Source organism: Telopea speciosissima, chromosome 9 (assembly GCF_018873765.1).
Source record: "Telopea speciosissima isolate NSW1024214 ecotype Mountain lineage chromosome 9, Tspe_v1, whole genome shotgun sequence".
NCBI lineage: Eukaryota > Viridiplantae > Streptophyta > Magnoliopsida > Proteales > Proteaceae > Telopea > Telopea speciosissima.
In genome coordinates this window covers 14,771,996-15,060,353 of record NC_057924.1, presented here as the reverse complement: position 1 = coordinate 15,060,353, position 288,358 = coordinate 14,771,996, and the positions used below count along the sequence as shown (strand labels likewise).

The window sequence follows — 288,358 nt, the reverse complement described above, 5'->3', positions numbered from 1 at the left end:
TATGTTATGGCATCGTCGTCTTGGCCATCCATCTTTTGTTGTAATGAGGAAACAGTTGCCCCACTTATTTTCTTCTGTTGCTTCTTCTCATGTTTTCCAATGTGAACCATGTATGTTTGCCAAACATTGTCGTTCCTCTTATCCATATCATGATAATAGAACTACTGCTCCTTTTCATATTGTGCACACTGATGTTTGGGGACCTTCCCCTACTACTTCTTTATTTGGCTATCGTTACTTTGTGTCCTTTGTTGATGATTTTTCTCGTGCTACTTGGACTGTTCTTATGAAGCATAAAAGTGATGTTTGTGATGCATTTAAAACCTTTTATCAGATGATTCTTACTCAGTTTGACACTCGGATCAAAATTGTTCGATCTGATAAAGGGGGGGAATACATGTTTGGTGGCCTCCAAACCTTCTTTACTGATAATGGCATTCTCCATCAGCTAGCATGTGTTGATGACACCCCCCAACAAAATGGGGTTGCTGAGAGGAAGAATCGCCATTTATTGGAAGTCACCGTAGTCTCTTGTTTGGCATGTATGTCCCCAAGACCTTTTGGTCTGCTGCTTTCCTCACTGCCTCCTTTCTCATCAATCGCATGCCTACCAAACTTCTTGCTTTCAAATCTCCCTTGGACATCTTATCTCCCAAGGCTTCTGCTTTCTCTCTTCCTCCTAAAGTCTTTGGGTGTGTTTGTTATGTGCATGTAAACAAATCTGCACGTACTAAACTTGTTAGATATATGGCCAGAATACCGTGGGGGTATTCTGGACCTTTTCTTTGTTATTTTGTTAGTTTTTGTATTATGTGGTTTAGTCCCACATTGCTCATGTACATATTTTACTATTCAATTATTCTTATAAATAAGAATGTGCTTGGGATGGATTAATCATCCAAGCATCGAGTTCTAAATCTGGTCCTCTTAACATGGTATCGAAATGGATTAGAACTATCAGTTGAATTCACGATCTCCTTCATTCTCTAATTCTCGATCTTTCTCCCTTTCTCTTCTCTTTTCTTCTTTTCTTCTCTTCTTCCCTTTGTTTCGCTTTTGTTCTTCTCTCTCGTCCCATAGGGCAGCACCGATGAGGTGATCAATTGATCCAAATGCTGCCCTCCTTTACCTCATCCCATGATATGAAGATTTGATCGATTGGGTCGCTCTTTCTTTGCTGCGAATATTGAAGACTTCAACCTTCGTTGGACAGAAATCCTCTAAACAACAAGGGATTTGTTCACTATATTGGAGCCCGGACTTGCAGCAATTTATTATTCCAGCACTCGCAGCCTCTCAAGGTTGATATTTTTTCAAGATTTCAGTGGTTTTTTCAAAACCCCGACAATAGTCGACATTGGGGTTTTCTTTATCAGCTTGATTCTGAATTTTTGAAGAGTGATTCTCCTCTGGCCTAGACTGATTCGACCGCAATTTCAGCCTCAATCCACTCACCGGTCAGGGCATCTTCTCCTCTTATCGATTTCAGCACTTTCAGGGTTTTGTTCAAAACTCGCAAAATCGATCTCAAGGTTTCCTCCGTCTGGTATTGCTGATTTTGGAGATATTTATTCCTTCATTATTAGAAGGCTTTCATCATTGTTGCAGCCCTTATCGTGGAGATTTTCTTGGGTTTCTTCACAAATGCCCTTATCTGCGATTTGGAATTCTTCACTGTCTCCATGGGTGACTCGATTCGATCGCTACTTATGTGGGTGATGGAAACAGCAAACCGTAGTATCATACTTTCTCTCCAAATCCAATCAAGTTGATGGCACCAATTACCTCCTTCGTCTAGGTCCTCGCCTCCTTTGCTATTGCACGTCGTGGGCCTTACCGTCATATTAGGATCCACTCCTATGCCTACCGAGGTTGGGCCAAGACAAGTGCTTGCCAACAATGGAGTTCTTATGTCCTACTTGATTGGTTCTATGGTTACAGATCTACAACACAATTTTCTCTCTCGATACACCCCTAAATTGGGGCTGCTTCGCAAGGAGACTTATGGACAGCTTGGCAATGATGCCCGTATATATGAAATCGTGAAGAAGGTCCTTCACACTACTCGAGGAGAATTGACGGTCTCCAAATACTATGCTACTCATGAGCCTTTGGCAAAGCAATTGGACCATTTTTCTGATTTTCACCCAAGTACAATTCTGCAGATATTACTTCTTATAAGCAACATATGGACAAGATCGTGGTTTATGATTTCTCGCGTGATTAAATGTGGAGTATGATCAGATTCGGTTCAAGTGTCGGGACACAAGCCTTTTCCCACACTTGAACAAATTCTATGCCCTCGCTCCTCTCAAGAAAACCGTAGGGCTGCCATGTTGCACCTCCTATTATCGATGCACAGCTCTCCAGCCGCTGCCCCGCCACTCCTACACCTAGTGGCATTGCTTTCTTCGGTGATTCTACTACAGGTCCGTTGTTTGTGAGTACGTCACAAACCTTACCACACCAAGGAGAAGTGTTGGAAACTTCATGAAACCCGCTGATTTTGAAGCTAAAAGGGCTGCCAAGACAAAGATAAAGACAAAAACCAAGGCCCATCGATCGAGATCATATCGCAACTCCTGCGCATCGACACTCGTCTATCCTGTGATGATCTACGTGCCCTCCTTCGTATGCTCAGTGACTTCCGCCGCCGCCTCTACTACATCGCCATCGCCAATTCCTCGCCTCCTTCAGTTCACACTTTCGCCTGGCCAGGTATTCCATTTCAGTAGGTCATCGGGCTTCCGGGCTTCCCATCCTCGATCATGATTCTCGAGCTACTGCATCATACGACCGGTTCCTCTAGTCCTTTCACGATATTCTCCCACTTCCGGGAAAGATAAGGTCAGTGGCCGATGGGTCCCTTTCTTCAATATCCGGAAAAGGACTCATCAACTCGCACTTCCTCTCTTCCTTTGTCTTCTCGCTTTACATATTCCTAATTTTACTACTAACCTTCTTTCCATTAGTAGTATTACTCGTGATCTTAACTCGCAAAGTCACTTTTTTTCCCTCTCATTGTGTTTCGTGATCCGCCCTCGGGAAGACGATTGATTGGGTAAAGCGCACGGTGGCTTGTACCGCTTGATGACGGCCGCTTCTCTCCACCACTATTGCCTTCTCCGCCGCATCGAACTCCTCGGGTCTCTTCAACTTTACCAAGGGCACTCTCGGTTAGGTCACCCCCTTAGGAATTTTAGCTCATTTATTTCCCTCGCTTGGTCACCCTACATACTAAGGATGACTTTTTTTGTGAGGCTTGTGGTTCGGCCAAACATGACACTTTCAAATTATCCTATTTCAAATAAAAGGAGTCCTTCTCGCTTTAATTTGGTACATTCTCGATGTTCAGGGCCCTAGTCGCAAGCCCTCTATTTCTCGGGTCATCGCCGGTTTGTCTCTTTTATTGATTGTCATTCTCTAACACTTGGGTATATCTTTCGCACACTAAAAATCAGGTTTTCTCATGTTTTCAGCATTTTCATAAGATGATTCAAACTCGGGCCTGTGCTACTCTCCAAATATCGAGAAGTGATAATGGAACCGAGTATATCGAATCACAATTTCAAAATATTCGGCTGATCACGGCATTATTCACCAAACTAGTCAGTGTTGATACCCCCCGCGTAATGGTGCGGCGTAAAGGAAAACCGCCATTTGTTGGAAATGGCCCAAGCTGATGTTCGGGAGGAATGTTCCTTCTCAATATCGGGGATGCGGTTCTCACCGCCGCCTATCTCATCAATAGGCTCCCTTCTGGGTTCTTAATTCCCACTTCTCTAATATTTTAACATCGGTCATTCCTCCTTTATTGTCCCTCCCAAAGTATTTGGGTGTGTGGTTATGCTAGGAATACTGCATCTCCAGTAAGCTTGAGCCTCGTGGGCTCCGCTTGTATTTTCTCGGGTTATTCTCCAACCCGCAAAGGTTATAGTGTTACCATCCCCTTCCCGTCCGTACCTCAAAGCGAGTATGGGATGTTGTTTTCCATGAGACCCTTTCTTATTATTCTTCACCACCTCTTCAAGGGGAGAGTTCTAGCGAAGATGTGCCCTTTTGAGATTCCTCCACCAGAGGTTCCTCTCGCCGCTGCCCGCCTCCTTTGATCGATGCCCAACCTCCTTTGGATGATGTCCAACCTCCTCCCACGCTCCTCCCTCACCTAATGGGAATCCTTTACTGGGGAGACCATAGAAAATAGTGTTGTTAATGTTCCTATTCGTGGGGAGCCGACTCAACCCGTAGAACTATCAGGTGCATTTCGTAAGAGAATCGACAATTCCAACATACTCACCTACACGAGGGGCGTAACCAACAAGAGGGCAACAGGCCAATCCCCTTTAGCACCAATACCCATCCAATCGCTGCCCAGATCCGCATCCTCCATCTCCTCGGTAATCCCTCTTCTTCCGACCTACCTATCGCCACCGCAAAGGTACTAGGACTTGCAGACTTTACATCCCATATCTCGTGTTGCTTATAGCTCTCTTTCTCCATCTTTTCGTGCTTTCAGATCCTCTCTGCTTCTCGTTTCGATTCCTAAAACTTGGCAGAAGCATCTACAGATGGAAAGTGGAAGGCAAGCAATGTTGGAAGAAATGAGAGCACTACATAAAAATAATACATGGGAGCTTCAGACTCTTCCTCCGGAAAGAAACCAGCTTGGATGTAGATGGGTCTTCGTGGTCAAACAAAGGTCGATGGTTCTCGGATCGATATAAGGCACGCCTGGTTGCAAAGGGGTTCACTCAAACTTATGGAGTCGACTATCAGAGACCTTTCGCACCAGCCGGCGAAGCTCAACACCGTCCGGGCGCTATTATCTTCGTGCTATAAATCTCAAAGGGATCTTCAATACAGCTTAGATGTCAAGAATGCCTTCCTCCATGGGAGCTTCGAGGAGGAGGTATATATGGACATTCCACCAGCTTCTCTCGATGACAGACCAAGGGCAAGGTCTCGAGATCAAGCGTGCACTTTATGGGCTGAAATACCACCTAGGGTACGGCTTGGGCAGATTTCACAAGACTATGATTTCAGCAGGTTATAAAGTGCAGTAATGCCGATCACACTTTGTTTATCGGACGAGTTGGCGACAAGGTAACTCTTCTCATAGTCTATGTGGATGATATTGTGGTCACCGGTAATGATGGTGATGCTATTAGGATTCAAGCTCCTCCTCGCCGTGAATTCCGAGGTCAAAGATCTCGTCCTCCAAATATTTTCTAGGGATAGAAGTCGCCGCTTCTTCAAAGGGCATCTTTCTTTCTCAACGAAAATATGTCCTCGATCTATTTGACCGACACAGTGGTCTGCTAGGTCGTCATCCTTCGGATACTCCTACGAAGCTACTACAAAACTTAGGAGAAAGAGGGTGAATGCCGACACAAGGGTATTTATCAATGTTAGCGGGCGTTAATCTACCTTTCTCACACACGACCGACATTGCATAGCTTGTCGTGAGTTTGGTGAGCCGCTCACGATGATCCCTATTCCTCTCATATGGATGCAAATCCGATTTCAGACAGATATTCAAGTCCGCTCCAGAAAGGGAATCCTTCTATCTCCCACGGGTCACCTTAATATCAAGCCTATATCGATGCCGATCAATGGGTTCTCCGACAGAAATCTATCTCCTGCATCGTTAGCCTTTGTCATAGTGGGAACTCGTACATGGCGCGTAAAGCTAAACGTAATGTCGCGCTGTGTCCAGCTCTGAGCCGAGTTTGTAAGGCGATGGCCCAAGGAATTTGTGAACTTCGTGGCTTGAGGATTATTACAGGATATCGGTGTTTATTCATCTTCCCACGATGCTTTATCGCGACAATAAAGCAAACCATTAGCATTGCTCATAACCCCGCCCAAAGATGATCGCACTTCAACACGTGAGGTTGACCGACATTTCATCAAGGAGAAGCTTGAGGCCGGCCTCATTTGTGTTCCTTTTGTGAAGTCTACTGATCAACCGGCCGATGTGTCACCAAGGGACCGAGTAGCAAGTGTTTCATCCTATCTTAGTCAAGTTGGGCATGCATGATATATATGCTCCAACTTGAGGGGAGCGTTAGATATACGGCCGTAATACCGTGGGGGTATTCGACCTTTTCTTCGTTATTTTGTTAGTTTTTGTATTACATGCGTTTAGTCCCACATCGCTTCATGTACATATTTTACTATTCAATTATTCTTATAAATAAGAATGTGCTTGGGATGGATTAATCATCCAAGCATCGAGTTCTAAATCTGGTCCTCTTAACAAAACTTGATCCCAAAGCCCTCAAGTGTCTCTTCCTTGGGTACTCTTCTACTACCACTTCTCGTCAGTGTCTTATTTCCAAGGATGTCACCTTCCTTGAATCTGTTCCTTTCTTTGCCCCTTCTCAGCATCCTCTTCAGGGGGAGAATTGTGGAAGTGAACAAGTTGCTGATTTCCTTCATCCTCTACCAATCTCTCCCTTTACACTTGACATTGGAAAGCACAAGGCTGTGGATGTGAATGTGAATACAGATTTAGTTGTTGATAGTGGTACTGATAAGGAGAAGGATTACCACATTACCTGCAAGAGAGGTGAAGGCTTGCATAATGAAGGAAAGAAGACCTACCAAGAGTCCTCTTTGGATCCAGATCCACATCCTGAGGTCCATCCTTCTCAGTCAGGTGACATCCCTTCTCCTCCATGTGATTTAGACCTTCCTATTGCTGTTAGAAAGGGGAAAAGAGCTTGTACTAATCCTATAGCCCAGTTTGTTTCCTATCATGCTCTTTCTCCTACAAGTATTGCCTTTATTACTGCTCTCTCTACAGCTTTTATTCCCAGGAATGTCAACGATGTTATGCTTGACCCAAAGTGGAGACAAGCTATGTCTAAGGAGATGATGGCTCTTGAGAAGAATGATACTTGGTAGTTGGTGGATCTTCCTAAGGGACGTGTCCCAGTTGGATGCAGATGGGTCTATACAATCAAGTACAAATCTGATGGTACTGTGGAGAGATACAAGGAAAGGTTGGTTGCCAAGGGGTACAGTCAAGTCTATGGGATTGACTATCAGGAGACATTCGCTCCTGTGGCTAAGCATAACTCTATAAGAGTTCTTTTCTCACTGGCTGCCAACAAAGATTGGCCATTATATCAATTAGATGCGAAGAATGCCTTTCTATGGGACTGGAAGAGGAAGGTACATACGCAACCCCACCAAGTGCTTCAAGATGCCTTCAACGAGGGAAAGCGCCTCTCCTCGAAGGCACTATATGGTCTCAAACAATACCAAAGGCATGGTTTGAACGCTTTCGCAAGCTATTCTCAAGAATGGATATTCTCAAAGCCAAGTTGATCACACTCTCTTTACCAAGCGGGCAACGGTACCATCACAAATTTTTATTGTCTATGTTGATGATATTGTGGTCACAGGAGATGATATAACTGAGATAGGTACACTGAAAAGATACTTGGCACAACAGTTTGAAATCAAAGATCTGGGCCCTTTGAAGTACTTCTTAGGAATTGAAGTATCAAGGACCAAGAAAGGAATCAACATATGTCAACGGAAGTTTGTTCTTGATTTATTGACAGAGACAGGGATGTTGGGCTGCAAACCTGCAAATTCTCTTATTGAGTAGAATCACAAACTAGGAGAAGATTGTGGTCCTCCACTTGTTGATGCGGGAAAGTACCAAAGGTTGGTTAGGAAGCTTATCTATCTTGCTATGACACGCCCAGATATCTCCTATGCAGTGGGAGTGGTGAGCCAATTCATGCATGCTCCCAAAAGTGGTCACTTGGATGCTGTGTATCGCATTCTTAGGTATTTGAAGTCTTCCCCAGGGAAAGGAATGTTGTATGCCAGACACAACCACTTGAGAGTAGAAGGTTTCACTGATGCAGATTGGGTCGGCTCTGTTACAGATAAGAGATCTACTACCGGCTATTGTACCTTTGTGGGAGGTAATTTGGTTACATGGAGGAGCAAAAAACAGCATGTTGTAGCCAGATCCAGTGCAGAGGCAGAATTTAGAGCTATGGCTCATGGAGTGTGTGAACTCATATGGTTGAAAAGACTTGTTCAGGAACTAGGATTTGACACCAAGGCCCCATGAGACTCTATCGTGACAACCAGGCTGCCATCAGTATGCTTCACAACCTCTGCTTCAAGCATGGTAATCGAACTAAACATATTGAGGTTGATAGACACTTCATCAAGGAGAAGATAGACTCGGCCGCATTTGCACTCCTTTCAGTGCAGATCGCGATCGGTTAGCGCACATCCTCACCAAGGCCCTCGCCTCTCCTCGCTTAGTTCTCTCCTACAAGCTCGGGAATGCATGATATATATTCTCCAGCTTGAGGGGGAGTGTTAGAGTTGTTAGTAGATATGTAACAGGGGTAGTTTGGGAACTAGACTGTGGACTAGTTGCCTTATTATGTATTTTATCTTATTTGTCTCTTTTTACCTTTTACCTCCCTAGGGAGATGGATGTAATAAGTTATTAGTTCTATTTAAGTAATATAGAGTGTGGAGAAGTCTCTCCTACACACACACATTCAACCGAAATACTCTCTCTTGTTTCTCCTTGTCTCCTTCTTCGTCTCATCTCTTCTCCTTCCTCTCATCTTGTTCTCCTCTTCTAACTAAACCTAAAATCTAACTGTTTGCTGAGTCGCAAGGCAGTAGAGGAGAACATACCCGCACCCAGGGCAATAATCAGGGGTAACAATGTGCTTCTGAAATAGGTTTACCATCACTCCGATAGCACCTAAGTAAGCCTTCCAATGAAAGGACCACACCTTAGTAGGAACTTTTGAGTTCCACAAAATCTTCGAAACATATTTTGGAATACAAGGAGGAGGAGATAGGGCTGCTCCCAAGTGGTATGCAGATCTGACGAAGAAGGCCCTTTTGAGTTGCAGGCCCTATAAAAAGTTGGTCAGGAGCTCCAGTAGAACTAATGTTGATTTTGAGTATAACTTCCACATCCCTAGTAGAAAATAGCGTCCGTAACATCATCAAGTTCCAAGAGGCATTTACAAAGGCTGCATTCTATGCTTAAGGTGTTGCATAGAGAAGGCCATCGTGTACTTGTATTTTCACAGATGACTAAACTTCTTGATGTACTGGAGGATTAGTTGGCCATAGAATACAGGCCTAAAACATTTGAAAGAGTGGATGGTTCAGTTTCAATGGCAGACTGTCAAGCAGCAATTACACACTTCAACCAAGATATAAGTCGATTTGTGTTCCTATTATAGTTAGAACTTGAAGATGGATCGATTCTAGTAAGAGAGAATAGGTTTACAGCAAGAAGAGCAAGAAGAAGAGAGGTTGAGAGAATCGATTATGTATGTTGAGTGATTCTCAACACACATATTAGCTTCATTAATTAACTTCTATGAATTACACAGACCTCCCTAGGGAGGTAAATGAAAATAAGAAAAGAAAGGAAAACTACAACTTAGTCAAGTCTTATAACAAAACAATGATAGAACTACCCTTATACAAAATATTCTAACAACTCTAACACTCCCCCTCAAGCTGGAGAATAAATGCCATACATTCCCAGCTTGCACAATAAGGTATTGAATAGACCAGGAATGAGACCCTTGGTGAAGATATCTGCTACTTGATCACTTGTCTTCACAAAAAGAGTACAAATGCAACCAGAATCCAGCTTCTCTTTGATGAAGTGTCGATCAACCTCAATATGTTTGGTTTGATCATGTTAAACCAGATTATGGGCAATACTTATTGGTCCTTCAGTGTCAAAACTCAAGTCTTGAAGTAATCTCTTCAACCATGTAATTTCACACACTTCATAAGCCATGGCTCCAAACTCTGCCACCGCACTGGATCTAGCTACAACTAGTTGTTTTTTGCTCCCCCAGGTAACTAGATTACCACCCACAAAAGTACAGTACCCAGAAGTAGATCTTCTGTCAGAGATTGAACCAGCCTAATCAGCATCTGTGTAGCCTTCGATCTTTAAATGGTCATGCCTGGCAAATAGAAGACCCTTTCCTAGGGAGGATTTCAAGTACCTAATGATGCGATAAACCGCATCCAGATGTCTACTCCTGGGAGCATGTATGAACTGACTCACTACTCCAACTGCATAAGTAATGTCTGGTCGAGTCAAGGAGAGATAGACCAGTTTCCCAACTAATCTTTGGTACTTGCTTGCATCTATGAGAGAAGAACCACATTCATCACCAAGCTTATGATTTAGATCAATTGGGGAGGTTGTTGGTTTGCACCCCATCATGCCTGTCTCTTTCAGAAGGTCCAAGACAAATTTCCTCTGATAGATATTGATTCCTTTCCTTAATCTAGATACTTCAATACCCAAGAAGTATTTCAAGAGTCCAAGGTCTTTGATCTCAAACTGTTTAGCTAGATAAGACTTCGATCTGTTTATCTCAACAACATCATTCTCAGTTACTACAATGTCATCAACATAGACAATGAGAGTTGTGACTATACCATTTCCTCTCCTGATAAACAAAGTGTGGTCAGCTTGACTCTGGTAATACCCATTCTTTAGGATGGCTTGTCTAAATCTCTCAAACCGGGCCTTAGGAGACTGCTTGAGGCCATAGAGAGCTTTCTTCAAGAGACACACTTTCCCTTCAGCTGAGGGACACTTAAAACCAGGTGGGGGCTGCATGTACACTTCTTCTGCTAAATCTCCATGAAGAAATGCATTCTTCACATCTAATTGGTACATTGGCCAATCTTTATTAGCTGCCACTGAAAGAAGAACCCTGATTGAGTTTTGCTTGGCTACAGGGGCAAAAGTCTCTTGGTAGTCAATGCCATACACTTGACTGTACCCTTTTGCAACCAGCCGAGCTTTATATCTTTCCGCTGTACCATCTGATCTATACTTGATGATATAAACCCATCTGCACCCAACTGGAATTCTCCCCCTGGGAAGATCAACCAGTGTCCAAGTACTGTTCTTCTCCAGATCCACCATTTCCTCAGACATTGCTTACATCCATTTTGGATCGGAGAAGGCCTCTGTGACATTTTTGGGAATGGAAGAAGACTTAAGGGCAGTGGAGAAGGCAATACCTGTAAGAGATATAGAATTATAGGAGACAAACTGGGCTATGGGATTGGTACAGACTCTCTTCCCCTTTCTCATAGCAATGGGAAGATCTAATTCAAGAGGAGAAGTGTTACCTGACTGGGTAGGATGAGACTGAGGATGAGGGTCCAAAGAGGACTTTTTGCAGGGCTGCTTTCCTTTTCCCTTCAAGCATTCACCTCTTTTGAATACAAGCAACTTTTTTTCCTTGTGCTCTTTTTCCCTGCTAGCATCATCACCACCATTAGCATCAACATCAACAACTCCATCAGCATCAACAACATCCACTTCTTTATATTTTCCAATCTCAAATAAGAATGGGGAAGTGGAGGTAGGCAAGGGAGACAAAAAAGGAGTGACATCAGCAACATCAGCATCCTGTTCACTTCTAGTAATGCTCTCCCCCTGAAGAGGATGCTAAGGACAAGAAAAAAAAGGAAATAGACTCAAAGAAGGCGACACCTTTCGAGAGAAGTCGCCTTCGGGAAGGAGGGTGGTAGCATTTATACCCTTTTGTTGAATCAGAGTAGCCCAAGAAGATGCACTTGAGGGCTTTGGGGTCAAGCTTGGTGTGGGCTGATTTGTTGATATGAACATAACAAACACAACCAAACAATTTGGAAGGCAAGGAGAAGACTGAGGATTGAAGAGAAAGAAGTGCCAGAGGAGATTTGGAGCCAAGGAGTGGAGATTGCATCCGGTTAATAAGGAAGGCAGTAGTAAGAAGTGCATCAGACCAAAAAGTCTTAGGCACATGCATATCAAAGAGAAGACTCCTAGTGATTTCCAACAAGTGACGGTTTTTTCTCTCAGCCACCCCATTTTGTTAAGGGGTGTCAACACTTCAGTTGATGGATGATGTCATTATCAGTAAAGAACAGTTGGAGCCCCCCATATATACACTCACCCCCTTATCAGACCTAACAATTTGAATTCGAGTACCAAACTGAGTACTGATAAATTGATAAAAATTCTTGAAAGCATCATAAACATCACTTTTTTGTTTCAACAAAACAGTCCAAGTGAACCTAGAATAGTCATCAACAAACGAAACAAAGCAACGAAATCCAGACAAAAAAGTAGTGGGAGAAAGCCCACAAACATCAGAATGAATAAGAGAAAAAGGTACAGTAGATCTATTACCATGATAAGGATAAGATGTTCAACAATGTTTAGCAAAAATACATGATTCACAATGAAAAACATAAGAAGAAGGAAAAGAAGTAAACAAATGGGGTAACTGTCTCCTCATAACAACAAAAGAGGGATTACCCAAACGTTGATAACAAAGCATTACAGACTCCAAAGTACTACGGTGACTCCGTCCACAAACATAAGCTGCAGCCATGGTTCAAAATCTTGCGATATATCGCCGATATTTCGATATATTTTGGATATCTCGACACTGCCAAGACGAGATGACCATACGAAATGAAAAAAGTCCAAATTTCGGTATATTTCATGAAATTTTGTCGAAATTTCGTGAAATTTTAGTATCTTACTTGAACAATGTGTATTTAACTATTTATATATCAGGGTCCGACCGTATACAGTCAATCAAGGGTGCAAACCCAAAACACCACTTTGAGTTCATTTTTTTGCAATATGAAGGTTTAAATGTGTTTATTTAGCTTAAATAAGAGTGTACATGAAGTATCAGGCCTTAATATGACCAAAAACCCACCGAGATGGACTGCCGAAATTTCGGTAAATTTTGGAAATCTCGACCTGCCCTAAATGGCGAGACGAGACGAGATCTTGAACTATGGCTGCAACAGTAGATGAACTAGGTAAGCGTGGTTCAAGAAGATAGAGTCCTCCTTTCTCAGTCCCACTACCAATAACCCTCTTTGTCTCCAAATCCTGAAAAAGACAACAGGAAGGAAAGAAAGTGACACAACAATCAAGGATTTGGTTAGATGACTCACTGATAGTAGGTTAGTAGCAAAATCAAGGACATGAAGAACAGACTCAAGAGAAATAGAAGAGTAACCCTCACATTACCCTTACCAGAGACAGAAGAAAGGGACCCATCAGCAAACCTTGCCTTGTCCCAGCCAGAGCAAATGGAATAGGAATCATAATACTGTGACATACCAGTCATGTGGTCGGAGGCTCCAAAATCAATGATCCAAGTAGAAGTAGTAGAGGGTGCAGAAGAAACCTGCAAAGCTGAGGCAGAAGCAGCTGACCCTCCAGGGGTAGAACTAGTAGGGGAATGACCAAGATGTAACATCAACCAGCGGAAAGCTATAATATCATCCTGGGAAAGAGAATCAGGAGTAGGCTAAGGTCTAGATGTCTCAGACTCGGATGTCATTGAGTGGGCCCTAGCTCCTCCCCGCCTACCATCACGGGCACCAGATGATCCACCACGCATACCAGGGGGCTGCCCATGAAGATCCCAACACCTGTCCTTAGTGTGCCCCAATTTTCCACAGTGATCACATTTAAATTTTTCACGGCGATCTCCCTGAGTTGGCCCTTGGCCTTTCCCCCCTACTTCTCCAATCTCAATGGGAACTAGAACAAGAGCAGATTGCTCCATTGATGGTGCAGTATCCATGGTTGTTCTCCTGGTTTCCTCACTTTGTAAGTAACTACACACTTCATCCAAGGATGGAAAGGGAGACCTCCCTAAGATCTGCAGACGAATGGGCTCATACTCTGGATTGAGCCCACCAAGTAGAGAGAAGATCCTTTCAACTGCCTGGTTCTTATAGACCTTGACTTCATCTTCAGAGTTGGACAGTCGAAGGTAATGTAGTGATCATATTCCTGCCACAGGCTGATAACAGTGTTGTAGTAATCAAAGATGCTTCTATCACCTTGTTTCATATTGATGACTTTTTGGTGGATTTGGTACACCTTTGCATAGTCACCAACTCGATCAAAGATCTTGGTGATACTATCCCACATAACTTTTGTAGTTTCCTTGTCCATAAATCTCCTACTAATCTTAGGTTTCATGGAGAAAACCAAGTTATAACTGTGGAGCATAGTTGTCAAGGCATCCAGGCGCTTTGGTCGACTTGGGCGCCTACTTGGTATCGCCTTGATTTTTTTCCCTCTCCAATGCCTTGGGTCGCCTAACTGCCGTGATAACTATGCTATGGAGTTCTCAGTCTCCCACTTCAGATATCCTAGATTAGTAACAACAGGCTCCTTAATAGAGCCAGTCATATACCCCAACTTTCCCTTGCTTCGCAGGGACATCTTCATAGAGCGAGACCAATCAAGTTGGTATTGTCCAACTTCACAACAGAGATTTGGGTGTTAGGGTTATCAAAGGAAGCCATAGTGGGGAAGCTACTACTCAGGGTGCTAGCTGGAGTTGGTCCACTGACCTCAAAATCATTCCCAGACATAGTGGACATAATATGCAGACTGACACTTCAATAGTCAATATAGTGTTCTACTCAAATGGGAGTACACTCAACCCAAACAAAGGAGGCAAACCAGTAAACAAGTAGCTCCAAACAACCAAATCAACCAGACTAGGAGCAAATACGAAAAAACAGCAGGCAAACAGAGAGACATCAACCAAAACCTTCTAACACCCACGAGTCTTCAGTCCATAGTACCCAACAAGAGTAAAAGGATGAAAGTCTTTCATTCTCATTAACTAACAAACATCCAATGCATTCAACTTCCAAAAAAGGTCAAACAAAAAGCAAAAAACAGAGCTGGCGGTACCTTGGGAGCATCAAAGAGATGAGCTATGCTCCTCAACCTGCTCCTCTCTTCAACCGAGTGTTATAGGGTCTGAAAGGGTACCCTTAGGCGATCCAAAAGCACCAAATTTCATCCAAAAGGTGGAAAGGTGAAACAGAAAGAACACTCTATAGGCTGGCGGAAATTTTCTGGGTAGCTTCTAGGGCTTCAATCCTCTTTAGCAGCCTCTAAACTCCCTCCATTGTATGTTGGTTTGAAGAATAGACCTCCAAAGAATGTAGTATGAGTAACTTCACACAGTATAGCCTCTCGTGGAACACTCTATCCTTTTCGGGTTCCAAAGAGAGGTAAAAAAAAACAGCAACCGAGCTGAGTCGACTCTCAAACCAGAAGACTCAGCTTTGATACCAAGTTAGAACTTGAAGATGGATCGATTCTAGTAAGAGAGAATAGGTTTACAGCAAGAAGAGGAAGAAGAAGAAGAAGAGAGGTTGAGAGAATCCATTATGTATGTTGAGTGATTCTCAACACACATATTAGCTTCATTAATTAACTTCTATGAATTACACAGACCTCCCTAGGGAGGTAAATGGAAATAAGAAAAGAAAGGAAAAATACAACTTAGTCATGTTTTATAACCATGGTACAAAATTTTGCGAAATTTCGCCATCATATCGGTGAATTTCGGATATTTCGATAGTACCGAGACGAAATGGGAAAACAAAATGGAAAAAGTACATATTTCGACGAAATATGTTACATTCACTTAAAGAGTCACGTGCCCCTTGCTTTAAATACAAAATCTCCCAAGTCTCGGTCGAAATTTTGACCGAGACCGGCAGAGACCTCTATTTGCTGCAGTTTTTGCTTTCTTCCACTCTTCCAACTTGGATCCAAGCATTGTTCTTCATCATTTTCGACGGATTATCGCCGGAAACACATCGGAGCTTCATCCAAGCTCATCCTCCAAGGATTTTTCACTATCTAAGGTAATTCTCTTTTCTCTAAAACTAATTTTTTTTAGCTATGTTCAATACATGTTGGATGGTGATGATATTAATATATATTAGACACCGGAGGCCGATCTACAACCTCACAGCGTCGAAATTTTTTTCCCATATGTATTTTATTTTTTTAATTTTCTGGTTTTAAAAATTGATTTTCCTACAACTAAAATAGGAAAAAAATAGGGGTAATATAACTCAGATGAGAATCAATTAAATTATGTTAGACACCAATGGCCGATCTACGGCTTCACGGTGCCGAACTTATTTTTCTGCCCATAAATAATTATTTTTATTTTCGAAAATTAAGAAAAATATTTTAAAAAAAACAGAAATAAATAAGGAAAAATACGAGTTTTGGGTTTGAAAAATCATGAAAAAATATAAAAGTAATTTCTACATGTTTTGAAATGCATTAGATATATATTATGTTTAACAATTTTCTTTTTTGTTGTGTTAGATCAATATTTATAATAAAATTATATATAAAAAATTGTTTTTAATTATGAGAAAAATATAAGGGTTAAGGGAAAAATATTAAATAGCTATACAATTATTTTAGTATTCTAAAAGTCTCAATTGAAGTGCTTATACATTAAGTTTTTAATTATTTGTTTTACTTACATTGCAGTAAACAAGTATTATTATGGCGGATCGTGAAAGACAACGTGCGAAGGGCAAGTAAAAGGAAGGGGAAAGTAGTCAACAGAGGGAGCAGAGGGAGCAGAGAGAACATAGGTCAGCCAGGCAGCGTAGGGGTGGCATTGCATGGTTACATGGCACTCCAATTGATGGGGATAAGAGAAAATCCCAATGTAACTATTGTCACATGCAGTTTTTGGGAGGTGGGTCCAGTAGACTTAAACAACATCTGACTAGAGGATCTGTGCAAGTAGCTCGGGAGATTGGTGAGAGTTTGAGGGGAAAAAAGAAGAGGAAGGCTGACAAGCAAAGAATAAGTGAATAAATTGAGGATGCAGTGAGGAGTTCAGTGGGAGGAGGAGGACAATACCATAATAATGATGACTCCTCTAATGATGATGAGGAGGAGGACATTGCAGTACTTGATGATATACAAACAGCAGAGGAGGCTAGGGACTTTTGACAGACTGTTTGAAGGAGTAGAGTTAGTTTTCAAGATGATCAGCAGAGACAGAGAGGAAGGCAGCCCCAACATCTGGAGCTAGATCTTTCAATCGTCTTAAAAGATCACAAAGTGTGAAGGCAGCCCCAACACCTCTATCAGTACCAGTACCACCATCAGCATCAGATCCTAAACTACATAGGAAGAAAGGAAGCAGTGAACCAAGAATCAAAGGAGCATGGAAGGGGATGAAGGGGTTAGTTAAAGAGTCAATAGCTAAGTGGATGCTATACCATACCATCCCAACAAACACTGCAGAAGGCCCCATTATGATACCATGATTGATACAATTGCAGAGGCTGGCCCAGGGTTCAAGGGCCCCACCCCATATGAGGTAATGAATGTTTATTTACCTCAACAGAAGTCTGAGATTGATGAGTACATTGGGGAGATGAGGAGTATGTGGGAGACATATGGGGTGACTGCAATGGCAGATGGTTGGACTTGGCCTACAAGAAAGTCCATCATCAATTTTATGGTCTATTGTGATGGGAGGACAGTTTTCTTCAAATCTATGGATACATCCAAAGAGATAAATGATGCAAAATACATTTATACATTGTTGAAGGAAGTGGTTGAAAAAGATGTGGGAATTGAGAACGTTGTCCAGATTGTAACGGATAACGGAAGCAACTTCAAGCTGGCCGATGAGAAGATGATGAATAACAGTAAGTACCGATTCTTCTGGACTCCTTGTGTAGCCCATTGCATTGGTCTAATGCTAAAGGATATGGAGAAGGCAAAGTTGGTGAAGACTGCGGTTGAAAGTGCAAGACAAGTCACCAACTTTGTATACAACCACTCCTTTGCACTCAATCTATTGAGTGAAAAATGTGGGAGTGACTTGGTGAGGCTGGGCATCACAAGATTTGCCACCAACTATATTGCCCTAAAAAGTATTGAGACAAAGAAGGCCGGGCTGAGAAGTATGTTTGCTTCTGAGGAGTGGTTTGGATGGAAGGGTTCCAATACTGCAAGTGGGAGGGAAGCACAAGCAACCATGTCATCTGAGAACCTCTGGACAAAACTAGGCAAAGTAATAAAAGTTTTAGAGCCAGTAGTTAAAGTTCTACATATAGCCCCACCATGCCAGTCCTATATGCTGCAATGAACTTGGTGAAAGTTAGTGTCTACAGTGTGGCTCCTCGTAGTAGCAAGCACTTCTTGGATATCATCAATGCTCGGTGGGAGAATCAACTTATGCATCCACTGCATAAGGCTGGTGAGTAAATTTGTTTATGTAACTACTTCATAGTATTACTATTTACTAATTACCTATGCATTTGACAATATCTCATTTCTATATGTCAAATTTCAGCATACTACTTGAACCCTAAGTATCAATATATTAATAGGGTTGGGTTGGAAACTCAACTTATTGATGCTGTGAAACTAGTGAAGAAGTTGGAGCCAGATGGTCAACTACAAGCTATTTTCAACAATGAGGTGAGTCATAGAATTTATTTGGAATATAATTAGTAAGTAGTAATTACTAATTAGTAAGTAGTAATTACTAATTAGTAATAAGTAATTACTAATTTTCCACATGGGTGTCGATGAAAATGTTTAGGAATGCATTAGGAAGTTTTGGAACCGATTCTGCAATACAAGGCAGACACGCGGTGATGCTGGTACTCACTTCAATTTCTAATTCTTCTAAATTACATATGTATTGAAAGTTGAAACTTGAAACAACATTTGACACATGTCTTTTTTTGTTATAAACTTATGATGCAGCTGAATGGTGGGTGTTGTATGGGGAATCGGCTGAGAATTTAAGGAGAATAGCAATCAAGGTCCTTGCCCAAACATGTTCCGCATTTGGCTGTGAGAGGAACTGTAGTATGTTTGCGCTCATCCACTCCAAGAGGCACAACAGATTGGGGTCCGAACGTCTATCTGACATGGTGTATGTGTACTACAACTTGAGGCTGAAACTGCAACACATACACATGGGACATGAGGGACAAAGGGGTACTATTGACCTCGCCGACATCTTTCAAGTTGACTCAGACGATGAGGACCCTATTGTGGATTGGGTGAGGGATAGAGGTGAGCCGGTGTTGGATCAGGAGGGTGGTAGGCCAGACCCCGTGATAGCTTCCGAGATTGGTGCTGATGTGGATGATTATATGGCTAACAAGGGTCAGATACATGCACGGGAAGCATCACCTATACCATTCCAGCCCACTGGTGGCAATGTTACTCCTGATGATGACTGGTCTAGGTCTTTAGGTGATAATGATGGTGGTGATGGTGATGGTGATAAAGCATTTGCTGGAATGCGAGAGCATTATGTGGTAGGCGAGGATGCGGTGCCTGTAGAGCCAATCCGATTCACCTGGAGAGACCGCAATTTGATCATGCCACCACAGGATATGGACCACGGTGCACGTGACCCCCACTTGCCCCCATGAAGCCCTCCCATCTGACAACCAGTATAAGCGAGCGTGGGGTTGAAGCAAAACACGATTCTGGTTGATTATATGGATATTGATGACTTATCTAGCTCTGTTGGCGGTTTGAGTATGGGTGATAGGGAGGGAGGATCGACTGGGCATTGGCGTGCCCCATCTTTTGACGCACATACCACTCCATTGTCATCGGATTATAGTGCATCCCAACCTCACGGTGGATATGGATATGGATATGGGAAGTTTAGTGGGCTAGGGGTATGACTCCCAGTCCCAGGGCATCTTTGGATCATCTTTTGTGGATGACATCTTTGCATACCACTAGCTCTGCAGGCCTCGCCAGCCATAAATGCGGCCCGATGCCAGCGCCGCTTCCGCCGACATCATATCATCTTGGATCATCTTCTTCCCGGCCGGACGATTGGTAACCACAACCCGTATCTTTAGGATAGGTTACCTACGGTATGTTGATGACTCCATTTACATGTTGATTGTGGGCGACTACACTCGTTTCTTCTCCGAAACTATACCATGGTCCACATATGTCTTTCAAACAGAGAGCAATAGACGTCGACTCCGGTGGAGCATGAGTGGGGTTAATCTAGGAAGGCACAGCAATTATTATTAGCACTTGTGACTTGTGTGAGTCTTACACTCTTGTAAGTTGTAACTTGTAAATTATTATTTGTGAACTTATGACTTTGTGTATTGCCTATTAAAGTATTGAGCTATTGAGTCATTGACTATTATGGAGTTTATAAGAATATAATTTATGAATTATGTCTTATGAGTTTTAATTAGTTTGTTTAAATTTCTTTTATGTCTTTGACTGCCTAATCAATGTGTATTTAACTATTTATACATTAGGGTCGGCGACCGTATAATGTCAATCAAGGGTGCAAGCCCAAAACCCCACTTTGAGTTCATTTTTTTGCAATATGAAGGTTTAAATGTGTTTATTTAGCTTAAATAAGGGTGTCCATGAAGTATCAGGCCTAGATTTGGCTAAAAACCCACCGAGATGGATTGCCGAAATATTGCGGAAAAACTGCAATATTTCGGCGAAATTTCGTAATATTTCGGATATCTCAGTAGGCCCGAGATACTGATATATCTCGAAATCTTAAATCAGTATCTCGGGCCTACTGAGATATCCCAAATATTACGAAATTTCGCCAAAATATTGCATTTTTTCTACAATATTTCGGCAGTCCAACTCGGTGGGTTTTTGGCCATATCTAGGCCTGATACTTCATGGACACCTTTATTTAAGCTAAATAAATGCATTTAAACCTTCATATTGCAAAAAAATGAACTTAAAGTGGTGTTTTGGGCTTGCACCCTTAATTGAAAGTATACAGTCGCCGACCCTAATGTATAAATAGTTAAATACACATTGATTAGGCAGTCAAAGACATAAAAGAAATTTAAACAAACTAATTAAAACTCATAAGACATAATTCATAAATCATATTCTCATAAACTCCATAATAGTCAATGACCCAATACTCAATAACTCAATAATTTAATAGGCAATACACAAAGTCACAAGTTCAAATCACAACTTACAAGTTACAACTTACAAGAGTGCAAGACTCACAAGACTCACAAGTCACAAGTGCTATTAATAATTGTTGTGCCTTCTCGATCAACCCCACTCATGCTCCACCGAGTCGACGCCCATCGCTTCCTCATTCAAGGACATATGTAGACCACGGTATAGTTTTGGAGAAGAAACGAGTGTAGTCATCCACAACTGTCATGTAAATGGAGTCATCAACATACTGTAGGTAACCTATCCTAGCATATGGGTTAGGGTTACCAATCGGTCCAGCCTAAGAAGAAGATGATCCAGTATGATATGATGTCCAAGCGAAGCGGCGCTGGCACCGGCCGCATGTACGGCCGTGAGGTCTTGTAGCTAGGGTATGCAAAGATGCCATCCACAAAAGATGATCCAGTATGTCCCTGGGATTGGGACTGGGAGTCATAGTCCCCTAGCCCACTAAACTTCCCATATCCATATCCATATCCACCGTGAGGTTGGGATGCACTATAATCCGATGACAATGGAGTGGTATGTGCGTCAAAAGATGGGGCAAGCCAATGCCCAGTCGATCCTCCTCCCTATCACCCATACTCAAACCGGGCCAACAAGAGCTAGATAAGTCATCAATATCCATATAATCACCAGAATCGTGTTTGCTCGAATTTCCTACGCTCTCCTGCCGTATGGTCAGACGGGGGGGTGCAAAGGTGGGGGTCACGCACCGTGGTCCATATCCTCGTGTGGCATGATCAAATTGTGTCTCTCCAGTGAATCGGATTGGCTCTACAGGCACCGTATCCTCGCCTACCACATAATGCTCTCGCATTCCAGTAAATGCTTTATCACCACCACCACCACCATCACCACATAACTCTCCCGGTAGCCAATTTTGGGGAATACGAACAGAAGAAAGAGAGGAGACAAATGTACGAAATGATGGAGAAAGGGAGTCATAAGAGACTACATGGGAAATGGGGTGCTGGGTACAAGCCCGAATACCTTTACGATGAGCAAAGGTAAATCAGGAGACGAAGGAGGAGATATGTTACCTGGAGATTGATCTGGTTCCAGAGCCGACAACTGTGGTGGTGCTGGTGCTGCAGTGGACGGAAGCTGCTTGTATTTGGAATGTCCCCTGTGATAGGTTTTGAGATTAGAGTCATTAATTTTCTTCTGAAATGCCCTAATGGTTTGTTGGACTGGAGTCATCTCCCCCTGAAGGGAATTGTCACCCATAGGATTTTCAGCATTTTCTAAGTTCTCCCCCCTGGGAAAATCCGGTGGGGAACCATCGAAGGGAAGAGGGGAGGAAACAACAGCCGTTGAGGGTGGGAGAAACAAGTGGTTGGACCCGAGTCTGGGTCAGTACCGGAAGGTCAACCATCACATCTTTACTGAAAGTCTCCCCCTGAAGAGGTGTGGATTGATAATAGGAGAGAGTTTCATGAAAGACAACATCCATACTGGTGAAGGTACGACGTGTAGGAGGATGGTAACACTTATATCCCTTTTGTGATGGAGAATATCCAAAGAAAATACAACGGACCCCACAGGGTTCGAGCTTGCCAGGGGAGCGGGTATCCCGAACATAACAGACACAACCAAAAACCTTGGGTGGGACGACAAAGGAGGAAGATCCCAACAGTAAAGAGGCAGGGGTGTCAGAGTCAAGGACTCAGGTAGGGAGCCTATTGATGAGATAGGCAGATCGGGACAAGATCTCCCAATATTGGGAGGGGACAGAATGGGCAAACATAATGCGGAGTCACCTCGAGGAGGTGACGATTTTTCCTTTCACCACTCCATTTTATCTTCGGGGTATCGACACAACCGGGTTTGATGGAGTATACCACGTAGGCAGCAAGGTAGTGTTGGAATTGACCATCCATGTATTCTTTACCATTATCACTCCTCAATATCTTGAGAGGGCATTGTATTGGGTCTGAATCATCTTATGAAAATTTTGAAAACAAGAAAAAACATCACTTTTTTTATGCATTAAATAGACCCACGTACTCCTAGAATAACAATCAATAAAGGAAACAAACCAACGATGGCCTTTGAGAGATGGTTTTCGGCTAGGACCCCACACATCAGAATGAATAAAATGGAAAGGAGAAGAACTTCTTTTATTAGAAATGGAATAAGTAGAACAATGTTGTTTAGCCAAAACATAGGCTTCATAAAAAAAATCGTTTCTATGACATTCTTTAGCTAATGCAGGAAATAAAATGGATAATGTTCCTAAAGGGGGGTGACCTAGTCTGTTATGCCATTGTTGAAGTTCAGAAGAAACTAACGAGGTTTGATGTATAGGAGAAGCCAAAGATGGTGGTAAAATAGGATTCCCATCATCAAGCAGGTACAATCCACCATGCATCTTACCACATCCAATCGTCGCCCCCGTTGCCAGATCCTGAAACACACAGTGAGAAGGAAAAAAAGTTACTTTCCAATTCAAATCACAGGTAAGACTACTGATGGAAAGAAGATTAGTGCTAAATTTAGGAATATGTAAAACAGAGGATAAGGTTAAGGAAGGAGTGCAATTGATAGAGCCCTTCCCAGAGATAGAAGAGAGAGAACCATCAGCCACCCGTACTTTATCTTTACCAAAGGTAGGAGAGTAACGAGTAAATAGGCTGGAGGATCCAATCATATAATCAGTAGCACCGGAGTCTATGATCCAAGGAGAGGAGACTACCGATGCACAATGACCAGCAAAGGAAATACTTGAATGGACAAAATTTGAACCTGGATTGGAGGAAGAACTAACAGGAGTCGATGCAGTAGAAGCAGCGGAAGCCTGTAACATACGATGGAACGCCTGAAGTTCTTCCTTGGATAGACCAGTGTCAGTAGTGGGAGTATTAGTGACAGCCTCAGTATGATTGGCTTTGTTTTTCGACTTACGGGTAGCACGTTTAGCTTCAAAGTCAACCGGTTTACCATGGAGTTTCCAACAAGTAGCCTTGGTATGATAAGGCCAATTACAATGTTCACACTTCACGGTTACTTTAGAAGAGTCACTAGTAGTGGAAAGCCCATCAGGTGTAGGAACAGCAGTGGCAGCAGTTTTTAGAGCTGATCTATCACTGGTGGGAGTGTGTAACATAGCAGTCCGCCTGCTTTCTTCAGTATGTACTAAGGCATAGGACTGTTCCAAAGTAGGAAAAGGGATCCTGCTGAGTACCTGGACCCGAATCTGATCATATTCCACATTTAATCTAGCGAGGAAGTCATATACTATGATTTTATCAACATGCTTGCAATAGGCAGCAATATCAGTAGGATTAGTGGGCTGGTAATCAGTGTAATGATCCAGTTGTTGCCATAGACCTCGTAGGAGAGCATAATACTTGGAAATAGAGAGGTCCGTCTGAGTGGTTTCATGAATTTTTTTTCGTAATTCATAAACCTGAGCATCGTTACCAATCTGTCCATAAGTTTCTTTGGCAGCCATCCATATCTGGGCAGCAGTCTCTAGAAGTAAATAGCCATTGGCAAGGTCTTGGTTCATATAATTCAGAAGAAAGGCCATGACCTGAGAGTCATTAGAGATCCATCGAGTCTGTAGAGGACCTGCAGTAGAAGGTTTTACTGAAGTCCCAGTAAGGTGGCCAGTGAGACCACGGCCAGCAATAATGAGATAAGTTGATCTGGACCACATGAGATAGTTAATTCCATCAGGTTTGATGGAGGCAGCAAAGGGAAGATACTCTTGTCGAGTTGGTGCATCAAGTCCAGAAGTGACTTGATCATCTGAACCAGTGGATACATCAGAATCAGGCATTGTACTTAATATGCAATGAAGATGAAGAAGGTTGTCTTAAATCAGTCAGCAAACAGAAGATCAACCTCCAACAGGTCGAGTACTCCTCTGGAAGTGGGGAATATATTCTCCAAAAAACAGTACTGTTGGATGAGCCAAAGAGAAACCCTAAAAAAAATTAGGAAAACCTGGGTTTGGAGAAATTGCAGGGCTGGATCTGAATTGATTGTGTTCCACTCCTGCAGTCTTCAAACAAAGGAGGTGTGCACCAAGTAGCAGCAGAAAAAAACCCAAAATAAAAGGAAGAATCGATCTGCAACTGTATTCAGAAATCGATCTTCAAGGTTGGAGAAGTTCTGCAGGCAGAATTAGGGCACACTAATGATCTGAAGTCTTCAAATAGGTGATATGGAGAGCAGCATCTAAATCCTTAGCAGATTCACCTCATAGGTGCTGCCCTGATGAGAGAAAAGAGCCGAGAGTGATAGAGAAGAGAGAGCTGAAACCGTGGGGGGGAGGGGAGAAAAAAAACCAAAAAAACTGAGAAGGCTGTTTATTCGATCAGAATAGTCTCTGATACCATGTAAACAGCTGTGAGATCTGAATGCTTGAGTGATCAAAACCAATCACCCAGGCCCTTTATTTATACTAAATTGAATTACAATGAATCACAGTAAGAATAGAAATAAAACCTCAGTCCTAGTCCTACTAGGAATCCCTAATACAACTAGGAATCACCAAAATAGCACTCGGCTGAGGGGAAAGAACAATAAAAAAGGGAAAAATAAAAATAAAGACAATCATAGTACTACTAGGACTAGTTACCCCAATCGGGGGTAACCAGCCTATCTCAACAAAATGTTTAATGTAGCTTTGTCGTTTTTAACTTCTTTCTCTCTTATATTCCTTCATGATTCTTAAACATAAGAAAACTCAAGAGATCTTGGTTGGGAATGTAAAATCGATATATTTATCTTGATCATTGAAAATCCATCTCCTTGGCTTAATTTTGGCCCAGCCTTTTTTGTTTCCTTCTTCTTTCTATGTGACTTTGGAGTAACCTTTTCCTCTTTTGCTTTTCCTATATGTTTACTTATCCATTTGGGCCACTAGAGACTTGAGAGTGCTAAAACTATGACTAATTAATCTTATTTTAGGAAGCATTTTATTTTTTTTTGGATGAATAAAAAAGTTTTTTTTTGGATGAATAAAAAAGTAAGTTGGTGTATAAAGTTAAATAATTGAGCCGAGTGGAGTTTTGTAGGGGATCTTATACGTATCTATCAAAGGCAAAACGAATAGATATTGCCTTATTTCCTATTAGGACTAGAACATAGTTGTCAAGGCGGCAGGGCGACCCAAGGCAGTGGAGGATGCCTAAGCGCTTACCCGACAAGGCGCCCACCTAGGCGCACAATTGTTATTTTTTATTTCCCCTCTTATATTTTATTTAGTATGTTACAATTTATACCTTATATCATAAAAAATCAGAAAGTCAACATTAAGCCACATTGAGTCATCAAAAATCAACATAGAACTAGAAGACAGTAGAACTGAAGAAGCATGCTATTGGAACTTTGGAAGTTTTAAACAATCAAAACATACAATTGGTTTATACTGGTTCTTGGAATTGGTCATTGTCATGGTATACCTAGTCTCACATTTGGTTTATATTGTTTTTAGAAAATATGATTTTATCTATAAGTAATTAAACTAATCTCAATTTAGAGAAATGTTCTTGTTCTCTAAGAAGGGCCCCACAGAATCTTCTAACAATATTCTCACCAAGGCAAAATAAGGGGCTGTGACACTGTTCACATGAATAGTGTTTTGGCCGTTTTTTCTTCATATTTTGATCTACATCAACTCCTCCCCTCTTAGAAAAAATTCGACCTCAAATTTTGAAGAGAGTAGGAAGGAGTGTTGTGTATCCATCTTCAAGCCATAGTAGAACTTTGGCAGTTCCTTGATGTCTGGAATGAAATCTTGTAGACGTGGCTCTCGTTCTTGTAAGAATTCCGGTGGAAGGATGAACTCTACATGACCTGATTTATAACCAGAGATATCCTTGATTATCATATCAGCAGAATTGTCTTCCGTTGCGGGATTGAACTCCTCCTTTTCAGACTCCTGTATCTGTGCACTAGTGATCTCGACGGGTTCTTCTTGTTGGGGGACCATAATCACCTTGGCTGTCTCTTCAATATCATAATCCAAGAGGTCATCATCATTGTCACCATCAACGGCTGCATTGATTGCCCAATCATCATCGAACTGAGGCTCGCAAATTTGTACATCAGGGTTAGCTTCCATACCCGCAATGAATGAATTTAGTGTCTCTGATGCCTTACGGCTTCAACATAGACCTCCTTGGTAGATTCAATGAGTTATTGGTCTAACATCTGTAAAATTTCTTCCAGTGTCATAGTAGCATTCATAGAAGGTGGACGAGGTGGATAATGCGGAGGTCTATCCACGGTTGGCTGCTTGGTTTTTTTTTCATCTCTCTCCATAGAAACAAGTTTATCAGTCAACTGTCGAACAGCTAGAGCAAGATCATCATTAGTACTTAACGGAGCCTGGCGAGGATTGTTGAAACTCTCCTCATCACCCATAGCTTTGATACCAAATAATGTATGACTAAATTAGGGTTAATTTAGTCCCAAAATAACCCACAAATCCAAAATCGAAACAAGGGGGCAGAATTAGAAAGTTAGGGTTCAAACCAAACCAGCCTTCGGAATCCAACCAAACTTGGATTGAAGGTTGCTTGTGTGGTGGTGAAACACTGCTGGAAGTTTCACTGAGTTTGAATGGCTGAATTGTGAGATATGTCCACAACACCAAATTAGAAGGTTTGTAGAAAACTTGCCAAATTAGCACTGCACTTAGCCTCCAAGAGGGATCAAGTGTAGGCCTTGTATGCTGCAATTTTGGTGAGGTTCTGATGGATGGAAGTGAAGTTATGAAGGTGGAATGAAAATAGAAGGTTATGGGGATGGCAATCCAGCCAACAGAACAGGCCAGAACAGGGATCAAGTGGAGTAGTTGGTGGTGTGATTCTGTGCTCCAAAACTCAGCAACTCCTAATGGAGGGATAAGGAGTTATGCAGCATGGCAGCAAAACCAAGGGCAGAACTGAATCCACAGGGTATGTGCAGCCTCTGTTTTATCGGATCAGCAATAGCAGCAACAACAACAATAATCTGGGGTGTTAAGCAGCCTTCAGATGGTCTTCACAGTGTTTGCAGCAATCTCAGAGATCACAGCACACAAGGGGATCAATGGAAAAGAAGAGAGGGAAATACAAGGAAGGGGATAGGTGGATTAGGCTCTCTCAGTAAGGCTCCTTCAGCCTTTCAAATCACAAACAATTGGACATGAGAAATTCTGTGCTCAAAAGCAATTTCATTCATCTTCTAAAAATCGTGGTCGGGGGGGCCTTTAAGGGCATTACATATGTATGGGCAGCTATGCTTGCCTTACAAGTAAGAGAAAATTAGAAACTTGCAAGAAAAGGAAACAAAAAACTAAAAATAGAAACTCAAGGAAAATAGAAACTTCTAAGGGCATTACATATTTATGGGCAGCTATGCTTGCCTTACAAATAAGAGAAAATTAGAAACTTGCAAGAAAAGGAAACAAAAAACTGAAAATAGAAACTCAAGGAAAATAGAAACTTCTAAATAAAAGCTAAGCCTATTTTCTACATCTGGAATTAGAAACTAAAGAGCTAAGATTGCTTAATAGACAACTACAAAATATCTAAGAGAATAATTCTAAAAATAGAAACTAAACTAAACTTATAAATCCCCACGCATAAAGGACCATGCAATCTGGTCTTGGCCCCCACAGAATCTTCTACTAATATTCTCACCAATAAAATAAGGGGTTGTGACACTGTTCACGTGAATAGTGTTTTGGCCTCCTTTTCTTCATATTTTGATCTACATCACTTAATTATGTCCTAAAATACGTTAATTCCCAGCCAATTAATCTCCAATCTAAAGGGTAGTGACTACAAATTTTGACTGAGCTCCTCCTTTCTTCTTGGAAACCCTATGAACCATAGTTGCCAAGGCGGCAAGGCAACCACGGCGTTTGAGGGCCTTCCCAAGCGCCTTGGCGATAGGGTGACCGCAAGGCGTCGCCTTAGCGAACAAGGCATTCTAGTGTTCTTTTTTTTATATAACCATTCTATTTGGCACAAATAGCATATTAAAAATTATAGAATTCTACTTTGCTAAATAAATATTAAAGAGTCAAACCAATGCCAGATATTCATTAAAAAAAAAAAACAAATTAACAAACTAAGTTCATCATATTATCATAGCACTATAGGCATATAGCATATAAATATGAAACAACATTATAAATTATTAAATATAATGAATAAAAAGGCTGGTAAATTATTATAATTACCTCCATGTTGCCAAAATGAGTGCCTAGGCCCTATTGCCCTAAGGTCATCCACTATATTTCTACTCATGTGACCCTGTCAGTCAATTCTCAATATAAGAACTAAGAAGTAAGAAGTTAAGAACCAAGAATTAAAAAGTATCTAAAGTAATAATGGAAAAGAAATAACTTGGGGTGATCTAAATTCTGAATCATTCAAAAAATCATCCATAAAAAAAAAACATAAAATAAACTAAAATAGTAAACTGCCAAAATTAAGTAATCATTAAAGCTTAAACATTTAAATACTTCAACTGAAAAAAAGTTTTAAAAAAACTGTCTAAATTCCAATACAAATTATTCAATAAAGTACTTTACTACTTCAAAGTTCAATCCCAATTAAGTATATTTAAATCTTCTTCTTCTTCCTCCTGTTGTTAGCCCGCAACATCACTTTACATACCATAATCATCCTCAACATTTTCATCATCATGCACATCCTATTCCTCCAACTCCAACTCCAGTTCTTCATCTAAAGACTCCTCAGCCCTCCCCCTACCACACCGTGAACAAGAGACAATGGTTGGAACCGCTCCATTGGTTGATGGTCCAGACTTCCTTGGTCTATTAAGGCCATGAAATGATGAAGATGCCCCAGCTACTATTGATATAGTTCTCCAATTGAGATCATCCTCAGGATGAACTTATTCATCATCTGATTCGCCAGTCATCCACTCACCACTCCAATTTAGCTCATCAAGCACCAGTGGATTATAATTTCTACATTGTTCCTTTCTTTCTTGGAACCTTACTTAAAGACGGGGGTTATACTGGATGTAGACAAGATCATTTAAACGTTGATGTTCTAACCTATTCCTCTTCTTGGTGTGAATCTGAAGAACAACATGTAAATATCACTTTTTATTCGTTAAGCCATTCTTTCATAAAACCACACAAAAAAACCAAAAAACAAAAAATAAAATTAACTCAGTACTGAAGTACTCACAAACTCAAATATGTTCCAATTGCACTCACAACCAGAAGATGAGCAACAGGTTGAATGGGCTTAATATTTAGGTCGAGTGTGGGTAGGGTGGAGAGGAATATATGCTGAAAGTTATAGCTAAATCAGATGGTTAAATCTGGATATATGGAGGTTTCCTAGTAGAGTTAGGGGAGGGGTAAAAGTGTAATTTCCGACAATCGGCTGGATGTATGGTTCTGAAATTTGGATAGAGTCTCTCTTAGGGTTTGAGGAAGATTCGACCAAAATTTTAGCAAGTTCTAACAGTTAGATTTTGCTGGGCAGAATTCTCGCGAAAATCACCTTACATTTGACCTTCTAGAAGGGAAGAAGAATAGTTGTAGGTTTTAGGGTTCTAATGGATCTATGGTATTAATGGTGAATGAGGAAGGTAGTAAGGTTCAAGTGAATTAGGGTTTAGGGAATTCAAATAAAATAGAAGGGGAATGTTAGGGTAGGTTGTAGAGGGTTAGGAGAAGAAGGGGGAATGATGAATAATGTTAAACACTTACTTGTTAGGGTAGGTTGTACAGGTCTTCAATGGCAGCAACTTGAAGATAGAAGATAGGTTCTCCCGATCTACAAGATGCAAGGAGATGAGTAGCAGATCCTCCGTTCTACAAGACGCAAGGAGTCAACTGGAGATCCACTGGTCCCTTCACCTTGATATGACTCACAAGGCAACACTCAATAGAGAAGATTACTTTAAATGCAAAAGCTAAAGAAGCAGTGTATCTTCGAAAGTTCTTGTCAGAACTGTTGAGACATACCTTTTGGAGATATGAATCTAAATTATTTTGTTGAATGAATTGAAGAAGAAGACTTAAATCTCTCTTAGGAAATTGTAGAAGAAAGATTGTAGATGATGACAATTTGATGAAGCCACTAGAATTTTCAAGGATCTCACACGCAATCAGGGTGCTCACCCTAGCTGGACAGGTATACCATAACCCGGTATTTTGAGCTTCCAAAGATCCCCTTGCCTGTGTGACCTTGAGATATTTGTATCTCTAGGGTGGAGATGACCAGCCATAAAGTCCAACCCTAAGTGAGATGCTGGCCACCTAATATCCATATCCAGAATGTCTTTTGGCCTTACCTTGATAATTACCAAAAATGTCCCTAAGCAAAAGTAGGGACAAAATTACAAAACTGCCCTTATAACAAAATAAATCAAAATCAGTTTTTCAAAGATATAAAATAAATAATATTTTTATCTCAATAAATAAAAACATTTTTCGCAAAACCATTTTGACAATAAAACCTTAATTAAATTGGCAGTTTGTACGTACGCGTACACTTCCGTAATTGTCAAGTCACTGGCAATGGAATATTAGTCACTAAGATCAACACCATAGTTGTCACGGCATCACGGCGATCCAAGTCGGTGGAGGGGTGTTTGATCGATATATCGACACGTCGCCCGCCATGGAGTTGCCATGGCGATCATGTCGACCATGGCAGAATTGTAATTAAATCCAAAGTTGAATGGCAAAGTTGAATGGCAAACTAGTAGATAAATCAAGATTTATAAGAGCAATGGCAGAATTGCAATTAATCTGAAGTTGTAAAGGAGTGGCAGAACTGTAATTTAATGGAGTTAAAGAGAAAAGTGAATGGGCTAAACAGACTAGCAATAGAGAAATATAGGGGATTTTATATAAATAATATAAATTGTCCTTACTTGCAATTTTAATGACTTAATGTCTTCTTCAACCTTGCAATAACACGATAGAAAGAGAGGCAGAGAGGCGGTGAACTGGAGTAGTTCCAACAGAGGAAACTCCTCCTTATGAAGAAGATTCTCCCTGCAATTTCTGGAATAAAATCACAGCACCAAGGTCTGTCGATCCCAACAAGAAAAAGCCCCAAAATTCTGCTGGCAACCGAATGGTGAAATCTGAAATCAGATCTTGCGGATGTCTTAGTTGCAGGTTACTTCAAAAAATTGAATCTCACAGAAAGAGAGACTTCTGGATATGAAACTTCCAAGTATGGATCGCCCAAGAGAAAAGAATTTATGGATCAAATCTCAGAACCAGTCGATGTTTGTGTTAAGGAACCTATGATGGCTTTCCAGAATCTGGTAGTACTGCCCAGAAAGAAAAAATTCAGAAACCAAGGCTAAAATAGGAGATTAGGGGAAACAGGGAGTGGGTCTAAGGTTGGGGAAGAAACAAAAAATTAAAGAAGAAGAAATCGAAGAGGGAAAGAGAAACAGGACGCCATGGCGTAGGTCGATATGCACATTTCTCCAGCGCCAGGACGCCATGGCGGCACCATGGCGACGCCATGACAACTATGATCAACACTCGACGTACACGAGGTCTTTCCATGGATGGACTCCACAGACCTTATGTGTACTGACCATCTTGTATACATAAACATGTAATACATCATGATAAGTGTGCGGTCAAGCCGAAGACTACAAAGTGGCTTATCCGGATGATCATCCAAAAAACCGGTCTACTAGCCAAGTAGATCAAAACCCTAGTACCAATTTAATTAATTTTACAAGCCACAAAATATACATGCCACATGCCACAAAATGAGAATATAGAAATGTTCAATAATGTGCAAAAATTACATAAAATAAATTTGTGTTAGGCCACACAATTCGAACAGTCTCCCACTTGGCCTAACACAATTCTATATTCATTACATGTTTTTCTGTTAGATATATGGCCGAATACCGTAGGGGTATTCTCGACCTTTTCTTTGTTATTTAATTAGTTTTGTATTATGTGGTTTAGTCCCACATTGCTCATGTACATATTTTACTATTCTATTATTCTTATAAATAAGAAGGTGCTTGGGATGAATTAATCATCCAAGCATAGAGTTCTAATTCAGATCCACTTAACATTTTCAAATACACCAAACAGTAAACCATTTGTAAAGAACATCTACTTCTTTCTTCTTAATCACATCACGAATATAGTGATATTGACCCTCTCAATGCTTGGCAAGAGAGTGGCACTTTGGGTCTTTAGTGATGGCAATTGCTAAATTGTTGTCAAACAACAAGGGAATAGGTTTTTCCACAAAATTTACTATCAACAGTACTGACAAGAACTTTCGAAGATACACTGCTTCTTTAGTTGCTGCATTTAAAGCAATATATTCAGCTTCCATAGTAGATTTAACAACACATTCATGTTTCTTGCTCTTCCAAGAAATTGCTCCACCACATAAAGTAAATACATAACCAGAGGTAGATTTTCTGCTATCAACACATCTTTGATAATCAGAATCAAAATACCCAATGATATTAGGCTGATTAGAATGATAAGTCAACCTGAAGCCTTTTGTTCGCTTCAGATATCTCATTATCCATTACACAACAATCTAATGCATTCTACCAGGGTTGCTTTGAAAACGACTGATCAGGCCAACTGCAAAAACTATATCTGGACAAGTACAAATCATTATATACATCAGACTTCCAACAGCAGAGGCATAAGAATATAAGGCTTCATTTAACTTTTCCTTTTTAGACTTAGGACTGTCATCATTAGAGAGCCGTCTAAGATAATTATAAGAAGTTTTTCCACTCAAACAATCAGTCATGTGAAATCTCCTTAATAATGTATCTTGAGACAAACTAAACTATCTTTGCTCACGATCTCGCTCAATTTTGATACCCAAAATGTAGGAAGCTTCACCCAAGCCTTTCATCTCAAAAGTATTAAATAACCAATATTTTATTTCTATCAACATACTTACATCATTTCCTGCAAGTAGAATATCATCCAAATATAATATAAGAAATGCAACCTTCTGACCTTCTTTCTTCACATAGATACAAGCTTTAGAAGTATTCTGTATAAACCCAATTCCAACAATTGAATCATAAAACCGCAACTTCCATTGTCCTGAAGCTTGTTTCAACCCATATATAGATTTCTCTAACTTGCAGACTTTGTCTTCATCTCCCTCATAAATAAAACCTTCAGGATGATCCATAAAAACATTTTCATCAAGATTCTCATTTAATAATGCAGTCTATACATCCATCTAATAAAGTTTAAAATCAAAATATGCAACCAATGCCAAAATAGCACTAACAGATTGTATCCTTACAACTGATGAAAAACTTTCATCATAATCAACGCCATATTCTTGGATGTAGCCTTTAGCAATAAGCCTAGCTTTGAACGTTTCAACATTTCTATACATATCCTTCTTTCTTTTAAAGATCCACTTGCAACCAATAACTTTAGTGTTCACAGGTCTATCAACCAATCTCCACACACCATTCTTATGCATAGAGTTGATTTCATCTTGCATTTCAACAACCCTTGAGAATCAACATCTGAAAAGCTTGAGAATATGTAACAGGGTCCTCAACAACTTTATTAATAGATACTCTTTTTTATCAATTTCACCTAACTCCTCCAAAACTCTTTTGTAAACATCATTTGTACTCTCACTGTCAAAACGATCCTCAAAGAATGTCACATCTTTGCTCTTAATTATCACTCAATTCTCAAGATCATATAACCTATATCCTTTTGAACGGTGAGAATACCCAACAACAAAACACCTTCTAGTTTTGGATAGCAATTTATTTCTATCTGGATTAGGAATCAAAACATGAGCAATACACCCTCATACTCTAATATAAGCAATACTAGTTTGCTTACCATAAAACATCTCATAAGGGGTTGAATCCACTGCTTTAGTGGGAACTCTATTAAATATATGCATAGTTGTAAATAAAGCTTCCCCCCAAAAAGTAGTTGGCAAATTTGCTCTAGCCATCATTGATCGAACCATATCAAAGCAAGGTTCGATTCCGCCTTTCTGCAATCCCATTAGCTTCAGAAGTATGAGGTGGAGTACGAAAATGTTTAATGCCATTTTCAAGACAATACATCTCAAAATCATCAAACAAATATTCTCCACCACTATCTGAGTTTAGTGACTTAATCACATGCCCAGTCAACTTCTCAACTTGAAGTTGAAATGTTTTGAAAAACTCTAGTGCTTCGGATTTATGTTTCATCAGATACACAAAACCAAATCTTAAAAAGTCATCAGTGAAAGTTATAAAATAGTGACAGCCTCCTCTGGCCATTGTTCGAGAACTCACGAGATCTCGCCGAGTTTCTCGGTTATTACAAAACCCGAGATGATACAGCCTACGGTACAAGAAATTACAATTTCTCGTCGAGATCTCGCCGAAATCTCGGATCTCGGTATCGGTTTTGCCCATGGTTTTGACCCATCTACCACAAATATATCGACAGAACACGCATATCTCGGGGGGTTCTGTCCTAAAAGGCTAAAACACTCAAAACACCTCTCCAAAGTTGATATTTCTTCTTCTTGGCTTTAATTTTTTGATGGATTGCAAGCTTTAAAATGTGATTCAACAACAAACTTGAAGATTCACTCCAATATTGCAAGAATCATCACATATTTGAAGGTTTTTTCAAAGGTATTCCCTCTTTTCCCCAAATCTATTTTTTTCAACAAAAATTGTGCAATCCTTGGTAGATTCATGTAATTTTGAGATATGTTAAACAACTTTAGCCAATCTATCACTTAATGGAGTATGAATTATTTTTATGTTATTTTTTTTTTTATTATAATTTTTACAAAACTAAATGATTTATTTAAAAAAAATTGAAAAAAATAGGATGAATAGTGATTGTTTGGAAGTGATTTTCATATATGTTGAACAACTTTGGCCGATCTATCACTTGATGGAGTCCGAATTATTTTTCTATTATTATTTTTTTTATTATAATTTATGCAAAAATAAATGATTTATTTGAAAAAAATAGGATGAATAGTGATTGTTTGGAAGTGATTTTCATATATGTTGAACAACTTTGGATGCTCTACAGCCTAATGGATCAGTTTTTTTTTTTCACCCATTAAAAAAATTATTTTATTTTTCAGAATTAATAAAAATATTATTAAACTTAAAAAATATATATATAATATGAAGGAAAAATACTTGTTGTTTATGGAAAATTATGCACAACATATGTACATAATGTTCAACTTCATATGGTGTCAAATACATCATTACATTATATTTTTCTTATACTTTAAGGTATAAATATTTTTAATAAAAATTTCAAATATTATTTTAATTAAGAAATAAATACTAGAGTTAGGGGATAAATAAGAGAGAGATATTTGATTGTTCTAGTAACTTGACATTATGTTTAACAGTTATGAATAGAATACTTTTAAGTCTTAAATACATTACTTTAAGTTTTTAATACAATACTTTAACTCTTTAATACATTACTTTAAGTCTTTAATAGTTACTAATACATGCTTTTTTATGTAACAGTGTAAAATATAAGACATTTTGTACACAATGTCTGATATAGCATGGCAACATGGAGTCCCGCTGTCCGAAGACAAAAATAAATCTATATGCAATTATTGTGGAAAGTTGCTATCTGGAGGAGCCACCAAGTTAAAGCAACATTTGTCTGGTACAGATAAGGATGTTGCTTCATGCCCAAATGTTCCGACCCAAGTGAAACTGGCTATGGCACAACACTTAAGAGGAGGAAGAATAAAGAAACCTGAGAGGGAAAGAATACAGCAACAGTGAGGCAATACTAGAGAGACCTGGTGTAGAGATACGTGGAGGAAACGATACTGAATTTAGGCCTCCACCAGGTGAGTTTCAATCAGAGGCTGAATGGAGAATTTACCAGCAGACTTTGGTAGAGAATAGACAAAGTTTGCATTTTGAGAATGTGAGAAGATATGAGCAGGCAAGAGGAGCTGGTGGATCTAGCTCAGCTGCACCAGTACAACAAAATGAGAGGAGGAAAAGCACTGGGACAAGATATATACCACGGCCCCCAACCCGACCATAAGCACATTCCCCAGATCCCATTTTTTAGCAGGATCCAACAATTTTTAGGCAACAAGATGCCTACCAGCCAACTATCCCGCAAATGTTTGGTGGTGAACAAGAGGAAGTACGAAAAGCCTTAAGCAAGTTCAAGTTATACAATGGCATTCCGGCTAATGTAGCACAAGGAACATACTATAATGCATTCCTTGACGTTGCAGAGACGGCTGGCCCAGGATGGAAGGGGCCTTCACCACATGAATTATATAATGTATATTTGCCTCAAGAGGTACAGGAGCTGAAAGAGTACATTGATGGTTTGAAGCCAATGTGGGAGACGTATAGGGTTACCCTCATGGCTAATAGTTGGACTGGACCCACTAGACTGTCCATTATAAATTTCATAGTGCGTTGCAATAGGAAGACAGTATTCTTGAAGTCTGTCGATGCATCAAAGTATGTAAAGGATGCATCATACTTGTATAAGGAGTTGAAGCTAGTGGTGGACGAGGTAGGAGCAAAGCACGTTATCCAAATTGTGACGGATAACGGTTCTAACTTTAAAAAGGCAGGAGAGAAGTTGATGAATAAGGATCCGGCTCTTTTGGACTCCATGTGCTGCACATTCCATTGATTTAATGTTAAAGGACAAGGGGGAAAAAACTTTGGTGATGGGTATGGTACAAGACAAGTGATAAATTTTGTATATACCCACGGTTATGCTTTAGACATGTTGAGGAAAAAATGCAATGGGGATTTAGTGAGGCCTGATGTTACTCGATTTGCCACCAATTACATTGCATTAAAGAACTTTCAGATGAAGGTGATAGGTCTGAGGTCTATGTTTGCAAGTGAACGGTGGTTTGGTTGGCATGGTAAGTCAGAAGAAGGGAGGGCAACACAACAGACCATTGCAAGTAACGGATTCTGGAAGGACTTGCATAAAGTGGTTGCCATATTAGAGCCAGTGGTGGCAATACTGAGGACGGTTGATACAAAGAAGAAGTCTACCTTAGCCCACATATATGCTACCATTCAAAAAATGAAGAAAATGGTTAGAGCTGTTACAGCTCGAAGTGCAAAGTTCTACATTCACATCATTGATGAGCGATGGGAGAAGCACTTGAGTCATCCATTGCATAAAGCTGGTGAGTTCAACATACTTTACACTTTAAATGTTAAAATTTTTTTACATTTACATATTCAAAACCCAAAGGCATTAAGTCACTAACAAATTATATTTGTGGTGTCTACTTTACCAGCATACTATTTGAATCCAAAGTATCAATACTCCCATGATCTTGGGCTACACACAGATTTGTTAGTGGGAGTTCAAACTGTTATTGAGAAGTTGGAGCCTAATCCAGAGATACAAGCTACCTGCAATGATGAGGTGAGAGTATGGGACTTTGGTACTTTGCTATTTGTTTACTAAATAGCAAATACTAATGCATCTAACAATGTTTGAAATTTAAAATGAAAATAGATCAAATACTTCAGAGAGGCCTCAGCAAGTTGCGATCGACAAGCAGCAGTGGAGGGTAAACAAAAGTCGGACCCTGATAAGTAGCATGACATTACATTTATGAATTATAATTTTATCCTTTTAGAATGTACATATTCTTAATATTCTATATTTGTAATGCAGCCGACTAGTGGGTGCTTCATGGTACAAGTTTACCCAACCTGAGGAAGGTAGCAGTGAGAGTGCTCTCACAAACTTGTTCATCCTCCGGATGCGAGCGCAACTGAAGTACATTCTCATTGATACACTCAAAGAGGCGGAACAGGTTGGGTAGCAAACGACAGGAGCAGCTTGTGTTTGTGCACTACAATATGAGATTAAGGATGAGGCACATACGTGAAAGAATTGAAGCCAATGACAAAGAACCCATCGAACTGTCCAACATTTTCCAAGACTCTGATGATGATGAGGATCCCCTATTACAATGGGTGAGGGATCGTGGTACACCCGACATGGATCAGCTTAGGGGTAGGCCCGACCCCACCATTGCATCTGTAACCGGTACTGATGTTGAGGACTATATGTCGCAAAAGGGGCGTGCATATTCAGAGTCACCGAGACCTTTTAAGGCTGCAATAGGAAGTCCTGCTGATGATGATGATAATGATGATGGTGGTGATGATGATGGTGGTGATGGTAATAGTGATGGTGGTGGTGGGGTGGCATGCGGAGTGGTGGTTATTATGATGATCGTCATGAGGGGATGCGCAAGCAGTACCAGTATGATGTGGAAACATAAGCGGACCCTGTGCGTTTCATAGGTTTGTCTCAGTTTACATATGCCACTCAAGATCAAAACCATGGTGGCCACACTAAAACGTAAAACAGAAAGAAGGGTCACAAACACTCACATGCTCAGGATGATGACAACAGTATGAACACCATGCTTGCAAGTTTCGGAAGCATGAGTATAGATATTACTAGTAAGCATCAGTATGGCATTCATCTCAGCATCATCATGGCTATGAATATGGCCAGGAGAGCACCGGTTCTGAATATAGTGGCTATGGTCAGTTTGGGTAGTCAGCAGTTAAGTTTGACAATCGAAGCATTGGGTCTGGTTTTAGACATATATTCCCAATCCCAAACCAGCCATACACGCCTCAAACTCAATATTACAATAGCAGTGGACCTCACACCGCATACCAACAGCCTCCCATGTACCCTAGGATAGGGGGTTTGGTATATGTTGATGACTACACTTATATGGAGGTTGTGTCACACTATGTGCAACACTACAGCAATTCTATGACATGGGAATTCTATGTGGATCAATATGGGTAAGAATTCATTACTCGATCACATTTTATGTAACAAATTCAGAGAAGATTAATGTAATGTACTCTTTGAACGTTTTGGTTGCTATGTACTAAATTGAATGTTTCGATTGTTATGTATTACTAAATTATGTGTAGAGTAGGGTGTTTTAGACTTTTAGTACAACTCGTCGCCTACCAACCTATGGTCCAAAGTGAAACTCATATTTGGACTTGTTTTTTAGGAAATCTGGGCATGCCATTATGTTTAAATGGCCTGAAACAGGCTAAATACCAAGTTTCAGACCCAAAATGTGTAAAACCCACCAAGTTGGGGGTCCGAGTCCAAAAAAAAAAATGCACAATCTCGGCCAGATCTCAACTCGTCTCGATTTTCCTAGGGACCGAGATCCCACCAAGACCCGAGTTTTCGAACCTTGCCATCATCATCATCATCAGCAGCAGCAGGACTTCCTACTGCAGCCTCAAAAGGTCTCGGTGACTCTGAATGTGCACGCCCCTCTTGCGACATATAGTCCTCTACATCAGTACCGGGCCTACCCCTAAGCTGATCCATGTCGGGTATACCACGATCCCTCACCCATTGGAATAGGGGATCCTCATCATCATCAAAGTCCTCCTGGAAAATGTTGGATAGTTCGATGGGTTCTTTGTCATTGGCTTCAATTCCTTCACGTATGTGCCTCATCCTTAATCTCATATTGTAATGAACATACACAAGTTGCTCCAGTTGTTCGCTACCCAACCTGTTCCGCCTTTTTGAGTGTATCAATGAGAATGTACTCCAGTTGCGCTCGCATCCGGAGGATGAACAAGTTTGTGAAAGCACTCTCACTGCTACCTTCCTCAGGTTGGGTGAACTTGTACCATGAAGCACCCACCAGTCGACTGCATTACAAATATAGAATATTAGGAATATGTACATTCTAAGGGGATAAAATTATAATTCATAAATGTAATGTCATGCTACCTATCAGGGTCCGACTTTTGTTTACCCTCCACTACAGCTTGTCGACCGAAACTTGCTGAGGCCTCTCTGAAGTTTTTGATCTATTTTTATATTAAATTTCAAACATTGTTAGAGGCATTAGTATTTGCTATTTAGTAAACAAATAGCAAAGTACCAAAGTCCCATACTCTCACCTCATCATTGCAGGCAGCTTGTATCTTTGGATTGGGCTCCAACTTCTCAATACCAGCTTGAACTTCCACTAATAAATCTATGTGTAGCCCAAGATCATGGGAGTACTGATACTTTGGATTCAAATAGTATGCTGGTAAAGTAGACACCACAAATATAATTTGTTAGGTGACTTAATGCCTTTGAGTTTTGAATATGTAAATGTAAAAAAGTTTTAACATTTAAAGTGTAAAAGTATGTTGAACTCACCAACTTTATGCAATGGATGACTCAAGTGCTTCTCCTACCGCTCATTAATGATGTTAATGTAGGACTTTGCACTTTGAGGTATAACAGCTCTAACCATTTCCTTCATTTTTTGAATGGCAACATAAATGTGGGCTAAGGTAGGCTTCTTCTTTGTATCAACCATCCTCAGTACTCCACCACTGGCTCTAATATGGCAACCACTTTATGCAAGTCCTTCCAGAATCCGTCACTTGCAATGGTCTATTGTGCTGCCCTCCCTTCTTCTGACTTAGAACCATGCCAGCCAAACCACTGTTCACTTGACTTGCAATGGTCTGTTGTGCTGCCCTACCTTCTTCTGACTTAGAACCATGCCAACCAAACCACTGTTCACTTGCAATTATAGACCTCAGATCTATCACCTTCATCTGAAACCTCTTCAATGCAATGTAATTGGTGGCAAATCGAGTGACATCAGGCCTCACTAAATCCCCATTGCATTTTTCCCTCAACATGACTAAAGCATAACCATGGTTATATACAAAATTTATCACTTGTCTTGCCCTATTACCACACCCGCCACCAAAGTTTTTTTCCCCATGTCCTTCAGCATTAAATCAATGGAATGTGCTGCACATGGAGTCCAATAGAACCGGATCCTCTTACTCTTCTTATTCATCAACTTCTCTCCAGCCTTTTTAAAGTTAGAACCGTTATCCGTCACAATTTGGATAACGTTCTTTGCTCCTACCTCGTCCACCACTAGCTTCAACTCCTTATACAAGTATGATGCATCCTTTACATGCTTTGATGCATCGACAGACTTCAAGAATATTGTCTTCCCATTACAACTCACTATAAAATTTATAATGTACAGTCTAGTAGGTCCAATCCAACTATCAGCCATAAGGTAACCCCATACGTCTCCCACATTGGCTTCAAACCATCAATGTACTCTTTTAGCTCCTGCACCTCCTGAGGCAATTATACATTATAAAATTCATGTGGTGAATTATACATTATATAATTCATGTGGTGAAGGCCCCTTCCATCATGGGTCAGCCCTCCCTGCAACATCAAGGAATGCATTATAATATGTTCCTTGTGCTACATTAGCTGGAATGTCATTGTATAACATGAACTTGCTTAAGGCTTTCCGAGTTTCCTCTTGTTGACCACCAAACATTTGCGGGATGGTTGGCTGGTAGGCATCAGGTTGCCTAAAAATTGTTGGATCCTACTCAAAAATGGGATCTGGGGAATGTGCTCGTGATCGGGTTGGGGGCCGTAGTATATGTTTTGTCCCAGTACTTTTCCTCCTCTCATTTTATTGCACTGGTGCAGCTGAGCCAAATCCACCAGCTCCTCTTGCCTACTCATATCTTCTCAAATTCTCAAAATACAAACTTTGTCTACTCTCTGCCAAAGTTTGCTGGTAAATTCTCCATTCAGCCTCTGATTGAAACTCACCTGGTGGAGGCCTAAATTCAGTATCATCTCCTCCATGGACCTCTACACCAAGCCTCTCTAGTACTGCCTCATCAAACTGTTGTTGTATTCTTTTCCTCTCCGTTTTCTTTATTCTTCCTCCTCTCAAGTGTTGTGCCATTGCCAGTTTCACTTGGGTCAGAACATTTGGGCATGAGGCAACATCCTTACCTGTACCAGACAACTGTTGCTTTAACCTGGTGGCTCCTCCAAATAGCAACTTTCCACAATAATTGTACTTTGACTTCTTTTTGTCTTCGGACATCGGAACTCCATGTTGCCATGCTATATCAGACATTGTGTACAAAATGTCTTATATTTTACACTATTATATAAAAAAGCATGTATTAGTAACTATTCAAGACTTAAAGTAATGTATTAAAGAGTTAAAGTATTGTATTCAAGACTTAAAGTCTTCTATTCATAAATGTTAAACATGTCAAGCTACTAGAACATTCAAATAGCTATCTCTTATTTATCCCCTAACCCTATTAAAAATAATATTTGAATTTTTATTAAAAATATTTATACCTTAAAATATAAGAAAAATATAATGTAATGATGTATTTGACACCATTTGAAGTTGAACATTATGTACATATGTTGTGCATAATTTTCCATAAACAACAAGTATTTTTCCTTAATATTATATATATTTTTTTATTTTAATAATCAATTCTGAAAAATAAAATAATTTTTTTAATGGGTGAAAATAAAAAACTGATCCATGAGGCTGTAGAGCATCCAAAGTTGTTCAACATATATGAAAAATCACTTCCAAAAGAATCACTATTCATCCTATTTTTTTTAATTTTTTTTTCAAATAAATCATTTATTTTTGCAGAAATTATAATAAAAAAATAATTCGAACTCCATCAAGTGATAGATCGGCCAAAGTTGTTCAACATATATGAAAATCACTTCCAAACAATCATTATTCATCCTATTTTTTTTAAAATAAATCATTTATTTTTGCAAAAAATTATAATAAAAAAAATAATAATAGAAAAATAATCCGGACTCCATCAAATGATAAATCGGCCAAAGTTGTTGAACATATCTCAAAATCACATGAATCTACCAAGGATTGCACAACTTTTGTTGAAAAAATAGATTTGGGGAAAAGAGGGAATACCTTTGAAAAAACCTTCAAATATGTGATGATTCTTGCAATATTGGAGTTGAATCTTCAAGTTTGTAGTTGAATCACACTTCAAAGCTTGCAATCCATCAAAAAATTGAAGCCAAGAAGAAGAAAAATCGACTTTGGAGAGGTGTTTGGAGTGTTTTAGCCTTTTAGGACAGAACTCGCCGAGATATACGAGTTCTGTCGAGTTAGGTGGATATATTTGTGGTAGATGGGTCTAGATGGGTCAAAACCATGGACAAAACCGATACCGAGATCCGAGATCTCAACAAGAAATTGCAATTTCCTGTACCATAGGCTGTATCGTCTCGGGTTTTGAAATAACCGAGAAACCCGGTGAGATCTTGGTGAGATCTCACGAGTTCTCGAACCATGGATGATGGTGGTGATGATGATGGTGGTGATGGTGATGGTGGTGATGGTGAGTGGTGGTGGTGGTGATGATGATGGTGGTGGTGGTGGTGGTGATGGTGGTGGAAGTGGCATGCGGAGTGGTGGTTATTATGATGATCGTCATGAGGGGATGCGCGAGCAGTACCAGTATGATGTGCAAAGGCAAGCGGACCCTGTGCGTTTCACAGGTTAGTCTCAGTTTACGCATGCCACTCATGATCAAGACCATGGTGGCCACACTAAAACGTACAACAGAAAGAAGGGTCGCAAACACTCACATGCTCAGGATGATGATAGCAGTATAAACACCATGCTTGCATGTTTCGAAAGCATGAGCATCAATCATGGCATTCATCTCAGCATTATCATGCCTATGAATATGGCCAGAAGAGCACCGATTCTGAATATAGTGGCTATGGTCAGTTTGGACAGTCAACAGTTGAGTTTGACAATCAAAGCACTGGGTCAAGTTTTGGGCACATATTCCCAGTCCCAAACCAGCCATACATGCCTCAAACTTAATATTACGGTAGCAGTGGATCTCACACCTCATACCAACAGCCTCCCATGTACCCTAGGAGGCTGTTGGTATGATGACTATACTTATATGGAGGCTGTGTCACACTATGTGCAACACTACAACAATTTTATGACATGAGAATTCTATGTGGATCAATATGGGGAAGAATTCATTACTCGATCACATTTTATGTAACAAATTCAGAGAAGATTGATGTAATGTACTCTTTATTTGAATGTTTTGGTTGCTATGTACTAAATTGAATGTTTTGATTGCTATGTATTACTAAATTATGTGTAGAGTAGGGGTGTTTTAGACTTTTATTACGACTCGTAGTCTACCAACCTGTGGTCCAAAGTGAAACTCATATTTGGACTTGTTTTTTTGGGAAATCTGGGCATGCCATTGTGTTTAAATGGCCTGAAATAGGCTAAATACCAAGTTTCAAACCCAAAATATATGTAAAACCCACCGCGTTGGGGGTCTGAGTCCAAAAAAAAAAAAAGGCACAATCTCAACGAGATCTCGACTCGTCTCGGTTTTCCAAGGGACCGAGACCAGAGTTTTTGAACCTTGCCTTTTCTAGAACACAAGAACATCTTTCACCTTTTAAATAAAACTTTTTAGTCATCTTTCCAGAAATGCAACTTTCACATGTTGGGAACTTTTCTAGAGTTACTCCGGTTAATATGCCAGACATAATCAATTTGTCAATTCTATCTATATTGATGTGCCCCAGTCTCAAATGCCAACGATAAGTAGTCTTCCAAAACAACATCCACATCACACATAACATTACAGCACAAGCAAGATGACTCTGCATGCTTCTATCTCCAAAATTATTCTTTTGATGTTCATATTCTATGTGTTGTTCTTTGGAGTTGTTTTCTGTTTTAATCTTGTATTAACATATGTTCATTTTAAAATGTGTGTTTCATTTCATCTTCAAAAAGATTATATCATCATAACATCTAAATATGTAAAATAAAAAATAAATAAATAAAGATTCTTCTTTTGATCTAAAAGAATGTTGATATTCTTTTTTGTCTTTGTTTGCTGTTCTCTTTCAAGAAGGCAAAGAGACTCATACGTATATGTTGAGAAAATGAAAAGCCAAAATTGTAATAGCATGGTGTGATGTGACAATTGATGTCATTATTAATCATGGGAATACCATTCATAACATTGGGAATTTGTAAAGTGTCATTGAAATATGACAAGAATTAATGGAAAAAAGTGGTTTAAAAGAGTTGGAAAAGACTTGTAAGGATGGAAAGACCTTTGGTTATCATAAAGTTGCCACAATCGATTGTGGCTTATGCCAAGCCACATAGATGTATTTGGCTTATGCCAAGCCACCTTTGTATTTGGCTTATTACAACAAGCCACCTTCTTGGATTAACAAGTCATATATATCAAAATGAAACCATATTTATTCAAAGGATTATATTGTTATTTTTTTATTCTTTTAGGACAATCTATTTTGGATCAATTTAAATTACATAATTGTTTGTTCCATATGTACCCTCAATTTTTGTGGGAGTATGGGTTATGATATATCCCAATGCTACATATACTTAATCCTATTGGTTTTAATGAGAGAATGGATTTGGGCATTTGGAGTGAATTTTTTTTTGGGATGTTTTGTTCACTATTTCGATGCTCAGACATGATGATACCCATCGGTTAATCACATGGATAAGATAGGATTGTGGATAGGCATGATGACACCCTTTATATCGACACCAATCGGATAAGACACTATTGATCCTTGATTGATTGAATTCTTCCTTACGCCCATCAGATACGGGAAGTATTTAATTTATCATTGGATAAATTAAAGCATGGTACCAATCTTCTCTATTGAGTGTCGCCTTATGAGTCATATCAAGGTGAAGGGACTGGTGGATCTCCAGTTGACTCCTTGCGTCTTGTAGACTAGGAGGATCTGCTACTCATCTCCTTGCATTTTGTAGATTGAGAGAACCTATCTTCTATCCTCAGGTTACTGCCATTGAAGAGTCCTAATCCAACAGCTATGGCAGCAAGCAAAAGCTTTTTCATTAATCAAATTCGTGTTTAATACTTTGCTCCTTAACCTATATAAAAAATTAGACTCACCTACAAAGGAAGGCTAACCCATTAACCTATTAAACTTCTCAAGTCATTAATTTCATTAATCAAATTCGTGTTTAATACTTTCGCTTCCCTTACAACCTTATATAAAAGACTCAAAATTAGACTCCTACACTACAAAGGAAAGGCCTAACCCAATCTTTAACCTATTAGGCAACTAAAACTGACTAGGAAACTAAAAGAGACTCAAAATAGAGTCCTAATCTAGCCCAACTAAACAATTAAAAGAAAACTATTAAAATCAATTAAATTGAACCACTGGTTCAAACTAGCTTTGGACCGGTTCAATTTAAAACATTAAAAACATAGAAAATATACTAAGTATAGGGCAAATCCCATATGCAACTCATGTACCCATACCTTAGGCCCATAAAAGTGGCCTATTATATAGAAAACCTATGGGATCAAAGGCCCAACATGTATATAACCAAACCCTAGACTTATTCTTAATAAAAGAAGCCCAATTTGGTGATAAATCTGCATCACTGAATCTCCTTATACCCCTTTACATTCTATTTTCTTATCTTCCATATTTTCTCTACCCTTATAATCAATCCTTGTACTACTGCTGTTCTCTGCTTCTCGTTACAATTACTGTGAAGACTCCTTGAAGGCCTAAATCAATCTCCAATCACCTCTAGGACTAATGCTGCGACATTCAACCCAAATGTTGAACAGTGATGGCCACTAAGAGGTGGGGTGCATCAGTGGACTTTAAAAAACTTTTCCCTCAACAGTTTCACTCTCTATTCACCTATTGAGATCTTTAACACTCACCACAACCACCCACACAGTCTTCTCAAAATACACACAGGCACACAATCACACTCTAATAGCAATCCTGACTCAGTCTCATACAACCACAGTCACTGATACTGCTACCAAGAGCTGCTAAACCAAGTGCCGCCAACTGTGACCTCAGAGCTGTAGTCTCCACCTGTAAACTGCTATACATATCATCCCTCCTAATAACCTGAGCCTCAAGCTCCTCCACAATAATTGAGGACTCTCTCAACTGAGCTCTCAAGGACTGAATGGTCTCTGTAGCCTCAGTGAGATCTCTGGAGGTCACATGATGTCTATCCCTCTCCAGTCTCAACTCACTAAGAGCAGATGTCAGCTCTCCTCTCTAGTCAATCTTTGCATCATCTACCTCATCATCAAACTCCTCATGTGAACTCTGAACCGCAATGCTCTCTCTCTTATCAGAGAAACCATGCACACTGGCCTATCCACCTCTGTCTCTGAATGAATAGAAGAACACTCTTTTGATGATCTGCTAGCTACCTCCGATGCTGACTCATCACTAGCTGACTGTACAACTACTCTACATGGCTCACCAGCATATAAACTCTAAAGTCTATCCCACATAGACTTGGAGGAAGTACATCCACTAACCTTAACTTTAATGCTGTCACTCAATCCATCAAGTATGAGAGTTTTGGCTTTGGAATCAAACCCTTTTTCTCTCTTTGATTTTCCACAACCTTTCTTAACAACTTGATACACATCATAGCCTCCTTCAGCTCCAATGTATGAGTCCATCCTACATCTCTAGAAAACATAATCTACACCATAGAAGATAGGTGCTCCTGAATCAGAAAATCTGCGATGTCCCCTTATCAACTGCTGCCATCACTACCAAGATCACCCTAAGCTGTTGAAGCTAACTGTAGGGACCTTGCTCTGATACCAATTGTTGAACAGTGATGGCCACTGAGAGGGGGGGTGAATCAGTGGACTATAAAATTCCCTCAAACAGGTTTACCTCCTAGTTCACCTATTAAGATCTTTAATACTCACCACAACCACCCACACAGTCACTGATACTGCTGCCAACAACTGTTAAACCAAGTGCTGCCAAGAGCTGATACTATCACACAATATGGCACTCAACCACACACACTGTTGGCACATATAAAATCACATACACACCCCAGCCTGACAGTCAAAGGCTCTACCAGGTGTGTACACCCATCCTGCAGAAAAGCACTTCTAACCAAAGCAAACAAGCATCCACAACACAGAGAGATATACGTGCTTCGGCAAGTTGCCTACGTGCACGGAGTAATGGTCACTTGGACCTCAGCATCTACTCATCACTAATTTCCCCAGCATAAAATTGAGAGGCCGCACCCACGGCAGATGATGTTTTAGTCACACCTATGACTCAAGACATCTAACCTACTTCTATCCCTAAGTATAGAGATAAGGGTGTTACCCCAATGGTTTCCTAGCACCCACTAGTAACCAACACTGTGTCCAGATGCAACTGGACAACTCAACAAATGTCAAGCACATCTAGCATAGGTCTCAACATGCATCCCTACTGCTAGCATATACAATGAATACCGAAAAACAAAAATTACAAAGTCAAGAGATAGAAATTCTCACAACCATGCAGTGTCTCTGATTCCTGGTATCCGTAGATGGAGTCTGGCAACTCTGGTTACTCATTGGAATCTTCAACTTCTCCCAATTTGATGGAGAACTGGAATCTTCAAGTATACTAAATCACTTATGCTCTGGAGTGGTTCCTGGCGGTGGGAAACCACTTTCTTCTTCCCTTCTCTTTTCTTTTCCTTCCTTTTCCTTTTCTCTTCTCTTTCTTTTCTTTTCCTCTTTCCTTTCTTCTTTCTTTCCTCCACCGAATCTGAGATGGAGCTTTAAATTTCTTCTCCCCTTTTTTTACTTCCTTTCCTTCTTCCTTCCTTCTTCTTCCTTTCTCCTTCTTCTTTCTTCTTCTTCTTCTTTCTTCTTCCTTCCTCTTTTCCCCTTTCTTTCTTGGTTGCAACCACGAAAAAGAGGCTCTGGTTCTATGATTTCAGATCTTCAATGGCATCAAGGAAGGCTGGAGACATGAGATAGAGAGGGGGACTCAAACCATGAATGAGCAAATCAATTATTTAGGGCTGCAACCCAAAACAGCCTTCTATTTCTTCAAAAATCAAAGCTTGAAAGAGAGAGAGAGAGAGAGATTCCATTCTTGGTTGCTTGTTTGTTCTAAAAAATGGAAAACCCCTTTTTTTTTTTTTCTTTTTCTTCTCTTCTCTTCTTTTCTTCTCTTTTTGCTCTCCACGGTTCTATGGCTCTCTCTATGGAGAAGAAGACCACCTCTCCCTACTTTTAACAAGAGACCATATAAAGGTCAAAATAGCCCTTTCTAGATGGGCCAATGGGATTTCCAAAAAGGGCATCTTCAATCTAGCATAGATTAAAAAAACTTCCCAAAAAGTAGAGTGACTTGCACGGATTCCAAAGTGTTTTTTGAAGAGCCAATCAAAAAGCTCTAGAAAGGAATCAAAGACTTTATACAACCTTTTCAAAAAGCCACTCCTGACTCCACTTTTTGAAATCTCTTTTAACTTTTGATAATTTCAGAAAGACCCTTCTTGTTTCACTCAATTATATCATTGTAGAGACAATACATATATATTTGCAAAATAAACCCCTGAGACCAAAATTGAACCTGTAATGCTGGCCGAGAGCATGAGATGAAATCTAAAAAAAATTCCAGATTTGCTTCTATTCTGCGCACCTATACGAGAAAATTCATAACTCCCTCGTCTGACGTCGGATTGACGAACCGTTTGAACCAATGGAAAGAAGACTCGGCTAACTAACTTTTTCATGTAGAATATTCCGCCAAGTTCTGTCATTATACCCTCCAAAATTGCCGACGAACATGCTGCCAGTGCGGAAACCTATGAAATCAACATTCTTAATGCACCTAGCCTTCACCCAAGGCTGTTTAAGGCTTCCAAACACTACAATGATCAATCTCATGCTGCCACATAATCCCCGAATGCTCCAGCATCATTCCCAACATGTCACGTCACTGTGAAATGACCAAAATGCCCCTGTGAGCTATGTCAACACTCCATAGACCTCTGTGACTGACAAAATCACCAACATACTACTGGATGCTCTCTATCACCTGTCTAGGACATTTGTACTATGTAAAATTACATAAATGCCCCTGAATGCTGTCCATGCCTAAAATGAAAAAAATGCCCTGGATGACTCCCAAACACTATGGGGCCTCTGTATACACTGCCAAACCCCTGTAATGATATCACTACCATTGTGAACACTGTAAGAACTACTGGGGATGGTGGGGACACTATCTAGCCACTGCCTGTACTCCCATAAGCATGTCTACTCAACCAGAATGCCGCCTGAACTGGCCTGAGCGCTGTAACTGCACTAAGATGCATTGTGTTGACCACAACAACACACATGCACTGTGTTGACAACAATGACAACCAACACACAGTCACTGCCATCTGCACTGTGTGTTCAACAATCTCCCCCTGTGGAATTGTTGTCAACACATCATGAGCAAAATATAAACAAAAGTCATCCATGCTCATGAGTCTCTCTCTCTCCCCCTTGACAATAATTGCAAAGGGCTGAAGTGGACTGCCTTCCACCTTCAATAGAGACTCCCTCCTTTGGACTTCCCCTAAGTCCAATCTCTACTCCATGCTATTGAGCACAACTGCCTGAGAATACTCCCCCTGGCCTGGGATATCTCAGTGCCCAATTGGTGTCTCTCTCTCCTGTATATCTGAGAACACCTTCTTTGGCCTCAGTACCAAAGAAATATACCTGACTCCAAATGAGTCCAATCTAAAAGCAACAACAATAATGTAATCTCATAATTCCATCTGCTGCATTTGACAATCACATCACCTGAGCAATTTCTCCCAGTGTGGGATACAAGCACCTATAGGAGTACCTACCGCATCTTCCTATCCTACAGGTGTGAATTTTCAAACTTCATAGGAGTGCCCATATGCATCTTCCCTATCCTATGAGTTGAAAATTCAATTGCTCACCTCAAACTCATATCTACCCAACAGAACAAGTGTTGTTTAAAGTAGATACACACAACTAAAATGAACTGCAGCTCACAACTACAACATCAACACCAGCTGTCCAACATAAACCTCTGCATCTAGTCAAACCAACATATCACTCCCCCGGTCACCAGTGCTGAAACATCCAACTCTACCCAAGCTAGACAATCACCATATTGAAGAACTGCACTCTGACAACTGTCTCTGAAAGTGATACCAACTAAAACTCGGACCCATACTGATGCACATAAAACTGACTACTGGCTGCCACACTCATCAGCTGCAAACCTCTAACATCACTACTAACATCTCACTAACTGCTCTGTTCTCTGACTGTCCTGAAACTGCTCATTTGATGACTGCAATATCCACCAAATGCAACAACACTGTCGAGAACTGCACTGTGTGTCAACAGATGTCTCCAATCCAAGCACTATTATAGGAACTCTACTGCTATAATCTGAGTCCTGTTGGGGGCACTAATGAACATCTAGTGAGCTCCCCCTCTCTTGTGCACCTAAGTGCACTTTGTGCATGGGATGTGTGCCCACTCCCACACCTAAGCTAGGTGGTGTGAGGGTGGTGAGTGTAGCTGCACACACCTCAGTATGCCTCTCATTCCAAATTCTCTGACCAACTGCCTTGGTCTTCTGTCTGGGCTTCTTCTCAGAAGCTCTCCTGCTCTGCTGCCTATCTCTCTGTTCAGTCACTACTCTGTATCTCTGTTTGTGCCTCTGTCTCTGCTTAATCGAACCAATTGACCTCTCTATTGCCTACCCAACTGATGGTCTACTCTCTCTGAAGCCTGCCTGAACAACTGCTGAACTAACATCTGTCTTCTGTCTCCAGACTCTGTCCACAACTGTCCTGGCCCTCTGTCTGGTCTGTCTAGTTGATGCCTATGTCCTCGGTGTGCCTCTGACTCTCCATATACTACACAAGGCCATCTGAGACTGGTCACTAGACTGTGACTGACGTTGTCTCTGCTGTCTCTACTGCTGTTGTCCACTCATCTGCTGCCTCCTAGAACCTCTTTTAGATTTCCTGGTTCTGGAGTGTAAATAATCTCTGCTGCTGAGCAAGATGAGAGGAGAGAACTGTCCTGCAATGCTTGGCCCAATGTCCAAGCTGGTGACATCTGAGGCACTCCACTGACTGTCTGCCTAGTGGTGCTATGGGAGTCCTCCCTCCATAGCTAGTGGATCTTACTTTCTGGGTGCACTCTGCACTCCTGTGTCCATACCCACTGCACCTGTGACAATACCCATGAAAATGTGACTGTCTCACTGGGGGTTGCCTGTGCCAACTGGGTGGTACTCTATGCCAACTTGTAGGAACCATCTGCCACTGCTGGGAAAATCTACTGAACCTGCCATGCCCAGCTAAATCTCTAATATAACATGCTATATCTCCCTGTCACCATGTCTTCCCTGCCTCTGCTGGCCTCTACCTCTGAAATCTGTACCTCTCCTCTATATCTGCTGGGTGGTACCTTTAGTCTGTGTCCCTCTGATCTGCCTCTGCTGAGGACTACCTCCACACTGCGCCTGGTGTACTGGAGGTCTCATCTGCATGTGCCTCTGATCTCTCTGTCTCTGTCTCCTCTGAGCTCTCTGTTGTGTCCTCTGAGCTGTGCCAGTGCTCAGTCTCTGTGGTCTGCTCAAGTCTGTCTCTGCAGCTCTCCTAGATGACTCACCCTGCTCTGTAATTGAATCAGAACTAATGATTGGTGGTCTCTCGACAATCTACAGATGAGCTGGCCGTCTATCAATATCTACAACCACAGATGGGAAGGATGTCTCGATCGCTCAAGCTCCCGCAATCGCGTGTCGCAATGCCGTGACTTCTACTCAAGTCCTCTCGGGTCATCTCTCCTCAAGTCGACTATCGCACAACTCATGTACTGATGTCTCTGCTGAGGACTACCTCCACACTGCACCTGGTGTACTGGAGGTCTCATCTGCATGTGCCTCTGATCTCTCTGTCTCTGTCTCCTCTGAGCTCTCTGTTGTATCCTCTGAGCTGTGCCAGTGCTCAGTCTCTGTGGTCTGCTCAAGTCTGTCTCTGCAGCTCTCCTAGATGACTCACCCTGCTCTATAGTTGAATCAGAACTAATGATTGGTGGTCTCTGACAATCTACAGACTGAGCTGGCCGTCTATCAATATCTACAACCACAGATGGGAAGGATGTCTGACTGCTCTGAAGCTCCTGCAACTGTGTCTGCAATGCTGTGACTTCTGCCTGAAGTCCTCTGCATCTCTCCTCAAGCTGACTATCGCACAACTCATGTACTGATGTCTCCAGTAATGATCTCGGGATTGTGCTATCAGACTCTGACTGTCTGCAGTACACACATCTACTACTCTCTATTAGCCACTCAGAGACAGAGGACGATTGTTGAACACACAGTGCAGATGGCAATGATTGTGTATTAGTTGTCATTGTTGTCAATATAGTGCATGTGTGTTGTTGTGCTCAACACAATGCATCTTAGTGCGATTCGACGCTTAGGCGATTCAGCGGCGATACGGTTGAGTAGACGTGCTTATGGGAGTACAGAGCGATGCTCGGATAGTGTCCCCACCATCCCTAGTAGTTCTTACAGTGTTCACAATGGTAGTGATATCATTACAGGGGTTTAGCAGTGTATTCAAAAGGCCCCATAGTGTTTGGGAGTCATCCAGGGCATTTTTGTCATTTTAGGCATGGACAGCATTCATGGGCATTTATGTAATTTTACATAGTACAAATGTCCTAGACAGGTGACAAAGAGCAACCAGTAGTATGTTGGTGATTTTGTCAGTCACAGAGGTCTATGGAGTGTTGACACAGCTCACAGGGGCATTTTGGCCATTTTACAGTGACGTGACATGTTGGGAATGATGCTGGAGCATCCGAGGATTATGTGGCAGCATGAGATTGTTTATTGCAGTGTTTGGAAGCCTTAAACAGCCTTGGGTGAAGGCTAGGTGCATTAAAAATGTTGATTTCATAGGTTTCCGCACTGGCAGCGTGTTCGTCGAAATTTTTTGAGGGTATAATGACAGAACTTGGCGGAACATTCTACATGAAAAAGTTAGTTCGTCGAGTCTTCTTTCCATCGGTTTAAACGGTTCGTCAATCCAACGTTAGACGAGGGAGTTATGAATTTTCTCGTATGGGTGCACAGAATAGAAGCAAATCTGGAATTTTTTTTTGATTTCATCTCATGCTCTCGGCCAGCACTACAGATTCATTTTTGGTCTCAGGGGTTTATTTTGCAAATATATATAAGTGCTGTCTACAACGATATAATTGAGTGAAACAAGAAGGGTCTTTCTGAAATTATCAAAAGTTAAAGAGATTTCAAAAAATGGAGTCATGAGTGGCTTTTTGAAAAAGGTTGTATAAAGTCTTTGACTCTTTCTAGAGCTTTTGATTGGCTCTTCAAAAAGCACTTTGGAATCCGTGCCAGTCACTCCCTACCTTTTGGGAAGTTTTTTTAATCTATGCTAGATTGAAGATTCCCTTTTTGGAAATCCCATGGGCCCATCTAAAAAGGGCTATTTTGACCTTTACATGGTCTCTTGTTAAAAGTAGAGAGAGGCGGTCTTCTTCTCCATAGAGAGAGCCATAGAACCGTGGAGAGCAAAAAGAGAAGAAAAGAAGAGAAGAGAAAAAAGGGGGGATTTCCATTTTTTAGAAGAAACAAGCAACCAAGAATGACTCTCTCTCTCTCTTTTCAAGCTTTGATTTTTGAAGAAATAGAAAGCTGTTTTGGGTTGCAGCCCTAAATAGTTGATTTGCTCATTCATGGTTTGAGTCCCCCTCTCTATCTCAAGTCTCCAACCTTCCTTGATGCCATTGAAGATCTGAAATCATAGAACCAGAGCCTCTTTTTCGTGGTTGCAACCAAGAAAGAAAGGGGAAAAGAGGAAGGAAGAAGAAAGAAGAAGGAGAAAGGAAGAAGAAGGAAGGAAGAAAGAAAGAAGTAAAAAAAGGGGAGAAGAAATTTAAAGCTCCATCTCAGATTCGGTGGAGGAAAGAAAGAAGAAAGGAAAAGGAAGGAAAAGAAAAGAGAAGGGAAGAAGAAAGTGGTTTCCCACACTACCAGGAACCACTCCAGAGCATAAGTGATTTAGTACACTTGAAGATTCCAGTTCTCCATCAAATTAGGAGAAGTTGAAGATTCCAATGAGCAACCCGAGTTGCCAGACTCCATCTACGGATACCAGGAATCAGAGACATTGCATGGTTGTGAGAATTTCTATCTCTTGACTTTGTAATTTTTGTATTTCGGTATTCATTGTATATGATAGCAGTAGGGATGCATGTTGAGACCTATGCTAGATGTGTTTGACATTGTAGGGCATTTATATAAGCCCAAGTATTTTTGTTGAGTTGTCCAGTTGCATCTGGACACAGTGTTGGTTACTAGTAGGTGCTAGGAAACCATTGGGGTAACACCCTTCTCTATACTTAGGGATAGAAGCAGGCTAGTTGTCTTGAGTCATAGGTGTGACTAAAACATCATCTGCCGTGGGTGCGGCCTCTCAGTTTTATGCTGGGAAAATTAGTGATGAGTAGATGCTGAGGTCCAAGTGACCATTACTCCGTGCACGTAGGCAACTTGTCAAAGCACGTATATCTCTGTGTTGTGGATGCTTGTTTGCTTTGGTTAGAAGTGCTTTTCTGCAAGATGGGTGTACACACCTGGTAGAGCCTTTGACTGTCAGGCTGGGGTGTGTATGTGATTATATGTGCCAGCAGTGTGTGTGGTTGAGTGCCATATTGTGTGATAGTATCAGCTCTTGGTAGCACTTGGTTTAGCAGTTCTTGGCAGCAGTATCAGTGACTGTGTGGGTGGTTGTGGTGAGTGTTAAAGTTCTCAACAGGTGAACTAGGAGGTGAACCTGTTTGAGGGAAAAGTTTTTATAGTCCACTGATTCACCCACCCCCCCTCTCAGTGGCCATCACTGTTCAACAAGGTGCGACTTTCAATCACCTCAAGGACTAATGCTGCGACATTCAACCCAAAGGTGGGACAACCTTGCAGCCCAGTTTTTCTGCTCTATTTCTCCAGCAAACTTCAAGCCTCAATTTCTCTGCAACCTAAACTCAGTTTCAGCAGAGGTTTGAAGGGTTGAATCCATAGTTGTCAAGGCGCGCAACCCCTAGTCGTCCAGGTGCCTTTCTCTCGCCTTGATTTCTGGTGTCGCCTTGTTAGTGTCGACTTGGTTTTTAGCCCCTTCCATCGCCTTGGTTCGCCTAGGTGCCTTAAATATGGTTGAATCACACAACCAGGAGCTCCAATTGATCCATTGTTTGAAGACCCAGTTTCCACTAGTTTGCAACGTCTGCTACAACCTTTTAATTTTGACTCCATCTCAGTTCTCAGTTGTTAGCCATCAGAATAGGCTAAGATTTGGAGCGCAGACCCTCCACAACTCTTCCTTCACTCGATCCCTAGTGAAGCTCTACTAACTGATTTGGTCTATAGCTCCTACCTTCTAAATTTGGAGTTAACCTTCTAAATTGGTAATCTTCTTCTACCTTTGTTTCTGATGATTGGAATCAGCTCCAAATTTGTAGGCTTAAATTCTTAATCCATCCTACACTCGACCTGAATTTCAGCTCCATCACTTGGCTGAATATCGAGATTCTGTCCACTTTCTAATTCTGATTGCTGCTATTTTGATGTTCTGTTGCAATCTATCATCGATCCTACTGTAGAGTGATTCTTAGTTGAATCAACTTCTACAGTACCCTGAATTGCATGCGACAATGCTACTAGCTAAGAATTGAGAAATCCAAACAGATTTGATATGTAAGGTACTTCATCATGAATCTCTACAAATTATAATGAAAGTTCAACCAATTACACAACTATACATTCATAAAAAAAAAATATGCTACCATTAATGGCACCCATTTCTCCTGTTTTAACCCAGACAACATGACAACCATAAGAATACAAGTACTAGCAACCATTAAGGCTAAAAACTTATATCCACAAAGACCTCAGCTACTGTAAACCCTTCTGACTGGTTTAAAGAACACATCTTCAACTTAATTTAAGAATTGGTAGCATAAGTATGAAAAAGGTTTCCTTATTCAGAATTAGAAACAACTGTATCCACTCTCTCAGTACTTACTTCATGAAAATAAAAGACAGACACACAGAGACAGAAATAACAAATTAGATAATATGGACTAGTAGACTCCCTGAAGTGAATAAAATGGAAATAAGACAAGCCATATACAGTACAGCAGTATGATCAAATTAGTGTTTTAACCAGTCAATTCAAGCACACTAATGGATTAAATCTGATGAAGAGAAAAGTTCAGATCTTCTCCCTTCACACATTTTATTGGAAAGTACTAAACTGACTACATATGTAATAAAGGGTATCATCTTAGTACACAGAAGAAGAGGGAAACAAAAAACACACACACACATATGGGTATCATTCGATTGAGCTAAGGGCAATACAAACAAAGTTCACTAGAACAACAAGAACAGAACTCGTCATTCTAAAATGAAATGCTTATTTTTATAACATAAAATAAGTCAAAGAAAAGGGAATGCAATACTCAAATACAGCAAAAATGGGCATATAAAGAGGCAGAGTTCCATGAAAAAAGGGCACGGCCGGCAGGATACAACATGGCACTTGCATAGTTAACCACACAAGGAGAAGTAGATGAAAACCTAAGAGTCTGCTCCAATGTTCGGGTCGTCCTTTGAGGGTTTCTTCAACACTAGAATTAGCAGCAGAGCCATGGGAGTGGCGACTGGGGACAATGGTTGTTTCCTCCAAGCGGCATTTCCACTGGATCGTACTCAATGTTGTTTCCGACTTAATAGAACTTTGAACAGAACTCTACAACCAAACTAACCTTCACCATTCCCTCCTTGAGAACCAAAATTCTCCAACTCTCCAGGAATTGCTCCTTCTACAAAAGGGATTTCATCAGCTGTTCTTTTGAGGGTTTCTTCAGCACTAGTATTAGTAACAGAGCCATGGAGATCGACAATGGTTGTTTCCTCTAAGCGACATTTCAACTGGATCGTACTCAACAACCCAATCGTCTATAGAATCAAAATCTGTAAACTGCTCGACCATTGGTGAGCAGAAATCGTCAAGCATGGTGACATGAGGGTTGACTGCAATCACTGGCTTGGAGAGTTTGGGAAAAGCTTTGCAGAGTTCTTCAGTGGAGGGGTCGGAACCAACCATCTCCGAACAAAGAGCGAGCGGGTTTTGAAGATGAAGCGCAAGAGATTCATCGTGGAACCCAGGAAGTCAACATAAATAGTAAAACAGACCATAATAACGGTCATATTTTTTGGTAAAGACCATAATAACGGTCACTGGAGATTTGAGACGTTTATGTATTCAAGAATCAAGATAAGTGCTTCAGCTTCTTAAACCCTACCTAGGGTTCAGCAATTGAACCGGTACCATCCACATCCTCTACTTCCAAGACCTGTACTTCCATCCTACTTCCAAGGCTTCTCAGTGCACCACCTGGCATTACAGGCATCCGACGGTCTGTAATTGAAAATTTTCAAAAATATTTGAAACTCATTTCAGACCTTTTGAACCAAGTTAAAGACCAAAACAAATATGAATCAATCGGTTCAAACTCAATCAAACCGACCCATCAACACTCAAACCATCCATCCCTGACTAGGTTTCAAATCGATTTAGAAACCAAAAATCCCCTAATGCAGAGCTGAACCTCTCTATCGAAGGATACTCCTCTTTCTCTGCTTCATCTGAACTGCCAACGGTACACCGGAAAGCGTAGGGAGAAGGCTCTTCCATGGCTTCCACCGGAGAACCTCCTTGCTATTGGCTTCTTTGCAAATGGAAAGTCAAGGTTTTGGACTGCCATGGTTTATTCGAAACATATTTAGGAATACATCAACCATGAGTAGAATAAGTTCTCTTAAAACACAAAGAGAAAACCATAAAAAAATACAGGTTTGTTCTCTCACTGATTGGGTCTTTTGCTTAACAAGAATTGAAGGCTGAGAAAAATTCCAGAAAGGGTTGAAACCAAAATTCTCTTAACTCATAAATGGGAATGGTTTGTATGAAAATTGAAATGTGTGGGTAACCTAAGCATGACATCCAATCACAAATTAATACGACATCCATAGCTTTAGACTACTGGCAACACAAAGTCTTTAATCTAAACTTTCTCCTCATTTTTTCACTCAAGCTTTTGAGTCTTTTCAACAAATCAGTAGCAGGAAAGAATCCACCATTTTCTCTCGGATTTACGAAAAAAAAACACAAATTTCCCATGAATCGGCTGCAACTCTTCTGTTTTTGTAGATGAATGATTCATTCTAATTGCTTCTTTTTTTTTCTTTCGGAAATCACCTAGCACCTAACCCTAAAATCATTGTTATACTGTGTTTCCTTGGGCTTTCGTCACGATGGAGGAAGAAGAGCAGAAGAGGTTGTAGACGCGGCTTTCGTCGCACCTTGAGAAACGCAGTTGTAGATCCGGTGGAGAAACCTTGTAGTAGAGCAGTCGAGAAGGAGGAAGAAGACAATAGCCTCAAATCGATTTGAAACCCTAGGCCGATGAGAGGTTTGGGTTTAGTTTGAGTGAAATGGGTTTGAGTTGATGAGCTGAACCAGTCGAGTGGGTTTGGTTTGGAGTTCAATGCGGTTCTAACAGGATCTCATGAGGTTTTCGAAATATTTTGAAAATATTGAATATTCGTTGGATGCTGGTGAGGCCAGGTGGCGCATTGTGAACTGCCAGAAGTAGGATGGAAGTGCAAGCTTTGGAAGTAGAGGATGTGGATCCTACAAAAATGTTCAAAACAGTGGCTACCCTCACCCACAAACATTTATTGACATTTTAACCCTTTTCTCTTCCTCCCCTCGATCATTGTGTCCACTGTATACTTGATTCCCCAAGCGTCTTCTTCCTCACGGGAAAAAAAAGAAAGAAAGAAAAACCACCGCCTAGGCTGTGGTGATCGCTGGTGAGACGGCCGACGAATTGGGGACGTGAGAACTGAGTCGGAGTGACCATCTTCTTCTTGGTCCTTATGAGGTTGCCTTCCATTACCATCTAAGACCATCTTCTTCTTGGTCCTTATCGAAGGAGATTTCTCAGACGATGCAGACGATGACCATGAGTGTGCAGCGATGGTCTGCATCGACGGCAAAGCAGTGGTGGTTTCTGTCCTACTGTTGCACCCTACTACTGCTGCCTTCTTGTTTCTGCCATGCCGTTGTAAGCCTCCATCGTAGCATCAGTCGTTGGCCTTCGCACTCTGCCCTGTCCATCGCTCTATGCATCATCTGCAACACCTCTCTATAGCCCTGCAATCACATCCATTCAACTTGTGCATCGTCCGCGGCTCCATAAAACTTTGTTCTATGTATTCTCTGTTCTGGTGAGTGATAAGTTTCGTCCATCACTAACTGATTTAATCATGGTATTATTGTAAACTGGAACAGTCAGAGGTGTGGTTGCAGGTGCTCAGATTGGGAGTGGGTTTGTAGAGGAGGTGATGAGGCTTGGGAAGGATACAGATGTTTGGATGGTGTTGCAGAGGAGGGTGCGTTAAGTTCCAGAAGAGGACTTGGTTCCGATCTGAGACTAGGTGCGAAGGGAGGATATACCGGTTGAACCTGTTGTGGGACGACCACTGTCAAAAAATGCCATTTCAGGGGAGCAGCGGCAGTTGAGTGTTGTTGTAGCGGAGGGTGTGGTTGCAACGGAGGGTGGGATTCCAGGAAGAAGAAGGGGATAGGGAAGGGTGGGTGGTAGGAAGAAGAAAAGAGGAAGTGGGGTAGGAGCGGGTGATGGTGCAATTGAGGGTGGCGGTGTGTGGGCAGTGGGCACTGGAGGATGACAGGTGAGGTGATAAGGGGAAAAAGAAGAAAGAGGAGGAGGAGGGGGGTAAAACTATCAAAATAGGTTTTTATTTGACAGAAAAACACTATTTTGGTTACTTTTGTAAACCCAAAGTCAAACAATATATTTTTGTTAACTGAAACATTGGGTGGTTAGTTTTGTAAGGATAAACCTGATTTTGTCTAATCAAGTAATTTTCCCATTAAAATAAGAGTTACTTATCCCAAACAAAAAAAGAGAGTTTGTTTTCACTCTCTGGATCCACATCCTCTACTTCCAAAGCAGGTACTTCCATCCTACTTCCATGACATGCATCCAACGGTTGTCATTAAAAAAATTCAAAACTTTTTGAAAACCTTACGACATCCTTGAACCACTTTAGCCCTCACACCAAACCCACTCACCGGTTCAAATTCACCCAAACCAACCCCAACCCAAATCTAACCCATTCTCTCTCCTCTCCACTCCTTCCCAAACCATCTCTCTCCAACAACTCTCCTCCGATCACCGTTGCCCCACTCTCATCTCCTCTGCAACCCCTCCCCAATCCCCACCCCCAGTCCCCACCCTCTTATGTTCTTTCTCCCCATTCTCTCTTCGCAACCCCCACCCATTGCACAGAAACAAGAGACCCTATGGGCTTGAATGGGGGAAAACTTCGGAGAGGAGTGCATAATTAAAGAGTAAAGTGACCAAACCTAAATCCTCCCCAAATTGATTTTCAATTTCAAACCTTAAACGATTTGGGGTAGATGAGGGCAATTTGATAATTATTTTCTTTAATTTTGGTAGATTTTATTATAATGGCATTTTGGTACTTCCATCCTACTTCCGTGCGCTACCTGGCCTGATAGTGATCTAACAGTCAAAAATGCAAAAATTCAAATTAAAGTAAAAAATATCTAAGATGTGTTTGAACCACCTCAAACCCAAAACCAAACCCATCCAATTGGTTCAAACACATCAAACCAATCCCCTTTCACTCACTCTCACTCACTCTAGAGATCGACCTTTATCCGCTGCTGTGCCATTGAAATTCCTCTAGAGATAGGGTTTCAAATCCAAAATTCCCAAGTCTATCGCTCCCTTCTCTTTTTCGCTCCTTCTCCTCTTCTTCCATAGAGCTGTCGGACTCACAACGGAAGAACCTCCATCGCTCCCTTCTCCTCTTCTTCCATGGCGCAGTGAAAACCCATGGAAGGGCTGGTGCGCCACTGTTTCCAACTTACATGTGTACAAGGGCATAGGTTGAACCATGATCTCCCCAAAAGTTCAACAAGTACAACTTTACATTGCTTGAATTAAATAAACTAACCCATGATTAATTAAGGTATTTCAAGTCCAAGCACAAAATTGTTTCGAACTTTATTCAAGAAATCTAACATCTATGAACTGATTTGGTACTGCGTGATTTTATTTTTCCTGGTAAAACTGTACAAGGGACTGGTTTTCTGTGACGGATGAGCTGATTTGCAGCTTGAAGAGATGAGTGTTAACCAAATACATTGGCCATGGGTTTATTTGATACGAGGATGGTTTTCAAAGAAAAAGCTTCAATCCTTGTTTCCAGGAGATACACAATATTTTTGATCGGGCATGATTGAGTCTCAGGATCTAAGAATTCCTCTAGGACTCCCTCGATCCATGGATTTAACAATCCAAATCAACCAAAATTTCGAAGCTTATGGTTTCAGGCTTTCAGCCCACTTATTTTCAACGTTGTCCAGCGAGAAACTCGTCCATGTTCATCGACCCGAAAATTCTTCCCGTTCTCGACCCAAGCTGCCGGACTCACATTTGGAGATAGCGCACATTCGGAGCGATAGAGGTTGGCTTTGGGAATTTTCGTTCTCAAACCTTAGCCAGATGAAGGAAAGGGGGTTGGGTTGATGTGTTTGAATCGGTCGGATGAGTTTGAATCGGTTGAGTGAGTTGGTTTGATGTGTTTGAACCGATCGAATGGGTTGATTTGATGTGTTTGAACCGGTCGAATGGATTTGGTTTATATGTTTGACCGTTAGATCGCTGCCAGGCCAGGTGGCACTCTGGTAGCACAAAGAAGTAGGATGGAAGTACCATCGTTGGAAGTAGAGGATCCGAATCCCCGAAACCTAATTTGACTAATTCTGTAAACATAAACTGTGGATGGTTAGTTTTGTAAATCAAAACCCAATAGTAGATAATCTCGTAATTTTCCCTATTTTAATTTTACTATCGTTTGTAGTCTCCTTCCCTCTCATTAATTTGAGCTTCTTTTCAGCTCGGGGTTGATCAGGTACTTCTTTGTGTGTCCGTATCTGTTGAATTCGAAGTGTCTGGTTTGGTATTGACGCGTGAATTCTCATGCGTTTCTGTAGTTGTTTTGTTTCTTGATCGGTTCGAGTTTCTGTTAGGATTGGATTTTTGCAAAGCTTTTGAAGCTTGAAATTTCATTTCCATTTGCATCTGCCACATAGCAGATTCAAAGTTATAGCCGTACAGCTTGTTGTTGTTCTTAAAAGATGGTTAACGGTCACATTTCTTCTCCAGAAGTAACCAGCCACACTAACCTCCAATTCCAAAAATACTCTGGAATCAGTTTGGCGCTGTTATACTAATTACTAGGAACCTCAACTAGTATGATGAAAGATTATGCTAATTATGATCTTCATACTCCTTCCCAGCAAGCTAGTTAAGAAAGCTCCTCGCCCATCTAACTTTTCCTCCGCTGCAACCACCATTAAAGCAGCAAAGGAATCTCCCACCAATCTAAGCCGCAACATTACCTACCTCCAATCCTGTGCCCTCAACAAGAACCTCCCTAAAGGAAAAGAAATTCATTCATGTTTGGTTGTCACCGGTCTCTGCTCCCCCTTCTCCATCACTAGCTTGATCAACATGTACTCCAAATGCAATCAACTGGGTGATGCCCTTTCCATCTTTAATGAGGCCCATGATTGAAATATATTTGCTTGGAATGCAATCATTGCTGGGTTCATCACTAATGGTCTTTCTCGAAGTGCATTTGAATTTTACCAAAGAATGAGGCTAGAAGGTGTAGCCCCTGACAAGTACACGTTCCCTTGTCTCATCAAGGCTTGTTCTGACCTATCGGAGGTTGTGGAAGTAAAGAAGATTCATTCTGGGCTATTCAAGATTGGTCTGGAAAGTAATGATTTTGTTTCCAGTGCCCTGATCAATGTCTATTTAAAATTTAACTTTGTTCAAGAAGCACAACAATTGTTCGAAGAATTGACTGACACAGATGTTGTGTTGTGGAATGCAATGATAATTGGGTATGCTCAGATAGGGGAGGTTAACTTGGCTTTGCAAGTTTTTGAGAGAATGGGGAAAGAAGGGGTTGTCCACAGTAACTTCACACTCACTGGGATCTTATCAGTTTTTGCCATGATTGGTGATTTTTCCAATGGGAGAGCTATTCATGGATACGCAGTGAAAATTGGCTGTGAAACAGAGGTTGTAGTGGCCACTCATTGATTGATATGTATGGAAAATGCAAGGGTATTTCAGAAGCACTTATAGTTTTTGAAACGATGCTAGAGAGGGATGTTTTCTCATGGAACTCAATCATTTTGGTTCATGAACAGTATGGTGATCATGATAAGACCCTCATGCTTTTTGAGAGGATGCGAAAGCTGGGGTCCGGTCGGATACCGTCACAATTGCTGCTGTCCTTCCTGCATGCTCCAATTTGGCTGCATTGATGTGTGGTCGGGAGATTCATGCGTACATGATTGTTAATGGATTGAGGAAAGATGACTATGGCAAGGACATTGTTGACATGTACGTCGACAATGCGGTCCTAGACATGTATGTGAAATGTGGGAGCCTGAGGGATGCTTGCATGTTCTTTGACAAGATGAGGAAGAGGGATGCCGCATCATGGAGCATCATGATCATGGGTTATGGCCTGCATGGGTTTGGTGATGAAGCCTTAAATGTGTTCTTGCATATGGGTGAGTCCAGTGTGAGGCCAGATGAAGTCTCCTTCATTTGTGTCCTATCTGTATGCAGTCACGCAGGCCTAGTAGACCAAGGATGCAATATCCTTGTTCACATGAAGGAGAACCATGGCGTAGTTCCCACTATTGAGCACTATGCCTGTATGGTTGACATGCTGGGTCGAGCCGGGCAGCTTAATGAATTTTACGAGTTGGCCCTGGGGATGCCAATTGAACCCAACGTAGTAGTCTGGAGGGCATTCCTAGCTTCATGTCGGTTCCATAGCAACACAAAACTGGCTGAATTAGCATTGCAGCGATTGTTAGAGCTGGAGCCAGAGCACTGCGGGAGTTATGTGTTGATGTCCCACATCTATGGAACCATAGGCCGGTATGAGGAGGTATCAGACATCAGGCACACAATGAGAGAAAGAAATGTTAGGAAGACACCAGGGTGCAGCTGGGTTGAGCTGAAGAGTGGTGTGCAAGTGTTTGTTACAGCAGGTTACAGCAGATCAAACCCATGCTGAATGTAATTGTATTTATGAGGGATTGGATGGATTGTATGGGCATCTACATGAGTATGGATATGTACCAGATGCTAGGAATATGTAAGCATAACTGTAAACTGTTTTCGCTCTTCAAAGGCCAAGGAAAGAAAGAGGGATTCCGATGTTTCCAGTGTGGGATTAGGGAGATGAACTTGGATGAAGTTTGAATCGTGTAGGGGAGGGGAAGGAGATCGTTATACTCTTCCATAGAGCAATAGGGTGGGGGAACTTGCACTTCTGCCAATTGAATTGAATTGAATTTTTATGTAATGGTTGAATGTTCTGTTTATCTGTTTATGTTTTTTGTATACTTTCCATGTTGAGGAGATTGATGTCGTGTATATTGTTGAGCTCCTTCTGTCAGTAGTGTTAAGAAGGAGCTACTCTCCAAAGATGTCCATTTCTTTGAAACTATTCCTTATTTTCGGTCACCTCTTCAGGGGGAGTGTTCATCTCGAGGTGGTGTAGAGGGTGAAGAGGTTCCAGAGTTTGTTTCAGCTCCTCTTTTCTCCCCTGTTTCTATTTCTCCTTTTCAGATTGACAAGGGAAAGAAAAGTTTTATGGATACTGTTGTTGAGGGGGAGCCTCCTGTGGATAATGTTGTTGAGGGGGAGTCTCCCAGTGCACAGGTGAATAGAGAACAGGGGGAGCTACTATTGTATACGAAAGACAGGAGAAATCCTGCTTCATGGCTTCCTATAAAGAAGACCTGCCAAAACCCTGCTGTGTCTCCTCATCCTGAACTTCCATCCATCGAGACAGGTATACCTTCTTCTACTTCTATATCCTCAGACTTAGATCTTCCTATTGCCCACCGCAAGGGTATTAGGGCATGTACTAATCCCATTGCCAAGTTTGTTTCCTATGATTCTATCTCCCTTACAGGTATAGCCTTTTCTGTGGCTATCTCTTCCATATTCCCAAGAATGTAGCAGAAGCTATGGTAGATCCAAAATGGAGAGAAGCAATGAATACAGAGATGTTGGCTCTAGAGAAGAATCACACTTGGGACCTTGTTGAGCTTCCTAAAGGGAGGACCCCTGTTGGATGCAGATGGGTTTTCACAGTTAAGTTCAAGTCAAATGGTACTGTGGAGAGGTATAAGGCAAGATTGGTCGCTAAGGGTTATACACAGGTGTATGGCATTGACTATCAAGAGACCTTTGCCCCAGTAGCCAAGCACAACTCCATCCGTGTACTTCTCTCAATGGCTGCAAATCTTGATTGGCCATTGTACCAACTTGATGTGAAGAATGCATTCTTACATGGTGACCTAGAAGAAGAGGTGTATATGCATCATCCTCCTGGGTTCAAGCTTACTGGTGATAATGGGAAAGTTTGTCGTCTTAGGAAGGCTCTTTATGGACTCAAACAGTCTCCTAAGGCTTGGTTTGAGAGGTTTAGACAAGCCCTCCTATAGAATGGGTATACTCAAAGTCAAGCTGATCACATATTGTTTATACAAAGGAAGGGCAGTACTACTAAAACTCTCATTGTTTATGTTGATGACATTGTGGTTACAGGAAACAGTGAAGCTGAAATCTCAAAACTTAAGTTTTATTTGGCTGGGCAGTTTGAGATCAAAGATCTCGGTCCATTGAAGTATTTTTTGGGGATTGAAGTTTCAAGGTCCAAGCAAGGGATCAGTGTTTGCCAAAGGAAGTTTGTTCTTGATCTTCTTACAGAGACAGGTTACTTAGGGTGCAAACCAATCTCCTCCCCTATTGAGCAGAACCACAGACTGGGGGAAGATTGTGGCGAACCTCTTGTGGATGCTGAAAAATACCAGAGATTAGTTGGCAAGCTAATCTATCTTTCCCTCACCAGACCTGACATAACTTATGCTGTTGGAGTAGTGAGTCAGTTTATGCATGCACCCAAGATGGGACATCTTGATGCAGTTTATAGGATCCTCAGGTACCTAAAGTCATGTCCTAGAAAGGGACTTCTCTTCTCTAGGAATGATCACTTAAGAATCGAAGTTTATAGAGATGCTGATTGGGCTGGGTCTATTTCGGATAGAAGGTCCACTTCTGGATACTGTACTTTTGTTGGGGGAAACTTAGTCACTTGGAGAAGTAAGAAGCAACCTGTGGTAGCAAGGTCAAGTGCTGAAGCAGAGTTTAGAGCCATGGCCCATGGTGTGTGTGAAATCTTGTGGTTGAAGAAACTTGTTCAAGAATTGGGGTTTGAGACAACGAGCCTATGAGTCTATCTGCGATAACAAGGCAGCCATCGTTGCTCACAATCCGGTTCAACATGACCGAACAAAGCATGTTGAGGTTGATAGACACTTTATCAAGGAGAAGATAGAGTTTAAGACTATTTGTACTCCTTTTGTGAAGACAAATGAACAAGTGGCAAACATATTCACCAAAGGACTTAGTTCTCGTCACTTCAGTTTTATGTTAGACAAGTCGGGTATGTATGACATATACCACCCACCTTGAGGGGGAGTGTTAAGAATAGTTGTTTCAAGGGTATACTTGTACATAAACCCCTTTTTATGTATTCTATGTGTTATTTGTATTAGGCTAAGGGCCTGAGTATAATTAAATATTCTTTTCAATATAAAGCTGGTTGTCTCTAGTTGAGAGAAAAAACAGATTACACCAAATCGTGTTTGAACTTTGTCTCTCTTGGAGCTTTTCTTCTTTCTTCTCTTTTTACTCTAAAACCTAACAAGTAGGCCACTAACTATACTGTAATATAATTGTTATACATGTCATCTCATCATCGTGTCCTTGATTTCCATGATAAAGATATCACCACTGCTCGAGACAGGAGCCAAAGCCTTTTATGTTTCCCTCCCTCACCTTGAAATTGAAGGAAGAAAAACAAAAAAGAGTTTTAGATGATGTGCAGTGAGAATTGCTACTCTGTGGTTTGTGTGAGTTCTATGTTTTTGTATAATGCACAATGAGAATTGCTACTGGAGAGGTGGACTGCATTCTAGTTGTTGATAGTGATACTGATTACTGACACAGAATAGTTTGAATGGTCTTTACTCTGTCCCCTTTCCCCTGCTCCCAATTCGTGTTTTGAAAATTTTAGGATTACAAGTTGAGGAACTAGGAACAATCAAAAGAGCAGCCTATGGTTTTGTATATGGACATTCATATTGGAATTGGGTATTGTCTCACAAATATGGATATACTGAATACAGATACCATGGTATGACTTTCATATTCTATTTTTAATATTTGGCTGAGTGTTTTCTTATTGTAGTATGCCAAATAAATGAAACCTCAAGCTGTCTAGCATATAAAATTTTATATATATGCCAAGAATGGGGGAAGAGAGTAGGTGAAGAAGGGAAACTGGACAAGCAACATTAAAAATTGGTGTTGAAGTGCCAGAAGTGTTCTGTTAAAGTAGCGTCCATACATGTTTCTGTTTCTTTTCTAATTCAGAAACACTTCTTACGATGTTACCAAACGCATTTCACTCCCACAGAAGTCCTCGAGAACAGAAATAAGAAAAGAACACTTCTAGCCTATAAACACTTACTCAGAACAGAAGTTTGCGGCAGTACTAACTATTCTAGTTCTGTTAAAGTACCTTGAGTGGTTGAGTCTCCCAAGTCCCAACTCCCAAGTCACACCCCCACCTTCGCCTTCATCCTCTCTCTCACAAGTCACAACATAGTTATGTAATGATACCATGTTGAGATATTATTTTTCTATTTTACAAAACATTGTGTTATCAAAACCTGAATTCTGAGAATGCTTGAATGATCAATGAGATCAGTCAAGCTCTCTATTTATAATAATAATAATAAAAGAGATTACAAAAGGAAACACTTGTTCACAAGATCGCTCACGACAATCTTTCATGTGAACAGCGGTCACAGCCCAAATTACAACTCTACCCTTGTTCAAAAGTACATAAATAAAATACCAAAAGTACCCTTATAATATTGGGTAACACATCTCAACACTCCCCCTCAAGTTGGGGCATAGATATCACACATACCCAACTTGACTAGGCTAGGATAAAACAACTTTCCAGGCAGTCCCTTGGTGAAGACATCGACAAGTCGATCGAAAAGAAGTCACAAAGGGAATACAAATCTGTCCATCTTCTAATTTCTCCTTGATGAAATGCCTATCCACTTCAACATGCTTGGTACGGTCATGCTGTACCGGGTTGTGTGCTATACTAATTGCAGCCTTGTTATCACAATATAGCATCATAGGAAGGCGAATAGGAATACTCAGATCTTGTAGCAGACCTTTAAGCCAAAGTAACTCACAAATCCCTTGTGCCATAGCTCTAAATTCAGCTTCGGCACTAGAACGAGCAACTACATTTTGCTTCTTGCTACGCCAAGTGACAAGATTTCCACCTGCAAATGACAATACCCAGAAATAGATTTTCGATCTGCAGAACCAGCCCAATCAGCATCGGTGTATGCTTCTATCCGTAGGTGACCATGTGAAGACAAAAGAATGCCTTTTCCAGGAGCTGACTTCAAATAGTGTAGAATGTGAAGAAAGCCTCCATATGTGAAGTGTAGGGATTATGCATAAATTGACTCACGGTACTCACGAACAACGAATGTCGGACAAGTGTGTGAAAGGTAAATCGCTTCCCTACAAGCCTTTGGTAACGGCCTTTATCTACGAGGCTCACCCTCATTTTCCTTGAGACGAACAGTGGGATCCATAGGAGTATCCAAAGGGTGGCACCTAGCAAACCTGTTTCAGCCAACAAGTCTAGGACATACTTTCTTTGGGAGAGAAATATGCCTTTTGAAGATCCGGCCACTTCAATCCCAAGAAAGTATCTTAACTTCCCTAGATCCTTGATCTCAAACTCCTGGCCTAGGAAGGTCTTCAACTGTCGATCTCATCACCATCATTGCCATAACTACTATGTCATCCACGTAGACTATAAGAACAGTGAGTTTTTCACCAACCCTCTTAATAAAGAGTGTGTGATCAGCATTACTCTGTTTATAGCCCACGAAATCATGGCCTTGTGGAATCGACCAAACCAAGCTCGGGGTGATTGTTTCAGCCCATACATACGCTTTAGCGGCACACTTTTCCTTTATTTACTGTCACAAGAGAACCCTAGTGGAATGTCCATATATACCTCCTCCTCCAGTGCTCCATTTAGGAAGGCATTTTTAACATCTAGCTGCTGCAAATCCCAACCAAGGTTGACAGCACATGATAACAACACACGAACTGTATTCAGCTTTGCAACAGGTGCAAAGGTCTCCTGGTAATCAATGCCGTATGTCTGAGTGAAACCCTTGGCCACGAATCGTGCCTTATACCTATCCACAATGCCATCCACCTTCTGTTTCACCACAAACACCCACCTACATCCAACGGTTTTCTTCCCAGGTGGAAGAACCACAAGCTCCCATGTGTTATTTTTTTTCAAAGCTTCCATTTCTTCCATCATGGCTGCCTTCCACTTTCCATCTGATAGAGCTTCCTGCCAATTGTTAGGAACACGAACAGAAGAAAGAGAAGAAATAAAAGCACGAAATGATGGGGAAAGGGAGTCATAAGACACAATATGAGATATGGGATGCTGAGTGCAAGTTCTGACACCTTTGCGAAGGGCAATAGGCAACTCAGGAGAAGGAATATTACCTGGTGGAGAAGCAGGTTCTGGATCCAGGTTCGGCAACTGGATGGGTACGGGAGCAACAGTTGATTGAACCTACTTATGTTTCCTTGCATAGGTCTTCATTTTGCTAGCATCAATCATACCCTGAAATTCACTAATGGCCCTCTGGACAGGAGTCTGGGCTGGTGTGGTTTGCTCCCCTTGTATAGGAACCTCTCCCCCTGACTCAGGAGGAGGAGGAGGAGGACTAGAAGGAGGCTGAACGAGCGAAGTAGGCTGAATAGTAGGCTGAATAGATTTAGCCTCATCATGAACCAACTGGAGTGGAGGTGGAGAGTCTAAAGTCAACACATCTTCGCTAATACTCACCCCTTGAAGATGTGGGGACACATAGTAGGAGATACTCTCATAAAACACGACATCCATGCTGACAAAAGTCCGGCGGGATGGAGGGTGATAGCACTTGTACCCCTTCTGTGTGGCAGAGTACCCTAAGAAAATACACCGAAGACTACGTGGGTCAAGTTTGCCCAGGGACCTTGTATCCCTGGCATAGCAAATGCAGCCAAAAACCTTAGGGGGAACAACAAAGGAGGAAGAGCCAAGTAATAGCTCAACAGGGGCTCTAGAGTTAAGGACCCGACTGGGCAGCCTATTAATTAAATAGGTTGCGTAAGAAGACAACATCCCCCAATAAACGGAAGGGACATTACGGGCAAACAGAAGAGCACGAGCTACCTCCAAGAGGTGGCGATTCTTCCTCTCAGCCACACCATTTTGGGCCGGAGTATCCACACAACTGGTCTGATGGAGGATGCCATGGGCAGCCAAGTATTTTTGGAATTGACCTTCCATATACTCTCTCCCATTATCACTCCTTAAAGTCTGAACAGTGGCATTAAATTGAGTTTGAACCAGCTTGTGAAAGTGTTGAAAACAAGAAAAAACCTCACTTTTATGGTGCATAAGATAGACCCAAGTGAACCTGGAATAGCAATCAATAAAGGTGACATACCACCGATGACCCGAAAGTGAAATTTTTCGACTAGGACCCCACACATCAGAATGAACAACATGAAATAAAGAAGATGATCTTTTATTAGAAGTTGGATAATTTGAACGTGTCTGTTTGGCCAAGACACAAGGCTCACAAAAAAAATCTTCTTTATTACATGAAGTACTTAATGCTGGAAATAAAGTAGATAGGGTACCTAAAGGGGGATGTCCTAGTCTAGAGTGCCATATGTGTAATTCAAAAGAGAACGATGCTGAGGAACAAAGCCTAGAAGGTAATGCCTGCGTAGATATAGGATCTCCATCAAGCAGGTACAATCCGCCATGTACTTTACCCGATCCAATCGTCTTCCCCGAGTCCAGTTCCTGAAAAACACAATGAGTAGGAAAGAAGGTCACTTTACAGTTCAAAGATTTGGTGATACTACTAATGGAGAGAAGGTTAGTGGTAAACTTGGGAATATGCAACACAGAAGATAATGTCAAAGAAGGGGAACAACTAATGGATCCTTTCCCGGATATGGCGGAGAGGGACCCATCAGCAATCTTAACTTTGTCCTTACCAGAAGCAGGAAAGTAAGTGTTAAAAATACTGGAGGAACTGTCATGTGATCGGTAGCTCCGCAGTCTATAATCCAAGGAGTGGAAACTCGATGCACGATGACCAAAAAAGGAAATACCTGCACGGCAAAGAAGGAACCTGAATTGGCGGGAGATGTAGTAGAGGCAGCAGATGAAGTCAACGAGGCGGGAGAGCTTGAAGTTCTTCCTGGGAGAAACCGATGTCGAGTAGTGGGAGCTGGAGCTACACTTTCAGGTGTGATTGGCTTTGTTTTTAGACTTACCATGACCTCTTTTGCTCTCAAAATCAGCAGGCTTCCCATGAAGCTTCCAACCCTGAGCCTTAGTGTGATAGGGTTTGTGGCAATGGTCACACTTCACAGGCTCTTTAGCAGTAGCATTAGCAGCAACGATGTCGAGAAGTATCAATAGTGGAACCAGCAGTCTGTAAGGCTGATCTTTCAACCTTAGGAGTAATCATCATAGCAACCCTCCTTGTCTCTTCACTGTGGACATAGGAAAAAGTTTCCTCCAAAGTGGGGAAAGGAACCCATCCAAGAACCTGCACCCGAATAGGATCATACTCATCATTGAGTCTAGCCAAAAAGTCATAGACCCGAAACTGATCTACATATGTGTGGTAGGCGGTAATATCCGCAACGAGTAGGTCAAAACCTAGCATAGTGATCCATTGTTGCCATAAGCACTGAGGGCAGCATAATACTTAGTAACTGTCATCTCCTTCTGAGTAGTGTTTTGAAGAGTTTTCCTGATCTCATAAACCTGAGCACCACTCCCTGAACGACCATAAGTACCCTTGACGGCGATCCATATCCGAGTAGCGATGTCAAGGAGAAGATCTTGACTAGAGAGGTCGGTTGTCATGGAGTTCAAACAAAGGACATCACCATTGCATCATTGGTAGCCCATTTAGTACGGGCAGCACCTTCTTCGATGGGCTGTTTGGTGGTACTAGTAAGATGGCCAATGAGTCCCCTACCACCACATCGGGATAATGATCGGCCCAAATTAGGTAGTTGGTACCATCAAGCTTGATGGTCTGACATAAGGAAGGAAGTCATTCCTAGTTTGATCTCCTCCAGTAAGTAGCCGAGGTTATCTCTAAGTCACCCATAGGACAGCTAGACGGATGTCGAACCTTGAGGTGAACAAAAAAACTGATCTTCAAAAAAACCTTGCTAGGCGTGAAATCGATTATGAATTCTAAAATTCGATCTGCAGGAAAAAGCTGCACTAATTGGTGTGAAACAGTGTTTAATTGCAGCAGATGAGTAGGGAATTAACCCACAAAAAACTCCCCAAACAAGAGCCCAAAAATTCCAAATCGATAATGTGTCGGGTTTTACAAAACCCGATAGTTGAGATCGATAAGAAGGGAAAAAAGGGTGAAGCTTTGAGGTCTTCAATTGATAATAATCCAAGTATGATAGATGCTTGTTTGAAGCCCTGCCAATGATGCTCCAAAGAAGTAATCGATCTTCCAAGAGTTGTGAGATCGATTTCCAAAAAAGGTTGAAGCAGTCCAAATCGTAGAGAGATAATTCAGGACTATCGATCAACTTTTAGGGCATTAAAATTGAGGTGGATTGGAGGGCAGCACTCGAACCATAATTGGATCACCTCATTAGTGCTACCCTTGAAGGGTTGAGAGAACCAAGCAAAGAGAAAGGAGAGAGAGAGAGGAAGTCAATGAAAAGAAGGGAAGAGAAGGAATCGATGGAGAGGAGAGTTTTGAAAACCCTAGATCGAGAAGAATTTCTCTCGATACCATGTTATCAAAACCTGAATTCGAGAATGCTTGAATGATCAATGAGATCATCAAGCTCTCTATTTATAATAATAATAATAAAAGAGATTACAAAAGGAAACACTTTCTTCACTACTTGTTTCACGTGAACAGTGTCACAACAAATTACAACTCTACCCTTGTTCAAAAGTACATAAATAAAGCATAAATAAAATACCAAAAGTACCCTTATAATATTGGCCAACACATCTCAACACATTGCCTTTAGGTTACTCTTGTGGTTGGATTAATTTATAAAAATCTTTGCAGAAGGCTAGAAGAGAGATTGTATTCAGTTTGTTCATCTGTTGAGTTCTATAGACCATGGCTGAAGCAAGCCATCTGCAAGATAAAACAGATGGCTCGAAATAAAATAAGGCTGGGAAACGTAAGGGTCGTAAAGCGAAGAAAAGAGTGAAACCATTTCCAAGTACTTGAGAAAGGGTTAGAATAGACAAGAAAATGCAAAAACTGTTTTGCAGAAGGGCAAAAGAGCATACTTCGGATGATGAGGACGACGAGCAGCCCACCTCGGAAGTGGGAGAAGCAAGTAATAGGGCTCTTGGTCAAAAAGAGGTTTTGGAGGGAAATTCCAGTGGAGACAAAGAAGAAAATGGTCCAGGTGGTAGTGGAAACGAGGATTCTTCTGAAGATGATGGAGATCGAAATCAGCCAGGAATTACAAAGTTTGTGGAAGGCTGTAAAGCATTTAGAATAGCCTTTATTAAGATCACTAGGAAGAATATGCCAGATAATCCCCTAGTAAATAAACAGCCTGAGTTGTGTACCACCTTTTATATTCAACTTTAACATATGAATCATCTAACGTTCAATGAATATCTTTGCAGGGTCCTGTCCTGTCGGCCCAGAAGAAGCTTGCAAAAGAGGAAGCTGAATGGAAGTCTAAAGGGGAACCAAGAAGGAGAAACAGTTGGTAATTTGTTTAAAAATCCTACTGTGCTTTCAACCATCCAATTCAATTTAGTGTTGCTTAATGTTCTTGTATTTCAAAAATGCAAAAGCTTTTCTAGACCAGCAAGTCTAGAGGATATTCCGGAATCAAACCAAGTTTTGCCATGTGGAAGGCTGATCTGGCTATTTCGACCATATAGATATCTAGGACACGGTCTAAATTGGCCACATTAACTTTCAGATTCAGATCTAATCATAAACCCTCCCATGTATTTGCATATTTCCATCGTTCACTAGTCAATTTCTTCACTGGAATTTCAACAATTTGCCACTTGGCCAACTCTTTTTCAGCTGAAACTTGGCTTTTGAGCAGTTGACCTAGGGGTCAACTATTAAAGTTGTTAGTAGATATGTAACAGGGGTAGTTTGGGAACTAGACTGTGGACTAGTTGCCTTATTATGTATTTTATCTTATTTGTCTCTTTTTACCTTTTACCTCCCTAGGCAGTTGGATGTAATAAGTTATTAGTTCTATTCAAGTAATATAGAGTGTAGAGAAGTCTCTCCTACGCACACACATTCAACCGAAATACTCTCTCTTGTTTCTCCTTGTCTCCTTCTTCCTCTCATCTCTTCTCCTTTCTCTCATCTTGTTCTCCTCTTCTAACTAAACCTAAAATCTAACTTGGTATCAGAGATAAGGGTTTGAGAGTCGTATCCATCCTCCTTGTTCCTTATTTTTTCCTCTCTTTGGAATCCAAGAAGATAAGGGATTCCAAGGAAGAGGCTCTTATGTAAACTGCTTGTGAAGGAGTCTGAAATAGGTTCTTTTCAACCTATTCAAGTGATTGATGCTGCTTCTTGAGCTACATTGAAGCCCTTATGAAGTTTTAGAGCTCACCCAGCCTCATCTAGGTTTTTCGCCAGGTTCCTGCTGCAGGCCTTGTATCTCCTTCTCTCGGGCTGTGTTTGGATCATGGAGTAGCTCTTTAAGATCGTATCTGAGTCCTACACAACCTGCTTCAATGGTGGATGAAGTTATTTGAGCAGCTCGAAGTTTCTATGGAGTTTTGAAGAGAACCAAGACTCACTAGGGCTTCCGCCGATTCTCTGTTGCGATCCTTGTTTTGCCTGCATTTCAGCAAGTATTTGGACCATGGAGCAGCCCACTGAGATCGTTTTTGGGTCTTCTTCATGCCTCTTGTGTCCCCTCTTGCTGGTTGCTGACTTCTTTTGAGCATAGCTCAGTTTTGTGAACATCCATTCTGCCCAGGTAAAACAGAGACTGCTGCTAGTTGCTTGTGCTTTGCTTTTTTGTGTAATATGGACTTTCTTCTTGCTTGTGGGATGATTATGGACACCTCTAGTTGAGGTCTTGAGTGGATTCCCCTTCTTGGATAGTGTTAGGGTGAAGTTCTGCCCATTTTTCTCTGGTTCCTCCATGCTGGAATTCCAGTTTGGTGTTGGACTTTTCTATTTTTGGGTTGAGTGTGTACTCCCTAACTGCTGTTTGTTCTCTGTTTTATGGTCAAGTGTTTCTTCCCATATAAGATGGCTGATACACCTACCTCTGAGCTTGGTTCAGCTACTTCACAGCCCCCTCCCACAGCTCCTCCAGTTGTTTATGAGAGCACACCTACACAGATCTCCTTTGTGAAGCTTGATGGTACCAACTATTTGGACTGGTCACACTCTGTGAGGCTTTCACTGAAAAGCAAACGAAAACTGGGGTACATTACAGGCACTATTACAGCTCCAGCGCCTGGTTCACCTACCTATGACCAATGGGAAGCCGACAATTCTACAGTCATGACATGGCTGATCTTCTCTATGACTCCTGAGATTGAACGAAAGTTTATAAGAAAGGAGACTGCCAAGGCAATCTAGGATAGTGTTTCACAGACTTTTGATAGAGTGGGTGACTCTGCCAAGGTCTATCAGCTCCACCAAAAGATTAACTCCATGAGGCAGGGTGATAGGACCATTTCTGAGTACTACAATGCCTTTCTTGGCCTTTTGGAAGAATATGACCACTATAGGGATCTCCACTTGAAGGACCCAGAGGATGAGGCTACGGTATATCAAACTCTTGAAAAGGAGTGTGTCTTCACTTTACTCGGTGGCCTGAACCCTGACTATGAGCCCATCAGGCTTCAGATCTTAGGCCGGTCTCCGTTTCCATCTCTTAGTGAGGTCTGTAGTTACTTACAGAGTGAGGAGACTCGGCGTGTTGCTATAGAGCCAGCTTCAGTATCCTCTCTTGAGAGGTCAGCCCTCAACTCCAGTTTTTCCAGAGACACCCGCGGAGGTGGTAGAGGACCGGGGCCTACCCGAGAGGTAGCCAATACAGTGGAGACCGTTGGTGCCAGTGGAGTTGGTCAGGACCGGTTTAAATGTGATCATTATGGGAGAACTGGACACACCAAAGATAGGTGTTGGTCTCTTCATGGCCATCCTCCTGGCACACGTGGTCATGGTGGCCGCAAAGGGGGAGCTCGAGCTCACTCTGTGATGATTGAGACAGATGCTATACAGGATGACTCCACCTTTATGAAAACAGTGGTTCGCCGGGTCATGTCACAGCTTAGCTCATCCTCTACACCTTCTGTAGCCAGCTCCTCATCATCCTCAGCTTTACAGGTCTCTACTTCAGCCTCTACTGCAGCCCAGTCTTGGGTAATTGATTCTGGTGCCACTGACCATATGACTGGTACGTCCCATAATTATGATTCCCATACCATTTACTCTGGTAAGGATAAGGTTAGGATAGCTGATGGCTCCCTATCCTCCATATCTGGTAAGGGTAGTATTCCTATCACCTCATCTATTTCTCTTACTTCAGTTCTTCATGTTCCTAACCTTACAGTTAACCTTTTATCTGTGAATCACTCGACAAAATCTTTGAATTGCTGCGTCACATTTTTCCCTTCTCACTGTCTTTTTCAGGATTTGGTGACGAAGAGGATTATTGGTAGTGGACGTGAAGAGCAAGGCCTCTATCTTTTTTACCCTTTTTTTCCCACAACTCAGTCTTATGTGTGTGGCCGTACTGATAGTAGTTCTGTGGAGTCTGTTATGTTATGGCATCGTCGTCTTGGCCATCCATCTTTTGTTGTAATGAGGAAACAGTTGCCCCACTTATTTTCTTCTGTTGCTTCTTCTCATGTTTTTCAATGTGAACCATGTATGGTTGCCAAACATTGTCGTTCCTCTTATCCATATCATGGTAATAGAACTACTTCTTTATTTAGCTATCGTTACTTTGTGTCCTTTGTTGATGATTTTTCTCATGCTACTTGGACTGTTCTTATGAAGCATAAAAGTGATGTTTGTGATGCATTTAAAACCTTTTATCAGATGATTCTTACTCAGTTTGACACTCGGATCAAAATTGTTCGATCTGATAAAGGGGGGGGAATATATGTTTGGCGGCCTCCAAACCTTCTTTACTGATAATGGCATTCTCCATCAGCTAGCGTGTGTTGACACCCCCCAACAAAATGGGGTTGCTGAGAGAAAGAATCGCCATTTATTGGAAGTCACCCGTAGTCTCTTGTTTGGCATGCATGTCCCCAAGACCTTTTGGTCTGCTCCTCTCCTCACTGCCTCCTTTCTCATCAATCGCATGCCTACCAAGAATGTCAATGATGCTATGCTTGACCCAAAGTGGAGACAAGCTATGTCTGAGGAGATGATGACTCTTGAGAAGAATGATACTTGGCAGTTGGTGGATCTTCCTAAGGGACGTGTCCCAGTTGGATGCAGATGGGTCTATACAATCAAGTACAAATCTGATGGTATTGTGGAGAGATACAAGGCAAGGTTGGTTGCCAAGGGGTACAGTCAAGTCTATGGGATTGACTATCAGGAGACATTCGCTCCTGTGGCTAAGCATAACTCTATAAGAGTTCTTTTATCACTGGCTGCCAACAAAGATTGGCCATTATATCAATTAGATGTGAAGAATGCCTTTCTCCATGGTGACTTGGAAGAGGAAGTGTACATGCAACCCCCACCAAGCTTCAAGATGCCTTTAGCTGAAGGGAAAGTGTGCCTCCTCAAGAAGGCACTGTATGGTCTCAAACAGTCACCAGAGGCATGGTTTGAATGCTTCCAACAAGCTATTCTGAAGAATGGATATTCTCAAAGCCAAGCTGATCACACTCTCTTTACCAAGCGGGGCAATGGTACCATCACAACCCTTATTGTCTATGTTGATGATATTGTGATCACAGGAGATGATATAACTGAGATAGGTACACTGAAAAGATACTTGGCACAACAGTTTGAAATCAAAGATCTGGGCCCCTTGAAGTACTTCTTAGGAATTGAAGTATCAAGGATCAAGAAAGGAATCAACATATGTCAACGGAAGTTTGTTCTTGATTTATTGACAGAGACAGGGATGTTGGGCTGCAAACCAGCAAATTCTCCTATTGAGCAGAATCACAAACTAGGAGAAGATTGTGGTCCTCCACTTGTTAATGCGGGAAAGTACCAAAGGCTGGTTGGGAAGCTTATCTATCTTGCTATGACACACCCAGATATCTCCTATGTAGTGGGAGTGGTGAGCCAATTCATGCATGCTCCCAAGAGTGGCCACTTGGATGCCATGTATCACATTTTTAGGTATTTGAAGTCTTCCCCAAGGAAAGGAATGTTGTATGCCAGACACAACCACTTGAGAGTAGAAGGTTTCACTGATGCAGATTGGGCCGGCTCTGTTACAGACAGGAGATCTACTACAGGCTATTGTACCTTTGTGGGAGGTAATTTGGTTACATGGAGGAGCAAAAAACAGCCTGTTGTAGCCAGATCCAGTGCAGAGGCAGAATTTAGAGCTACTCATGGAGTGTGTGAACTCATATGGTTGAAAAGACTTGTTCAATAACTGGGATTTGACACTGAAGGCCCTATGAGACTCTATTGTGACAACAAGGCTGCCATCAGTATTGCCCACAACCCTATTCAGCATGACCGAACTAAACATATTAAGGTTGCAAGACACTTCATCAAGGAGAAGAAAGACTCTAGCTGCATTTGTACTCCTTTTGTGCAAACTGGTGATCAGCTGGCAGACATCCTCACCAAGGCCCTTGCCTCTCCTCAGTTTAGTTCTCTCTTAAGCAAGCTGGGAATGCATGATATATATTCTCCAACTTGAGGGGGAGTGTTAGAGTTGTTAGTAGATATGTAACAGGGGTAGTTTGGGAACTAGACTGTGGACTAGTTGCCTTATTATGTATTTTATCTTATTTGTCTCTTTTAACCTTTTATCTCCCTAGGGAGATGGATGTAATAAGTTATTAATTCTATTCAAGTAATATAGAGTGTGGAGAAGTCTCTCCTACACACACACTTTCAACCGAAATACTCTCTCTTGTTTCTCCTCGTCTCCTTCTTCCTCTCATCTCTTCTCCTTCCTCAACCTGTTCATAAAATTTCATCTCTTTCCAATCTGCCATGTGGCAATATTTGTGCTGATCTAGACATACCCTCTAGACTTGCTGGACCAGACAAACCTTCTTCCCCAAAAAAAAAATTTCAGAAACTTGGTTTGGCTTCAATTAATTGTGTTCATATTTTTCATGCCTTCTGCAAATCCAGGTGGGAGAGAAGGGGCATGTGAAACCTGCTAATTTCTTGGATTCACATGAAAAGTTTCTTCTCACGGTTGCAACAAAAAGAGGTATTATTATATTTTTTTTGGGTGAAATTTTGTTTAACCCAAATTCCCTGTCTGCCTCAGATTTTGTGTTTCCCTCGTCTATAACTCCATTTGCCTCTGCATTTTTTATGCTGGAGCTCAGTTGTTAGGTTATTCAGTGCTGTAAGTTGGTATCTTATTCGGTTTTTTTTTTCACCTTGCCACTCTTCTTTTAATCAACTGGCTAATGAACTCATTGGGGTGATGCTGCAGAGGTCAACAAGGCGCAAAATGCTCAGAAAGGTTTAAATCTTTCAAGATTTAAAAATGCTAAAGGGATATTAAATTGCTAATTGGAATGGGAAGTTGAAGTTAATTTTAAATGTTTTTGTTTGTGTCACCACTCTTGCAGTTGAGTTTAGAATCATAATTCTAAGAAATGTGATAAAGCTTCAGATTTTAGTAGTTTGAATAATTCCTTTTTGTGGGGTTTTTTTTTTTTAGTTTGCTTTTTAAGAGTGATTGTTCAATTGGCATGCGGTATTGAATTCTTCTACCCCTTTTAGAAGAATATTGAGATTATTTTGCTTTCTAGTTTCATGCAAAGAATGAAGAGAAAAGATTATTTGAATGTGGGACATAGTTGAAGTTTGTGAGACGGAGCCCGAGCCACATCGAACACAGAAGGAGACAAGTTCGTATTTGATGGATACGAGAAACAAGATGCCTGCACTGTTTCTGATCTTAGAAGAAATGCTGATGGAGAGCGCTTAAGCTTGAATATAATCTTCACCCTCACCGTGTTACTTGGGAGACCAAGCTCAACCGGATTGAGGTGGACATCCAGAAGACGTCCTGCACAAGAAACAGCTTGTTTGACCACCTCAACCACAAAACAATCGGCAGGAACATCACATACTTGTCTCCAAATAGGAAGCGCCTCGCGTTCATGGCAAAGAAATCAACATTAACCGGATGGGAAACCAGGTGAAGAAGATAATGTTCAAACTACCAAGGAGCTTGAGCCAGGACGAAGTTCCTTTTATCCATAAAGAGTATTAGACCAATCGATTCAAGATCCAAATAAACTTGGTTTGGATCATACCTGAATGTATATGGGGAGACAGCGGAAGAAAGATCAACAGATGTAGACCGCTCCCAGTCTTTCCCAAGAGGACGAGAGAAAGCATGAGCTTCTTATCATCACAATTTAGAGTATCAAACCCAAAGGCTTGAATTTTCCTGAACTCATTGTAATGGTTGGTTGGTTAATTGGTTGGATGCATCTATGGCTACAATGTGTCTGTGCAAATTAATTCTTGGTTTTGCCCTTTTAATAAAACTGGTTTACCAAGACACTGTGAAATAGTTTGTTATGAATTAAATACAAGTAATCCCATTTTTGGCGATGGAAAAAAAAATCGTCACTAAGCTAGGTTTCCATCGCCAAAAATATGGACGACAGTAATTATATCTGCTGCCAATGAGTATGTGAGTAGACGTAAAGGTTGAAATTTATTGTGGAAGTTAAAAATCCAACCTAAGTTTAGAAGTTTTTTTTATGGGAGGAGATTCTTGTGGGAGCATTGTCTCTGAAGAGTAGTAATCTAACTCATTTTCTACACACCAAAAAACAAAGGTCATTGTTGGTTTTCCAGGGAGGTGATGGAAACAGATTGACATCTCTTATTTGCATGCAAATTCATTAAGTATATCTTGGCTGTTAGGCCGTTGGATATCAGATCTGAAAATTTTTGTATAAAAAAGGAAAGCAAGTAGGCAGGTTGTTTCCAACTTGCCATAGGGAAAAAGTGTGCAGCTAAGGTAAGGATGTCCACAGATATTCAAAATTTCGTATTCAATCCGTGTTTGTATCCATTTAAGAGAATCCTAATCTGATATGAATATGATAATCCCCCTATCTGGCTGATTATTATTCGATTCGTTTAGCAATCCGATGGTAATAAAATATCTGAAATATATCTCTGTGTCCTTCTATCTGATTAAGTTACCTTATTGGATTTTGTTTTCTCATTTTTATAATTTTATAAGTTAAGATAATGTGATTCTTTTTTCTAGATTTTCTATTGGTTTATATATATTGTTTTATGCACTATGATACATGGAATCACATATCTATTAAAATAAATGCAAGATAAAATCAAAAGTAAAAAAACGTAAAAAAAAATTAAAGACTAAGAAAAGTAGAGGAAATGATAGTTGCTGAACTCTCCAGTCTCAACCCTAACTCTCATCAACAAAACGGTAAAGTTGTCAACGAATAGTAAAAATTCGTATTCAATTCATGTTCATATCCATTTAAGAAAATCTGTATTCAAAAAATCACTATTCAAAAACTATCTGAATCCATCCGAAAACTAATAGAATATTATCCAAATCCGTCTAAATATAATCGGATATGAGTATGATAATACCAACTGATCGAAGTCGCTTTTTAGCTGAGTGAGATTTCATACACTGATAAGAGCCCATGCAAATTAAGTATTGTCCCTGTTGTATTGTAATATGTGGTAACTCCTTATAACTTTGCATTTTAAGGTGGTAGCACTGAAGCTTCTGTGGCCTTCTTGTGAATATTTAAACCTAAGAGAAATATTTGACCTATGTACGCATGCAATCCTTTACTCAAATAACTTAAAACATCTGAAAAAAGAGGGGAAAATAAATTAAATCCTTATATTTGTTGCAAAAAAATCTATAAAACATCAATCTAATGGCTAGGACCAGAATTGACTCATTAACTAACAATCAGTTCAAATCGGTTCCAGGTAGGGATGTAAATGGATAACCGAAATCCGAATCCGAATTCGCATCCGTATTCGTTTAGGGGCATCCGTATTCGTTTAGAGATATCCGGAAAATAATCCGAATACTCCGATTAAAATCCGTCCGAAAAAAAATCCGAATACTTAATAATAAAAAATTAAGTAAATAATGATTTTTAGGGTTTTTGAAGATTAAACAAGTTCTAGAATATGATGAAAAGAGAATCATGATCTAAGAGATATGGATTGAGAGAGAATTGTATCCGCTAGGGGGAGGAAGGTCCGGGTTACACAAGGCAGATATGTAAACGGATGGTCGAAAATCCGAATCCAATCCGCATCCGAATCTGTTTAGAGGTATCCGTATTCGGCCAGGGAATATCCGGCTCCGATCACATCCGATCCGAATCCGATCCGTTTACATCCCTAGTTCCGGGTTTTAATCAGTTGGTTCCAATCTGATACCCGGTTCGGTCCCAGATTGACACCCCTAAATAAACCTTAAGAAAATGATGAGTAAAGATTGTAGAATGTTAACCATTTAATGTCATATCAATGCAATAAGCTAAAGATTCAATACCACATTGACTGACATCAATTGTCTAGTTAAATCTCATAGGTATTGAGTTTAACCGTCTGAATTCTTGTCCAAGAGGAAGGATAAAACAAAGGGTCTATCATTTTACACTCCTTAGCATTATTGACCTAGTACCTGCTCCAGAATGATGGGCCATGTTAATACCAATCAAACAAGTGAGTGCAAGAGATTCTGAATGTTCAAAGCATTATGACCTGAAAATAGCATGATTATCCTTCATAATCATGCCTTCGCCGTGAACAGTCGGTGTAGAGGCAAGCCTTAGAAAATACCATTACTGATTTACTGCCCTGATTCTGAATACAAGTTACAAGGAGGTTGTTTAGGAGAAAGTTTTCCTTCACCACACCGTCCTAGGGTTCACATTTCACAAACCCCTATAGGGTTTTAGTATGGATTCCCATTCACCATGGCTTAAGTACTCGGTCCCTTTGTTTATATTGAAATGAAATTGACAATTGCTTGTTTTTAGAAAATTGCGGGCACTGTTCTGAAAGAGTGTCAGTTGTGAAAAAATGGATCTGATGTGTAACACACATTTCTATCAAGACTGATCTAACTGTTTTTCCAAATAGCTTTTAACATGCTTCTCTTAAGTTTCTTTCTGATGTACACAAGACCACATCTTTTTAACAATTGGGTTCAGAAATAACCTTAACCACTTTTGGCACAATAATAGGGTACCGAGCTCTCACTTGAACTTCTATTTCAGTGCTTCCAATTAACCATGATGAACGACTGAGAATTTGTGCTGCATTGAAGCTTATAAATATTGAATAAGCTCAACTGCAAACTTTCCCTTCTTCGTTGTGTTGATTTCCCCAATCTGCATGAAAGAGAGTTTGAATTTGAGGGAGGTTTCACCAGTGGAATAAGGCTGGTTCTAGCTTTCTTCAGGAGGTATTTAGGTACAGGGGCAGTGCAATTAATATACCATTTAGCATTGATGTGATCAGAAAGGAAATATATGACTGGATTTCATATCTTACCTTCAGCCTTCCTTTACCACTAACTGAAACAATATCTCCAGTTTTGAGTGTAGTTCCATTTTTTGTCACAGTATTCCAGTTGATGCGGACATCTCCAGTACTGAAAGAAATAGTTAACAGCATCATTATGAAAATTTGGTTCAGTTGGTAGGATAAAATTCTCTTTTAGTTTATGTAACAGGTTAACTACTGTATTGCCCCTATAAAAACTGAAAGTTTACATATATAGAACTACCTATGTTTATATCTTGAGAATGTGTCCAGAGTAATATCACACAAACTGACAAACATAAGGTGCCTTCCAACCAATGGACACTTTTTTTCCCAGAAAAATGTCAAACTCCAAATATCTATAAATGGTGTCTCTTTAGATTTTAAATAAGTATTTGGTACACTACAAATCGGTAACCATACTTGTCCACAACAACTGTATAGACCTAGTAGTAAAATTCTTTCTAGTGCCTTTTTCAGTTTGGTCCCAAAAAATGAGATGCTTTGGTACTTGAATACATCACATCTAAAAGATCAAATTCTATTACTATACTTTCTAAACTAATGAATCAACTAATTTTCCTCTTCACTTTAGGTCACTCTCAGTTACTTTCTTTAACGATCAATGGTCACAGGTGCATCACTCAATCAAAGCTTCAAGTTTGGTCAAAGACACCTCAGCTCTTGATCTCACTGATTGGGACAAAACATGAGTCTATAAATGTGCCTTAAATCTCAGTTTTAATAAAAAAAAAAAAATTCAGATTAAAGAAGTCAACCATTTAAATCGAATATTAATGCAAAATATTCCAAATCCACGTCTGGTATGTGTTATGGCCAAAAGCACCTGTTGTAGCCAAAAAAAGCAAAAGCTAGCCCAGGGGCGACTAAGATAGTCCCACATCAGTGAGTGAAGGGAAGACCGTGGTTCTTTTAACGATTGGAGTCCTCACTCCCTCATGAAGTCTTTTAAAACCGTGAGGGTGACATTAAGCGCCCAGAGCGGACAATATCATGAGACATATTCCCTGACCTAATCAGCACCCAAACAACTGAAACAGATTGAACGACCGAAATGGACTGAAATAACCGAAGCACAAATAAAAAAAATCTCACTGAATCAGCTTTGACCAAAATGAAACAAAATTTACAACTAAGATATAGATGGGCAGTGTAACAGTTTCAGATCTAAAACGACCAACAGTAATGATGCATACACAAAGAGAGAAGAAGAGAACCAGAGAGAAGCAAAAGAAAGAATAGAAGGTAGCATGATTTAAAATATCGGTATCGGTACTAGTATTGGTCTCAGCCGATACCGATAGTGATTGGCCGGAATCTGACGGTTTTACCCTCACTTTTCATTTATTTTTGACAGATTTACCCCTGAATTGGAACGTTGCACGGATATGGAATCAGGCATGTAACGGTATCCAATATGGCCGATACCAATACCGATTTTTTAAACCATGGAAGGTAGAAAAGGAGAGTGCTACTGAATGGAGAGAATGGTGTTAACCTCCAACCAACAGTAGTATATGTTTATTTATAATTAAGATATGCAGTAATGAGAACATTGGCCTTACTACTTAATGTACCCACTTATATGACCTAATAAGCAAGGGTATGACAAGGATACCCTTGCGGTACAATACCTTAACTCTTAATACTCCTCCTCAAGCTGAAGTACATTTGTGCTTCAGTTTGAAACATAGTTGTCAAGGCGTCGCCTAGGCAGTGCCTTGGCAGACGCCTTGGTCGCCTAGGCGGGCACCTTGGACGCCTTGTTCACCTAGTTGGTGTCGCCTTGAATTTTGACCCTCTCCATTGCCTTGGGTCGCCTAACCGCCGTGACAACTATGGTTTGAAACACTCTTGAAGACACATTTTTAAACAAAGGTTTAGTAAACAGGTCAAGAGGGCGGATCTCGACGCAATGGGTTGCTTATTAGTCTTTATTATGCAATGTAAGAGTTTAATTTCAGCCATAGAAGCTCAATTGGAATCGACGGTTGAGATATCGTAAGATATTTTAGGGTTTGATATGTGAGAAGTTACTTTTCAGCTTCTTAGTATAGGAATAAGTATCTATACATTGGAACAAGCTTCAATAAATTGGTACAAACATCAAGACAGTGGAGATAGTTTCTATGTCAAAACCAACCAATAGTGAAGCACTTCAAAAAGAAAATTAATTCTAGTTAATTAAGTTTTCCTTTTTATTTTCTCCATGTACAATCTCAACCCTAGGATTATAGGGGATGGTTGAGATTATTTTGAGCGATTCAAGGGTTTGTAAGGCCTATAAATAGTGGCCAATTATCATGTAATGGGTAGTGAATTTTGATCATTTTGATTAATGAAAGTACTAAGACACCTTCCTTTGAACTTAGAAGAGCTCTTCATTGAAACCTAGTAGTGTTTCACACCAGCCTTGAAGAGTTGATTTTGAGTCCTATATCTATCACATCACCCAAAAAAGACAAAAACATAGTTGCGGAATTTCAATTCCAGAATTTGGATGTGCAGAAGGTCTGTGTTCTCATCTAATTTTCACCAATCTATAGTCAGAATCGGAGAGTACTTTCTTCATCAAAGTTGAAACCCTACGAGTCTTCGTTCAGTTGGCTTTGGAATCAACTCATTATGAGTTACCTCGAGAGTTCCGTCCAATTTCCCAAGCTTGCGCAGTTCTAAAAATTCTTGAATCCGAGTTCAAGTTTATTGGAGCTTATTTCTATCTCTCCTGATCCAAGTCCAGCAGCCCATCTGGAGGCTTGCATCATAAACAATAAAATCTCTCACACAACCACTGGTTGGATAGGAAGATACACCCAATCCAACATTGCAGCCAAAAGAGAAGAAGAACATCCAACTGCAAGCTATAAAACTTTGTAATTCTTCATGCGCAAGGCAGCAAATGGGTGCATCAATCTTAATCAACATAAGAAACCCTAGTTTTGCATGTTTAACCAACTAGGGTTTCATACACAAGCAAAACAGCATAGGTAAAAGAGAGGAAACCCTTATGTGACTCTCAAAACAAGAAGATAGATCAAAGTTGTTGATTATTTATGGCTTTGATACCATGTAACAGTTTCAGATCTAAAACAACCAACAATAATGGTGCACAAACAAAGAGAGAAGAAAAAGAAAGGTTAAGAGGTAGCAAAAGAGAGTGCCACTGATTGGAGAGAATGGCATTAACCACCAATCGGTAGGAGTATGTGTTTATTTATAATAAAGATATTAGTATTTACAACATTGCCCTTACTACTTGTTAGCATTATTAGGAGTTCTTTTTTCTTTAGTTCAAGCTGGATCTTCTTTCTTTACTTATTTGTATAATCCAGCTTGAGGGGGAGTGTTGAAGTACTGTTCATGTGACACTGTTCACGTGAACAGTGATTTGGTTGATATGTGTATCTTCTATTTTCCTAGTCCTAGTTGGAGTCCTAGTTTCTAATTATGTCAAGTCCTAATTCTACTGTGAGTTGTTAGTCTTAGTTTCAGTTTGAGTTGTTAGTTCTAGTTCTTTTCCTATTGTAACTTGGAATCCTATCATGATTAGGAATTCCTAATCTGATTAGGAGTTCCCCTTTCTATTTATAATTTCCCCTCTATTATAAATAGAGGGGCTTTCCTATCAATGAAAACAAGTTATTATTCTCTCATTCTCTCTTTTTTCTCTTCTCTCAAGTTACTGGTTACAGGTCCTAGGTTTTCTACATGGTATCAGAGCTACGCAACCAGTGACTGATTCTCTCCAAGATTGCTGTTTTGAGAGTCTATTTTAATTTCTGGTTTGAAGAAGAAAACCCTAGTTCATAGAAAAAAAAGAACTAGGGTTTCATGTACTCAATTCATTTATTCGATTCTGAAACTTCTACATCAGATTTCGAATCTGATTTCTGCTCTTCAGATGAGTTTCAGATTAAATACTGATTTGTTGATCGATTAATGAAGAACCTGGTTCCGGGCTGTAGATGCTTTTGAAGAACCTGCTTTCGTTGAAGGTGCAATCCCTTTTTTGACGGTGATCGAGGGGCTGGAGTTCAGGACCTGCCCTATTTTTGCTCAGTTTCTCTTTGCTTATCGTCTTGCTGAGTGTTGCTTGGCTTAGTTGTTGGATGGGCTCTTGTTCTCTGATGTTGGCCATTGATTTCTGGTGGTATCGATTCTTTGCTGGTATTTTTTTGCTGCTGGTTCGATTGAAGCTGTTCTTCCACGGAGTCAAATATTTATCGCTGCTGTTCCCCTACCGCCAGATTGGAGTTGCAGGTTGAAGTTGCAGCTTTTGTTCCGCCTCCTCCTTTCCCTACTTTCTGATCTGAGTTTTTGCAAATTACATTAATTTTCTCCATGAGCTGCTGCTGTTTCTAATCGAAGAATCAGTTGGCTGCTGGTTCTCGTTTTCCTCTGTGGCTCGTTTTCCTCTTGTGGTTGGTTCTTTCTCCCATCGTGAGGTTGAACTGTTGAAGACAGCGTTATATTGTTTTTGGCTGGTTGCGTGAGGAAGACATCCAATATCTCAAAGTGGGCTTCCTTTTATGAGTTGGTTTCCTTTTTGGTTACTCTACTTTATTCCTAGTGTTTTATTTTATTCTTTAAGTTCCCTTTTATGCCCTTATCATCTTTTCTTATCTACCTTTGTCCTTATTTTACTGCTCATTCCAACATTACCCTTTTGCCTTGGGTGGTATTTGCAAGTAGATTTCATCTAAATTATCTACCCAAGAGCCCCTTGACAATTCGGGTTATTTACAAGATTGCCACTCTCCATAGCCATTATTTTACTTATTGCATCCCATTGCTTTTTGTTTACCAAAAAGGCCCATGCAAAATTCTGGTTATTTACGGAACTGCCATTACCTTTTAATACATTCCCCTATTTGACTACCCAATTGACCCTTGAAAATTCTGATTTATTACCAGTTTGCCCTTAGGCTTGGATTGTATTTAAAAGTGGATTTCCACCAAATTACAGTCATGCCATCCTTTTTTTTTCCAACACCGTTCCCTTTCAATAATTCTAATTCCCTTCATATCCCAAAACATACCTTTGGCATTTACCCATAACACCTTTGGAAACTTTTGGTAAATTACAATTTTGCCATTCCTTCCTTTTTAATTACCCATAGCATTTTTAGAAAATTTTGGAATATTATGTTTTTGCCCTATCTTTTACATTATCTCTGTTATGTCCACGTGTACTACACGTGAGGGGGGGATTATGTACAGTACACCTGCAGACATTGTAGAAGCAAAACTTGCAGGAACACTTGGTGCAAAGCATAGACGATCAGAGTTTTCACCATTGCCAATGGGTATCTACTTTGTTATTGGGTTGAGTCTGCCGTAAGGGGGAGATTGAAGTATTGAAATATTGAAGATATTTGGTTGTTGCCTATTTGAGGACTTTCGATTGGGTTGATACAGTTTTTTTCCGTTGCCTGATTCAGTTTGTTTTCGCTACTTGCTACTCTAGTTATTTCACTTCAAGATTCTAAGTCACTATGACAATCTGAGATTCATCACTGGATAGCTATTGAAGATCGTTGAAAGCTGCCTTTTTTTGGAAGACATTCCAGTCCCGGTTTGCTGATCATGTCTGTCCAAGTTTTGAAAATCTATTTTTCCAAGTTCTTGAAGGTTTATTTGGGAGCTGCATTCATATGTCAAGCTGGATTCTACTATAACTTAGTTTTTTTCATTTTGTTCAAGTTGGGCATTATTACCTTGTATGCGCCAACTTGAGGGGGAGTGCTAGCATTATTAGGAGTTCTTTTTTCTTTAGTTCAAGCTGGATCTTCTTTCCTTACTTATTTGTATAATCCAGCTTGAGGGGGAGTGTTAAAGTACTGTTCATGTGACACTGTTCACATGAACAGTGATTTGGTTGATATGTGTATCTTCTATTTTCCTAGTCCTAGTTGGAGTCCTAGTTTCTAATTATGTCAAGTCCTAATTCTACTGTGAGTTGTTAGTCTTAGTTTCAGTTTGAGTTGTTAGTTCTAGTTCTTTTCCTATTGTAACTTGGAATCCTATCATGATTAGGAATTCCTAATCTGATTAGGAGTTCCCCTTTCTATTTGTAATTTCCCCTCTATTATAAATAGAGGGCCTCACGTGAACAGTGATTTGGTTGATATGTGTATCTTCTATTTTCCTAGTCTTAGTTGGAGTCCTAGTTTCTAATTATGTCAAGTCCTAATTCTACTATGAGTTGTTAGTCTTAGTTTCAGTTTGAGTTGTTAGTTCTAGTTCTTTTCCTATAGTAACTTGGAATCCTATCATGATTAGGAATTCCTAATCTGATTAGGAGTTCCCCTTTCTATTTGAAATTTCCCCTCTATAATAGAGGCGCTTTCCTATCAATGAAAACAAGTTATTATTCTCTCATTCTCTCTTTTTTCTCTTCTCTCAAGTTACTGGTTACAGGTCCTAGGTTTTCTACACTACTTAATGGTACCCACCCATTCATAGGACCTAATAAGCAAGGATATGACAAGTATACCCTCGTGGTGCAACACCTTAACCCTTGTCAGGCAGTAACTGATATGGTGCTCTTATTGTAGCCACTATCGAAGGTAAAATATAGCATCACAAAGTATGCACTTGTATCTGACAAACAAGAAAAAATAGACAATTTTGATCCGATAATTACTCCTTTATAATTTGTCGAACCCTTCCCCTTGCAGATTTCTCTTGTGTCCATACAAGTGTCTGACTTGTGTGCATACAGCTAGACATACATTTGGTCACTGATGTACTCTAGCTCAATGTTAATGCAAAAGTCGACCTCGAACTAGGGAAACCAATAGGAGATCGATTGAAGCCAGGATCAACACGATAAGGAACAAATTAAATAACTAAAACTCTTTTTTTTTTTTTTATTGTTGTTTTCTATTACATATGAATAGAGAACATAAAGGATAAGAAGAAAGGAGAAGATGATAAAGAAGAGAAGGGGGTAGGGGAATGGCTCTCTCAGCCTGGGTGTCTCACCCACCGCCATCCCAGCTATTGAAACATGGAATTTCTCCCATAAGCGATGGCCAGCTTAGCCACAAATTCTATTATCCAATTCTCATCCTTCCTTACAATAGGGGGCCGATTGATAGCTTAGGCAAGCTAACAAAATAGAAGGCAGAAAATAGACACTTCCTAAAATAGAAAGTAGGAAATAAAAACTACTAAACCAGGCAACTAGTGACAATGAAAACTTATTGAATATAGAAACTAACTAGAATTAGAAACTACTAAGGCTTTATATATCAGCCTTCTAAAACAAAAGAAATGACACTAAAATAGAAACTAAATAAATTAGAAACTATTAGGCAGCAATAAATCTGTTTTGTCTTGCTATCTTCAGTGGGTCTCTCAGAATCTCAATTATTTGCTTGGACTTCTTTCTCCATTCAAGGCATATGGACCCATAATACAGTTCACGTGAACAGTAGTTCGGGTACTGTTCATGTGAACAGTAACTTCTTCTTTTTTTTGGGGGGGGGGGGGGAAGTCTGTTTTGTCTTGTTCTTCATGCTTCTCTGTGGGCTGGGGCTGCCTTAGGTGATGCTCCATCAAACCAACAAAAACTTGCCACATAATCAGACCAGGCTACCTCTCACAGCAGTTGAATCCAAAACCTTGCAGGGCTGGTTTTGGGCTTGTTCCTGCGGGTACATATGAACTTGTGATCTACATCAAATGTGGCCATTCTTGGATGTTTCCTTGCTATCCTAAATTTCTTGTTAGTTCTTTCCTCAGACTTGCTTTCCAAACAAGAATTAAGAGACACCCAAATACATATACTTGTAAGCTTTGCCCTTAGTTTGACTTATTATCTGCTTACCTTTTCACCTACATAATATAATCTTACCATACAAAGAGGCAAGAGAATAGAAAGCACTCTTCCATAATCTAAGCATTAAACAATTCCTATGTGAGGTTGCCCTTCAGTTAGTCCTTATGGGAGTTTGCCTTTCATTTTTGAGAAGCAACTTAGAGGAATACTCAACTACATATCAGGCATAAGAGATCAACTAAATTCAAAAAGATGTGTCGCCATTTCTGGATTTTGGGGCTTGCCGTGTCGGTTTACATACCAGAGTCTCATGTCTCCAAACATCATAGATTATTCAAAGACTGGGTACCACCACTGAGATGGCAAAATATAAATGATGCAGCGTCAGATTTCTAGCTGCAGTAGGAAACCTCCAAATACAGCTATCGAGTGGAGGGTTTCCAGTCTGTTTTGCTTTCTTTATCTCCTGTCCTGTCCAGGATTGGCTCTAGCCTTTCCTTTGTTTAGTCTGAGTCAGCTTTACACACAATTATAAATAAGTGTAAAGGGCTAAGCCCTTTCCATAATTTTTTATGAATTAGAAAAGCTTTCTGCTGCTGGTTCTGTGGATTTCAGACCCTATACAGCTGTGAGATTCAGTAGTGAAGCAATGGTGGATTCCAGGTAACCTCTGGTAGGATTCCAAGCTTGCCACCAGGTGGATGTCTGACTGGGTATCTCTCCTCTATCTTTCCCTATCTTCTCAATCGAATTCATGTCAGTTTTTTTAATTTCTACAGCCTGCAGTTTTGCTATTCCACTAGAATATATCAATCTCCGGTTAGTTCTTGAACTAGAATTTGATTGTTGATCTGTTTTCATATATTCCCTGGAATACTTGCCTTGGATTTCTTTGTTGCTCTTAAGTTTCAACTTCTGATCTAATCAGTCAACACCCATATCGATTTCAGAATTCCTACTTGAAGTCTGCTTCTTCAGACTCTTGTTTTGGTTTCTGATTTCAGTTCTTACCTTAGTTACCTACTTAATACCTTGACTGAGTTCTAAATTAGAACATTAAGCCCCACCATCGAATCTACTGTTCTGGGTTCCTAATCAAGAATCCTAGTTCCAACTTCCAGTAGGATTCCTCAATAACTTGGAATCTAACCATCAGAATTCCTTCAAACTTTGTAGGCCTGTCTATCAGACATTTCTAAACTGTTTTGACAGAGCTTTTGAATTTTCTCTTAAATCTGGTTTTTGTTCCTTACCTGCGATTCTGAATTTTTTTGGGTTTTTTAAACCCTAATCAATTAAGTGATTAGAATCCCCATTAATAAACTCAATATTCTGGTTATGGTATTGCAGAACCAATGGAAATGTTATTCACTCATCCTGCAGACTTCCTAAAGAGACGCACCAATGTAGAGTAAAGCCCAAAGAACTAAAAGGACATCCAAGAAAAAAGGTTCATGAAGTAGCAGTTTCAGAACCAGATTCTTGCTTGTATGGGCATGTGTATGATTCTGTTGTTCTCCTGGTAGAATTTCAGAAATTATTTTGCATTTCCTCATGGGAAGCAATGATAAGACCACATCATGAATTTTAAGTTTCAAAGATATCGCCAACAAGATGCCTTTTGATTCCTTATTAGAACACATTCTTGCTTCTTTCCTGTGATATGGCCCATAAGGTAGCAAAGAAAGCGTATTCGAGGAAAATCTGCCACACTAAACAAAGGAGGAAAGGCTATTAAATGACAAAGGTTCCCAATAATGTAGTGAGGGAAAACCCAAGCTAGAAACATAAGATGAAGGGCATGACTCCAAATATCTGTGGAAACCACAAAGTATAGTGGATTTTATATCTCCAATGATCTCCTTACCTGAAGGTATCACAAGTTTTCGTTTTATGCAGGACCCTGTGAAAATGGAGCCATTGCCTTGGGAAGGACAAGGAAAAAATCTAAACCGGGATGGGAGATAAATTTCCAAAGAGATTAAGAGGAAAGAGGCCAACAGGTTCAAAATCCAAGACATTACATCGGAATCTGAGTCCAGGATAAGGTTTGAACTATATTAGTGTTATAAATCATCACCATACAAAAGCAGAATGCAAGTGACAGCAACTAAAATCCAACCTTATTCCTTTTCTTTTATCTTCTTTTTTTTTTTTTTTTTTGGTGGGGTGATGGGAGGGAAAAATTAAACAGTGATCCAATCAAAGGGAAAAAGAATGTCATCCCAGTGGAAAGGGTAATACCTGATCAGATCAACTAGTTTTGAACGTGAAATCTTAAACCCAGCACTAGCTAGTGCATCAACTCTCAAAGATGCTTCAATGGCTTTAAATGATTTAGTCCTACAAAGGTTAGCAACAATGAGCAGTTTTAAGCAGAACAGGGTAAAAATTTATAAGAGATGAAAAACTAAATCAACAATATAAATAACCAGAGGAGTTAGCTAAATAATGAATTCAGACCTTGGTGGCTCATATTCTAAAGCAAGCAAGGGTATCTTTGAACAAGAGACTGGGACATTGCCAACCTACACAAAGAACATATATTACAAATGAGGATTTCATGGATATCTTATATTCAACTTAATATAAGAGGGCGGGCCTTGGTGCAACAGTAAGGTTGCTCCATTGTGACCAAGAGGTCACGGGTTCGAGTCTGGAAACAGCCTCTCTGCAAAAGCAGGGGGTAAGGCTACGTGCATTATGACCCTTCCTAGACCTCGCAGTGGCAGGAGCCTCATGCACTGGGTACACCCTTTATTATATTCTACTTAACTATGAGCCTAGCAGTTTTCAGAAATAAACTTCCACAAAGAATTCACCTCATTCATTAACCTCAAGATTACATCATTTGAAGTTTCATAACCTTAAGAATTCTTCAAATATAAATTTTCCAACTTTATGGTAGATGATGATAATAACTGGCGACATCAGATTCATAGATCACTTCTGTGCTACTTATGTGAGGATACTTCAATTCTTAAAATTTAATAATGGCATACTCATTACATGCAAACCAACATACCAATACTTCTTGTGTGCAATCAATATCTTGCTTTTTTCAATTAGTAAGTATGTGCCACCTAAATAATTCCCCCCCCCCAATATATCAGGTAAGTGCATTCTTGCCATATTACACAGTTCCATGAATGAGACAAGTACATCAGAAACATATCTTGTACTATATAAAATAAACAGCTGGTAGTGTCTCCATTTCATGTAATACAAAATCACAATTGATAGACAAACACACTAAGAATGTATACTAATTGGGTCAAATTCAATTCACAAAATAAAAGTTCTTTTAGTTTTAACAATCCTAGAGGGCAGACCTTGGCACAGCGGTAAGGTTGTTCCATTTTGACCAAGAGGTCGCAGGTTAGAGTTTGGAAACAGCCTCTCCACGAAGCAGGGGTAAGGCTGCGTACATTATGACCCTCTCCAAACCCTGCAGTGGTGGTAGCCTCGTGCACTAGGTACGCCTTTTATTTTTTTTAGTTTTAAAAATCCACTAAATAATATTAACAATAATTCTTCAGCATTATTTGCCATAGAAATGTAAAGCATTTATGCTAATAATAGAATGGGAAAAAAAAAACTCTACCTTGTCCAATGACAAAACAAGAAACTCAACAAGTTCTGGAACTATAAGAACCTGAGCCCCCTTCTCGCCCTGGAAAACATGAATAAAGGATCAACCAAAAACTCTTCATCAAGGATAATTCTAAAGGTTACAACTAGAGTATCATGGACTTTTATATTAGAAAATGCTGTGCATGCCGGATAAAGACAACTGAGACATTGAATCTAATTAGATATGCCAAAGAAAAACCATGTCATCAGATATAATGCATTCTTGGACCGGCCAACATTTTCAGTGTTCCAAGAGAATGAGGACGGATTTGCCTAATTGCCTGCCTTTATTGCATGTGCAGCAGGGATCCTGATTTTCCCTCACAGATTTTAATAATATGCACAATAGTAATTAGAAAATCTATAATTTAGGCTCTGCTTGTGATAGTAATCATATTCCAAGAAGCTTAGGCAGGAAAATTGTGAGAACCTTGCCATGATATAGCCAGGTTGAGCAGAGTACACCTAATATCTTTTGAGGGGAAAATGAATGAGGCCACATTCACACACACCACCTAGATTGATTTTCAAACAATACTTTTTCTCATACTAATTTTATAATATCAGAAAAATTCATAATCTGACTAAACATTCACACACACCATCTAGAATTTCAGAAATTAACCTGCAAGAGAATATCTCCAAGCTTCTCCCTTGCAATCCCTGTACCAAGAATTGCGCCAAGGAAGTCACCATGAGAACAAGGTTGAAACCCAAAATTTCCTGTGATACTGGAAGGGACAACCATTAAGCCATTGGAGACAAGAGCTAACTGAACCAAAGCAAAGTTCAAAAATATGGCATTGCAGACCTTAATGCAGCAACAATATCAGGATCGGTGGTCATTACTTCAAAGTGTCCAACCGAAAGCCGACAACGTTCAGCCTAGGAAACACCAATGGCAAATAAATGAATGAATGCTCTATCACCAAAAGTAATTAACAATGATATTACATAACATAAAAGTAAGAATGCACATTTAAAGCTTTGGATAAAATGAACCAGCAGTTATTTTTTCAACCTGTGGATATCCTCCCTGAGCTACTGCTTTAACATCAGCCAATTTCTCCAATGCAAGCATTGACTCCTTTAGAATGGGCGGTGTAAGAAAATTTGTGTGGAGAACTTCTCTTCTGGATGATGCCCGTCTTGCCTTGTGAATTGAGAAGCCCAGATTAAGAATCATCTCAAAAAGTAGCATAAAATGAGTAGAAAAATTCAGGGTCAGCCCCAATGGCATCAATTTAAATCAGTGAGAATGCATTCATCCATCACAATATTTAAATAAACGTTTCCATCATTCCACAACATACACTGATTTCTGTAAGGGACTTTAACATCAGAATTGCCAACTAATAACTGCTGCTTCATTCTTCAAAAGTATGGATTAAAGCAACCATTCAAAGAATGCTTCCCTTTAAATGGATGTGATTTATGAGCCAGGGACTGAGCCACAAACTACTTCCTTAGGGTTTTTTTTTTTTTTTTTTTGGGGGGTGGGGGAGGCTACTCATTGTTGTTCAGGTTCAGGCTTCATATGGACAAAAGAAACACCATTTAAAATTAAAAGAGAACAGATTTTGTTCAAAAGCGAAACGCCAGAATGGAATATTTACCACTGAGATATGCAAATACCATTTCAAGAGTATGCTTCACAGCCTCTATTGCATCCTTATCCCCTACTCCTTGAACCAAAGCATCAGTGTCCTCCCACTTCTTAGCATTGGGCAGACTACATATGCCTGCAACTATTTCGAAGTCAACATGGAATTACAATTTTTCTTTCTTTCTTTTGCAAAAAGCATCGGAGAATACATACCAGAAGAATTCCAAGGTGTTGTTACGAGAGGAACAGAGCGACGTATTAATCCATAATGGGAAAGCTTATGACTATGGAGGGGACGAATGTCTATAACTGCCCTTATTACTTTCCTGAGAATCGCCGGAGCTGCAAAGCTGTTACCTGCCATTCCCCGTGAGTTGCATACCAAGCAGACAACTGAGAGAGTTGAAAGTTGAGACGGGGATACAAAGCAGTAATTGGGAAAATATTGGGTATGCTAGCGGTATACCCTACGGTAGCATCCTATTCCTAAGTATCATTGTATCCATCTAAAGGGGAGAGACAATGCTAGCATAGAGTATACCACTAGCATACCTATGGAATTTTTATCACCTGTGGTTCCCCTGCCTGTTACGGTTTCCTAGTGCCTCTAATTAAAGGGGGGTGGACCCCACTCGGGCAGTGTGTTCGGTCAAGAGGTAGAATGGTCATTTCAACCCCCCCATGAAAGGAGCCGCACAACCATATCAGTTAGCGAACCTCAGGGGATAAAGGTTCCATACCTATGCCTCTCCCGTAAAATTATATCAAAATAATGCAAATCTAATGAAATATTGCCATTTCAGGCTTTCAGCCTTTCGAGGGGTAATTTTCCTAATTTAACCAACCTAAGAGTAACAAAATGAAGCACACATAGGGAAAAGGATATAGTTACCAATAAAAAAAGGAAAAAAAAAGAAAAAGAGAAGGATAACTTTTTTGTGAATAGAAAAGATAATATTATACTCTTGACATCAAAATGGTGGCAGACTTGATTTTATTATTTTTTTTATCAGAAACTATTTTACTTAGATTATGTTAAAATCATAAATACAATCATTTGTCTTGGTACAACGGGCTTTAATAGCTAAATTATGAGCCAAAAAAACATCAGATCTATCTTTTTTGGAAATACAAAAAGTGGATGCCTGCTTCAAAAAAGACCTTAATATCCCACAAAACCGAGAATAATTCTCATGGCCATTCCTTTGTTGTGTTAGTGAGCCAGTTGATGATATCACTGCAATCAGTCCAGATGTTTATAGTTGTGCTTGGAGATGGCTTTGCTTACTACAGCCCGAGTAACACCCCTTGAGCCTCGGCCTCTTGTGAAGTTCCTATACAACCATGGTTAGAATAAGCCCCAATAAAATAACCATCCTGAAATAGTAATGTTGTCCATCTTGCTTCTTTGGTTGTTTCCAAGAAGCTGTCATCACATATAATTGTGATAGAGTTAGGAGGAATAAGTTGGGGTAGATCCATTTTACTTAAACAGGAGGGTGGAGGCCTAGGACTAGGTTCCTCATGTGGTTCCTCAAGTGGTTGAGGGATGAGGTGGAGCTCATTGGTCCATGTACAAATGTTATGCATAATTTTCAAAGGATTGGATTTACTATTGGTGGACCAGCAGTGGTTCCATTCGAACCAGATGAAATAAGTAGTGATAGCAAAAAAAGACATGAATTGCTTTGGTTGGAAAGTAGGCCATGGTTGCTGGTCCAAAAGTGATGAGAATAGCTGGCATAGGGAATCAGCACGGAGAGATTCAGTATGAAAACCCAGTGGCCGGACCTGACAACCAAATATGTTTTGCAATGTCACAGGACAAAAAGAGGTGCCATAAGGTTTCAATGCTCTTCCCACACAGGACACAAGAATCAGTGATTGGAAAAATCTTTTTTAAATTTTCTCTATTACCAATGCCATTAAGTAGAATTTTTCAGCAGAAGAGTTAGAATTTAGGGTGGATTTTTAGAGACCACAAGGTTTTCCAAAGCTTAGGGGTACACTGGGGAGTAGATTTGGATTGTTTGGTTTTGGAGCATGTGTGCAGCAATAGAACATGGAAAATGGATTTGTTGAGCTCGACTTTCCATCAAGAAGATGTTAAGGAAATCTTGAAAATCCAACTTAGTTTGTTTGATCATCCTGATACTAGAAGGTGGATTGATGCAAAAGATGGTATCTATTCTGCCAAGACTGCGTATCATTTCTTGTGTAAACACCAAGAGATCAAGGAAAGATCAACTACATCCTCATCATCCTCTACTTCTCATGTGCCTATTCCCACAGAAGTGTGGAAGCAGATTTGGGGTTGTCACACCATGCCCAAGATCCAGAGTTTTCTTTGGCGTGCATCTGCCGAAGGCTTAGGTACAGGCGACGGTTTGTGTAGAAGGAAAGTTCCAATCGATCCGGCGTGCTCGAGATGTGGATGTTGAAAGGAAACAGTGAGCCATTTTCTTCTAGATTGCCCATTTACTAGAGTGGTATGGTTCGGGAGCCGTCTCTCTTATATACCTCCTAGCTCAGACCCAGAAATCTCAAAATTCATCCAACATTGGCATAAAAGCACCTCATCTAGCAAGCAGGTTGGGGAGCGTCCTTTCGGGTTTTGCTTCTTCCATTTGTTGGGCCCTTTGAAAGGCTAGAAATGTGGTCATTTTTCAAGAGGAATTTGGCTCTCCATATGAGGTAATTAAGCTGGCTGAACATAAATTTTCTGAATTCAGTGATTTCCTTATGATTGGCAAGAGGGATGATGCACACAACAAGACTCCTTAGCCTTCGAATCCTCCAAGTCTTGGTTATTTTATGCTTAATTCAGATGTCTCCTTTACGGGTGATAAGGGATGATTGGGTTTTATTATTCACAACTTAGAAGGTCGAACCTTCTTGGTAGTATCTTCACCCTCCTCCTTCACCTCGGCTCTATGAGGAGAAGTCCTTGCCCTTAGGTCAAGACCGTTGTACGCTATCTCTAAAGCCATTGATGACCTGATAGTGGAATCTGATTGCATGGAGCTTATTGCTATGTTATCTAAAAAATCTACCCCCCACCCTTGGCGATCCTGGATATTGTGGAGGACATCAAGCACCTATCCACTTTCTTTAGGCCCTGTTCCTTCTTCTATATTTCCAGGGAGACTAACAACGTGGCTAACTCCCCTGACAAGGAAGGCCTTGTCTTGTGCATGTGAGACAACATGGTCGCTTTCCACCCCTTGGTTGTCGGACATTTGTAATTCAAATACCTTGTGCTAGACACGCATAAATAAATAGTCCTTCTTCATACCCAAAAAAAATGGAGAATTAACAAGTTATAATATTATTTTTTTTTACTTTTTATTTATACATAAAAGTATTTAATGCAATTTTTTCAATAAGGATAAATCAATTATTTCACATAGGAACTACATTAAATGACTTTCAACATTTTTAAAACCTCATTTTTCCCCTACATTAAATATTGCATTAAAAAATAATTTAGAAATTAGATAGTGGGCAAAAAAGTAAATTACAATCTTTTCATATTGAACCTTGGTTACAACAGAATTTTCCATTATATTTTTGCTTAAATGACATCTACTATATCCAACTTTATAGAAACTTTGTCCAAGGTGTCTCATGTTTCAAAGATTATGTTTGAGGTACCTCATATTTTTTAGATGTTATTTTTTGAGTATTTTCTCTTTCTATATTTTTAGTTCGGAAACATTTCTTCTACCACCCACTAAACATTCTGCCACCATACTAGGGTTCACAAATCCCCATAGGGTTTTAGTATGTTCCTCAAAATACCCTCCTGATACCCCCCGTGTGCATCTAAACCCGCCTCGATAAATGAGAATTCATTCAACACTGTTGACGGAAAATTCGATCCTTCCAATTTTGTGTAGATGTCATATTTGTTATATTCTTTACCAAAAAATTGTTTAATCTTTTCTCCAGCCAATCTTCAGTAGCACCCAATGTGTCAGAGCGGCCATGTGGATTTCCAAGGTCTAGAGGTGTGAAGACCTAGGTAGTAAAGCGGAGTTACCAAGGAGGGCACTTCGTCGCTGCTTAGTCGGAATCCATAGGATTTTGAGGCAAAATGCCAGTATTTGCATCGTAACCTGGAGAAGAGTGATCTCTCCTTCTCTTGTTCTCCCCCTTCTTCTTCTTCATCCAATAGGTGCTTGGAAGTATTATTATTGGTACTACCTCATCTGATTCTTAATGGTTCGCATCAATTCTCGCCAGAGCATGCTTGGGCTGCCGCACTGGTATAGTCTTATTCTTGGAGGTTACGAGGCAACCCCAATCAGTCCTTTGAGTTATTTCTAAAGAAGATCTTCCATCAGGGATTAATTGATCAGTGAGTCTTTTCAAATTCTCTTGACACTTTATGAACTTGACATGTTTTGCATTTTGATCTTCATTTATTATCTGTGAGCTTCACGAGGAATCTACTTCTGAAATTATTGTATATTGCGCCTGTTTATTGTGGCTAGTTTTTTCCCTCTGGTAGTCTCTTTGCATGCGGTTATCATCATCTCTATTTGTTCATTACGCATATTATTCTTCCTGCCTGCTTTCCTTGTAAGGTCTACATGGTTTGAATGGTTGTGGAATTGCTCTTTGTTAAGGTTGGTAGCAGTGGAAGAACTGCTGATCCTTCCTCCTCCCTTGTATCAATCCTTTGTGTGTTTGTGCTTGTGGATAAGTCGTACGAAGCCTTTTTCTCCACCATGGAACCCCAACCTTTCGGCATCATTACCCCCTTCACTTTTGACGACTCTTCATGCCACAAGGTCTTCGTCGAATGCTTGGCTGCCGAATTCACTTCAAAGCCGGATTTACTTGAATTGCAGGTTGCCCCTATTGAGGTCTCAGAAATTGTTCTCCATAATGCAAGGCTCAATATTCAGTTTTCAGTTGTCAGATGGGTTTTGAACAAAGTGAGCATGTCGGTTCTAGAGACACGTTTGATGTTCTCAGTGATGGTTGATTTTGAAGCGCTGGTGGCTAGCCGCAAACAATCACCGGGTTAGATATGAAAGCTTTAGCGCTTAGCTGTGGGGGAATTGGCCGACCCTCGACCAAGAAAGAAATTTGACATCTTGTGTTTAAGCACAGGCCAACCTTTTGCTTCCTATCAGAAACCAAAAAATCAAGTCCTTTTCACCTTAGCTTTTGTCGTTCCTTTTCTTTCTCTAATTCTCTTTGTTCTCCAGCTACTAATAGATCTGGGGGTATGCTGTTGATGTGGTCTGATTCAGTTTAGATTTCTTTACTTTGGCAATCTGATTGGTGTATGCATGTTGAATTGTATATTCCAGACTTGAATCAGAAATGGAATATGATTTTGTCTACTTTAGCTGCTTGGAAAGTATCAGAAAGGTCCAATTTGAATCTCTTTTGACTCTCTCCTCATTCATTCACCTTCCTTGGCTCTTAGTTGGGGATTAGAATTCCTATTTGTCAAAAGATGATAAGAGGGGAGGTAGATAAATCACAGACTCCCAACTGGTTACTTTCAACAACTTCATTAATTTTGCTTGTGTGTCTGATTTGAATGGATCAAGCAACCACTTCACTTGGACCAACAACCAATTCGGCGAGAGGCGAATTGATGCTAAGCTCGATAGGTATCTAGCCAATGCAGAATGGTTCAATTTGTTTCCAAATGTAACCGTCACTTATGAACTCATGGCAACATCTGACCATAAGGCAATCATACTTCAGACTGATTGTCAAAGGCCGAGAACTTTTCATCCTTTCAGATTCGAGGCATTCTGGATCTCGAAGCGGGGTTTTATTGATGTTGTTTCTAATTCTTGGAGCTCCTCTCAGCCCAAAGGCTCTCCCACCTACACTATGTGCTCCAAGCTAAATTCCTTCCAACAAACCCTCAAAGATTGGAATAAATTTCATATTGGGAATTTTTTTTCAAAGCTGGATGATTCTAAGGCTGATCTCAACTCCCTTTATCAGGTTCCTCATCAACTTAGAAATGATCATTGGTACATTCAAGAGAAGTTGCAGATTGCCTTGGTTAAAAAGCTTGCGCACCAACAAGAGGTCTTGTGGCAACAAAAATCAAGGGCAAACTAGTATAAATTTGGTGATCATAACTCCAGATTCTTCCACCCTACCACTTTGAAAAGGAGGGCAAGGAACAAGACCAAGTTTATTAACACCAACGGGCTCACCTTAACAGAGGAAGTTGACATTATAAGAGCTATTTCGGAGTTTTACAAAGATCTCTATACTACTCAAAACCCACAACTGGAGGACAGCTATTTCAATCATATAAAGGGCAGAGTTACTGAGATTGATAATTTCAATCTTAATAGTCTTGTCACTGATGAAGAAATCTTCTCGACGGTTATGTCTATGCCTTCCAACAAGTCTCCAGGTCCAGATGGGTACTCAGGGATGTTCTTCCACAAATCTTGGGCCATCATTGGTAGGGATGTCACAGCTTGTGTTAAAAAAAATTTCCTAACTAGAGCTTTCAGTCTACAGATGAATCAAACCTACATTTCTCTCATTCCTAAAGTGGACCACCCCTCATCGATCTCTGAGTATAGGCCAATAAGTCTGTGCAACTTTGTATACAAAATCATTTCTCGTATCTTGGTGAGAAGACTTCGGCCAATTCTGGATAGAATTATATCTTTCAATCAGAACGGGTTTATTAAAGGAAGACATTTTCAGGACAACGTCCTTATTTGCCATGAACTTCTCCATAAGATCAAGAAAAAGAAGAAAGAGCAAGAAAGATTATTTCTCTACCAAGAATGACATGAACAAAGCATATGATCGAGTTGAGTAGTCTTTCTTGCGGGAAGCTCTCTTAAGCTATGGCTTTGACCACTCTTGGGTGCAGCGTGTTATGTTCTGTGTTGAAAAAACACAATTGAGTGTGTTACTTAATGGCTCACTCCTTCCTTTTTTCAAGCCATCTAGAGGCCTTAGACAAGGAGAACCCCTTTCCTCCTATATTTTCGTGCTTTGTGCCGAGGTTCTCTCTACTCATTTGGGTCTAGCGAAGAAGAATAATCATATCAGGGGTCTTCAACTCTGCAGGTGTGGAGAATGCATCACCCATATGGCTTTCGCATATGATTTGATTCTTTTTGGTGAAGCTACAATGTCCGAAGCTCGTGCTCTTTAGGATGTCCTGCGAACCTATTGCAATTACTCGGGTTAGGCCATTAACATCAACAAGACTAGAGCCCAATTCAGCCCCAATGTCTCTTCATCAGTCAAGAGGCAATTGAAAGATTTCTTCCAGATTACCCCCACCTCTTCTCTTGATATCTATCTTGGCATTCCATTTACCAGTGGGAAGATCTCTAGAAGTCATTGTTCTAGTCTGATCAACAAAGTTTCTAACAAGCTTCAACTTTGGAAATCACAATTCCTTTATCCGCCTAGTAGAGAATCTACTCTCTCTGCGATGCCTTTATACACAATGTCATGTTTCAAAATTCCATCAGCAGTTCACAAACCACTTGATTCTATTAGCAGGGACTTTTTCTGGTCTAATGAAAATTCCAAAATGGTTCCAACTGTATCTTGGAATTCAATTTGTCTTCCCAAGAGATTTGGAGGTCTTAACATCAAACTCTCTGTTCATATTAATCAAGCTCTTCTGGCCAAGAAAGGATGGGAACTCCTCAATCCATCTCTATCTCTTTGGGGTCAACTAATGAAAGAAAAGTACTTCTCTTCATCTTCATTTCTCAATGCGTACTGCCCCTCCACAGCTTCTTGGGGTTGGAAGTCAATATGCTCTTTTAGGGAACTTCTAAAAAAAGGGATTTTCTTTAGAATCGGGAATGGTCTTAATGTTAATCCATGGCTGGATTTTTGGATCCCAAATTCTCCTCTCTCGACAGCTCCATTTCCTTTGCCGAGAAATGCACCAACATCAGTTGCTCATTTCATCGATCCATCCAACAGTTCATGGATTAGAGACATGGTATTCCATTGGTGGCCCCCTAATATTGCATTCAAGATCTTATCTGTCCCTATCCCCATTTTTCCATCCCAGGACAAGGCCATATGGGCGGCTACATCTAATGGTTGTTTTATAGTGGCATCGGCTTATAGTATTGCAATCAAGGGCTTTGACCATCATTCTTCATCTGATTGGCTGAAGATTTGGCACCTTTCTACGGCTCCTAAAGTCCAACATCTTATATGGAAGATTCTCCAGCAAAAACTCCCCTTATTAGATATTCTTATTAATAGGGGAATGAATCTAATTCCTATTTGTTTCTTGTGCCAGATTCAGAATCAATCAGCCAATCATCTTTTCTTAGACTGCCCTATCATTCAACATTTATGGCGGCAAACAGGGCTCTATCATCAATTCACCGATCAAAGCTTTATCGCCATTATTCTCTTCTTCATCAAGAACTTGAATCATAATGTCAGGGATAACATCATTATGCTTGCGTATTTCTGCAACATCATTGGGCACATCTGGACGGGCTATTGGGACCTTATCTTCAGGAATCAATTCTTCAGGCCTAAAATCATCATTAGGAGAGCCATAAATGGAGTCAGAGACCATATCCCACTTCTACAGAACAAGGTTCATCGGACTCAGAGACTTGTCAAGTGGATGCCCCCTCCCACTCTCTATGTTAAGTTCAACGTAGATGGCGCAAGCAAAGGTAATCCGGGCAGAGCCGGTATTGGTGGTGTTTGTCGCGGTTCGGAAGCCTCTTTTATTTTTTTTTTGCGACTGGTATTGGCTGGAATTTTGCCCTTGTTGCTGAAGCTCTTGCTATTTGCAAAGCTATCTTGATGGCCATTTCCTTGAATATCCAGAATTTGATTATAGAGAGCGACAATCTTCTGGTGATCAACATCCTCAATAATGTATCTCAAGCTATGCCTTGGAAAGTCGCTCCAATTCTTGCAGACTGCTCACAGCTCGCGACGCATTTTGAGGATATTCACTTCAAGCACATCCTTCGAGAGGCCAACTCAGTGGCGGATTGCCTGGCTTCTTTTGGGGCCTCTGTGCAAGATGACTTTGTTTGGTTTCAAACCCACCCCAGTGTTTAAATCTGCTTTTGTATTATGACTCTGTTGGAACTTTGTTCCAGCGTTAATAAATTTTATTTACCAAAAAAAAAAAAAAAAAAAACCCAATGTTTCAGATCGATCAGTGAACTTGCTGAAATACGACGCCAAATCAACTTTTAGTCGACAAATCTATCAAATGTGGGAACACATTTTTTTTTCTCGCTCCATTCTCTGCCTTCACATCTTTTATCTACTCAAACGCTTTCCCTATCAGTTCATGGTGGTAGTGGCACACTCACTAGTTGCCATTGCCATCTAACTTGCACTTTTACCTTAGAGCAAATTACTCAAACCTTCCCTGACCTTTCTTACAATTTATAGAACCTCCGCTGTGTTTCTGACAATTACTTAGACCTCCGTTACTTTTCAAACTTGTTTTCACTTAACGGAGTAAAACGGTTCGGTTCAAACCGTTTAGTTAAACGATCTCAATTTTGAAACCATAATCAAATCATTTATTAAATGGTTTCATGGTTTTGGTTTTAAACGATTCAGTTCAATAAACGATTTTTGTTGATTTTGGTATATTTATGTACATTTAAGAGTGTTAAACGATTCGGTTCAGTTCAAACCGTTTAACTAAACGGCCTCAATTTTAAAACCATAATTGAACTATTTATTAATCGGTTTAAACGGTTCGATTCGATGTCAATAAACGGTTTTGCGTTTGATTTTGACACCCTTAGTTTCACTTGGCCCAAGTTTATTAACGGTGTTAGTAAAATATCAGCTGTGACCAAAATGCCCTTACACCTTTCCCTTTCTTCTTCTTCCTCCTGCCACTGCCACTGCCACCGCCAGTACTGCGCCACAACCACCGCCCAACCATGTTCTCCCTATCATTGACAGTGGCGGCGTCCTGGGTATCGATTACAATGGATCGCGTTCGACCGACTCAGACCTCTTCAAGGATTGTTTGCTTCCTCTCATGTTGAAGCTCCGCGGATATTGCATCGTCACCGCCTCCGCTATTGTCAAACTTCCACAGGTTTCCTTCCTGACCTACATAACAAGCCCCTCTGGTTTAATTTCATACTCTCGTAGATTTTGTTAGTTGGTCAATCTTGTTGCGTGTAGCTGTACACTTTTATCATCTTCCTCTGGTTTTACAATGAATTTCTATTTTATTGTTGATGAGACATCTCTTCAATTTCTACCCTCAGTCGGCACTTATAAAATGTGGAAAGAGAAAACGAAGGACATGGGATCATATGCAAGAACTTCAGATGGACTCGTTGATTCGTTTAGCCCAATCGTTTAGTGAATTATTTTTTCTCTTAAAGAAGTGTTTCGTATAAATATACATATGCAATTACCACAGCAATATTGAGTTAATTTCAGTTTAAAAAACCTCCATCGTATGCTCTGTTTTAAAACCCTTTACAGCCAATAGTGCTCATCTCATAAAACCCTAACCTGAGTCTTGTTGACCCTGCAACTTTGTGATAATCTAGCCCCTCTATGGCTCTATAGGCCTAAACTCGACTGTGGTTTGGTGGTGGCCATCTGGCCGCTGCTAACATCGAAGTATCAGCCAACATAGCACTCGCCCCTGACCTTGAATCTGTTCCTAACTGTGAAACTACCTGCGACCTTGAACCGTCTGTCGTGGTTCCTGTCGTTATTGGAGTTGAATCTCTTGTTTTCTTCAGACTGTAAAAAAAGAAAATTACAGAGAATTTTTATTAAACAAAAAGATTTTAAGTTTGGTGGTAGAGTGGAATTGGGGATTGGAGGTTGCAGGTGGTGGTTGGAGGTTGCAGCGGTGGAGCAGAAAGAAACGAAGAAGAAGAAATGGTGGGTCCCACCTCTTTATATTAAAAATTAAAAAACACATTAAGGGCAATAGGGTAACTTCCTAAAGGCAAAATAGGTATATTTGTCAGGTTTGCTTCGTTTTTTAAATTTAGCCGTTAAAATACTAACAAACTGGGATTAAGTAAAGTCAAGTTTGATAGTAGGGGAGGTCTGAGGGGTTGTCAGAAACACAGGAGAGGTTCCCTGAATTGTCAGAAATGTCAGGGGAGGTCTGAGTAATTTGCTCTTTACCTTACTAGTAACTAAAGGCTATTTTTTTTTTTTATGGGAAAAGAAAAGATATATTAACAAAAAGAAACTAGAGTTTGTACAATAGTGTCCGTAAGTCTTAGAGGTTTCATATGAATAGATACATAAGTCGTCAAGAAATTAAGAAGGTTCAAAACATGGTCATTCGAGGTGGGTGTGATGGAAACGCCAGCAGAATCCTTCTGAGCCTGAAGGAGCATGGTGAGCAATCTCCAAGGCCTAACCTCAGCTGTCGGATTCTTTATCATATCAACAAGATGTTTGTCCCTGCACCAAATTCTTGAACAAAACACCTTCTTGGAAACAGTATGCTTGACCCTGGATTAAGGCAAAAAGTTCTGTTTCCTAAAAATTATTAGTTCCCAGAAAACCAGCAGACAAGAATTTAATATGACCATGCATCAAAAGGAAATACACCCATCCTGATCTGTCTATACTGGATCTTCTTGTTCCTGCGCACACGAGAATTGGGTAATTAAAAACAGGCAAACGTTGAAGACAAGATAAAGGAGAAAGGACTAGTTGAGAAGAACTAGCAGGTTCACTATCAATAGGGTTGTAAGGGGAGATGTTGTGGTCTTGTAACCACTTCCAGATATTGTTCATGATCCACATTGGATTAGGTTTAATATTATTATGTATTACCTTGTTCCTATGATGCCAAATGAAATAGCATGTAATGATAAACACTGAAAAAAACCATTTTGAAATGTCTTTATCACGGCATTTGTCCGAAAAGAAGGAATCACGGAGCTGGATCAGAGATGGGTAAGAAAGATATTCCGTTCTCAATCCTAACGGGCCTGCTACCCAGATATGCTTAATCCAATCACATGAAATGAAAAGATGCCATATGGATTCAATGTTATATCCACAAAAAACACCACTGGGATCGATCGTAGTCCATTTTGAGATAGTTGCTTTAATAGGGATCCCTGCATATAAGACACGCTAAAATAACATTTTAAATTTGAAATGGATTGGAAGTTTCCAAAAGAAATGCCACCAAGAAGTGTGATTAGATTGTAAAGAAGGATTTAAAAGAGAATGAATAAATTTAGCAGCTAAATGAATAGAGAATTTACCTGACTTGGATATGAAACAAGTCCATCTGTCATCGTTATTGTTTACAGGTAAGAAAGCACAATAGGAAGCAAAACAGGTAGGAAGATCAATTAACACGGATTGGATAAGGAAACCATTTTGTGAAAAAACATCACAAACTAACTCATCCCTTGCAAAATTTGGATTCGCATGAGTCAAATTGAAACCAGGAATAGATTTAATCCAAGGGTCATTCCAAAAAAAGGTGTTACACCTGTTACCCACTTGTCGGAAAACCATTCTCTTAAGAGAGGGAAGCATTTGGGCTATACTATTCCACGACCAAGATCCTCTCTTTTTCATCACACCAGGATTAAAAATAGAGGATTTAGGAAAATATTTTGATTTCAGAATTTTAGCCCAAATGTCATCAGGTTGAGTCAAAAGTCTCCATCGTAATTTCAGGATTAGAGCTTTATTATGAACCTCAGCATTCCTTATTCCTAACCCCCCCCCCCCCCCAAGGATGTAGGTTTGCAAATTTTATCCCATGAAATAAGGTGGCTCTTCCTAGGATTATCAGCATTCCCATTCCAGAAGTTAAGGCAGAAAGGGTCAATATTTCTGCATATCTTGATAGGAAATATAAATGAGGATAAAGATAAGCAGGAATAGAGCATAAGACAGATTGAATAAGGATCTTTTGGCCTGCAAAAGAAAGGTGGTTAGCTTTCCAGGTAGATAATTTAGATTTTAATCTATTGACAATACCAGCTAACTCTGAAACTTTAGATCGATGTGGAATGAGATTAGTACCAAGGTAAAAATTATTGGGATGATTATTGGATATACCAAGCAAAGAGCAAAACTTGGTTCTATCCACCGTTGGGACATTTTTGCTAAAGAACATGCCACTCTGTCCAAAATTTATCTCTTGTCCTGATAGATCTGAAAACAAATCCAAAACAGCTTTAATTGAATGTATGTCATTCTCAGTGGCTCTACAGAAGATAAAAGTATCATCCGCAAAAAGAAGATGTGAGATCTCAGGGGCTGATCTTGCGATCTTGATACCTCTAAACATACCCAAATCTCTGTAAACATTTAGCAATCTGGAAAGAACTTCCATAATCAATAGAAAAAGGTATGGATTAAGGAGACACCCTTGCCTTATACCTCGGGTACTATTTAACTAAAGGCTATTTTGGTACGATCGCTATTTCAATTTCATGGGGTAATTTCGATTTCGGAAATTATTTGGTTTGAATTTTGTACCTTATTTTTTGTTTATGGTAAAGATTTTGCACCTTATTTCAGTGAAATAGAAATCAAATGAAAAATATATTTTTGTTTTTGGTGTTCTTTAATAAGCACGTGTTGCAATGTCCTAATTTTAGGGTCAGGAGCGTAAAATCACAAACGGTTTGGTTATAACAAAAGAATAAAAAAAGGGAAAACAGAGAACCATTTTCCCCGCTGCGATCCTCTTTTGTCGAAGTGGGAAGTGAGCGATAGCTGCCGCTGCTGAAGCAGACCGCCGACAGTTATGATAATTATCAAACTTTACCAATTTCGATTCATTCCCTTCTCTGAGAACTGCTCCGTTAGAACCTTTAACGATGTAGAAACCTTCCTGCCTCACACATGAGTAAGCCATTCAAAGCTTCTATAGGCTTGATCTGTGACTGAGAATCTTTTTCCTGTTCTCTAGTTTGAAGGCCATCAAGGGTCGCTTGATCAGACAAAGAAGATATTTGGAGCGAACTGAGAGAACAGACTTCTACTTTTGAAACTGTTTTCAGGTTTGGATTTTCACAACTCTCATCAGACTGATATGAAGTCTTTTTGATATAGTTTGAGCTGTCAGAGCTTAGCCTTCTGTGTTATATCTTCCTTTTCTTTTGGTCCAATAAAACTCTCGCTTTTTCTTTTAACATTAAAGAAAATGGAATGTGACAGAAAATTGAACAAGAGAGGAAGGAGATGGGTGAAGGGTGTATCTCTTAGCCCACCTCATTGTATCTATTCTAAAAAATTGATTTACCAAAAAATCTATTTGTTGACTATTTCGTGAAATCAATCCGAAATTGAAATCAAAATCTTACCAAATCAGCACAGTAGCGACCTAGGATTTAGGTAGGGCATCTAGTGTTGCTGCCATCCTGGCATTTGAAGCTGGTTTCTTGACAATTGACATTGAAACTTGATAGAAGCACAAACATATTTGTGAGGTATTTCCTTCAGTACTTTTATCATTGCCTAGTTCATTTCTCCTGTTCTCTAGGAATAACTTACATAGATTCAATATGTCCATGGAGTTTCATTTTTTTTTTCTCTTTTAACTTATCGTGATTTGCATCGTTCTTTCCCGCTTTGTCGTTGGTGGCTTTAACGTTTAAAACAAGGTTGTTGCAATCATGGAATGCTGAGTCCAGAATAGTTTACTGGTTTATTTTTATATTGTTAAGTTATTTTTGTTGCGCTGATGTTGTTCAAAGTGTTACAATTATAGAGTGTTTTAGTATTTAACTTGGTCAATTTACATACTTTGCTGTTTGACGTGCATACGAACTGTTTGAAGAAAATGGCAAACTTAATCACTCTTAATGAGGATGCTAACTTAATGAAAAACAAGGTAGGGAAAACTAACAGAGAGACTTAACTCCCCATCTGAGACAATGAGGATGCTTTGACCTCCGGCATGCCCCCCTCTTCTCCGGCCACCCCTCCCCCTGCCTCCACCGTCCCACCTCCCTCCCCCTGCCATCTTCCCTCCTGCCCTCCTGCTTCTCACCCCCCTGCTCCTCACCCTGACCCATCCACCCCTGCTGTCGAACCTCTCGCCACTGCTGCTACCCCCTGGACTTCCTTCTTCTCCGGCAGCTCTTCCTCAAAACCTGCTGGACATTCTCTCTACTTTGTCCCCCCCCACCTCTTGTGACGATTCCAAGGTTGGATTCTGCCCCAAAGGTTTACTCGATGAAGAAATCCTGAAATGGCAATGCTGTCTCGTGGGACATTTCCTTGGTAGCCGCCCTCCTTACCATGTTGTCAAGGCCTCCCTTCTCAAACAATGGAAAGCTGTAGGTTCTGTATTCACCTACGTGCTATCAATGGGATATTCATCTTCAGGTTCTCTGATGAAGCAGATAAAGCTCGAGCGCTGGAAGGTGGTCCATGGCAGATTGGCAAAAAACAGATTTACCTCCGGCAATGGGACCATCACTCCTCGCTTCACAGGATTGAACTCAAATCCATCCCCGTTTGGATCACCCTTTGATGCAGATTCATCATCAAATAAGGCTTGTTTCATTGGGAATAAGTGTAGGGTTGGGATATATATATGTTGGGCCTTTGTTCCCAAGGGTTTTCTATGTATTAGGCCACTTTAGTGGGCCTGAAATAGGGGTATATAGGTTGCATACGGGATTAGCCCAATACTTAGTTATTTTGTGTTTTTAATTGAACCGGTTTAAATTGGTTGCATCCAATTGGTTCAATTGGTCTAATTTAAGTGAAGTGATCCTATTGGCTAAGAGGTTCTTATATCCTATTGGCTACTAGGGAATCTTCTTTATTTTAAGTAGTTTAAGTTGTTTTAAGTCATTAGGACTCTATTTTGAGTCTATTTGAGTTTCCTAGTTAGTTTAAGTTGCCTAATAGGTTAGGGATAAGGTTAGGCCATTCCTTTTTAGTGTCTAAGTCTATTTTTGAGTCTTCTATATAAGTTTGTAAGGGAGGCCAGCATTGAAAACGAATTTGACTAATGAAAAGCTTTTGTTTGCTGCCATAGCTGCTGCTTTGCTCTGTTGAGTGAACCTTGTGAGTAATATCAAGGCTACCTTGTGGGTAATATCAAGGTGAAGGGATTGGTGGACTCCGATCGACTCCTTGCATCTTGTAGATCGGGAGGTCCTTCTTCTAGTTCTTCAAAGCTGCTACCATTGAAGATTTAATCTTTCAAGTAAGTAGTTTATTAATTCAGCATTTAACCTTCTTCTAATCCTCTAACCTAAGCTCCATCTACTTCTATTATCATCCCTTCCATTAATCCATAGATCCATTAGAACCCTAAAACCCTAAATCCAATTCTGCCCTAAATTGCAGAATTTTGTAACTCATCCAAACCCTAACTTCTTTATACCAAAATAACCCCCTAGACCTGCCCATTAATACCCTATAAACCTCTTTCCTAAAATCTGCCCCTAAACCCTAGATCTTACAAACAGTCCATTTTCATAAGGCATCCTACCCAAAACCCTAGAATTCCAACCTCAACCAAATTTGATCCAACTTATACCATTAGACTCATAAAATTCTGCACTTCATTACCAAATAAAACCCTAAGTCGAAACCCTAACCATAACCCTAATTCTGCCCTAATTAGCCTAAGCTGTCCCAATCGGCCAGCCTTGTTAAGAGATCCTATTACCCTGGTTCCTAGTGGGATTACTCCTACCTAGGACTACATTACCCTTCCAGGCCTCCCACTTCATTATTGGTGCCCCTCTGGCCTTAGCATCATTGGATCGACCTTCGGCACCCCTCTCTTCTCCGATGAGCGCACCAAGAAAATGGATAGACTTTCCTTTGCTCGCATCTACGTGGAACTGAGTGCTGAGGATTCCCCCCCTGACTTTGTCACCATTCTGGAAGAAGCCTCCTCCCAACGCGTCCTCTACAAAGGCCTGCCTCACCACTGCTCTCTCTGTAAGGTTTTCGGCCATACCTCAAAAAATTGTGAGCCAAGACCCCTCCCGTCCAAGGCTATCCCTTCTTCCAAATCTGCTCCTGGAAACCTGGCTGTGGCTGTGACCTTCGAAGGTGATCATCGAACTGCTTCAACTTCTTATGAGACTCCTGCTTTGTCTACGGAGGTCGTGGCTGCCGTCTCTACTGATCCTGAGATCTCTCATCCTCCGGTGCTTCTGACGCCTTCTCCTGCTGCCACAGCTACTGAAGCTATTCTGAAGGACCCCATCCCTGCAATCGCCGACCAACCACCTTCAAAGTCTCCCTTGGTGATGGCGTGTGGCCGGAAAAAACTTAGAAATCGTCGCCGGAGAAGTCCCCGTGAATCCGATGAGGCTGCTCCCCTTGGTGTGAGCCCCGATGCTCACCTACCCTGCTGCTCTCCTGACGCTGGCCACAACAGGTTCGCCGTCCTCTCGGGTCTCGATCCTGAGTTCTCTTGTGTTGTCGATTTCTCGCCTGCTCTCCAGGAGCCCTCTACGAGCATCAACGCCGGCCTGCACACCCTGCTCTCCCCCCAGAAGATAGCCCCTATAAATCGCCTTTCTCCTTTGTTTCGTCCTTCTTCCCCCTTTGATAATGAAGACGAGACAACCCCTGCTGACACCTTTCAAATCCCCCCCTTTTCCAGCTCTCAAATATCCCAAAAAACCCAAAACAACTTTCCACGCGGCCACCACCAAACTCACCTTGTCCTATCCCACGTAAACCCGGATACCTTACACCCGACCTAAATACCCATCTCAACCCACTTATTCCCTATTCCCCCTTTTAACCCATCCCGGCCTATCTTAGCCGAACCAATCCTGGGTCCCCAAACCGGTTCCCCTACACCAATCCAGCCCAATCAACCCCATCTCGCCCCCCTCCCCCCTGGTGTGCTTTCCCCCTTTGAAGGAATATCGTCTCCGGCCCCGTAGTGTCCCACCGAGGTCTAGAGTTAGCTCCTCCACCGGTTGGCTGCCCCCTCCTCCCCCCTTCTCATGATCCCTTGGACCATTTGGAACGTCCGCGGGCTCAATGCCCCGGCAAAGCAAGCTGAAATCCGAACTCGCCTTAAGTTCTCCAAATCCCCCCTCTGCTGCCTCCTTGAGACCAAAGTGCTCGAGCACAATTCGTCCCGCATTGCTCAATCTCTCGCCCCCTCTTGGTCCTTCCTCTCCAACTATGACCACTCCCCATGTGGCCGCATATGGGTTTTGTGGGATCCCACCAAATTCCATATCTCGACCTCCTCCTCCTCCTCCTCCCAGTTCATTCACCTTAGCATCTCTGACCACCTCCATAACCATCTCTTCTTCTTCACCATGGTCTATGCCCTCAATCGCCACCCTGGTAGGATTCCTCTCTGGGACAGCATCAGATCCATTTCTTCCTCTGTTGGCTCCTCTCCTTGGGGCATTGGAGGTGACTTCATTGTCATCCGTTTTTCCAACGAAAAATTGGGTGGTTCCCCTATCGACCACCAAGCAGTTACTGCTTTCAACTACTGTCTCGAGGACTCTGGCCTAAACGACCTCAGATGGTCGGGTACTGATCTCACTTGGCACAACAAGTGCTTTGGCCCTGACAGAGTTGCTTGCAAACTAGACAGGGTCCTCGTCAATGATACTTGGCTATATTCCCTTCCTTCCTCCTATGCCTCCTTTGACCTCCCTGGCCTTTCTGACCATTCCCCCATATCTCTCCTTGTCCTCCCCTACCTATCCTTTGGCCCTAAACCCTTCAAGTTCTTTGACATGTGGTCCTCCCACCCTGACTTCCTCCCCCTGGTCCAATTGGCTTGGAATATTCCAGTCCATTCCTTCTCCTCCCCTCTCCTGGCCTTCTCCAAAAAACTCAAGAATGTCAAGTCAGCCCTTAAAGCTTGGAACCCTTCCACCTTCGGTAACATCTCCTCTCGGGTCTCCTCTTGTCGGGACACCCTCTCCTCCATTAAGCTTCGCCTCCAGGCTGATCCCCTCAATGCTTCCCTCGCTGTAGAGGAATCCTTAGCTTCTTCGGACCTTACCTCCTCTCTCTCCTAAGAAGAAAGCTTTCTTAAACAGAAATCCAGAATCAAATGGCTTGAACTCGGCAACTCTAACACCGCCTTCTTCCACCGATGTCTCAAAGCCCGCTCCAACTCCAACTCTATTCTCTCCCTTTTCTCCCCTGATGGCTCGACCCTCTCCCCTGTTGACGCCATCAAAGCTGAAGCCGTGAACTACTTCACCGGTATCTTTTGCCCCCCAGCCATCGCTCCCTCCCCCATTCCTGCCGACCTTATCAACAAATTTCTCCCTCCCCACCTCCTTAGCACCCTCAGTTCCATCCTCTCTGACTCTGAAATTACCTCTGCTGTCTGCTCCCATAAGGCTAGTAAAGCTCTAGGCCCTAATGGGTTCAGTATGGGATTCTTCTCCTCTTGTTGGGACATCATCAGTGTCGAGCTTATCAATGCCATAAAGAGCTTCTTCTTCAATCCTCACCAAATCCAAAGCATCAACCACACCTTTCTCTGCCTCATCCCCAAGTCCTCTGGTGCTTCATCCGTGTCCGACTTCAGGCCCATCTCCCTTTGCAACCTCCTCTACAAGTTCATAGCCAAAATCCTTGCCAATCGGCTTAGCCTTGTCATTGATTCTCTTGTCAGTCCAAACCAATCTGCCTTCATTGCTGGGAGAAGCATCTCGGATAATATCATCCTTTGCCAGGAAATTGTTCGGGGCTTTGACCGTAAGTCCCACTCCCCTGCTGCTCTCCTAAAGATAGACATTCATAAGGCTTTTGACTCCCTTCGCTGGGATTTCATCTCCCAAGTCCTCCTCAAGATGTCTTTTCCCCCCATTTTTGTCAACTGAATCCACTGCTGCATCTCCACCCCTCGCTTCTCTGTTCTCCTGAATGGTAGTTTGGCTGGGTTTTTCCCTTCCTCTGCTGGTGTCCGCCAAGGCTGCCCCCTCTCCCCTTTTCTCTTTTGCCTCTCCCTTGAGGTCCTCTCTCGTAGCATCCAGTCTAAAACCGATCTTCACCTCATTTCCCCCATCCCTAAATGCAAGCCTACCAACCTGACCCACCTGGCCTTCGCTGATGATCTCATGATCTTCTCCAAGGCTGACCCCCGCTCCATTGAGTCCATCATGTCCTCCCTCCTTCTTTTCCAGAACCTTTCGGGGCTTCGCATCAACCTACTGAAGTCCCAAATCTTCTTTGCTGGAGTCTCTGACCTAACCAAAACCTCCCTGTCCTCCCTCACAGGCTTTACCATTGGAACCCTCCCAGTCCGCTACCTTGGCCTCCCCCTCATCCCTGCCAGACTTTCAGCCCACCACTGCTCTCCCATCCTGGTTCTCCTTCGCAAGAGGTTGCAGCTTTGGAAAGTAAAACTCCTTTCCTATGCAGGTCGTCTTGAGCTTATCAGATCGGTTCTTCAGTCTTGCTACATTTATTGGAGCGAAGTTTTCGGCCTCCCTTAGGCAACCATCAAGGAGGCTGAATCCATTTTGTGTGTTTTCCTCTGGAAAGGTGTGGACTCAGCTAGATTTCTGCACCCTAAGAGCTGGGCTTCCCTTTGTGTTCCCAAATCTGAAGGAGGGCTCGGGCTTAGAAGAATAAAAGATGTTAACAATGCTGGTTCCATAAAGCTTATTTGGAAGATCCTCACCAACAGATCCTCCATCTGGACTTCTTGGGTTTATGCTGGGCCTCTTCGCAGAGATTCTATTTGGTCTGTTAGTCCAGGAGCTGACTCCTCTTGGGTTTGGCGCAGGATTCTTCAGGTCAGACACCTAGCCAGGGAGGCTATTACTTGCAGGATTGATGATGGTTCGACCACCCTGCTTTGGCTCGATAAGTGGCACCCCTCCGAAGTTCTCTCTACTATTGTGAGCCCTAGAGATATTTACTCCTCTAGTTTGGACAGATTTGCCCACGTCGCTGCCATCATTTCCAGTGGCTCCTGGTCGCCCCCTCCCCTCCTCCCCCCCTCTCGCCGACCTTTGGAGCTCCCTCCCCCCCATTCCCCCTGGGCACCGCGGCAGAGGTGACACCATCTTGTGGCTCCCCTCCCAATCTGGCAGATTCAGCTCTCACTCAGCTTGGGATTTGGTTAGACATAGAGGGACCACCTGTCCTTGGTGCAGAGTTGTTTGGTTTCGTGGTCACATTCCTCACCATAGCCTCACCGCTTGGCGCGCCCTAGCTGGCTGTCTCCTCACCCAAGCCTTTCTTGCTCATCGACATATTCAAGTTCTTCCCAGCTGCTGTCTTTGTTGGAATGGGGCTGAAGATGTCGATCACCTTTTCTTCACTTGCCCCTTTGCTTCCTCCATCTGGACCCGTGTTCTCCGCCTTTGCTGGCCAGGTAGGCGCATTCCTCTCTCCCTTAGCCGAGAGTGGATTTGGATAGATATGACATTCGGAGGGAAGTCGATTTGCGACTCGGTTGGCAAGATTGCCTTTGGTGCCACTATTGCTCACATTTGGATGGAACGCAACCTCAGAAGATGGACATCCAACTCCCGCTCTTTCGACATGATTTGGAAGGCCATCTTTTTTGATGTTTCGTCTAAAGTTAGATCCCTCCCCCTGAAGGATGTGAAGGATTCCCCAAGGAACAGGCTCATTGTTGTCTCCTGGGGCATCCCTTCTTCTATCCTAACCACCATGTAGTTCTTGCTTCTGCTTGTACATCCTTTCTCTTTTCTTCGTAATTAAATTTTTATTCATCCAAAAAAAAAAAATCACTCTTAATGTTTTTTTTTTTTTTTTTTTTTTTGGCTAAACGACAGTAAACGAATATATTAAAAAATTATAGTGAAAAGATATACAAGATTAACATCTGAGCATACCCAGACACTACAAAACTAATACAAAAAAGACTTGATACTCCATCCTCAGCATTGCCATCAGCAAAGCACAAGACTAAAACACTTTTAACCAAGTATCCAACTTCGGCATGGCCATCAGTGGAAGTCTTAGAAAAAAACCTTTATTAACCAATCTTGGAACCATTCATCAATCGTCAAATCGATATCTTGGTCTTTCTTGAAAGTCACAGCTGATATCATGATTGATAAAAGAGGGATATAGAGGCAAAAAATGAGAAACTTGTAATGCAGCTCCTTTCTTAGCTGACAGATCCGCAGCAGCATTAGCCTCCCTATAACAATAAGTGAGCTTCAACGTAGTAGATGAAAGGTACTATTGGTAGTGAGTCTATTGTTGTAAAAGCTTCCAGGGAATGGAGCCTTTAACAACACATGAGACAATAACAATGGACTTCGAGTCAATCCATAGTTGCTGTAAATTTTTTTCTTTATCCATTTTAAGACCTATGAAAAAAAGCAGTAAATTCAGCATAATAATTTGTATGGATACGCAAGTATTCAGTAAAGCAACCTTGGGGATCCCCTATTGAATTTCTGAAAATACCACCTGCACTAGCATGTCCTGGATTTCCCAAAGAACACCCATCAATATTGAGTTTTGTCCATCCAGGTTCCAGTTTACCCCAGTGAATCTCTAGAATTCAATGAGTGGAGGGATGGTATAAATCAGTGCCCAGATACTTTGAAATTAAAAGATCCTATATTGATTTGAAATTGGAAGGCAGGCATCAAAGTACTAGGTTCTTGAATGTCACACTTAATCACCTCAAACACAGCTTTAAAAGTCCTTGCTTTACCTACAAATCTTCTCAAATCACGTTCAAACCAAATGTGCATTGGGATCAGTATGAAACCAGCCAACCAGATGCATTTAAGTGGGACAGAAGCAGACTTGCGTTTCTACCAGATAAACAGATCATTGAGATATGAGCAAATCGGTCATGCTACTTTGAATAAATGCAGAAATTTATGCCTTGAAAATTGCACTCTGGAAACAAATGGCTGAAACTTTCTGATTTCTGCAAGCATAGATTACAACTGGATGCTAAGGAGATACCTTTCTGAATAACTAAAGCATCAGTAGATAGTTTATGATGCATCGATTGCCATCCAAACAAAGATTGCCCAGGCTGCAGATAGGAAGCCCAAACAACTGAAAGACCATGCAGGTTTTTGAGAAAGAGTCCAAATTCCATGCCAAGCAGATTTAACTGTAAATGTGCCTGATTGGGTAAGAGTCCAAACTCTCTTATCCTCAATATGTATAGAGGGTAGCTGAACCTCCACTGCAGAAATAAAAATATTCTGCAAAAAAGGGGACGAAACAGCTGGAAAAGACCAGTTAGAGTGAATAAGAAAAGAAGAGATTTTAGCATGAAAATTCCTGAAAAAACTCTGATCTGGGCCCGAGCAAATCAGCAATTGAAAAAATCTCCAAGCCACCTGTCCTTCCAAAAATTAATGTTTGAGCCATCTCCCACTATCCATCTTTCACGAGAAGAGACAAAACTCCAATCCTTTTTTATTCCTGGCCAGATAGAAGAAACCTGAGCCATAGACTTTAGTGAACCATATACAGACATATACTTTGCTCTCATTAATTTACCAAAAGAGACGAATCATTCTTGATTCACCAACAAAGTTTGCAGAGGAGGGATTTGTTAATATCCCAAAGTCTACAAATGCCAAGCCCTCCCTCATCAGTAGGTTTACAAACTGCATCCCACTTCACTTTAACTACTTTAGAAATCTTAGGATGTCCAGACCAAATAAATTTTTTTATCCATCTTTCCATCAAAGAAATCAAGGAAGAACGCCACCAGTAAATGGAAAAATTATGGACTGGAATACTAGTGATAACAGATTTGACAAGCTGAACCAGACCTGCAAAGGAGATGAGCTTTCCCTTCCAACCTGAGAGCTTTAAATTTGTCCACCAGACGGAGAATAAAATATTTTTTAACTTGCCCTTGAAAATATCTACCCCTAGGTAGCTAGTGGGAAACCGACTACCAGCAAAACCAAGCAAGGTAGACAGGATTGATTTTCTCCTCGTGGATGTATTCCCCATGTAAACCTTGCTCTTCCCTGCATGAATTTTCTGATCAGAGTAAAGCTGATACTCTTGAAGAAAATTATTAAGATTTCTCACAAATCTGACACTTGCATTCATAAAAATAAAGACTTCATCTGCAAAGAGCAGATGAGAGGGGAGCTAAATACCTCTCGGACCATTGAGGGCTTTTAGCTTTCCTTCAGCTCATATTAGAGATACCCTTACAGAGGACCTCTTCAGCTAGTATAAATAAAAGAGGGGCAAGGAGTCCACCTTGATGTAATCCATGTTCTACACCAAAAAAACCCACTGGGCCACTATTCAACAGAATAGATAATTTGGCTGAAACAAGTAATTGATGCACCTAATTAATCCATAGATCACAAAAACCAAACTTCATTGTCACATCAAACAGAAAGCCACCATTCAAGAGTATCATAGGCCTTTTGAATTTATAACTTAAACCAATACTACCCCCGTAAGCCGTAACCATAAGATTTCTTGTTAAGAACATTGGTAAACTCAGAACTCAGAAGCTATGGAAATATTTGTAAAAATAACCTTACCTTTTTGGAATGCCCCTTGCTCTTCAGATATCACACCCTTAATGTGTGATAACTGACAATTGAAAATCCATACTTGAGTGCCAATCTACTTTTATCTGAGATTTCCGGTTCTCATAAGTTATAGGCATAAAATATCTACCATATACGTATATTGCATCCTAATCCAGATTCTGATAAGATACAAGAATAACATTTTGTCAACACTCATACATCCTTCCGCAATTTCCTCAATAGTCTCACTATTGCCTAAATATTAACTGCGAGCTTGGACTGGATGGTTACAACCAAGGTTTAAAGTATCGGTATTGGAAGGGTGATTTTAAGAGACATATCGTATTGTATCAGAGAGAAGCAGGGTACGCTAAAGATTCATATTGAAAGGGTTAAGAAACGTATGGAATTGCTTAGGATATATGCAAAATATAGTTTTGAAGCGTAAAACAGTATAAATAAGTAATATGTAAAATATATCATGTATAAAAAGGAGAACAAAGTATGATCAGACAAGTGCATTCAATTGATTATATATAAAGGATGAGATTTCTTACATGTACTAATACCATTTTTTTAGGTATCTTATCGGCACCGTATCGCATTGGTACCTTAAAGATACGATACGTATCGGCAGATACGGAAGGATGTCAACCTTGGTTACAACAACCAAACATATTGATTTTCTGATGCAGCTTAAAGTGAAAATGCAAAGTAAGGTAGGAAATGAAGGAGGGTTTTATTACAAAATAGAGAACCAAGTACAGGATAACAAGGGTTAGAGAGAACCACTTAACTCTAGTGTCTCTTGGTGACTCACTCACTATTAGAGGACCTCAAACTCACCATGGGGCTTACATGGCTCTCCCAGAAAGAAATATAGCCATTGGAAAAGAGCCATTAGAAACATCTTCTAAAGAGTGCATTTGAAAAAAGAGTTGTTGTTTGAGGAAGACGGTGGAAGAGAGGGAGAAAGTGGAGTAGGCATTAAATGCTCATCATCATGACTACATCATTTTTCTATACATAGATATCCTTGGTTGGTCCTATCAAATCCTCTCATAGCATTGATTGTTTGGGATGGAAGATGCGCAGCTGGGTCTTATGAAATTGTAGGTGCTAATTTCAATTATCTAGCTAGAGGATTCTTATGAACTTTAGAACAATTTCAATTGTTTGGTTTCCTGGTAATGTTGCCATCACTTGAAGCATGTCAAAGTTTTGACCTGATGGAAATTAATAAGGCTGCTTTGTGAAGCTAACCTGTTGATGATTGACTTCATTTGTTATTTAGGTTGAAGAATTTATTGTGTGAACTTTAAAATTCGTAGAATTCCCTGATATCTGACCATATATTTCATAATTAGAAGAACATCTATCTGATTTAGCCAGTCTGCTCACCTCTTATCTTCACAAATTTCAATATTTTTATGTTTAGATTAGACTGTAATATGGATGAGGTCATGTGGTAATAATATCATAAGGGAAATGTTTTGAGGCAGAGTATAACTGCAATGAATCTGTTATGCTTTTTGAACAGTGAAATTCTTCTGTTTGTTCACGATAACCATCAGCTTTCTTCAAGGAGTTACCTAGAATGATGAAAACTTCTATTATTCCTCCTAAGGTATGTACAACCTTCTCAAAGTCTCTGGTCTTTTTTTTTTTCCTTTTGCTTTCATTGGGTTTAAGATTCATGCTGCCAAGGCATGACCTATTCAATGCATTAGAAAATCAAGTATTTCGGATAATGCAAGTCTAATCATACTATAAGTGGTACTTCCCCTAGATTTCCTAGGCTGCTGCCTAGGTATATGGGCTGTCTGACAAACTAATGGTTTTGTAATTTATGCAGTATCTTTTCTTGATAACTACTTTATGGGTAACGTGTATCCTACTTTGGCAGATATACATCATTGAAGTTTTAATATAGTCAGGGAAAAATGTATCTTAGTTATATTACTTATATATCTGTAGTAAGCTAAATATAAGAACCTTTCTTTGTAGATCTAACAAATGTGCACTTGAGATGCTATGTATGATGGTATTCCTAGTAAGCCTTGGGAGACCCTTTGATGCAAACCCAGGAGGATAATATGCAAGCCAAGATTGAATTTGGAAGAGGGTTCTGATCTGAATCTGGTTTGAGTGGGTTATGGGTAGGTATGATGGAGGTTGATGGAGCGTGACTGTAGGGAATGGATGATGGAGATGATGAGGATGCTGATAGTTGAAGTTGAAGATGAAGATATATAGGTGGCAGCCTAGAGTCCCACTAGTTGCCCAACTGTCGGAGTCCCACCGAGATCACAATCGAAGGAGTCCCACCTTGATCCCACTTGTGTCTCACAAGCAAAAGTTCTCAAAGAGAGCAATTTGTTTTCAATTCATGGTTGCCTTTTGAGAGCAGCTGGGACTTGCATTATATAGAGATGGAAATCTTGAGTACAACACAATAAAATTAAAGAGATTCTTAGAATTCCAAAACCCCTGTGGAATTCCCCATACATAGAAAACAAATCCTAGACATAGAATCTGCCCCAAAGACATAGAAAACTGAACCCAAAACATTGAAATTAACCCCAAGAAAACTAGAGACTTGTTCCAAGACTTTGGAACTACAAACAAGAAAAATATAAATCTACCTAGGAATATGAAACGACACCTAACTGAAAAACAACTAACTACAAACACTTACTGCTGCCTAGGAATTCAAAAAGACACAAGAATACATTTCTAGTCTTTTGGGGCCAGACTTGACTGCCCGAAGAAGTCCACGGTTTGGGCTGTGAAGGCCAGTCTTGAATTCAGTCCAGGTCTGGACTGGACTTGAGCTTGGACTGAAACTTGGTCTTGGGCTGGTGTGGTGGATGCCCTTCATCACCCTTCTAGGTATTCTATAAACTAGGGTTGCCAAGGCATTTTTGACAACATGAGATCAACTGTGGAAACTGTACCTGAGATGATGTAATGTTATTTTTGCCAATTTCTATTCTTCAAGGCTGATGGTGTCCTAGTCACAGGATAGCAATAACCAGAACACCAAAAAATCCAGAATTGCAAGGCTAATAGAATCCAGCGATAAAGTCAATTCTATAATTGGCAATAGACTGAGCAGATAAGGCTGGAATACTAGTTGATGTTACCTATTTGAATGTTGAGCATAATATCAAATTTGATCCAAATCCGACGGTTGGATTGAAAGTTATATCACTATCACAGATAAGTAACTATCTAAACAGAATTACAAAGTAACAGAAAACACAATAGAAACTGAGAAATAACAATCTGGACAAAGAGTATTTAATGGTTAACAGAAAAACAAGCAATGCAGAATAGTAAGTAAGAAACTGAAGTTACTAATTTGATTAACAGACTGATAACCAAACTGAGTAATAGGGGCTGTTAACCCTGCGCGAACAGAAAACTTGAAAGCAGAATTTATTAACACAAACTGATTCTCAGATTGGGGTTGGAAACCAAAATTAAATGAGAAGAACTGAAACAGAGAATGAAAAAAGAAGAAAGAAGAAGATAAAGAAGAAAAAGGATATGACCTGAGTCTCCCCCTCAAGTCTCACCCAGCAACATACCTGTCACCCTAGCATCTCACCAGGCCTAGCATGGCATAAACCACAATTGATTATCAACTCAAATCGTGGCCACAATGTTGACATCTCTTTCATTTATAACAAAAGTAAAACCATTACAAATTAATAGTAACTCTCTATGGCTATAGGAGAGTTAATGGCAATATAGTAACTGAAATAATAACTCTTCATAATAACTACTAACTTAGTGGTCAAGGGAATAACCATAGAAACTAAATGATCTTAACATTGCCATTAACTCCCAAAATAGAAATTAAATAAAATAGTAATCAAATCTCTTTATAATCTTCTCCTTGCACAACAGATTTGATAGATTCATATCTCCTAAAAGAAATCTCCACGCAAGGACCAATTAAGTTATAGTAATGGGCCCCAGTCTGGCCCGCAAAAGTGGACCTAGGGCTGGCCTGTTGGGCTGGTTTGATGGGCTGGATGAATGACTTCTGGTTCTTCTTTTCTTCTTCATGCTTTGATCTAAATCAGAAGAGATGAAAGAGAAACTAAATAATGACAGCAATAAAATCTGATCTTCCTCCACTTGATATCTCCAATTGGGGCCCACAATACCTTTTAGAAGTGTTAACAAAACAGGAATTTCGTGAATGGCTTGAATGATCAATGAGATCAGTCAAGCTCTCTATTTATAATAATAATAATAATAGAGATTACAAAGGGAAACACTGTTTATGACACTATTCACAACACTGTTCACGTGAACAATGTCGCAGCCCAAATTACAATCCTACCCTTGTTCAAAAGTACATAAATAAAGCATAAATAAAAAACCAAAAATACCCTTCTAATATCGGGTAACACAACTCAACATTCCCCCCCAAGTTGGGGCATAGATATCACACATGCCCAACTTGACTAGACTAGGATAAAACAATTTCCCACTCAACCCTTTGGTGAAGACATCAGCCAGTTGATCTCCAGACTTCACAAAAGGAATACAAATCTGCCCACTCTCTAACTTCTCCTTGATGAAGTGTCTGTCAATCTCCACATGTTTGGTACGGTCATGCTGCACTGGATTGTGGGCAATGCTAATTGTTGTTTTGTTGTCATAGTACAACATCATTGGAAGATGAACAGAACCACGGATATCAAGGAGTAAACTCTGAAGCCACAGTAACTCACATATGCCCTGGGTCATAGCACAGAATTCAGCTTCAGCACTAGATCTTGCCACAACATTTTGCTTTTTACTCCGCCATGTGACTAGATTTCCTCCAACAAAAGTACAATAGCCGGAGGTAGATTTCCTGTCAGGGTTACCACCCAAGTCAGCATCTGTGTAAGCTGCAATGCGAAGATGGTCATGAGGAGACAAAAGGATCCCCTTTCCTGGAGCTGACTTCAAGTAATGGAGAATACGAAGAACAGTAGCCATGTGAGTGGAATAAGGATCATGCATGAACTGGTTCACAAGACTCACAACAATGGCAATATCTGGTCTGGTGTGGGAGAGATAAATCAGCTTGCCCACCAATCGTTGATATCTGCCCTTATCAACAGGTTCACCATCCTTCTCTTACAGACGGGTAGTAGCTTCTAAGGGAGTGCCATAAGGATGACAACCAAGCAAACCAGTCTCTGATAGTAAATCTAGAACATACTTTCTCTAGGAGAGAAAGATGCCTTTTGGAGAACGGGCAACTTCATGTTAGATGTGTATAGAGTTGTAATAAGGGTAGTTCTGGTACTAGTCTTGTTACTAGTTACCTTATTATGTAATTCTGTATTTTCTTCTTTTTTACCTTTTACCTCCCTAGGGAGTGAGTTGTAATACTTTAATTTATGACTTTGAAGTAATATAGATGTGTGGAGATCTCTCTCACACACACAACCAGTACAACCGAAATATTACTCTTCCATTCTCTTGCTCTCTTCTTCTTCTCTTCCTCTCCACCATCTTCCTCCTCTTCTCTTACCTACATCCTTAAACTAAAATCCAACTTGGTATCAGAGCTAAAGGTTTGAGAGTCGTATCATCTCTATTTTCCTCATCTTTTTCCCTCTCTTTGAGATCCTAGAACTCAAGGGATTTCAAAGAAGAGGTTCCTATGTAAATCCTTTGCAAAAGAGGTATGAAGTAGGTTCTCTATAACCTATTTAGGTGGTTGAGGATGACTCTTGAGCTACTTTGGAGCTCCATTGAAGCTGTTTTGAAGTGAACCAGGGCGATTAGGGTTTCTGCCCATTCTCGAAGTGAAGGCCATGTTTCTCTCATTCTCGGCATGTTTTGGAGCTAGGAATAGCTCAGCGAGAATCGTATAAGGGTCCTCTATATGCTCCAAGTGTGCCTCCTTGATGAATGAAGGTCTGTCCAAGCATAGCTCGATTTTGTGGATCTGCTCTTACCGATTTCCACCGATTGCGGGTTGAATCCATGGATCAGGTCCATTTCAGCATGGGTTTGGCTGTTGGACCAGCCTACTAGGATCGTATAAGGACCCTAGTTATAGTCTTCGTGTTCTCCTTTGATGGATGAGACTCCTCTTTGAGTTCTACTCAGTTTCGTGGTGTTGTTCTCTGCCCAGGTAAACTCGATAATGCTGCATTTTCCTTGTTCTTGCATTTAGGGTATATTGGACCTCTTGTTTGATTGAAAAGTGATGATGAATATCTGCATTTGAAATATTGGGGCTTGTTTAAGCTGTTTTATCTCTTGAAGAGTGTGGGAGTGAAGCTTTGTTGTCTTTGGAATCTTTGTCTTTAAGTTTGCGCTCTGTTTTTGTGTGTTGGGATAATTTCCTTGGGTTGAGCGTGCACTCCCCTTGCTTGTTGTTACCTGTTTATGGTCAAGTACTCTTTCCCATACACTATGGGTGATACATCTGCATCTGAACTTGGTTCGGCTACCTCACAGCCTCTACCCACTGCACCTCAAGTTGTTTATGAGAGTGTGCCTACACTGATCTCCTTTGTGAGGCTGTCACTAAGAAGCAAACGGAAACTTGGGTACATTACAGGTACCATTAAGGCTCCAGAGCCTAGTTCACCTGGCTTTAACCAATGGGAGGCCGACAATTCTACAGTCATGACATGGCTGATCTTCTCTATGACACCTGAGATTGGGCGAAGGTTTATAAGAAAGGAGACTGCCAAGGCCATCTGGGACAGTGTTGCACAAACTTTTGATCAAGTGGGTGACTCTGCCAAGGTCTACCAACTTCACCAAAAGATTAACTCCATGAGGCAGGGTGATAGGACCATTTCTGAGTACTACAATGCCTTCCTTAGCCTTTTGGAAGAATATGACCACTACAGGGATCTCCACTAGGATCCAGGAGGATGAGGCCAAGGTATATCGAGACTCTTGAAAAAGAGCGTGTCTTTACCTTACTTGGTGGTCCGAACCACGACTATGAGCCCATCGAGCTTGAGATCTTAGGCCGGTCTCCCTTTCCATCTCTTAGTGAGGTGCAGTAGTTACTTACAGAGTGAGGAGACTCGGCGTGTTGCTATGGAGCCCGCCGTATCTTCTATTGAGAGGTCAGCCCTCAACTCAGGTTCTTCCCGAGACACCGGAGGTGGTAGAGGCCGAGGGCCTAACCGAGAGGTAGCCAATACAGATGGAGACAGTAGGTGCTAGTGGAGTTGGTCGTGACCGGTTTAAATGTGATCATTGTAGGAGAACTGACCACACCAAGGATAGGTGTTGGTCTCTTCATGGCCGTCCTCCTGGCACACGTGGTCGTGGTGGCCGTAGAGGGGAAGCTCGAGCTCGCTCTGTGATGACCGAGGCGAGATACTACACAGGATGACTCTGCCTTTATGGATACTGATGGTTCGCCGGGTCATATCACGGCTTAGCACATCTTCTACACCTTCGTAGCGATTCCTCATCATCCTCCGCTTTACAGTCTCTACTTGACCTCTACTACAGCCCGGTCTTGGGTCATTGATTACTGTGCCATCGACCATATGGTCGTACGTCCCATAATTATGATTCCTATACCATTTGCTCTGGTAAGGATAAGGTTAGAATAGCTGATGGCTCCCTATCCTCCATATCTGGTAAGGGTAGCATTCCTGTCACTTCATCTATTTCTCTTACTTCAGTTCTTCATGTTCTTAACCTTACAGTTAATCTTTTATCTGTGAGTCACTTGACAAAATCTTTGAATTGCTGCATCACCTTTTTCCCTTCTCACTTTCTTTTTCAGGATTTGGTGACGAAGAGGATTATTGGTAGTGGACGTGAAGAGCAAGGCCTTTATCTTTTTTATCCTTTTGTGTCTACAGCTCAGTCTTATGTGTGTGGCCGTAATGATAGTAGTTCTGTGGCGGCTGTTTTGTTATGGCATCGTCGTCTTGGCCACCCTTCTTTTGTTGTAATGAGGAAACAGTTGCCTCACTTATTTTCTTCTGTTGCTTCTTCTCCTGTTTTTTAATGTGAATCATGTATGTTAGCCAAACATTGTCGTTCCTCTTATCCATATCATGGTAATAGAACTGCAGCCCCTTCTCACATTGTGCATACTGATGTTTGGGGACCTTCCCCTACTACTTCTTTATTTGGCTTTCGTTATTTCGTGTCATTTGTTGATGATTTTTCTTGTGCTACATGGACTGTTCTTCTGAAACATAAAAGTGATGTTTGTGATGCATTTCAGCATTTTTATCAGATGATCCTTACCCAGTTTGAAACTCGGATCAAAATTGTTCGGTCTAATAAAGGGGGGGAATACAAGTTTGGTGGCCTTCAAACCTTCTTTACTGATCATGGCATTATCCATCAGCTTGCGTGTGTTGACACCCCCCAACAAAATGGGGTTGCTGAAAGGAAAAATTGCCATCTATTGGAGGTTACCCGTAGTCTCTTGTTTGGCATGCATGTCCCCAAGACCTTCTGGTCTGCGGCTCTTCTTACGGCCTCCTTCCTCATCAATCGCATGCCTACTAAACTTCTTGACTACGAATCTCCCTTGGACATTCTATCTCCTATAGTCTCTGCTTTCTCTCTTCCTCCTAAAGTCTTTGGATGTGTTTGTTATGTGCATGTTAATAAATCACATCGCACTAAACTTGATCCCAAAGCTCTCAAGTGTCTCTTTCTTGGGTACTCCTCTACTACCAAAGGTTACAAGTGCTATCATCCCTCCTCTCGCAAGTGTTTCATCTCCAAAGATGTGACCTTCCTTGAGTCTGTCCCTTTCTTTGCACCCTCTCAGCATCCTCTTCAGGGGGAGAATTGTGGTAGTGAACAGGTTGCTGATCTCCTTCATTCCTCCCTACCTATCTCTCCCTTTATACTTGACATTGGTAAGCACAGGGCTATGGGTGTAGATGTGAATACAGATCCGGATGTTGACAATGATACTGGTAAGGATAAGGATTACCATATTACCTACAAGAGAGGTGAAGGCTTGCATAATGAAAGAAAGAAGACCTACCAAGAGTCCTCTTTGGATCCAGATCCACATCCTGAACCTCCTCAATCAGGTGATATTCCTTCCCTTCCATCTGACTTGGACCTTCCCATTGCTGTTAGAAAAGGGAAAAGAGCCTGTACTAATTCTATAGCCCAGTTTGTTTCCTATGATGCTCTTTCTCCTACAGGTCTTGCCTTTGTTACTGCTCTCTCTACTGCTTCTATTCCCAGGAATGTGGTTGATGCTATGTCTGACCCAAAGTGGAGACAAGCCATGTCCGAGGAGATGATGGCCCTTGAAAAGAATGGTACTTGGCAATTGGTGGACCTTCCAAGGGGACGTGTCCCAGTTGGATGCAGATGGGTCTACACAATCAAGTATAAGTCAGATGGGACAGTTGAGAGATACAAAGCACGGTTAGTAGCCAAGGGGTACTGTCAAGTTTATGGGATTGACTATCAGGAGACATTTGCTCCTGTGGCTAAGCACAACTCTATAAGAGTCCTATTATCCTTGGCTGCCAATAAAGATTAGCCACTATATCAGTTAGATGTGAAGAATGCCTTCCTTCATGGGGACTTGGAAGAGGAAGTGTACATGCAAACTCCACCAGGCTTCAAAATGCCTTCAGCTGAAGGGAAAGTGTGTCTCCTCAAAAAGGCTCTATATGGTCTCAAACAGTCACCAAAGGCATGGTTTGAGCGCTTCCGATAGGCTATTCTAAAGGATGGGTATTCCCAGAGTCTAGCTGGTCACACTCTCTTTACCAAGCGAGGAGATGGTACCATTACAGCCCTCATAGTGTATGTTGATGATATTGTAGTCACTGGAGATGATCTGGTTGAGATTAAAAGATTGAAAATCTACTTGGCTCAACAGTTTGAAATCAAAGATCTAGGTCCCTTGAAGTACTTCTTAGGCATTGAGGTATCAAGGACCAAGAGAGGAATCAACATATGTCAGCGGAAATTTGTTCTTGATTTGTTGACAGAGACAGGGATGTTAGGATGCAAACCGGCAAATTCTCCTATTGAATAGAATCACAAACTAGGAGAAGATTGTGGTCCTTCTCTTGTTGATGCGGGAAAATACCAAAGGCTTGTGGGGAAACTTATCTATCTTTCTATGACACGCCCAGATATCTCTTACGCAGTGGGAGTTGTGAGCCAATTCATGCATGCCCCCAAGAGTGGCCACTTGGATGCAGTGTATCGCATTCTCAGATATTTGAAGTCTTCTCCAGGGAAAGGACTGTTGTATGTAAAACACAGTTACTTAAGAATGGAAGGTTTTACTGATGCCGATTGGGCTGGATCCATTATAGATAGGAGATCTACCTCGGGTTATTGTACCTTTGTAGGAGGTAACTTAGTTACATGGAGAAGCAAAAAGCAACATGTTGTGGCCAGATCTAGTGCAGAGGCAGAATTTAGAGCTATGGCTCATGGAGTGTGTGAGCTCATTTGGTTGAAGAGACTAGTTCAAGAATTGGGATTTGGCACTGAAGGGCCTATGAGGCTATCTCTGTGACAACAAGGCTGCCATCAGTATTGCTCACAATCCTGTCCAACATGACCGAACTAAGCACATTGAAGTTGATAGACACTTCATTAAGGAGAAGATGGACTCTGGCTGTATTTGTACTCCTTTTGTGAAGACCGGTGATCAGGTTGCAGACATCTTCACCAAGGCTCTCGCCTCTCCTCAGTTTAGTACTCTCCTAAGCAAGCTGGGAATGCATGATATATATTCTCCAGCTTGAGGGGGAGTGTTAGATGTGTATAGAGTTGTAATAAGGGTAGTTCTGGTCCTAGTCTTGTTACTAGTTACCTTATTATGTAATTCTGTATTTTCTTCTTTTTTACCTTTTACCTCCCTAGGGAGTGAGTTGTAATACTTTAATTTATGACTTTGAAGTAATATAGATGTGTGGAGATCTCGCTCACACACACAACCATTACAACCGAAATATTACTCTTCCATTCTCTTGCTCTCTTCTTCTTCTCTTCCTCTCCACCATCTTCCTCCTCTTCTCTTACCTACATCCTTAAACTAAAATCCAACTCTTCAATCCCAAGAAAATATCTTAGCTGTCCTAGATCTTTTATATCAAACTCCCGTCCCAAGAAAGCCTTCAGGTGAGAAACTTCGTTTGTATCATCACCAGTCACAACTATGTCATCAACATAAACTATGAGAAGAGTGACCTTTTCTCCCTTTCGCTTGATGAACAGAGTGTGATTAGCATGACTCTGTTTGTATCCATAGGAGACCATGGCTTTATGAAACCTACCAAACCATGCCCGTGGAGATTGCTTCAACCCATAGAGTGCCCTTTTGAGCCTACAAACTTTCCCATGGGTCTTGTCAGAGGAAAAACCCGGAGGAACATCCATATAGACCTCCTCTTCCAACTCCCCATGAAGAAATGCATTTTTTACATCTAACTGCTGTAGGTCCCAGCCAAAGTTGACAGCACAAGACAGTAAGACCCGGACAGTGTTCAACTTCGCAATAGGGGCAAATGCCTCCTAGTAGTCGATCCCATAAGTCTGAGTGAAGCCTCTGGCCACAAGCCTGGCTTTATATCTATCCACTGTTCCATCTGGCTTCTGCTTGACTACAAACACCCATTTGCACTCGACTGGTTTCTTATCCGAAGGAAGAACAACTAGCTCCAATGTCTCATTTTTAAGTAAGGCCATCATTTCTTCCATCATGGCTGCTTTCCACTTTGGATTTGCAATCGCCTCCTGCCATTTCTGAGGAATCGAAACAGAGGAAAGAGAAGAAACAAATGCACGATAGGAAGGAGATAAAGCATCATAGGAAACAACATTGGAGATGGGGTGTTGGGTGCATGACCTAACGCCTTTACGAACAGCGATAGGTAAGTCAAGGGAAGGATCCTTACCAGATGATGTAGTAGGGTCTGGATCTGGATCAAGTGCAGACGATTGTGGAGGTGGTATGGTGGTGGTGGTAGTCTCAACTTGTCCTGTGCGCTCCAGGGTATATACCTTATCAACAGGGATTTGATTGACTGGTCTACGCTCCCCCTGAATAGGAGCCACTATAGGAGCTGAAGTTACAGAGGGCTCCCCCTGAATAGAAGCCGGAAGAATAGCAGACACATCTTCAAAACCCTGATCTTGCTCCCCCTGAAGAGGTGTTTGGGAATAATATGACAAGGACTCATGGAAGACAATATCCATGGAGACAAAAGTACGACGAGAAGGTGGATGGTAACACTTGTATCCTTTCTGGGTCGCAGAATAGCCCAGAAAAATACACCGAATGCTCCGTGGATCAAATTTCTCATGAGGATGATGATTGCGGACATAGCAAACACAACCAAAAACTTTGGGGGGAACCACAAAGGAGGAGGAACCCTGGAGGAGATCAACGGGGGAATGGGAGGGAGGTGGGTTTTGAAAACCTAGATCAGAGTGTATTTGGCTCTGATGCCTTGTTAACAAAACAGGAATTTCGTGAATAGCTTGAATGATCAATGAGATAAGTCAAGCTCTCTATTTATAATAATAATAATAAAAGAGATTACAAAGGGAAACACTGTTCACGACACTATTCACGGCACTGCTCAATACACTGTTTACATGAACAGTGTCACAGCCCAAATTACAATCCTACCCTTGTTCAAAAGTGCATAAATAAAGCATAAATAAAAAACCAAAAATACCCTTATAATATCGGGTAACACATCTCAACAAGAAGTTATCCCCATGCAAGGCAACGACTATTTCTGAAATACCTCCCATGCAAGCTGTCCATATGGGCCCACACCATTGTTCATGTGAACAGTGTTCAGTGATCAGTAACCTCCTTGAACTGCATCGAAAGCTGTATGAAAGTATATTCTTTTGTACTGTGCATTTTTACATAGTTCGAAAACTAAATTTAAAATTTTTTGGTAATTTCGAATGGGCCGAGACGAAACACCATACAAAATAATGGAGTGCATTTGTTTCGACCGAAATTTCTGAAATTTTGGCTAAATTTTGGTAATGTTTGTACCATCTTGCCGAAACGACACAAACTCTTATTTAAATAGCACTCTTTCGCAAGTTAAGGTCGAAATATCGACCAAAACTCAGTGGTTTTGTTGGTTTCGACCTAGAGAAGGGGAAAAATGCTGAAAACTTTGTTTTTTTGCCACATCACCACTGCATACTACTAGAATACACTGCTTGGGGTTGCCACATCACTTTAAAGAGATCAGTTACTGCTTACTGGGGAAGATTTGGTCTCATTTTCCTATTTCAGGAGCCGGAGTTGGAGCCAATTCACTAGGGAGACCTAGTTTGATCATGCCACACAGGATTTGGATCATAGTGGACATCCAACCCCATGTCCCCACGGGATGCAAGCAGATGAGCAGGGTCACTGTATGGACATTGATTGCTAGTCTAGCACTCTGGTGGGATGAATATATGGGACAGCAGAGGAAGTGGTTACCGGTGAGAGCGGCTGGTCAAAGTACCATCCATATGGTCATTTCACTAGCGTTGGGGAGCATGCATCTTCTTCATCTGTTCCCAATTTTGAGTATGACACCCACTCACATAGACATACTAGATCGTCCTTTGTCGACAGCTTCTTCTCCTACCCAGCTACCAGCCGTACATGCAGCCAACACCATCTTTTGAAAGTGGTTGGTTCTTCTCATTACAGTGACGTATACCCTAGGATAGTTTACCTGCAATATGTAGATGAGATCGTTTCTTAAATAATTAATCAATATTATGTTCGTTCATCCATTGGTGCATAATTTACTTGCCAATTATGTCTTATAATCCTAAAACAATATGTAGAATAGTAAACATTACATAGGGTATACAATAGGGTTCGACGTTTACTGCCAACCAAGGGTGCAAATCCAAAACACCACTTTGTGTGATTTGTTTCCCCCCCCCCCCCCTAATTTGAAGGTTTTCATATGTTTATTTAGCCTAAAACAAGGTTTCACTAAAGTTTCGGAGCCTACTATGGCCATTTGCCCACCGAAACATCAAACCGAAACAAGCTGGAAAAAAAATGCATGGTTTCGGGGGTTTCAACCTGACCGAAACACCGAAACAAAATGAGATATCGAACTATGCATGCAAAGGCATCTCAATTTAACCCGTTATTTTAATGGTTATTTTTATTGTATTTGATCTATCTCCAGTAGTACTTTGAGTAGAAGATCCTTTCCCTTTAGTTATGGTGGCTTAAACTATAGAGTGGCTTCTGATGTTCATTTGTTCTCATCTGCTTACATGTGTGGAAAGGGTAGCATTTGTTATCTTCACATTATGCTGTAGTTTAGAGTTTAGATCGGAATCAGTAAATTAGTCATAGCAATGATTGATTTACTTTCTACTGGTTGATGGACCTATTATATCAATTACTAAAGGTGGAACTCAGAGGAAGCAGAGGAAGTCGGATAGAGATTACTATTTAGTTGGAATCATGAGTCAGTAAAGAAACCGGAACATCTGTAACTACCCATTTATGGTACATCATCGCATTTTTTCTGAGCAACCTTTCTGATATTCAATCTCCTTCCCTGTTTTGGTGCAATAGGCTCTTCCTGCAAAACCCACTATCACAAGCTCAAATATTTTTACTCATATTTGTACCCACCTGTTCCATTCTGACCTTTTACTTTTGCTTTATAATGCCAACTGGAAAATGAAACATGGGCAAAAGCTATAAATTGATCCAATTGTTTCTCCAACCAGCGTAAAAATTTTTTCGTTCAACCAATTATTAATTAAAAGGCTTTACCACAGGATCTCTTCTATCATATTGATCCTAGCTTATCCACTGAAGAAAGAGAAGAAAAGAAAATAATATCACTTTTACTGGTTGAAGTTACTTAGAAAAGCTACTATGTTCTGATTGTTCTGACCTTTTAGTTATCTTTAAACGTCAACAACAACTACAGATTTGTTCAAGCATTTCTTCTGTCAAGCCTGGAGACCTTGACCCTTCAACTGAGTAGAAGGTTTTAGCATGAAGTGTCATGCTTGATCCTAGCTTACTCACCAAAGAAGAAGGAAAGAAGGTAAAATTACTTCTCTAATTATACTCATTAAAAAATTCCCTGATTAAGGTATAACTCGAGTCTTAAAAAGATATACTGAACCAAATTGTTTTTACTGATGCAAGATTTGTTTGTCCCTAATTTGTATTTGGATTTCGTAGTTGTAGACTCTTTTTCAATGTTAGTTCACTTTGAATTTAGCAAGTTATTGTGCTGTTTCCATTCAGAATGAGGTTTTACATTTGATTTCCATTATAGCTAAATTGGAGTGCTCTGTATATGTTATTGGTATCCTAAGAAAGTTTTTATTCAAGTAGTTGATTGGTTACTTAATGGCATATCTTGTTTCCATACTAGGCATTGGCATTTCCTTTTGGAAAAGTTGAAGGATCTTTTCCTGCAAATGGCAGAGGAGTGAAGATGGAGCTTTCAGTTACACAGCCCGATGACTGGCATCTTCATCTTCGTGATGGTGACCTTCTTAGTGCTGTTGTCTCTCACAGGTGTTTATTTTTAGCATGATTATTCATGGCTTATTTCTAGAATATTCCTGGAATCGTTTGGAATCAGGTATTGATAGTTGATATTTTAATGCAATCTGATAATCCAGATTATGGATCTTAGATGCAAGTAGGTTCAATAATCAAAGATGTGATTAGATCTGAGATAAAGGAAGAAACTGCGTTGTTAAGGGGATAAGTCAGATTGATGGAAGGGGAGGGAAGAGAGATGAGATCGATCTTCTTGGGAGGAAGAAGAGAGAAGAAGAGAAGAAATCAGGTTTGGGATACCAATCCCGTATGCTCTGCTCAACAACACTAAAACTCTTGGGAAAAACTCAGTCTTTACTCAAATCATCTCTACTACATTCAATAGAGTAAATAAACTCAAAACAAAACTCCTAGCTATTAAGTATCCTAATGTAACTCAAACGCTCAACTTAACTATTAATCCTGTGTACTAACATCATCCCCACTTTATGGATTTATAAATTAGGCTCATTATATTTAGTAAACCAAAAAATAAGAAGCTCAAGGTTTATCGAACCCAACCATGGGCCAAAATAAAGTCTTGTGAAGCCCGATTGACCTAATTGGACAATCTTTACTACATCAATTGCCACGGTGTTTGAGAAAAACTCGCCCTCGAGTTTTGTAAAACAGGAGAATCAGAACTACTCTATCGACGTTTACAATCATCGGCTTTGATGGGACAATGATTCAGCTATCTCACGATCAACCGTCAAGATCTCCTGACGATCATGGGTGAACGATCTCTCTGATTGGAATCTGATCGTGGGGTTCACATTTGCAATCGAAATGTTGATTGATTCCTCAACCTCAATCTTGATGGGACAATTTACTTCAGCTTGATCGTCACTTTCGTTGTGCACATTTTCTGCCATCTCTGATTCGTCTTCTGAAGCTTTTATCATGCTCGACATTTCATCACAAAACCTATTAGTATTATCAACAATCTTCCGAAAATCTGTTCTGAAATCAAGAAGCCCTGTTTGGAGATCACAAAGTCTTGTTTGCAGTGTACGGAGACCATCTCTAATTGAAAGGAATAAATCATATATATCAACCTCCATGATGTATCCTCTGGTTCGGTTCTAATACAAATTGATGCAATTTGAAAATCTAGATTATGGATCTTAGATGCAAGTAGGCCCAATAATCAAAATATGTGATTAGATTTGAGATAAAGGAAGCAACTGCGTTGGTAAGGGAAATGTTAACAAAACAGGAATTTCGTGAATGGCTTGAATGATCAATGAGATCAGTCAAGCTCTCTATTTATAATAATAATAATAAAAGAGATTACAAAGGAAACACTGTTCATGATCCTGTTCACGTGAACAGTGTCACAGCCCAAATTACAATTCTACCCTTGTTCAAAAGTGCATAAATAAAGCATAAATAAAATACCAAAAATACCCTTATAATATCGGGTAACACATCTCAACACTCCCCCTCAAGTTGGGGCATAGATATCACACATGCCCAACTTGACTAGACTAGGATAAAACAACTTCCCACTCAACCCTTTGGTGAAGACATCAGCCAGTTGATGTCCTGACTTCACAAAAGGGATACAAATCTGCCCACTCTCTAACTTCTCCTTGATGAAGTGTTTGTCAATCTCCACATGTTTGGTACGGTCATGTTGCACTGGATTGTAGGCAATGCTAATTGCTGCTTTGTTGTCACAGTACAACATCATTGGAAGATGAACAGAACCACGGATATCAAGGAGTAAACTCTGAAGCCACAGTAACTCACATATGCCCTGGGCCATAGCACGGAATTCAGCTTCAGCACTAGATCTTGCCACAACATTTTGCTTTTTACTCTGCCATGTGACTAGATTTCCTCCAACAAAAGTACAATAGCTAGAGGTAGATTTCTTGTCAGGAGGATGGTCATGAGGAGATGGTCATGAGGAGACAAAAGGATCCCCTTTCCTGGAGCTGACTTCAAGTAATGGAGAATATGAAGAACAGTAGCCATGTGAGTGGAATAAGGATCATGCATGAACTGGTTCACAAGACTCACAACAATGGCAATATCTAGTCTGGTGTGGGAGAGATAAATCAGCTTGCCCACCAATCGTTGATATCTGCCCTTATCAACAGGTTCACCATCCTTCTCTTGCAGACGGGTAGTAGCCTCTAAGGGAGTGTCACAAGGATGACAACCAAGCAAACCAGTCTCTGATAGTAAATCTAGAACATACTTTCTCTAGGAGAGAAAGATGCCTTTTGGAGAACGGGCAACTTCAATCCCAAGAAAATATCTTAGCTATCCTAGATCTTTTATATCAAATTCCCGTCCCAAGAAAGCCTTCAGGTGAGAAACTTCATCTCAGTATCATTACACATCAACTATGTCATCAACATAAGCTATGAGAAGAGTGACCTTTTCTCCCTTTCGCTTGATGAATAGAGTGTGATCAGCATGACTCTGTTTGTATCCACAGGAGACTATGGCTTTATGAAACCTACCAAACCATGCCCGTGGAGATTGCTTCAACCCATAGAGTGCCCGTTTGAGCCTACAGACTTTACCATGGGTCTTGTCAGAGGAAAAACTCGAAGGAACATCCATATAAACCTCCTCTTCCAACTCCCCATGAAGAAATGCATTTTTTACATCCAACTGCTGTAGGTTCCAGCCAAAGTTGATAGCACAAGACAGTAAGACCCGGACAATGTTCAACTTCGCAATAGGGGCAAATGTCTCGTGGTAGTCGATCCCATAAGTCTGAGTGAAGCCTCTAGCCACAAGCCTGGCTTTATATCTATTCACTGTTCCATCTGGCTTCTGCTTGACAACAAATACCCATTTGCACCCGACTGGTTTCTTACCCAAAGGAAGAACAACTAGCTCCCATGTCTCATTTTTAAGTGTGGCCGTCATTTCTTCCATCATGGCTGCTTTCCACTTTGGATCTGCAATTGCCTCCTGCCATTTCTGAGGAATAGAAACAGAGGAAAGAGAAGAAACAAATGCACGATAGGAAGGAGATAAAGCATCATAGGAAACAACATTGGAGATGGGGTGTTGGCTGCATAACCTAACGCCTTTACGAACAGCGATAGGTAAGTCAAGGGAAGGATCCTTACCAGATGATGTAGCAGGGTCTGAATTTGGATCAAGTGCAAACGATTGTGTAGGTGGTATGGTGGTGGTGGTAGTCTCAACTTGTCCTGTGCGCTCCCGGGTATATACCTTATCAACAGGGATTTGACTGATTGGTCTATGCTCCCCTTGAATGGGAGCCACTGTAGGAGCTGAAGTTACAGAGGGCTCCCGCTGAATAGAAGCCGGAAGAATAGCAGACACATCTTTAAAACCCTGATCCTATTCCCCCTGAAGAGGTGTCTGGGAATAATATGACAATGACTCATGGAAGACAATATCCATGGAGACAAAAGTACGACGTGAAGGTGGATGGTAACACTTGTATCCTTTATGGGTCGCAGAATAGCCCAGAAAAATACACCGAATGCTCCGTGGATCAAATTTCCCATGAGGATGATGATTGCGGACATAGCAAACACAACCAAAAACTTTGGGGGGAACCACAAAGGAGGAGGAACCCTGGAGGAGATCAACGGGGGAGTGACCATCAAGGACACGGGTAGGCACACAATTGATGAGATAAGCAGCAGTAAGAATGGCATCACCCCACTAGTGAGAAGGAACCTGCCGTGCAAACATAATGGCCCGGGCTACCTTAAGGAGTTGTCTATTTTTCCTTTCAGCAACCCCATTCTGGGCAGGTGTGTCAACACAACTAGTCTGATGGACAATACCATGTGCAGCCAAATAAAGTTGGAACTGACCCTCCATGTACTCTCTGGCATTATCACTGCGTAAAATGCGCAAGATGGCATTGAATTGAGTCTGAACCATACGATGAAATAACTGAAAACAGCGGAAGACCTCACTTTTATGGCTCATCATGTACACTCAAGTGGCATGAGTATAACAATTAATAAACGAGACAAACCATCGATGACCAGAAAGGGAAGTACAACGGGCAGGAACCCACACATCAGAATGAACCAAAGCAAAAGGAGTCTCACTTCTTTTATTTAATGAAGAATAACTAGAACGAGTCTGTTTGGCCAAAACACAAGCCTCACATAAAAACTCATTCCTATTACAATGCTTAATCAAACGCGGAAACAAAAGAGACAAAGTACTAAGGGATGGATGACCAAGTCGACAGTGCCAGAGATGAAGGTCAGGGGACGAGGTGGACTGTAAATGATGAGCTGTAGAGGAAGCCAAATGCAAAGTAGAAGGCTGACCTGGGTCAAGTAAGTAGAGACCACCCTGCATCTTATCACCCCCAATCGTGCGCCCCGTCTCCAGATCCTGTATGACACAATGAGAAGGGAAAAAAGTCAGTTTGCAGTTCAGATCTCTAGTTAGACTACTAATAGAGAGAAGGTTGGTAGAAAAGGACGGAACATGCAAAACATATTTTAATGAAAGGGTAGGTGAGCAGCGTATGGAACCCTTCCCATTAATAGGAGAAAGGGAACCATTAGCTACTCGAACACTGTCTTTGCCAGAAGATGGAGAATAAAGATGAATACATGGGAGGAGCCGTCATGTGGTCGTGGCACCGGAATCTATAATCCAAGGATCGGATACAGCCGATGCACACAGACATTCTGACTGGAGTACTTGAGGCAAAATTAGAATCAGGAGGGGCAGCAGGTGCAGATGCCGTAGTGGAGGCAGCGGAAGAGGCCTGTAGCATGTGACGGAAAGCTAGGAGCTCATCCTGAGTAAGCCCAATGTCAGATGAAGGGGTAGCAGCAGCAGTAGTAGTAGGAGAATCAGCCATATGAGCCTTGAGCTTAAACTTCCCACGAGCTTTCTTTTCCTCAAAAGCAGTAGGCTTCCCATGGAGCTTCCAGCATTGAGCCTTAGTATGATAGAGCCTGTTGCAGTGTTCACACTTGACAGGACCTTTAGGGACAGCAGTACCACCATCAGTAGTGGTAAGAGAAGGAGTACTAGAAGCAACTTGCAAGGCGGATCGATCAACAGTAGAGGAATGCAGCATAGCAGCCCGACGAGATTCTTCATTATGAACCAAGGCAAAGGCCTGCTCTAGGGATGGAAATGGGGACTGCCCAAGTACTTGCACCCGAATAGGATCAAACTCTATATTTAGTCCAGCCAAAAATCATAGACACGTATTTTGTCAACGTGTTTGCGATAGGCAGCCGATCGATGCGAGAGGGCTGATAGTCGGAGTAATGATCCAATTGCTGCCACATGTTCTTGAGGGTAGCATAGTATTTGGAGACAGAGAGATCCTGTTGGGTAGTGGCATTAGCCTTCTTTCTAATCTCATAGACCTAATGCCATCTTTCTAATCTCATAGACCTGTGCATTATTCCCCGTGCGACCATAAGTCTCTTTGGCACCATTCCAAATAGTATGGGCTGTGTTCAGTAGAAGAAAATTGTCTGAGATATCCCCTTGCATAGAATGGATCAAGTAGGACATCACCATCGCATCATTAGATAACCACTTGTTGAGCTGAGAACCCTCTTCCACTGGTTTAGTTGTTGTCCCAAGAAGATGGCCAGTGAGGCCACGACCAACTACTGTCAAATAGGTAGACCGAGACTACTTCAGGTAGTTAGAGCCATCAAGTTTGGATTAGGGCAGCAAGGGGAAGAAAATCAGTCCGGGGCTGGGGAAAAGTTTGGGGGGAAGGGGGGGAGGGGGGGGGGGGGGGGGGGGGGTTGGGGAAGGGGTGGGGGGGGGGGGGGGAAGGGAAGAAAAAAAATAAAAAAAAGATGAAGAAGGGGGGGGGGGGGGGGGGGGAGAGTGAAAAGGGGGGAAAGTAAAAAAAATTAGGGTTATTTTTTGGAAATGTTTTTTAGTTTTTATTACAAAAAAAAGGGGGAGGGGGGGGGGGGGGGGGGGGGGGGGGGGGGTGGGGGGGGTAATTTAGGTAGATGGGGGGGGGGGGGGGGAAAGGGGGGGGAGAAAGGGGGGGGAGGGGGAGGGGGGGGGGGGGGGGAGGGGGGGGGGGGGGGGGGGAGGGGGGGGGGGGGGGGGGGGGGGGGGGGTTTTGTTAGGGGGTTTTTTTTGTTAAGGGGGGGGTTTTAAAAAGGGGGGGATTGTTGGGTTGGGGTGTATGTATTTTTAGTTGGGTAGAGCTAATAATTTTTTTAATTTTTTTTTTATGATTTTAGGGAGGAAAATGTTATTTGAATTATTTTTTGGGTGAGTTTTTTAATAAATTAAAATATTATAATTTTTTTAAAATAAAATAAAAAAAAAAAAATTAAAAAAAAAAAAAAATTTTTTAAATTAGGGAAAAAAATAGGGGGGGGGGGGGGGGGGGTGGGGGGGGGGGGGGGGGGGGGGGGGGGGGGGGGGAAGGGGGGGGGGGGGGGGGGGGGGGGGGGGAGAGGGAGAGGAGAGGAGAGGGTTGGGGAATAATTTTTTAAATTATTTTTACAATTGTTAAAAAAATATTAAATTATAATATTTTTATAAAATTTTTTTAAAAAAATTTTAAATAAAAAAATGGAGAATAGTAATTTAAATATTAATTATATTAAAAAAATTTAAAAAAAAAAATAAATAAAATAATAAATAAAAAAAAAAATAATTGTATGGGAATAGATAAAATAAGGGTTTATTATATAATTTTAAGAAAAAATAAAGTGTTAGTGTGGGGGGGAGGGGGGGGGGGGGGAAGGGGGGACGGGGATTGGGGGGAGGGGGAGGGGTTTTTTTGTTTGGGGAAAAAGTGGGTTTTGGGAGGGAGGGTTTTTGTTTGGTTTGTTTTTTTTTGTTTTTTTTTTTTTTTTTTTCCCCCCAGGGAATATATTTTTAGAGAGGGGGGGGAAAGAAAAAAGAAAAAAGGGGAGTTTTTTTGTTGAGGGGGGGGTGTTTTAGGATTTTTGTTAATTAAAAAAAAATTAATTTTTTTTTTTATAAAATATTTTTATTTTTTTAAAAAAGAAAAAAAAAATTTAATTTTTGTTTTTTTTTATATTTTTTTTTTTTTTTTTAAAAATAATGGGAGGAGGGGGGTTGTTGGTGGAATGGATTAAAAAAAAATAATTAAAGATGGGGGGAATAGGGGGTGGGGGTGGTTGTGGGGGGGGTGAGGGGTGTGGGGAGGGGGGGGGGGGGGGGGGGGGGGTTTTGGGGGTGGGGGTTTTTTTTTTTTTTTTTTTGAAATTTGGGTGTGGTTGGGTTTTAGTTTGGTGGGGGAGTTGGGGAGGGAGGGTATTTAAAGGAATTTAAAAAAAAAATTTAAATTAAAATTTTTTTTGGAATTATTGAAAAAAAAATAAATGAGGGGATTTTAAGGGGGGGGGTGTTTTTTTGGGAGGATTTTTAAAATAAGTTTTGTTTTTATTTAATGAATGAATTTGAGAGAAAGAAAAAATTAAAAAAAAAAAATATTAAAAGGGGAAAAAATTTAAATAAATTTAAAAATTTGGATTAAGAAAATTTGGCATAAATTAATAAAAAATTAAAATGAGAATTTTTAAATTAAAAATTTATAAAAAATTAATAAGAAAGGAAAATTTTAGAAAAATTTTTTTTGGTTTTTGTTTCTATTGTGTTTGGTTTGTTATTGGTTGGGGGAGGTATTGGTTTTAAATTAAAATAAAATAAAAGTAGTTTTTTAAAAATTGGAAGAAAAAGTTAGGTTGGGGTTTTGGGGGGGTGGGGTGGGGGGGGGGTGGGGGGGGGGGGGGGGGGGGGGTTGGGTGGTGGGGTTGGGGGGGTGGGGGGTTGGGGGGGGGGAGGGGGTTTGGGGGGGGGGGGAGGGGGGCGAGGGGGGGGGGAAGTGGGGGGGATTATGGGGGGGTGGGGGGTGAGGGGGGGGGGGGGGGGGGGGGGGTAAGTTGGGGGGGGGGGGGGGGGGGGGGGTGGGTGGGAGTGGGGGGGGGGGGGGGGGGGGGGGGGGGGGGGGGGAGGGGGGGGAGTGTTGCTGATTGGGGAAATTAGGAGGGGGGGGTTGGTTGAAATGGATTGGGTTGGGGGGTGGGGGGTTGGGGGGGGTGGGGGGGTTCGTGATTTTTTTTTTTGGGGGGTGGGGGTATGTTTTGGGGCTGGGGGGGGGGGGGGGAGGGGGGGTGGGGGTGGGGGGGGGGTGTGGATTTTTTATGGGGGTTTGGTTTTTTCTTTTGTTGGGGGGGCGAGGAGAAAGGCGGGGGAAGGAAGAAAAAGGGGAGAGAACGACTAAAAAGCAGGGTAGGGGGGGGGTTAAGGGGGGGGGGGGGAAGAGGGGGGGGGGGGGGACTGGGGCCAAGGGGGCGCAGGACAACACGGGGGGGGAGGGGTTGGGTGTTGTTTGGGGGGTTGGGGGGGGGGGGGTCTGGTTCTTTGGGGATTTTTTTTGTTGTAAAATGTTTTGTTAATTTTTTTGTTGTAGGGTAGGGGTTGGGGGTGGTTATTGGGGGGTGGGGGGAGGGGGGCGTCACCTTTTTCTCGCGGGGGGGGGGGGGGAGGTTGTAATAGGGAGAGGGGGGGGGGAGTATTTGGTGGGGGGGGGGGTTTTTTTTTTTTTTTGTTTTTTGTATTTTTTTGGGGGTTTTTTGGATTTATTTTTGAATTATAATTGTAGGTTTCCTATTATGTTGTGGTTTGTTGCTTGTTTTTGTTAAGGATGGGTTGGTTGGGGGGGGTTGGGGTGAGGTTGGGGAGGGGGGGGGGGGGGGGGGGGGGGGGGGGGGGGGGGGGGGGTGGTTTTGTGGGGGGGGTTTGATTTTGAGGGAAGATGGGGGGATTTGGGGGAAGTGAAAAAAAAAAAATAAAAAAAAAAGGTGAAGAGGGAGGGGGAGGGGATTAATTTTAAAAAAAAAATGTAAAAAATTAAAAAAATGGAAAGGGGAGGTTGTTTTTTTCCTTCTTTTTGTTAATTTTTTTTTTTGGGGTTTTTTGGGAAATTTTTGAAAAAAATTTTTTTTTTTTATTTTAAAAAGGTTGTTTTTGGGGGGGGGGTTTTTTTTTTTTTGTTTAGAGTTTGTTTGGTTTTTTTTGTATTATGAAATAAAATAAATTTGGTTTTTTTTATTTTTTATTGGGATGGGGGGGGGGTGGGGGTGGAAGTTGGATTGGGGTTAAAGGGGGGTTGGGGGGGGGAATAAGGAAAGGGGGGGGGGGGGGGGGTTGGGGGGGGGGGGGGTTTGGAGAGGGGGGGGGGAAGGGGAGGGAGGGGGGGAGGGGTTTATTGAATTTGTTGTTAAATTTTTATTTTTTGTTTTTGGATGAGGAAATGGGAGGTTTGTTAAGATGGGGATGTGTTAATATTGTTGGGTTGGTGGGAGTTTGGGGGGTTGTTCGATTGGTTTTTTTACGGGGGGTAAAGGGGGGATTGGGAATTTGGGGGAGGGTTTGTGTTTTTTTTTGAAACGGTTTTAATTTATGGGGAGGGGGGAAGGGTGGGGGGGGGGTTTAGTTTTCACGTCTGGATAATTAGTGATATTTAATTGCGGGGTGGATAAAAAAAAAATAAAGAAATTTCTCTAAATAATACAAAAAAAAAACGGTTAGTCATTCAATTTTTTTTTTTTTTCTATTTTCGTTGGTTTGTTTGAAAAGAATGGGGGATGGGAGGGGGAAGGGAGGTAAAGGGGGGGGGGGTGTGGATTTGTTTTGAAGGGGGGGGGGGTGGGGGGGGGGGGGGGGGGGGGCTAAAATGGGGCTTTGGGTTTTTTTTGGTTATGGGGGAGATGGGGTTTGGTTGTTTAGGGAGGGGGGGGAAGAAGGGTTTGGCGGAGGGGGGATTTTGATTGGGGTTTAGATATTTCTCTATGGGGGTGTTTTTTTGAAGGGGTGGGGGGGGGAGGGGGGGGGGGGGGGGGGGAAGGGGCGTTGGAGTTGTTATTTTTTTTTCTTTTTTTTTTATTAATTTTTAAAAGAATGATTAAAAAAATTAGTAGGTTTAAACCTTTTTGTTTTACTTTTTTTCTTTTTTATTTAAATTTTTTTAGGGGGGGGGGTGGGGGTGGTTGGGGGGGGTTTTTTGGAGGGGGTGGTTGATAGAAAGACATACCGGATAGAATTTAAGAGAAAGATTAAATTGGGGGGATAAAAGATAAAAATTAGGGAATTAGGTGGGAAATAAACAATAGGTGAATTATTACATTTCAACTTTCGGGGTTTTTACAACTTTTTATTTCATTTTCTCTTTGGGAAATGAAATTTTTTAATTTTCTGTTGGGTGGGGGGTTGGCCCTTCTGGGGGGGCCGGGGGCCGGGAGGGAATGGGGTTTTTGTTTTATTTTTTTTTTTTTTTTAATTTTTTTGGGGGTGTGGTACCACCAAACACTTGGGAAGATATCTTGTTGCCTAAAGGTAGATAGATCCTACCGCTCAAAAATGGTATCTAGGAACGTGCTCGTGGTGGGCTTGGGGCCGTGGATATCTCTTGTGCCAGTGCTTCTCCTCCTCCCATCTTGTTGCATTGGTGCAGCTGAGCCAGATCCACTAGCTCCTCTTGCTTGCTCATATGCTCTTATATTCTCAAAATGAAAACTTTGCCTACTCTCCCAAAGTCTCTTTGGTAAATCCTATATTCAGCCTCTAATTGGAACTCACCAAGGCCTATATTCAAGATTTCATCTCCTACTCCTCCAAGGATGTCTACACCAGGCCTCTCTAGAACTACCTCATCGAAAGCTATTTGTTGTCTTTCCCTATCAGCTTTCTTTGTTCGTATTCCTCTCAAGTTTTATGCCATTGCCGGTTCATTTGGCTAGGAATATTTCGGCATTTGGCAACATCCTTGCCCGACTAGACAAATGTTCTTTTAACCTAGTTGCTCCTCTAGAATTTAGAATCTTTCCTCGAGTTACAAGACTCCATGTAGCCATGCTATATCCCCCATTGTGTAAGAAATATCTTATTTTTTTACACTCGTTACATAAAAAACATATATTAGTAACAATTACAGGACTTAAAGTAAGGTATTAAACACTTAAAGTATTGTATTCATAACTATTAAATATAATATGAAGCTACTAGAACAATCAAATACCTATCTCTTATTTATTCCCTAACCCTAGTATTTATTTATTAATTAAAAATAATATTACAATTTTTATTATAAATAATTATACCTTTAATTTAAACTATTACAACATAATGATGTATTTGACATCATTTGAAGTTGACATTATGTTCAAATGTTATGCATAATTTTTCAACAAAAACAGGTATTTTTCCTTAATTTTATATATTTTTAAACTATTTTAATAATATTATTATTAAATCTGAAAAATAAAATATTTTTTTTAATGGGTGAAAAAAAAAAAGGATTCCATGAGGCTGTAGAGCATGCAAACTTGTCTAACATACTTCTCACATCCAAACAATAAGTATTTATCCTATTTTTTTAATTTTTTTTTGAAAAAAATCAATTTTTTTCAGAAATTATAATAAAAATTTAATAACCCAAAAAAATTCGCCTCCATCAAGTGATAAATCGCCAAACTTGTATAACATAACTCAAAATCACACCCATCTACCAAGATTTCATCAATTTTTTTCGAAAAAATAGGTTTGGGGAAAATGGGTTACCTTTCAAAAACCTTCACAAACTTGAGCAATCTTCCAAAATTGAGCTGCAATTTTCACTTTGGCACCAAATTCAGCTTCCAAAGGTTTGAATCCAACCAAAAATGAAGAAGGGAAGAGAAGAATTGAGAGAAGAAGAGAGAGTTGGAGAGAAGAGAGCAAAATAGAGAGTTCTCTGTCGAGCTAAGGCTGTTTACAACCTGTAGATGGCTTAAATGAAGTTATTTGGGTCAAATGACCCAGCCCCATACCCGAGACCTGCTATTCAATCCGAGATCTCTCCGAGATTTTACATTTTTCTTCTGTTTTTCATCATAAATCGAGCCCAAATCGAGACGAGATCTCGGCGAGAAAGTGCACTTCTCAGTTTCGGATGCCATCTCGACTCGGTATTACAAAAAACCGAGAATCTCGGCGAGATCTCGCGAGATTTCGGACTATGGAAATAGTTTATTTATCATGTGAGAATGGAGAAGAAAAAAATGGAAAAACAAAGAATAGGAAAGGAAAAAAGACAGATGAAGATGAGAATTTTTTTAATCACATAGACATGAGAAATATGATGAGAGAGGGAGACCGGAGGAGAATGGGGAACACAGGAATATAAAAGGCTTTGAAAACCGAGGTTGTCTTCATTACTGGTTCCCAAAACTGACACTACACAAAAGCATGTAAACCGATTGTGAATCGAATACCGAAAACCGATAAAACCGAACCGTATACAAAATGATTCTGATTTTGGCTGATTCCTATCCAGTTTGGTTTTGATTTCACCTTATCAAAATGTAAATTGCACCGCAACTAAACCGAATAACCAGAACTGCACCGATTGACACCCTTAATAGAACCCAACCATGGGAAAAATGAAGTCTTTGAGGCCCGTTCGACCCAATTGGACAATCAAAATTGCTTCATATTTGTAATATTGGCCCTTATTTATTTTCCATTATGGTTTCTTCTAGATGAGCGCATGTCTCTAGATGAACACCAATTGAGATGCTTTATCTGGTAGGTGCTTGGTTGGTGCTCAAATTTTGGAGAGAATTTATTCTTATCACCCTTGAATCACGGATTCACGGGTGAAGTTTCATCCCAAAACAATATGCTCCTTAGCACACTCAACAGGTTGATTTTGGTTAAAATTTGGACGGCTGGCTGGTCACACACAGCAAAAATTTGCAATAGAGGGTAGACCATATGACTTAGTTAAAGAGGGATGGATGAAGTAGAGAGGTGCGTTCGGAGTGTTGTGTGATCTTTGTATTCCTTTACTACTGAAGGAAAATTCTGTAGGACAGTAGTACGACCGGCTATGATGTACATGGCGGAATGTTGGGCAGTTAAGAAGCATTTTACAGATAAACTAAGTGTAGCAGAGATAAGGATGTTGAGATGGATGTGCGACAAAACTAGGAAGGTAATGTAGGACAGATTTGAAAGCTTCAAATAGTCCCTGAACAGGATCTTAAATCAGGGAATGAATCACACTTTTAAGATATTCAGGCTGTAGTAAACCTGATGGAAAAGGATGTGAAACAGATTAGAAGAAGATCAGACTGTTGAGTAACAGTTTAGGGACCTGAAACAGAATAGAGGTATATGGCTTTAGGTCTGAAATAAGGTAGGAGTTAATGTCAAAGGTTTCTATGCAATTAGCAGGCTTAAGCCTTCCTACTGATTACATAAAACAGGTCAAAACTGCAGAAAAACTTAACACGGGAAGGTAAGGGAGAAAATCAATAACTGCAGATCAGGTGGTCAACCGAGGCTGGATCGAGTGCTGTTCTTACGGTGCTACAAGGTTCGATCAAAAGATGGGGAAGATTGGATGGTCAGATTGGGCTGGGGCTTGAGGTGATGGAATTAGAAAGTAGGGGGCAGAAATAGAAACTAACTAGAGTATTGGTCTGAAACTTGCAGCAGAGAGGATCGAATGTGGAAGACAGTCTTCTAATGGTTGTAAAACAGCACAGGAGTGAAGAACACAATTGATAATAGCCTCCCGGGATTCCCACCACAAGGAGTCGACTGGATCGAACTTCAGCCCCTTCTTCCTCAGATCAAACACTAAGGAAACTTCATGGGGAGCAAGCAAGCATGCAAACAGCAGCAATATTGTTGAAGCAAAAATCGTGGGCTCTCTTGTGCCCTCTTGAGTTGCTTTATAGAATAATAGAAGGGAGCAGCAGGGGGTCCAAAATTAGAAGCTTCCCAAATTAGGAAGTTTCCAATTGATCCCCCTTTGCTTGGAGTACAAGGCACAATCAGTTTCTAAACTGATGTGAACTAATTGTTGACAATTACTAATAAATAAAAATAGAGTAAAAGCAACTAACATCAACTAGACCACTAAACTGGACCACAACTTAAATTGAACCACATAGAACCGGTTCAATTGAACTAACCCAAAACAACTTAAAAATAACTAAGTAAAGAAATAAACTATTTAATCCCGTATGCAACCTTATTACCCATACTTTAGGCTCATAAAAGTAGCCTATTACTTTGAAAACCCAGGGGATCAAAGGTCCAACACATATATAATCCAACCCAAGGCATATTTCCAATAAAATAAGCCTATTTAGGTGATCTAACTGCATCAGAAGGATAAAGTAAGGAATGGCCATATTAGAGCTGATTTGGGAGTTGTCTCGTTAATGATAAGCTTCAAGAAAACCGTTTGAGGTGGCATAGCCATGTTCAAAGGAGGCCTTGGGATGCACCCATAGTTATCAAGGTGGGAAGGCGACCATGGCGTTTTAGAGGGTAAAAAATCAAGGCGACATCGCCATGGCGGTAAGGCGCCTGCCTACGCGTCCAAGGCGACCAAGGAGCCTGGACGCCATGGCGTCGCCTTGATAACTATGGATGCACCAATATGGAGGAGTGATCTGATTCAGGTCAAAGGAACTAAAATAACTAGGGGGCAAACCTAAAATGACCCTAGGAGTAGTGAGGAAAGACATGCATGGCTTAGGTCTAGTTTCAAGTATGACCTCAAATAGAGCTGATTGGAGGGCAATGATCCATGTGGCCGACTCCATTTATGTGGGATATTTCTGTGTTCCTTTCTTTTTACTATTATTATTTATAGTTTGTCTTTGCACGGATCCATGTAGCCGACCCCATTTAGTTGGGATAAAGCTTAGTTCTTGTTGTTGTATTATTGTTATTATTTATTATGCTTTTATTGCCTAAGTGCTATTCTAACATAATTTTCTCTGCATATAGTGCAAATCATTTTGGAAGGGCAATTGTGATGCCAAATCTGAAACCTCCTGTCACCACTACAGCTGCTGCTATGGCTTATCGAGAATCCATATTGAAAGCATTGCCAGCAAATAGTGATTTCACTCCTTTAATGACACTTTACTTAACAGATAAGACCAGTCCTGAGGAGATCAAACTAGCCAGTGAGTCCAACCAGTGAATATGATATAATTTTAGATTTGAAATGCTTAATATTCCAAAAGTTACTATCTTTTTTCCCCCTTGCTTCTTTTGTGGTTTTATTATGGTAAATCCATATAACTTCAGATATAAGTTCATCATAAGGTATTAGAATTTACTGAATTGCAGTGTAATATATCTTTCTGTGGCTAGTTTTGTATCGATTCCACATATTGACAATGACTACTTATGCATACCTACAAAAACAAAAAAAGGACTACTCGTCTAGTTATTCTGCAGAAATCATGTTACTTTGAATATAAAGATGAATTTTGTTGTGCAGTGTCAAACTCCTTCATCCATTCAACATCTTCACTTAAGGGTAACACACAGTTAAAGAATATTCGGATATAGTTCAGAAAGTTACCAATTAAAAGGTTAGCTAAGCTTGTTTTGATAGAGAAAAGGGGCATCTCAAAAATTAAAAGTTCTCTTACAAGGATGCCTAAAATGAAAATTTTATTTTCAATATCCAATATATGCTTGAAATTCTGCAGTGATTTGGATCTTTTTTTTAATTTTAAAAAAACTTAATTTTGATATATACATATATTGGCTGCTTTTACTTAATGGGTCAAGCTGTTTGTAACCAGGCTGGTTACAGCAGATTTTGTAACCACTTTTTTCTACCCTTGCCCATGATAGAGTACGATATTTTGAGATGGGGATTGTTTTGAAATAGGACTTAAAAGTTTGGGACCACTTCCAAAAAGTTAGATTCTATCTTAAAATAGAAAAAAGATTAGTTATGTAACTTCTCATTTGCAATTGCTAAAGCCAATCCGAGTCTTTTCTTTTCCTTCTCTTTCTCAACCTTCTTCTCCGAAGTCAGCACATCTGCAACTACAAATCTACAATGTTTCAGATGTGCTATCTTGAGATCCTTCAACCTCATGAAACTCACAATCCTCAAAGTAATGGCTGCGCAATGGATCGGAAGAGGGTGAGGAAGTCCACCCTTGTTGGTCGGTGTGAAAGGTTGCCCCAGCCTCCTCCCATGCACCAAGATGCAGCAACTGTTCTACATGATGAAATTGCTCTGAGCCTCTGAATTGACTTGCCTTTGCATGCCGACGGATTATACTTCACTTGCTTGCCACAATAGGAGATTCAGTTCATTGATAGCATATGGCTGCCACTGTGGACAAGCAAATGGGCATCGCCGAGCACTGGGTGTACATGGTTTGTGACACTCAGGGGTCATAGATGCACCGCTTTGTCTCCCTAAACGGCACTGCCTTGCCAGCCATCCTGCGCCATGGCAGACCGGCATTGCATGAAGCCATCAACCCACCAAGTTCAAGGCTCCCTTTCCCTCTCCGGCTCTGGCACCGGCACCGGCACCCCTCCCCTTTCATCTCCCTCCTCACAGTCCCAACCCCATCGCCACTGGCCCTCTTCTGCTCTTTCCCCTTTGGTCTCAACTTCCTGAAAGCCAGAAGAATGCCATGAAAAAGTTCTACATTTATCTCAACAAAACAGACCCAAATCATGTCATAGAATGAATTCGCTTGCAGCAAATCAATCGATCAACCACTCATCTCTATTTTCCCTATCTGAAACCCTCTAACTCTGATTTTATACCTGATTTGTGTGAAATTCTTACTTCAGAGTCCCTTGATGTCTCCAAAATTCGTTGACAAACATCCCTTATGAGTTCATTGGATACTGTGTAGGGATTAATGGGCTCAACAATTTGAATTTAAGTAAGAACTTGTTGTCTTGCCTTTTGCCTACTATTGGTGATTTTGGTGAGTTGCAATACTTGGACTTTGTCTTTTAAATCATTAACTGGAAATATTGATTCTCAATTAAATGGGTTAATTGGAATCATAAGCATGAATCTGAGCTACAACCGGTTCAATGGCTTTCTTCCTACCCAACTTGGTAAAGCAATGGTTTTGGAAAAATTGGAACTTGCGTCCAACCACTTTGAAGGTCAAATCCTTAAAGAGCTGATGATGTTGACACATTTAATTCTCTTTGATCTCAGTACTAATCGGCTTTCTGGGTCTATTCCTGATAGGATAGGACAGCTCTCTAAGTTGGAGACCCTACCTATCTCAAGGATTGAGACACTATCTTGGTTTTCTGGTTATCCGAATGGCTAGAGAGACTTGTCGGCCCTCTCCATCACTGGTGTTTCAAACAAGAGAGAGAGAGAGAGTTGGTTGGAATGCGTAATTCCTTTTTCACCCTTTAAATTAAGGAATTTTAGTTATTTCAGTCTACTTGACATTATTATATGTGAAATTACCCCATTTACCCATATGTTAAAAGTGAAATCAGTTGTGTCGAGGGGCTTATGAAGTCTGGTTACAAATTCTGTTTGTAACCTTCTTGGTTACTAAACAGACACACCCTTACTTAATTGTTTATATATTTACATGCCTATCAAATTTTGTGGTAATTAATTACCAAAGTAGATGATTTTCAGCTCTAAATGGAATCCTGATCGCAGAGTGTTTCATTGGAATTTTAATGAACCTATATGGTTGTAGGAAGATAGAAATGTTTACTGTATATTAACATTATGCTGTTCACATTTTGTGTGCATCTGAAAAACACTGTTTCTCTGGTATGACGGAAAAGAGTTCATTATTAGCTTTATAAGTGAAATGTTGCTCAGCTAGCTCATCGTAGTCTTTCTAAAATGCACTTGTGTAGCACAAATCAATGTTTTATCATTTGGTTTTAATAAAAATATTGATTGGTTTGACAGGGAGGAGTGGAGTGATTTTTGCTGTAAAGTTGTATCCAGCTGGTGCTACTACAAATTCTCAAGATGGCGTTACAGATCTTTTTGGGAAGTGTCTACCTGTTCTTGAAGAGATGGTTGAGCAGAATTTGCCATTGCTGGTATTTTTCCCAGCAGACTTGACTCCAATATAATGGGATTCCAACTTGAAGTTAATCTATTGATTTGTTTAACGCTTTAGAATTTCCTCTCCATACCTTATGAGAAAGATTTCAGTAATACTGTTAAGTTCTTTAGAAGCAAAGATTCCTGAAGATATCCTACTAGTTCCATCATGAAAAGTCTTTGAAATTTTGATTTTACTGTGCTTTACTGAGTGATGATGTACTTTAGGACAAACAACCGATTTGCCTTCTATTAGTTGGGAACATCCAATTCTCGTTTTTGAACATAAATAATGAATACAGGTAGTTTATTAACTTCCTTTTTTAATTGTAAACTTTGAATAATTTTCTGTATTTTTCCATGTACTAGTTACTCATTTTCACAGCCAGATCTGGTCCTAGTTGCATGCATACTTTCACCCCAACCCAATGTAACTAGTTATGACATTCTGTGGTCCATTTATCTTGTCTTCATGAAATTTGTACCTCTGAGACTGTTGCCTGTGTGTAATTGGGATTTGGGATTTTCAAATGGGTATAGCTAGTGTTGGGACTTTAAGGAAGCTTTCATATGATGAAAACTGTCACCGTTACAAGCATCACCTTTTATTTTTTGTGGGGAAGGATGTTTACTTAGATGGCTCCATTTCTGTGGGCTCGTTTACAGGTCCATGGGGAAGTTACAGATCCAGAAGTTGACATATTTGATCGTGAAAAGGTCTTTATTGATACTGTGTTGAAACCATTAATTGAGAAGCTTCCGCAGCTGAAGGTTGTAATGGAGCATATTACCACCCGGGATGCTGTGAAGTTTATCGAATCTTCTAGTGAAGGTATTGTTTGCCCTCTGTATTTGTAATGCCTATATCGGAAGTATTTATTTTAAAGTATTTCCATCTCTTTTTGATGTTAGGAACTGTTGCTGCAACTGTTACACCGCAGCATCTCCTTCTCAATAGGAACTCATTGTTTCAAGGAGGATTACAACCACATAATTACTGCCTTCCAGTATTGAAAAGAGAGATTCACAGTATGTTTCCATTGTCTTTTCACATTGCGTATTTTAAGGTTTTCACTTTTCCTGTGTGAATTCAGTCTCTTTGACTTGTTTCTGTTTGTTGCAAATCCTTAAATTTTTAAGGCATCAAGCAAGTATGCATACTCAAATGAATACTAATTATTTAGCGACAGATGAGTTGGTAATTATGTCTGATATAAATATATAATTAGTTCATTCATTTCTTTACATAGTGGATGTTACGACCTTTTTTTCTCATCCTTTTTCTACCCTCTGGTAAGTCTTTTTCCAGTGTTATTCATCCAGTTTAAAAGTCTGTATTCTACTACTAAAGTAAGTAATTATGGGCGATGTTTTTTTGTTAGTGCTGGTCCTGCTGGATGTGACTTGTGACATGCACTTTTGGATACTTGGTAAACCTTTTGCTTATTCATGCTTTACATGGTATACAAGCAAGAAAGCATGAACTAGGACTTGGGATCCAATTTTGGTTCAAACATGGAACTAGGAAAGGGCAATCTTGGTTTGATCTTTAATTGAAGGTGGATTGCGCTATTAACCATATGTATGATAAGAACATCAAAGTCGGAGCATATGTATTATAGTAAATTTAAGTATCCCTACATTACCTACTCTCTGCCTGACCCGGAGAAGAATTCACCTCTCAATTACATCATCCGGTATGGGTTTTATCATTTTTGCTGTAGATGTGCACTCTTTTCTGAGCCTTCTTCCATGGTCTGATCTCTGCCATGTCTGATATCCCTCTGGCGGCCCTGCCTGCTGGTTCCTCCCTCTCCCTTCCTCCCTCCCCTCCATACCTCTCCTTCAACATTTCTCCTTCCCTCCCTGACACCGGCGCTAAGACCTGGAACTCCCTCTTCAGGCCTGCCCTCTCCTCTGCTAGGGAGGGACACCCTCTCCACTTCATTCCTCCTTCCCTTGTTGGTGACCAATTAGTCGGCCTCTGTCCGTCAGGGATTCTTGACTCTGAAATCTCTAAATGGTCGAACTGCTTGGTAGGTCACTTCCTTGGGAGCACACCTCTCTTCAATATTGTCAAGTCCTCTCTATCTAAGCTATGGTTATCCGTAGGGACCATGGATACTTATCTTCTTGAAAATGGTGTATTTATTTTCAATTTCTTCGAAGAAGTTGATAAACTAAAAGCCCTTGAGGGTGGTCCTTGGCATGTGGGGAAAAATCCCATCTTCCTTTGCCAGTGGGATCACCATCTGCAACTAAATGTTGATTGCTACTCCATCCCTCTATGGATCACGCAGCCTGGTCTTCCTCTCCACTTCTGGTGCAAGAAGGGTCTTAGGATCATCGGATCTGTCGTCGGCAAACCCCTTTACTCCGATAAAAGAACCAAAGAGATGGTAGGTTGTCATTCGCTCGGATTGGTGTTCTTGTCTCTACTGATGCTCTCCCTCCATCCTCAGTCACAATCTTAGATGATGAAGGCTTCTCTTTCCAGCAGAAGATACTCTTCGAAAGACTTCTGCCGTAGTGTGTTGTTTGCAAGGCTTTTTGACATCCCATCCAAGCTTGCAATCCCAAGACTCCTACTACCGCTGGGTGTGATGTAGACTCTTCTCACAAGTACCCTGATGCTGTTGTGTGTGAAGTTGACCCTAGATGGGTGCGAAGAAGTTCCCTAGCCGTGGTCGGAGAAGAAGTTTTTCAAGTACCATACCTGCGGTGAATGGCCCTGGCTCCTCCATCCACCGTTCGCTTCCTTATTTTCCGGCAGCCTCTGCTCATCGTGACCCTAGCTGTGGTTGAATAAGAAGCCATCAACGAAGATCTTGTCGCAAGGAGCTCCCGGCATCAGGCTCTCTGCGTCATCATCCTCCCTCTGGACCATTGGTCCCCCTTCCAGCTACCGGTTGTCCAAATTGATTCACAATCCTCTAGTCTTTTGACCTCTGTGATGGTAAAGATTTCCCTTCCCTTGAGGAGCTGACCTCTAAACCTACTCTCCCTAGCCAATCGACCTGTCATCGTCCTCCTCCAGACTCCTTTGATCCTTTGCTTGTCGATCTGTCACCCTCTCCCCTCAAACCTGGGGATCACCTCCTTTCTCAAAAGGCAGGCTAAATTGTTTTTGTCCCCATGACCCTCACTCACCCCGATTTTACCTACACCTGTTGTGGGCCCCCCTATGGCTCCTTTTCCTTTGTCCATTCCCTCTTTGACCCGACCCTCCCCCTTCCCCTTCCCCTCTTTGGCTGACCCAGCTGGGTCTAATGGGCCAGTTCCCTCTTGCCTCTCGGCTCATTGCTCCAACTCTTCCCGCCTTACCCTCCCTGGTTTGGGTCTTAACTCCAATTTTGGGTTGAACCCCCATGCGCATCACTCTACTGCCCCCCGTCTCTTCATGTTTTTCAACGTCGCAATCTCAGCTCCTCTCCTTTCCCTAAGAAACGTCCCTACCTTACCCACTCCCTGCTCGGCCTGGAGAAGATTTCACCTCTCAACTTGGCTATCAGAGATCACGCACTCTGTCGTGAGACTAGAAACCCAGGATAGAGGGTCTTTATTGAGCCTGGCTTGGTTGTCTTTGGAAAGTCAAGACATTTTTTTCCTTTTGGTGTGCTGTTTTTGTTTGGGCTTTTGCCCCCTTTGTCTTGACCTTGTCTTTTGGTAGGGCTTAGTGTTGGCTTGTGCTTGTATGTTCCCTCCCCCCCCCCCCCCTTTTCTTCCTTTGGTATTGAATTATTTATTCAATCCAAAAAAAAAAAAAAAAAAACTGAAGAATTATTGTAGTTGCTTCCGAAGTTCTGAACAAATCATGGCCGGAATAGATTGGTCATGTTGAGATTGAACATTTCCCTTGTGATCCAATCTGGGGGATTTTATTTTTTTGGTAATTTTTTCTTTAACATGTGCAGAAAGAAGTACTGCTGAAAATTGTAACTTGTAAGCTTTATGCTATGAGTTCCTAACTATGCCTGGGAGTGGTGTTTGCAGTTCAAGGATGGTTCTACCTTTTGTACTTCAAAACAACCAGAAATGAATTATGAACTGCATGGAACACACAATACACACAAGATAGAATATATATGTTGTTAAATAATGGTTATATGTGTAACCACGATAGGGGGAGTCCCTCTATTGTGGGTTCGTTCTTTCCTCTCTCGTTCTTATCATATTTAGTTTTCCTAGTTGTGTTATGATAGGGTTCTAGGTACTAGGAGTCTAGAAGTCTATTCTTTTTCTATTTTCTTTGCTTTGTACTTTCGTAGTCTGAATAGGAAAGCTCTTTGTAATGTGTTGGCTATCTATAAATAAAATTGGAAAGGGGGAGGCTGCTATCGGTTGTTGAACTCTTTCTCTTTCTTCCTCTATCTCTCTTCTCTGGTTTACTGGTTGTCTTATTCTGATATTGTCACATATGTTTTTTTTTTTTTTGGTATTAAACATCATTACGCATTATATATAATGTACCACTTCTGCTGAGACAATTCATTTTGCTCTTCATCTAGGACAGGCTATTGTATCAGCAGTGACTAGTGGAAGTAAGAAATTTTTCCTTGGAACTGATAGTGCTCCTCATGAAAGACAGCGCAAAGAATGCCCTTGTGGATGTGCGGGTATATATAATGCTCCTGTTGCCCTATCACTTTATGCTAAAGTATTTGAAGAGGTAATCTCTCTCTCGGTGTGTGTGTGTGTGTGTGGCACATCTAGTGCTGGCTATGCTAACATGTTTGCTGCAAAGGCATGCTTTTGGGCCCACTGAGCCTATCTGTTTGGTTCATCCCTTGATAATCTCATCAACCATGTAGCTTGATGATGATTTCTGAGCCTTGGATTGGAGGGCTTCTCCATCGTTAATATTATGCAAAACAATATTAACATCTATCAGTACTTGGAAATCGTAAAGGTAACAAAAAAGGAGAAGGGGGGGGGGGCTTCATCCCTGAAACTCCACGTGGCTTGGTATCTTTTACATAAAAACCCACTTGTCTGGTATTTACCGCTTCTTATGGACCAGTGCACGGAAACCTATGTGGCTTCCGTTCACAAGTATGTGCTCTTATTTTATTTTATTTTTTGGGTTGGAAGTGGGGAGAGTAGGGATACAAGAAAATATTTTTCATTTATTGCGTATGGATATGGTCATTTTGTATTTCACTAATACTGTCTATAAACCAATCTGTTATTTAGGCGGGTGCACTTGATAAGCTAGAGGCTTTTACGAGTTTTAATGGGCCAGACTTCTATGGACTTCCTAGAAATACATCAAAAATCAAGCTGATGAAGAACCCATGGAAGGTGCCAGAATCATATACTTTTGCATTTGGAGATATTATTCCCATGTTTGCAGGTCAAACTCTTGACTGGTTGCCATCGACCAACATTTGATCCATCTCTAATCACCAAGAATCACCAATTGTTACTTTTTAACTCATTCTGTTATGTTGGAGACATCCTCCTAAAAAGCAATGTCAATTTTGTGGAGGGTGTTCTCAGTTCTGTCGTGCATTTAAAGCAAAAACAATGCTGTATGTTTATCTGATTATGCTAATAAAATAACCTTTTGGATGCTCATGGTAATAGAGTAACTTTGGAGATGTATCTTATATATGTTAGAATAGAAAACATACATTAAGAAGCAATTAGTCACCGGGACAGGTATTGACAACTCAAATTGAGTTGAGCGAGCCTTCTCTCAGTTAATAGTAATGCAGGGAGCTTAAGGGAAGGGGAGCTGGTTGCAGCCTCACTGCGAAAGGAGGCAGCATGGAGGTTTGGCTATTTGAGTAGGTTAGAGCAGGAGTTGGAGTTGGAAACAGGAAGAAGGGAGAAAGATGGAGAAGCAGACGGCAAAGATCACAGGGATATGGAGGCCAAATGCAGTGGTGCTGAACACCATTCGCAGGAATGCGGAGGCCAAAAGAGCCAGGATGACCCATTAAGCACGTTAAGCTTGCTATGCTTGTAAAACAGCTTGTGTGGGGTATTCATCTTCACTTCACCAGTATGAGAAGCTCTTTCAACCAGTCTTTGATAAAATTCTGAAGTTGGTAACAGCCATGAAATTTTGGGCACAATGAACTAAGCGGCCCTGTTAGTGGTCTATGGCTTCCTCTTCATTGAAGGTTCCCCTCAACAATCACTCTGTCGCCCCTCCTATTGCCTGGTGGGGTCCCATTAATGGATTTCAGAGAGAAGAGAAGAAACAAAGAGGGGGAATGGCCACAATCGATCGAAGGGTGATTCACAGCTGGAAAGGTAATTTCCCATGTGCTTATTTTGTGGGCCCCACCTGTTTTCCCCAATTGGGTAATTTTTTTTTTCTTTCTGGAAATGGTGATTATTCATTAAAGTTATGATTTGTTGTGGTCTTGTGAAGGCTAAGTTATGTGCGAGATATAGAAGATGATGTGTAACTTGTGTTTTAGTCCATTTTGTGTTTGAGATGATTTGGGTGGAAGGGAGGCCACTTTTTCGATCTCGGACCTGGATCCTGTGCATCCGGGCAGCCCGGCTGCATGTGCAGCGCCAGATTCAAGGCGGTGCGCTTTGACCGCCTAACCCTTGCCCAAGCGCCTTGCCCGAGCAGGGGTAAGGCGGTCAAAGTGCACTGCCTTGAGCCTGGCACTGCACATGCAGCCGGGCTGCCCGGATGTACAGGATCTTTTTCGATCTCACACCATTGGGTATCGGCTGATTTTAATATGTGAAAGTAGGGCAATGGTTCTCTGAGCCGCTACGTAGTTTACACCTCAGATGAAATTATTTATGGAAATTATTTATGAGGAAGGGTTTGCTTCTCGTTCGCGAGACTCCTGGCTCTTGCACCAAAGTGGTGGCCAATAAGGGAGGGGCAGGGTGGTCATTGTGCCTTCCCATTGTTTATGGGCCCAAGAGATAGGTAACATGCACCATTCTTTTTCTCATTGTGTTTATTTTTTGAGAAGGGGTTTGCTGCTGGACTGCCTGACTCTTCACCAATGTAGGGTGAATGTGCGGGTTGTTCATATCACTCTCATATGAGAAGGTGCAGGAGATGCTGCTGGACAGCGTTCTTTTTCCTTATTTTTTTATATCTCTTCATATAAAAATGATTAAAAACTTCTTGTGAGGGGGTGTAGACTATCAGAAAGATGAGAAACAATTTTCCTGTGTTTAGTTTCTTAGAATCCTTGCTTACTTTTTGATATCTCAACACTGTTTCTTATTAAAAAAAAAAGGGGGAGGGGGGAGAATCTTATTTCAAAAAGTCTAGTTTCTCTTTCAAAATTTTTTAAGAAATCTCTTTGGAACAGTTGAACTTCAATGAAACAAAGAGAAGGGTTTACAGATGAGGAGTTGTGGGGTTGAGATGTACGTGCCACTAAATGTTAGAATCTTTGACCAAAAAATAAATCCATCCTTGACTCATCTAATATCTTATAATATTTTATAAGTGTATTTAGAATTTGATCTTTTTTTTTTTTAATTGCCTCTTTGTCTTATTCGAAAAAATTCTTTAAATTAAGAATAAAAAAGAAATTTCAAATACAATTTAAAAGTTCATTATATCACCGCTATCAAAAACTATCATTTTCTTGCATATTTTCTTAAATATGCATGTGAAATTATTAAATTTATACTATTTAAAAAATATTATATTAAAAGAGTAAAAAATATAAGATTATAAATTATTTGACACCCTAAAGGGTTTCAATAAGAAAATTCCATTAATTTGACAAACACACACACACACTCTCTCTTTCTCAGTCATGCTTTTAGTGTATATTCATATTTGGAATTGTTATTCCTTATCAAGAGTAGAAATCCGTTATTGAGTTTATTATCAGAAGAGACCAAGAATTACCACATACAGATTCAGGTACTCTGGTACGTAATGGACTAAAAGAGAAAAGCAAACCCTAATACTAAAAAGGGCCATAAGCCCTAGAAAGTAAAGATAAATTAAAAAGGATTGAAATATGAAAATGGATGGGTTCATGACTAGCAACGTACTACGTACTACGTTTAACACTTGGGTGGGTCAAAGGCAAAAGGTCCAACACTATAGAGTGCATAGGAGAGTGGCGTTTTGGTCTTTTCGTACATCAAGGTAGCTCCAGTAACTCCACCGTGAAGGTTAGTCTTCAGACTGCACGTAAGTTTGGGTGATGAAACCAAGAACACCTTGCATTTGTGAACTCCGTAGGTGCTCACAGTCTTTGGTGCTTCTATGAAGAAGTAGCCGTTCTTGTCTGTCTTTCCCTCTACTTCCGTAACGTGCTTTCTGTTGTAACACACTAGTTTAACAACCGCATCTGCACAAAACCCACAACAATTTCATCAATGTGTATCATATTTGGGTAGAACTCATTTTTAAAAACTAGTCGATCGTTATATCCTTATAAGTCCCACATCTAATGTATATTATTACTTTCACGTACATAGAACTCATGTGTAATACATGGAAAAACTCTGAGGATTCTAAACCCAACGGTGGCAACTAAACACGAGGGTTATATTCGTTGCGAGACTTAATCCAACACCTTACTACACAAACTGATCGACAGTCATGTACCAGCTTTGTTCGCGTTCCCGAAGGCATCCCTCTCTTTCAAGAGGATTCGTGACATGTCAAGCCCTGAGAAGATTCTTCGTTTTGCATCGAATTAAACGATATGCTCCATGAAAATTATCTCCTCTAGTTCTCTACCTGGCCCAATTCTCCAGTACCTCTAATAAGAGGGGGTGGATCCCACCCGGATAGAGTGTTTGATAGGGATAGGATGGCTATTGCGTAGCTCTTGTTAGGGACACTGAGCCACTAACGAATCTGGATCAGCTACCCACATGGAGATGGGTGGGGACAGATCTGACCCCACCCGTCCCCCATGTGGGTAGCAGATCTGAACTCGGAGCTGGAGGGGATAAAGATCCCATGCTCCACGGCTTGTGGGGCCCGTCAATTCCTTTGAGGTTCATTCATGCGAACGTACTCCCCAGGCAGAGGTGCAATGAATATCATAAACCAATGTTTGAGAGAGAGAGAGAGAGGGAGAGAGTGACGAACCTGAGAAGGCAGTAGCGTCGGTAAGGGTTTCACTGCCTGAGTACTTGCATGACTTACAGTAAACAACACCTTGCACAGCGACAAGCTTTCTATTGGAATGAGGAGAATGACTCGGTGCGTGACTCGGAGGGTGAGAGTAGTGGTGGTAGTGGTGGTGGTGGTGGTCGGTAGGAGAAGGAGCTGGTGCGTAACTAGGTGGAGTTGAATGATGAATAGGGTGTGGCATATGAAATGGTTTCGGTGGGTGAGCCTTATCGAATGGCTCTCCTGCACTGACACTACTCAACAAGACCAATAAAAGCTGAAGAACAACAAAAATCTTCATTGAAGCAAAACCCATCTCTTACTTCTACTAACAAGGCCAGGGAAAGCTAGAACAAGCAAGCAAGGCAAGACCTGGGTTTTTCCTACCCAAACTGGTATGGACTCTTTATAGTGACTTTGGGTTGATCAAATGGGTATTTAAAAAATGGGAAAAAAAAATGGAGATTTTTTCAGTGGTTATCTAGGGTTTAATCAGCTGGCCGGGAGAGCTTAGGTTGGAAAGATCTCAAGGTTTAAAGTATAGAGATTGATGCATCCGGAGAATGGAGCGTGTATTGGGATTAGGGTTTTCATTAAAAGAAAGAAACTGATAAGCACAAGTAGTGGAGGATGGATTAATTGCTTCACATGCAGCTAGGATTTCTTTCGATCAGTTGCAAATTTTCTAGAATTTTTTTCACAGCTTGCAAGGATTGAAGAAGTTTCTCCCGATGCTCTCTCTTTGTCTGTAGCTCCTCTAGGAAGAGAATACTACAAATACTAAAAGACTAGGGTTTTGGTGGAAGAGTGCACTCTAAGATACTAAAAGTTGGGAAGCCTGTACTCCCTTGACCCTTTTTCTCTCTATACATGCTTTGAAATTTGAATCACATGAATTACTTCTCATTTTTGCCTTACCTTCAACCATTGACCTTGTGATTTGAGTTTTTTCAAAAACCAAGGGTGATTTGAGTTTCATTTGAAAATCAAGAGGTGACGTGTAATTTACTCATTTAATTATTATATTTTAATATTTTTAAACTTTTGATTTGCTTCATAACTGTTCATTTAATAGTTTTAATAATGATAAGTACAATGCTAAAGCCTCATATATGATCAGATCATCAAAACCATCTAGCCTCAAGATTAAAAAATTGATTGTAAGGTGCAATAAAATTTTTGTTGCATCTTGCAATCAATATTTGGAGAATATTTTAGAATTTTCTAACTATGTCTAATCTAATATAAGTTTGTAGTAATTAAAATGTTAATTGAATGATCACAATTTAAGTTGAACATCTACAAATATTAAAATATTATGGTTGGATCCTATCATTCCAATTAAAATCTTTTTGAAACAATTGATGGTGTGGTCTAAAACAAAATATACCACAATGTATATCATGATTTAAAATGTTACATGAACAACCATGATTTAAATCAAAAGTTAAAAAAAAAAAAAGGCATGATGTTGAATCATATATATCCTTTCAATTGCAGTTATTTTGATAGAAATACAAAGTTCAGGCATTTTGGACATTCTTCTTAATCATGTGTTAACATCATCTTAACACCGTTTGATTTACCCAAAAAAAAAAATAATCTTAACACCGTTTGTGCTTAGATTTTCTAAACATAATTTTTAAAATATTAAATATGTTAATTGAATTCCCTTAAATGTGAATACTTCAATTTTTTTTTTTTTTTTTGAAGGGTGGAAATCAATCAATTTCTATTCTGTGTTTCTTGGTACAATCAACCAGCTTCGAGTTGGGTTCACGTTCAATGTTTAAAAACGACTCACAACCATTCAGACGAAATCCACTTACATGAATGTGAACCTGACTCCCAATTTCTACTTCCACTTGAAGAGAAAGGCATGTGAGATGAGCATATACCAACAACCGATTTAGATAATGAGTCAGTCAAACTAAAAACTAATCAATGGTTGGATATTAATGACATGTGATGCTATGTTACGTAGTTTGTAGGCTATTTTGACTTTATGTCCTACTCTTTTTTAAACCCAAAATCCCAAACCGCATCAACTATATATACTAATCTTTTAGTAACCAAGAATTGCTTTGACAATTTAACCCAACTTCCGGGAAACACTCCCTCTTCACTTGTAGATAAAAATAGGCTGTCCCACTCATGGTTTTAGTGCATGGTATCGGAATAGGTATCGATTAACTCGGAAATCGATATAGTATCGGATCAATATCAATAAGGATCTATCAGACAAATTTGCTCTCGATCCTCTTTTAAAAATAGTTTTTCTTTTTAATAATCAAGTTATCCCTTGTCCGTACTGTATCACTAATACGGTATCGACAATATGTAAAATCGATATGGATCGCCCGATACGGGTGATCCGACACCAATACTTAGAACCATGATCCCACTGCGACTCTTTCTTCGTCTAAGTCCCTAGGAGTGTAGTTTAAACTTTGATAACTGGTTAATCATTTAAAAAAAAAAAAAAAAAAAGGAAATAGTTTTATGTCCAGGAGTGTGGTCTACGCCAACACTCCCATGTGTCTATCTCTCCTCCTTAAAATAAGGGGGTAGAAGTGTCTTTTCACATAAGGACAGAGATAGACTCATGGGAGTGCTGGCATAGGCCACACTCCCGAACAAAGATTTTTTTCCAAAAAAAAGAAATAAAGGTGGAGATAAATTGAAAACTGTCCAATAAAATGTAGGTCATAGGATCGATATGTCCCAGAAAATTTGGTGTGCAACTATTCCAAAAAGTTATATCTAGGGGTGTCAATTTTCAGCCCAAACAGATCGAAAACCACTGGGACAAATCGGATTGGATCTAATCGAATCTTTATTGTTTATCGATCTGGTTTTGGTTTGGACTTTTATAAAACCACTAAAAAACTGAACCAGACCAGACAGACCGATTGAATCAACTAAAATCAGAAACCTAAAAACCCGATAAAAACTGAAAAACATTATATAAAAACCATGTCTCTCGATTATTTGTAATGTATATATATATGAAAAATCGCCGAACTAAGAGTTTGTAAAGTCAATCTAATAAAAAACTAAATTGAACCGGATTGAAACCAATCGAAACCGAACTTTGTCTTAATGATTTGGTTTTGGTTAGGCCTAATACCGACTGAAATCAGTTTAGGCAAACCAGAACCAGATCGAACTAATTGATTGACATCCCTAGGCGCATCTATACCATTCCAATGGCTGAAATGATTATATCATCCCTCAACATAATATAAGTTTTATCATATAACCCAAATTAGAGGTGTCAAACGATTAGTTCGTTTACTTTCAATCGGATTTTTTTTTTCCCCTCTTGATTTTTTGTATATACCAGGCTAGACCAAAATCAAATTGATAAGAACACCACCAGGCGGTTGCGCAGCGCACGCCTCCCTTCTGATAGGGGCATGCGTAATGACTGTTGTACCCCTGGAAAGATGGAAATGATCAAGGGTGTGGCAGTCATTTTGCGTGCCCCTATGTTTGGTGCAGGGGGTGGCGAGCGCTATATGACCAGGTGGTGTTCTTTTTCCTTAAGTTTTTTATATATCTATAGAAAAGCGATTCCGCTAAAAGGATCTTATTGGCAACAGTTTCTAGAAAACCACAGTTAGAGGCTCTCTATTGGGAGAATGGATCATCTACACGTACATGAATGTACATCTCAAAGCTAGTCACATGTTTGAATTTTTCTCCTCTCAGGTTCCCTGTCCGGTCAGGTTCGTAAGTTCCTCTCAAGGGAGGGCAGAAATGACGACCTCACCCCACCCGGTTAGTGTGTTTGGGCAGGGGGTGAGGTCGTCATTTCAGGCCTCCTATGAGAGGAACCTACAAACCTGACCGGGCAGGGAACCTGAGAGGAGTTAAGTCCCACATGTTTATCTTGTTTTCATAAATACCCCTCCTCCTCTTGTAAATAGTAAAAATAGAACAGGTGATTGCCTCTCACATATATGTGTACCTGCACGTACGTGCAAAGGAACACGACTCCTTTATTGGGAGCACAGATCATGTCCTTATACAAATATCGTGAGACCCATTGGAGTGGATTCCATATGAGTGGCCTTGGGGGGCCTTAAACGGTATGGGATACCTTTATTGGCAGTGGTTTTCAAAAACCCATCGCTAAAGGCTCTTTGTTTTTTTTGGTAAGAATGCTAAAGGCTCTTAGATGGATAAAAAAATTGCTCCCAAATCCTCCACTTTTAATCTTTTATGTCGCAGAAGCGACCTTTTCGTGTTGTCGTTTTATTAAATTTTTATTATTTTACAAACTAAGAAAAGGAAGATCAAAGCATTAAACATGAATAAGAGTGATTTGTGATGCTAGCTTTTGTCAAGGAGCAGCCAACGATGGTCTTGGTGTTAAGAAAACAATGCCCAGAATGATGATTTGCAGAAGAAAACGAGAAACAGAGAAAGCACACAACACACAACACTAGAGATTTACGTGGTTCACCCCCAAGATGGGAAGCTACGTCCACGGCCGAGCAATAGATCAAATTTCACTATCTTTTGGAAATGTTACAAAATCTCTCATACAGAGATAAGAACATTATATGGAGAAGCCTTAACCCGAAGAAGTACAAGAATACCCCTGGACCCAGAAATTGCCAAACCAGACAGGGTCGGACCAAAACATTACGTATATTCCAAAATATACCGTTTTGAAGATCTCGACTAGCCCAACACAACACCCCACTTCCGGCAGAATGTACACCACTTTTCGACAATCCGAGATCGTTTCGAGGCTGAAATGGCCCTCTAAAGCCCCAACGGCATATTTGGAACGAAAATCAGGCTTCACCAATAACACTTGAATTATTTCGCAATTCTGCAAGGGCTTCTCTTTATACTGTTTCTATGCCATGTTGTTTCAAATCGGTGCTTGTCGGTGAAGCCATGTCTATTCGTTTGGCATTGTTAGAAGTTATTTCTGAAGGATATAAACATTTGGTGGTACGTAGAGAAAGATCATAGAGATTTGGTGTCTTGTCTCCAACGTGGGTTATGTTACCCGCCACTAGAAGTAAAACCTGTAGTGGATGATATTCTCCATTTGTCGTCTTATTTTACTTCTTGTTCGTTTACATATGTTCCAAGGGAGATTAATAGTAATTGACTACCTGACGAGGAAAGAGTTGTTGGTAACGTGCACAACAATCTGACCAAATTTCGATCCATAGATCCAAGGATTATTTTCAACTTCATCCATGTGTAATTCACGTTGATCTTAATAAAGTTTCTCATTATTTCTACCCAAAAAAAAAAAGTATTAAACATGAATCCAACGATTCAAAAGAGAGTTATAAAAATCAGGTAGAATCGAGATCGGGTGTGAATCTGGCAAGTCCCAATCTGATTCCGTTATCTCAAACCATGATTGCTCTCTTTAAAGTATAGTAAACAATATATCTCAGCTGTACAACAATGATGTAGATAGTACACCTTAATTCATAAGGCTAAAGCCAATCTAATAAGGTAGACAGGATCTGGCTCTCCTCCAGCCGTGGCCGGAGCTGGAGGGTCCAGCGCTCTGAAACCACCCCAAAAATAGGGGGAGTTGGTCATTTCAGACCAGCCCACCTCTGTTTTTGCTAGCGTTTAGCGGGGCTAGCACCACGGCTGGAGAAAATCCATTTCCAGCTAGACAAGGCGCTAAATATGTCCTAGGGAGAGAGTGTTAAATTTGGAAGGAAACAAATACAATTAATTAATTTTACATATTTAAAAGATTGAAATTTCAATAAGAAAAGAAATGGGTCATGAAAAAAAAAATCAGATTCAGATTAATTCAAGAATTAATGTTTATTTTTCAATAAATCGGGACAAACATTTTGCTCAAGTTTCTTAAAAATAAATTTTTGGGAGAGAATGCTATCAGACTACGTAGTATACGCTAGCACCTTGTTGTGTCTATTTCTCTCCTTCCCCCAATCCCTCCTATGAAATGATATCTGCTCCTATATTAATTAATTTTACATATTTAAAAGATTGAAAATTCAATAAGAAAAGAAATGGGTCATGAAAAAAAAAATCAGATTCAGATTAATTCAAGAATTAATGTTTATTTTTCAATAAATCGAGACAAACATTTTGCTCAAGTTTCTTAAAAATAAATTTTTGGGAGAAAATGCTATCAGACTACGTAGTATACGCTAGCACCTTGTTGTGTCTATTTCTCTCCTTCCCCCAATCCCTCCTATGAAATGATATCTGCTCCTATTATGAGGAGAGAAAGATAGATACATGCACTAACATACGCTAAGCAGGGAATTCATCAATCCCTAAAATTTTACATCCCAAAACTTTTGGGGTGAATTATTAATGAATTACTCAAAAAAAAAAAATTTGAAATTTAAAATTTTTGGGGCTGAAATATGAGTTCGGTTCCTCAACACGTACTAATAGGTGAACGTACATATGAGAGCCAACCACCTGTCCTATTTTTGTCATTTACAAGGGGAGGAGGGGTTTTTATGAAAACAAAATTAAAATGTGATTGCCCCTAAAATGTATGTTCACCAATTGGTATGTACAGATGATCCATTCTCCAAATATTTGTTTCCCAAATTATTTGCAAACTATTCATAGCTCTCAAAAAATCACAAAGCTTTTCAAAATTTTAAACCAATTTGGATTCGATTTAATTTTCCTGAAATTTTCAAACATTTTTAACTATGGGTGATCACTACAAACAATCCAACTAAATTTTTTTTTGGGTAAAGACAATCCAACTAAAATTTGATGTCCAGCATGAAACAGATGTTGAGTTTGTCTAAGAGTCCAGCCATAACTTTCTCTCAAATCCAATGAATTTTGAGAAAAAACAATAATTTTCATTATTACACCAAAAGGATTTCATTCTCCAAGCAGGTGTCTCGTGTGGAACCCTTCATGTTTCAATGTTTGGATAGGAATGCTGGGCCATTTTCGTGATAGTAATTGTTTGACGCCAAAAACTTTTATTATTCAAAGTAACTAATGTCTGAATGACAACTGTATAGGTGTATTTAGAATTTGATATTTTCTTTTAATTGCCCCTTGTCGTATTCTTAAAATAATTTCAAGTTAGAGATCATTAAAAAACCCTCAAGATCATTATTTACTTAGTTTTTTATTATTAAGTTTTTAGATTTTTTTTCTAGATGGATTTTTATCGGAGTATTCGGATTTTTTTTCAGTCATCTCTAAATGAGTACGGATGTCCCTAAACGAATACGGATGCAGATCGAATTCGAATTTTTGATTATTCATTTACAACCCTAAATAATATGTACCCCATCATCATCATCATCATAAAGAGGGAAGAGCAAAGGTTAAAAAACTAATCACTTTATTTATTTATTTTTTTTTGGTAAAGAATCACTTTATTATGTATCATATAAATCAAGTCTGATAAATAGAAATGAATCGAGCTATGCAGCCAAAGTCCATACATTGGCATTCATGGAACGATACTTATTTAGGGACATGCAAGGAACTTGAGAGTTTGAGAAATCTATCAACAATTGGACTCGAAGGCAAGAGGCCCAGGAGTGTAGACATCGTAAGTGTCCGAGGCTAAAGCTTTCTTGGGATTGACCTCGTACTTCAAGGTGGCTCCAGTGTCTCCACAGTTTAGTTTAGATTTCTTCTGGCACTTAGGGTAAGGTGATGAAACCAAGAACACCTTACAGTATGAAACCGAGGAGATGGTGATTTTCTTTGATGCTTCAAAGAGGAAGCAACCAGTCTCGTCTGTAGTCTTTTCTTCTTCGATCGTTAAAAGCTTGGTGATGTTGCACCCTAGCTTTACTTTCGCACCTGCAACCAAAGCCCATAACAAGTTTACTGTCATTTAAATATATATTTTTTTGATGATCATATATTCAACAAAACGCAAAAAAATTCAACAAAACGCAAAAAAATTTAGAAGAAGAAGAAAGAAAATGAGAGAATATGTGGGTAATTGAATATATGGGTCTTTCTAGGCGTCATTATGCCTAGTGAAGTATAACAGTTCACTATTTGCCACTTTGTAGTACATGGGTTAGTCCATGTGATAGAAGAACCCACATGCATCTCATCAATCAAATTTTAGTCCAAATTAAATAAGAAAAGTTGTTCAAACTCTAATTCAAACCGATAATGTAATTATAGCTATTTCCTCTACTCATTTTAAGCTGAAATTGTACCAAGGAAATGAATGTCTGATCTTTATCCTCTTAGTTCCCTGCCCGGTACAGTTCATCCGATTCCTCTCATAAGGGGTGGAAATGAACACCTCACTGCCTGGGTGGGGTCCACCCCCCTCTTATTAGAGGCATTGGGAAACTGTATCGGACAGAGAACTTGAGAGGATAATTTTGCGATGAATGTCTGGTCCACAATCACATGGACTAACCCATGTATTGCCATGTGACAAATAGTGAAACGTTATACTTCTCATGCCAAATTAAACTGAATGAGAGCGTAGTAATTGTGAAATTAAGTGAAAAGATAGAGGAAAAGAGGAGGAGACAAACCAACGACTGGATCTGAAAGGGTATCACTGTCGCATGACTTGCAATAAACAACCCCTTCCACAACCACATACTTGGCGGGCGGGGCTTCGGGAGCATTATCAGGTGGGAAGCTTGGAGGTTGAGCTGGTGAGAGACTTGGACTGTGAACTGGAGGAGGGAGTGTAGGAAGGTGGCTAGGAGAGTGACTTGAAGGGTACCCATGTGGGAAGAAGAACCGGAATCCAACCAGAGAAGGAAGAGTTGGAGTATGAACTGGAGGAAGGTAGACTGGAGAGAAACTTGGTGTCTGAACTGGAAGAGGGAGAGTAGGATGGTTGGTTGGAGATAAAGTTCTTGGAGGCTTCACTGGAGGAAGGACAGTGGGAGGTTGAACTGGAGGGGGGAGAGTAGGAGGGTTGGTTGGAGATAAAGTTCTTGGAGGCGTCACTGGAGGAAGGACAGTGGGAGGTTGAACTGGAGTGGAGAGAGTAGGAGGGTTGGTAGGAGACAGATTTGAAGGCTTCCCTGGAGGACGGACACTTGGAGGGTAAACTTGTGGGGGGAGAGTAGGAGGGTTGGTAGGAGATAGATTTGAAGGCTTCACCGGAGGAAGGACACTTGGAGGGTAAACTGGTCGGGGGAGGGTAGTAGGAGAGTGGCTCGGAAAATCGTTCAATGACTCAGCAACACTACTCAACAAGAGTAGTACTACTGAAAGCTGAAGAACAGAGAAGAAGACATTCTTCATTGAAGCAAAACCCGCCATTCCTTCTTCTGATCACTTCTGCTGAGAATGAAGAAGCAAGTCGAACTCAAAATGGGTTGGGTTTTATAGTGGTTTTGGGAATCTTTTTTCAACGGTTATAAATTTTAATATCGATCCCAAAAGTGAAATTTAAAAAGATGGCAAGGATTTTCTATCGGTTGTAGGTAACTTTAAGAAACTGGGTTCATTGAGTGTAGATCAAGTTCTCGTATAAGAACCATTTTCTTGGATTTGACTTTTCTCCAGTTGTGGCGGGAGTTGGAAGATCCAACCCACCAAAAACAAGGGGAGTACGATCATTTCACACGGGCCCACTTGGGTTCCACCTGTGACATAACCAAAACCCCCCTTGTTTTGCTGGGTTGCACCCTCCAACTCCCATCACAGCTAAAGGAAAGCCAAATTGCATTCTCATACGCTCTTAGACCCACATATGAAATTTAAGAGAGTAAGTGAATTCCATCTATACACCTCCAACTTCAGATTCATTAAGGTTGGAGACTCATGCAAGCATGGACAGTCTAGGAGTGTTGTGTTGTGATTATCGATATTTTGTTTAATAATAATATAGAATATATTTTTTTAATTATTTATAGAATTTGGTCAACATAAAAAGGAAGATCGTACTCGTACAATTAAAGAAGCTGTTCGCAAGCTTTGATCAATGGAATATTAATGGACAAGTGGCCGAGGAGTGCATGTTGCTTCACGGACTTGGATCTTGTGCAGCTGTGGCGGGAGCTGCACTGTGTAGCACCAAAAACCACCTTACATACAGGGGGAGGGTGGACATTTCACCTGTGGGGCTCAGGTGGGACCCACCTATGAAATGACTACCTTACCCCTGTTTTTTCTGTCGCTGTACAGGTGCAGCTCCCACCACGGCTGGATAAGATCCACTTCCTTGCTTCACAGCACATCTAGATGAGAGCAAGGTTACACATAATACCAGTTCGGATTGAAGAAAGTCCTGCCTCAAGCATTCATAATTGATATCTTGCAAGGCTGGTAGAAGTTTCTTTTGATGCTCTCCTCGATGTATTGTTTTCTTGATCAGCTTAATCTTTTTTTCTCAATTAATTAATTAAGGAAGAAGTTTGGTGTAATCTTTTTTGTTTTTTTTTTTGTCAGAATCTGAAAATTTATTACAGATCATAGTCGGGGGAAAAATTCTGACCTACAGAATTACAAGAGGTGGGGGGGGGGGGGGGGCCCAAAAACAGGACAAAAAGAAACGGAGACACCTGTAGCTAAAAGGCGGGCCTCATGTATAACAAAATGAGAAATTAAAGCAAAGGAAACATAGGTGGCCCAGTCTAAAGAAGACGAGAATCGCCGAAGGGCCAGCAACACAAGACGACAGTTCGAGAGAACCATTAGGTGGGTAATCTACAAGTTACACCCGAGAAGCAGGACATCACGGATATAGCCTCAGTTTCAAACAAAAAAGCCGATGAACCCAAACTAGTCTTACACTTGGCACAAAAAAAACGACCATCAAAGGCACAAATTAAAGAACCATGACCACCGCTGCATAATCAAAGTTGGTGAAAACCCTATTCTTTATCTTGACTTAAAGAATTTTTAGGGATAAGACAAGGGTTTCGGTTTGGGCTGAGTCAGTTTGATGAACTTTTAGGACTAAGACAACTATTTTTTAAAGGACAAAATTTTCCTCCCACCATCCTAGGTTTCACAAACCCCTCCTAGGATTTTTGTATGTCCGAAAGTACCCTCTTGATACCCATTCCCACTCTCTTCCGGCCCTCAAAGAATGGGATCCCATTCACCGTTGAGTGGGATGTGATGATGAAATTTTAATTCTCTCCAATTCCTAAAAGTGTGCAGTGCGGCCGTGCCAGGTGGAGATGTTGACACTTGGCAGCTTAGACATTCAACAGTCCAAATTTTTTTTCTTCTCGAGGTGCCAAATGTCGACATCTCCACCTGGCACTGCCGCACTGCACACTTTTAGGGAATTAGAGAGGATTATTTTCCAATGAAACTGGGTCCTTTCTTAAAAGTAGGTGAACTTTTAAGAAAATTTTGGTGTAATCAAAGTTGGTGTCAATACGTTCAATTCGGGCCGGTTTCAGTTTGGGCTTAATTGATTTTGGTGTGGGAATGCTAAATCTGAAACCAAACCACTACGGAAATGTTTGGTTTCGGGTTCTTACCAGTTTGTTGCTGGGGTTTCGATTTGGTTTGATATATATGTATACATAATAATGGGATAAATATTTTTTTTTAATGAATTTTGGGGTGTTGTCGGTTTCTTATCAATTTATATCGATTTCCAAATCCGATTTTTCACTCGATTTCAGTCTGGTTTCGAGTTACGTTGGTTTTAGTCTGATTTCATGCTTACAATATCTCAATACAAAGCTGATCCAATAAGGATCGGTTTGGTTCGTTACAGACTCATTCAGGTTGGTTCGGACCAATTTCACCGGTTTGGTTTGTGTTTCGACACCACAATAAAAAAGGTTACTTTTCTGTTGACCAAATTGGTTACAACAAAATGTGCCCCATTAATTAACCTTTTATTTTCTGCTTATGCTTGAAGTTATAAAATTATAATCCTAAATTGGTTTATTCAGATCTTTCCTCCTAATTTCTTAAGACTTAAGGTTGGAGATTTTTTGTGAAAAATTAAAAAACTCAGAACTAAACAATTGTCAAGCGTACAAAGATCTACCCACGTGCCTTACTCTTAAGTAAAAATATTTCTTTGGAGTGGGACAAACAAATGGTTGACCTTATTTTTTATCTTTTTTTTGTTACCAAAGAAATTAGAAAATAATTAACGTGAGAGAGATTAACAAAAGATTAATTAAAAAATAATAAAAAAATAAAAAGATAAACTTAGGAAACAAGGTACAGAAAACTATTAGATAGAGGAACTCACGCGTACATGAAGTGACACAAAAAAGTCTATGGGTAATCGATGTGTGACTATTCTCCCAGCAGTCACTTCAATTGTTAGAAAGACATGAAATGACAATTTTATCATATCATTTATGTCTTCTATTGGATGAAGGGTGATCGTGTACATACATGACCTTATATGAAAACCATACCTTAAATATGTATGGATACACCTAATTCTACCACATGGAAGAGCGATGTGGTAATTAATTCACTGAATATCTATAAACAGTCAGGATTGATCACATATTAAATTCCATACTAAAAAACTCAATCTTTAACCCTCTCTTGTATTAGGCTATTAGCATGCACCTTCTCTTCAATTCAAGTACCGGTTCACACCCTCTTGATACGTCTACATTTTGTAAATGCTTTGTATTGTTAATTTAACATCCCATGTGGCAAATGTGCAGAATGGCCTTTCGTGTTGCTAGAATTCCAAATCAGTTTTTATTTTATTTTATTTAGAACGCTGACTGGTTGCGTGGATCCTACGCTCATATACAAGAATACATGAATTTATCAATCTACCCTATAAAATAAAAAATCTCATCCATGATGATGCCCCTATGTATGCTCATTGTCCCCCCTCCCCCCACTAATTCAAGTGCTACATGTTCAGACATCAATCTCTCGATCATTAGTTTTTTAATTTTTTCTCGTACCACCTCTTTGCATATTCTTCTTCATGTTCCTTCTCCAAGAGTGAAGTTTTGATTATAAATTCCTCTACTATAAGCATGGTGCAGCTCAAAATATTTTTAAAAGAGACAGAAAATTCCACAGATCATGAATGCATTTAACCCTTCCCTAAAACTTTCCTTCATCACTGATCTATTAAATCCTTTGTAAAATTGGGAAAAGGCAACACACGGCAAAGTGGTCAAGGTTGACCTTTCATCAGTTTGCAATCCCCAATCAAAGAGGGTCTTATTGTAATTATGAATTTCTCATGGAAGATATTTTCAAATGATCCCAAAATTTAATTATATTCCTCAGCCATGTATTGGCATTTTCAATTGTATTTACTTGTAAAATCAAAGGTAAAATTTTCTTGATCGTTGTCCAAATCGGATGAGCCTTAAATTTTGTGGATAAATAGATCTCAAAGTTCCATCATCATATGTTAATTTTCATCCCAAATAGAATTTGCTAAGAGGCAGATTTGAATTTCAAAATTCAAGCAGTAGGATAGTGCATAGGCTTGCATGGACTACATGGAGGTGCTGTGTTAATATATGGGAGGTTATTTTGTTTAGGGAAAAAGAATGCCATCCAGTTGCGTAGGGTACGCCACCCCTGCCCAAGCAGAGGGATGTGCAAATGACTGCCACACCCCTAGGAAAGACGTAAATGATTAAGGATACGGTGGGTATTTCACGCTCCTCTGTGTTTGGGAGTAGGTGCGGCGTGAGCTGCGCAACTGTCTAGCGTTCTTTATCCCTTTGTTTAATTAGGTTTCAAAATTTGTCATGTGATCAATCCAAATCATAAACTATCTATCCAACAAATAGTATTTTCACATCATCATTACACATGGTACAACAAAGATGGGCTAATTAGGTAAGCTTACCGAAGCCTGCTGTTCAAGTGAGTTTTTCCACTGTTTGTTTTTTTCTCCCTTTTGCAAAGTTTAATTTTCCTAAGACAAAAGGTTTTGTGCACGGTCGCACACAAAACCATTGGATGGGACAAATAGCCTCCTTGAAATAACCGCACTAACCCTCCCCTATTTTACAAATCGTCGATGGACTTCCGCAGATGTGCATGAATCCCTTCCCCTTTTCCTATTGAAAATTTTAAACTTCAATTTTTATTATTTTTGTTTTTTGTGGAAATTTAAACTTCAATTTGAAACTTCAAAATATATTTTTTTCTTCCAATCTAAATGCATTTTCGTATGGAGTTCTTCAAATAATTGAAAACTCAACTTTGGAATCCTTATTCAGGAATCCATACGTAATATTACAAGCATGAGAAACCCAAATGTAATTTTCTCAAATTTTTGAAACATATTTAACCTAAGGAGCGCTGTTCTCTGTGCCGCAGCGCAAGCTGCACCTAGACACATGGGGTGGGTGAAATGACCACCCTACCCCCCTGAGTGGTAGACCCATGTGCCTAATTATATCTATGCAGGCTATGTTTTGGGTATCTTATGTTTGAAATATTACATTTGGGTATATCTAGGTTAAGCTATGTTTTGGTAACACCCGTAAGTTTAAAATTTTTCACATTTTCAACTTTTCCGAACGGAGAAAGCAATTGTATCAACATGATATATTTGTCCAGAGAAAACTTTTCGGCTAGTGAACCGTTCGGAATTCGGCTACATTATCTTTCTTGATTTTTTCTCCTATGTTTAATCCTATATACTGTTGGGTAATAAAAGAGTCATTGAGAAGAGAGAAAAACAAAAAAAAACATCATAGATTGTTGGAGCTTGAAGGTACTCAGTATACAACACCAGAGGTCTTGAAGCCCAAATTCCTTTAGTAAAAGGGCATGATAGGACCAGATGTTAAATTTCTAAACTGATTTGTTTACACTTTACAAAGACAGTGATTCAAACTGTGCTTGATAATCAAGAACGGTACTGGTTTGAACAAGTTTGCTTAAGGTACCTGAGGATCTTCATATGCAGAAGGGCCAAAAAGCAATTTAATAGAGACTTCAAACTCCACCTAACTACGCAGCAATCGATTATGAAATAGCCACTGAAACCAGCTCGATGCATCACCATCCAAATGAAAAGAAACTATGGATAATCTTTGATGCTCTGGACTTTGATTGAACAAAAAAAACTGATCGACCTTGAATAACCACTCAGTAGGATCACTCCCACTGAATCGCGAAAAATCCAAGCGAGGTGCACGAAACATTGAAGATTGAACCAAGTTTTGGGTAGGATCTGACCCAGGAGAACTGCGATCATGAAACGAAGTCTGCCTTTGAGCTTCCACAGGGCCCAACCAAAATGGGCCCTCAAGATCCAACTAGGCCCACACCAACAAAACAGAAAAGGATAAACAAAAAAAATAGACGATGTACTGAAGGCGAAAGAAAAGAGAAGAGGAGCAAACAAACCCTAGAAAGGGTCAATGAAGGATAGAGAAGAAATAGGGAAAGGGAAGAACTCAAAAGGCAACAATGGAGGACGGAGAAGTACATATGGACAACAAAACCGAAGCCGGTGAGCAACGAACAAAGAAGGCAGCAGCACAGAGAGGCCAAATTTACCCCCCAACCGAAAACCCGACCAGCACAGCTAAAAGAGAAACTCCACTCATAGAAGCTTAAGAGGAATGAAGAAAGAAATCAATGCATGTAGACGAACTAAAAGACTAAAACCTAGAGAGAAAAAAAAACACAACACCATTGATCATTTGATAGAGAAAGGGATAACTATACATCTCTTTTTTCTAACACTGAGAATTCTTGTGGCTGACTGGGTGAGTGTCTCTTCTTCACCTTTGCTTTTCAGACTTTGAAAATGTTAGAAAACAAAGAAGTTGCGAAGAGGAAAGAGAGAGATGTGAAGAAACGGGATAAAGAAAATATGGGATTGCAAGAAAAATGGGTCAAGAATGATCATCGACAGAATTCACAGTCTACAAGCTAAGGACTTTGAACCTGACAAACCCTTTGAAAATTGTTATTCAAAGTTTGGCCTTCCTCCCCCTCCTTCACAACCCCTTTTTCAAAGACCCCCTCATTCGACTCCTTGAGTAAGGGAGATAGATTGTAGAAAGACAGTTTTGATTTTCCATGGAATGACAAGTTGTTGACTTTATTGGTTTTTTGTGGGTTCTTGCAATTGAAGCAGAAAACATTGCCTACTCTGAATTCAAGGGCTTACAAACATAAAAAAATCCGTGTTTTTGTTTCTCTTACACATGGTTGCCACAGTTGGGGTTAGTCTGTTTTCTTGAGTTTTCTTGGGTTCAAGGCAGTTCAGGGGCTCTTTGAAGGAAGAAAAACAGAGAGAATAGAAGAGGATGTTAAGGTTCTGGCTTCCCCAAGCTAAATGTGCAACTGTTCTAAGCATCAGTCTTGCCTTGTTATGGAAAAAGGCCGTAAGAGAATAGTCTGAATTCATGGTCAATTTCATAATATGCAGCTCCTTCACCACACCCATGGCTGCAGGAGTTGTTCTTCTCGTCTTCCAAAGGCCTTTGACAGACGGAGTTGAGGTCACAGCATGTTGCCTTCGCTAAATTGCTAGAACCAGCAACGAAATTCCCTTATTTCAGTCAGCCCAGTTAGTGGATACTTGGAATATGTTTCATGTAGACTTCAGATTTGGGTTTTTGCAATAATCTGATTCTTTGATCATAATCACTCTGAACTTGAGCTAGGCTTGCCTGGATATAAAGATGATGAGAAAGTTGCTAATTTAACCATCAGCCGGGATATAGATCTCTACTATCTCAGAGAAATGCAACCACACAAGATTGAGATGAAATCACAGCTTTTCTATAAGAAGAAACGAAAATAAAATTGGGATGCACATTGTCTTCCATAAGGGAAACAGAAGACATTTGTTCCATCGGATGAACAACAAAACAAGTAAATAGTCACAGATTCGAAATAATCCAACTCACAGGATTGAGATGCAATCATAGCTTTTCTATAAGAAGAAACGAAAAATAAAATTGAGATGCACATCATCTTCCATAAGGGAAACAGAAGATTTTTGTTCCATCGGATGAACAACAAAACAAGTAAATAGTCACAGATTCGAAATAATCCAACTCAGCCACCCATCCTACATGCTTTGACAGTCCCCTACTTAAAATATCATGCCACTGCATGATGAACTACAAACATTATGAGTTTAGAGTCCCACCCTTCTGAGGATGTAAAGAACCAGTAATAACTAAACCTTAATTTCTACAAGACCAAGCCAGTCAAAAGCTAGCCAACTGGAAAATTGGTCCATAACTCTGCTACTCACCTGTTTCCTTTGTCCACTATTGTCTTCAGAGAAAATAGTAGTATCCAAGAGCCACAACCAACAAAACTATAGCTACGGCAGGAGCAGCCCATACCCAGTAAGGGGTCGACTTCTTCCGCTTAAGGACGGCTTTGGGAAGATGATCCTGACCTTTTGGCCGATTCCTGTGCCTAATGGTACTCTCTTTTAGTTCCTTTCTCTTGGTTGGGACTGGAGGTTCATCTTTCACATCAACATTTTCTGGTTCAACAGCCTCTGTATCTGCTTCTGATGCTGCTGCTTCATTCTGCTCCTCAGGCTGAGATGCTGCAGCCTTCTTCTTTGCTTTCTTTTCACGATCCTGAAAACATTCGAAGGAAAATACAGAGTTACATCAGGAACTTAAATTCAAAGCATAATTCGATTTAGTTCATGAATCCACAGGGGGAAAAAAGAGGGGTGTGGAGGAATCAAAACGCTACTTTCCTTGAGCTTCTTTTCAGCTTCCTTCTGAGCTCTCACAGCTGCTTTAGCTGCTGCCTTCTCTGCCTGCTTCTTCTTCCTCTCCAAAGCTGACTTAGCTTTTGCTATCTCCTCCTCTCTCTTCATTTCCTTCAACTTTGCCCCGTCAATCACATTGGCTGCCGAAGGCACCTGAGACTTTTCAACCGCAGGGATCTTCTCCTTGTCCTCAAGGTCAACACCCTTTGTAGTGCTTTCCAACTCCCTTAATTTATTTTTGTCTTCCTTTTGAACCTTCTGAATGGGAATGCTATCATTTTGAGGAAAGATTTTAGGATCTTCTTTTGCTCGTTTCACACTAGCTTTAGCCACTATCTCAGGTTCAATGGGAGGGGGTGCTTCTGAAATCAATGGCTTCTCATCAGGGTTCCTCATCCGTCCATCCCTGCTCAACTGACGGCTGTCAAGTGACGGCAAGATCCTTCTCTCATAATCATCTCTAAAAGCCTTACTACTGCTCCAGAGGGAGATAAATTTGTCAACCTATCATGGAACAGACAAAAGGTGAGTGACGGGCCACAATATGTTGATAACAGGGATAGTTTAATAACTGGATATTGATTAATCCAACAAACCTCTGTGTGACATAGTTCTTCCAGGGCAGCAACATCCTTCTTTGCAGCAATTTCTCGAGCATTGTTTAAAAGTGAACGATTTTGATAAAAGACGGCATTCTAAGAAAAGAAACCAAATATCATTAAGGGTAGTTAGCCATGTAACAACTGCAGGTGATGTTTCCAAAAATCACAAGATACTATCCATTTTTACATTTTTCTTAAATCTAGACGGTATGTTCCCACTTAGTGTTGGGAGAGTACATAATAATGTCTAGCGTACTGGTACACATGCATGGACATACACGAGATGCATGCCAATTCAAAAGGGGGTATTTGATTGAATTAGACTCTGAAATTCGACACGTGGCTGATCTAGACCATTGCCTCTCTATCCAACAGTCAGAATGGACACATCAACTGTCCACATGGCATAATGGATGCTTTATGATGCTTGAAAAAACAACAGACCCTTGTGACAATAATAATTCACCTATCATTAAACTTAGCCCCTCTTTATAAAAGCTTGCAATATAATATCATAGCAAACAATGCACAGTACATTGTTTTCAGAGAGGCATAAGATTACCTGACATTAAGCATATATACTTGGATTCATACTGGGTTAAAACATGTTGCCGAATATGATTATCGAGTCTTGAAAGGAAATACACATTAAGAATACTAACATAGCCTCAAAAGAAACAAGGAAAACAATGAACAAATATAAGAATGCATGGATAAAAGCAAGCGAACAATCAGGACCCAGCATTTAATAGATCCAGCATAAAAAACCAACAGGACCACCAATCAACAAAATTGGACAATATCAAACAGGGGACAATATCAAACAGGTTTTGACCATATTCTTTTGGAAAGTTGTAAATCCCATAAAATTTGCCAAATAAGCATTAAATTTTCAAAAATCAACTGGTTATGCTTATGTTTCTTTAAAAAGAACTCATAAGATGGGCTCATTCAATAGGATCACCCTGGCCTAATGTACATATGGAATGTGCTGATACTTGTGCTTTAGGACCATCACATCCTGTTTTGAGTACTCAAACAAAAAAATCTCCCTTCTCACAAGGGAGAATCAGTGAATTCTCATAAAGTATCAACTGTAAGTAAATCTTTTATATTTCTGAGGACTATTAATTCAGAACGACTTGTTTATGTTCTTCAAGAATTTTAAAAAGACAGACTATATGGATACTTTGGCATCACCATAGTTTATCTGTTTCAATATATACATTGGATTTTTCTATATGTCTATGACAAAGACTTTACAGTTGGCCTTCAGTACATTAAAATTAATTAAAAGATATGCCAGAAAGAGAAGCATGTTATTTCTTATAATTTGCCATTTCAAAAATCCAATGTCTCATTAGGAAAATAAATTCCGGTTTAAGACTTCATAGCTATTACTCCACTTGATTGTTAGCGGGAAAATAAAAATGGTACCATTAGAAATCTAAAATTCATATGTTTCAACAATACCATTATTAATTACTTATCTACTTATTCAGATATTTAAAATGCACAAACACCACCAGTTATAACATTTTCTTATCACTAACACTGTACACATTAATTTACCCCCAAAAAAAAAAAAACACTGTACACATTAATACCTCACATACTACGAAATGGTATCACCCTATCTATTAAATCCCAAGGCAACATGAGCTGCTAAACTAACATAATTTAAATAGATATTGGTTTCTCTTCTAGAAATTTAGGAAGGGAAATCTGTTCCGAAAAAAAAATGTGGAGCTTTCCACAACATCTTCACAAAAAGAGGCAGGAAGCAAACCCCTTCATCACTTTTCCCTTGTCTTTCCAAGTGCAACCACACAACACTGCAACGGAAACCCCTTCCCGCTCATCTTCCCAGGAATACAACCAAACACAGCTGTAAGTTACCATTCGTTCCAAATAAAGTAATGATCACCAAAATTAGATGGTAAGGCACACTAATCAAAAAGCATCAATAAATAAAAATTTAATGGACAATCATAATCATGTGATCTGCCACTTCATATTGTAAGGACAGAGCTTCATATTTTGTATGGCTATAGATTTTAAGTATCTTTTGTGCAAATGGAGAATATCAGCCAAATGTCTAGCATAGTACAAGATCTCGGTGAGATCTCGTAAAAATTTCAGTTCGTGTAGTCTCGAGACGAGACGAGAGACGAGACGAGACGAGACGGTAGGCGATACGGGATTTGTGCAAGATCTCAGTATCTCACCAAGATCTCAGGTTATATCTCGATCTCGAGTCAAACAGACCAAACCAAGGCTATAAAAAGGCATTGTCTCGCCGAGATTTCGACCTCAACTCGAAATCTCACCTCTCTCGCTCTGTTGTGAAGGAAAAACACCTCCAAGTGAGGGTTTTGGTACTTTTTTTTGGCAAATCTCACATCAACTGAAGATTAAAGCTTGGAGATTCAAGATTGAAGCTGCATTGCATCTCAAAAACAGTTTAAGGTAAAAAAAAAAAAAAAATAGCTGAATGGTAGGACTTGTCATGAGCTTGATATTCTTTAATTCCTAATGCTTAACTAAGTTTTTTACACCTCTACTTTAATTCTATGTGTTCTAAATATAGTATGGAATAGCCTTGGGTAGAACTCGCCTACGTTGTAGACTACCAACCTACGGTCCAAAGTCAAAGTATCATTTTGGGTTTGAATTTATAAAAAATGTTTCCATTAAATTTAGAAGGCCTAAAATATGGTGAATGTCAAGTTTCAGGACCTATCTTGGCCATATGGCCACCGAAATACACCACCGAGTCAAGATTGGAAAAAATACACCAACTCGCCGAGATCTCGGCAGAACTCGGTTTCGTGGCCTGGAGAAACCAAGGGTGAAACCAAAGGCAAAACCGAGACCTATAACCTTGATGCCTAGCAACCTCTCCACATCAATGACAAAGATATTCCTCTCTTGCAGGGCTGACCGTCATCTTTAGGCTAAAGACACTCACTTCACACATTCCTACGGGATCACCCTAAGGACGCCTTCGGCATTAGGGGTCACGAACCGACCATAGAACCCTGTTCAATAAGTGGAACACATTTGTCACTCCTCAAATAGAAAATTAAAAACCCAACACTAGTGATATAACTCAAGTTAGCCATGGAAACAAGTATACTGAAGGAATAAGGACAATAAGGATGAGCCACCTGAAAACCTTGTCCCCTTTTCTCCCCCCCCCCCCCCATTTAATAGCTCTTTTCCCCAGTATTTATTTCATTCATCACCAATCTCCCGAATTGTAGTTAATCTTCAAGAAACACTCTCCATGTGCAACGTATCGCCTTATTTAATGATAATATAAAAACTTATGAAAAGGATTCATTCCTGCATATTTGATGGTATGAGAAAGGGATACATGGTGGTTAGAGTATAAAGTCTCCAATTTAAAGGAGGATCTCAGTTAGCCTCAATGCTTGCCCTCCCAATACAACATTGATAGCAAGCACTAAAAGAGCCATCATCCAACATGTGCCCAGAGTGAATGGATTTGTACAGCCTATCAAAGTTGCAAAAGAGCCAATCCTATTATACTGAATTAACTAAACAGCGCCAAATGGACAGGAATACCTCTAAAATATCACTATTTGCTACAATAAGCTCCAAACCCCAACTCCCTTTGAACTACATTTACACAAAAGAATACCCATCAAAGTTAACCTTCACCTAAATCCTCTTTATGTGTATGGTACATCAACTAAACCCTGGTAAACTTCTTTACTGTTCACTGTATTGACCACTCTCACAAAATCCTGACCATTGAGCCCTAGGATTTCATGAGGACAACCATCAACTCCAACATGAATTTCTTAATCCTCCATTGCAACCCTCGGAAGGCAACTCTTTACATCTATTAGCATGCTCCATATGGAATATGAAATGCCTATCAGGAATCATAGAATCTTTTTCTTTATGATATTCACTTTGTTATAATTATTGAATGGTAATAATTTATACCATAGTTGTCATGGCGACAAGGCATGATCCAAGGCGGTGGCAAAAAAATCAAGGGTGTACCCAGTGCATGAGGCTCCCGCCATTGCGGGGTCTGGGGAGGGGTCATAATGTATGCAGCCTTACCCCCGCATCATGGAGTGGCTGTTTCCACAGAATTGAAGAGCAACCTTACCGTTGCACCAAGGTCAGCCCTCTAGGGAAAAAAAACCAAGGCGACACCAAAAAGTCACCTAGGGCCACCTAGTAGACACCTTAACAAGTATGATTTCTACAGCAATTTCATCAAAATTCAGAATGTTACAAAATGTTTTCATTGAACAAATACCAAGTTAAAAATTATACTAGAGACAAATGTGTAACAGATACTACGTGCTCTTCTTCCTTTAAGCTTCCCGAGGGCTTTGTGCCCCCCTCAAACCCATGCCTTTATTCAAGAAGTCTGCCATACCAAAAGAAATAAAAATAGATGTTCACTCTCAATACATAATTATTTTACTCCAAAAAAAATACAAAATAAAATAAAAAATATGTGCTACACCTCTCTCTATCTCACAAAAACATTCAATGTTAATCCAATTTAGTTCATAATGTCTCTAAATCCATGTAGCAGAAATAGCCAGTGGTGCTGGAATCCATCCTGCACTGCTATTGCTGGAAACATTTTCCCATGATATTTATTCACATTTGTTGATAACAATACCATGAATTCTATACAAGGGTTATCAATTTAAGAAAGTATATTATAATGCAATTATTAGTATTAATTACATAAATTATATAATGCAGTACATATGTTATAATGTGTAAATGTAATCTTATAATGTTTAAGCAAGTCCATGTGAGGGGAAGAATGTACGAATGAAAGACTGCAACCTCATTGATTCAAGTTGCAGAATCAAATGGTGGGTATATGTAAACTGGTGATGCAGGCTCCTTGATCTCTGCCTGACTAGGTACCAGAGCCAAAGGTTTTCTTGGTCAATGGTAGACATTCTACAATTCCTCGACAAGTAAAGAATCAACCAAATTTTCTTCAGTACAGAGAAAGGCAAGGTGGAAGATAACTCTGGAAACCTTCAAGATTACATTCTCAGAGTACTAGAATTATTGGAGCAGCAAGAATAAGAAGCCCATTAAAGGTCTCTTCATAACCTCATCATTTTAGCCAGAATAAGGAAGAATGCCATGTTAAGTGTGTTACTGATTTCACAATCTCTACACAGAAGCCAAAGAGTTCTACAAATATGAGCCATGGAAGAGCCTCACAGATGAAGTGTTACTGCCTCACTTCAAAATTTAAGAACTTTTTTTTTCTGATCCACAGGGAAATTGATGCAGGCTACTTACTCTGTCTGCATTAATTGGGCTCTACAATCTCTGTGCAATAATCGTATTCAATTTCATTATTTTCCATCAATTATGATTACTAATTACATTTTACGATAAATAGTAGTATGTATTAATTATAGTTACAACAAATCATATTCGCAATAATCACTAATCATTGTTAAAGTAATACATTATAATCATTAATTCCATTAATTTTTTTTTGGGTGTAAATATATAGGTCTTTCATTTCAATGTACGTAATTGTTAAAGTAACATAATATAATCATTAATTCCATTATTTCTGCTATGGAAATATCTAAGTCTTTCATTTCAATGTAAGCATAATGTCCATATTGTTAACATATTTAAGGTACAAGAGTTAGCATTTCAAAAAATAAATTACCTCTTCATCTTTTACCATGTAACCCTACTAGGTTATCATAAGTAAATATGAAATGACAACATGTTAAAAAGAAACTTAAAAATTAAGTTAAATAACTGAGAGTCAAGTTAAACTCACCAAGGAGTTCAACAACTTTTTGTACAACATAGAGCACTAATTCAAAAGCTAAGCAAAAGTTCAGGAAGAAAAAACAATTCGTCAATTTATCTATTGTACATGATTCACAGATTAAATCGTACATAACCTAACAAAGAAAAACAAAACAATGCAATATTACACCAAACAAGTTAAAGTGCGAAAGCATGAAACTGGAAGTCTGGAGTCTTCGTACCCCTTCATCACGCTGTTTTCTCAGTTCAACAAGGGTTTCATATGCTTTATCCCTTCTCTGATTCACAGTATTCAGTTCTTCTTGCAATGAACTAATCTCATTGTCAATTGCTTTCAGGTCATCCTCTAAATTCTTGATTTGTGCCCTAACTGCTTGTTGCTCTTTCCTTGCTCCGTCCAAATCAACACCAATGAGCTACAATCAAATTATAATGCATGAAACCATAGGTGAAATTTAAGCTTAGACTTATCACGTGATAGAAACGATAATTATTGAAAGTTACGAAAGATAAAAAAAATAAAATATATAAGTAAAATAAATAAATTTTAAAAAAAAATTCTTACTTTGACCTGGTCTTGAATAGCCTCCTTCTGTCCCATAGAATCCTCAATCTTTGCCTTCATAGCAGCATTAGCAATAACTTTCTCCCTAGTCCCCTCAAGCTGTTTAATTTCCCTTATAATTTGTTTCTCCTCGGCCAAAGTGAGGCTCTCATGTTGAATCTGATAATTCAAGCTCTGAATCTGTAATGACAATTCCAATGGAGTTAAATAAGTAATTAATATAGCCTAAAATAGGGAGTAAGATTAAATGGTGATTTCAATAATTTAAGTATACGCTTACAAGTGCATTAAGCTCTGCCTCAGATGAACATATACCAACACCCCTCTCTCCCCTCTCTCGGTTAGCACTGTTTGCACCACGGAGCTTACCCAAAGCCTGATTCAAAGGTTCCATTTCCTTCCTCTTCTCATCCATCATCACTCTGTACCGCTTGCCCTCAACAGTTAAAGGCTTCAACTGAGCTATCACCTGTGCTCGATCCGACTGCACAAAAGGAAAGAGAATAAAAATTTAGGCACCCAGCTAGCTGGGTCATTCTAGAAAAATATTTCATTTCTGAGCGTACTTTAAGACGTCAAATTATTTAACAAACATCGTCTTTAATTTGCATGCATTCTGATAGACATAGTAAAATCAACGCCTCATTATCCAATTTTTCCAACTAAAGATAAAAGGAAAAGACCAGCAAAATTGAGCACACATTACGTACCTTCTTGGCTTTCAACGCTTCAATAATCTGGAAACGAGCTTGACTCTTTTTCTGAACCTCCTTGTCGGCCTGATCAAGTTTGGCTTTCAGCTTTGGGTCATCATAAGCCCGATACTTGACAAAATAGAAGTAATGGATTTGCTTCGGCGCAGGCCATTCATCAACAGCATCCTTGGGGAAGTTTTTGTCATCCAGAGCGGAATCGACCTCTCCTTTAACAGGCGCATGTGTTCCATGCGAACCAAATATGATTGGTTCGTCTAGCCCCCCTGCCTCTTGGTTGGGTACTATGCTCTCTTTCTCATTCAATATACCATGTTCCGCGTTGGCTCCGTCCTTCACAGGTGCCTGTGTGAAATCATCTGCCACTACCTCCACACCCATGGTTTCCACCACCTGATGATGAAAAGTATAAAGAGGATGAATCATGTTAAGGCCTGGTGAGATATCCATTATCACGAAAGAGTATTCAACCCACCACGCCTGAATGCCGAATGCTAAAATAGATCCATTGAACCAGAGAAAAGGCTAAAGGGAAAAGAGAAATCGAATATTGCAGTATCTAACCGAAAATCGAAGGAGAATAGAAAGAACAGGAAGAGAAAAGTAGGGGACGGGAGAGATGGAAATTTTAGGGGGGAAAATTCCTGCAATTCAACTATTTTCATTGGAGATGATTCCATTAACAGATGCTAAACAGAAAATAACCAACAATTAATCATTTAAAGGAGGACAAATAAACAGATTCGTAGTAGCAATTCCAACATGCAGACCTCAGCTCAACAGCGATCGGAACATTCGTGAGGACAAAAAGATTACAAGAAATTCTAATCGGAAAAATTGAATTTTTCCACCGAAAAAAAGAACACAAAAAAACAAACTAAATCTAAACCTACAATATATGGCTTTTATCGTCGACAAAAAAAAAGTTGCAAAAGAAAGAACGTACGAATCGAATACGAAGAAACGAATAAAAATCCAAGCTTTCCACCGAAACAGAAACTATAACACATGAAATAATCTAGACCGAAATGGATCAAGGCGTCGAGTGTCCACCCCCAAAAAGGGGGAAAAACTGAAACTTCAATCAAAAATTTTGCAGAAAGCAGAAAAGAAGGGTTGTTACCTGGAACAGAAGATGATCTAATCGAAGAATTTCTCAGAGAATCGACCCTTTTTTAGGGCCGAGAGATGTAAAAAGGGAAGTCAGATCTCGTCACTGTTCTTAGGATCCGAAGGTCTATTTCTATTCTAGTTACCCGAAAACGAAATCCCGAATGAGAGAAACGACGAGAGAAGATTTTGTAGTTAAATACAGAATATTTTATTAATATTTTCTGCAAATGGGGTATGGCCCCACATGTGGCCTGTGGGTCATTTTATCTGTGCCATAAATAAGAGAGAAAAAAAATGAACGGCTTAGATCAAATGGACAGAAACAGTTCATGGGACCCACATTGAGCCTCCGAACGATGATTACGAGGTCCTTTGCCTTTTGTCTGGATTGATACAAGGAAAGAATCTCATAAACATACCCCTTATACAGGATTTTGCATGCATGTTCCTAGAAATGGAAAACGAATGTTACTTGATCGTGTGTTTCCTGCACCAGATACATTGGAGTACACAAAAAATGAATAAACACCACTCAATTTTAATGAGATCAAAAATCCCATCCAAACTAATGCTTCTACGTACATTCTCATTGGCCCCTATGGTAGAGCAAGGTCTACACAACTGGTTACCGTTCTCTTGCCCACATGGTTTTTAGAGGTGGGTAAGGCACACAAGCCCTTAATAGTTGGGGTGTCAATTGGATAGTTCGGTCCAATTCGATTTATTGGATTGCATTGGTTGTGGTTTGTTACTAATAGGATAATCCGAAATCAAATTGTTAAGAAATTTTGTTTCTGGTCCAATTTAGTCTAATTTATTACTTGTTTTTTGTTATTGGTTCCGGTCCGAACCAATTTTGATTTTACATGTATACATAAGAGAATTAATGGAAACATTCTATTTCTATGAGTTATTATTGGTCCAGTCTTAGTTTTAATCGTGTTTGATCTGGGTTTCGGTTTTGGTTGGTCCAGTTTGGTTTTGTTTCTATCGATTTTCATAAAACCCAACCTAAAACAAACCAACAAAAGTTAGGTTCGGTTTGGGCTTAACCACTTCGACCCGTTAAGGGTGAACTTTGACACCATGACCATTTATTGTGGCTATTTTCATACAATAAAAGAATAGTGACATTTTTATAAATTTTTTAATCAAATTTGAATTAATATATTTTTTTTTACTTGTTTTGAACTAAAATTTGACTAATAAAATGATTATAGCCATGGAGTTTTCATTCACATGAATTCACCCAAAAATTAATAATTTTATAGTCATATAAATTAACAAAACATTTGAGACTTAAATCATGATTCTTCTTTCAATGCTTCAATTTACAGAAAATTACACTCCATTCTTTGCAAAGATAGAAGGAACTAAAACTTAAGTTCCGTTTGGTATGCATTATTGGAATGCATTCTAGTTTGATTTCGCAATCTCGTATAATTAAAGCAGAACTAAAATTTGAGCTGCGTTTGATATGCATTCTTGGAATGCATTCTAGGTCAATTTAACTATTTTTATCATATGAGAATGCGAAATCAACCTAAAATGCATACCAAGCAAAACATTGGTATCCTGATACGGATTGCCTAATAAAGAAAAGTTTCACGCTTAGTTAATATATGATATCTATTTCTTTTACTTTACTACAATATGGATTAACTTTATTCTATTTGGCAAAGAGAAGTTCGAAAAAAGAAAAAAGATTCTAACTTTAGGGCATGAATAAAGAGGAATAATGGATAAGATTGAGGGATTTAACCCCGAACAACTGGGAGAAGATGTGGTTGAGTCTAAAAGGTAACCTATAATGCCTAGAGAAAAGGGGTTATATTGGTAGTGGTGTCACTTAGTCTGGCTCAATTGTTTTCGGCCGGGCTCTAATCGATCCTTCAACTATTTGGCCCAAGACCAAAATCAACCAATTAATTTGGTCGGTTCTTGGGCTTTAATCATTCTCGATATATAGGTCTATTGTCAAGCTTTAATCGGTTTGGATACGTGTTGAGACTAGGGGTGTCAATTCCAGACCCGGCCCATCAGACCCGATCGAGCCCGACTTAGACCATCTTGTTATAGCCTGATCCTTTAACTTATAAACTTCCCCTCCTCTTCCCTCCAAATTTCCTTTTTTTTGTTTGTTTTTTTGTTGGTCTTTGACATTTATTGGTTAGATATACTTAAGGGTGTCAAAACCAAATCGAAATCGAATCGAACCGTTTAAATCAAAATCGATAGATCGTTTAGTTAAATGGCCCGGTTATGGTTTTACAAATGACACCGTTTATTTAATCGGTTTGGTTCGATTTAGGCCGATTAATCCAATGGTTTCAAACCGTGTAATCAAATTAAAATCGATTATAACCAAACCGCCTAACCGTTTAAAAACTTAACAATTTTTTTTTTTTATAAACAAAAAGTCAAAACCTAGTAAGTAACAACTACTAAGCAGTCATGTTTCTTCATTAATGATTTCCTTTTTCTAGAAAAAAAACTAATAACTTAGTAAGTAATAACTAGTATTAATAAATAGAGTAGAAAATGTATACAGAACCATCTAACCAAAACCGTGTAAAACCGTTTAGAACCATTTAATCGAAACCATTTACCAAACGGTCCAGGTTTTGATTATGAGACAGTTTAGTTAGACGATCTGGTTACGGTTTCTACCCTCAAGTAGTCAAGACCGAACTAAACCGAACCATTTAACCAAAATCAAACCGTTTAACACCCTTAGATATACTTAACGTAGGTGAGATGAGGTTGAGTTTTAGTTTTTAGATTTTACTTTGTTAAATGTGCTTCTATTCGGTGTGGTGCTGCTATTTTTTTATTCACCTCTACTTACTTTGTTAGATGTGTGTTCTATTTGATGTTCTGCTGCTATTATTTTTCCCTCTACTTACTTTGTTAGATGTGCTTCTATTCGGTGTTGTGCTGCTATTTTAGTTGGAGTAAGCTTTATTTGATTCTGAGTTGAGCTGTACAGTGACTGCCCAACGCTGTGATGGTTTGAACTTAAAATTCTAGTTGCATTTCAATTAGTAAGTCCAAACCGTTTAGAGTTAAATGGCTCATTAGCCTGTTTTAGACCTAGTTTAGGTCCGTTTAGCCTGAATAAGGCTGCCCCGATTAAAGACTGAACATTGACCGACCGAAATGAAACCGTACCATGCCTGTCCAAGGCAAGCCCGAATGCCTAAACGGTCAGACACGGTGCAACTTGTAAAATTTCGTGAGGCCCGGCTAGACCCAACTGAGACCGGCCGAGCCTAACCGGTTGACAGTCCTAGTTGAGACCAATAAGTTCATCTTTAGGTCATGTTAAGGGTGTCAATCAGTCCGGTTCTGGTTATTTGGTTTGGTTCATTTTCGATATATATTTTGACAAGGTGAAATCAAAATCGAACTGAATAGGAATCAAACAGAATTAGAATCGTTTTGCATTCGGTCTAGTTTTATTGATTTCTATTCAGTTTTCGCAATCTGGTTTACATGTGGTTTGTAGTGCCAGTTTTGGGAAACAGTAACAAAGAAAATCTCAACTTTTCAAACCATATATATTCCCATGTTTGTCCATTCTCTCTTGGTCTCCCTCATTCATCCTATTTCTCATGCCTATGTCATTAAAAAAAAAAAAAAAAAACCCTATCTTCACCCGTCTTTTTCCTTTCTTGTACCTTCTTCTCCCATTTTTTTTCTTCATTAATCTCACATCTAAACAAATTGTTTATTCCATTAGCAGGTAGGGATATATTAATCAATTTTAACATAATCTATCATTTTTAATTTGTACTCAAACTTATATTATATAGTTAGTCCTAAGACATTTTACTTATCTTATGTTTCAAGTATGATGCAACAATTGTTGCTTAATAAATTAATTATTATTTTATTAATTAACTCAATGGTGCATGGGTACTATCAAGTGAGAGGTACTGATTTCTATTAGCTTTTTTCAGTTCCTATTTGGTTTAGAAAAATCGATTTTGTGATGCAAATCAAAACCGAACCAATAAGAGAATCTATGAAATCAAAACCAGATCATTTTTCTAGAGTACAATTTGATTTAATCGTAAATGGTTGATTCCAATTCCAATATTCGGTTCCATTTTGACACCCTTAGGTCATGGATTGTGGACCTTATCATGCAACTTTATTTAAGACAGCACAAAGAAAATGATTTCTAAGGCAATGTTTGGTAAGCATTCTAGGCTGATTTCGCATTCTTGAATGATAAAATAGTAGTTTTTAGGTCTGCATAATATCACTTTTGTTTTTCTATTTTTCTATTTTTTTGTTTTTGGGAACAAAAAAATTAAGAGAAATCCGTTTGTTAATCTCGGTTCATTTTTTTGTTCCTGAGAATGAACCAAGACAAAAAAAATTGCTGAGAAATACAAAAAAAAAAAAAAAAACTCTAATTTGAAGCTTCTCTATCCAATCCAAAAAATAAAAAGAATAAATAAGGGGGGAGTTGCTCTTTAATGTGCGCATGCTTAATTTGATGGACAAAGTAGTAATTTCATATTCAAAATAAAACACCACCGTCAATGCAACTTCAACCACAACCATCAACAGTACCTCCACTGCCACCACCACCGCCACCACCACCACCACCACCACCGTCGACGTCACCTCCACCACCACCTCTTTCACCTCTACCACCACCACCACCTCCACCAACACCACCATCATGTCAACCTCCACCAAATTTTTGGGTATTTAATGGCATTTTTTAAAATTTTATAGAAATTCTAAAAACAGAAATAATTGTGCATAACATATGTGTTTCTATTTCTTTTCTCACTAAGAAATAGAAATTATTATACGTTACCAAACATGTACTTTTGCAAAAAAATATGGCCCAATAACAGACATACAAAAAATCATTTCTGGAATAAAATCATGTCCTAAAAACAGAAGTGTTATCATGCAGGCCCTTTATCGCCCAAAAATACGAAATCAACCTCAAATGCAGTACAAGAATGTATACCAAACACAGCTTAAGCCTTAAGTCAACCAGATTTAACCAAACTCGAATTTGACTCAGTATAGTAGTTATGGACAGGCTTGGGAAGTTGTACGCGTCAAATACAGATTCAGATTCTCCAAATTCAACATAGACCAGTGTGTGTGAACTGTGACTATGTGAATACGGATGACTATCGGAAACATGGCTGATAATTATTTATATCGGTAGAGGCCGATATCAATTCCTGAACGATCTTGAATCGGAAATTGGTATCAATTCAAGTGTAAAACACGTAAAATAATCCAATTTTTAATGAAAAATAGGGCAACCAAATACTGATTACAAAATCCATGATCAGGAAACACAACACAGAGACGCATGGTTTTAGGCATCTGTCAGTGTAACGGCGATGGAACTAAATGGACCAAAATAAGAATGCAGTCTGATACAGGTCTTCGTATCGGTTCGGTTTTCAATATTGTACAGTTTAACCATACTCCAACCATTGACACAAATCCATTTTAGGTTTCATGAGAATCTGGAACCCCGAAAATGAACAGGGGGAATTCTTATCATCACAGGGTAAAAGAAATACATTGCAGCTACGGCTCTCACTGTAGAGTGTAGTAGAAGATCGATATGGTAAATCCAACCTCTAAATATCTAGCAGATTGTTTGGATTAGCCCGATGACAAATTTCAATTTCAAATTCAATTATGGAAAAATATTCTCTCCACACCAGGGGCACAGGCTGCGCCCAGACACATGGTAGTGCGAGAAATGACTACCATGCCCACTGAACAGTGGAAATGTATCTGTGCACAGCCTACGCTACAACATAAAGAACATCGACCCTTTAATTATTTCCCAATTCATGTAATGGTATATCCTCGCATGTATGTCCATCCACTCAATTAACATTATCTTCTTATAATCTAAATTAAACAGTTTATAACCCAGTACAAAATCAACAAAGATGAAACAAAATTAATGAAGTCCTCTTCCACGTTGTCCCAACCCTTTTGGCCAAATAATAGGGCCTCAGAAGTTCTACCGCAAGCAAAAATATGCAGACTAGTTCAAGGCTCACCAACCGTAGTATTGAATTGTCTAATCCAAAATCTCCTGAATTGTTCCTACAATCTTTCAGTATTCTGATCCTGAAATGCAAAACCCACAACAAAATAGTTACCTACAGCAAGGAGAAACATGTGGAAAAAGAGTTTTTAAGTAAAAGATAAATTTCATAATGTAGGGCAGAGGAGTAAAGAGAAGCTCATCAAAAGTTAATTTGTGAAATATTACAGATTCAGTCACAACATCACAGCATCAAATGCATTACGCACAGGTTATATAGAAGTTCAAAGATGAAAGCAAAATTGCACTGGGTACGTGGGTTTAGTTCAACATCGAGCGTGTGTTATGTATATCCGCCATTCCGCCGTCCCAAAGGTGGTTAACCTTTTGGGATTGGCATGTGGTTTGCGTGATGACAAAAAAAAAGAGGGGGGGGGGGGGGGGAAGCAATTCATATCTGCACGAGTGCTGCTGCATAATCTACGAGGACATCCCCAATGGGGCCTCACCAGGCTCAACCATGGTTGTGTCCACTCCCTAAGGCAATAATGAGTTGATAACTACATGAAAGGGAAGAGAGAATGGAGTGTAAAGAATACGCCACCTCCACAATTCTTCTACATACGTATGAGATTCATATGATGAATAAAAACAATTTAAGATTCTACAGGAAAAAAAAAACTCCAACCAAGAATTTCCATCTTCCCCCACCCATGTGCAACTAGACCCTTGTTATGTGATAAAACATACAGGCAGAAGGAGAGAAATTTCTTTCAATTTCAGCAAATACTTTCTAATATAAAACTTTTGTACCATGACCTCTCACTAAATGAGACAATGACTCTCTCTTGTACTATCATCTATCCAAGAACCTTCATATTGTTTACTAATCATATTAAAAGGGTGTACCCATTGCACAAGGCTCTCGCCACTGCGGGGTCAAGGGAGGGTCATAATATATGCAGCCTTAACCCCGCTTCATGGAGAGGCTGCTTCCCGACTCAAACCGACGACCACTAGGTCGCAATGGAGCAACCTTACCATTGCACTGAGGTCTGCCCTCTCTTTGCTAAATCATATTCTTCAATATATATCTTCTGAAGAAAGGGAAAGGACTGAAAAGATTAAAGGTCACATAAAATCTGCCCATACAACAATTCCGCCAGCTGTGGCAATATATTTAGTGTCCATTGATTGCAGAAAGTCACCTAGCTAGACCACCTTGGAGCTAAATCAAAGATAGGGAATGGATACGATAACATTGACAGATACAATAGCAAGAGAATAATCTCAGTATTTAGAGAACTCAATGATGCAATACATGCATGATAAAGACAGGAGGTAAACATTCCCCCCCCCCCCAAGCCTGGTCTCCCAACATGGGAATCAACACAGTTTAAAATGTGGTTAGAAGATCATGGAAGAACTGGATAAGCAGCATGCAGTATTCAATAGAGTAGTTACTATTCTCAACGGACTGTGTGATGCCTTTGCTTATTCAAATCAGGATAGAGTCACATGCATGATAAAGACAGGAGGTAAACATTCCCCCCCCCCCCCCCCCAACCTGGTCTCCCAACATGGGAATCAACACAGTTTAAAATGTGGCTAGAAGATCATGGAAGAACTGGATAAGCAGCATGCAGTATTCAATAGAGTAGTTACTATTCTCAACTGACACTGTGATGCCTTTGCTTATTCAAATCAGGATAGAGTCTGTTCTCTCTTTTAGTAAGAAAGATATAATTGACAAAATGAAGAATCATGTCTAAAGAAAAAATCACCAAAGAACACTAAAGCAGATCCTGTGGCCATCTATTGATGGTGGGTTTGAATGAAGAGAGAGAAGAACTCGATCTGTTAGGGAAGGAGAGAGATGCGATCGCAGTAAAGAAAGAGATACAAACCAGAATCGTATGAGAGAGAGAGAGAGAGAGAGAGAGAGATGCCATCACAACTCACTTTTAAAATAAACCAATTTCTCAGTCCATAATCCATAAATGTGTGTAGGATTATAATCCTATTTATAAAGACCAAATAAACAGGCTTTAGAAATCATAAACCAAAACTATCCCTTTAAGTTACCTAAATAAATTAACTTTAACTGATCAAAGACGTGTTATAGAAGGCTCTAACCAGCATAAACTATTGACTAATAATAAGACATACAATACTTGACCATAGTTGTCACGGAATCTAGGAGAGCCAAGGCATTGGAGAGGGTCCAAAATCAAGGCGACCAAGGCGCTTGGATACCTAGGCAACGCCTTGACAACTATGCACTTGACTAAAAAGAACTCTTTCTAGAATTAACTTCCTTAAAAACGAATGGGACTCGCACAATCTTATTATATACTTAATTCCGTGCATTATAAAAGAGATCCATTACATCAATAAACCAAAAAATAAGACGCTCAAGATGCATAGTACCAACCATGGGTCAAAATAAAGTCTTCGGAGACCTGATTAACCCAATTGAACAATCAGGCCTCGAAAGACTTTATTTTGGCCCATGGTTAGATTCTATACACCTTGGGCTTCTTATTTTTGAGTTTATTCATGTAATAGACCTCTTTTATAAATCCATATTTGGGTCTTATTACTGTATACAGAAATAAGTATATAGATAAGATGTGTAGGTCTCATGTGCAATTAAGTTAGTTTAGTCTAGAAAGAATCCTTTTCCATTAAGTATTTTATGTCTTATTGTTAGTCAGTAGTTTATGTTGTTTGGAGCATTCTAAGAAAGTATTTGATCAATTTAAGTTAATTTTGTTTAGGTGACTTGGAGGAATGGTTGTTTATTTGGTTTAAGGGCCCTAAAATCAGTTTATTTGATCTTTATAAATAGGATTGTAATCCTACATGAATTTATGGTATTTGAAATGGAAGATTACTATGATTTAATTAATATTAAGGTTGTTCCTTCTTCTCTCTATCCCTTCTCTTTCTCTTCCCCACAACTTCTCCCTACCTCTCATCCTTGAGATTCCCCATTTCCCTAATCCTTACTGCTCCAATGCAAGCGGTCTCTTCCCTTTTATCTTAAAGAAACCCACCACCAGCAGATCCTCTGATCAATCTACATTAACATGGGAACAACACAATCTTATCTACATACTTAGTCCCGTATTATAAAAAAAAAGACCCCAAATATGGGCTTATAAAAGAGGCCATTACAAACTCAAAAATAAGAAGCCCAAAAGTCCATAGAACCAAACCATGAGTTAAAACAAATTTTCTGAGACATAGTTGGCCCAATTGAATTATCTTGACTACATCAATTCTTATTGTTTGAAAACATTCTCCCTCGAGTTTTGTAGGATAGGAGGATCGACGTCACTCGATGCCTCAGTTGTCAAAGTGTCACCTAGGCAACACCCAGGCGTCCAGGCAGCTTTGTCTAGACTGGCGCCTTGCTGATGTCGCCTTAATTTCCCCTCCCCCCCCCCCCCTCTAACCCCCTTAGTTCGACTTGGCACAGTGACAACTATGCTTGAGGCATCATCAACCACTTGCTTTAATTTTATGCCAACCCAAAGCTTCTCTTAAAAATAAGACTACCTCCAAACGTTATCTACAGAGGAAGAAGAAAATCAACCGTCTCAATCTCCTTACAAACAAGACCAAGTGGTATTTCTCCAATTGGAATATTTTCTTGGAGTTCCACAACTTCAATCAGACAATCAATCAATTCTTTCTTCTTCCTATAGTTGTCAAGGTGACCAAGGCAGTGAAATATATCTTATATCATCAAAATCAACATTAAACCACATGGGAGAATTAAGACCAGAAACACGCTTAACAACACCTGGGACCCACACAACTTTATCTATAAACTTAATCTGAAGCAGAATTAAGACCCAAAATATGGGCTTATTAAAGAGGTTCATTTCATCAATAAACCAAAAATAAGAAGCCCTAGATCCATAGAACATAACTATAGGAGAATCTATATAGTCTTCTGAGGCCCGATTGGCACAATTGGACAATCTTAGCTGCATTAAACACTCTTGGCAAGTGAAGAATCCATATCCTACCTATTGTGGAAATGTTTCATTTTGAACCAACTACTGGCACAAGTCTCCAGGGGTCCACCATATGGTTAGCAGGTTTTGAACTGGGAAAAAACAAATATCAAGACTCAAGACAAGGACCAAACAATAAGGTTTCCAACAATACAGTCTCTCCAAGAACCTACCTACCTCCCAGAGAAAGAGAGAGAGGTTGATACAATTTTCTTAAAATTACTAGCATCCTGAGTTGAAGTCCTTAGTATTAAAAAATAGCTAAAAAAAAAGAAGGGGGGGGGGGGGGCTCCTTTTGCTTAAATGCCCCTCAATCTCCACCCTGGCATTCTAATAAATCGGAAACCAGCCAGAAAATGCAGAAAACAACTTATCCACTATGGCAATCAAAAAAGATTTCTTAAGGCAAAATCCAAGTGAGGGCTCTTCACTTTGATCCTATCAATGATTCCATATGTAAATGAAGGTTTCTATTAAATTTTTTATATTATTTCCTAACAAAGAGAGGATTTGCTTGAAAGAGGAACTGCCAAGCACCCTACCATGAACCCCTTGAAAATCCACCTTTATTTAACCCAATCAAGTCAATGATGCTTCGAGAAACAAACAACTATATATAAGGTTGGAAAGTGAAACCATATCCAGAGAAGCACCTCATAATGCATGAAAATATGATCTAAATACTGACAATATATTTTTCTCCTGACACCTATGAAAGGAGAAAGGGTCACAAAATATCTCCTGTGTAAACATCGATTCACAGTGCTGCTAATCAAGAAAATCCATAAAATACCTCTTTGCAGCACTTCTTTGTAATGTAAAAACAACATTTTCAAATGCTATGGAATGAAATGAAGTGTTCCTTCTTCTTTTTCCCAGATGCATGTGATAAAATAAAGTGTTGTACTATTTTAAATCCTAAAAGGTGTAATAAGCCACACCAGCTCAAATTATTAAAAACAAAAATGCAACTCTACTATACCCTATCCCATCTACTTGAGGTGAGCTAAATGAATCCTTTACCATGGTGTCAAGTATCGGTATTAAGCAACAGTATTGGACAGCTAGGCTTAAGAGATGTATCGGAGACGCTAGATACACTTTGATATGCAGACATACTTATGATACATTTAACCACCGTGCACCATAAATAAGCAATAAATAATATCAGGTTATCTTTCTTCACAACATCTATGTGATTTAAATCTTCATTAGCAAGTGCAACATCAAACCTATTAACAAGTACTAAGAAGCAATTAAGCAATAATATTTGGGGTAAAATTTTATTTGTGAATTAGGATACTGGGTCAAAGTAACCTCTAAAGGTCCAAACCAAGCAAACAATATGTAAGTAAACACATACTACTAAGTCTTAAGTAACATTCGTTAACACTTACATATATACGCGTTAACCATCTACTGCTCTACTAATAACACACTGAACAAACCTGAAGTAGTATGTAATTATAATAATAAGTACTTAGCAATAAACAGAATTATACATTATACATCACAAATTATTTAAGATATACAAATCTAGGTCAGTCTTCCAGTTGAGTTGTGATACTTAGCAAAAACAAGAAAAAAAAAATTTACATACTTAAAACCCACAGCTTTGATGTTTGATCTCTACTTTGATGCCCTTAACATTACATTTTGCTTTCTTAATCACTTCTATGTCATTTTGGGGGTAGATGAGATCCACCTAGGCTTTGGCCAAAAATATAAGAATAGGAAGAAGTTTTCTTTCAAAAACTGGGTTTTTGGGATTTTGTTTGCCTGTGTATCAAGTGTTATATCGACCTGAATCAGGCCACACCATATCGGTACTATAAATATCTTTTTATGTATCGTATCGACATGGCCAATCTGGATATAAATCTGCCATATCGGTCCATATTGTATCGATACTTGATACCATGTCCTATACCACCGTTCCACTCGCCTCAACTAAAAAAAAGGCATACTGTTGCACCGAGGTCCGCCATCTACACTCACCTCAACTCTAGGTCCGAAAAATTCCATCCAAACCCCCCCCTCAAACTATACAATATCAAGTTTGAGAGATTTTCTTATTTGAAATTTAAATCAAATAAATTCCATCTTTTTCCACCATCACACACTATGGGCCTCTACTTTATCATACCACAACCGCAGATACTCATTTAATAGAAAACCTAGAAAGCCATCATACCTTCACAATTTTAATTGGATGACTTCAATCTTTTACTGAAATTTCAATCACAAACCTACTACGTCCATCTGGGTTATATATTTCTCCCTACTTTACCATCCCACAAAGTTTTTACTTTAAAGAATTGACTCTTAAAACATTAGTTTAAGAGTGCAGCACTGAAACTGCAGACTTTCTTGAAAGGAAAGTAAATTTTATACAGAAAATATATCAATCTTTCTTCTGACGTAAGCAATACTGTGCACTACAAACCATAAGTTCATTCATTGAAGAGAAAGTATAAGAAGAGCAACAAACAAAAAAGCCTCAACACAAAAATAAAATTTAAGGACAAAGCATCCAGAAACATAAAACCATGTATTATGTTCGAAATGAACAATTATCTTGAGAGAAAAAAAATAATAATTACCCTCAGACTTCGGCTTCAATCTTCTCCTCCTCCACATTGTTAGCAGATGCCAAAGGCTCCCCACCATTAGCATCCTCCTCCGCCAGCGGCTGCACCTGTTCCTCCTCAGGCAATGGCTCTTCCTCGTAATCATTTTCAAATGCATCTGCAGGAACCTCATAAATCCTAACTTGCGGCTTCGATGGGTCCTTCACTAGAACATATTTTCCCTCATCCAATTTCATGCACAAATCGACAATGGACTTGACAATTCCCCACATGTTAGAAGTGTTCAGATTAATCTGTGTGGCAAACTCCCTCGGCTTATACCCAACCACAGCTAAGATAACATGGTTATAGTGATCTCGAGGATGAACTCTTGAAACATAACCCACCTTCATCATGTCTGCACTTGCCAACAGTGCTTGAGCAGTCCACTTTGCCAGCTTGTTCGCATTGTTCTTCAGCTCTGTAGCCAACACCGCACCTCTTTGCGTTTCCAGTTTCTGCCTCCAGTCAACTCCCGAATACTTGGGATCAAATTCATTAAGGGCATTCAAGGTCAAGAACGCCTGTTGCCCTTTCGCATCTGTGGCACCCTGAAGCTCACACCGTGCAACAAGGTACATATCATCATCAAGCTTCCACCGCCGGTAACGATAAGCAACAGAAGCAACCTCTTCTCCTTCAGCAGCAAAAGGATTAGGCTCCTCAAAAGCAACTTTATTACCATCCCTAACCAAAACCTGCTGCGAGAAATTCTGGTTAATATAAGCGGCTTCGACACTCAAGGCATATGCAGAATTGATATCTTCCTTAGCTTCCGGCAAGGGCTCCTGCGACGTCTCGTTAACAGACAACAGATCAAGTTGCGAGCCATCACGCTTATCAAAGAACAACTTGTTCCCCACACGCTGAATCACAATATCCCAAGAATAAACCGATCTGGGAGCACACATAAGAGTAGAAAGAATAGACTCGGTCGCAAAGACAGTAGCTTTATCCTCATTGGCGAGACGACGGATGATGGGATCGTCGGTGGTGGTAATCTTGAAGAAGTTGCGATTCTTAAAGCGCTCCAAGCGTTTCTCGTTCTTTGGATTGACACGGTCGTAGGTTCGGTCGTAGAACTCGAGAGCACCGCAGAAGAGGAGATCTTCGGGTTCAGGGACAGAGAAGGAGAGCTTAGAGAAAGTAGAGAAGGGAATCTGCTCGAGCATAGTCCATTCGGGTTGGATATCGACAGAGGACTTGAAGACAGCAGCTTCACGGCGTTGGACATTAGCGCCAGAGCGGTTAAGGTTGTAGAGACGGTCACGGCGAGCACGTTCCTTCTCGGCCTCGCGCTTGCGGGCTTCGACCTCTTCGTCACGGCGCTGAGGGAGTTGGCGTTGCTGTTGGAAACGCCACTTGGGACCGAACCTTGGGCGCTGTGGCGGTTTGCCATCGACAAGGCGAAAATTGGAATCGTCATCGGCGGCAAGGGCGGCGGAGGAGTCGTCTAGGGTGAAATCAAAGACAGCGTCGGAGGGGTTTTTGTTGCCGCGAGAGGGGTTGTTGTAGTTGCGAGTCCAATCTGCAATGCGGCCGAGCTTCTCAGAGCGAGAGAATGGAGCAAAGGGGACGTTGCTTGGGTGGTTGGCGAGGAGTGCTGCGGGCGTCTCCGGGGGACCCCAGCCATCTGGGTTGAACGGAACCGTGCCAATCTCAAATCCTACCATTGCTAGCGAGATGGTGCGGCTGCTTCGGCTCTTGTTCAGATTTCTAAAAACAGAAATTACAAGGAAACGATCATATCAGTATATAAACCCTAGCAGTGGAAGCGAAGGTATCTTCTCTAGAAAGGCTTTAGCACTAACAGGCGTATCGGGTTCGGTTTTCTGGAGAATAAATCCCAGCCAGACGTGAGACGATATCCCAATCGAAGTCGGACTGTTGGATTGGAATACGTTGGAGGAGACCCCTAAAGAAGGAAAAGAGCAATAGGATTAGGGGTCCAGCTAGGCTGAGCTGGGCCCCCAGGTCTTTGAAGGCCCAGGCCCAGTTTGAAGGTATCCTAGCCTTGGCCTGCTTTCTGTTTGGGATTTTTGGGCTTGAGCTCTGGTCTGTCAAGCCTCAGCCAGACCAACCCAAGCTTGAGCAAGGACTGGAATAAATAATTTTAGGGAAAGAGAACACCATCCGATCATGCAGTGCACGCATTCCTGTGCCTTGACACACATGCGTGTAAAATTATCACCACACCCCCGGAAATGATTAGGGGTGTGATGGTCATTTTGCGTGCCTCTGTGTCAGAGTGCAAGCGTAGGTGTGTTTGACACCGAGTGGTGTTCTTTCCCATTTAAGTCCAAGAGATCGATGTCCGGTCACATAACCCCTGCAGCACTTGTAGTATTTTGCCAAGAATTGGGACTAATTCGGACCTACTTTAGATTGGGTCCCACAGCTAATTAAGAGATTAATTACTAGAAACAAAAATAAGAGAAATTTGATTTGTTATTTGATCAGCTCAGAGAAATTTGATTTGAGTTTCAAAAATCTCAGAATGACTTATATTTTGATAATTGGGTTACAGGTCGGTTTCACTGGGTTCAAGGTTTTCAAGTATATACCATTAGATAAGCTCAATCATGAATAAAATTTCATGAAACCCAGATTTAAATGTTCTGCTAATTTGGACAGATCCGGCCGATTTGATCCAGAATAATATTTCCTGAAACCATTAATTTTAGGAAAAATTACACTATCATCCCCTGAGGTTTGTATTAAATACAGAGTGATTCCCTGTGTTTTTAAATTATACAACCACACCCCTAAATTTTCAATCCGTTAGTTAAATGTTACGGTATTGGTTAAATTTTCTCTCAAATGACTAATATACCCTTAAGAGTGTGAGTTTACCGTTTTACCCATAGGGCATCCCTAATAACTTAACGATCCCTCCTCCCTTCTTCTTCTTCTTCTTCTTCTTCCTCCTACTCTGCAACCCAACTCCACCCGCCGCTACCCCCTTCTGCAATCCAACTCCACCACGTCTATCTGGATCTCCTTTTTTAATTTGGTCAACCTCGATCATCAAACTCTGAAACCCTTAAATTCATCACTGACTTAGCTCTTTCTTAATTCATTCTCATGGATTACCACGAGGAGAGCATCAGCAACCATGGGAATCGAGCTCCCACCCGCTGCAGCTCCAAGCTCCGGTGGATCACACAGAGGAAGGTTTTAATTAGAAGGAGACGGAAGCTACCGACGGTGAGATTGGGAGGGAAGAAGCACCACCACAGAGGGTTGTTCATAGTGAGACTTGTGAAGCGGATCCGGCTTCGATGGTTGAAGCTCAAGTACTCCCTTTTGTTGAAGAAACTCAAACACTTTTATTATTCTTTGGTCAAAGAACTCCTCGAAAGAGGTGCCACTCTCGGAGCTGCTCAGCAACGAATCTTTATGGAGTCTTATTTAACGGTCCCTGTTATCGGCCTTTATTCCGTCTCCACCTGATCTCAATCTCAACCCCTCTCTCTCTAGATTATCTTCTTCCTTTTTCATTTTTTTCTTGTTTCTGTTTGATGCTTTTTCTTCTTCTTCCGTTTAGTATGTCTCATGCGGGTGGGGATGAGTTGCAACAGGTGGTGGCGCCAGTGGGGTTGCAGAATAGGAAGAAGAAGAAGAAGAATCGTTAAGGTATTAGGATGCCCTATGGGCAAAATGGTAAACTAACTCTCAAGAGTATATTAATCATTTGATAAAAACTTAATCAATACCGTAACATTTAACTAATGGAGTGGAAATTTAAGAGGTGTGACTGTATAATTTAAAAACACAGGGGATCGCTCTGTATTTAATACAAACCTTAAGGGGTGACAATGTAATTTTTCTTTAATTTTATAATTTTATAGTAGATTTAATCTTTCTCTTTGACACTAAGATTTGTTAAACCCGTATCAATTCCTGCTTGTAGAAATCTATCATGTTCAAGTTTCTTGGGGCAAAGGTTCTGAATTCCAATCTGGTCGTTGTGCCATTTATAATTTACATTCCACTAATGAAGAAGATGAACGGGGGCAGGGGATATCTCACCGTCCGGCGTCGGGTACCGGAGACGAAGAAGAGGAACAGAGGATACGGATCGCACCACTGCAAAAGTTTGAGTTGATTAGTTGAACAATGAAATATATCAAAGAGTGAAATAAACGACTTGGAAATATGTCACCAAAACATCACCCCACCTTATTCTTCGTCGCACACGGATCGCTGAGGAGTGAGGAATACGGCTTGCATCCACTACGGAAGCTACAGAGTACAAAATACGAAGGGGCAGGGGGTATCTCGTCGGCCACCGTGGACGGAGACGGAGACTAGGAAGGGGCAGGGGAATCGAATGAAAAAGATGAATGGGGAAGGGGTTATCTCACAGTCGGGTGTCTCTGGGGTTCGATTGTTCGAATAGGAAGGGGCGAGGGTTTTTCCCATTTTAGGAAAATTGTCGGCGACAACCCCTCCGTTGGACCGTGGAATTAATGTCATCCCATTAAGTCTCAATATATCAATATGGGCTTAAAAACTAACGGAAAAGGTCTTTGAACCGTTAATTAGTGATATGAGCAGATTAGATTTTTTTAAAAGATTATTTTGCCCTTCTCCTTAAAACAAGTGAACCAAGTCATCTGACCAAAATGCCCTCTATCTTCCTCAAATCGTTTCCCCCAAACCTGCAACTCATCTTCCCAAACCTGCAAATGGATTCAGATTAAGGTAAAAAAAATTCAAATGGATTTCCCAAGGACTCATGCTCGCCTTTGATCGAAAGGAAGAAGAAATTGAATCGAACCAAGAAGAAGGGTTTCCCTCTGCTCTCTTCTGATTTCTCTAATTTTTTTTCTTCAACATTCATCTTAAAATCGTTTAGGGTTTGATTCAACATAGAAGAAATGGAAAGATGGGAATCAACACTTGTGCCTGGGTACTTTGGAGTTAAATCGCCGCCAACTGCGGCTTCACCCGACGGTGCTTCGGTTTTCAAAAACCACGGCAAACAACAATGAAACTTCGGTCGGTGTCCATTTGCCGGAAAAACAACCCAAAAAAATACCCATTCTTCCAAATTCGGTTACCTAACCCACCCTGTGACTTGCAGAATTTGTTTTTCTCTTTAAATCTGCAAGTTACCCGAGAGGCCGGCAACCGCAACAAAACTGGTAAAGGGGAAGTCCGACTGGGGCTGGCCCATGAGAGCATCACGGTTATGGCAGCCTGGCTGCCCAGTTTTTTTTTTTTTTTTTTTTTTTTTTAAATCTAAACAGTTACAGGTTACCGGAGAGAGATATTCACTCCGGCGACCATCTCTGTCGCTGCCCTTTAACCAATCACCTTGCTGTCCGTTTCTGCAGGTTTTTTTTTTATTAAAGCTATCACAGGTCACAGGAGGGAGGACGACCTCACCCCGGCAGCCACCATTGCCAGTCTCTCTGTCCCTTAATGGCAGCCATGACTGCCTTCGTAGATTTTTTTTTATTATTTATACCCAAACAAACAAATGGCTACTGATTTATTGGAGGGTAAATACGACAGAGGCATGGAGTCGGGGACGAAAGCTGCCGGAGCAAAATGCAGGTCAGGGAGGGAATGGGGTTTCGAGAGGAAGAGTGGATTCCCAAATTTATGTTTTATTCCAAATCAACACTTAAGATTTATTTGTTCAGATCCAATGGTCCAAAAGACACCCTTGAAAACCCCAACCCTTTTTTCTATTTTATCATTTGTTTTTTAATATTTTAGTGTAGAGGGTAGTTTAGTCATTTCCATTACACACAGTTAACCCCGTTTGTTTTTGGGCCCAAATTGATATATAGGCACTTAATGGGGTGGCATTAATTCCACGGTCCAATTGAGGGGGGTTCGTTGAAAATTTTCCTTAATTTTAAGAGTTTCGAATTTTTTAGTACACTGGTTTAGACCCCAATATAACAAATTAGTCCCTAGTTAGTTTTATGCTGCAAGTGATGATGTCAGTGAGTTAAATAAATTTAAATCCCTAAACTATCCTTGACCAATGTTGAAGATGAAGGAAGGGTAGTATTGTAAATTTTATTCTAATGTTTTAGTACAAGGGTAAAATAGTCCTTTCACACCAACAACAAACATCAAACTAACATCATTAGTGTAGAGAGGGTGATTTGAGTTTTTTCAAAAACCAAGGGGTGATCTGAGTTTCGTTTGAAAACCAGGGGGTGACGTATAATTTACCCATATATATTTTAGGATCAGGATCGTCTCCAGGGAGCAAGGAACGCACAGGGCGTTGTCAGCCGTTGGGCTGTGCCGCACACATCCCTAGGCATGCGCCTAGATGTGTGCGGCACATCTCAACCTCTGGATGCCCCCTGGTAGCACCCTGGGCGTACGCCTCCTTGGAGACGAGCTAAATATTATATTTTAGGGCTCATGTTCTCTATACTGCAGCGCAGGCTGCGCCCAGACACATGGACCTACCACTAGGGGGTAGGGTGGTCATTGCACCCACCCCCATGTGTCTGGGGGCAGCCTGGGCCCCCGGCACAGAGAATTTTCTCCCTATATTTTATTTAACGGATTTATGACTGAATACGGTAAAATACGTTTTTTTGAACAAAACGTTCAGATACATATATAATACCCGAACTTAGTGCCCATTTGATAACGCTCCCAAGATGATCTTTTATGTTCTTTATTCCATTTGGGAACAAAAGAATAAATCTAGCATTTGGCAAAACAGATCAGCATTTCTGTGCCCAAGGACTAACCATGTGCGAAAGTCATCTTGGGATGACCTTTTACGAAACATGTGAACCCATGTTTCTGTTAGAATTGTGTGGCCCAATACAAATTTATTTTGTGTAATTTTTGCATATTATTGGACATTTCTATATTCTCATTTTGTGGCATGTGTCATGTGGCATTTATATTTTGTGGCTTGTAAAATTAATTAAATTGGTACCATGGTTTTTGGTCTACTTGGTTAGTGGACTGGTGTTTTGGATGATCATCCTGATGAGCCACTTTGTAGTTCTCGACTTGACCGCACCTATCATGATGTATTACATGTTTATGTACACATTGTTGGACTGTGATAGGTTTGAGAGGTGCAAGTCAAAATTACTCAGACTATGGGAGACATGAGGACTAGTCTCTTGATGGTCAGTACACATAACGTCAATGGAGTCCATCCATGGAAAGACCTCGTGTACGTTGAGTGTTGATCTTAGTGACTAATATTTCATTGTCAGTGACTTGACAATTACGGACGTATACGCGTACCTACAAACTGCCAATTTAAAATGCTTTATTGTCAAAATGGTTTTGTGAAAACTATTTTTATTTATTGATATGAAAAATATTATTTATTTTCTATCTTTGTAAAACCAATTTTGATTTGTTTTTCGGTAAGGGCAGTTTTGTATTTTTGGTTCCTTTTTGTTTGGGGGCATTTTTGGTAATTGTCAAGGTAAGCTTAAGAGACATTCTGGATATGGATATTAGGTGGCTAGCATCTCACTTAGGGATGGACTTTATGGCTGGTCTTCTCCACCCTAGAGATATAAATATCTCAAGATCACACAGGCAAGGGGATCTTTAGGAAGCTCAAAATACCAGATTGTGGTATACCTGTCCAGCTGGGGTGAGCACCCTGATTGCCTGTGAGGTTCTTAAAAATTCTAGTGGCTTCATCAAATTGTGATCACCTACAATCTTTCTTCTAAAATTTACTAAAAGAGGTTCAAGTCTTCTTCTTCAACTCATTCAACAAAGTAATTTAGATTTACATCTTCAAAAGGGTATGTCCGTTTTTTTTTACTTTTATTGAAAAATCTATAGATAAATAAATCTTATTTAAGATTTTGCTCTTCATGGATTTAAATTATATGATCTCTTGTTTGAGATCCTTCTAAGACTCTTTTTCTTACAGTTTCTTCATTTGAAGATGAGTTTTAGGAAAAGTTGTTCCCTCAAAACCCAATGAAACCCATGTTTAGCTTGAAGGAGGTCATTTATGCTAGCTTGAAGGTTGCCACTACAAAGGGAAATTGCCGCTGCAAAGGGAAGTCACCTCTGCAAAGAGAAGGTCTGGAGAATCCTCTCTCTCTCTCTCTCTCGCTGTTGTTCACGCCACTGCAAATTTGATTCATGGATTTCAGCTCGCTGCTCATTTCGCCGGCGTTAGTGAAACATAAATTTATTTTATAACATGAAATTATTTAAATATCCCTTTTAATGGGTAAACTGGTAAACCGATAAATGGGAAGAGTACAAATTTCTTGCCCGTACCGTACTTAGCTAGGCAGTAAGGCATGGCCAACCTTATGCTTCCTCTATAACTAAATAGTTAAGGTTTCCTCACCAATACCCCCCCCCAATCAAGGTTGAGCAAGGTGAGTAAAGGCATGTAAATATGTGATCAGGCAAAACTACCATCCCTATCTACCCTGTCTTAAGAAACTAGCGTTGGAAATGTGTCAATCAAATTCATGTTTATATAAAATATATAAATTAATTTGCATGATTTTATAATGGAGCTTGGTAGTCGTTAGGTTTTAATCTAAAACTGTTCACGATTAGGGACGGGATTGGACACCCCGTGCATATGATCGTCGCACTGTGTGTACCTAGGAATGGAGATTCCAGGGCACAAGCATGAATGTACATACGGTGTGTACATTGAACCGGACCATACGAATTTCACATGTGTGTTACTGTCAATTGAATTGGAACGAAATTATTGTATGTAATGTGCGGCCAATCCTTTGACATGAGGGGTCCTTATCGATATAGTTACGTATTGCAAATTTTAACACACAAACAGTTGATGTCTCCTTGGCTATATATTGGTGTACTAGATCCGTAGTATTTGGTTGTATAGGGGAGAGAATGTCTGTAATTGATTGGACAGAGATCCAAACCCGGTGGTATTTTGGTAAATTGTTTGTTAAATTTTTAAAATTATAATTTATTAATACTTGTTCATAAAAATTTAAAAAAAAATATTTTTACTGGTCCAATCAGAATTATAGAATCTCTAGAAAAGAATTTTCTATAGACATGATTATGATAGAATACACATGCCCTATAATCTATAATGCGATATTGTATACTTATGTCTATGGAATTTTCTATAGACATGGTTATGATAGAATACACATGCCCTATAGTCTATAATGTGATATTGTACTGTGGAAGGATTGATAAACATATTGTATTGTGGAGGGATTTCTATAACCATGTCTATAGAAAAGAATTTTCTATAAACATGGTTATGACAGAATACACATATATGCCTTATAGTCTATAATGTGATATTCTATTGTGGAGGGATTGCTACACATAATCTACTTAAATTAGGAGATTTTGGTTACGCCTACTTTCCAGTGTATGTGTTGGTAAATAACATAGCATCCGGCTCCTCTCCAGGGACCCCAGCGCCCAAGGGGCATCCAAGGGTTGGATTGTGCCGCACACATCTCGGCGCATACCTAAGGATGTGTGCAGCACAGCCCAACGGCTAGATGCCCCCTAGGCATGCCGTAAGGGTGTTAAACGGTCCGGTTTCGGTTAAACGGTTCAGTTCAGTTCGATTTTGACTGCTTGATAGTAGAAACTGTAACCAGACCATTTAACTAAACGGTCTCATAATAAAAACCTGAACCGTTTGGTAAACGGTTTTGGTTAAACAATTTCAAAACAATTTCGGTTAAATGGTTTTTAAACGGTTTTGGTTAGACGGTTACTAAATAGTTTCCTAAACCATTTAATAAGTCTAATTTACACTGTTTACCTGCTGCATTTTTTAATAGAAAATGAGGGCCTTTGGCGGTGCACATAACCATTAAGGAAGACACATATAAAAATTAAGAATGAAATAGGAACAACGGAAGTCATGGTTAGAACTTCAAAATATAGAGACTTAGAAGTACATAACAGTACGAATTAATAACTCCCCTAAAACTGAGGTTTTTAAATGGTTAGACGGTTTGGTTATAATCGATTTTAATCGGATTACACTATTTGAAACCGTTGGATTAATCGATCTAAACCGAACCGAACCGATTAAATAAACGGTGTCATTTCTAAAACCATAACCAGACTATTTAACTAAATAGCTTGTCGGTTTTTATTTAAACAGTTCGGTTTGATTTCGGTAAACGGTTTCGATTTGGTTTTGACACCCTTAACGTGCCGGGCTCCCTGGAGAAGAGCTCAATCCAATAACATATTGGTTTACCAAAAAAAAAAAAAAAATCCAATAACATATTGGGAATGTAGTATTTGAGTGACACATGACATACAAGGCAAAATCCTAATGGGATCCTAGTCCTTTCCGATTTGGATTCATCCATTATGAGCACATTAACATTATTAAGTTTGCCATTATCCCTGTGAGATGTCCCCTGGATTTGAATCTTCATATGAGATGTGATCTCACACCAAGATTTAGGAAGATTGTAAGATATCCTTTGGATTGGAGTCCTTAGATTTGAGATGTGATCTCAAGTCATTTTTATGGAGATAATGGAGATAAAAATGTGTGTTTGAATTTTAAATTCAAACACACCTAGAATCGTGCCTCAATGGGATTAGATCCCACAAGGCTTGATTTTAGAAAATAATTAGTTATTGTTTTTAAGGAAATCAATGAAATCCTTAATTGGATAGATAATTAGGGAAAAAAAAGATTCCCTCTGCAGCTCCCTCCCTCCCTCCCTCCCATCGTTTTCTCTCCTTTAGGACCTTTACTATTAAGAGTACTTGAAAAGGCATTTATAAAAGCAAAAAATTAGGACAAGTGGCATCATCTAACCGTACATATGATGTACACATATGGATATGTGATAAGGACAAGTGTTTAAATTGGTAAGGTAAGATTATTATATCTTTTACCCAACCCATTAATGAGGCAATTAATGCCCAACCTTTGCCCTCAAAAATAGGTGGCTAAGGCAAGTAAATGAGTAATCCTGGGCTGTATTTGATTGCTAAGAAATGATAGGAAAATGCTGATACAGATTGGCAGTATTTGATCTTATCTGCGTTCCCAAGTTTTAAATCTTTGGGATAACAGACTCAGTTCAAGGAATTATTATGATTCTCTTCATTGAGAAAATGGTATGAAAAGATAGAGGAAAATAAAGATAAAGGAGTGAAGCTTAGAGCTTTAGACAAGAAGTTAGCTCCTTGGTTAGCATTCCATTGTTACCGAATCTCATCAAACGTTTGGTCATTGTTAGAAAAAACCAATGCAACAGAATGGTGATTTTGCAGAAGAAAGCAAAGAAAAAGAGAAATCACACATACAAGACAAAAGATTTTATGTAGTTCACCCCCAAGAAGGTAGGCTACATCTATGGCAAAGCGATAGTCTAGATCCACTATTCTGTGAAACAAAAATACAAAACCTCTCTCACAATCTTCTCATCTCTCAAAGAGATAACCACTATATAAAAATACAATATAGAGAAACCCTAACCCACGAAATTACAAACTACCCCCCTAGAAGTCCACCCAGTCTGGCTCGGTCCTGAACCAACATAGGGCGACATACATATCAAATTGAAGGTCTTGACGAGCTCTTCAGGGTTCAATGTCGTTGGCACTGATGTATGCACTTTTTTATCCTTTTGGTGCGTTTCGAAGTTGAAACAACCCGCCAAAGATTCAATAGTAGACTAAGGAGATCAAGCTTCACCAATAACAATTGTATGAGTATGGATTAGTGGAAGGATGTTGGCTGATGGACTTGATTGGATGGAGCCTAATACGAAAAGTGATCTCCTTAATGGATTATAAACTATCCAGTTTACCTGCTCTAAAATGTGAAGTATAGTGGATAAACAAAAGAATTTTTTTTGTTTGGCTTTTATTTGTCAACTTAATGAACTTTTTGTTGTGCTCAAACTTTAAACAGCTATATAAATTTAAGTTATCAGATTAAAAGTACAAAGAAGAATAAGATGGAAAGCATAAATCTCTCCTCATACATGTAAACTTGTTTGATAACCTAGTCTTTCCAATCTATAACCTTGAAACTCTCAACAAAAAAAAAATTTTTGATCAAGTAAAAATTCTCAACACAATTCAACAAACCATTTGCAACAATATGGAGTTTGGCTACATGAATCTTGTTCTTCCTTTCCAATCCATAATCTCTAAACAATGAATTTCAACTTAAAAGAGGATTGACAGAGGATGAACACTGCTGAACAGTCTGGGGCACACTTTCAGAGAGAACAAAGTATTCGTGGACAAAGTTTGTTAGTCTGTTGGATATCCTTGCAGCTCCAAAACCAAGAGAAGTCTCTGCTACCTATACAGAAGGAAGGCAAGAACAAAGCATGATAACTCAATCTTTTTCTAATACAATATACAAGTTTGTTCTTCAAATTTTACAGTAAAAGCACCCAAAAGGGTGTTGGGAGTTTAGTCCCACACCGGCACCTACTAACTAGCCTACAACCCCCTTATACACCTGGGAGTCCCTTCACCTATTACTTCGAATTTTTAGGATGGAAATTTGACATGGCATCAGAGCGGATTTTCACCGTATCTACATGTCCGCCGTATGTACTACCACACATACATGCAAGGAGTACTGTAGGGAGTTTAGTCCACAATTGGCTCTAACTGGTGTACAACCCTCCTCATACACAAGGCTGGCTCAGGTTCTTGTACGAGAACCATTCTCAAACGTCCTAAGCTGCACTGATGGAATCCAAGAGAGTGAGTGGAATCCATTTGTGAGGCTCAAGCTGTACGAGAATGGTTCTCGTACAAGAACCTCAGCTGCCATCCTCATATACCAACTTGGAGTCCCTCCACCTTCTAGTTCAAACTGTTAGGAAGGAAATTTGACAAAGGGAAGTGTTTGATCATTGTAATTTCAACTTCCATGATTTTAGATAAGAAACTTAACAAAGGGAAGTGATTGATCATACTAATTTCAGGTTGTGTTTGGTATGCATTCTAGGTTGATTTCGCATTCTCAGGAGATAAAAACAACTATTTTTATCATCTGAGAATGCGAAATCGTCTTAGAATGCATTCCAAGAATGCATACCAAACATTGCCCTAGTATTAGTTGACATTAGTTCCAATTGCAGCCATGGTTTTAGACATCAGGTCAGAATGGGTGGAATCATCCAACCTTCACGATTTCAAAGTCGATTCTCCAACCTCTATTGGAATCAGCCATGAGACCATGAATGCTCTTTGATCTTCATTTTGATCAATTTTTCTTTCTTATGGTCAATAAAATAACAAACTAAATAATGAAACTTACACTGGTAGCAAGATCTACAAGTCTTTTGAATAAAAAAACTTCAAAGAACTTAGATATGTAAAAATCTTTATTTCTTCCCAGTTTCTAGGGTTCCGGCCTATTCTGACCTATTTCGGTTCCAATTTGAATCAGAATCAATGGAAACTGATCCCACATCCGATTCCAGGTTCTTAAACCTTGACTACACCAAAGATAATTCTATTATTTCATGGGAGAATTGAAATTCCTATGATCATGGGAAGTGGGTCTGAAGATAAAACCCTAAAATTTCCATAATGGTGATCGATCTACTTCACATCAAATATAAAATATAAGACTGAAACAATTCTTGGCATTTTGAATTCTCAAGATCCAAACTGTACCACTTACTTACCTCAGAATGTATTGTGTGGAAATAGGTTTGGTTGTTGACTACAGAAAATTGGGCACTCACAATATCAGCTCCTTCTTCTTGAAGCAAACGAATAATCTCATTGAACATGAATTGAGTGTCGAAGTCACTTATTAGAATCACCTCCAAAACAGAACCCATATCATGAATCTCAATATGGGGTGGTGTTCTTATTAACTCCACCATCATTCCACTGCTCATGCTTTTACTTACTCTTTCCATACCCATTAAGTGTTCTTTCTTCTCCTTCAGTTTTTCCAATTCATTCTCTAACCTTGTTATGTAATTTGTAGCTTCTTCCAGTTGTTCAGCCAGTGCCATTGTTTCCTGGAAGCCCATCAAAGATCATTATTAGATATGTGTGAGAGAAAGAGAGGGAGAGAGAGAGATAGAGAGAGTTTCCACCACCCTACAAGATAATTTCCAATTTGAAATACTTTAAAGTGAAGTTTGGTCAAGCTGCTTGATACTAATATAAGATAAGGCTGTGTTTGGTGTATATGTATTCTTGGAACACATTCTAGGTTGATTTCGCATTCTCTAACGATAAAAACAACTATTTTTATCATCCGAAAATACAAAATCGATGTAGAATACATTCCAAGAATACATACCTAACACAGCTTAAGAATGACTGTTCTTGCAAGCAAGAACTGAAGTTCTAAACTTTGTTAACCCCCCCCCCCCCCTCACACACACACACACACACACCTAAAATTCTAAACTTTGTTAAATCCACACACACACACACACACACACACACACACACACACACACACACACAGACTATAAAGAATGATTGTTCTTTGCAAGCAAGACCTAAAGTTCTAAACAGAGAGAGAGAGAGAGAGAGAGAGAGAGAGAGAGAGAGAGAGAGAGAGAGAGAGAGAACCTTAGAGTTCTGATTTGGGATGAGAGAATTGAGCTTGGAGTAAAGGGTCTTCATGTGATTTCTTCTATTCCTCTCTACAGTCTTGCGATCGGTTCTAGGGGAAGCAATCTTCTCATTCTCCATATCTCGATCTATTTCTCTTTTCTCCTTATTTTGAAAAATATGAACCCTAACAGAGAAAATATAAAGAAGACCTATGACATCCCTTTCAAATTCCTTTCCCCACCCTTTGTGGCATCACTTTCTTCATGACCCAATGGTGTGAATCCGCAAGATAGGGCAAGACAATTTAGTCTCTAAACAAGCTTGTTCGAAATCACTGTTCAAATAGCGGCCATGGAGACTTATTTGACTTGCCATTTCCATTTTAATACGTAAAGAGACATTGTGGGCTCTACAACATTTAATTTTGATCGTTGACACCATTTGTTGACTTGGTAAAAATCCCACGCATGTTTATACGGTTATACTCACAAACAAGAGATTTTATATGGATACGTACTTATACTAGGATCGTTTGTAGAAGACGATTCTTTTTGTTTTTTCACATTTTCTCCGTTGATCTTGTCTGCTCTCTTCTTTATGACTGTTAAGATTAGCAATTAATGGGCTTATCAATTTATAGATTGATAGTAAAGACCAACCCAATTGGGTTTCTCCCATAATAAATTCCAATTGTTAATAGACACATGCATGATAATAATATTTTATATATTAGAGCGGGTTAATTGAAGCTATTATCCACTAAGGAGATCACCTCCCATATTGGACTTCATGTAATCAAATCCATCAATTAGGATTTGGCTCCTCTCAGCCCAATGCCCAGGAAGTGCTCAATGACGACGTATCCAATGGTGCTGGGCTGCCAGACACGTCGGGTCCCACCAAACACATATCCCCCTGTACCCAACAACTCAACACCGTTGGATACCTTACTGGGCACTCTCTGGGCGTTGGGCTCGCAATAGAGGAGCCCAATCCCATTAATTAACACCTTTCTATTAATGTATACTAATGCAATGATTGAATGCTAGCTCATACACCTCCAATTTTCTGAGATCTATTCAGTGGCGTATCACACATTGCTTTAGAGAAGCAAATTCGGCTGTAGATGCCCTAGCTAATCATGCGGCAAAAAGGAAGATTAATTCATGTTGGTCTGCCCCTCCTAACTTCTTAAAGCAGACGATCTACTGGGAAGCGTTAGATCGGCCTTTCTATAGATTTACATAATTTGTTGCTATGGTCTAACGTTTTCTAAGGTCTGAGCCGAAGGAAACAAGTTAGAATTGTTTGTTGTTTTTAAGGTTGTAATCATTTGACCATTGTAACTTTATTTTCCTTTAATTCTATCAATACAAATTGCTGATCTTTAGCAAAAGAATGCTAGCTCATACAGTACTTTTATTGACAATTTTTCCAATGTGGGTACTACTGCGTGTGGAAATCTCCGATGCTTGGTTCGCCCACGATGAGCCTGCAAGGACCAAGTGATGAGCACAAGAGGGCCGGTGTGGCTCCGACCTAGGACTCTCCGATGCTCAAGTTAGATCACTAGTGCAACAGCGTAACAGCTAGTAAAAAGCAAGATGAGGAATGATGCTCCATACCTTGGTATTTATAGAGTGAGGATGAGATGAGGCGGTTGGGAGAGTCCTAGTATGGTAGGAGTCCTTCTTTTGGAAGGCTCTCTCGCATAGAGCGGAGTAGAGAGCTATTTTCAGGGTCGGGCTCTTATTAAGGTAAGAGTCCATGTAAAGTGTGATTTCGTATTGCGCTGGGATCGTGGCTCGATCCTTATCCCGTGATTCTCGGGATGCGCTGACGGTGCCCCGCGATCCCCGATGGGGCACTATGGTAGCTTCTGTGGAGGAGGATTCGGCCTCGGAGGTCGGCTTAGGAGGTCGGCCTGGTAGGTCGGCCTTAGCAGTCACCTCGGCCTGGGAGGTCGGCCCGAGAGGTTGGTTTTGGCAGTCAGCTCGGCCTAGGCTGTCCTGTGTATGCTCGATCAGGAGTTTATGGCTGACTTGTGTGGGCTCGGCTCTGTCGGTTTCCTGTTCAGCTCAGTTCGGTTCATGGACTGACCTCAAGTCGGCCACATGGCAGCCTCTGATTGGTGGGGTGTTTTATGCCTCATCACAGGCCCCCCCACTCATCAGGGGTCGGCTCGGCACTGATGAGTGAAGTTTTCAGGTCTGCTTGTCTGAAAGATTTTTGCGGCCGAGTAGAGCTTATTTTTTGCCGTGGATATGACGTTGCACGGTCTGACGGTTGGGCGTCAGTGCCACGTCAGTAGAGTTATTATGGCAGGCTCGGGAATTCGAAACGTCTTTTGATCTGGACCATTGAATTATGCTGAGCTCTCCTCGACCGTTGGATCAATTCAACCCAAGAGTTATAAATAAGCGACTCCTAACTGTCCATTCTTCACTACTCCAAGTTATTGACTCCTTGGCAAGTTTGGATTTCTCAGCTCTGCAGCTCTCGGTGCGTTCTGGTTCGTGATCAGCTTGGCCTTTGCTTCATTCGCATTCAACTCGTCCTCAGCTCTTCTTCAACCAGTAAGTCCTCTCCGCCCCGTATGTCAGTTGGTAGTAGTCCAATGGGCGATCTGCTCGCCAGGGAGGCAGAGGGCGCGAGTCCAAGCCTAGAGCTCCCCGCTCGTTCTCCCACCATAGACTTGTTGGGCTCGACTTCGGACTAGCCCGATGTATTGGAGCCTCGTCAGGCCAAGGTGGCTGAGCCTCCGTTGCTCTTGGAGTTCAGCCACGCGGCCCAACCAATTGCCGCGGACCGAGCCGAGAACTCTGGGTCATCCTCGTCCGATGAGGAGTCAAGTGAGGGAGATTCTTCCGAAGTGGGGGTTGGTTCAGTCAGCTCGTCCGCTGACGCCCCTGAGCTCGAAGAAGGGAGTGTCGGCACAGTCCCCAGCACGATCATGGATGCCGACCTCGACTATCTTAGGATGACCTATGCCATCCCCGAGAACATCCAGCTCCGAGCTCCCAACCCGGGGGAGATGGCCTGCTTCATCAGGCTTGGCGAGGTGGCTTTGTACGAGCTGCCTTTTAAGTACGCGTTCTGTCTCCCCGTCCTCAGCCTTGTGGATCAGATCTTGGACAACTTCCACCTGTCCTCAGGTCAGCTGGTGACAAACTCTTGGTTGGCTGTGTACGGCTTCTTCACCTTATTCTGCGAGATGGGCCGAGGTGCAAGCATGGCGCTTTTCTCTCGGCTTTTTTTCTTGAAGAAGTCTCCTGAGAAGGGGTGGTACTATTTTAGCCGTCGATCTGGGAAGAGTGCGGCCCAGGGCGGCCACAAGTTTTTGGTCGGCACGCCGAGCTTCAATAAGTATTGGAAGCCTCATTTTTTCTTTGCTTCCATTCCAAACAACCCTCTCTGAACCGAGTGGAAGGAGATCAACTTGAACTACATTAACAGGGTATTGCCCCTGATCGAGAACGAGCTGACCTCGCTTAACTTGATCCCCCAATGTCCGCCCTTCGATGTCCTTCAGCTTTAGGACGAGGGGTTTCTTCAAAGGTGGCACATGACCCCTGGTAGGAGCCCGAGCCGAGCCCATTTCTGTCACCCGAGCTAACCTCTTCACTTAGTCTTCTTTTCTTTTTTAATTTGTTTTGACGTTTGGTTTCTCTTGCAGTGGTCGGCCATATTCCCCCTATAGATACAGCTCCGCTAAGGGCTGAGACCCTTGCAGATTAGAGGAAGAAAAATGCTGAGAAGAAGTCCCGGGGTGAGTCCTCCAAGGCCCCCAAGGGCAAGGCCGTGTTATCGAGCCCGTCAGATGCTATGGTTGGCCTTGAGGCGAGAAGAGTATGGGCCCAGCGGGGTCTCCGAGGAAAGGGAAGGGCCGAAAAGGCGAGAGGATCCCGCCGAAAGATACCAAGCGTCAGAAGCTCTCGGTCAATCTGACGAGTGGTGGCCTTCCGCCCATGGCTTCACCCCCCAACATCTCCCGATATGTCTTGGGGAGGGCCTTGGCCAGCAACATTCTGGTGAGGCCGACCTGGCGCCTCTTCCCAGGGGACTCGGCATTGACGTCGACTGCGCATGCCAAGGAATGGCTGGATGCAGGCCTGCTCCCGACTGACAGGGAGAAGCTCGAGGCGTTGTCTGACCCCAAGCTCCTCTCCACCCTGTTTCAGGATTTCAACATGGTAAGTTTCCTGCTCGGCTCTTGTGATTAGGTCCGACCTGTGTAACCTGACCTGACTCTTATTCTAATGCTTTCTTGCAGGGCTTCGCCAAAGCAGTGGAGACCATGCTTCATTTTGAGCGGCTCTTGACCGAGAACCACTCCTTGGGCGTCTAGTGCAAAAAATCCTACCAGGATACCCAGGATGCTGTTCAGAGGCGTCGGGAGACTCAAGAGAAGCTTACTGCCACCGAGGCCGAAGTGGAGAGCTCTACGGTCGAGGTGATCAGGCAGAAGGAGAAGGTCCGGGCTCTGCAGGCTTAGCTCGCCAAGGTGAGGGAGAAGGCCAAGGAGGACCTGACCCTGGCTCGGGACGAGGCGATCAGCGACTACCTCCAATCGAAGGAGTACGCTGATGTGTGTCATGAGATCAAGAAGCCTCCTTACGCCTAGGGTTTTGAAGCAGGTCGGGCTGATCTCTTGGCCGAGATCAAGGCGGCCTTTCCCCATCTCAATTTCTCGCATTTTGACGACGATGCGACTACTTTTACCGGGGAGTTGGGAGATGAGGAGGGAGCCGAGGTCACCCAGGCTCTGCCCATTGAGGAACCTACGCAGGCCGACCTCTTCTCCCTTGACGCCGAGCCCCAAGACCTCCTTGCCGAGCATACCGTCATGGATGTTGCCGATGTCGCCTCCAAGTCTACTGCCGAGGAGATTGAGATGTAATTTTTTTATTTTTTTTTTGGGCCGAACTGCCCTCCTTGTAACCATGCCGAGCAGTCGGCCTGTACTAAATAAAAATTCTATTTTCGTCAGAATTTATCCAAGTGTTTTAGCTCGACATTCTTAGCCTTCTTTTCCTTGTGTATGTTGTTCCATTTGAAGTTGTAGCCGAACTGATGACCCGTTCCGCTAGCCGAGCTTAGGGACTTGGCTATTTTTTTTTACCCATGCTTCACGGGGTCATCGGTTCGGCCATGCCATGTCCGAGGTCAGGGTAATTTTTGCCTTGGTCAACTAATTCGCCGTTCCCATCGGTCAGATCAGACCGGCTACCATATAAGCGGATGCGTGGCCGAGCAGCCTTCCTGGCCAAGCGTAATGCCTTAGCTTAGTTTCAAACTTTGTCCAGCTCGGCCAAGGGGAGAGTTTGCTCTTGTGGGTTCAAACGTTGGCCAGCCTTTATGGGCTGGTCTTGTGACTTGATTGCCAACCTATGAGGGTCGGTCCTTGAGGCCGGCTAAGTCTATGAGGATCGGTCTTACGACTTGGTTGTCGACCTATGAGGGCTGGTCTTTGAGGTCGGCCAGGTCTATGAGGACCGATCTTACGACTTGATTACCGACTTATGAGGGTCGGTCTTCGAGGTCAGCCAGGTCTATGAGGACCGATCTTACGACTTGGTTGCTAACCTATGAGGGTCGGTCTTCGAGGTCAGCCAGGTCTATGAGGATCGGTCTTACGACTTGGTTGCCGACCTATGAGGGTCGGTCTTCAAGGTCGGCCAGGTCTATGAGGACCGGTCTTATGACTTTGCTGCCGACCTATGAGGGTCGGTCTTCGAGGTCGGCCAGGTCTATGAGGACCAGTCTTATGACTTTGATTTAGGAGCTTGCAAATACATTAAGTGGTGGAGAAAGACTTTATTTAATTGAATCAAACGTCGGGGCTGATGCCGAATACAAACATGTTCGTCAAAAACCTTGCCGAGCAGAATACTTATGGAAGTTACTGAAAAAATTTCTTTAAATTTTCCGAGTTCCAAGGTCTCAGTACCTTCTTGCCCCCCGGAGTTTGTAAGCGATACGTCCCGGGGTGAATTTGCTTGGAGACTATGTACGGGCCTTCCCAATTTGGTGCTAACTTTCCTTGCTGCCTTGGCTGGGATGCGCTGAGCTTTCTGAGGACAAGGTCCCCTTGACGGAAGTGCTATTCTTTTACTCTTGAGTCATAGTACTTTGTCGTCCTCTGTTGGTATGCCGCGTTCCGGAGTAGGGCATTTTCTCGAACTTCGTCGAGGAAGTCAAGGTTGGCTCTCAACCCATCTTCAGAGGTCTTCTCATTGAAGTTGAGCACTCGATACCACGATGCCATAATTTCGACCGGAGAGAAGGCTTTGGTCCCGTACGAGAGGCAAAAAGGGCTCTCCCCGGTTGGTGTTCTTACCGTCGTCCTATATGCCTATAGGACACTTGGGAGCTCTTCCACCCATCTTCCTTTGGCCTCATCTAACCTTCTCTTAATGCTGACGAGTAACGTTCGGTTGGACACTTCTACTTGTCCATTTGCTTACGGATGAGCTACTGAGACGGGTTGAAAGTCAATGTAGAAGTGTTCGCAGAACTCTCAAAAGGCCGGGTTATTGAATTACGTGCCATTATCTCTGATGAACACTTTCGGTAGCCCGAACAGGTAGATGACCTTATCTCGGAAGAATTTCTCCATGTTCTTCTCGGTGATGGTTGCAAGGGGCTCGGCCTCGACCCATTTAGTGAAGTAATCGATCGCCACTACCACGTATTTCTTGTTTCCAGATGCCGGGGTGAAATCTCCGAGAATATCCATTCCCCACATAGCGAAAGGGATTGAGCTCAGCATTGAGGTCAGCTTTGTTGCTGGTCGGCTCGGGATTGATGCAAACAGTTGGCACTTCTCGCACGTCTTCACATACCTCATGGCCTCTTTTTGCATTCTTGGCCAATAGAATCCTTACCGAAGTATCTTGCATGCGAGAACTCGGCCACCCATGTGACTCCCGCATATTCCCTCATGCACCTCGGCCAAGGCGTACTCGCTTCGGTCCAAGGCATCGGAGAAGAGGGGCCAAGATTGCTCTTTTGTAGAGCACTCCGTTGATCATGGTGTACTTGGCAGCTCAGATCTTGACCTTTCTTGCTTCGTCTCGGTTCTCTAGGAGCAGGTCATTCTCCAAATAGTTGACAATGGGGTCCAACAAGGTTGACCCGTCCTCTTCAATGTGCTTTACGCTTTCTTCTTGTAAGGATGGCCTCTCCAAGATCTCTATGTACACTGATCGGCTCAGATATTGGAGGTCGGCCTCGACTAACTTTGACAAGGAGTCAGTCGTGGCATTCTCTTTTCTCGGTATTCGAGTCATCTCAAAGTGCTCGAGTTTGGAAATCAGATCTCGTGCTCAGCTCAGGCAAGCTATCATCCTTTTGTCTGTCGCCTCATAGTCTCCATTGACCTGGTTGATCACGAGTTGGGAGTCTCCTCGCACCTTCAATCGCTTTACGCCCATTGCCTTGCTGACTCAAAGTTCGGCTAGGAGGGCTTCGTACTGGGCCTCATTGTTCGAGGCGGGGAACTTGAACCTCAGGGCATATTGGATCAGAAACCCCTCGGGGCTCATCAGGATTAGGCCGGCCCCGCTTCCTCCAGAGTTGCTTGAGCCATCGGCATTCATGGTCCAGGTCAGGTCGACAGTAGCCCCAACCTCTTTTGCTATCTTTTCTTCCCCGACTTCGAGGTCGGGCCCTGTGCATTCGGTAATGAAGTCGGCAAGGGCTTGTCCTTTTATCGCCGTCCTCGGACGATAGCTTATATCGTACTCATTCCGCTCAACCACCCAGGCGATTAGCCGTCCCGAAACGTCGGGTTTGTGTAATATCTTCTTGAGTGGCTGGTCAGTCAGTACCGTGATCGGATGAGCTTGGAAGTACGACCTTAGCTTCCTTGCGGCCGTAACAAGAGCGAATGCTACTTTCTCAAACCCGGAGTATCTTGTCTCGGCGTCAACAAGAACGTGGCTGATGTAGTATATGGGTTTTTTAGTTCAACTTTCTTCCCTAACTAACACCGCGCTGACCGCTACTGGGGTAGCGGCTAAGTAAACCTGAAGCCCCTCTTTTGGCTCGGGTCGGCTGAGAAGAGGCGGGTTCTCCAAATATTTCTTTAGCTCTTCAAAAGCTTGCTGGCATTCGTCCGACCAGATAAAGTCCTTTGGATTTCGGATGTTCTTGAGGGCCTTAAAGAACGGTAGACACTTGTCGCCCGACCTCGACATGAATCGTGCCAACGCCGCCACTCGCCCGTTTAGCCTCTATACTTCTCGGATCGTCCTTGGAGGGCTCATCTTATGGATGACCCTGATTTTTGCCGGATTGGCTTCGATGCCTCTGACAGAGACCATGAAGCCGAGGAACTTTCCCGAGGTCACGCCAAATGCACACTTGGCGGGGTTCAGCTTCATTTGGTTCTTCCTCAATACGCCAAAGGCTTCTTCCAGGTCGGCCAAGTGGTGTTCGGCCTTCAACCTCTTCACCAACATGTCGTCCACATAAACTTCCATGTTTCTTCCGATCTGCTAGCGGAATATATAGTTCACGAGCCGCTGGTATGTCGCTCCGACGTTTTTCAATTCGAACGGCATTACCTTGTAGCAAAAATTTTCTTGGTCAGTTCGGAATGCCGTGTATGGCTCGTCCTCCTCATGCATCATGATTTGGTTATAGCCGGAATATGCGTCCATGAAACTCAGCATCTCGTGACCGACCGTGGCGTCGATCAAGAGGTCGATCCGAGGTAGCGGGTACTCATCTTTTGGATAAGCCTTGTTGAGGTCGGTGTAGTCGACACACATTCTCCACTTCCCGTTCGGCTTGGAGACCATGACCACATTAGCCAGCCAGGTCGGAAATTTTTCTTCTCGGATGAACCCTGATCGGCGGAGCTTCTCTACCTCTTCTTTGATTGCGGTTTGCCGATCAAGGGCGCAGTTCCTTCTATTCTGTCGGATTGGTTTTTAGCTTGGATCTATGTGGAGTCGGTGTTCAGCTATATGCCTGGGTATGCCCGACATGTTGGCAGCCGACCAGGCAAAGACATCGGCGTTCGCCCTTAAGAAAATTCTGAGCTGACTCCTTTGATCTTCATTTAGCAATGATCCGAGCTGGACCACCTTTACTGGGTCCTCTTTGCTGAGGGGGAATGGGGTCAGGTCTTCCACGGGTCGTCCTCTCCTCTCGATGAGCTCATCCCGCTGATCCTTGGGGAGGTGTTCGACGCACATTGCCATTCCTCGGACATTGCCTTTATTTTGCTTGACAAAAGTAGCATAGCACTCCCGTGCCTTCTTCTGGTCGCCTCAGACTTCGTCGATACCATTCTCGGTGGGGAACTTCATCTTCAAGTGCATCGGGGAGATGATGGCTTGGAGAGCGGTCAATGAAGGGCGGCCTAGTATGGCGTTGAAAGCCACTACCGACCATACTACCATGAATTTGACCTGGATCGTCGCCTGGCATGGAGCTTGTCCGATCGTGACCAACAAGTCGATTGAACCCTTAATGGTCGCGGCTGCTCCCGAGAACCCATGAAGTTAGGTGCCCTCCGGCTTGAGTGCTTCGTCGCCAAAGCCAAATTGTCGATACGCGTCTAGCGACATAAGGTCCACGGATGCGCCGGTATCGACCAATACTCGATGGACGGGTCTTTTCGCAATTTCTACCTGCACCACTAAAGCATCGTCATGAGGCAAACTTATACCTTCGAGGTCGACTTCGGTGAAGGAGATCGTCGTCGCTGGCTTGAGCTTCTTGGTGGGCATCTCGGTGACTCTGACAAACCACATGTTTGCCTTGGCCTTTTGAGTAGTCTCTTGTCCGGGCCCTCCGTGGATGGTATGTATGGGAGCTCCCTTGTCACTGCTCGGCCCAGACCCGTCCTCTTTCTTCTCAGCTCGGGCTTTATCTTCGTCTCGCTCGATTCACCTATTTTCGGGCCTTGACTCTGTTCTTCTTTGATCGCGCTCTTCAGGTCACCGACCGCCATGCTCCTCATGGCCTCCCTTGACATATCGCTTCAAGTGGCCCACTTTTATCAGCTCTTCGATTTCTCTTTTCAGCTGATAACAATCCTCGGTGTCGTGATCGGTGTTCTTATGGAATTGACAATACTTGTTGGGATTTCGAGATGACCCCGCTTGCATAGGTCGGGGTCGGCGGATGTACCCACCGTCCTGTATTTGTATCAAAATCTCCTTGCGCGAGGTATTCAGCGGAGTGTAATCGGGGCTCCGAGCTCGATCCGATCTCTCGGCTCGGTGATCTGTCCTGGGCTGTTTATCTTCCTTGCGGTCATCGGTTGTCGGCCTTTTCTTATCTGCTCGACCTTCGTTTCCCTTCCGGGCCTGGAGAACCTTGACCATATTTACAAATTCATTACACCTCCCCAAGAGCTCGACAAGGTTTCTGGTCGGCTTCCGGGCTAAGTCCTTGATGAGGTCCATGTCGGCGAGCCCGTTACTCATAGTCGTATGGGCCGTGGCCTCATCCAAATCCTTGATGTCTAAGGATTCCTTGTTGAAGCGGGAGACAAATACACGGATCGACTCGTTGGACCTTTGCTTCATGCTGAGGAGATTGACCGTTGTCTTCTTGTGTTTCATACTACTCTGGAAGCACGTGACGAAGGCTCGACAAAGTTGAGCGAAGCTTGTTATGGAGTTCGGCGGCAACCAGGAGAACCATGAGGTCGCCGCGCCCTTGAGGGATGCGGGGAAAGCCCAACAAGAAACAATCTCGGTTCCCTCGTACATGGTCATCATCGCATTAAAGTAGTTAATGTGATCCGTCGGGTCAGTCGTCCCGTCATAGCGGTCGAAGGGAGGAGGTTTGAACCCGGTAAGTAGTGGCGCGGTCATGATCTCAAGAGGATAAGGATGTCGCCCGACCAGCGAATAGGCGTCCGGGGTCTCCTATTTTTTCAATCCCTCCACTTGCTCTGCTAAGTCTCGTAGCCGCCTCTCCAGCTCGGTTTCAAGTGCTCGGCCGCTCGGCTCATCCCCCCGGTATAAATTATTTTGCTCGCTCGGCCTAGGTCGATCATTTTGCTCCTCAGCCCAAGGTCGATATGCTCGGCTGATCCGCTGTGGTCTGTCGTTCTGGTCGGCCCGGTCCGCACCATGCCTCCTTACTCTTCTTTCCTCCTAGAAATTGGACCCATGGGGGCTCCTCTGTTGTTCTTCCCGGGGAGGCGGGCTTTGGCGCCAAGGGCTATGACGAGATCCTTCTCCTTGTCTCACAACACGTCTCCCATTCAGCTCGTTCCCCTGTTCTCGGACTCCCCTTGGCTACCCGTCCTCTCTGAGCCATCTGGAAAATACCGACCTCCTCGCTACCGAGCCTGCTGGTTTGATTTCTTACCTTATCTCCGGGCTTCGGTGATGCTTCTGTTTGTCCCGTCGAGCACCTCTACTAAGGCGCGGAGGAGGAGTTTTTTGACGAGATGGGTGCGATGTCACGGCCCGGCTAGGCTCGATCCTGCGTCAGCCACCATTCTGCTACAAGTTTCTTTCCACGCGCACTGGGGCTGGAGGGGGCGCGACCAGTGGTTGGCCCATCAGCCCGCCTCAGGCCATCTGGTTAATGAAGGTACGTAGCATCTCGTTGGTGTGGAGCATCTGCAGCTGCAAGTCCATAACTTGTCGATTATTTATCGGGGCTTCGGGGTCCAAACTCTCCGGTAAGGGTGGCGGCGCTGGTAGGCCCAGCCCCCTCAAGTTTGGCTCGGCCTGTACCCGGTCAGCCGCGGCTGTGGCTAGCACACCTCCTCCATTCCCACCCTCTGGTGGGGGAATGGGATTGATTGTGGTGCCCGTGATGGGTTGCGCACCCCCTGCCCGAGGGGGTCTTCCGTTCATACCCTGCAGCGAGGCTTCAGGGGGCGGTGATCGCCTCGCCTGCACAACGGGCTGTGGCTCGTCCGCACGGGAAGGCGAGCCATGCTGCCCTGATCTTGTGTGCACCATTATTGTTGCTCTTGAAGTTGGTAGAAACGACGATGACCTGCTGATGTCGTTCCCACAGACGGTAAAAAATCTGTGGGGTGTGAAAATCTCCAACGCTTGGTTCGCCCGGATGAGCCTGCAAGGGCCAAGTGATGAGCACAAGAGGGCTGGTGTGGCTCCGGCCTAGGACTCTCCAATGCTCAAGTTAGATCACCAGTACAACAGCGTAACAGCTAATAAAAAGCAAGATGAGGAATGGTGCTCCATACCTGGGTATTTATAGAGTGAGGATGAGATGAGGCGGTTGGGAGAGTCCTAGTATGGTAGGAGTCCTTCTTTTGGAAGGCTCTCTCGCATAGAGCGGAGTAGAGAGCTATTTTCGGGGTTGGGCTCTTATTAAGGTAAGAGTCCATGTAAAGTGTGATTTCGTATTGCGCTGGGATTGTGGCTCGATCCTTATCCCGTGATTCTCGGGATGCGCTGACCGGGCCCTGCGATCCCCGGTGGGGCACTATGGTAGCTTCTGTGGAGGAGGGTTCGGCCTCGAAGATTGGCTTAGGAGGTCGGCCTGGTAGGTCGGCCTTGGCAGTCACCTCGGCCTGAGAGGTTGGTCTCGGCAGTCAGCTCAGTCTAGGCTGTCCTGTGTATGCTCGGTCAGGAGTTTATGGCTGACTTGTGTGGGCTCGGTTCTGTCAGGTGACCTATCGGAGATCGGGTCTGCCCGATTTTCTGCTCAGCTCAGTTCAGTTCATGGACTGACCTCAGGTCGACCACGTGGCAGCCTTTGATTGGTGGGGTGTTTTATGCCTCATCATGTACGTATAAGGGTATTGCACCAAAAAATAAAAGGGTAATGTGGAATGGACCACTTTCACGATTTTCTTTTCCTCCACGTTTGCATTTGTCCCACCCACCTGAACCCCAATGTACGTTAGGATAATAAATTTTGATCGTACAAAAATGGCCCAGCGGGTCTACATGATGAAATCATATATGACGAAACCATGTATGACGGAATCATTGCAATTTGAAAATGTGTATGGGGCTAAAAGAATTAAATTTGAAAATGACTACTCACTCTCTCTCTCTCTCTCTCTCTCACAACCCTTGGCTTTTAGTAATTGGATCCGAATAGTTGAATCGCCTGATTTAACTCGGAATCTTTCAAAAGAGAGAGAAAAAAGATCTTTGAAAATTGTTTCATCAATTTAAAAGAGAGTACTTGGGTTCTCCTAATAACTAAAAAGTATATGATATGAGAATCTAACTAGGATTCACGATAGTGGAGAAACTAGATAAGAAAAGAGAGGGATTTAGTTGTAAGATATCTAATGAAACCATAGCTGGAATTGAGATCTCATTCAAATAGATAATTAGCGAAGGTTACAATTAATCCTAATTCTATTTTTTGTTGAGCTTGATTATTTATGATTGATTCCAAGACGATTCAAATTGGAACCGAATTGGAATCAATGAAAACATAAGGTTTCATACCTAATTCCAAGTTTTTAATCTTTGACCTTTTAGCCATTTTTTGTACTGCAGACTTTTTCCCAAGCTTAGCACATGACTAAGGGAGAAGATAGTTCTTTGGACTTCGGGTTTAGGATAACTGGCTTTAATATGCTCAAGATATAAATATGGGCTTTGCTAACCTCATGGAGTATGTGAGGTAGGTTTATCACAAAGCAATAAGAACATATCAAATGGGATATGTTTGAATTTTATTGGATTTTAAAATGATGATTCAAAATATTTGTTTTTCATATAAAAAAAAAATTGTTAGAGGATTGTCTTTTCCTAATAAGCACCTAAATGACCAATATGTGTGACTATTGGAAGATATATTTGAATGATTAACAAACATGTCTTCTTGAAAAGACATAAGTTTTTTATGTCTTTTGGAGACAACCATGGTGTTGTCTTTTCCTCTCTTACATATATAGAGGAAGTTAAACTCATTTCTCTAACAACTTTTTATGACCCAACTCTGAAGTGTCTCAATGTGGCCCAATAAGTGAGTGCAACGATTACTGGAGGAGCATGCAAATGTTTTATCTTGAAGATTGATTCACAATAACCTAGTTTTCACCATATGAGGCATCTACAGTCTTAAGGAGAGTGACTAGTGGCACAACTCAGTCCCACTAATTTCTTAAATTCTCCATATGTTTCAGGTTCGTAATGCTATATATGATGCATGAATTTGCTACCATCAACCTCTTTTTGTCTACACTCGAAAGAAGTACTTTATTCCTTTTGTTACGTGTATTAACTGTTAGAATTGTGTGGCCCAACACAAATTTATTTTGTGTAATTTTTGCACATTATTGGACATTTTTATATTCTCATTTTGTGGCATATGTCATGTGGCATTTATATTTTATGGCTTATAAAATTAATTAAATTGGTACCATGGTTTTTGGTCTACTTGGCTAGTGGACTGGTGTTTTGGATGATCATCCTGATGAGTCACTTTGTAGTCCTTGACTTGACTGCACCTATCATGATGTATTACATGTTTATATATGTATTGTTGGACTGTGATAGGTTTGAGGGGTGCAAGTCAAAATTGCTCAGACTAAGGGAGACATGAGGACTAGTCTCTTGATGGTCAGTACAGAAAAGGTCTGTGGAGTCCATCCATGGAAAGACCTCGTGTACGTTGAGTGTTGATCTTAGTGACTAATATTCCATTGCCAGTGACTTGATAATTACGGAAGTGTACGCATACCTACAAACTGCCAATTTAAAAGGTTTTATCGTCAATATGGTTTTGTGAAAATGTTTTTATTTATTGATATAAAAAATATTATTATTTATTTTCTATCTTTGCAAAATCAATTTTGATTTGTTTTTCGGTAAGGACAGTTTTGTATTTTTGGTCCCTTTTGTTTGGGGGTATTTTTTATAATTGTCAAGGTAAGCCCAAGGGGCATTCTGGATACAAGGTTACACAGGCAATGGGGTCTTTTGGAAACTCAAAATACCGGGTTGTGGTATACCTGTCCAGGTGGGATGAACACCCTGATTGCTTGTGAGATCCTTGAAAATTCTAATGGCTTCATCAAATTGTGATTTACAATCTTTCTTCTAAAAGTTTACTAAGAAATGTTCAAGTCTTCTTCTTCAACTCATTCAACAAAGTATTTAGATTCATATCTTCAAAAGGGCATGTCTTTTTCCTTTTCTTCTATTGAAAAATCTATAGATAAATAATTCTTATTTAGGATTTTGTTCTTCATAGATTAGAACTATACAACTTCTTGTTTGAGATGCTTCTAGGACTCTTTTTCTTACATTAACATATATGTTCTAGATAAATACTTTTAACAATTCTTAAGACTGTAGAGTTGCTTGAATATCTGCAATTCTGATTACCAATTTGACATATCCACTAAAAATTATCACTAAATGAAGAGTGTTTCTCTCATACAAACATTATATAAATGGAAAAAAGAAAAAGAACAATTGGTGACAATGAGTCTGTAGAAAGGCTACAAATCAATGGTAGGTGAAGAAAACCAAACAAGGGATTAGAGTGAATGAATATATATATATATATATATATATATATATATATATATATAATATATATATATATAGGGAGAATGTTCTCTGTGCCGTAGTGCAACCTACGCCCAGGTACACGGGCAGCCTGTGCAGGGGGCAGGATGATCATTGCGCCCACCCCCATGTGCTTGGGCGTAAACTACGCTGTAACACAGAGAACAACACCCCATATATATATCAATGCTATGACTTCTTTGTCATGCATGTATTACCTTAACATGATACACAAAATTGAAAGAATTTAAAGAAAAAAGAAGGGTGGGATCATTTGTTACTTTTGAAAGTATTTTTTTCTATAACTTTTGAGTTGTGTACTGTGGAGCCAAAAAGAAAAAGAAAGAAAATGTGTTCTTCATTATTTGTGATAACCCTTTGTTGTGAGTTGTGACCGGCCATTGAGTTGTCCTCAACGTTTTTGAGACGATTGGTACTTTTGGGAGGTCTCTTTAACCGTATTGGTCATTGGATAAAATTTGATTGGCACATATCAACGGTTTTAGTGTTGACTAGAAAATCACATGTTTAAAATTTGGTTTTACTCTTCCTACTTGTAGGCTTCTTTTGATCTTTTTGTTGGGTCTAACCACAATGGTGGAGTTAATCTAGGCTTTAAAAGCCTATAAAATATTTTATTTTAGTACGTAATTGTACTAGTTCATAATCTTAAGGGGAATTGGCTTCATACCTCCTCTCACGTAAGCCTTAATTACAGATTCACCCTTGTGTTTTAGATATTTATGTGTATTTCTCTTGCTTTTCAAAATAATAAATAGAACAAATTACTTAGACCTCTTCTGATCTTTCTGACAATTCCTCCCCTGTCCTTTTGACAATTACTCAGACCTCTCCTACTTTTCAATCTGGGCTTCACTTAACCCCAGTCACGCAGGTCGCAATGCCCACTCTTACAAAATAATTTTTTTACCTATACGAAATTACCCTATTGTCCTCGTTCCCTCTTCTTCTTCTTCTTCTTCTTCTTCTTCTTCCTCCTCCTGCACACCCACTTGCTCCCAGGAGTAAGGCGAACATTGCAGGGGTAAGGCGGACATTGTGCACAACACTGTGCCTGGGCAGCACGGTCCTGTCGGGCAACTCGGCAGTAGAGGATCCAAATTGCTTGCTCCCACCCCTCTACAACCCCATTCACGCAGGTCTCTCCAACCCCATTCACGTAGGTCGCAATCCCCACTCTCCTCTGGTAAACTTCTTCTTTACCTCCTTCAATTTCAGCTCCTTCATCGTCTTCTCGTCCTTCGTCCCCAGCCCCAGCGGGTTGAAAAACGGAGCACCTGGGTATGCCGGTTTACCAGACCCCACTTAGGTACTTCTCAAACTCAAGGAAGTATTGCTTCCCCATCGACCCTGGCTTCGCCCAATCCTGGAATCTCCTGTGCTCTGAGAAACCCATCAGCGCCATCTCTATCACGAACAACGTGTACGGGTCTGCCCAATAACTGTATGTCCCTGTAGGCGGTATTACCCCTGTCTGGAACCAAGGCAGTGTTGTCTCCGCCTGCAAACCCACCTGCTCCCACCCCTTTGCAACCCCGACCAAGTCGCCTTATCGCTGCAAAATTTGCAACAACACATTCCAGACGGTTCAGGCCCTTGGAGGCCACCAGAGAATGGGAATCGAATTGGATGAATCACTGCAACCTTTTTCTGAATTACCATGGTTTAACTTTTCATCTTTATTTTTTTACATTGTTTCCTTCTTTGAATCACTAAAATTCCAAAAAATCAATGAAATTTCTATATGGTAACAAAATCCCCAAGTTTATTAAATAAAAAATTCCAACATTTGCTTCTTCCTGATTCGAATTTCTAGGATTCCAACAGATTCACATAGTTGTAGGGGTTAGAACTAAGGTCTAAGCATGGAAAATTTCTCTCTGATAACAAAATCCCCAAGTTTATTAAATAAAAAATTCCAACGTTTGTTTCTTCCTGATTCGAATTTATAGGATTTCAACAGATTCCCATAGTTGCAGGGTTTAGAACTGAGGTCTAAGCATGGAAGATTATAGAACTCCAATACTGAACTTTTTTTTGCCTCTGTTGCTTCACTTCATCCATTGCTTGTAAGTCAGGTAAAAAAATATGTAAATATTTTTTACAATTCTTAAGACTGTAGAATTGCTTGAATATCTGCAATTCTAATTACCAATTTGACATATCCACTAAAAATTATCACCAAAAGAAGAGTGTTTCTCTCATACAAACATGATATAAATGGAAAAAAAAGAAAGAACAATTGGTGACAATGAGTCCATAGAAAGGCGACAAATCAACTATATATAAATTGTCGTGTATGTGTTTCCACTAAATTCAGCATCGACGTCGTGCATTGAAGATGCCAAAAAATGAATTGAATCAAAGAGTGGGTTCTACCAGTGCCTTGGTAATCCAAGGACTTTTCAAAAAGAAATGCAAAGATTGCAATGCCAAGAACAACAAAAAAAAAGCAATCAAATTAATTTTCTTTCCAGATACATCTTTGGTAAAATGAAGGACTGTAGAGATCTTCAATTTGACTTGGAAGGATACATCACTGCATCTGATAGTACTATTGGAGAGTAACCCCAACAGGTTCTTTTAAGGAAAAGAACAGAAACCATTTACAATTACATTACTCATACAAAGAAAGATAAAAGATAAAAGTAAAGACTTGTTGTGTTGATTTGTTGGATCCCTTCTTCATCATCACTTATATAGTTGTTGCTAGCAATCCCTTATAGTTATTAGGTGGTTAAGTAACCTCCCATCTTCATCACTTCTCATTTTGAATTTAAATTTGAACACCTTTAGGTGGCTACGTAACTGCCCATAACCTCTTTCACCACTTTCCCACTTTGTTGTTTAAATTTCAAAAAGGAACCCACTTCATGGTACATGCAATGCACGGCCTTGAAGTATGCAAGATCTTTCGGTCAACAACCGAAAATGGGGTGTAAACAATGCCCCTTGCAACCACTGTGGACGATGCTCATAAAGTCCATTGTGGTTGCATAGAATTTCTGCCCCTATTCGCTTTTGTTTCCCTTTGACCGACCATGTTCGGCCAAAGAAGTCAAGACTGTATCCATGACCTTTTTTTCGATCACTAACTGTTTTCGACTATTGATCATTTTTTGACCATTTTTCGATCACTAATTAATATATCAATCTTGATAGAAATAGATTTTGGTCTATTTCAGTCTTGATCAAAATAGATCGAAAATAGGATGCAATAGTATGTTTTGCCTTAACATGATACACAAAATTGAAAGAATTTAAGGAAACAAAAAAGTGGGTGGAATCATTTTTTACTTTTGAAAGTATTTTTTCTATAACTTTTGAGTTGTGTACTGGAGCCAAAAAGAAAAAAAAAGAAAATGTGTTCTTCATTATTTGTGATGACACTTTGTAGTGAGTTGTGACTGACCATTGAGTTGTCCTCAACGTTTTTGAGATGGTTGGTACTTTTGGGAGGTCTCTTTGACCGTATTGGTCATTGGATAAAATTTGATTGATACATATCACCTGTTTTAGTGTTGACTTAAAAATCACATGTTTAAAATTTGGTTTTACTCTTCCTACTTGTAGGCTTCTTTTGATCTTTTTGTTGGGTCTAACCACAATGGAAGAGTTAATCTAGGATTTAAAAGTCTATTAAATATTTTATTTTAGTACTTAATTGTACTAGTTCATAATCTTAAGGGGAATTTGCGCCATACCTCCTCTTACAGATCCATCCATGTGTTTTGGATATCTATGTGTATCTCCCCTGCTTTCCAAATTAATAAATAAGTAAACCCACTCTGTTAACCTACAGATTTCATTCGACGGAATATTTGTAGAAATGGGTTTTTGTTTGGGGTTTTGGAAGAAAATAATCAAAAGAGAAAAGGGGTTCAGTCGCTAATTTTAGATAGAAAAGAAAATAAAGAAGAAAAAATCAGAGGAGGGTAAAAAGAAGAAAAAGAATAGAAGGAGGAGAAACAAACGCAAGAGAGACACACAATCCCTTTGATTATCTTTGTTTCACCCTCCGGTTGAACTTGCATCCTACTCATGCCAGGAACCATGATCACCTTCTCTGTTGCCGGAATCTTCTCCATCATGGTCGTCTTCATCCTCTGGTTCTTCGTCGTCTTTGGGTAAGAACAAGTCAAGTTTAGGTGGTAAGGGATATTTTTACCCTATCAAGGGTATATTGATCGTTAAAATGATTAAAACACTCTTACTTATTAATTGTTTTAGAAAAATAGGGGATGTACGCGTAACTATCCAAAACTCATGAGTAAATCCATAATTAAGCCTTACCTTAGGGGAGTTGCGTAAATTACCCTAATCTTTTTTTTTTGATTGATTAAATTACCCTAATCTTAATATGATTGGAATGCTTTGGTTGATATTAACAATTTTTTAGGTTCATTAAAATTTCCCTTTAAGCTAGTGATCTATATCTTTGCGGATTTTAATGTTCAAGTGAGTTCAGATTGAGTAGAAAGTATCTGTTCCGTATTCACTTGGTTGCTACCATGCGCTACTTGAACCATTATGGTTGGATGTTAAGGTTAATTGGCAATAAACATCTTCTTCTTGCTATCAGCATTTGAACATATGATGAACCCATACTTTTGGTCCCAACTTAATGGAATGTTGTTTAGATTAGAAGGTCAATCATATATTTTCATGCTTGGATGTAGTCTAGCTATTATTGGATGACTTTCCATATGGCATAAATGGTGTTTCACATATCAGTACATTGGGATAAATAGATTGTTATTGTTAGGGTAAGCGAAAAAATAAAATGGAAAATAAAAGCATATATGCCATAAACATAACTTGGTGAAGGAATATATAGATAATATTATTGTTATCAATTACATAAAGTTGGGAGAGGAATATAAAATACATGCTTATAAAGGTCTCGGTTCACCATAGTTATATATGTTTCATCTATGAGCTTAAGGGCGGTGACATAAGTCGTGATAAACACCCAACCTATGTGATAGAAGATTCTTGGAACTAGGTTCAGAGAGTAAAAACAAAGTCACCAGATGACTTGTTAGTATCACTATTTTTTGCTCTTTCTAGTTAGATGGAAAAGAAGTACTCACCACAATGAAGGTAATATGAGATATAAACTTTTGATCAATCAAATGCTCGTGAAAGGTGGATGTGTGTTAACTATGGTACACACTATAGGTTGATCTAAGTGGGTGTAGGAGGTGAGGCCACCTATTGATGAGAAATTTAATAGCCAACTCTCTAAGCACCCAGGATTCTGAAATGGGGATAAGGCCAAAAAATCTACTTAATAGAAAAGATCACTAAAGAGCTGAGTGGTAGGATGTGGTTGGTAAGTCAGCGAAGGATATTCAAGGCATCTGACTTCACCCGTACTCTGTAACTTGACTTATCAGATCTAGTGTAAATTCAAGTCCGGAAAATATCTACAACGGCGTGTCCTACTATTTTTAATGGGCTCAATTGGGTTTTTCGTTTTTTTTTTTTTAATATTTGAATTATATGAGGGATTGCTGAAATTTAAAATGATTTAAAAGAGATTATTCAAAATAATAGTTTCTTTTATAAAGTGATTTGTGCCTATCTTGTTGAAGGTTGGCCTCAGGGTGTGGTCTTAATAGGCAATATGGTCCCTTGTGGATAGGGATGTAAACGGATCGGATTCGGATCGGATATGGATCGGATGTGGTCGGAGTCGGATATTTCCTGACCGAATTCGGATACCTCTAAACGGATTCGGATGCGGATCGGATTCTGATTTTTGACCATCCGTTTACATCTCTGCCTTGTGTAACCCGGACCTTCCTCCCCTTAGTGGATACAATTTACTCTCAATCCATATCTCTTAGATCATGATTCTCTTTTCATCATATTCTAGAACCTATTGAATCTTCAAAAACCGTCAAAATCATTATTTATTTAATTTTTTATTATTAAGTATTCGGATTTTTTTTCAGACGGATTTTAATTGGAGTATTCGGATTATTTCCCGGATATCTCTAAACGAATACGGATGCCCCTAAACGGACACGGATGCAGATTCGGATTCGGATTTCAGTTATCCATTTACATCCCTACTTGTGGACCCCACCCGATCCTAGGTGGGCTGTTGTCTTAAAAAACACATGTTGCATGTTTCATAATTGGAACAGAGCAATACCAACCACAGAAGATATTTATAGCCATCCAATTCTACCTAAAGTCTTTTGAGATTGAAAGAGATAACCGTGAGGCTTGTGACTCTTTCAAAACGTGACTTACCTACCTCCATTATTAAGTTTCAAAGAATGAGCAAATGAAACAAACATTTTTGTTCGATCAAATCTTTCCTTATTTCTCTCCCGCAAAAAACATGGAAAATGCCATAAAAATCCACAATTGTATTCAGATTGGAATTTTGTTGCCTTGTCCCAACTACCAAACTGATAACTGTCTTTTCTTCTTTCTTTCTTTCTTTCTTTTTTTTTTTATTTTTATTAATTTCAACTCTTCCACATGGTTGGAAAATCAAGTTTTTTTATTTGACTAATCCTTTTCAAAACCTGGTGAATCCACCGTGAATCGGGCGAGTCAAACTAAGTTAGAACAAATAATATTTTTTTCTTATTTTTTTAATATCTTCTTTCTCCTTCTCCGAGTGATGAGGGACTGAAACTATGATTGCTTTATAAGTAAGAATAAAAAAATGAGGGGGAGGGGGGGCTACTATTGAAGACAACAAATAAAAAGGATAAAGTTATGTTTAGTTGTAGAACAAATTTGTGATCTATGAATAATATATGGCCCATCAAAGAAAAATAAAAACTACACTCAAGGTTTTTATGGAAAAAAAAAATCTTATGATAGAGTTCCTAGAAAATTAATTTGGCAACTATTAGAAAATCTCATATTTAAGTTCATACTTGTTTGTGTTAATCAAGACGAGCTAACTAGAAATGGCGTATGCTTTTTGCTGATGCTACAATTTTGGTAGATGAAATAAGAACAATGATAAATGCAAAATTGTAACCATGAAGATCAACCTTGGAATCAAAAGGTGTCAAGATAAGTATAACAACAATATAGTTTTTGGTGTGTGATTTTAGTAACATAGGATGAAAACGAAGTGATGATAGAAAGATATCGCAAAGTGAAAAATTTTAGGTACTTCAGTTCAATCTTAATGAAGGAGAAATAGAAGATGATGTTGCCCATGTAGAGGGGTCCATCGAGAGTATGTCTTTGAAGAGAGTTGATTGGATAAGTTTGACCTGAGGTCAACATGAGGTAACAAGTCGGATCACAGGTAAATCTGTAAGTCAACTAGGTGGCAGCGGCACCGACCAACGTGTAGATGCTTGACGGCCATATGCACTCACAGCACATGACTGTTGAAAATTATGTTTTCAAAGGGTAGAAAATTCGAAAAAAAGAAAAACTTAACATTTACCATGAAAACAAAGGGAAATCCCTACAAATAGTTGACCCCTTCATTCAAAATCAAGTTTTTGGACTCTAGGGAACCTCAGACAATAAAAATTACCAGAACGCCCCTGTAAATCGGAAAAACAAATCAGAAAAAATCCTAAAAACCAAATAAAATCCCAAAGGCCTAGAAGAGTCCTTAGCGAACATGAAAAAAGCCTTAGAAGGTCAAAAAATCCTTGAAAAAACTTGGAATATCCAGTGTAAGAACTCTTTATTTTACACAAAGGAATCTTTGCAATTTGGAGGCCACAAATCCTGAGATCAAGAATATCCTCTTGACAGATTTTGAGGACTTTTAAAGCTAGGTGAATCTACTTTTGTGTACTTTTGTCATTTGATTTGGTTTGATATCCTAAGAGTAATTGTCAAAGAAAAGCGTCAAGTTTACTTTAGGGAGAGGGTTCTCAAAGCAAGCGCCAATGAGGTGCATCCAAATGGTATCGTGCATGGGAGGATAGCAAGGTCATTTTATGTTTAAAGGAGAGAGAGATAGACACAAAGTTGCTAATGTACCCTCCAATGGCTCAGAGAACCTTTTCCCTTTACTTTAATACTGTGATGGCAAATTTTCATGAATTTTCAGTTAATTTGGACTTGTTTTGGTGTTTTCTTTTTGTCTCTGGGTAGTCTACACTATGTTATCTCATCAGTAATTTCTTGTGATATTTAATTTAGTTTAATTATTTATTTTAGAAATTTCAATTTCGAGATGTGTTCTTGATGCCACTATTCTTTTTATAAATTTGTTATTATGTGGAGTTTATGGCATCTTTTCATTCCAATTTCTTAGATTTATTATACGGTGTAATAATTAGCACCACTATAGTATTTATTTCATATTTTTTGTCTTCATTTTAGCATTTGGTTAATATTATTTGATGCATAAATATATATATTTATCTATGTGTGTGTGTGTGTATCTCAGAAAGAGTTTTTATTCTGTTTTTTTTTTTATTAATTTTGTTTAGTTGCATAATCATGGCATGTTATATGAATTTTAGGGTTGTTATTAAGTAATATTTGCATGTTTAGACCAATAAGGAATTTTTTGTCATTTCATCATTATTTCCATTCAATTTTTTAAATATTGTTTTTGTTCTGTTTTCATGATTTAACACACAATCATGTATTCTTAGAAAGTTTATCTATTTAGACAATCATGCATTCCTATAATGTAATAAGTTCATTCTATGCATTAAGGTTCAAATTTGAGTTTGTAAATATGTTATGTTCTAAACCTAAGTTGAGTATATAGCATGGTTAGCAACAACATTAGTTAAGTCTTTTATTTTTGCCATTTCATTATGATTTCCATCGAATTTCTTTAAATATTGTTTTTGTTCTCTTTTCATGATTTAACACAATCATGTATTCTTAGAAAGTTTATCTATTTAGACAATTTTCATGCATTCTTATAATGTAATAAGTTCATTTTATACATTAAGTTTCACATTTGAAGCACTATGGCATTTTTGTAAATATGTTATGCTCTAAACCTAAGTTGGGTATACAGCATGGTGAGCAACAACATTAGGAAAGTCTCTTTTATTTTATTTCAAAAATATCTAGTATCTAAAAAAATATCAAACAAATGGAAGATATATTTTCATCGGGCAAAGTGGGGTGCCTAACACCTTTCCCATATCATAACTTAACGAGTTCCTGATCTCATGATCAAATCAGTTAATCTTTGGAGTCATTTTGAGTCAAATTTTATTTGTGAGTCCTAGACCTTAATGTAGGCGGAGTTTGCCTCGATTTGGTACAGCTCTCGCAACCTGCACCGAAACAATGTTTTACCCCTAGATGTCCAATCAACCGTTGCACCTTAACGCATTTTGGGCAGAACCAAGCACAAACTAGCTCCGAGTTTGAGTGGCATTTCACCCTTAACCACAACTCATCCGCTGATTCTTCAACATTAGTCAATTTGGACCTCCACTTAGTTTCACCCAGGCTTCATCCTGATTATGGATAGATCACCCAGGTTCATGTCCATAAGTAGTGACAATTGCCCTATGAGGACTCACTTTCACTATGGCTCCGGTAGGTTCCCTTAACCAAGGCTCCCTGCCTAAGAGTCGCTGGCTCATTCTCCAACCGGCATGCGGTTAGAACCCTAGTCTCCTCCCATTGCTTGGGAGCTTACAATTTTATGTTCTATTTCACTCCCCGATGGGGGCTTTTTTTCAACCTTCCCTCACGATACTACTTTGCTATCGCTACTCAATGTCTTTAGGAGCCATCTTTCTTTTGAAAAGAGCGGTAACTTTCTATTTTCATAGAATCCTCTTTTTTTTCGAAAGGAAAAACAAATTCTCTATTTTCACAGTTAGAAGCCTCCTTTTGTTTCGAAAGGACTGCCAGCTTTTTAAACTCAGTGGAGAATCAATATCACATCATCAAACCAACCACCAACCACTATGATCGTATCTCTATCTATGGTTTTCACAATAGGTGTTCTACCTTCTTGTTCCAAGTTCATCTAAACACCACATTCATCCGTAGAATACCTAAGGATCTTGCTTGCCTTTACTTCTACAACTCCAACTTCACCTTTTAAGCGATGTCAAAGCATCACTGAGGTGTGCCATTATCAGAACAAGATCTCATATGCTCCTCAAAAGTGGGCTGCGTTGGAGTGTGTATGAATTTTGATGACCCATAATATATGTTTCATCATCTCTAGTAGTTTTGCGAAGGATCTAGTGTTTGATTTGGAACACTAGTGCTACCCTCTATTATAGCTCTGATACCAATTTGATGGACGGATCCTAGTCAGCTTACCAGCTTGTTTCAGAATCCTCACAACAGGCAAAACCACAAGGTAGTAGTCACAAGAATGGGAGAAATTTAAAAACAATAGATCAGCAACTCAGCTCAGCCCTAATTTCTGGTCGAGTAATTGGGTTAAGAAAGAATTTCAATTCCTCAGAATTTGGCAGTGATCCAATGATTGGATAGGCTGGTAATAACAGGAAATTCAAAATAGCAACTAGGATTTTAGAAATTAGTAACGAACAGATCCTTCCAATCTTCTGAACAGATCAAGGTAAGATTTGGGTCCAAGGTTGTGCTTGTCCAGCAGGGTTAAGCCCCCAAATATCTATGAAATCCAAGGGCTAGATTGAAAGACAGTGGATCGTTAGTTGATGGACTATGACATGAAATAGGGGAGTCGTAGGGTATAGTTAACAACAGTGAACCACGATCAACTTCAATCTAATAAGCTCCAAAGAACATCAATGGTTATTTTCAAATAATCCTCAGAATAGTAACGGATAAACTGGACTAAGCCAATTCAAGGTACTTACCTGATATAGCAGGTAAAAAATAGAAGGGAAGAAGAAGATAGAGACACCGATGATACGACTGAGCCTCGCACTCAAGCCTTTGTTGGACAAGTGTGTGTCCATCAAACCCGGTTCAGTCCGGTTCAACCCGGTTCACCTTTGTATTGAACATTTATACATTTTAGTTTGATATTGTCACAACCGATATAAACTTTTTGAGCATTATGTGTCCCTAAGTTTTACTTACAATGGTAGTCACGACTAGGGTTTGGGTTGGGCACCCTTATCATATGGTCGTCGCATTGGGTATGGCTAGACATGTGATGTCAGGGTACGAATGCGAGTGCTCACATGTTTGATGTGTGCATTGGCGAAGAATCTACTTTGTCGATTCCCTCATGTATTCTTGCCCGGATGTAGGAAGGGATAGACATGTGTCACCGACACCACTGCCTGAGGGAACCACTCCTGCAAAGTGTGATCGCATTCTTTGGTTCATCAATGACTGAGACTCAAGCGAGTCAAAGCCGATGTTCTGGGAATGCGTGAACACTTTGTAAGTGGAGGAGTTATCCAACACAGTCACCACTGCCCGATTGGGGAACACCAAGATAGAGACTGCCTGTGCATGGTCGGATCAGAATCTGGATCCAGTGCCGTTTTAGAAATGGTTTTGCAAAAATCTATTTTACATAAAATGATACATTATTTACAATTATTTGAACAAAGTATTTTATCGAGTTTTGCGGGACTCGATCAGATGCATAGACGCTCTTATATGGACATGTACTATGGATTGGGGTTTGACAGTACATGTGTACATGCCCTAGATTCCATAATGATGGTGTTGATTAGGGGGGGGATGTATATGATAAATAGTTATCATATAGGGAGTTATTTAAAATTTGCTAATTTAATTGGCTCTTTATTTAATTAATGATTTTTTGTGCTAATTGTAATTATCCATTAATAATTAAATAAAATAGCTAATTAACACATTCCCTATTAGATTCTGCTTCTTCACCTAGTAAAGGTCTTTGAGATAGACAGAAAGAGCCAATCAAGAGATATATCAAGAGAGAGAGAGTCAGACTCTCACTGTGATTATATTAAATCCTATTAGGAATTAATTTAATATTTTTTTTATTTAAAAGGAGACCAAAACGTGGGAGAGGAGGCTTCCACGTTTTTCAAAGCTACCCCCTCTCCACGTTTTTGGCTTCCCCCTCTCCCTCTCTCTCTTATGTTTCTTCTTCTTGCTCTCTAGTTCTTGAGGGTTAGGGTTTTAAAAACCCAGATCCAGTTCGAGATACGTTGGGATTGGCTTGGAGAACCTTGGTAGCACCGGTTGAAGTTCAGATCTGTCTACTCGAAGTGCTTCTTAGAGGAAGAACCACTATCTATTGGAGGAGCAATACTTGAGGTTCACCAGGTTAGCAGTTCTTGAATAATTTCTTTTTGTTTTAATTATTTAATGTTCATGGGATGCGAAAGAAACTCGAATCGACTTTTTTCGCTGCGCATTCGAGTTAGGGATGGATCCCCTTGCCATGTGATGGACTAGGGATGAGTTTCTTCGTCCTTACTGTGATAATAAATTTTATGGGACACATGAGGGAAAGAGAAACCCTAACAAGGATGCACCAGGGTTCCCATGGACGACCATGGGAAGCCTTAAAAATTAAATGGGGCACCCATGGGACACCATGGGCTAACGCCTTGACTAGGATCAATCTAGTCTTCCTAGTACCTCACCAAAGATTTCTGCATCCCACAAAGAAGTCCTGCGTCACACAGATAACAGCTAAGAGCCACAGCATTGTTTGTCAAAACCGTGGGGAATGTCTCTTCCTTTTTTATTTATAATTTTTTTTTTCAAATGTAGAACCCCCCTTGCATGGACTAGTGTTCCTCACTTCCTCACAACATAAGACTCCTCAAACTTAGAAACCCATACAAAACAGAAACTAACATACTAGAACTTAACAAATAGAAAATAAAAGGATTGACAGAATAAAACCTAATAAAAGGATGACAGAATAGAAACTGATAAGGCTTGGAACTAGAATCCAGCCTTGTAAAACAAACAAATAACAAATATATATATAAAAAAAAAGGAACCCCACTCATAGTTCTATTAAACTAAACCAAAAGACTGAACCATTGGACCAACTTGGACTCTATAGGTTTTTATAGATCAGATGCTCTTTAGGTTTCAACTTGGACTGTTAGAACAGGGAATTATTTATGTCTAACTATTAGCAATATCAATTAGATTCTGTTTCATTCCCTCCTTGTTTTTCTCTAACTGAAGTAGAACATGGAGAGTGGGGATAAATCTCCGTTCTCTTCTTCTAGTTCCCTTCTAAAAAACCAATGAGATCTTGGGTTGAAATTTCCAGGGGAAAATGCGATGGAAAAGGAGATAATGGAGAGTGAAGACTATCCCTACATGTTAATCCTTACCCTCCCCAAGCCTTTAAACTAGCTTCCTCCTTCCGCTTAGTCTTCCATGGCACCCTTCTCCAATCTCAATCCAGACCAGTGAACAAAAATCAAGCCAAAAACAAATGATAGACCAGGTGATTCAGGGGCAGTGTAGGCATTTTGAAAGTGCAAGAAGGAAGGTGAAAGTTAGCTTTATTGGGAAGCTTAGAAAAGAAGTATTCCATATGAGAGTTTAAAATAAATATAGGTGAAGTCTAGGGACTGACAGAAACTTCCCCTAACAAAATTTCATTACATAAGAAAAAAGCATGATACAAAGGAAGCCAAGCTATATCTCCATGGTACAAATTAAGACCCATTTTCCCTCTTATAATGAATAACTGAAGATAAACTTTCAAACAAGCAAAGACAGCCGCACACACAGAGATGAAGGACCAGCAAGTTGATCACACTGGCTATGCTTAGATGCTCACTGTAGCAAGTTATAGAACTAGTCCAACAAAGACCAACGTTTATAAGAAATTATTTGAACCATAACTAAGTAAATTATGCCATGACAATGTCCATAGATGGGGCAGACCTCAACTATCACTACAAACTTATTTTGTGTATAACTAGTCTTATTTGAAATCATAAACATTTTAAATTAAAGGTATGGACATGGATAAACACAAGATGTTTCTTAATGAGTCATATATTAATATAAATATTGTATACATTGAAACTTAATTCAGAACACATTTATTTAAACTACAACACCTATAAATGGACTATCTGCAGTTTATTCAATGATTTTCTATTTGTCCTATATCGTGGATGGAAGTTATTCTGAATGACATCCAATATGATTGATGTCAAGCAATTTGCATTTATAACTCCATGCTTAACGTATGAAATTGCTCATAGTAGTATGTTGGGTCCTACAGATATAAACAACGTCCTACAATAACAGATTTTTTAATTCCCAAAAAAAAGTTTCTATAATTTGTTCAATATTTCTCTCAAACTAGAAAATTATGCCATATAAGAATTTTTCACAGAACTTACCAAAGAAAAAATAAAATGGAATGAAACACTTTTCTCAAAATATTGTTGTCCATCCAGATATAATAACTAAACTAACCGTTTTTCATAAAGGAGCAGGATCAAACTTAGATGCAGGGCCTGAATTCAAAGACCAAGATACAAGAGAATTTCAAACCGATTTCCAAAACTAGCATGTTTTGCATGCATGACAATTCAAATCAACAAGCCGCAATCCCATAATGTACGGGAAGGTGGAACATCAGAAGCTTAGAACCCACAAATGACAATCCAATTAACAAATGCCGCAAAGGGCTATTTGCAGAGGAAGCATTGAGAAACAAAAAAAATTAAGACAAAACACTAAAAATAAACATTTTAATTACATGGCAGTGACCTGGTGAGACTACAAAAGCCAGGATATAAAGAAAGAGTTAAACGAATTTGGGTTTAGGCAAGGGCAAACCATCAGGATGCACAGGACTAAGCTTTTGGATCCAATGAAGAAGCCCCTTCTTATGATCTTGGCAAGTAGAGTCCGGAACTAGGTTAAGAGTACCATCACTAGTGAGTGAAGACTCAAACTGCTCTAATACCTTTACAATCTGCCAAAACTCAGGCCTCTTCTCTGGTTGCAAAGCCCAACATTGCTCAATTAATGCTTGAACGACAGGCAGACAGTTTGGTGGAATAATGGGTCTCAAGTTCTGAAAATTCAATATTGTTTAGTTAGAATTTCATAGATAAAGTATCCTACTATATGATTCCTATATAAAATATGAATAAACTTAAGCTCAATCTTTTTTTTAATTAATTGAAATCAAAATTCATGAATGCTACAAATAATAGTAAACCCATGCATTTTCAAATACAAAAGTTTAGTAGATTTTTTTTCGACCTTTTCAGGGCTCTGAGAATTTCCTGAATTAAGAAAAGTTACAAGAGAACTATAAGTAAAAGAAAGTGAACTGGCCCGAAGAGGAATCTGGGAAACTAGGTTCAACATATGTGTAGTAGAAAAAACTGGGTGCAACATCATGCCAAATTCATCAATCTATCACCCACCAAATTTAAGGTTCTTGGTGGTGTTTGGGTGCAACAAGAAGAGCAGTCCTAAATAAGCACCACCTGGGCAATATCACTGAATCTTTAACTTAATGAATTTGGGAACATGGAATAAAGCATCCACCTCTGAAAGAAAGAATACTTTGTGAAGACTCTCTCCTCCTAAGGCTCTGTTGGTTTCCATGTATAAAGGCAGAAAAGGAATATTTTCCTGTAAAATAGGATTTTTCACTGTTTGTTTCTATGTAAAATGCAAAAAAAAAAAAAGCATGGAAAAAATAGGACAATTTTACATGGAGGAAAATTTTCATGCTAAATATCATTGGGGGAATTGCCAAGATCTACTAAATAATAAAAAGATCTAAAAAATTGGTATAAAACCCCATGTGAGTAAAATAAGCTAAAAAAAAAAAAACAAAAATACCCCCAACGTGTCTCTCTCTCTCTCTCTCTAGCTTCTTCTCTGGGAACGAACATCGCCCTAACCACTCCCTCCTCCCTCCCTACTCCCCTGTAACCCTGCCCCCAACCAGTCCCTGCAAACCCACTGCGCACCATCAATGATACCATTTTTGAAATGTACAGTCCCTTTGCTCACCTCTCTTAAACCCCTTCGAAGCCAAGACCAGAAACTAGTAAACATGAGACCTCAAATCTAGCAAATCCATTCCATTCATTCCAGCAGACTTTTCCGACAAAACTCTGTCGCCCGAACCTTGTCAATGAATGAAAAAGCACGAAGAAGAGAAACAATCTTGACCAGTTCGATTAGAGAATGCATTTGGCTTATATTAATAGCAGCTATTTCTGCAAAGTACAGAATCCTGTATAATAGGAAGGTGTAAATTATCCCTCTAATTAAATCAAGGGTTCTTATCATAGTTGATGATAACATTTGTCACAAATAGAAATGCAATTGCCTAGAAAAGTGAGTGGGTTGAAACTGAATAATAGCTTCTGAGTTTAATCTTTACTTTACCACAACGATTTGATCTACCTTTAAAAGTAAGAAACAAAATCCGCCCCTTTGTTTTTGTTGTTTAGCTTCAATATGATTTTCCAGAACTCAGCACAACTTCATTAACAGTAACACAAGATTAAAACTAACCAATTGAAAAAAAAAATCAGAAATAAAGAGAAAAATTCTTGGGTGGGAAACAAGGCAGCAGCAATTTAAAGATGAGATAGGAAGAAGCCCCATGGTGGGACGGGTTTGCAGGGGAGGGAGGGGGTAGTGGAGAGAGAGGGAGAAGGAGGGAGGGGTGGATGGCGGTGGACGTGGTGGTGCGGGGCGGGTTTGCAAGGAGAAGGGTGGGACAGGATTGCAGGGGGAGAGGGGATCAAGGGAGTGGTTGTAGGAGAGAGTGGTTGGTTCCGTCGGAGAAGAAGGAGAGAGAAGGATGGAGAAGAAGGAGAGAGAAGGATGTTGGGGCATTTTGGGTTATTCATTTAGCTTCTTTTACTCACATGGAGATTTGGTAAGTCTTTTTAAATTCAGTAACTTATGAATGTAAAACATAATTTATAGCTACCGGTTTTGTAAATCTTTTTTTAATCTAGTAGATCTAGGAAATTTCCCCACTATAATTTACATGGAAAAATTTACAAGAAAACAAACAGGGCATCTTACATTTTACAACCACACAAATAAGTTGTAGTGAAAACATTGTTTAACCTCTAGGATTTTTCACTGTTTTTATTTAATGAAAAATGCATTGAAAATATTGGACAATTTCACATGGAGGAAAATTTTCATGTAAAATATCATTCGCATGGAAATTTTACAACAAAACAAACAGGGCATCTTACATTTTACAACCACACAAATAAGTTGTATTGAAAGCATTGTTTAACCTCATTGGTTTTAATTAACAATAGATAAAGAATTCAATGAAGGAGGAAGTTCCTCTATGGGCACTAGGAGTTTCATATTAATTTAAAGGCAAGAAAATAAGAAATATACCTTATTCACAACAGCATAAGCTACCTGAGCAGGTATCATTCCCTCGTAAGGAATCGTCCCAGCTACCATCTCCCACAGGATGAGTCCAAAACTGTAGACGTCGACCTTCCGTCCATAGGCCTTCTGTTTGATCAACTCTGGTGCCATCCAGCGAAAAGTCCCCTGGTCCTCCACCAAGGTATCACAGTATGCCTCCTCACAGGCTATTCCAAAATCAGCAATCTTCACGTGAAAGTCTTCATCAAGGAGAATATTCTCTGGTTTGAGGTCACGATGGATGACACCTTGCGAGTGAATGTATTCCATTCCTCGAGCAATCTCTAGAGCAATAGCTATCAGTTTTTCTAAGGGAAGAGATTTGTGCTCAAGTTTGTGTAAAAATGCCCTAAAAGATCCCCCTGAAATATATTTGGTGATCACACAAAAGGCTGACGGGTCTTTAAATGCCGCTACCAACTGCATAAATAAGATGAGTAAAATTGGTAAGTATGATTCTCCCATTTTTAGTTGTATCCAGAATAGTGAAAGACCCATAATTACTGAGATAAATCCAAAAAAAAAAAACAAAACTGCAGTTTGTTAACTGGATAAACGGAGTTTATCGATTGAAAATATAAAAACACATTCAAAGATCCCCAACAAAACCTACTTTGGAAAATGGAAAACATGTGGAACAGACATAAAACCAACAACTGCTTTTTGAGAGTTGAGATAACCAGAAAGACAGCAAATTTCAGCTTTGGTCAAATAGGTTTGAAGAGAACTTAAAACAAAAATCAGATCAGAACAGAACAACTAGCAGTTCAATATCACTGAACTCAACAAAACAAATAGTAGAATGGCTGCAACGCATAAACATGAAGGCACAAAGGGAAATAGAGTATATTGCTACTACAACATAATAACTCAGTGATCATAATTCGATAAAAGTTGAGTACTAGGATCCCTCGCCCGTGAACCCTAAAAGATGAAAATAAAAAAGGTAAAAACAAAAATAAAACATAAACAAAAAAAAGAGAGACTTGAGCTACCTTGATCACATTTTGATGGTGGAGATGAGACAGATGAGTAACTTCTCTAGTGAACTGCTTCTCCAGCCGAGCCGCTATGGCTCCATTTTCGTCGTCATCAGGTGGGCTAAGAATCTTCATCGCAACAGGTTCATCTTTATAAATTCCATGGTAAATTCGACTGTGAGCTCCGATGGCAAACTTAAGCCCATAGAACAACTGAGAGAGATCAACCTTGAATTCATCTGCAGCAGTTTCCACCGCAGTGACCCTTCCTCCTCCATGATCAAAGTACTTCGTCCATGATGACTCCCTTCGGCTATTCAATTTATCAGAAATCGAAGTTGACGACGACGTAGAATCCGATGCCCGAGTACGATGAGAATCTCTAAAGAAAATCTTCCCGGGAATCTTCCTATCGGGTTCTTTTCTTCGAGGGCCTGGAGTGGAAAATCTCCTCTTCTCAGATTGAGCTTCCTTAAATGAATCCGAGAGATTAGTGTCAGGCAGAGGAGATAAAGATCTGGTGGTCGGATTACGTTGCAACTGTTCGGTATGCACAGAATCACGATTAAGCCCCAAATTTAACTGCGAACCGCGTTCCTGTTGCATGGAATGCCTCGATTTCAACCTGAGATCACGATCCCTTTGAGTGGTTGACGTCAAATTCAATATGGAATCACGATCCTGTTGTTGAATGGCCGACCTCGAACTCAATCTCGAATCTAGATCCGAATGAAAGTATAATGGAACAGAACGCAGTCTCGCAGAATCCAATCTATGATAAACGGTGTGAGAAAACTTAGCCCTCCTCAACCATGAGCTTGACTCTTCGTCCATGGCTTCTTTCCCCCCTTTCCTACGCAGAAATAACAGAAAACCCTGTCCTTAATTCCTTGAAATCCATCAAACAGAAAACCAATCAACAGGTGAGAACTTGTCAAACCAGCTCCCACCTCCGTTAAAACCGCAAATTTCTAGTATACATCGACAGAAGCATCTCTGCAACAGCTTTCTAATCTTCGTCAAAGCATAAAAACCCCCTTCAATTCCAGGTCTCGCAATCGGAAACCTAGCTCCATCAGACCATCAGACCAGCGAAAACCCTAATCCCATCCAAACTCAAGAACGAGAAGGAAACCATTTTTACTTCCCATTCCAACAAAGTCAATGACTTCCATCGTCAAAAGCCTGGAAAATACCAACACGAAAACCTGAATAAACAATTAAAATTCGGAGAGAAAGAGAGAGAAATCACCAATCATTGCACCAGAAGAAAGCATGTCGATTAGAAAAGGATCAGAAAACCATCCAAACCCCAAAAAATAATAAAATCAGAAATGGAAAATAAAAATTTTAAATCTGAGCTGGCAAAAGAGGAAGTACCTCAACCGTATACAGTTCGTCGTATACTAATCATGTCTCTTCCTTTTATCCCTCCATTAACCTCTATTATCTCTGTTAACCACACAATTAGACGGAAAGATAAATTTTTAAAAAAAAAATAGAGTTTTAACCTTTCTGCAATTCTCTAATTTACGATCAAATTACGTAAATTCGGAATTTTTCCCTTTCCCACTTTTTCTTCTTTGAGCTTAAAATCTAATCTAATCGAACAATTGCGTAATAAAGTTCTATGTGGCCAATTCTGAAAGGTTGGACGGCTCTTTTGTGGGCTCCACATTGCTAAAGTCAGAAAAGACGAAGTCTGACACAAGAATTTAGAATTAACAAAAAGAAAAAAAAGGAGAATCGAACCGTCAACATCGGAGATGGCCCACCTTAACTTAAAGTAGAGTAACTCGAACGACCAGCACGGACACGTGTGAGCATTTTTTTATACGACCTCGGAGAATATTCTATACGTATACACACATGGTATACCTACGATGCTTTTTTAAGTGGCTTCAGCTTCTTAGTTCGGTTGCGTAACCATCTAAAACACAGAAGGGAACAGGGAACTTCCATCTTCGCAGTATGGAATTATTTGGTATTCCTCACGCTGCTGGTGTTAGAAGAAACTTTCACGTTAACATACAATGGTGGGATCTTTTATTTTTCAGAAAGTAAAATTGGACTTCCTAGTTTGATTTACCTACTTTAGATTTTCTTGTTTTGTTATGCGCAGAGTTCAATTTCAAAGAACTAGGTAAATCTGGATGGGCTTTTGATTTTTCGATAGATGGGAAACTCATAGCTAGGCGAAGTAAAAACAATCATTTTTTGGAACCTGATCTAAGTGTCATTCTCAATGGTTTAGAGTCTGTTGTCATGAGAGGTTTGAAGCTGAAAGAAGTTTGGTACTCTAATAAGGTTCTGCCTAGACTTCTTCCAACTCCATCCCTTTCTCCCTGGCCTTTTGAAGCCCTGCCCTATTTTTTTAAGATTTTGGATCGAACAAGTGACGTCCTATTTAAAGAGCTGGCTAGCCCTTCTCTTGTCTCTTGGTTTAAATATTGTGTTAATACTGTCTCCCCTACCCCTTTGTGTCTGAGCAGTACAAATTTTACTCCTTAAGTTTAATGAAATTTTCCTTTCCATAAAAAAAAAATGGATTTCACTATCAAGAATTAATAAGTGTACAATTAATTAAAGGGGGATTGTTTTATGTGCCAGAGGCACAGGCTGCGCCCAGACACATGGGGGTGAGTGCAATGACCATCCTACCTTCTGAGTGGCAGGCTCATGTGTCTGGACACAGCCTGCGCTACGGCAGAGAGAACATGAGCCCTTAATTAAATAACATATTTAATATAGAAATTAATTTTTTTCATCATGTCATTAAAAAAATATTTTGAGTGATATTTTCAATAAAAAATAAAATAAAATTCAGTTGTCACGTTTACTATACTATATTGAGTTAGAAATATAATCATTGGGCAAAAGAACATTGTCCAGTCGTGTGTCGTTCCTGCGACTGGACATAGGGTCATATGAAATGACTGCCACATCCCCATGGAAAGGCAAAAATTCCTAAGGGTACGATGGTCATTTTGCATGGCCCTATGTCTAGGTGCAAGTAGCGTTCTCTTTCTCAAAATTACTGTTTGAGTGTGCGCTTGCATGGGCATCCACATAGGGACATATCAGTCTTTTCACGTAGCCATGTGTCTACCACAATAGGGCAATGATCCTTTCCTTTTTTTTTGGGGGGGGGGTTGGGAATAGTTTCCTATGTGGGAGAGTAGTGTATGTTTAGCGCTACCTAAGTCTACTTTCTCCTCCCACAACAATATAGGCGCAGATTTGTCATTTCATTAGGAGAGGAGAGAAATAGACTCATGGAAGCGCTAGCATATGCTGCACTCCTAAACAGAGTTAATTTTCACTCTTTAATAGAGATTGTAAAAAATATTCATTTTATTTTTTGTTGAGAAAAATATCACTACCTGGTTGGGTGGCCCATGCAAACAGACATAGAAGCACATGAAAGTGCCACCTTGCCCTAGCAATGAAATAAAAAATCCCAACCCTATTGATTCTTCTGCTTACGCTTGCATTGGCCTCCACATTGGTGCAATCTCTACACAAATAGATAGCGTTATCTTGCCCTTTGTTATTTTAAACCTACTTCACGTTGCTTCTAGCCATCCAAACAGGATTCAAGCGAAGAGGAAAGTTCTAACTGTAGGTCAAATTTCATGCATTTAGTTTTTTGATAGAAGGTTCTTTACACGGCTTGCCTTCCTATGTATGGGTGCTAGATGATTCAGTTTCGGTTTTTCAGTTCGATTTCAATTCAATTTAGGATACAATATGTACAAATCGAAACCGAATACTTTTCATTATCTCAAAATCAAAACTGAACCAATTCAGTTATGCTTTATTCAGTTTAATTCAGTTCATACATGGTCTTGATAATTCAGTTCAAATTCAATTTAAGTGGACATAACTTGCTAAAACAAATAAGGAGAAAAGATTTCCTCCACCCTTACAAGACTGTTCAACACCCATTCTAAGATTACAAACCCATTCTAGGGTTTTAGAATGTTCCGTAAATACCATTCTGATGCCTTCTCCTGCATATCCCACCCCCGCAACGAATACATTCCGAATACACCGTAGGTGGAAGATACTCAGTCCAACAGATAAAGTTGGAAAAGTAACTACAACTACATGAAGATACAGTTCCACAATGATTTGGATCCTCTACTGTAGCCTGCCCATGCGGCCGGCGTGCAACCTCACACATGCAGGGGTGAAATGACGACCACCCTACCAAGTGCCCAAAGTAGAATCAAAGTTTTCAATTCCATGCATTTTGGCCTTTAAACAACCAGTTTCAGTTTCAATTTTAGTTTTCGGTTCTCATTCTTTAATTGGCACTCTTATTCCTATGTGATCCACCTAGCTATACTTAAATTAAAGTGAGATGTGGTAGCTTTGAATATCCCATAGATGTATTGTCATCCGTCAAATTTTAGGGAACATGATCTCTGTCCGAGAGTGTGGCTCCCATGCCAATGCAAGGGTCAATGGGAGCATGCGTAGAAGCATTAACAGTGGTGACATTTTTGCCTTTCATGGGATGGGCTGTGTGGGTCCTATGCCAATGCAAGGGTCAATGGGAGCATGCGTAGAAGCATCAACAGTGGTGACATTTCTGCCCTTCCCCCCTCCCACTCTTATGTTTGGGTGTAGTGCTCACATTCCCAGAGAAAGTTCTTTATCTCTAAAATTTATTACCAAATTCTATGGTACACCCTTTCAACTATTCATACCTTCTTAATGGATTTTCAAGTTTTTTCTTGCCACAGTCCTTTTGGCTTGAAACTGTTTTTTTCCCCATGAAACTTGACATATGCATACGACATACTAGGCCCGACCTTCTCTCAAAATTTAGGCCCACCTAAGCTACCCATTTGGTAGATAATATGATTATACAAGAAACCTTCTTAGGGTGGCCGTGCAAGAAACTAGAGTTCTTGGTTTTTTAGTAAAAATTAATTTTAAAATTAAAATTGTTGGCATTCAAAAGTTAAGGATTAAAATGAGTCATTTCATTGCATCATTTGGTGGAGGATTAGATGGGAGAAGTGGTGTGAATCATGAGTAATTCTGTATATAAATAAAGGGAGAGGGATAGGCATGCAGCCCACGTGCGATAAGAAAGCCAATGTCACCGTTGGGCTTGTAGGACTTGACATCATATAAAAGGGAAAAGAGAGAAATAGACACATCAGGCGTTAGTTTGCGATATACCGATAGTGTACTCAGTCTTTTTTTCATAAATAAATAATTTTAGGGAGAGTGTTCTCTGTGCCGCAGCACAGCCTGCGTCCAGACATATGGGCAGCTTGTGCAGGGGCCAGGGTGGTCATTGCGCCCACCCCCATGTTCCTAGGCTCAAGCTGCATTGTGGCACAGAGAACAATGCCCCAGAATTTTATTTTGGGAAAAGAAACTCTATGATGGAGCATGTTGCCTAGGCCTAGATATAAAGGGGAGCAAAATGATCGCCTTGCCCCCATGAAAGGCCAAAATGCAGCCCAGTTCATACCTCTATGTGCTCTTTTTGGCCAATGCACATGTAGGGGTTACACTCTCCCACAAGAAACACTTTCCTTATTATTTTTTCCTTTGAGGCTTATGTTATAGATTTATGTTTCACTTTAGATTAGGGAAGAAGAACACTACTTGGTTGGCACGCAACTCTTGTACCTAAACATAAAGCTACGTGAAATGACTGTCATGTAGGGATGTAAATGGATAATCGAAATCCGAACCCAAATCTGCATCCATATTCGTTTAGAGATATCTGAAAAGTAATTCGAATACTCCGATTAAAATCCATCTGAAAAAAAATCTGAATATTTAATAATAAAAATTAAATAAATAATGATTTTGAGGGTTTTTTAGGATTCAACAAGTTCTAGAATATGATGAAAAGAGAATTATGATCTAAGAGATATGGATTGAGAGTGAATTTTATCAGCTAGAGAGAGGAAGGTCCTGGTTAGCAGAGATGTAAATGGATGATCGAAAATCTGAATCCAATCCGCATCTGTTTAGAGGTATCTATATATTCTGTCAAGGAATATCTAGCTTCGATCACATCCAATACATATCCGATCCCAATCGGATCCGTTTACATCCCTATAGTGCCATGTCATTGGAGATTTTCATCTTTTCATGAAGGTGCTAGGGTCATGTCACACAGCCTGTCTAGGGCTCTAGGTGCACGAACTACGCCCCCGCGCACACGACCAGGCAGCTTCCTTTTCTTTAGATTACATTAGTGTAAAAAGTAAGAGTCAGAAAACAACAACTCCTAACCAAGCGCATACATAAATTACTAATCCTGGTCCCCTGGATGAAATCACCAATCCTTTTCTTTAGATTATATTAAAGTGTAAAAAGAAAGAGTCAGAAAACAACAATAACTCCTAACCAAACGCATAGATAAACTACTAATCCTGGTCCCCTGGATGAAATCACCAAACCGCACACCTTTTTTTCAACATGATTCATTGGTACGAAATCCAACATTTGACAAGAAAAGAAAGAAGGGAAACTATTGGCTGTAGTAGGGTGTACGTTCCTCAGATTAGGTCAGGTCTTTAGATTATCCAAACAGAAATGGAACTCAATCTATACACGCACAGTGAACCACTTTTCTTCTCTCTATTTGATGAAAAGTTGAAATTCTTACGCAATTACTGACAAAATGATTCGGCTTTTACTAGGCCTCTCTCAAAATACAGTCCAACGTTCCAACTCAGCTCCAGTTCACCAAGTGGGACCACGGGATCCGGCTCCTCTCCAGGGAGCCCCCTGCCAAAGGAGTACGTAGGGGCATCCAATGGTTGCGTTGTGTCGTATACATTTCGATGACTGACTGACACATGCTGGGATGTGTGGCACAGCCCAGCCATTGGATGTCTACTGGGCACTACTCCATGGGTGTTGGGCTCCCTAGAGAGGAGCTCGATGCGGGACCCCATGGTTTTAGTTTTCGAGAATGGGATCAGCCCATATTAGTTGAGATTGATTCAGAACACCTTGAATCACGTCCAATTGGATGGATTTGCCCTCGTTTTTAATAGTGGTCAATTTTTATTAACCCTTGAGTCATACCAGTGGATCAATATCTGATGGGTCAAGAATCAGGATTGGCCTTGGTCGATACTAATTTGATTTGGGTGAATCTATTGCATCAAGCTCCTCTCCATGGAGCCCAATGGGGGCATCCAACGACTGGGCTATGATGGACACAACTTGACAGTTGACTGTGCGCGTCAGGATGTGTGCGGCACAACCCAGTCATTGGATGCCCCTCTTAGGCTCTCCCTGGGTGTTGGCCTCCTTGAAGAGGAGTTAGATCTGATTCTATCGATTCAAGACCATTACGATGAATTGAGGTGCAGAAACAGGCCCGATCAAAAATTTCATGAGCACATAAAGAGAGATGAGCCATCGGAGTGCTAAAGATTTTCTTTGAACTTAAGTGCTATTGCTCTCTTTTGCATCTAAGAAGGCCTTGTAGATGATCCAAATTCAGAAAAAGGAGGAAGCTCGATTAATGTTGATCAGAATGATTAAGGATTTATCACTCATTTTCTTTGTGTCCTTTTGATATAAGGGGAAAAAACAATATAGCTCATTTAAAAGGTGTCAAACAGTTGGTTTGGTCATTTTTTCTAGTTTTTTATGCGAAGAGGTTCTTGCTTGCCAGCATGGCCCCTTCGCCAGCATGAGGCCAATCATAGCACACACAATAGTAGCAACAAGATGGGATTTTTGCATTATACTAGGGGCATAGGGATCATTTCACGCTGGATTGTGTGTGGGCGTAGAAGTCACGGTGCCATCATCTTCCCCCCTCCCACCCTTTTTTTTAACTACAACTTTTTTAAATGCAAATTTCCCTTACTTTCAAAACATTGTAGCACTTTAGTCCCTATCGTTAATTTGGGATGTCAATGTTAGTTTTAAGGAATCTAATGATCAAAATGCCTTTATGATAATAACCCACCAAAATTAAAAATAAAATGACTAAAATGCCCTCATCTACCCACCCATTTTTTTAACTACAACTTTTTTAAATGCAAATTTCCCTTACTTTCAAAACATTGTAGCACTTTAGTCCCTATCGTTAATTTGGGACGTCAATGTTAGTTTTAAGGAATCTAATGATCAAAATGCCTTTATGATAATAACCCACCAAAATTAAAAATAAAATGACTAAAATACCCTCATCTTCCCTTAAATAGATTAGGATTGAAATTGAAAAAAATTTCCCTAAATTGGTTAGGGTTTGAACCCATCTGAAAAGCAAGAGATCAGAATTGATAATGATACTGTATTTTATGTCATTTCCTCCCTCCTCCCTCTTCCTTTCGCTGTTTTCTTTGTCTCAGGCTCCCCCTCCTGTGCCCCTCTCCTCTACGGCTCCCTGCTCCACCCACCAACCAAATCCTGAGTTCGACCTGTTGGTGTTTCTGTCGAAGCTATGGGAATCTACAACCAAAAAATAAATAAAAAATTCCATCAAAATCTGATTATGGCGCTGTAGACAGTTGTTCCCTGAACAAAGGAATTGGTTCGGTAGTAAGAATTTATAAGAAACAAAAGATATTTTTTTTTTTTTTGCAATTGAGAGCTGAGTTAATGCATAGCAGTAATGTGGAATTTTTCTTTCCCTTTCTATTTAAGTTTTTATTTCTAAATTTCCCTTGTTCGTTCTTCAAAGTTTTGATCATTTACTTTCTTTGGCAATACCCTGTTTTAGAAGAAGTTTTATCCCGTCTAGTTTATTTCAGTCCAAATTGGTCTGAAACTCGGTGGTTGGCTTGAAATCTGAGTTTATTAGCCATATTAATAGTTCTTTAACTCCTGCCTTGGTTCCTTTTTATTTTCCAACCTAGCCTATCACAACCCATAATATGCAGCGGCAGCGAGCACTCCCTTGCCTCTCCGTCCTTGTCCATAGTTTCTTAGAAAGCTTACTGGAATGTGTAGAAAATTAGTTGTTGAAATCTATGGAGGAAACCTAGTGACAAATTCACCCTATTGTTTACTTCCTTTGGGATGTACTTTCCTGCAACAAAAACAAAAGAAATGCGTGCAGAGGATCTCACCTCTTTGCACTCAAACCATTTACAACACCATTGAAGAAGTTTCTTCTGCAGATCCAAAGAACTTAACTCAGTGGTAGTCGCTTCAAATCTGATAATCCCCCCAACTGCTCAATCGCCGCACAACATCCTAATCACCAGAGCACAACAAGAAGAACCAATCAGCAAAGGTGAATCTGTTCATCCATAAGCCATGATTTATCATTACCAATTCTGATCTCTTGCTTTCCAGTGGCTTCAAACCCTAACCAATTTGGAAAAAAAATTTTCAGTTTCTAACCCTAATCCATTTGGGGAAGATGAGGGTATTTTGATCATTTTATTCTTTAATTTTGATGGATTATTATCATTATAAAGACATTTTGATCATTAGATTCCTTAAAATTGAAATCAAATGTTCGTAGGGACTAGAATGCTACAATATTTTGAGAGTAAGAAAAAGTTTATAATTAAAAAAATTATAAGGGGCATTTGAATAAATAGGCATTTTCAAAGAAGCATTTGTAAAAAACCTTTTTGTTTTAAAATATATATAACCTACCATACCATGATTGGACCGATAAGGTGTTTGGTCTACAAAAGCAAACCGAAACTAATAGCTATCTTGTTAAACCAAAAAAACAAAACAAAAAAAAAAAATTAATAGCTATCAATCTGTTATTGGTTTTTTTTTTTAACAGTCACCTATCGTCCGATCTCGGTAAATATGTAAAAGGGATAAATACGCGTACCCCTGTAATGCACCTAATATTCTTCGTATCCCCTAAGCTTCTGATAAGTCCACATATCACCCCTGAATATTTCACGTACCACCCTTGTTTTATCCCCCTAATATCATTTAAGTTCACATCAGGTATTAAATGCTATAAAATAACCAAACTACCCTTTCTTCTATCTTTTTTTAAATTTGAAAAGACCAAAATACCCTCATCTTCCCCAAATCGTCATCTTCTTTTACATACCCACCACCACCACCACTGCCACCCAAAACTTTGCTTCAGTATTATACTCTTCCTGGGTTCTTTTTGGTTCACTTTCTTTTTTCTTTATTCCTTTTACTTCCAATCAATGAGAGCCTGGGGGGGGGGGGTTGAGAATCATTTAACCGAGTTGATCTAGGGAAGTTAATTGATCCACCTGCAATTACTTAACAATGAGGCCCTGTCCTGCTAGTAATGTCAGTAAAAAATGCAGATGACTGAGAAAGAGGGAGAGCCTTAGAAGAAACGTCATTAATGACTAGAGGCAAACCAAACCAAGAACCTGGAAAGTTACCAACAAAGCTACCAAGGCACCACTTCTCTCCACCAGTTTTGGGGAAAATTTTTCCTTCTCTGCTTTAACCAAACTACAAGGAAAATTTTTGTTTGTAAACCATAAACTACAAGAGTAAATCATCAACCAAACTTTTGAGGAACATAGGCAAATATGGCAACGAGAGATCAAATAACAGTATTTCAACTAAATATTCATCAAATTTCAAGATCTTAATTCACCACAAAATTTTATCCAAAAAAAATCGAAGAGATAAAGGTGACGGTCACAGGAGAAGGGAAAGGGTTTTCCCATTCAAGATTGCAGAATGGAGGGGAAGGGGTATAAGGCAAATACCTTAAGCAATCTGCCACTGCAATCTACTGGTACAATCGCCGGCCTGAAGAACAGAAGAACCACAGCCGCCTTAAGAAAAAGAGGAAGAAGAGATGGAGAAGAACAAGGGTTCTCGAAGAGAGGGACGAGGGTTTGGTTTGGGATTCGATACGCGTATTACACGTGTATCGGATTTACTAACTTCATACAAATTGTCAATCTTTTGCTTGAGCTTCAACGCTCTTCTGCTCAGATGATAGCCCGACCAGCAGAAGAAGCAATTTGAGAGTGGTCCACTGCTTCTTCGCTCATACTCAGTTCATAGGAGGTTGGCGATGGATAGATCGTTAGAGACTTTAACTAACCAGCAGTTCGCCTCTTCAAACCCTTTTCACAAACAAAACCAAATAATGTGTTTGGTGGTGGTGGTGGGTAAAAGAAGATGATGATATGGGGAAGATGAAGGCATTTTGGTCTTTTTAAATTTTAGCAAATAGGTCAGGACAATTAGGTCTTTTCAAATTTTAAAAAAAATAGAAAAAAAAGTAAGTTGGTCATTTTATAACATTTAATATCTAGTGACTGGTGTGGACTTAAATGGCATTAGGGGGATAAAGCAGAAGTGGTATGTGGAATATTGAGGAATGGTACATGGACTTATCAGAAGTTTAACGGATACGAGGAATATTGGGTGCATTACAGGGGGTACGCGTACTATCGATTTTTCCAATTTCATTCCGAATGATTGGTTTCGATCAGTCCAATCAGTTTCTGCGTCTTAATCATTTTTAAAAATCAAAACCAATATCGAACTAATAAGAAATTTGATCAATCGCATTAGTTGAATTCAATTGGTTTCAGGTTAAGCATGAGCGTATTTATAAATTATTTTGAAAAGCAGAGGTGATATGCATAAATATCTAAACCTCACGGATTAATCTGTAATTAGACCTTTAATGAAGGAGATACGTATAAATTTCCTAATATTTATGTCGGTTGTTAGAATATTCTTGACCCTGCACGAAAGCCTTTTACTCTTTGTCATGGTCAAACAGGCCGCAAGCACACGCCACATGTTAGTATCTATCCTCTCTGCATTTTACAGATTTCGCAGATCTTACTTGACAACTTGAGCGAGAGAGAGAGAGAGATGGAGCAACATGAACTCAATGGTCAACTAAGACCTCATCTGCTACTCTTTCCCTTCCCGGGACAGGGCAACATGAACTCAATGCTCAACTTAGCAGAGACCCTCTGCCATTCCGGTCTCCACATCACCTTCCTCAACTCCGATCACAACCAGCAACGCCTCCTCCGCTTCACGGATGCCCAAGAACGCTTCAGCCGCTGGCCTACATTCCGATTCCAAACCATCGCTGACGGTCTTCCAGCCGATCACCCTCGTTCCGTTAGTACCTTCTTCGAAATGTTAAACTCCATGAAAGCTACTGCAGAGCCACTTTTCCGTGAGATGATCATCGCCGCTCGGCAGGAATCGGGCCAATGGCCACCCTTGAGCTGCATTATAGCTGATGGTATCATGCCTTTCACCATTGATCTTGCAGAAGAGCTTAAAATCCGTGCAATTATTTACCGCGCCATCAGTGCTTGTTGCTTGTGGACTTTCTTCTGTCTTCCTAGACTCTTTGCAGCAGCCGAGCTTCCATTTCAAGGTAGGTTACTTGATAGGTAAGAGGGAATTTATTTATTTACATTTTTTAAATATATGACAAAAGAAAGTACTATTACTGATCATACAAAGAAAACTACTGTGTTCAGGGCAGTATCATCTAAACACCCTAATTATGTTCAATTATTGCCCATGTAACTAACTTTTAGTTTTTAAAGATCTTATATTAACCTTCTGGATGATAACAAAATGGAAATCAGAAAATAAACTAAAGATGTTCGAAGGTATACAAACTAATTGCCATGGCCACTACTTATCACCATCTTATTTCAGCCATTTTTCCAGTTGCTCTGGATCTGTCCAAACCTCTATTCTCCCTGCTCCAAGTTGATTGCCCCTTCTTCCACTGTATGGGCAAAATCTGTTTTGCCATATCCAAAAATAGTAGAATATGTTCAATGTCCATTTACATATATTTGATGCAAGTTCATATATGGGTTAGGCTTCTTTGTGAAAATCAATTTCTTATTTCTGGCATACCATAAGAAATACATAGCTACTGATTTCAATGGTTAAAATCTTTTTATTTTTTAAAATAAGATTTGGTTAGGACATTATTCTTTAAAATCTTATCTACTCGGTCTTTCAATGATACAATAGACAAATTCTGTACTTTTACCCAAGAGACTGTTGAGGACGAATGCGCAACCACGAGGAAGAAACCAAACAAACAATCACACACAACACAAGGAATTTAATGTGGTTCGGCACAAATGCCTACATCCACCCAAGAGAACCAAAGATTTTTCATTAATCCAGAAAAATTTTCTACACCACTCTCCACCTCACAGAGTCATCTCCCCTTGGCTTGTGTCTAGGGTTTTCCCCAGTGGGACAATATATAGGAAACTCTAATCCCCACACAATTACGATTGTACCCCATACATAAAACCTTCTCCAATTACAAATCCAACAAACAACAACTCAGCCTTATCCCAACTAAATGGGGTCGCTACATGGATCCTTGCCCTCCAATCAGCTCTATTTGAGGTCATAATTGATACAAGGCCTAAGCTATGCATGTCTTTCGTCACTACTTCTCCTATGGTCAGTTTAGGTCTGCCCTTGGCTCTTTTAGTTCCTTCAATACAAATTAAATCACTCCTCCGTAAAGGGATATCCAAAGGCCTTTGTTGAAAAGGCCCACAGAATACAAGACACACTCAACCCCAACAATCTCCACCTTGGCTTGGATTTTGCTAGCCACCCTGAAGAAGACCGATGTTGTTGTCGATTCTGCAAACCCTGCTATTGTCTTTTCTTGTCTGCCATTTGCTTAACCGGTATGACCCCCACTCCCACTTGGGATGTCATGTACTGCTCACCACCGTTGTTTGATGTGACGTGATTCCACTTCTCATATTTCTGCAGCCCCCCTTCGAGATATCATTGCCACTTACCAAATCCGAAACGAAAGGTACCCGCTTCTTTCCAGACTTGCACTTGTTCATCACTTGAACCATCTGCAGTCTCTGTTATCCACCTGTACCTCTTGCCTAAGTTCCAATAGTAGCTCCACCTTTTTCAACACTCTCTGCAAGTCTCTATAAATTCCCAATCTTTGTCCCTGTGCCACAACCATGGCCCCTCTAAAAACCCTAAGAGCTCCACCTTCAAATGAGCATTTGTAACCTCTCAAATCTAGTGTTCCTAGTGAAATCAGATTATTTCTTAGATCTGTCAAATGGCTCACTTTAGTCAAGTTCACACAATATCATCAAACATGTGAATCTGTACGGTTCAAATCTTAACAATCTTGCTTTCGCATTATTTTCCATTTTGACAGTACCATTATCACATGCATGATATGTAGCAAACTGATCCCTGACTCAACATATATGAAATTGTAGAAAACCTAGGACTTATAACCAGTAACTTGAGAGAGAAGAGAAGATGGAAGAAGAATTGATTGTAATGCTTGAATTATTCAATTGATAGGTAAGCCCCTCTATTTATAGAGGGGAAATTACAATAGAAAGGGGAACTCCTAATCAGATTAGGAATTCCTAATCATGATAGGATTCCAAGTTACAATAGGAAAAGAACTAGAACTAACAACTCAAACTGAAACTAAGACTAACAACTCACAGTAGAATTAGGACTTGACATAATTAGAAACTAGGACTCCAGCTAGGACTAGGAAAATAGAAGATACACATATCAACCAAATCATTGTTCACGTGAACAGTGTCACATGAACAGTACTTCAACACTCCCCCTCAAGCTGGATTATACAAATAAGTAAAGAAAGAAGATCCAGCTTGAACTAAAAGGAAAAAAAGAATTCCATAATAATGCTAACACTCCCCCTCAAGTTGGCGATAAAAGGTACTAATGCCCAACTTGAACAAAATGGGAAAAACTAAGGTGCAAAAAAATCCAACTTGATATATGAATGCAGCTCCCAAATAAACCTTCAAGAACTTGAAAAAATAGATTTTCAAAACTTGGACATACATGATCAAGAAACCGATCTGGAATGTCTTCCAAAAAAGGCAGCTTTCAACGATCTTCAATAGCTATCCCGTAATGAATCTCAAATTGTCATAGTGATATAGAATCTTGAAATGAAATAACTAGAGCAGCAAGTAGCGAAAACAAATTGAATCAGGTAGCGGAAAAAAACTGTATCAACCCAATCGAAAGTCCTCAAATAAGCAACAACCAAATATCTTCAATATTTCAATACTTCAATCTCCCCCTTACGGCAAACTCAACCCAATAACAAAGGATACCCAATGGCAATAGTGGAGAAAACTGATCTTCTATGTTTTGCACCAATGTTCCTTTAAGTTCTGCGTTCTGCAATGTCTGCAGGTGTATTGTACATAATCCCCCCCTCACGTGTAGTACACGTGGACATAAAAAAGATGATGTAAGAGATAGGGCAAAAACATAATATACCAGAATTTTTCAAGAGGTGCTAAGGGTAATTAAAAAGGAAGGAATGGCAAAATTGGAGAATGGACTTCCAAAGCGGTTATGGGTATATGCCAAAGGTATGGGATATGAAGGGAATTAGAATTATTGAAAGGGAATGGTGTTGGAAAAAAAAGGATGGCATGGTTGTAATTTGGTAAAAATCCACTTTTAAATACAATCCAAGCCAAAGGGCAAACTGGTAATAAACCAGAATTTTAAGGGTCAATTGGGTAGTCAAATAGGGGAATGGCAGAATTGTAATTTAAATGACATCCGTATAGATATATATATAAGCAAGGCCAAATTTAAGGGAGGAGTGGCAATCTGGTAAATAACCAGAATATTTCAAGGACTTTTGGTAAACAAAGAAGCACTGGGATGCAATAGGAATTACTAGTTATGAAGTAGGGGCAATCTTGGAAGCAAATGTAAGTGATAAATAGAAGCTGAATTAGGCATAAAGGCAAGGGTAAATTAGGAAAAAGATAAAATAAGGAATATAATAAATAACTATGTCATTGGGATTGAATGCATTATGGTCAATTAAAAGAAAGTAACCAAATATCTTGCTGGCTGTAGCCAAAGGGAAAGATACCACGACAGTGATTGTCTTCAACCTCACTACCAAGGTCCAAAAGCAAAAGATAACAAGACTCGAGAGACTCCATCAGCATAGGTGAGAACAATAAACACCATTAGAAGAAAATAAATTGAGGAATATTTGATAACAGAAACCACAATCAGTTCTCCGACCATCAAAAGTAGCTGGTTCTGTAACTAGCAATCAGAGGCGGAAAACCCAGCCGACGTTAGTAGCAGGATATCGATTAGCAGAAAATAGAATCAGCAATGTAAATAAGAAAACCAGAGATTATTGCAGCAGAGGCGTCGGTTTGTTTGGATTCAGCAAATCATGACTAGCAAACCCAGTCGAAGAATCAGGAATAAATTTCAATCAACAACAACCAGTGAATCGAAACCAGAAATTGTGACCAGATATCAATAGTTATACAACCAGCGGAACGGCCAGCAGTAGGAACAAACTTAGGCTTCAATCTTCAGCAGAACAGGTACGAATTTTCATACAAATCTTCAACGGTATATGAAACCCTAGTTCTTCTTTGTCTATAAACTAGGGTTTCTTCTTCCAACTAGAAACCCAAAAACGACTCTCAAAACGGCAATAACAGAGAGAAACAGGTACTTGCTTACTGCTCTGATACCATGTAGAAAACCTAGGACTTATAACCAGTAACTTGAGAGAGAAGAGAAGATGGAAGAAGAATTGATTGTAATGCTTGAATTATTCAATTGATAGGTAAGCCCCTCTATTTATAGAGGGGAAATTACAATAGAAAGGGGAACTCCTAATCAGATTAGGAATTCCTAACCATGATAGGATTCCAAGTTACAATAGGAAAAGAACTAGAACTAACAACTCAAACTGAAACTAAGACTAACAACTCACAGTAGAATTAGGACTTGACATAATTAGAAACTAGGACTCCAACTAGGACTAGGAAAGTAGAAGATACACATATCAACCAAATCATTGTTCACGTGAACAGTGTCACATGAACAGTACTTCAACAGAAATAAACAACCAGAATCTAAAACCCAATATGAAGTTTTTGTACCTGATGAAGCAGTGAGGAGGATATATCTCCATCACTTTAGAACCCTTCCACAATAACAACACTGGATGATTTATCTCCATTCTCATTCTCCCCCTCTTTTTATCCTCATTAGCCCTTGAACAATTCCTTTTATATTACCTTCCTCCTTGCAATAATAACAAGTTATTTTACGACCTCTCGACTTAGAGCGACCCTTGTACTTGTCAAACTCCTCCAGTCTCTCATTTGATCTGTCTCTTTCCTGACCACCACTTACAACCAAGGCATTACCCTCCTCTGACGCTCCCTTACTGCTATGTTTCCGATGTGTTTCATTCATCACCTCGTCAAGTTTGAGAGTAACCTTACCAAACAGTTGTGTAGTCACAATGTAATCAAGTGAAGGAGGTAATGGAGTCAATATGATAAGTGTCTTGTCCTCCTCTTCGATCTTAACATCAAGAGTTGAAAATTTCATCAATATCTTATTGAACTTATTTAAGTGCACTTTAAACTTTGCTTCTTCTAACAACTGAATGCCATATAACTATTTCTTCAAAAACAACCGATTTGTCAATGAACTGGTAATGTAAAAGGGGTTCAATTAAGAAATACTCTGCAATAGGATCAATGATAGGTTGTAGCAGAACATCAAATTAGAAACAAAATCAGTATTAGTAACTTAGTAAATAAGAACCAAACCAGCCATTGGAAAGGGATCAAACTCAGGTCGATTGGTGCTTGTATGGAGTAGAAGCACTGCTGAAAGTGTCACTTGATTTTGATGATTGAATTGGAAGATATGGTAGCAACACCAAAATAGAAGGTTAAGGGTTATCGCACAAACCAACACTTTGTTTGGGCTCCAATGAGGATCTAGTGGATGCCTTGTGGGGTAGGTGATCTGCAGCAAGTTTGGTGTAATTTTGATAGACAGAACTGAAGTTAAGAAGGGGGAATGAAAATAGAAGGTTTGTGAATATGGAGGATTCTAGCCAATGGAATGGGGTAGAGAGGGGGATCGAATGGAGGGGTGATGGAGTGAGGTGATGCTCCAAAACTCTGCAAGTTTTGATGAAGAAATGTGGAAATATCCCATTCTGATGTTGCAGCAGAGAGACAACTCGCAGGAGTAGCGGAGGTCTTCAATCGATGGGTACAGCAGCTGCAGCAACAGACTTGCAGTGTTTGGGGATTGATTGCAGCCTTCGAAGGATTCTTCACAGCACTTGTATTGATCCAAAGGAACGATAGCAATAGAAGAGAAGATACCAGCTGTTGAACAGGGGTTTTACTCCCATAATCGAGTGCAAGAATGCCTCAAAATTTCATTCATTAATTCTGTCCAACTATTACAATAAGGGGCTGCCTATTTAATGAAGTAGGCTAGCTTACCAAATTAGAAACTTAAAAAAATAGCGACTTGACAAACTTAGCAACTAATGGAAATTAGAAACTTAATGAAAATAGAAACTACTGAAGGCTTTATAACTCAGCCTTCTAAACATGCAAAGATAACCAAATTAGAAACTACCTAATATAAACTGAAAATAGAAACTAAACTATGGCAGCATTAGGATAAAAGCTTTTTCCACTTGATGGGCTCACAAGATCTTCTAAAAAGCATCCCCACACAAGGCAAATATGGGCCGTGACACTGTTAATGTGAACAGTAACGTGAACAGTGTTTTGGCCTCTTTTTCTTGGCCCTTCTAGAAGACCTGCTGGGCTGGCTCGATCTGGTCCAGTTCTGGTCCGTCTGGAGCTGGTTCGATGGGCCTTGGTTCTTCTTCTGTTGGTCAGTCGTGGGATCTACATCAGCTGGACTTGTACCTACTCTCTAGCTTTGCCCAGACTTTTCTGGATCCGCCAACCCAATGATCTCACAAAGAGTGTTATCTGTAAGATACTACTTGATCATGCTATTTTGCTAGATCCCAAAAGTCTTGCAACTCATTTTCATTCATCTTCTTCGAATTTCTGGTTTTTTCCTAAGAGCCTTGATTGTTCACTCCCTCCTAGGAATATTTTTCACCCGTTGTTGCCACAATTATGGCCATTGAAGCATTCTATGGAGAAGCTTGAACCCTTCACCACCATTTGATTTACCTGATCTGTGCCCTCCATGCTCCTATCAACTTCAATGAACCTGATTACCGTTGATCTTTGAACGAACCCACGCGATCTATACCAATGAAGCGGAAGCTGCCCTATCCGTCCCTTTCACTACGTCTGGAATGCTAAAAAACCTTAGGAATACCTACCCTCCGAACCACACCCTTTGTAAAAAATAAAATTTTTTGCACAGAACCCAAATCTATACAGTATCAGCTCGGAAAACACTTTTTCTTTTATTTTCCACTGAACTCTTTGCTCACAACCTTCTTTCCACTTTAACGTGAAGCCTTTTTCTATACTGTGATTACTTCTCCAACACCCCCCCCCCTCTTTTTAATTCACTCACCCAAAGCCTTGTCTCCTAAGTTGAGTTAAACAAAGGAAAAACAGTCAAAAGCTAGGTACGCAGTCAATGAAGAAAAAAGAAACAAAAAATCCATCCAATGATCCTCTCTTTCTGTAATATTTTCTTCTTTTCAAAATTGTACCTTTCGCTTTCCTTGTGTGCCCTTTTCTCAAATTTCCGTGCACACCCTTCAACGATCTGTTGAACCTCGCTCTGATACTACTGGTTGGGGACGAATGCACAACCACGAGGAAGAAACCAAGCAAACAATCACACAACATGAGGAATTTAATGTGGTTCGGCACGAATGCCTACATCTACCTGAGAGAACCAAAGATTTTTCACTAATCCAGAAGAACTTTGTACACCACTCTCCACCTCATAAAGTGATCTCTCCTTTGCTTGTGTCTAGAGTTTTCCACACAAGACAATATATAGGAAACCCTAAAACCCTAATTCCTATAAAATTACAATTTTATCCCCATACATGTAATTGACACAAAACCGGTCCTGATTACAAATACAGGCTCAATAATAATTATGTGGACCAACAGAATACAAGGCACACCCAACCTCAACAAGGACCAACAACCTTGATTCTTTTTCAAAAGGTGGCATGGCAGTAGAATATGTCAGTGTTTCAGATTTATGTTCAACAAAGCGGCATAACTGATCACATTTTATGAATTTAGTTAAAGGGTCAATTACTATCACTCCCCTACACTCACCCTATATTTACTTAGGGGAGTGTTCTCTGTGGGGGAGCACAGCCTCCGCCAGCACCCCCCCCCCACAAACTCTCTCCTCTGCCCATATGGGTCATTTACTCATTTCACATGAGAAGCAGAGAAACAGACTGTGGGGTTGCTGGCGGAGGCTACGCTCCCCCCATAGAGAACATAATGTAAGACTAGATTAGGGTTAACCTAGTTCCAGTTACCCATAACACAAATGACCAAATAGCAACCAAAACACTGCAACAGCAGATCTGAAACAGAGGTTTCGCATCAGAAAATTGCAAACGTGTGCTACAAAACCCAGCAAGGTTTGTTGATGGAATGGGGGAGTTATGAAATTAGAATCTTGCAGTCAAGGGGTTGCAGAGGTGCAGCAATGGTTCCTATCGATGGAACAACCAGCAACAGCAACAACAGTGTTGGAGAAGTGCCTTCAAGCTTCGAGTGATGATCTCCAGCAGCAGCAGCAGCAACAGCAACCAAATGGTATTCTAGGCAGTGGATTGATCACAGCAGCTCTGACTCGATGGAGAAGAAAGGAATGGAGAAGATGGAAGATTGGGGGATAGATGGATTAGGCTCTCCCAGACAGGCTCCCCTCAGCCCTTCAAGTCACACACACAACTTGAGAAAGGAATCATAATTTGCTAAAAGCAATTTTCATTCACTCATAAAATTGTGGGGAGAGGCATAGCAGCCTTACAATATAAAGAGGGCAATATTTGCACCTCAAGTAAGAGAGAAAATAAAAACTTGACATAATAAGTGCAACATAAAAATAGAAACTACTCTAATTAACTAGGACTGAAATAAAATAGAAACATAATAAAATCTTCTAAATCTTCTTAAGTCTTCTAAAGTCTTCAAATCTCCTTGTGGGACCCACTTGGATGACTTAATTGTTGCAGCCAAAATCTCCAGCCTGTGGTTCCTGTCAGTTCAACTCCTTAGATTTAGAAGAATGACAAAATTGCCCTTCACTTAAGGACTGGAATCACTTATACTTAAAAGACTAATCTGCCCCCATAATTCTTCAAGGAATATTCTCACCAAGCCAAAATTAAGGGGCTGTGACACTGTTCACGTGAACAGTGTTTTGGCCTCTTTTTCTTCATATTTTGTCCTACATCAGAACATTTTCCCATTTACTTAAATTCCCCTACCTTGACATACTTTCCTGATTCCCCCAGAAAGCAAAGTTCCACCGCTCCTTCTCCCTTGGTATTTTAAAATCCCCAGATCACCCCTTTGTCCTGGTAAACCCATTGCCCCTAACCGGCTGTGCCCACCACCTCTCGTCCCCCTGTCCCACCCCCTGTGTGCAAAGTAGTTCGAGCAAAGATGTTCTATATACTGTATGTGAGACAGTTATCATGAGGAATATGCTCAAGCAACTCAAAGAAGATGATTACGGAGGTGATCGTGAGTTGTTGCAACAAATCAAGCAAACACTCCCAAATAACACATATTTGTCATGGATGATGATTGGAGTAGTGATAATGGTGGCTGGTAGGATCACATCTCCACAAAATTGTTGAAAGGAGTAGGAAATGGCTCTAGCATTATCATCAAGGGATTGAGAAGCCGGTCAAAAATTCTTAATGAAAATGATGATCTTTATTCTGCACAATTGCATTTTGTGCAACAAAGGGCATCACAGTGGATTCTCAGAGGGAAGGGTTGGGAAAGAAGGTTGAGAAGCAGGTCTTCCACTAGCGTTCAAGACAATAGGATTATTGTTGTCTGCCAAAATTCAATCACCTGAGAAAGGGAAGATGATTTGATAATTTCTTGACAACTAACGGAGTTGATAAAACAGTATTGGCTTCTCTTCAATAGAGCTATGATGAACTTCCAGCTCACCTAAAGCATTGTATGCTTCGTTTCTCTGTTTTTTCCTGAGGACTGCGAAATAGATGCTGAACAGTTGGTCTATTGATGGGTCAGAGAGGGTGTTTTTTTTACAAGGAGATGACTCAAACTACAATCGAATTGGCCTTCGATAGATTTTGTTTGAACTAGTCAGTAGATGCCTCATTGAAGTTGTACACCATAGGGGCTATGATGGAAGACTCTATATCTGCTAGGTACATGACATGGTGAGGGATTTGGTCATTAGCATTGCACAGGAAGAGGGATTCTGCACCTTTGATGAAAGAGATAGACCAAGACCTAGTGCAAACTCCCACCCTTTGGGTTTTATACCTGAAACGAATCTGAAACTTAGGCTTCTGGAGAGAAATTCAAAGCTATGGGCATTTTATTGGTTACAAATTCTGCTTTTCACTTCAATCATAATAATGGATTACCTAAAGCGAAATCCCTGAGAGAGTTGGATCGCTTGAGGAATAAATTGTTGGACAACTGTATTGAGCATCTACCATGTTGGATTGCTTCTCTTAAATACCTAACATATCTCAACCTACAAGCTGTCAGCATTAAAAACTGTCATTTTTAACAGAGAAGCTGTGGAACCTCCAGATTTTGGTTCTTGCAGAATGCATTAATAGAGAAACTACAAAGTCTTCGGCCTTCCGCCACAAACGAAGATTGAAGATAAGGGGAGACAGGAGAGGAAGAAGGTTGTATAAGTTAAACCATCTCTCTCAAGTCTCAACTCACACCCTTTCTCTCTCTTTGTGCAACACAGAGGAATTGTGCAGAGGGGGTGGCACAGGGAGGACGAGGACGGGGATGAGGGGTGATGGGAGCAGCCGGTTAGGGGAGATGTGTTAACCTGGAAAAAGGGGTAATCTGGGGATTTTAAAATACCAGGGGAGAAGAAGTGGAACTTTGCTTTTCTGGGGAATCAGAAAAAGTTCAAGGTATGTATTTGCCCCTTAGTTAAAAGATCTTTTGTACAGAAGCTTGCTCATTAGCACCAATTTTTAAGGCAACAGCAGATGGGCTAACCACCTGGGAGGATTCTCTGAGATACAGATAGCATTTACAAAGCAAAAGGCCTTTTCAACCAAAGCATGGGCATAGCTAGTTCTAGTCTCCTAGATCTTTGTACATGAGCAAACTAATTCTATGGTGAATATAAGGCTTCAATTGCTACCTGCAGTTCGAGTTCTTCCCCAAAATAGCAATTACAACGTATTGACAATTTAAATTCTACCAAAATGCTATCAAAACCTCATCATTTAGCAACCTCCATCCATGATAATGGTGATTACTTCTGCTTCCCAGGCATGTTGAGCATGCTGTCTCTTCCCTTCTGCATAATTAAAACCATAGTCCAACATAACAATACCAGATGTTGCTATTTTAATTTTGGGTAGAAAACCTCCACTACTATCAGATGAACAAAACCAGAATCCAACAATGGTTCAGAAAATTAAAGCTAGAAGGACAATCATTGATCCACTTGATTTCTCAAGGCGTAATATTTCAGCCACATGCTTAGAGATAGTATTCAATAAACCTGCGAAACTTTTCTTCGCTTTATTAGAAACAACTTCGGTTCTATATATCCAAAACACTGGACAATATAATAAGTAATAACACATGATCTAAGGATTCAATATCCTCTTGGCTGAGAGGACATTCAGTTATCTGCACATTCATTTTGAGTTTCAAGTTCAATCTAGTTGGCATAGCATCATGTAGAGATCTCCAGAAAAAAGACTTGATCATGAGAAGTACTTTTTAGAGCCCATATATATTTCCATAGAAAAGAAGACCTAAAAGAAGAGGATGGTTGCTGGCTAGACAACAGCTTGTATGCTGATTTCACAAAAGAACATACCATTAGAAGCAAGGAGCCTAATCAGAGAATTATCACTGTCAAACATAGGATGAACAGATTTAACAATACAATAAAAGATGTTCAAGAATGCATCTATGTTCCAAGTATCCAGATCCAGATCCTTGTTCCAAGTCATATCCAAATAAAGTTCTTGTCTACCTTGTTCCACATTTTGGTCTCATAAGAGTTTTGACCGAAAAATGTAGCCTAAGAGGGGGGGGGGTGAATTGGAGATGTAGAATATGTGTACTAATTCAGAGGATGCTATGCAATCTACTATAACTAAAAAGCACATACAGGAAAATACATTATTTAGAATGGTTCAGCAACTACCTACATCCACTACCTAGTGTCACATGGTTCTAGGCTTTCCACTATGGTATAGCTTTTACCGGTGTTATCTAAACCGTTCCAGTCCCGCTTGTCCCTAGGTGGGGAACCACCTGTTGTTTTCCCTGGCTCACAACTAACCCAGTAGTTTTCTGGTGTTACTACTTACAGCCTAGCAGTTTTGTGGGCTCACTTCTTACAACCTGGTTGTTTTCTAGGCTAACAACCAAACCTATTTATTTTGAGGCTTACAATTGACCTTTAACTCATAAAGGAGTTCTACTGAGATTTGCAAACTCAGACTCATGAGTTTTGCAACTCAAGATAACAAGCCTCTTGATAGGATATATAAATCAAAGTACAATAGGCAACCCTCCGTCTAAGGTGGATATTCCAAAGGGTTGGTAGAGAGGAGTAATAACGTCCCCCTATTTATAGCCATATTCATAACAATCAGAAAACTAGCCGTTTAACTGTTGGATTTCTGTCGGTCGATTGTCACATGATCCGATCTACCTTGCTGACTAGTCGTTATGACCCCAATGACTCTTTTTAGCCGTAACAGTTATTTTTTGGCCAATCGACCATATGGGTCATCCGATCAACTACCTGCAGTTCAAAATCTAGACCTTGTTCTTGAGAAGTTTTTCCTGTCAGAGCAAGGAGTGTATGGTCGACCATTTGGAAAACAAATCATCCATCCATCCTATGGGACATCCAATTGATCGTTCATCTGGAAGACCTACTTAGGCTAGTCATGGCCAAGCATTGCCAATCGACCGTTTCTTGCAGCCGATTGACCTTCCTCTCAGTAAAGTCACATTCTGACTGTCAACTTCTCTCCAAAGAGATTTATTGACTACCTTATCTTCTTGGATGGTCTATTATACACTTTAAAGGCTTTTAGGATGCTGGAGTTGTTACATAGGATTATAAGAAGTAAAAACCTAATCCTATGAGCACTTGAAGCTTAGTCTTGATCACTTAATTCCACTGATGCATGTAGCTCCTACCAAGTCATTGGTATTTGTCATTTCTTGAATAACCATGGCCTGGTGAAACTTGTATGTTGTGGTCACCAGCTTCAACATTCTTCTTCAAACGATGCTTGCTTGATACATCTAGTTCATCTCTGGCTTAATGCTTACCATTACAATTGTTCTTCTTCTTGAGTTTGTGAGAATATGTATGCCTCTAACACTCAACAAATCATTAGAATTTCCAAAATACATTTACACTATGGAGTATTGTGGTCATCACCAAGGTGTCTATTGTCACCTAGGTGTTCATATTTTATCATCACCAAAACACATTTACACTGGGGAGTATTTAGCAAAATCCAATGTGCCAACAAAAAGAGGAGCTCCTGGAATCCTTCTATTCTTTACAATTTGGCATACAAAACCAATTCCAATCATCCAAAACTGATTTATTTTCAATAAAAGGCATGAACTTAAACATTTTTCCAAGACAAAGAAGAACAAGCTCTCAGACATGCCTTGAAGAACAGTTGGGAAAATACTTGATACTTCAAAATGCTAGTCCATAAAGCTGATGGATTTGCTAATCTCCAAATCCAACTTACTAAACAATGCTTTATTCAAAATTTCAGTATCAAACCCCAAACCTTCGAGACATTTAGGTAAACATATCTTATTCCAAATCGTTAAATGAAGTTCAATTTTCTTCACATCCTGGTCCCACCACTAACTACAGTCAATGGAGTCCAGCTGCTCATGGACTTCTTTAGGCAACAAAGTAGTTGCCATTGCGTAGGATGGGACAGCTTGAGTTAGTGATTGGAGTCCATCTGTTTATAAACATTAGGTCATTAGGGTATATGATTTAGGAGGAAGTTTTCCTCCACCATGGGTGAAGGTAAAATACAACTATCTAGGGTCATTATTACTCTGCTCCCTACTAGACAAAATCGAAACTACCCCTCCCCTCATAATGATGCCTATCCCACTACCGTAATGACTCACGGTGGGTGAAGGAAAAATTTGTCCTATGATTTAATTTAACCTTAAAATTTGATAGATGTTCAATCCACATGGTCCTTTATAGTTATATGCAATGATTAAAATTGGCACACTAATCCAAGCACTTTGATTGTTGAAAATACATGAGAAGAACAATCTTTTAGATGGACGGTCATATGGTTGAGATGGGCTTCAAAAACAATCCAAGGGGTGCTTTATCTATCAAATGGTTAGATTGGTTGTATTAATCTTCCTAATAGTAGAAATAAACCATTCACCTAAACAAACATTTGCCTTATTTGATAAGTAAAATATTTTTCATCCCTTGTAAATAAGTTCCTGTATACTTATGTCTCGTACACTTTTCCTATTTTGATGGTCACCTTGGGGGGGGGGGGGGAGGCCTCATGGTCCAATTAAAAAATCTCACATGAGAAGTCCCTACTCATACAATAGAATAACCAATATGCTAACCTTGCATATGGGAGAGTAAAAATGCTAACAAGGTCCAATCATGTCAGGAAATTTTTTTAATCCCCCTATTTTATGGGGTTCACTATGATCCTATATACTTTCAGATAGAGCAGCGAGTGACATGTGAGGTTGCTTCTGTGAGTGTAGCAAAACCCGTGGAATAAACAAAGTTGCTGGAAAAAATCAACATAAAAAAATTATTGGCAAATTATTGATGTTGAGGTCAGTTCCCAATCTGTGACCTTGAAGCTAGAACTTTTGTATATTCATATTTCGTTTCAAATTGATTTGTCAAGTTGATTCGTCTGAATTAGTAGGATTTTGCGTAGATGGATCTTATAGTATTAAAAGGTTGATCATAGATGTCTATGTATAATTGAGGCAGGAGATGATGATGAAGTTGACATGGATGTGCCCATAAAGAGTGTGCCTGGGATGGAAGGCTTTCTCCGTCGCCAAGATCTTCCGAGTTTCTTCCGAACAAAAGATCCCAATGATCCAGTCCTTCAAAAGCTTCATGCCGAGAATCAACAAATGACTCAAGTATCTGCTCTTGTAATCAACACCTTCGAAGACCTGGAAGGCCCAATACTCACTCAATTACGTTCTCAAGTCCCTAATCTTTACACAGTTGGGCCGCTCCATGCCCTTTCATCCCGAAGACAACATTCCAGCTCTTCATCGGCTTCCAATATTGCTGCTTCAAACAGCCTATGGAAGGAGGATAGTAGTTGCATGGCATGGCTCAATTCTCAGCTACCAAAATCAGTGGTATACATGAGTTTTGGCAGCTTAGTGGTTTATGGTAAAGACACGCTAATGGAGTTCTGGCATGGGTTGGTCAATAGTGGGAAGCTCTTCTTGTGGGTGATACGGCCAGATTCCATCAATGTAAGTGGTGGTGAGGGTGAGACGATTCTAGCAGAAGTGGTGGATGGGGCAAAGGAAAGGGGTTCTTTGGTGGTGGAGTGGGCACCGCAGGAGGAAGTCCTAAACCACCCAGCTGTGGGTGTGTTTTTGACCCACAGTGGATGGAATTCGACAATGGAGAGCATCTATGCTGGTGTGCCAATGATATGTTTGCCATGCTTTGCAGACCAGCAGGTCAATAGCAGGTTTGTGAGCGAGGTTTGGAAGGTTGGAATGGCCTTGGACATATGTGATAGAGGGACCATAGAGAGAGTGGTGAGGGATGTGATGGAACAAAAGAGGGAGGAGCTGGTTGAGTCGATAGGTGGATTGGCAAAGCTAGCAAGGAAGTGCATTAGTGAAGGTGGCTCCTCTCGTTGTAACTTGGATAGGCTGATCCAAGATCTAAGGTCCATTAATCTTGTGTGAGTTTTTTTTACTCTTTTGTCATTCTAATGTTCAAAATTTCCCTACCATAATAGGTTGGCTATGATTCATGAGGACATCTATGTAATTTCAGATGACTCTTATATCAACTGTAGTGGGGTAGTGGATTTAGCCTTTCACCTTTCCATGGCTTAGTGCAGACAGTGAGAGCAACCCTAGTGGGGTAGTGGGATTTTCCGGCAAGTGGTCGATTTGGAGAACCGACAGGCTAGACCCAGCCTACTGGTTGGCTGAATTAGTTGGGATTGAGCCCAACCAATCTGCATCCTAAAGTATATATCTGTAATATTAAGACAATAGAAGATAAATTAGATAATTCCCAAAAACAATATTAATAAGAATATTGCAAAAGGTTTAAGAGTGGTTGATAACCTTTAGTAACAAAAATTTCTCTTGAGTCTCATCCCAACTAAATGAGTTGGCTACACGAATCTTATCTTGTCATTCAACTCTATTTAAAGTCATAGGTGAAATAAAAAAGGTGATACAGATGGAATCTGACCTCCAATGCCATAAAGACACGTATAATAAGGTCGAACCAGGGAGTAGACTGGAGAATGAGGACCCATAAGCCGGTTGAGCCCCTAACCGTAGTCTCACGTTGGAAGTGTGCGCAAGGAATGTTACACATGGTCTACCAAAAGCACAATCACCGATAACATTGATAAATTCGGTTAACGGTCCTCATTTGGATCTCCCCGCCTAACTTGAAGAATATGCAACCCTAGCCCAGAAGGAGGAGGGGAAACTGAGGACACCGTCATATAAGAGGGCAACAGAGGTAGGAAAGAGGTAAGATCTTTACGACTATTTCATCGGTTAAGGTCCTAAAGGCTCTAGAACTTGACTTTCCATTTTTGGTCCCATTAAGTGTTATATTGCTTTGAGATCTAACTTAGGCATCAGAGAGTCTTTCCCGAAATCCATTCCGGGACTCTTACCTGCTCTGTTTGCTGGTTCTATTGTGTACCGGATTGGACCTGATCGAGGAAGAAAAATCTCGACAGCAACCAACGGTATTTGAGTAATCTAAATTCTGGTACTACCATGGATAAAATATATTATACCTAATCCAATTATATTTAACGGACGCTTGAATGACAGAAACACGTGTTCGACAAGAAAATGATAATATAGTGGAACTATCCCACCAGTAAGAACCCAAAGGACAACAGAGTCTGATGTATTCTCTGCTACAGTAATGACATGCAAATAACCATGTCAAAGTAAAATTAAGGAACCAATATATGCATGCTAATGGAGAGAAGCCTTACTACTTTGAAGGAAAGGTAGCTACATTGTGACCCTCCATGATTCTGTGAGGGAAAAGTTTTAATTCTATTTTGTCCATTGTTCATCGGAAGCATTATCAACTTTGAACATTTGCTTCTCTTCTCAATTAAACAGAGTTTCCAAGTTTACCTCCACTTCCAACTTCAGGGACTTATGAAGGACGCAAGCAATCTCCAATTCATCAGGACTAAATATGTGGAAATTATTAACTGAAAGGGTACAAATTCAAACAAGCAATCTGAAGGTTTTCCTTCATATTCAAGGTCATAGATTCCAGAGTAAACTTCCCAAAAAAAGCATTTAAGCCCAAGAATTAATATTGGCATAACAAACAACAAACAGTTGGAATGCGTATTTTTCCAGGTCCATACAACATAAACACCAACTAATAATGGAAAGATGCGTTTGCAAGCAATACTTATCACATATCGGTTTTCTAGATAATGCCTTACTCCTCCCGTGAAGTCGTTCAATGTTACTTACCAAAAAAAAGAAAAAAAGTTCAATGCTGGCTTTTCGAAATTAGTCTGAGCCCCAATTGATCAAGCTCTGAGTCTGGCCCTTATCAGGCTTCGCTTCTTATTGGGATGAGATCGACCAGTGGGAAAGTCTCTTCACCCTTGGCAATCAACAGACACAGACGTCTTTTGTCAAACACTTGATGTACCCTTTTAGAGGCATATTCTTGTGCTGATTGGCTGGCAAGTTCAAACGTCAAAGACATTAATGGAAGAATCTCAAGTTTGTGTATAGTATACACGTTTTTCTTGTCTGGTGCTTGTTTGGTAGGCTTTGTGCTCCTCTGTCGTTCCTTTTTTTTTTAAGGTCAGAGAGATAGAGAGAGAGAGGGGCTGCTCAGAAGATAAATGGAAAGACCAGAAGAAAGAAAGAAAGAGTGCTAAAGGTAGGAAGAAGTCGTTACGGGTCAGACTCGGTGAGCGTGAATCCCGGAGAAGATGATTGGCAATAGAATTTAATACCAATTCAGCATATCCTGGCCGTCCAACGGGGATGATCGTCACGTCGACGTCAATCATGATACATCGAAGTACGCGTTCTTTCAGCGCGTGTGTAGAACGGTGTCATTCTATCACCGAGAGTGAGCGAAGAATTTTAGAAAAAAGCCAAGCAAAACCCAAGTCTCACGTTCGAATCAGGAAAGTGGGGATGATTTATTCTATTTTCTATTACTTTTAAAATTTATATTTCGCTCTCTCTCTCTCTCTTCACCCCCGCTCTCTACTCCTCTTTGTTCTCTCTCTCTCTCTCTGGTATCTGGACGTGCAAAAACGGATTTCTTGTTGCAGCATCACAATCACATCAGGTTCTTAGAATACAAACTTTCCTTTTGAATTTTTGATTCATGGATGATGGGTTTTGATCTTATCCAGCTTGTTTCCCTTATTAACGTTCGATTGCTTAATATATTATATTGTCGGAATTTTGGGTTTTTTTTTGGGGTGCTTATCTTGGCGTTTTCTATTTGTTGAATTCTTTGTTGGTTTGCTGTAATTAATCTGGAAATCATGAGTTAGGTTGTGGGATCCTTTCATGCTTCTCTGCATTTTATCCGCTTCCGTTAATTTGTCATACATCTGCTATAATTATGTATGAAGCAAGGATTCTGGTATTGGATTCTTGTCCATGTTCTATCGTTTTTTATGTGGTTCTGTTTATGGGTCATTCAATCATTAACACAAACAATGAAAATTCATTTGGGTTTATATCATTTGGGGCTGAATCTCTGAGACAGGTTAGGAATTTTATTCTCGAAATGGATTGTTTTGATTGGAATACATGTTTTTTACTATGTGTGCTCTTTGAATGGTGGATTGTTTTAGCTCATAGACAGGGCTTTCGCTGTACTGTCTCATTTGTTTGTTTTGTTCATCCTCTTCTCTATGCAAATCTATTCTGCCTTCTTAAAATCATTAGTAATTCACGCTTTTGTACTGTTTGAACTATCTAACATAAGCTTTTCAATGCAATTTTAGAGCATCACTTCACAACTCAAAAGGGAAAGTTCTTTATAAGTTGGAAGAAGTTTGGTGAACAAGAAGTTAAAATTTTAAAATGATGAGAGAAATTGAGCAGATCTCATGAACAATGGAGCCGCTGAACGTGGAGAAGAAATGGGTGTTCCCACTTGTTATAAGCTCCCTTATCGGGGTTTTCCTTGTTGCTACTGCCTTCAATATGGGTCTTGTATCGTCGCTGCAAACAATCAATTCACTTTTCTCGATCTTCCCATCACGTATCTCTGTAAACCAGACAGACCCTGTTTTTGTTGAATCAAAGGTATTGCCTCCACCATCACCACCACCCAAGTCCCGTATTCCTCGATTCGCATATCTGGTCTCTGGATCAAAAGGTGATTTGGAGAAGCTGTGGAGGACTCTCCATGTGCTTTATCACCCATTGAACCAGTATGTCATTCATTTGGACATGGAATCATCAGCAAAGGAACGACTAGAGCTTGCTTCTCGTGTAGAAAATGATACCATGTTTGCAAAGATAGGGAATGTGCACATGATTACCAAAGCTAACATGGTTACTTACAGAGGACCCACAATGGTTTCCAATACCCTTCATGCCTGTGCCATCCTTCTCAAGAAAAGCAAGGATTGGGATTGGTTCATAAACCTCAGTGCTTCAGATTATCCTCTCATGACGCAGGATGGTATGCATTTGGATAAATAGAAATTCAATCTTGTTTTATATTTTGTAATGACTAAGAAGTTTGATTTAGGAATCCTGTCTGACCAAATTTGGTGGATGCAGATATTCTTTTTGCATTTTCATCATTGGACAGAAGTCTGAATTTCATAGAGCACACTAGCGCTCTAGGATGGAAAGAGTAAGCTCTATATTTCTCCATTAACTACATCATGATCATCAATCAGTTTCTTTCTCAATTGACCATGTTACAAATACTGAATCCTGTGGCTATATGGTGCAGGGATCACAGGGCAAAGCCATTGATTATAGACCCTGGACTCTATATGACAACTAAGTCAGATATTTTCTTTGCGACTGAAAAAAGGGAACTTCCTACGGCGTTTAAATTATTTACTGGTCAGACTCCTTCCACTAGTCTGCTTTGATACAATTTGTTATTTTCTGATGGATTTACTAGTGTTTCATATATTTGCTCCACATGAAAATTTATGAGAGAACTTCAAAATGACAAATTGAACCCACAACACTTTACATCAATGTATGAAAGTTTCAAGTGATTTGATTCCCATCTTTCTTTATTCCATTTCTTGTATTGATAGTTTAAAGTATCTAGACCATGTAAACAGAAAATTGGGCACGTTGCAGCCTGCTAAGCAATTATGGTACTGAACAAGTGATTCAGGCCTAGGAGATATTTATGCTATAAATATGTGTTGATAAACGTTCTGATAAAACAATGAGCCGAGTCACGAATTATTCTATGACATTAATTTTTATAACCATGAGACTGGAGCAGTCATCCATAGTGGCCTCATTCTTCAGTATAATTCCAAGTTTACCATTTCTACAGGATCAGCCATACCAGTTTTGATTAGTTTTTCTTACTGAATAGTTTTTTGCAAGTTTACTCTGTTGAAGTCCTGGAAATTTATTTTCCTGAAAAATGAAGTACTGTAAACTGCATTCCATGGAGGTAGTTACATTTTCTAGGAAAAGAAATGGGGGGGGGGGGGGGTTTACACTGACACCCAGTGACTCCGTCTGTATAAGTCATTTTTGCAACCAAACCCTCCCTAAGATGGCACAAGGAGTTGTGGCACAAAGGCTGTGCATTGACTCACTACAAAACAATGTTTTCAAAATAATCAAAACGGGATGGGATTTTTGATCATCCTAGCCTGCAGTTGGCTGACCATTGTCCAACCTTCTGGTCCAACAGTCTAAACAGTTTGACACAAAAAAACTCAGACAAATAAAATACATATTTTATAATGTATATATTAGTTAAACAATATCATAAAACTGAGCAACTCATGCAGTATTATATTAAGTACTTATGGTCCAGTGGTTTAACTGTCTGAATCTAATAGTTTGAAGAATCCAACCATCAAAATTGGATGGTTGTGAACCAATCAACAGTTTTGACTGGCCTCCAGTCCTAAAGCTTGCAATAACTGGTGGGACCTAGCAGTTAGCAGTCCTACAGTCCAACAATGGTCCTACTGTTCAGTCCCAATAGTCCGTGAAAATGTTGTTATTCAATTCAAACCAAAATTTTGCACTGATCCAGTAAGGATGAAGTATTCTCAGAGTTCTCCATTGATACGACATGCTGTTTTTTCCATTCATTAAATGGTCTTATAAACTTTATCAATGGTATGGATAAATCCCTTGCTTCATCCAAATGTGTAAAAGATCCTAGCCGCATTTTGGAGTTTCCCAAGTGCCAAGTTCAATCAAAAAGAAGATATGACAGGTCAAACTAGCAAATTGTTGAGGCATCAAATTATAGTGAATAAGATCATCCTATGGAGTTGTCAACTTAGAATGTTTCTCATTATGACTGTTGCACAATTTTTTTACAGGTTCAGCATGGATGGTTCTGTCTCGAGCATTTGTGGAGTACTTAATATGGGGTTGGGATAACCTACCAAGAACCCTCCTCATGTACTACACCAACTTTGTTTCCTCTCCTGAAGGTTACTTCCACACAGTCATCTGCAATGTGCCAGAGTTTGCACAGACTGCTGTCAACCATGATTTGCACTACATCTCATGGGACATGCCTCCAAAACAACACCCACACACCCTCACCCTTAATGATACAAAAAGGATGATCCGTAGTAATGCTCCCTTTGCCCGAAAGTTCAAACAAGATGACCCTGTTTTGGATAAGATTGACACCAAACTCCTTCACCGAGAATCTGGGAGCTTTGTTCAGGGTGGTTGGTGCTCTGGTAACCCCCCTTGTTCTGAAGTCGGGGACCCAACCCGCCTTAAACCAGGAGTAGGTGCACGCAGGTTTGCAAGACTCATGGCTAGGATAGTTTTGTCACCAAAGTTCAGAGCAAACCAGTGTCAGTAGATTAAAGCATTCTTGCTTGAAGCTGAGAAGTTTTTAATTCTGCAAATAGCAATTATCCATTAAACGAATTTATTCAATGGAAGGGTACCAGCAATTGCTGGCTTTCTCTCATGTGGTTAGCAATTTTGTTACTGGATTGGACCTATGACTTTAACTTCATAATGCCTACTGGCATTGGAGCTCAAAATTGGAGACACTAGTATGGCAATTCCATTTTGTCAGGATCAAAGATAGAGAACTGCTCGTATCAGCAACAGTATGTAACTGGCATCAGAGGTCTATTTTATTTGTTGGAGCTTCAAGAAATGCAGTTAGTCCCTCTGCAATTGAAGACCAACTGTGTTATACACCTTTATAGTCTCTCCTTGGGTTTTTCTTCAACTATCAAAATTTGGCCTGGTTCACCTTTCAAATACTTAGCTCTGTAATCCTTCTAATATTTTTATTTTTTTCAGCTAGATTTTGGGTTGTCTTTCACAACTTGTTTTCTGGCTGCAGTAACACAAAATTTCAGTGAAACATGTGCAATTCAAAATTAAGTGATGGAACACAGTTGTTTTACATTTTTTGGGGGGATAATATATATATACTACTAAACGTGTGGACCTTTGTTAGGTGGGCACAAAAATAGAGAGAGAGAGATAGATGTTCTAGGACTCCATAAGCCAGCTTATTACATGAAAAAACTAT

At 40.3% G+C, this 288,358-nt stretch overlaps 10 protein-coding genes, 2 long non-coding RNA genes and 2 pseudogenes across 19 annotated transcripts; 6 read left to right on the top strand and 8 right to left on the bottom strand.

Annotated features, from left to right (window-relative positions):
* Nucleotides 1-64,012: 64,012 nt before the first annotated feature.
* Nucleotides 64,013-66,045, top strand: LOC122638664 (annotated as a pseudogene).
* Nucleotides 66,046-75,276: 9,231 nt separating this feature from the next.
* LOC122638663 lies at nt 75,277-81,864 on the top strand (annotated as a pseudogene).
* Nucleotides 81,865-85,560: 3,696 nt separating this feature from the next.
* Nucleotides 85,561-99,343, bottom strand: LOC122639321 (putative RNA-binding protein YlmH). Of its 4 annotated transcripts, XM_043832143.1 has the most exons (11): nt 99,135-99,339; nt 98,951-99,063; nt 98,337-98,468; nt 98,127-98,200; nt 97,941-98,046; nt 97,287-97,355; nt 96,146-96,210; nt 95,927-96,025; nt 85,885-85,984; nt 85,634-85,721; nt 85,561-85,602 (listed from the first exon to the last, which is right to left on the bottom strand). In XM_043832143.1, exons 1-10 carry the CDS (start codon nt 99,283-99,285, stop codon nt 85,659-85,661), a joined length of 972 nt encoding a protein of 323 aa, XP_043688078.1. In that variant the 5' UTR covers nt 99,286-99,339; the 3' UTR covers nt 85,561-85,602; nt 85,634-85,658. The 4 variants fall into 4 exon arrangements, with proteins under 4 accessions (XP_043688078.1, XP_043688079.1, XP_043688077.1 ...); XM_043832144.1 differs by having other exon boundaries at nt 85,566-85,721; nt 85,885-85,981; nt 99,135-99,343; XM_043832142.1 differs by having other exon boundaries at nt 85,566-85,721.
* A 13,994-nt stretch (nt 99,344-113,337) lies between these two features.
* Nucleotides 113,338-162,361, top strand: LOC122640942 (dihydroorotase, mitochondrial). Its single transcript, XM_043834239.1, has 9 exons — nt 113,338-113,356; nt 124,902-124,988; nt 138,760-138,905; nt 153,723-153,904; nt 156,664-156,800; nt 157,471-157,636; nt 157,717-157,833; nt 161,313-161,473; nt 161,998-162,361. Exons 2-9 carry the CDS (start codon nt 124,959-124,961, stop codon nt 162,193-162,195), a joined length of 1,137 nt encoding a protein of 378 aa, XP_043690174.1. The 5' UTR covers nt 113,338-113,356; nt 124,902-124,958; the 3' UTR covers nt 162,196-162,361.
* Nucleotides 162,362-164,812: 2,451 nt separating this feature from the next.
* LOC122640823 (non-classical arabinogalactan protein 30-like) lies at nt 164,813-166,201 on the bottom strand. The gene is made up of 2 exons (XM_043834070.1): nt 165,857-166,201; nt 164,813-165,104 (listed from the first exon to the last, which is right to left on the bottom strand). Exons 1-2 carry the CDS (start codon nt 166,194-166,196, stop codon nt 164,815-164,817), a joined length of 630 nt encoding a protein of 209 aa, XP_043690005.1. The 5' UTR covers nt 166,197-166,201; the 3' UTR covers nt 164,813-164,814.
* A 7,195-nt stretch (nt 166,202-173,396) lies between these two features.
* LOC122638662 (gibberellin-regulated protein 14-like) lies at nt 173,397-175,144 on the bottom strand. Its single transcript, XM_043831516.1, has 2 exons — nt 174,400-175,144; nt 173,397-173,698 (listed from the first exon to the last, which is right to left on the bottom strand). The coding sequence occupies exons 1-2, from the start codon at nt 175,142-175,144 to the stop codon at nt 173,397-173,399; spliced, it is 1,047 nt and encodes a 348-aa protein (XP_043687451.1).
* Nucleotides 175,145-182,709: 7,565 nt separating this feature from the next.
* Nucleotides 182,710-191,590, bottom strand: LOC122640695 (proton pump-interactor 1-like). The gene is made up of 7 exons (XM_043833930.1): nt 191,207-191,590; nt 190,777-190,980; nt 190,497-190,676; nt 190,153-190,347; nt 184,106-184,204; nt 183,495-184,013; nt 182,710-183,369 (listed from the first exon to the last, which is right to left on the bottom strand). The coding sequence occupies exons 1-7, from the start codon at nt 191,588-191,590 to the stop codon at nt 183,055-183,057; spliced, it is 1,896 nt and encodes a 631-aa protein (XP_043689865.1). The 3' UTR covers nt 182,710-183,054.
* Nucleotides 191,483-199,797, top strand: LOC122640698. The gene is made up of 3 exons (XR_006329725.1): nt 191,483-191,615; nt 198,953-198,960; nt 199,786-199,797. It is a non-coding gene; the product is annotated as an uncharacterized LOC122640698 (long non-coding RNA).
* Nucleotides 198,267-206,712, bottom strand: LOC122640696 (eukaryotic translation initiation factor 3 subunit D-like). 5 transcript variants are annotated; one of them, XM_043833932.1, is made up of 3 exons: nt 205,003-206,712; nt 201,938-201,944; nt 198,267-198,450 (listed from the first exon to the last, which is right to left on the bottom strand). In XM_043833932.1, exon 1 carries the CDS (start codon nt 206,703-206,705, stop codon nt 205,008-205,010), a length of 1,698 nt encoding a protein of 565 aa, XP_043689867.1. In that variant the 5' UTR covers nt 206,706-206,712; the 3' UTR covers nt 198,267-198,450; nt 201,938-201,944; nt 205,003-205,007. The 5 variants fall into 5 exon arrangements, with proteins under 5 accessions (XP_043689867.1, XP_043689868.1, XP_043689866.1 ...); XM_043833933.1 differs by lacking the exon at nt 201,938-201,944 and having other exon boundaries at nt 198,267-198,451; nt 205,006-206,712; XM_043833931.1 differs by lacking the exon at nt 201,938-201,944 and having other exon boundaries at nt 198,267-198,460; nt 205,008-206,712.
* A 10,404-nt stretch (nt 206,713-217,116) lies between these two features.
* On the bottom strand, nt 217,117-219,796 carry LOC122640616 (transcription factor bHLH162-like). Its single transcript, XM_043833830.1, has 3 exons — nt 219,574-219,796; nt 218,664-219,008; nt 217,117-217,318 (listed from the first exon to the last, which is right to left on the bottom strand). The coding sequence occupies exons 1-3, from the start codon at nt 219,694-219,696 to the stop codon at nt 217,175-217,177; spliced, it is 612 nt and encodes a 203-aa protein (XP_043689765.1). The 5' UTR covers nt 219,697-219,796; the 3' UTR covers nt 217,117-217,174.
* Nucleotides 219,797-243,714: 23,918 nt separating this feature from the next.
* LOC122639917 lies at nt 243,715-266,517 on the bottom strand. Its single transcript, XR_006329600.1, has 4 exons — nt 266,328-266,517; nt 256,548-256,553; nt 248,548-248,552; nt 243,715-243,728 (listed from the first exon to the last, which is right to left on the bottom strand). It is a non-coding gene; the product is annotated as an uncharacterized LOC122639917 (long non-coding RNA).
* On the bottom strand, nt 249,638-254,365 carry LOC122639915 (serine/threonine/tyrosine-protein kinase HT1). The gene is made up of 3 exons (XM_043832956.1): nt 253,364-254,365; nt 252,333-252,788; nt 249,638-250,011 (listed from the first exon to the last, which is right to left on the bottom strand). The coding sequence occupies exons 1-3, from the start codon at nt 254,180-254,182 to the stop codon at nt 249,739-249,741; spliced, it is 1,548 nt and encodes a 515-aa protein (XP_043688891.1). The 5' UTR covers nt 254,183-254,365; the 3' UTR covers nt 249,638-249,738.
* Nucleotides 265,121-281,464, top strand: LOC122639916 (7-deoxyloganetic acid glucosyltransferase-like). The gene is made up of 3 exons (XM_043832958.1): nt 265,121-265,682; nt 280,361-281,309; nt 281,405-281,464. The coding sequence occupies exons 1-3, from the start codon at nt 265,160-265,162 to the stop codon at nt 281,406-281,408; spliced, it is 1,476 nt and encodes a 491-aa protein (XP_043688893.1). The 5' UTR covers nt 265,121-265,159; the 3' UTR covers nt 281,409-281,464.
* A 3,117-nt stretch (nt 281,465-284,581) lies between these two features.
* On the top strand, nt 284,582-288,121 carry LOC122640770 (beta-glucuronosyltransferase GlcAT14B-like). Its single transcript, XM_043834017.1, has 4 exons — nt 284,582-285,304; nt 285,406-285,481; nt 285,584-285,699; nt 287,169-288,121. The coding sequence occupies exons 1-4, from the start codon at nt 284,731-284,733 to the stop codon at nt 287,666-287,668; spliced, it is 1,266 nt and encodes a 421-aa protein (XP_043689952.1). The 5' UTR covers nt 284,582-284,730; the 3' UTR covers nt 287,669-288,121.
* Nucleotides 288,122-288,358: the final 237 nt, after the last annotated feature.

Excerpts from the sequence above, each read along its gene's own strand:
- LOC122640942 (XM_043834239.1), top strand. The coding sequence starts at position 124,959 with ATGATGAAAACTTCTATTATTCCTCCTAAG. Across the intron at positions 156,801-157,470 it reads AGCAGAATTTGCCATTGCTG|GTCCATGGGGAAGTTACAGA; the intron begins GTATTTTTCCCA and ends GCTCGTTTACAG. Across the intron at positions 157,637-157,716 it reads TATCGAATCTTCTAGTGAAG|GAACTGTTGCTGCAACTGTT; the intron begins GTATTGTTTGCC and ends TTTTGATGTTAG.
- LOC122638662 (XM_043831516.1), bottom strand. The coding sequence starts at position 175,144 with ATGGCGGGTTTTGCTTCAATGAAGAATGTCTTCTTCTCTGTTCTTCAG. Across the intron at positions 173,699-174,399 it reads CCTTTCAGATCCAGTCGTTG|GTGCGAAAGTAAAGCTAGGG; the intron begins GTTTGTCTCCTC and ends CTTTGGTTGCAG.
- LOC122639915 (XM_043832956.1), bottom strand. The coding sequence starts at position 254,182 with ATGGACGAAGAGTCAAGCTCATGGTTGAGGAGGGCTAAGTTTTCTCAC. Across the intron at positions 252,789-253,363 it reads ACCATCAAAATGTGATCAAG|TTGGTAGCGGCATTTAAAGA; the intron begins GTAGCTCAAGTC and ends TTATTTATGCAG. Across the intron at positions 250,012-252,332 it reads CTTATGCTGTTGTGAATAAG|AACTTGAGACCCATTATTCC; the intron begins GTATATTTCTTA and ends TTGAATTTTCAG.
- LOC122640770 (XM_043834017.1), top strand. The coding sequence starts at position 284,731 with ATGGAGCCGCTGAACGTGGAGAAGAAATGGGTGTTCCCACTTGTTATA. Across the intron at positions 285,305-285,405 it reads TCCTCTCATGACGCAGGATG|ATATTCTTTTTGCATTTTCA; the intron begins GTATGCATTTGG and ends TGGTGGATGCAG. Across the intron at positions 285,482-285,583 it reads AGCGCTCTAGGATGGAAAGA|GGATCACAGGGCAAAGCCAT; the intron begins GTAAGCTCTATA and ends TATATGGTGCAG.
- LOC122640823 (XM_043834070.1), bottom strand. The coding sequence starts at position 166,196 with ATGGGTTTTGCTTCAATGAAGATTTTTGTTGTTCTTCAGCTTTTATTG. Across the intron at positions 165,105-165,856 it reads CGACGCTACTGCCTTCTCAG|ATGCGGTTGTTAAACTAGTG; the intron begins GTTCGTCACTCT and ends GGTTTTGTGCAG.
- LOC122639321 (XM_043832143.1), bottom strand. The coding sequence starts at position 99,285 with ATGGCAGGTAACAGCTTTGCAGCTCCGGCGATTCTCAGGAAAGTAATA. Across the intron at positions 97,356-97,940 it reads TTGGAGATATTCTCTTGCAG|GGCGAGAAGGGGGCTCAGGT; the intron begins GTTAATTTCTGA and ends CATGTTTTCCAG. Across the intron at positions 96,026-96,145 it reads TTAGAATATGAGCCACCAAG|GACTAAATCATTTAAAGCCA; the intron begins GTCTGAATTCAT and ends TAACCTTTGTAG.
- LOC122639916 (XM_043832958.1), top strand. The coding sequence starts at position 265,160 with ATGGAGCAACATGAACTCAATGGTCAACTAAGACCTCATCTGCTACTC. Across the intron at positions 265,683-280,360 it reads AGCCGAGCTTCCATTTCAAG|GAGATGATGATGAAGTTGAC; the intron begins GTAGGTTACTTG and ends TAATTGAGGCAG.
- LOC122640616 (XM_043833830.1), bottom strand. The coding sequence starts at position 219,696 with ATGGAGAATGAGAAGATTGCTTCCCCTAGAACCGATCGCAAGACTGTA. Across the intron at positions 219,009-219,573 it reads TCCCAAATCAGAACTCTAAG|GAAACAATGGCACTGGCTGA; the intron begins GTTCTCTCTCTC and ends ATGGGCTTCCAG. Across the intron at positions 217,319-218,663 it reads TCCACACAATACATTCTGAG|GTAGCAGAGACTTCTCTTGG; the intron begins GTAAGTAAGTGG and ends CCTTCTGTATAG.
- LOC122640696 (XM_043833932.1), bottom strand. The coding sequence starts at position 206,705 with ATGGTAGGATTTGAGATTGGCACGGTTCCGTTCAACCCAGATGGCTGG.
- LOC122640695 (XM_043833930.1), bottom strand. The coding sequence starts at position 191,590 with ATGGGTGTGGAGGTAGTGGCAGATGATTTCACACAGGCACCTGTGAAG. Across the intron at positions 190,348-190,496 it reads CTATTCAAGACCAGGTCAAA|CTCATTGGTGTTGATTTGGA; the intron begins GTAAGAATTTTT and ends ATTTGATTGTAG. Across the intron at positions 183,370-183,494 it reads AAGCTGAAAAGAAGCTCAAG|GATCGTGAAAAGAAAGCAAA; the intron begins GAAAGTAGCGTT and ends GAATGTTTTCAG.